Source organism: Gopherus flavomarginatus, chromosome 17, assembly GCF_025201925.1.
Source record: "Gopherus flavomarginatus isolate rGopFla2 chromosome 17, rGopFla2.mat.asm, whole genome shotgun sequence".
Taxonomy (NCBI): Eukaryota; Metazoa; Chordata; order Testudines; family Testudinidae; genus Gopherus; species Gopherus flavomarginatus.
The window spans coordinates 11,284,744-11,523,811 of NC_066633.1; the positions used below are offsets into that span (position 1 = coordinate 11,284,744).

The 239,068-nt window shown below is 53.0% G+C and overlaps 2 protein-coding genes across 4 annotated transcripts; both read right to left on the minus strand.

Moving 5' to 3' along the window:
- Positions 1–28,697: 28,697 nt before the first annotated feature.
- ASS1 (argininosuccinate synthase 1) lies at positions 28,698–104,115 on the minus strand. Of its 3 annotated transcripts, none has more exons than XM_050926159.1 (17): positions 103,931–104,115; positions 102,208–102,254; positions 95,390–95,441; positions 94,427–94,539; positions 92,284–92,352; positions 91,007–91,195; positions 84,216–84,272; positions 80,791–80,865; positions 74,827–74,897; positions 73,258–73,288; positions 64,575–64,665; positions 61,874–61,958; positions 57,725–57,789; positions 46,412–46,543; positions 36,754–36,910; positions 30,676–30,741; positions 28,698–28,977 (listed from the first exon to the last, which is right to left on the minus strand). In XM_050926159.1, the coding sequence occupies exons 4-17, from the start codon at positions 94,532–94,534 to the stop codon at positions 28,923–28,925; spliced, it is 1,251 nt and encodes a 416-aa protein (XP_050782116.1). In that variant the 5' UTR covers positions 94,535–94,539; positions 95,390–95,441; positions 102,208–102,254; positions 103,931–104,115; the 3' UTR covers positions 28,698–28,922. The 3 variants fall into 3 exon arrangements, with proteins under 3 accessions (XP_050782116.1, XP_050782115.1, XP_050782114.1); XM_050926158.1 differs by having other exon boundaries at positions 102,176–102,254; XM_050926157.1 differs by lacking the exon at positions 102,208–102,254 and having other exon boundaries at positions 103,931–104,114.
- A 6,478-nt stretch (positions 104,116–110,593) lies between these two features.
- On the minus strand, positions 110,594–231,715 carry HMCN2 (hemicentin 2). The gene is made up of 99 exons (XM_050926079.1): positions 231,666–231,715; positions 228,386–229,080; positions 223,678–223,748; positions 221,323–221,481; positions 220,808–220,930; positions 218,470–218,641; positions 217,461–217,567; positions 216,487–216,607; positions 215,665–215,928; positions 214,573–214,717; positions 213,973–214,094; positions 213,456–213,728; positions 210,097–210,238; positions 208,723–208,850; positions 205,158–205,271; positions 204,509–204,658; positions 195,943–196,137; positions 194,900–194,995; positions 193,752–193,879; positions 192,878–193,022; positions 191,913–192,025; positions 191,261–191,420; positions 190,353–190,518; positions 185,277–185,404; positions 182,275–182,547; positions 181,489–181,572; positions 178,832–179,023; positions 177,603–177,733; positions 177,286–177,433; positions 175,978–176,104; positions 175,022–175,176; positions 173,154–173,432; positions 172,446–172,727; positions 171,877–171,985; positions 170,962–171,131; positions 169,641–169,795; positions 168,925–169,021; positions 168,256–168,351; positions 167,073–167,249; positions 163,851–164,005; positions 161,774–161,897; positions 160,837–161,012; positions 160,281–160,377; positions 158,659–158,778; positions 158,098–158,259; positions 157,224–157,505; positions 156,444–156,611; positions 154,748–154,861; positions 154,348–154,434; positions 152,485–152,676; positions 151,884–152,057; positions 151,228–151,341; positions 148,928–149,070; positions 148,041–148,191; positions 147,325–147,543; positions 146,330–146,443; positions 145,265–145,452; positions 145,004–145,100; positions 143,417–143,578; positions 142,733–142,846; positions 141,722–141,924; positions 141,548–141,629; positions 139,780–139,911; positions 138,738–138,881; positions 138,420–138,579; positions 137,436–137,560; positions 137,149–137,332; positions 136,670–136,767; positions 135,711–135,989; positions 135,176–135,366; positions 135,002–135,083; positions 134,137–134,273; positions 133,588–133,729; positions 132,918–133,065; positions 132,278–132,405; positions 131,811–131,967; positions 131,394–131,515; positions 130,521–130,685; positions 130,293–130,400; positions 129,890–130,024; positions 129,115–129,249; positions 128,064–128,254; positions 126,414–126,627; positions 125,476–125,622; positions 125,077–125,267; positions 124,308–124,389; positions 123,343–123,612; positions 120,765–120,914; positions 119,617–119,754; positions 118,338–118,459; positions 117,914–118,151; positions 117,581–117,643; positions 116,730–116,852; positions 115,924–116,058; positions 115,368–115,496; positions 114,357–114,677; positions 113,580–113,699; positions 112,676–112,802; positions 110,594–112,259 (listed from the first exon to the last, which is right to left on the minus strand). Exons 2-99 carry the CDS (start codon positions 228,684–228,686, stop codon positions 111,923–111,925), a joined length of 15,306 nt encoding a protein of 5,101 aa, XP_050782036.1. The 5' UTR covers positions 228,687–229,080; positions 231,666–231,715; the 3' UTR covers positions 110,594–111,922.
- Positions 231,716–239,068: the final 7,353 nt, after the last annotated feature.

The following is a 239,068-nucleotide window of genomic DNA, read 5'->3' on the forward strand; positions in this document are numbered from 1 at the left end:
TAGCTCGGTTATGGAATATGGTCTGGACCCACCCACAGCTCCAGGCCAAATCCAGAAGTTCTTACTCAATCCTTAGACAACAGGCCCATTGAACTAAATGAGAAATTTGCTGGAGTAAGGTGTGAATAAGGACATCAGGTTTTGACCACATGCCAGCAAAAGTGCAAGGATCACACACAGATGATGCAAGGCCAAATCAGTCAAGGACGAAAGCAAAGAGCATGCAAGGATTATTCCTAGATCAGGACATTCAAGCGTATTCTACACACAACCATTACGTCATGCACGAATGATCCTTGCATTCTGACCAGTGCTGACTCCTCTTCTCGATCTAACCTTGCAAGGGGTTTTATGCAGAGTAAGTAGCTTAGACTGTATGTTCATTGGAGGAGGGACCATGTGTTCTTCTGTCTCTCACACACACTCACTTCTCAAATAATAAGGTTTCTAAATGCCTAGATGCTATGAAGCTCCCTGTAAGTGCTCAATAGATTTTAATTTTCTTTTTCCGGGTTTCCATGGGTACGGTTCCTTTATGCTCACTATGGAGCTTTAAGAATTATTAATTGTTAATTATTATAAAGATTTCTAAGATTCCACAGATACCCCCAAGTTAAGGCCTTCATCCTTGACTACTCACACTAGTAAAGTTAAGCAAGTGCGTAAGTGTTTGCAGGATCAGGGCCTACATCAAGGCACTGACACTCAGAACAGAGGTGCATAAACTATGAACTATGAACTTTATTGATTTCCTCTGCATTGCATAGATACCCTGTACCATAGTCACAGGGCCTGCCCTGATCCAATGACTATGAAATTAGTGGGAAGCTTTCCTTATATTCCTAGGGCCTGAGTCCCTGTTTCCCTGCACTGTATCCAGTTATTTACATCAGTGCAAAGTGAGTACAAAATGCTATTGTTTTGAGCTGGTAGCTTTTCACACCCACTTTGCAAAGGACTACACAAAGTTGCAGGAGAAATAGGCTCCTCAAGTTTCCGTCTGGTCATGCCCTGAGCTCTGTGTAATCCCTTCTGAGCTTTACAGGTATGACAGCGGCATACGGTGATGAAGAGCTTTCTTCAACGAAAGGCTTGTTTATTGCAGCGATAGGAACAATGCATTGAGAGAAAAGGACTGTAAACCAAGTCTGTGTGGTTGTCTCTATTGCCTAAGGACCTACCATCCCGTGCCGGTGACCTAGGGCAGGCTTAGCTTCTCCAGACACCCCAGCAGGCACCTGGGTCTGATTGTCGTGCCCCAAGACAACTACTCCCCCTCTCGGGAGAGTCTTTTTAACCCTTTGCCCCTAGACTTGGCCCTGGGCCAACACAATCGGTTTGGCCTGGGAGAGGAAAAGGCTGGTGAACCCAGAAGAGCAGTCAGTTTAGGCACCAACTTCGCTCTGCCTTTTTTGGGGGGGGTGGGGGTGGGGCTGGCTATTTATTTGTGCTCTGCTGTGGGAACGGGGGTGCCAAAAATGTTTTCCACCTCAACCAGCTAAACACCTGGGGCCACTCTGGCATAGGCTAGCTGGAGAGATGGCCAAATAACCAAAGCTCCTAGTTCTGCCATTGTCCCTGAACAGTCAGCGTTTGCTGAGAGGCGACTATCTTCAGCCACTCTTGCCCTTCCTGCCGTTGTTCCAGACAGACTCCTGTTCAGTTCCCCCCACTCCATTTCTTTTATGGAGCTATCCCTATCTCACAGAACTGGAAGGGACCCCGAAGGGTCATCAAGTCCTCCGCCTGCCTTCACTAGCAGGACCAAGTACTGATTTTTGCCCCAGATCCCTAAGTGGCCCCTCAAGGATTGAACTCAGAACCCTGGGTTTAGCAGGTCAATGCAGAAAACACCCTGAGAACTAGGCCAGCATGCAGCACTCATCAATTAAAGACCAGGGTTTTTTGCCGCATTACAATTATACATAACGGTAGGTTGTAAGCTCTTAGAGGCAGGTATTGTCACTTACTGCGTTTGTACAGTGCCTAATACTATGGAGACAGACCTGATTGTGGTCGTTAGGCGCTACTGCAGCATAAATGTTAGCTATGGGAAACTAATTCATATGTATAGTAATTAATATGTAATACATATTAAATGATAAATAATAACAACAACAACAAAAAAGGAGCCCACGTTTCAAATCTGGAGCCAAATTCCACCAGTGGTAGTAGCTGTTTGGATCTTTGGTTTTGGTCTGAGCCCATCCCCAGTTACCGTGTGTGAATTCTGACCCTGGGAGAGATGGCTGCGGGCAGATTTGACTGCATAGCGTGGCAGCTATTCTTTGGTCTCTGCTATTCTCTGGTGAAACTGGACGTTTAACTGAGCCCACCTCTAATTAACAGAGCCGGCTGGAACAAAAGTCCTCTGTGAAGCAGGAAGAAAAGGGCAAGCCGGGAACAGGCATCTGCCATGGAGTTAGTGTCCCAGGCCTGGAGCTGGAAGGCAGTCCCTCATGGAGAATAACCCCCTGGGCTTGACCTATGACAAGCGCTCTTCAGCTACGGGGAGTGACCCAACACCTGAGCCAAGTTAAAGGCACTCTGCTCCCAGGGTGGCCTTTGGGAGCTGTTCTCACGGCATCACCCCTCCCCTTACACCACTCCTTCCCATCATGTCTTGCCTTCCCAAGGTGGGCACTGGTTTGACACTGTCCTGGGTTCTTTAGCCCCGTCACTATACTCCAGCCCTGGGGACAGTGATCCAGCCAGTGACCCTCCTCAGTGCAGTGAGATTGAGTCGCTCTGCAAGCCTCTGCAGCCGCCTTTTTACACAGAACCGTCTCCCACCTCCTACACTGCCTCACACAACCTGTTGTCACTTGCCTCCTGCACAGCCCAACACAAACTACAGTCACCTGCCTGCAGTACGGCTGCACACCAGCGCCGGTCACATGCCTCTGCTATAGCCCTACACTGACTACAGCCACACGCCTCCTGGGCAGCCTCCTACGACCTCTGGTCACTAGCCTCCCCTGCAGCTGCACACTGCAGCTGCTCACCTTCCGCATGGTCTCACTCGTCATTTGCCATCCGTGCCGCGGCACACCTCCCTGGACTTGCCTTAGCGCCTATTCTGTTTGAGTGGGAGAGAGAGAGGGAGATGTTGAGGAAGCTACTGGCCAATCCTCTGCTCTTTTCAGAAAGTGCTGTAGGAGCCAGACCTTTCCTCTGACATAAAGGTAGAACAGGGCTGCAATGGTGTGTCCCCTTAAGCCCACCAGGCTGCTGTAAGCAAAGGAGCCTAGCCTTGTATGCTAATAAAATCATGAGCATTGGCAGCACTGATATCACTGCAAGGCTTGTGATTTGGGGGAGGGGAGGTCTCTTAAATCCCCCAACTGCTGGAATCATGTTACTAGCTGAGAATCTCAGCTTTCTTTCTTTTTTTTTATAAAGAAAGTTTCTAGCCCTTATGACGTTAGAGAAAAGCTTGAAAAATGTGAAACAAAGTCTTCCACACCAGAAGACACCTAAAAAGAACCCTCGTATTGATTATTGTTCAATTTCTCGTGACTTTTTAAGCCACTGTCATGAATTTTGGGAGCCTGACTCATTCTTTTTGAATGTTTAGGTTTCGCAATACTGTAAAACAGTGCATGTGCCATGTGCTAGTTACTTCTCCCCAGATGGTACATCCGGCCTTGAGGATACTTGATCTGCACTATTCTGAGTCCCTTTCTTGAGTCTGGGCCCAGGTCCACCTTCTACTGGACGGTATGAAGGGCTGCATTTAAAAAACATGACCCAGCGGAGAAGGAACAGAAGGTAAACAACTCTCTGAAGAGCTAAGATACAATGACAAAATAAGGCTATGAATGCAAACCAAATGGAAGGAGAATAAGTGGGAATCAAAGGCTTCTCTGCTCTCTTCCTTGCCATGATTCATAGACATCATCTAGGCCAGTGGTTTGCAAACTTTTTTCCTGGGGACCCAGTTGAAGAAAATTGTTGATGCCCACAATCCAACAGAGCTGGGGATGAGGGGTTTGGGGTGCGGGAGAGGCTTAGAGCTGAGGTGCCAGGGTGAGGGCTGTGGGGTGGGGCCAGGAATGAGGGGGTCAGGGTGTGGGAGGGGTCTCTGGGCTGGTGCAGGAGGTTGGGGTGTGGGAGGGGGTCAGGGCTCTGGGCTGGGGGTGGAGGCTCTGGGGTGGGGCCAAGGATGAAGGGTTTGGGGTGCAGGAGGGGCTCTGGGTTTGGGGGGTGCTCAGGGCTGGGGATTGGGGCATGCACTTACCTCCAGCAGCCCTTGGTCAGCGGCACAGCCAGAGTGCAGAGGCAGGCTTCCCGCCTGTCCTGGCACCACAGACCATGCTGTGCCCCAGAAGCAGCCAGCACCCGGTCCGGCTCCTAGGTGGAGGTGTGCAAGTGGCTCCATGTGGCTCTTGCCCGCAGGCACTGCCCCCTCCAGCCCCGGCCAAAGGGAGTGCGGAGCTGGTGGTCGGAGCAGGGGCAGTGCATGGAGCCCTGTGGCCCCCCTGCCTAAAAGCCAGGGCACGGTGTCGGAACAGGTAGGCACTAGCCTGCCTTAGCTGGGCAGCACCGCCGATGGGTCTTTTAACATCCTGGTTGTCAGGGCTGACCAGAGCGACCCAGTGCCTGACATGCCACAACTCAGGACTGGGTCACGACCCGAACTTTGAAAAACGCTGATCTAGTCTGACCTCCTTTATGTCACAGGCCATAGAATGTCATTTGGTTACTTGTGTACTGAGTCCCATAACTTGTGTTCGACTAAAGTACATCTTCCAAAAAGAAATCCGGTCTTGACTTGTTAAACTACCCCCACCTCCCTGTGCTCTTCATAGCCCGGCTGGAGAGCCGCAAGGGGGACGCCAGCAATTCTGGTGTACTGCCGAGGCTCTGTTTGTTTTTTGGGGGTAGCCCCATCCACATCCTCCGTCGTCCTGCTCTGGCCATTTGGGGATGAGGAGGACAAGGAGGAGTCGGGCTAGGCCCCCAGTGCATTAGGTGTTGTACAAACTGAGAATGCACAAAGGCAGCCCGACAGCCACCTCTCTAAAGCCATGGTGCGGAGGGATTGTTCGGCTCCCACCACATGTTTTTAAGTGTGGAAGGGATCACATAGGCCAGAAAAAGGCGAGTGGGAGAGAGGGAGGAGGAGAAGCAGAAGAAAACATTGGGCAGACAGACACTGTTGAGACAGTGCGCCAAATTGTTTGCTGTTTTGCACCCCTACTAACACGCATGGGCTTTCACTGAGATGAGAGCCAGCCCAGGCCCTGGGCCCATGGGCAAGCCAAGTGCCACAGGCTTCTAGCGTGGTCAGGAGGGCTGCAGAGGTGGCAGCCCCAGGGTGTACCATGTGTGAACAGATCCCAGAGGAGGCTGACAGCTCGGCACTGGAGGGGGAGAGCGAGGTGAGGCAATAAGAAAACATCAGGCACCAATTGAAAAGGAGGAAATTACAGCCCTTAAACACTTCCAGAAACAAATTTCTGATGTAAATCTTCCCTTTGTAATAATCACAACAACAAAAAACGCCAGACATGAGTGATTCGACGATGCGTCTCCCTCCTCCTTCGTCCCTCTCCTCTAATCCCGCCATCCACCCCCCTACCCCCAAAACACACCCCTTCCCCAGACAAACAGACAGACAAACGCAGAATTAGTTGTGACAGCTGAAATTCTCTGCTCATCTGAGGACATTTGACAGGGTACTTAAAAAAAAGAAGAAAAGGAAAAGTGGTTTGCTGTCGCGTGGAGGAGGCGGAGGGGGGTGAGGGGGCGGGGGATTTAAAGTGATACAAGAAGCATAATTCAGGCTTCTTGGATTGCAAAAGCTCCTCTTACCTAAAGGGCCTGCTGCCTTTATTTTTATCCAAATGGCTCAATTACTGCAAAGCCCCACAGAGAAAATTATGGATGTTTGCCTCTATTTTTCTCGACAACTGTAGATATTTTGTTTTCCTTCTTTCTTTCTTTCTCCCCGTGGTGGTTGGCGGGGGAGAAGGTGGTGAGAGAACAGGGGAAAGCGGGGGCAAGTGTCCCTTTTGAAATGAAAGCTCGGCTCGTGGGGGAGAAGAAGGGGAGGAAAGCTGGGCCTTGCAGGGGGCAGTTCTGCCAGGAGCGGTTTCACGCCGGTTCTTGCTCTCTGCTCTTTCTCGCCTTCCGTTTTCTCCATCTTGTGCCATGACCACGCTCACACGCTCTCCCCTTGCCATTCACACTCTCTTCCTTAACCATCTTCCACTCACCCACTTTTCTTCATCCCCTTTCCCCATCCCTTCTCCTTCCCACCACTTCTGCCCTCTTCCCCGCTCTCTCTCTGCTCCTGTACACCCTTCCCCTGTGCCTCTTCAAGCCACCTTAATAGCAGCTTGTTTGGCACTTCACTTGTTCTCAATGAGAAAATACCCCTCCCTCTCCCTCTTTTCGCCTTGGTTATTTCCAAACCCTGCAATAGCTCCTTTGCTCAGGGCTGCGGGAAGTGCCTATTTTTCAACACTTTCCTTTGGCTTGTGTTTGTCATCCTCAGAATTACCGCTCCAGGGAGTCCAGTCAGACCGCCACTGGGCCTCGCTATTCACACCGCTCCGACTCCTTGAGATCATGTGGGGAGAAATTAGTTATTTCTTTTGAGCACGATGGCAATGTCTTTATCTGCAGAGTGTTTGTTTGGATTACCTGGCCACGGAAGAGTCTCTGTGGGCAGTGCTGGCAGCAGCAATTTCGTGGCTAATCCAGCCCCCGCTTCTCTCAGTGGGAGGCACGGGGAGGACTGTGGCGAGGAGGGTGGCTGTGGGCGAACGTGTGGCCACTCCAATCCCAGTAGGAGGCAGCGTAGGCAATAGCCTAGGAACTCAGGCTGTGGAAAGTGGGAAATACCCTAGACTAGCTTCCCTTGCCAGGCATGGTATAGCAGGGCTGCCCAGAGCGGGGTCAAGTGGAGCAATTTGCTCTGGGCCCCGCAAGGGCCCCACAAGCCCTGGCCTGGCAGCGGTCTGGATCTTCGGCGGCATTTCGGCAGTGGGGGGCCCTTCAGTGCTGCCGAAAACGCAGTGCGACTAAATGGCCCCCTGCCACTGAAATGCCCCCGAGCCATGGCCCGGTGGCGGTCCGGGTCTTCGGCAACATTTCAGCGGCAGGAGGCCCTCCAGTGCTGCCAAAGACGCGGAGTGACTGAAGGGCCCCCCACTGCCGAAAAGCTGCCACAGACCCGGACCGCCGCCGAGTGAGTACAAGCACCGCAGCTCCCCTGCTTTGCCCCAGGCCCCCTGAATCCTCTGAGTGGCCCTGTGGTATAGGAACACAGGCTGTGTAGGAATTCTTACTTAGCCTAGCTTAGAATCATAGAATATCAGGGTTTGGAGGGGACGTCAGGAGGTCATCTAGTCCAACCCCCTGCTCAAAGCAGAACCAATCCCCCAGAGCTTCTTTCTCTGCAGGTGAGGAACAACTCGGAGCAGTGCCTACAGGAAAGCTCCCAAGTCCTCTGCATCCAGGCTCTCCCAGTCTTCGTGGGGATGGCCTGTTGACACCATCCCATTGCCATCTCTTCAAAGAAGGGCCACCATCAAGGGGTGTCTGCTGCAGGGAAACTCATACAGTGCAGTCCATACAGCTGCTAGCCAGGGGCACTGGAACAATTTTTATACAGGGTATGCTGAGAGCCATTGAACCAAACTGTAAACCCTGTATATGATGGAAACCACTTCAAGTCAGGGGGCGCAGTAGCACCCCAGCACCCATAGCTCCAGCACCTATGTTGCTAGCATCAAATATCTAGCTATTTTTAACAGGGTGGGTGATTAATCATTAGAACAACTCAACAATGATTGCGGTGGAGTCTCCATCACCGGACATTTTAAAATCAAAGTCAGATCTTTTTCTAAGAGACATATGCTTGTTCAGCCACAGCTATTGGACTTGGAGGAGTTATTACAGGGATGTCCTAGGGCCTGTGTTATACAGGAGGTCAGACTAGATTATCACAATAGGCCCTTCTGGCCTTGGAATCGATGAATCTTCATATTAATTGTAGTGAGGGGTCACGTGTGGGGACGTGAGACTATGCAGCTGCAAATGTGTGTGACTGGCCATCTCCAAGTGTATGTGTCTACCGCAGTGTGTACGACTGTGTGACTGCAACTGTGCATGTGCCTCTGGACAAATAGCTGAGCAAGTGTGAATGTGTGTGTGTGTGTGTGAGAGAGATGTGAGTGAGTGCATCGGCAACTGTGCATCTGTGTGAGTGGGCATGTGAACATGGGGTGGGCAGGTATAATGGTATCTGTGTGTTAACATGTGGCTCCAAGAGTGAGCAAGTGTGGGGCGGTGCACACACATGCATTCCTTGTGGAGAAGGATGCCAGCAGGAGTTCTAGCAGAGGACAAGGGTCTGACAGGAGAACGTCACCCAAGGCCACAGGACTGGCGCTAGGGGTTGGAGCACCCTAGGCGGATGGCAATTTCGCCGCCTCGCACGCTGGTCCCGCGGCTCCGGTGGAGCTGCCGCAGTGGTGGCTGCAGAGGGTCCGGTGCTCCGCGGCTCCGGTGGAGCTGCCGCAGTCGTGTCTGCGGGCGGTCCACCGGAGCCGCGCGAGCAGCTGACCGTCCGCAGGCACGACTGCGGCAGCTCCACCGGAGCCACCTGCCGCCCCCTCTGGCAAAACGGCGCCCACCATTTATTCTGGCACCTTAGGCGATTGCCTAGGCTGCCTAAATGGTAGCGCCGGCCCTGCAAGGCCAGCAGGAACAGAGCCGGGCTGCCAGGTGGAGGAGACAGCAGAGCAGGGAAGGAGAGCGCTGTATCTTTAAAGACAGGAGGAGAGCAGCAGGAGGAGGATGCAAAATTGGCCCAGTAGGTAGAACTGCTATTTAAGTGCTGTTGAGAGCATACAAGGAATTAGAACATAGATGATGGTGCCCTGACAGCTGCCATTTGCTGCTGCTGTGGCTAGTCTCTCTCCTAATGGAGTTCTAATGTAGTGGCTCTTCATTGACAGTCGAGGCCAGAGATATGGGGGGATGTCTTTGTGTGTGTGACAGATGGGACCGTCCCGCAACAAACCTGTAATCCTTTGATTTCTGCTGGTGCGGGCTGTACTTAATCCCTTCCTCTCTGACCTGGGTGGCGACCAGCTCACTGAACCTCAGACAATTGCATGGGGGGAGGAGGCCCACGAAGAGGCTGAACGTAGCTGTTTTGCCAGACTGTCACCGGAGTAGAGATTTTACTCACCGTAAACATGGACCTGGCCCGACTGAACCGGGCTCTGTAGCAGGTTCTGCAGACGCCGTGCTGGAGCGCAGACAGGGTGTCATTGTGGAGTTGTCACCAAGCTGGCTGTTGCTGGCATCAGGGTGTCAGACAACCTAGAAAGCAAAGCAGGCCTTTATTAATTCCTGCATGCCCCTGCTGTGTGGCCCACTGCCCCCTTCCCCACTCCCACTCCATTCTCCTCACTCCTGTTTCCTTCCAGGGTCCTCGCCCTCCATTTCACACTCCAGCTCCCGTCCACCCCTCCCTGGGTGCTTCCTTCTCATGCCCTCTCTCTCCACTCCCCCCTTTGTTTCCTCCCCACTTGCACCTCACTGCCCCCCCACCCCACCCCTCCATCACCACAATGTCACCTCCTTCCATCTCTGCCCCATATCCCCCCTGTTCCTCCCACCCTCAGCTCCATTTCTCCATTCCCCACCCACGGGTGGCCCACTGGCCCCACCTCCTAATGCTATTCGTGGATGGCATTGGGTTGTTTTCTGACAATCAAAGCTAAACCCAATTGTCCAAAGCCATCAAAGGGGGTTGGCACCCTATTAAGATGAATGCCTTCAGAAATACTGCCTGTGTCTTTTACGCACTGTGTCTGAAATGAAGCGATCTCTGACATACTGCCTGGTCCCAAGCGCCCTCCAGGATCTCAAAGCACTTCACCTCTATTATTGAAAAAAGCCTCACAAGACACCCACACGGGCAGAAACTGTGGCACCGAGAGACCACTGCCAACAGTTTTAAACACACCCCAGGTTTTGGGGGCTTCACTGGTCCTGATCACACCCTAGCCCACATGCAGTCAGGAGGACCAGCAGGAGTTCGAACATCAGGCTCTAAGGCCAAGATTTTCAGTAGAGCTCAGCTCCCACTTAGGCATTCAACAAAGCAGCTAGATTTTCAGACGAGCTCAGCACATTGGGTGAAAATCGGGCCTTAGGTGTCTCACGTTGGGCACCCAGTAAAGGAGACATCGAATGTCGCTAGCTGATTTGTCCCAAAGTGACTTGCCCAGGATTTCCTGGTGAGTCACTGTCAGAAGTGGGATTAGGACCAGTTTTCCTGTCTCCTCCGCTCACCACACTCGCTTGGGCAAGAGGCGTGAGCAGGCTACATGCTGCTGAATGTAAGAGGGCTCCAAGCTAGGCTACAGCAGCCAACACATGCCAGAATTACAAACCCAAACTGCCCTCCTGGCTTCCTTAAGAGACTACCACACACGGGGATGGGGTGGGGTTAAACCCCTCTCCTTGCCACCTTTATGTGACATTAAAACACCTTCCCAGGGCAAGTGAGCTCCAAGCCAGGTGTGTATTCCACCAGTGGAGATGCTCCCTCCCGGGGGATTTCCGGGCTGCATTCCCATCTGCTGCGCAGTAGCCAGTTGGCTGAGGTTTGAGTGCTGCAGTGCCTGCCAGCTTAGCTTAGCAGCTTTCACACTGGCCCCACCAGCTTTAGTTTTTATTTGTCTTTGCAGAACCGTGGTGCATTTTGCTCTGACATTAAGAAGTCAGGCTGGGCTGTTAGTGTTTCTCCTTTTGAAAGGGTCCACGGGTTTCTTTCTTCCACAAAGCCCAAGACTGCCTGGACTGCATGTGACTCCAGTCTCTTGCCCCCTAGTGGCACCGTTTGTGTTTGGAAAACAGCCAGAGCTCTCAGCTGAGGGTTTTTGCCATGGTCTGGAGAGATTCCCTCAACTACAATGAATCTCAATGAGGGGACAAAATTCTCTCCTGGGAATAAAGTAATCAGTGCCCCCCACATGCATGTTTTTCAGCTTACAATGAACCCAGCCGTGAGATTTGCTGCCAGATTAACAGCCCTGGAAGCTGAAATCCTCTCCTTAGCCACAGAACAGGTAGAGCAGTAACAGCACAGACCTTCCCCCAGCCAACATGCTTCCACCCTGACTGTGACATTTGGAAAGGCCACCTCTATGGGTGAGAGAGGAGCCCAGCTGGTTCAGCCCTTGACCTCTCCACTGAGTCTGCCCAAGGGGCCAGCAGGGATTGGGGGTGGGGCTCTGTAGATTGCACAGTTGTCCATTAGGAACAGATCTGACACCAATCAACTCACTTCAAACACAGGCCACCAAACAACCCAACAGCTGCTAACATCTGTCTCTCACCTGCACGTCATTCACACCTGACACACAAGACTGGGCCTGACTCTCCTCTCCCACACACCCATTTTACAGCGGTGACTTCCTCTTGATTTACAGCAACAGGAGAGGAAAGATTTCCTTTCTGCCTACCACCTGAACCAACCAGCACCCCATCACCATCTCATTATACCTAGGCTATGCACTCATAATGTGCCTATCACCATGGAATCTAGGTGTTGTACACACAGATTAAAAAACAACTATCTGAGAGGCCGAGACAAGCCATCCTTTTGCTGAATTTGTGGGGTTAGTTGCTCTAGTCTTGGGGAAGGTGCTCACGGTTATTGAAGAGAGGCTTGAGTGAAGCTATCTGACCATCTATGGATAAAGCACCCTGGGCTCATCTTGATCTCCAGTGGCAAGGAGTTCCACAGTCCAGGGTGTGCCACTAGCTCCCAGAACATTACTGTCCCTGTTGATCATGGCTACAGAGGCAGATCTTGGAGAGACACATGGCCCTTGAGCAGCAGGACCTTGACCTGTGTGTTATCCGATGGGGAGGCAGTGTAGAATGCAGGGTACCAGTGGGGCATGCCCCTGTATGTCCTTATTACCTCGTGGGTGGGCTGTTGCATAATGGTTCAGCTGGAGCTTCCAGATGGCTTTCACCCCCATCCCCAGGTAGAACAGGCGATGGTAGCCTAGCCTGGGGATTGTGAACGCATTGATCACCTCGCTGATGAGAAAGGAGTCGGCCCCCTAGCAAGTTGAAGACAGCAGCATTTCTAGCTGATGCTGCTTGTGGGGAGCTGTGGAACAGCAATGAGTCCAGGAGGCCCCAGAGGCCGTTTGCTGCCTTCAGAAGTGAAGGGCAGATGGCGGCAATGGACGAGGAGAGGCTAGCATTCCTTCCATGACCTTGAGGTGCTTTCCCCTTCGTAGCTTAAGCTCACTTTAGCTGGAGCCAGCTGCTTTCCACCCAGGGGCTGGTCTCGTCCCCCTTGGCACCATGACATCAGAGAGGTGTAACAGTCTGGGGTTAAAGGTCACCTTGCAGAGATCTGTGCTTGTGACCTGGCCACTCCTGGGCTCGAGACAAACCATTACTAAGACCTAGGTCAGGTGTAACAAAACAAAAGGGGTTTATTTGGCTGCCGCAATCTTTTCTGCTGCAACGAGCAAGGCACTGGCAGCAAACAACCATCCTGTGTCAGGCCTTGCTGCAGGCAGGAGTTGACAGGCAGCCATCTCCCAGGGACATCCCAGGTAGGACCTTGGGTGGGACCTGCCTTCCTTGAGCAAGGCTCTGGTAGGTAGCAATGTCTTAGCCAGGCCTCTGTCTCAGAGCCAGAGCTGGAGATGAGCTCACCTTCCTGGTCTGCTCCCAGCTGAGCTGGGCTCTCCCCTTGTAACACCTCCCTCCAAGCCTGTCACCTACCACAGGTGTCAGGGGCAGCGATGACTGAGCCCACAGCAGCCCATTAACCCTTCCCTGGCCACTGCGTAGGCCCCATCTCAGTGCCCCTTTAAACACAGAAAAGTGTTCTTAGCAATATCAAGTGTCATATCTTGCTGGAGACCTGGGGTGACGTCCTGGAGCCGGTGAAGTCAATGGCAAAGCTCCCGCTGATGTCCATGAAACCCAGATTTCAGCCTTGAAGAGGGTCAGTCCATCTCTGCAGCCGTACGGGGGCCTTGAGTCTTAACAGAGAGAGCTTATCTCCCAACTGTCCATCGGGTGTTTTAGTAAAAAAGCCACAAACGTTATGGAAGCCTTCCGGATAAAAATCCCCACCCCTCACAATTCATTAGGCTCCATGGCCTGGGTGCTTGTGATGTCACAGTCCTCCCAGATCTCCTGTTGTCCACGGAGTCTTCCTGGAAACCAGGGTGGGCCAGTCCTGAGCAAAAAGCAAGCACAAAAACATACATACAAACATATATTTTCAGGGCACAAAGAAGCAAAACACAGGCCATGAAGCTAAATGCCAGGTCACAGAGTGAGTCAACGGCATAGCTGGGTTCAGAACCTTCATCTCCACCGCACATCCTTCCATGTCAGCATCTACATGGGCTACAATAAAGGGTCCAACTCTGCAAGCTGCTGAGAACTCTCAGCTCCCATTTCCTCTTGCTCGGAGCTGAGGGCTCTTAGAACCTGCCAGCTCCACGCAGGATCGGGCCTCCCAAAAGCAGCCCAAGAAAGAGAGCACTGGAGTGGGTAGGTACGCAGCACAATTAGCCAACAAGTGGCTGTTTTGTGTAGGATTGTTGCTGATGTGTGTTAAGTGGCTTTTTGAGAGGAAAATGTTAGGCACTAGAGAGATTGACAGACAAAGAAGGGAAATGCATTAGGTTTTATTGGTCTGTTTTGAACACATCTGACATCACGCTATTGATCAAGTTCTGCTTGGCTTTTGGGAAACTGAAAAAAAAAAAGAGCTAGAAGAGGAGGGGGAAGAAGAGAGAGAGAGAATAATTCAGACAGGCAAGTGGTAGCATAATGGTAGGATACATTGGAGCAAACTGTGGCAACCAGATGGGACCTGAGCGCCAATAAAATATAACAGAATTAGCAAACTCGGGCATTGTTCCCCGTAGAATGTGTGCCACGCTCCCTTTGAAAGCTGCCTAGCTGTGGTAGAATACAATCTCTTTTAGTCATTAAGCCGGCCAAGGACAAAAATCACTGGTAAATAGCAAGAAAGACTGAAAAGCAGGAGGCAGAGTTGCTGGTAGAGCCTCCAGCTAGTTTCTACCCACATGGCCAGTCTCAGATTGGCTCACTGAGTGGGCAAAAAACCCCAAAGACAGGCCTCCTGACCACCCATAACCCACTTCGCCTGACCCCTAGCACCCTCCCACCTTTGCTGATATTACATGGGGACAGTTGCACCTGCTGCTCTCTCTGAGGCAACCCAGTCGGCTGCTTTGGTCAGATCTTCCAACCAGTCAGAGGCATCCCAAAATGCACTGGACTCCTCTGGGCCCACATGGTGCCAGACTAGCTGGAAAAGATTTAGCAAAGGTTCGGGACCTCTTGGGGGAAGAAACAGGACTGGAGGAACATTACTTACTCAGAGTGCAGTAGGTCAATGGAAAGATTAGCACTGACTTCCTGTTGGCTGAGTCAGGCCCCCAGGTTTCCAGTCCTATCACCACTGGCCAGGGTAGAAATATTGGCGGAAGGTGAGGGCAGGACCATAATCAAGGTTGATTTCTGCCTTCTCGCCTCACCAGTCCTGAACCCTGGCAAGACAAGTCAATCAGCCTCTTCCCTAAGCCATTCCCTCACACTTTCCTGTAGCCAAGTGAGAGGAGCACGATCAGCAAGGAAACAGGCGGGAATCCTCCAGACAGAGCTTTGCTGGGCCAACTAGTCTGAGGATGGCAGAGAGCTACTGTAATATTCCCGCCCAGCCATATCATCAAAGCCATTGGCCACCTGCCCTCTTCTCCGGTGCCTTTCTGAACTATGGGTAGAGTGCTTTTTAAGGCTAGCGAAGGCTTGGTGCTGCACAGAAACAGGTATTGGGAGAAGGCACTACGGTGACAGAGGAGAGAAATCCAGCTGCTGTGGCCCGGGATGTGAGAGGAGAATTGGCAAACGGGGGCCCTCATCCAGCTCAGGACCGGTTAGGCTGGTGCCATGGTTATATTTGGTCCTGGTGGCGTGTCAGCTCCATTCCATAGCATGGGCAGGACTCTTCGGACGTTACATTGCTCTGCATCATGTTATGGGCAGCTTCCCATCAGCCCCCAGTTTACAGCACTGCCTATCTCCATTCTAGAGTGCTCTGTGTCATGGCCTCCATACTGATCTGTATTAGCAGGTAGCCCACTGACCCGGCCCTCTTGCAGGAAGGCAACTGGCCTGGATTACTGCAGTCTGACAAAGCCTGGCATGACGGGGTGGGTCAGATCTGTCCATTAGTTTGCCTAGTCTGTGTGTGCCAGGTTCCCAGCACAAGGTAGCCCCAATCCCAGCAGAGGCGCGGGCACCACCACTAAATAATCATCACCTGAATGGGATTAGTGGAGGACGTCCCTGGCAGTATTAACACTTCACAAAATAAAGCTGGATTCAAAACATGAGGGTTCTTGTGGGTACTGAACCCCTCCCCGTCAGCTGTGTCCAGACGACAGCGAGATGCACAGCTGGCCCGAGTGAAGGAGAGGGAAGTGAAGTCATTTCATGTCCTCCAGCATCCACACCCCAGTACCAAGGGAGTTCTTCCACCCCTATCTCTTCAGTCCCTCACCCATCCCGCCGTTCGATCCTGGCATAAAACGATGTGCCTGAAGCTGCACTTAGGGCCTTTGGTCTATTGATTCCCCACTCTGCGAGTACTAAACGGCCCGGCTGGCCAGGACAGGGTATTACAGCTTCCTCCCTATTTAACACACATGGCAGAGGAATTGCCACTTTCATTAAACAATGGTTAAGACAGTGGGGAGGGTTATTTTCCCCCCTTCCTTCAGCTCAGGGCCCGACTCACTCAGTCACATTATGGCCACAAAGGAAACTAAGGCTGGAAACATCTTACTGCAGCTCTTTGCGCAGTGAATGAAAGCGAGGTGAAAGCCTCCCGTTGGCTCAGCCAGTTGGGAGGGGCATCTGGGTCCCTGGTCACACCAACATAAATAACGTCACTCCCGCGAGTAATCCTGTTCAAGTCACTTACGCAAGTGAAGTCCTGTGCACAGGCCCTCGCAGGATTGGGACCATGGAAGTCTCCCCATATTGGGTGCAGGAGATGTGGGGGAGGGAAAGGACTTACCTGGGGTGTGTGTGTGGAGGGTGGGGGCAGTGCGGAATAGATTTTAAAAATAGGAACACCAGCACGTTAACTCTTCCAGGACCAGATCAAAAGGTTTGGGGGGGGGTGATGGAGTTTTTTGTTTTGTTTTTTTGCAGGAGTCCAAAAACCGCTATAAAAAACATATGGCAAGGAAATAAACCAGGGTAGTGGATGGCCGAACAAAGGAGAGAGCAAGGCAGCGACTTTTTAACCTGTAAAGGGATACTGCACCCCCATGCTCCACACAGAGGGCAGCCTAGCCAGGGTGCTGTGCCCGAATGGCCCGGCTGGTGGGCCCTGATGCCTGATGCGCTCCAGCAATAACAGAGGGGACCCCCCTACCACTGCTGTGCCATGTGGCACTTACATTCCCCAGCTTGGTTAGAACAGACACAGCAGAGAAAGAATAAGGAGGGGCCAGCCCCTTAAACAGAGCCATGCGAACCTGGCAGTGACGGGGACAGGGCTGCAGTGGCTGCTTCAAAGCCCTGAGCTACTTGGCTTCCAGCGTAGCCATCCCCAACCATTTAAAAAATCATGCCTCAGGCCCCCAAAACATGGCTTAAAAATCATTAAAAACAATGGTATGTTCCTTTTCTTCACAGCTTGGTTTCTGGGCCTTTAGGCCTCATGCAGTTCTTGTTTTTTCAGCTTCTCTCTGCAGCCGGGAGGGCAAGAAGCTTGCTTTTTCAAAAACGAAACCTGAGATTCTTACATATTCACATGCCTCCAGGAACTGGGGCTTTAAGAGACTCACCAAATATGGTGACACTTTGAGGGAAGCGGGAAATCTCAAGAGCTGGCAACGCTACATTCAGCTGAGAAATGCATCCGCCCACAGGGGCTAGTCAGTGCAGTATGCAAAGGAATCTTCAGCTGGCGTTGGCTCCATTCTGGTACTTAGCTGGATAAAGTTCTCTAGAACTGAACAGGGATTCCTAGATTTTAAGCCTGGAAGGGACCATTACAATTATCTAGGCTGATCTCCTGGATAATCCCGGTCAGAGAATTCCATTCAGTAATTCCTCCGTTGAGCCCAACAACCAACAGAATTTGAAAGAATTGGCATGTCAGAAGCAGGTCTTTGAGGCAAGGATGCTTTTTGTTATATCTTAGAGCCTAAAGGCCCCATTGTGCCTGCACTGTACAATCATGAGACTAATAATGGATTTTGTTATTTATTGGAGTAGTGTCTAGGAGGCCCACCTCTGGACTAGAGCCCCATTGTGCTAAATGCTGGACAAACACAGACATAATAATAGTCGTCATCATCATTAGATGGTATGAAACTTCTCTAAAAACCTAAGGAATTTAATAGAGATTTGAGATTCTTCCTGTCCAGGCTTTTGAATCAACCTACAACATTCTGGGGAAGGGACAGAAGCAGGGTTTAAATTTAGCCAGAGCTGCTCAGAGCAGAGCTAACCTCTGGTAAATATTTTCAAACTCACGGGGCTGAAGTCCCAGTGTCCCCCGCAGGGCTGAAGTCCTGTTGCCCGGCTCCTCCCGTGGGGGACTCTGGAAAATACTTTATGCAATTTAAACCCTGGACAGAAATCTCTATTAAATTCTGTGGGATGATCCAAAGAACCTGCAGAAAGGATTCTGTGTTCTACTAAATTCTAGAAGATGTTTCCATAAGGGACTAGGACTTATGGGTTTTGTGATGGGGAAGCACCTCGGCTGCACATGCCCAGGGTCCACACCCAAGGCAGACATCAGTCTGTTTACTCCAAAGGCTGACTGGAAAGCCCATTTTAGACCAGCCCCAGGCAGCAAATAAGTGTCATGAAAGTATTTAGACTTTCAGAGAGAGGGAGTGTAGCCGACACGTGGCATTTAAGGCTGGCATCTCAGGCAGGTTCAGCTCAGCCCAGCCAAGCTTTGTCTATAGCAGACAGTCGACCTCTGAAGTCTACAGAGCTTAAGGGCTTTCCCGGCCCAGAACCTGAAGGCCTGCATGCTCCAGACTCCTACAAAAGCTTGCAGACCTTGTCAGGACCTCCCAACCCCCACCATAGCCTCCCATTGCAGAGCCCTGCAGAGAAAAGTGGTCTAAACCAAGCGCGCACACACAAAACCAATCAGGAAGTTTATGGTTCTATCTTGCAAACAAGCAGAGGTCAGGGTGGGATTTCTGAGAGCCCCTCAACCTCCCCTCATACCGCTTATTTTTTTATGGAAATATTGATTCAGATAAACCAGGGAGCTGCATTACATCTCCTGCCGAGGTCAGGAGTTCAGCAGCACAGCTGTCAGCTCGCCCAGCGGCCACGATTTAGACCTTCTCAACGCTGGCCAGCAGAAGTTATATTTGGTAGCGGTTTTCCCTTCGCCCTCGCCCCCCTCGCCCCTGGAGAGCTCAGGATGGGGAATAGAAGGCAGAGAGGGCTTGTGAAGCTGGATACAACTCCTAGGGGCTGGGGCCAAAGTGCTTTCGCCAAGGGGAGCTAATAACAAATCGATGAGGGGCTACCATGACATGCTGACCCTGCTGCTAAAACACAGTTTTAACGTGTGACAGTAAATCTGTGTTGTGGTCCCTCTGCGGGAGACGGGCCAGCAGTGGGGCCGGGGTGGGGGGTGGGGGACGAAGGAAGCTGTGCTAGTACATGGGGGAGAGGCAGATGGGGCGGGGGGAGGGGAGCCTGGGACATTGACAATTTCAGCTTGATTCATAAAAAATAAGAAATGCTCTTAACTAAACACAGTCAGCAGCGAGCCCAGCTCAGGGGAGCGAGGCGAGGCCAGAGGGCTCCGGCAGGCGTGTGCGGACAGCGGGACTCCAGGCTGGCAAGACCCTGGAGTAGACAGTCTTCTTAGAGCAGGGGTTCTCAAACTGAGGGTCAGGACCCCTCAGGGGGTCACAAGGTCATTACAGGGGGGGGTCATGAGCTGTCAGCCTCCACCCCAAATCCCGCTTGCCTCCTGCATTTATAATAGTGTTAAATATCTTAAACAGTGTGTTTAATTTATTGAAGGGGGGTCACACTCAAAGGCTTGCAGTGTGAAAGGGGTTGCCAGTAAAAAAGGCTTGAGAGCCACTATCTTAGAGGAACGTTGCTGGGCAGGGGGAGGAGGAGATTACCTGGCCTAGGTAGCTCCTTGCTGGGAGGGAGCTCCTACTGCAGACTGGGCCCTGTTACTTGCAATGGTGTCAAGGCATGGCCTGAGCTAACATTAGCAGGTGCAAGCCATCATGTGAGGGGCTCTCCAACCCCACTGCTTGGAGAAAGGACCATCTTTCCTTGCGTTCCAACCTCTCTCCACTAGGGTAGCTGCAAGGGAATCTGAAACCCTGAGCAAGGATGAACAGCTCCTTGGAGACGAGGAGGAGCGCATACAATTGGTCACGGGGATACTGCTCTGTAGCCCAGCATCGGGGCATGAATGCTCAGACCCATGCCGCTACATGAGACCAGCTCGGTGTCAACAAGAGGTGGTGCTGCATTGCTATGAGCTCCAGCTGAACGTGCAGGAAATGGGCAGTGATTTGTGATATAGGACCTTATAGCTGTAGGGCCAGAACCTGGTCTGCTACCCCATCCTCTTTGTGCCACAGGAGAGCTTAACTGGACAGCTGGGAATCCCAAGGCACCATGCAGTTAGGCAGCCGTACATACCTAAATCCACTAGGGGTCTTCTCTGGGGAGGATGGGATTTCCCCTTCTCAGTCTCTGGGAATGGTGTGCAAGCCCTCTGTAGGACACGCCAGTGCCTTAAAGTTGGGAAAACAAGCAACAGTCCCACAGTGTCCTTCAAACTTTCCTCGTTTCTTTGCAGTATAGGCCTGCGGTGTGCACAGCCAGCCGCAATTCTAGGCCTCATCTCCGGGGTGGGGGAAGGGGACCTGCAGCCTCAATCTAACACAATGGGCAATACCCCTAAAACGCTCTCTCTCCAGCAACCCCTTCTAGGCCTTGCATCACTCCAACCCATTGCTGAGCGTGGGTCCCACTCCTCTCCTATTTATACACTCCTCCTTCTTCCCTGGTGTTCCCACTGGTTGCACCCTTGGTGAGTGAGTCTGGGTGTGTCCCACCCAGGTAGCTCCAAACAGCTAACAAGCCAGCCGAGTTTCTGGAAGCTGGATGATTCTGGCCTATCTGGCAAAGTCATCCCAGCTAGCTCAGGTGTGTCTGCAGGCACCCAGACGCCCCCCAAAACAAAAGCAAGACTGTTGTAGCCTGCTGTCACTTCCCTTATTTGCACCACTAAATGTTGCAGTGCAAGGACACAGGCCCCACGTCCATCAGCTGCTGCCTGGGTAACACACAGCCAGCTGCACTGGTAAAGTATAGGGACAGACCGGCTGAGCCAGGGGCGTGGGGCGGATGATGCAGCAGGGCAGAGGTTCTCCTACTCTAATTCATTGTAAGACAAAGAGGGAATGTGTCAAGCATGCCCAATGACTTAGGAGCCTCGGCCCCACTGACTTTCAGGGAGGAAGCTTAGATGCCTAACTGCCTACAGCACTTTTGAAAGTAATAATACAATATCTAGCTCTTCTGTAGCACTTGTCATCAGTAGATCTCAAAGCACTTCACGGCCAAGCCAGTATTTACCCTCGGAACATCCCTGGGAGGCAGGGCAGTGCTGTTATCCCCAGTGCACAGCTGGGAAACTGAGGCCCAGAGAGAGAGACTCAGCGATGTGCCCAAGCTCAAACAGAAAGCCTGTTGCGAATTGAATACAGGTCTCCCAAGTCCTAGGCTCGCTCCACACACTGCCCCAAACTCCTTAGGTGCGTTTACAAATGTGAAAAAGCCTCATCTCTCTAAATGCCCTCGAAGCTACTGGTGCTTGGGTCTCACACTGCTTCATCCTGCAACCTACCAGCCAAGCCGGGCTCCTGAGGCCCTCCCGCCATGAACCATTCAGGACATGGGACCCCTTTGGAGAGCGTTTAGGAAAGCACCTGGCCACTAAGCAGCATGAATGCCATGGCCTTGGCCTCACTGGACACAAAACAAACACACAGAACAGCCATAGAAAGGTTAACTTTATTTTAGTGGTGGTGAAGTAAAAAAAAACCAAAAACCTGCCCCCCGCCAGAGCATTCAAGGGCATTACAAATGCCAGGGCTTTTGCCCCAGAGGAGGGACACTACCCCTTGTATTCAAGCCACAGCCCCGCTCAGGTAATTACATTCACCTTGAAGATTCAGCTGGGCACGATCTGCTTCTTCACATCCTTGGAGCAGGTGTGTGGCTGCGCAATGTTACACGCCTGCTGCCTTAGCTGGGGCTGCATCCTAGGGAGGGGGAAGCTAGTGGGGTAGTTGAGGGTAAAGTCGGATAAGCCCCCTTCTTATTTGGGGACTAGGGAGGTTAGGTTAGGTTATCAATTATTGGGAGTGGACTACATCCACCCTGATCGAATTGGCCCTGTCAACACTGGTTCTCCACTGGTGAGGTAACTCCCTTCTCTTGGTGTGTCAGTATATAATGCCTGCATCTGTAATTTTCACTCCATGCATCTGAAGCAGTGGGTTTTTTTACCCACGAAAGCTTATGCCCAAAGAAATCTGTTAGCCTTTAAGGTGCCACCGGCCTCCCTGTTGTTTTTGTGGATACAGACTAACACGGATAACCCCTGATACTTGATAGGTTAGGTTAGTTCACCCACTTCTTTTTTTACCACCATGCCCCGGGTGAAGCTCTGGCTCGTTCTCGTTTGCAGGCGATGTCATGCAGCTTGCGGAGTGCGTTTGGGGCTTTGGGTGGAAGGTGCTATAATTAGGGATGCTGGCCATTTAATTGCTCACATGCCACAACTACATTGCGAGCTGTCCTGGTCCTGCTTTCATCACCTCCCTCCCGCCCCACTGAAGTGAACCGTAAAGAAACTCCACCATAGATTTCCCCATAATCATGTGGGTTGGAGCCAGAACGGCGGGGGCAAAAGAGGGCCAGGTGAGAGCAACCCCCTGGAGGCAGCTCATGTGACCACAAAAGGTCACTGCCGCAACCTTTGCTTGCACCCATTTGCCCTGAGAATCCGAGATGCAGAGAGGGTGGAGGCGCTGGGAACAGCAGGGGTCTGACTCTCCAGTTACCAGAGGCCAACAAAACCTACCTGTACCTTCTGCAGCCTTCCACCAATAACCACGTCTCTCATTCACCCTTCTGGGGCGGGGGGGGGGAGGGGCAGGCCAGAAGGAAGCCCTCACAAAGCACCAGTAGGTCACTGACCACTGCTATTGAGTGACCAGATGGACTTTCCCGCTCTGCAGTTCCAGCCTCCTGTGTAGGCCTCTTGTTTCTTTCGTCGCTGCGGCTGAGCTTTGACTGTCTGTCCCCTCGGGGCAGCCTTTTGTAATGGGGGTGCATATCTGCCCTGGTGTCTTTCTGATCCCAGGCAGCCTTCTCCCTCTACCGCCCATGGCAGCGCGTCCCAGGAACGAGCATAATGGGCTCTTTCAGGCCTCCCAGCCCCAGCTTTGGGAAACTCCCAGGGAGAAGCAAGAGGGATCCTTGTTAAATGTTTAGACAAAGGCACCTTGTTAAGGGGTTTACAAAGACGCCAATCGCCTGCAAAGCCGTTGGCTAAATGCACCCAACCCCACCGGGGAATTTCGCTCTCGTGGAAACGCAGAAACACACTTCACCACCACGCTGGGCTGCGAGTCCGTGAACTGTGTGCAAGGCTCAGGGGCGTCTCATGGCCTTTTGTTAACCGTCCGGGGCCACATTCCCCAGCGCAGATGCAACCACTGTGCAGTAGCCAGAGGGTAACATTTCAAAAGCATATAGGTGCCTCAGTCCCATTTTCAAAAGTGGCTCCTGAAAGTCAATGGGATTTAGGCACCTAAGTGCTAAGTCATTTTTAAAAATGGGACTTGGCTCCTAAGTCCCTTAGGTACTTTTGAAATGTTTACCAAAAACTTTTGGTTGCTATTATTCTGATCTATATTCCAGTAGTCCCTGTCCCAATGCTGGAGCTCACTGTTCTAGGCACTGTGGGAACACCAACAGTGACATGGGCCCTGTCTGGAAGAGCTTAATTATAATCTAGTTGAGATTACATGGCTGTTGCCTAACTTCTGTCAGTTGTGCAGTAGGTGGTAATAATTAACTAATAATTCTACTTAGCAGCACTCGTGCAGGCTTTTTCAACCCATGACCTCAAAGCACTTTGGAAATCACCGTTTCCCTTTTACAGCTGGGGAAACCGAGGCACAGGAAGGGAATGTGACATGGCCATGGTTACACAAAGCGTCACAAGCAGAGCCCAACCCTTCTGACTCCTAGGTCTGCGCTCTTACCACTAGACTACACAGCTCTAGCTGGGCCAAAATGTTACTCTGCCAAAACTCTCGATCATGGAGCACAAGAACTCCTACAAGGCTCTTATGGTCCCGTGTTAGTGTCACTTGCTTACACAGTGAAAAAGAAAGCAGGCTGTCCACAGGAGCGCTAACACCATGCTTCTGCTCACCAGCAGCAGCCCAGCAGGACCCTCTGCGGATGACAGGCTCCTAGTTAGTCAACCGCTGAGGAGGATGCCGAGACGCCGCATCAGCTCAGGAGCACGGTAGCAACCCCATGCTCCCCCCGCTGCTAGGCGCAGGTGTAGCCCTCGGGGCAGCAGTTTAGTGTGAGTGGTAGTCACAGTCTGTGCCACTGGACAAGGTGCACCTAGACTGGCCAGACAAAAATCATCCTCATGCTTTAGCTCTGAGTTTGAATTAACCTATAACCAATGGGGAGTGGCAACGCCGGCTGCTTGGCTGCTCCATGGCCCGTGCTGGTCCTTAATCATGAGTGTCGTTGGGGTGCCATCACCTTCCTCGCTACCCAGGGGTGGACGCTCAGGCCTCTGCTGTGGCTGATGGGCTGTTCAGCAAAGCCCCACTGCTGCTATGGAGGCTGCACCGTGATGCTTTGGGGCATTGGATCAGCTGCGCCTGCATGGATCATCCACCTGGGAACTGGGCCTTGTTCCATTACTGGCTGTGCAGGGCCCACAGGTTGGTTGCTTTCTCTCTGATGGTAGCTTCTCCTTCCTGCAAGTGAGGCAGCACTCCCCAAAGCAGAATAGCACCCCCCTCGCTTGGAGATGGCCCAGCATATCTGACAAGGGGTGTGCATGTTCATTCTCCACTGGCTGGAAGGGATCAGCAATAAATTGGGCAGCTGCAGCTTTAAAGAAAAACGTCTGTTCTTCGGTGAGCTGCAAGGCCTTGTGGCAGCCGGGAGGGAGAATGCTGGAGGACACCTGCAGAGATCCTGTACAGCTGGGGAAGATTAGCCTTTTCCACTAGACAAGACCCATTACCATGTTCCAATATACTATCACTTCCGCTAGGAGAGCCTGCAGATGAGATATCGATTGAGGTGACCCCTTCTCTCTAGCCTGAGACACGTGCAGACCAGCCTAGCTAGCCTGGGGTTAGAGCCAACAGGAAGGCCGGTCAGCTGCCAATTACCCACAGCTCTTCGGGCTTCCGTGTGCAGGGCTGTCTGCCAAAGCCCCCCTCCGTGTGCTGCTGTCACAGGATGGAGGGGGCTGGAGGAGCTGTAAGGAGCAAACCCTGGACTGGTGGGAGAGCAAGAACTGCTCCCTGGATTCAGAAGCTGGCCTCCACCACCGATTCCGGGGATGTGGACGGACGGGAGATGGGTGAGTTAACTGGCTCCAAGTGGGGCAGGGCGCTGAAAAGAGCGAGGGTATGGTAAAGGGCGTCCAAATGTTCTCCAGCTGAGGCCAGCACTGGCCACGCAGTGGGGAGACAAAGGGAGCAGCTTTCCACTGCCGTTGTCTTTAATGCAGCGCAGCCGGCCATGGAGTCTGCAGATCTGCCCGGGCAAGGCTCAGTGGGATTGAAGACCTCCCAGCTCAAACTGGAGTATTGCACACTCAGCTCTGTGTTCCTCCCAGCCACACCGCTGCACTGGCTGGCCCTACAAGCCACACTTGGCCCCCTGACTGTACTGTGGCTTTCCCGTAGTTATGAGCTTGGAGGCTGCTGCAGGGAGGGAGGGACAACGCTAGCAGATGTTCTGTGCAAGGGGCCACCTTGAATGTTTGAGACCTGAACCACACTCAGCAACCCACCCGGCCTCCATTAAAGGTCTTTGTGGGGTCCAGCTCCATGGGAGCTCCCAGCCTGGGCTCCCGGGTAGGGTGAAGGGATGTTGTGATAGCACAGTAACAAAGCAAGATACAATGTTACGCACTCACCCAGCACCTTCCATCCACAAATCTCAACCCAGCCTAAATATCAAAATGTGCTTAAACAAAGGCCGTGCAAATGTTGGGGCTCCCTAGGCACAGGTATCAAGTCACTGAGTAAGGAGATCGAGTCCTCCTTGATATAGGTCTGGTGAGATATCGGACTCAGTTCTTGGCTGGCTAAAATCAGAGAGATATTGGCAAAAGTTCAGAGCCAAGCCCTGGAATGATCCCAGCAGCTGGAAGGATGGATTTTTGGAAGAAGGATAAAAGGAGCTAGATAGTATGTGGAGCCTGGCTAACCTGCTGTGACATGATGCCTACTTACAGCCACACGATGTGCAGATGTACCAAGGATGCAAAAAAATTAGAGAGATTCGAGGTTTCACGGGCAGATTGTCAGGAGGAACGCCTCCCAAGAAGATGATGGAGATGATGGTGTGATAGTCTCCAATAGGAAACAGAGGAAGCTCCTTTGCTTGGGACTTGTAAACTTACCTGAACAAAGCACTAGAAGACATGCTGTGTAGGGCATAATACTGCACTAGTTAGTGGGGAAGAAGGGTGGATCATCTCCTGGCTCCTTTCCATCTCTAGGTTCTACAGTTGTAAGAGAATTCTCCATGGAGATTTTTTTTCTCTTACAAGACTTCCAAAGGGTCAGGGTTAGCCTGACCTCCACTGTAACGTGCTTTGAGATCTAGTGAGGAAAAGCACTAGACAAGAGCTGGCTATTGTCAGGTATTTGGATTCTCAGTTCCCCGCAAGCTCCATTTAAACAGCATGCACCTCACGCCGCCCACTGGCTGGGAGCTGCAACAGGAGGCTGTCACCGACATAGACCTTCCGAAGGTGACAAAATGAATGCAACAGAACGTACGGTCGGCTTCAACAGCAAAGAAAACAGCCAAGACTTTGTCTGAACCAAGCTGGTTCCCCCTCCCGCGAGTTGAGATCAAGATCTACAGCTGTTGTTTTATGCAACGTGCCCCATTCTCAATTTAAATTAATCCCACCCTAGTGTCATGGCATAACCCAGTTAGCACCCAAATTGCATGGAATAAATGCTCATGTGGCACTATCTGACCACCAAAGCCATTGTGCTAGGGGTTTAGAGGCCTTGGGTTTAAGTGCATCTGTCAGACGATAACATAGGGATCTGAGGGAAACAGGCCAGCATTTGCAATAGCCATGGTAATGAGGCTTTCTAGAGCTCAGCTCTTGCTGGAACTCGAATGCAATATGGGTCAGATTTTCCAAAGCACTCAGCATCCGGCAGCTGCCGTTGTGCTACTTATGGTCAGATTGCTCGAAAGAGATCGGCACCCAACGTCTAAAGTCTGGGGCTGCCTCTCGCTGTGTCCGTTACACCAGGAAATTACATCCTGGAATAGCACACACGGTGTTAAACACCACTTAGCGGTCTGGAGCAAGGAGGACTGCCGTGTTTAGCGTCATGGTAGTTCAATGTGTTCTAACAAGGAGGCATTTCCCCATCATCGACAAGATCAATCTGTGAAGTTCTTTCGTACTTTTTTCAGATGATCCACCGGGCGTTGGTGATGTTCCTCATCCATATTTTGCTCCAACAGCCAAATCAGGTTGTTTTCAGATTTTGTGTGTCTGGGGGGAGGGAGTTTATTGTAAGGATACAAACCAGAGTAATAGAGTTGGACTGTTCCATTGTGCTTTGGCCACTCATAGCATCCCAAGCCTGTTTGGTAAAAACCTCTTACGGGATCAGTGACCATTTCAAGAGAGGATAGTCCAAGGTTCATTACCTTCGCAAATAATATTATACGACATTGGAAAGCTGGTGGCTCCAGCTTTCCCACAATGCATGGCAAATTTTTCTAATGATGGTGGGTGATGACGTATCAGACTGTGAAACTACAACTGTAAGAGTACACATGTGCATACTCTGCAGCATCTCCTGCTTGTAGCATGGCCTCCAAGCCTATGCCACGAAGAGCTAAGGGTGCTGAGCACCAGGCAGGATCAAGCCCTTGCACTCTTACTCTGACAGGCCCATCCAGCACAACAGGAGGTAGCACAGCTGAAAATGGGTGTCAGTGAGATCGCCAAGAGCTCTGAAGGAGCCCACCCGAAAGGAATGGTCTCTAAGGAGAATTTTGGAAAGAAGAGGGCTTGGTTCTGGCCATGGTAATTTTTTTTCCCTTGCACAGGGCATGGCCTGGTAGGGGGATGGCGGGAGCATTCAGGGAGGAGGTTTGGAGGAGAGTCGTGCATATGGGTGCAGGGAGAGAGAGCTGTCGGCAAGGCAGAGTGTAGAGTGGCAGAACCCAAGGGAGCTCAGCCCAGCCAGGTGAACATCAGCAGTACAGTGACAAATCCGTAGTCACCGAGCAACTTACTGTGCCCCAGCCCCCTAGAATGTCCTGGTGACAGCTGGGCTGGAACCCAATTCATCCTGTTTCAAACACAAAGTCCCTTCCCCCTGCACACCAAGAATTTCACATGATTCAGCCAAGGTTTGGGCATTTATATGGAGCCTGAGACTAGCCTGAGTGAATGAAAAATTCTGGGAGGGATGGTAAACCTCCTGCAGCAGAGCTTAAGCCAGACTCTAACCATGAGAGCCCAAGATGAGCCCCAGTGTGGTTGCAGATTGGCCAACATCTGCTACTGTGGGGTTCAGACATCTTCCACTGAAGCATCTGGTCCTGGCCACTGTCAGAGACAGGAGAGTGGGTGAGCTGGACCTTGGATCTAATCCAGTCTTTGTTTCTATCGTGCACTTCAAAGCAGGCTCGGTCAGTTTCACCTCTCTCTCCTCAGCCCCTTCCAGCGAGTGGTGTCCACACTCTGCCACAATGCCGCCATGTCAAGGCTGCACCCGGGAATGACTGTATCTCAACCACCTCCTTTTAGAAGATAAAACCTCCCTTTTAAATTGGAATTTAAATAAAAAATAATCATCCTAAGGAACAGAACATTCCTTCTGGATTCGGATTGAGTAAAAAAACAAAACAAAACAAAACCCCACACTTTTAATTAAACAAACCCTAATTCTGACCCTTTGGCACTCAAGAGGATAAGAGAGAAACAATGACATCCCCTTAATGATTTAAAAATCAAAAGCAGCGTAGCAAGGATGGGAGTTTTGCTTCCCCATCCTTGGTGGCCTTTTAGCATTCAGCCAAGGAAGAAGCAGGTAAGTGGATTGTTTGGGTAGATTCCCTCTCCCCCTTCCCACTCCAATCAAAAGGTACATACTGGGACAAAAACGCATGTCCTTCAGAGGCACTTAATCCACTGCAAACCTCACAAAGACTGGCTCCAGGAACAGTTTGGCCATCTAAGTGCAGGAAGAACAAACAGCAACAATCAAATAATAAAACCCGACTCGGTGTAAAGAAACAAAACGCTGGGTTGTTTTAATTTCTTTTTTCCCTCCTTTCCTGCCTGACCCCCTTTTTATGTATTCCATTTCACTTGCCGCCGAAGCCTTGTAACAAAGCCATCACCTCCATGCCGACTCTGGGAGACGCGTTACAATTATAAATTACCAACACAATTAGTGCGAGCGCTTCGAAAAATTAGAAAGGGGAGTGAGAGCCCCATGCGCTATTGATTGCTATTCATTCTGCTTTGCCGCGACCTTGCTCTGAAGACGATGATATTCCTTTAGCCTGTAAACCAGATTAAAAAAAACTTAATTGTAAATTAATAGGAATAACACGCATTTCGAGTCAATTAATTTAGGCGGAATGAGGGGGTGTCGGGGCAAGCATTTGTTAAGGCCTGTACAGTTTGATTCCTTTTTTTCCCTGCACGCTAGTGCAATTAATTGATAATGGGGGGGTGGGAACGTTGTGCATTATTGTGGAGAACAAAGCAGTTAACAGTCAATGGAAAAAGAAAGCGCCCATTATGTAAATATAGTGTGTTTCACAGCATTCAAGGGGATTCACAGGGCCCGGGAGATAAGTAAAATACAGAGACTGGAGGTAAATAGCCAAGGCTCCTGTTCCTGAGATGCTCTGTAATCGCTCTTGCAGGCCATGCGGTCTAGGCTGGGCTGAAGGCACTTGAGTGACCTCTGAGGGGGTAGCGATGAGCGGGCGGTTTTCTTCCTGCCCATGGTCTCATCTACTGCCTTAGGACGGCCTGCCAGGGCAGCTCAGCTTCCAAAGAAGTCAGGCTCCGTTCTCCTTTTAACTTGGCATTAGATGTTGGGGGTTGGGGTCATACACCACCTGGTGAGTCTCAGGCTACGTCTACACTGCAATCGGATCTCTTCGCTCACCTCCAGCAGGCTATGTCTGCCCTGCAGTTGGAGGGGTGATTGCAACGCGGCTTAGCTTACCTGGGCTAGCTTTGCTGTAGCTAGCACAGCTAAGGCTAGCAGTGAAAACGAGGTGGCCCAGACTCCAGCCTGGTCTAGCAACCTGAGTACACACCCAGGGGGATCAGGTGAGCTTGTGCGGCCCAGGCTGCTTCATCTTCCCTGCTATTTTAATCTGTGCTAAAGTGAGTGCAGGTATGCGCACCTGAGCTGCAGTCATGCCGCCAATGGCAGTGTAGACACAGCCTCAGCCCCAGCTGGCTAGAGGTGAGTGAAGTGGACTCTCAGGTGTTGGCTGACTCGGCTAGCAGCAGACATTGGTCTGTGTGTCTGTCCCAGTGCTAACCCTCGCAGGTAGACAAGGGCAAACCAGGGTTTGCACCAGTTGAGCTAATGGGAGTTAAACCCCAAATACAAGCGGGGGCAAACCCTGATTAGCTCGCCTGGCCAGGGGTTTGCATCGGGACAGCTAGCCCAAAGGCTTGAGCGCACCAGACACAAGGCCTCAGGGCGTGCAAGCCTCACACAGGAAATGCCTCCTGCAAATCCAAAATTGGAGACAGCGAGGGCAGCTCCTAGGAAGGGTGAACGCGGGGCCGAATGGGGCCCAGAGAGTGATACAGCCAGGCTGCTGCTCTCTCTCTCCAGCACTTGATTAAGGAGAAAAAAGCCAGTTTTCATTCCTGTGCTCAGACAGCTGACTAGTTCCCATGTGGCTAAGCCTTTGGAACTCGGGCTCTCAGGAGACCGCTAGTGGGGGGCAGATATGCCAGGGGCTCATGTGGGAAGGGGGATCACAGTCCTTGGCGCAACAAGCCACATACCACCTCCCCACTGCCAGGGAAACCCTGGCTGATCTTTGACCTATGCTCCCGATGTCTCCTGCCTCCCTGGGAGGGTTCTTGGCTGGGAATGGGAGAGAGAAGCTCTCCATGCATCAGCATTTGCAGGGGTCTCTGGCACGCTATCAAGCCTGCTACAGCAGCTCAGCGCACGCTGGGCCCACCTGAAAATGGGACGTCCATGCTGGGGCTATACAAACCTAAGGGAGTTGATGTTGATGAATCCAGTAGCATCAGAGGGCTCGTAGTCACCTTGTACGTTCATACTGCAAAAAGCAGGGGGGAAGTGGAGAGGAAAACAGACCGTTAAACATCAGGACACCCCTGGCTCGGCAAATGCAACCAGAAAGAGGAGCTGAAAACCCCACGAGGCTGCCTTTTATCTCCATCGCCCAGGGAGTGATGCAAACTGCCAAACGCCAGGATCGACACCTAAATAAGTGACCATTCTTATCTGGTCCCTGTCAGCGTAGCATGCACAGCTCAGACGCTTGTAATGCAGCCTGCCCTGGGCATCAGGGCAAGGCTAGCATCCCCCACGGTGCAGGCCCTGAGAGGCTGAGCAACTTCCTGCAGGTCACAGACGAAAACTATGGTGGAGCAGGGAATTGAACTCAGGTCTATCAGCTAACGACATAACCCCTGGCCTCTTCGGTCTGCGCTGAGCGCCCCTGCTAGCTAGCGGTGCCAACGGGAGTGGTGGGTATGTAGCACTGCGAAAACGACCAACTCCCTGGTTCAAGGGCCTTCTGTCGAGATTTAGGTGCCTGGTTTTTCACACACTTTCCGCCTGGTGGATACAGAACCCCTTTGGAGCAAGGATACCAGGCAGAATTCTCCTTCAGAGCGAGCCATGAGCAGGGCCAAGGGCCAACATCACCTCATCCCGATGGGGTAGGAGAAATGTTATTGGCCCTGCTTGTCAGACAGGGAAACTGAGGCAGAAGTATCCCGAATGAAGAAATGCGTGTTTCCCTCAATGCGCATATAAGTAGGAAACAGGATCCTCAAGACAGCAGGGCAAAGAGATGGCAGGAGACAAAGAAAATTTGCATTTCAACCAATATAGGTGAGAAGAAAGAAAACGGAGCCTCCTTCACCACCAGACTCCATGTTGCCTTTTTTATTGTTTGAATAAACTTTGCTTTGAGGGGTAACCCTCGGAAGAATCCCCTTGAAAGGTAACTGGACTATAAAAGAAAGGGGCAGAAAATCCCAAGTACATTCTCTCTCTCAAAGGAATCAGCCATTTCACCTGAGAATTTGGTCAGCCATTTGCTGACAGGCTCCTGGGGTCAGAGCTGCTGGACAAGGACTATGGCTGTCCAGACCCTCAGGTTGTGACCTGCCTGCTGGTAGGCTGTTGTGAGCAGCCCAGATTGGAAACTAGAACAGCAAAGCATTGCGAGGCACCCAACACTGCGGGGCAGGTGGTGACAACTGCTCACTGATCTGGATTGCACCTGAGTGTCACAGCTTAGGAGAAGGTCATGTGAGAAAGTATTAAAAGCCTTACTAAAGTAGGGCTATACCACAGCTACTGCTCCCCCCATCCACAAGGCTTGTTACCTTGTTAAAGGAGGTTCTTAGGGTGGTCTGACATGATTTGTTCTTGACAGAGACATACACAAGCACACAAACAGTAAATACAAGTTTGCACCTCCTAAGCATGTATATATGCACATGCATCGCACAAGTGTGTAACTGTGCACATGTAATGCACATGTGAGAAGAAAACCTGGGCCCTTAGCCTGGGCCTCAGCCATTAGAATACAGCAAGTCTCATTATTCTGAGAGTCCTCTGGAGAGGAATCCTACCCTTTCCTCCCGGACACTGACTTTTCCTGCACTGTCTGTAGTTGTTGGATGGTCTTGATGGAGGTGGATGCTCTTGAGCCTTTTGGAATTAGTAAAATGGAGCTGCAGGTAATCCCTGGCTCCTTCCCAGCCTCCCACAGAAAAACTCTCCAGGCCTGAGCCTCCTTCTGAGGCAGCACCTCCCTGAACCATTTACCAATGCAACCGTCATGTGCTCCATGATCCAATACCAGGAACAGAGGCTCCAAAGCTCCACAAAGAGAGAACAGCTTCAGCCCCATAGGAATTCAAATCCAATCGAGTAAAACGCTCTGCCCTGTGCTGCCCCTCTGGCAGGCGCTCACCAAAAAGCACCTCCCATCATGGTGGCTTAGGATACGGCCCTTTGTTGGGCTGAGTAAATTCAAATTAATTATAGAGAAAAGGGAAGGGGGGACCCCCCACACACACACAATGTTTGCTGCCCCAAGGTCTCTGACTCAACCTTTCCCTTCTCCCTCCCTGGTAACCTACTTCCATGTCTTGAATAACGGGCACAATTTACTCTGCCATGTGACTGGCAGGAGGCCCCTCACCTTGAGTCACACACTTTAAATGCAACCCTTTTAACCAAATGGTGGTGGGGAGAGCGGGGGGCATAGTAGGTGGCCTTTTCCTCCTCTAAAGTTTCCTCCTTACATGCTCCGGTCATGAGCCCTTGACCCTCACCGACAGAAACAACATCGTCATTTTCTACCAATATGGCACTAAATGCTAACCACTCCTCCCTCTCCCCAGCCTGCGTCCCCATAGCTTGGTCTGCAGCTCCTTCTTCCTAGCTTCTCTTCCCATCATCCCTCTCCTTTCCACTGCCCCATCTGTCTAGATCTCTCTCGTCTCTCCTCCGCCACCACCCCGTCTGTCTCTCTCTCGTCTCTCTCCTCCGCCACCGCCCTGTCTGTCTCTCTCCCGTCTCTCTTCTCTGCCACTGCCCCATATGTCTAGATCTCTCCCATCTCTCCTCTGCCACCGCCCCGTCTGTCTGTCTGTCTGTCTCTCTCTCTCACACACGCGCGCACACTCACACACACACCCTGTGCTCCTGTTTTCCTTTCTAACCACGTCAAGCCCGGCAGGTTCCCATCTCCCCATCCAGTCCTCGACAATCCCGTCCCACTGCTACTCAGGGAGGTTTCATGCTGAAGGGACTGGCAGCTTCCGTAGAGTGCCTTCACCTCACCCCCACTAGGCAGCACTAAAAACTAGAGGTCGGACAGCACGACAGCAGAGTTCAAAGACCGAGATTTGTCCAGACTGGGGTTCCCCACGCCCCAGGCACACCCCAAGGCCTTGTCTGCAGCAGGGATCCCTGGGAAATCAGCCATGCTTGCACTAGCACTAGTGGAAGCACTTAGCGTAGCCCAGGTGGAGGTGGTTCACCATGCATCCCTAGCCCTTCCCCGAGCAGGGTTCGCTAACAGTGGTAAAGATGCCCAAGCACTGTGTGCACTAGTGCGCTCCCTGGCACAGCAGCATTGGTGCTGGCACAACTAGCGCCAACCTAGGGCATGAGGGTCAGGTCCCTGTGCTAACTTGACCATAATGCCTGTTGATGCCACCACAAGTGTAGCCGAGCTAGGGTTGAAAACCAGGCCCAGGAGACACAGCCATACCCTCGCCTGGTGCAAAGGGGTGAAGCGCCAAATGAAGGCAATGAAGCAAGGCCCACGTAAACCAGCTGGGATCTGGCCCATTGCCTACCATGGGGCTGCTGCCGACTTACCCCAGCTCGGGATCTGGCCCATTTTTTTTTTTATCCTTGCCCTTTAACGCCACAATATTAAATTTAAAAATCCCCCAACCACCTCCAATCACAACAGCCAAGAAAACAAATCCCAACCCAGCTAGCTTCCTGTTTCCTGGCGTCCCCCAAAAAACACGGCTCATTTCTCAGAAACTGCAAACCTAAAAAAAAAATAAAATAAATAAAATAAGAAAAGAGTTTACAATGATTTTACCTCCCCTGACGGGCTACAGAAAAACCTCTGTGCTTTTATTTTTGCTCATTCGAGTGGTTCTGACCTGCTCTATAATTACGTTACTTTCTACCTACTGTGCAGAGGCATTTCCACGCGGTTCTACCTCTCACAGCTTTCTCTCGGGTTCCTGTGACGCCGTCACTCAAAGGCTTTCAAACCAGCGATGTAGAAATCAAAAAGAAAAGGAAAACGCTTGACGACGCAGTGAGCATAAATGCCCCTGCTTTTCTCTCCCTCTCTCTTTTTCTCAGTCCCACCCCCTCCATCCGCAATTTTTTCCCCTCTTTTTTTTTTTAAATATACTTTATTCATTTAATCTCTACGACTGAGAACGCAAGGCATAATGAAGGGTTGGGATGGATTATTAGGAGCTGTTGATTTCGAGGGGGAGGGAAGGAAAAATGCCAGAGAAGAGAAAGAGAGAAGATAATTTGACATTTACTCTGACTGTTCTAAACTGGTGCGGGGGTATTTATGGCTTATAAAGTGTTTAGAGAGATTGAAAGGAGCTGGGAGGGGGAGGAGGAGGAGGAGAAGGGAGAGAGAGATGACAACATAAAGAAAAGGAAAAGTGTAAAAAAAAAAAATCAACTTCAAAACAAAACTCGCGCTCTAATTTTATACTCGGCTGGGGAGTTAAAGCCAGGCCTTTCACAGCTGCATGTGTTAGTACCAACTCAGATGGCATCCTAGGGGGCCCTTAGATCCCATATATGCCACCCAAATGCCTCGTTTTAAATCCCTGATCCTGCCCCCCTCCCTCTGCCACGCAGCCTGGATCCCCAGCTATCCTCGAGGCAGCCTCAGGTGGCAGGAATTGGGCAAGAGCTTCTCAGCAGAGCTCTCAGGGAGCTGCAGCCCTTCTGTTTGTTCATGGCGTGGCCAACAAGGCTGTGCAATGAGAGTCGCCTTGCCAGGAACAGTGGATGGGGCTGGGGACACAAAGGAAAGGCCCTTCCAGCTTCGAGCCTGGCTTCTGCACTCCATGGGGCTATGCCAGGCTGGCTGACTAAAGGGATTTGTAATGCAGTGGCCTGACCCTGGTAGGTCTGTCACCAAAGCTAGAGGGGTGAAAGTGTCATCCCCACTACTCCCCATCTCCCCCTGGTTTCTAACACGCCATTGCCACAGTATCCAACTATCAATAATACCCCACCCTAACCTTGTGTGCCCCTTCAGAGCCTGGCATCAATATCGCCCATGGGGCCCTGTGTCCCCTCAGAGCCTGGCATCAATATCGCCCGTGCCCCACCCTGTGTCCCCTCAGAACCTGGCATCAATATCGCTCATGGGGCCCCAGGGCCGGCTCCGGGGGTTTTGCCACCCCAAGCAGCCAAAAAAAACCAAAAGCCGTGATCGCGATCTGCGGCAATTCAGCGGGAGTGAAGGACCCTCCGCCAAATTGCCACCGAATACCTTAAAGTGCCACCCTGCTCCAGAGTTGCCGCCCCAAGCACCTGCTTGATAAGCTGGTGCCTGGAGCCGGCCCTATGGGTCCCTGTGTCCCCTCAGAGCCTAGCATCAATATCGTCCATGGGGCCCTGTGTCCCCTCAGAGCCTGGCATCAATATCACCCATGCCCTGCCATGTGTCTCCTCAGAGCCTGGCATCAATATTGCATGCCCTGCACCCTGTGTCCCCTGACAGCCTGGCATCAATATCATCCCTGCCCCCCTACCCCTGCCCCCTCTCAGAGCCTGGCATAAATATCACCCCTGCTCCACTCTGTGCCCCCTCAGAGATGGGCATTAACATCAGCCCCATCCCACCTGTGACCCACTGAAGCTGAGTGGGTGCATGGTCCATTGGAGAGCTCAGAACTGTGTCTACAGGAGCACACTGGCTCAGTCATTAGGGGGAGCAGGACCCGGGGGGCATGGACCCAGCCTGCAGATCCAGGCCCATCCTGGAAAGGGCACCTTGACGGCTCAGGCATCTGGTGCTGAACGGCCCTGAGTAAGGGAGGGAATTGCCTGTGGGGGTATGAGCCTGCTTTGGGTATCACAATGCCCTGGGGGCGCCAGGACTGCACTGGGAGGCTCCAGGCACAGACTGTCACCCCCACCCATCCACCAGCTCGAGCAGGGCATGAAGACAGGAGCCCCGATCATCGACCCTGTGTGGCGGCAGTTACCACTACCACAGAGGGCATTTTCCCCCACCCTGGCACCCACAGCCCCACTGGGCGCGGTTATCTCAGAGACGAGCGCACTAGGACACCAGGACCCATTTTCCCTATGCTCTGGGGAGCTCAGAATCTAGGTCTCAAGTCTGCAGCTAGGACCCAACTCCACCTTAACGAACACTCAGGTCTGTGGAGAGCCAGCAGGACAGGAAAGGACGGAGGAGAGACCCCCACACCTTGGCAGAGCTGCTTCCCCCAAAGCCCCAGCTCCTTATGATACGTGCACTGCGGGTGAGGCTCCCCAGCCAGCCACTCACCTCACAAGCTCCTCATTGTACAGTGACCGCGGGGACTCTCTGCCCAGGATGTAGACCTGGCCCTTGAAGGCAGAGACACGCACCTTCCCTTCCACCATCTCCTGGGACTTGCTGATGCAATGGCGGACATAGTCGCATTCCGGGCTGTACCAGAAACCTGTGGAAAGAGGGATAACGGAGAGCCGGGCTCAGTCTGTGCCACGGCCAGCAACCACCTGCCTTCCTTGGCGTCTCAGAGGAAAAATGCAAAGAGCTAGTTTGAGTGGCAATGCCGAGACTCTCCAGGTACCAGCCGATAGGGCTCCGACACCGTAAATCTGGGAAGGAGAACTCTATGCTAGTCACTAGTTCGTCCTTCTGTGGAGGAAACACAGTCCGGTAGCTAGAACAGGGGATTGGGAGCTGAGATTCCTGGGATCTACTTTGGGGGGGGCCACTGACTCATGAGTCCATGAGCACATCACGTCACTGCTCTGTGCCTCAGTTTTCCCCCTTTCACAATGAGACTAATAAAATCGACACCATAAAGGGGGCTACAAAGATTCCTTATTAAAGCCTCTAAAATGCATCACGGTCCTTGTCTGGAAGGTGTCTGGCAGGGTAAAGTATTTTTATCAAATGCACCCAAAAAGGAGCAACAGGAGGAGGGTCATCTGGAGACAGACAGAAAGACAGACAGGCACTCTTCTTGCAGCAGATGGTAAATGCTGCAAGAAGAACAGATAGCACCACAGTTCCCTTGCAGCTGGACAGGATGGGAGCAGCACAGACAGCACAGGCACAGAGGTCCAGGAAGGGAATCAAAACCGGGTGGCCTTTTGGGAAGGCCAGGCAAGTTCCTTGGAGTGGGGAGAGAAGGGAAGGGTGGGTGATTGGGTGTGGGGTGACATGGAGATGGTGGAATTGAGAGCAATGCTTCAAAGGGTTAATCCAAGAAGGGGCATGATACATCTCTGTGCATAGACAGGAACCCACAGCCATTTCCAGTGGTAACTACCCCCACCCCACCCTGCCATGGATAGCTGATTACTCCCATTTAGAACACGCTTTCTGCTCTAGAACAGATACTACTCGACAATGGACATGTGGAGAGGTTAGTTCAAAGCATGCCCCACCAACGGCTGGGCCACTGGAGCCCGGCCAGCTCCCATCCCCTTTATCTGAGCCCGGCAGACCAGACAGCTCCAGTAAGATAACACAGGCAGGGGCCTGACCTCAGGGGCTTTATCAGGCAGGAGGATCAGGGCCCATATGTCCTGTGTCCGCTCTCAGGTAGGCTCAGCTGCCTCAGCCCGCGTCTCTGCTTTCCTCTGCTGTCCATGGAGCGATGCTACAGGCACATCTGTCTGAGACTTGACTGTCACAGGCACTCTCGCCCTTCTCCTTGGGGACTCGCATCATTCTCTGCAGTCCTGTGAAAGCTGCCAGGGAAGTTTTATTTTCTCCTCTTAGCAGATTTCCCAGGAATGAATGGAAACGGGCTGGGCTGGGGCGTTGTGTTCTCTCCCTCCATGCTGTTTATGCTGCAGGGCGGACAATTCAGGCGCCCCGCTGTTCTCGGTCTTATCTGCAGTAGCGTGAACTCCCCTGTCCTGTCTGGTCAGACTCCTTCAATCCTGAGCCACAGGGGTGCCTCCAGAACTGAGAAGGCGATTCAGTCTCTGGGGCCATTCAGTTCTTGGCCTCTCTTGGGGCTGCCCCATCGGCTTTGGACACGACTCTGCTATAAACTGGGTTCAGACCCACCAAACTCATTTCCCAGGAGCCACCAGCCAGCTGTCAAATGGGAATGCTTTTGACCACAACTGACTTGGGTCGGATTTGAACAGGCGACCTGGAGATGAAAGTCTAGGCAGGTCTCTTTACTACCAGTCATGACGGCCACCAGCTCCTAGGGCGACATCATCAAGTCCGTTCTGTTTTCATGCAGGAGTCCTGGGGTTGATTGCAGGACCGAGGCTTTTGCTCCCAGGGGCTGGGAGAGTAAAAGAAATATTCAGGCTCTTGGGGGCAAAGAAGAGGGTACATAGCACACAGGGCCACGTAGGAGCTCAGAAGGATGTCTCATCAAAGCCTACTTGATGGAGGGAAAGTATGTGGGGTGAAGCTTTGGATGAGTTAATCAATTCTCAGCTTGCTAAACAAAACGGTTTTCACTCTTAAGCCTGGCCTTGGGGGGTGGTGGTGGGGGAGAAATCGATCTAAGATATGCAACTTCAGATATGAGAATAGTGTAGCTGAAGTCGACGTATCTTACATCGACTTAGAATCACTTACTTCGCAGCCTTGCGGCGCGGGATCGATGTCCGCGGCTCCCCCGTCGACTTTGCTCCTGTCTCTCGCCGAACTGGAGTTCAGCAGTCGACGGGAGAACGTCTACACTACAGGCGATAAATCGATCCCTGATAGATCGATCGCTACCCGCCGATCTGGCAGGTAGTGTAGATGTACCCTTAGAGTCTCATCTCCAAGGCTGCAGCTCAGGGCAGCATCCAGCAAACTGCAGGACTTCAAGGCTAGGTCTGAACCAAGCCCTGGTTTTTGGGTGGCTTGTGATCACAACCTGATGACCAGTACAGCGGCCTTCGTGAACGCATGGCCAGTTCAGGAAGAGGAGACAGCAGCAGGAAAAAACCACCACTAGGAGTGGTCCTCATGACCTGCCCCACTGTTTGTCAGGGACATTCTGAAGGGCACCGTGCAATAAGGTGACCTGGGAATGAGACTCTGTGGCATGCACAGAACAGAAATGCAGGGTAAGGACGGGTTGTAGACAGCCTGGCTTGGGAGCAGGGAGTTGCACAGTATGATATGGGGAGGGTTAGTGTCATGTAGGGTTTGGTACAGCATGCCATTGTGGGTTTGGGATGGGGCAGCCTGGTATGGCACAATGTGACCCAGCAGCACTTGGTGCTGCATGGTTTAGCATGACACTGTGGAGTCTGGATGGAATCCAAATACTGCAGAGAAAAGAGCCCTCCAGTCCGCCTGCTACTTCACGGGCCAACTCTCGCTGGAGAACGAACACGTGCTCCTGTTCCGTCTCCTCTCCCAGGTGCTGGGCTGCACTGTGGCTGGCTGGCAAGCGGGCATGGGGGCTCCCCAAATGGAGACGGTGTCCATAGCCCAGAGCCCAGCACCTGTGTGCCTCTCCGCACTCCTGCCGATGGGCCGGGTCCTGCCTGCCTGCCATTCCTGTGCGCTGTCCTGTCACTAAGTGAGCTAATTAGCCCATTAAGCCCCCTGAGACCTAGAATAAAGACAGGGAGATGGGGAGAGAGATAGTGGGAGAAAGAAAGAATCTATTTAAGCATCTTCAGTGATCCAGAAGTTTTATCTCTTTAATCTTTCTCTGTGCTACCACACAGGTGCCCTCTCAGCTTTCCTTTCCCAGCTGGTCTTTGGGGACTCAGGGTGGAAGCCATTCAGGAAACCAAAAGTACTTTTTCTCCTCCTTCTTGGCCTCAGAATTGGGTCGGATCAACTCAGCCAGAGCAGTGGCCACTCTATAAACTCCATGAGTCAGGGTACCATTCTCCCCACTGCACCAAGACTCCACGGACACCGGTCAGACATTGGTCTCCTGGCAGTATTTGGCAGATTTCTCCTGTGATATGGATTTAGGGAAGGGCTGGGAGCTGGAGATATTCCTCCTGGTCTGTTATTGGCCAGTCATCACAAAGGTGTAGCGCATGTCTCCAGGACAGGCTGATGTTAATACATCTCCATTAGTTATCCTGCAGCGGGGACATGCATGCTCTGATATAGCTATTCCCCCTTCTCCTGCCTGCTGTCTGACACTTTTAGTCTCAAGAAGCAGGAATCCCAAATTTTGCTGGATTTGCAGCGTTGCTCTGGCCCAGTGATACAGCTTGGTCACTTGGCTTGCTAACTGACTGACAGCCCGTACGGCACCAGCACCCCTTGTGGCACCCCAGTGACGAGCAGTCCAGGAACAGCTTTGTTCCTCCACCCAGTTTCCTTGGGTAACAGTACTTTGGTCTGTTTTTCCCGCACAAATCACAGACAGACCTGCAACCACCCCACTGGGGTATGAGTCTGTCAGATCTCACAAGCTAAGCAGGGCTGAGTACTTGGATGAAATGGAGACATCCTGAGTGCTGTAGGAGTTGGTACTGATCATTTGATAGGTGGCTCTCCTCTCTCTGGGTCAGTCGGGAACCAATACCCAGACTGTTGTGCATCTGAAGATGCCATCTTTGAGCTGAGCCGTGAAAGCAAGGTTCTGACCACGTCTTATTGGTAATGACGCCATGCACCCTTCCTAAGAGAGGGTATAAACCTTGGAGTTTGGGCCAAGTCTTTCCAATGTGGATAGTTGCATTCTGCCTTCCTAAGTTCCCCTTGCAGTTTCAGTGAGGTGCACGGTTCTTTGTCATTTCTTGTCCTAGATGGTTCAGCAGTGTTGCCGTGAGCCATTGGCCAGATGAAAGGGGCCAGTGCATGGATACCAAGCAGCACAGTGAGGCTGGAAGTGCGGCTGCAAGAAAATAAACTTTTTTTTTTTGACAAATACAGTTATAGCTCTTGAAATTTAAGGACAATTTAGGGTGTTTATTCTTCCCTGGTAATGGAGAAAAAACATTAAATCCAAGACACATTAAAATAATAACCAGCTACTTAAATACTGAATCTGACATCTCCAGGTGTGAGGCGCTCCCCCACCTTCCTCCCCCCCACTGCAAACAAATACCCCAGTGGAAGTGATCCGTCTTAATAGCCTTCTCACTTTGTAACTGCACTCCAGCTCTAATCATTTCAATCTGATGGCGCAAACAAGGTCTGTGGGAGACAATGGCATTTAAACACCTGGCGGTACCTGGCAGGGAGAGGGGAGCTGCAAACTGGAGAAATCTGTTGCAAAGTCACCTTCCCACAATGGAATCAATGAGGGGGCAGGGAGATAAACACTCAGTCTCTGAATTTCAGAGCCTAGTTACAATAATTAGGTGTTAAAGAAAGACGGCAGAGCATGAAAGCCAGGCCTCCAGCACCCTCCCTCAGCTGGGGGGTAACCTCAGATGTGCAATATGGTAATGCGGCTTTCATGTCCTTTATTCCAGGCTGAATTATTTACTGTGTTCATGCTCTGCTAATCTAGGTTTAGCCTTCCCGATTCTGTCCTGATTGGTCTGAGTTCACACAGGCCTGATTTAACCCAGACCAAAAAATGGTCTCTAAAGCAGGGGTTTTCAACCTTTATCTTTCTGAGGCCCCTGCAACATGTTATAAAAACTCCACGGCCCACCTGTGCCACAATAGCTGGTTTTCTGCATATAAAAGCCAGGGCCGGTGTTAGGGGGTAGCAAGCAGGGCTTGCTGCTACCTGGCAGGCTGCCCCAAAACTGCAGGCCAAGGAAGCCCCAGCTGCCAGGAAGCTAGGTGGGTAAGCTGGCAGGGAGCCAGGAAGGCACCATTGGAACATCAGTGAAACGGATCTGTTTTCAAACATTTCATTTCGACCCATTGGCAAATGCCAAAGAAAAAATGTCTTGGGAATTTTTCCAGCTAGCTCTATGTTTTACACATGTGCAACCACCATTAAAATGCAACTTGCAAAGAACCTTCTCTCTGCCTCTGGAGCGCCACCAACCGAAAATCTTCCCTCATTTGTTCCTTCTGTGCTACACGAAGGATTCTCCATAACTTTATTCACACCATTCACACTTTCCACAATCATGCCTTCAACTTTGCTGCTCTGGCCCCTTCACTAGCATTAACCTAAAACACCACTATTGGTTTCTAGCACAATTTAGCTAGCACGGTCTCAGGGAAAAAAGAGTTTGAACAGATCTTCAGCTGGTGTGAACTGAGGTAGGATCAAAGGAGCCTTACTGATTGACACCAGTGTGGGGTCAGATCCCTTCCCATCTGTGGTAAGGAAAACCATGACTAGAGCCCTGCCTGGTTGACGCTAGCACATATGGAAAAGGTAACTAAGAAACCCACCAGTGTTCATGTCAAAATCTCTCCATGCCTGAGCAGGTTGCTGCCTCCAGATAAAGCAGCTTGGTGAATATCTCAACCGTTATGGAAAGGTTACTAGCTAAAAAGGTAATTATCAGTTTCAATTTTCTTTTCTAACAGCTGGTTTGGAGAAAGCCTGGCTGTCGGATGCACAGTAAGGAAAGTTCATTTCTGCAAAAAAGCCAACAGGTTCTACACTGACAAGAACCCCAGCATTTTATTTTCTGGCCTGACAGCATTTCAGATGAGCTACAAAAAAGCCCCTTCCACTTACGAGGAGAGAAAAAAACCCCACCCCAGATTTCTCCAAGCAGCTTTTTAATCCCATGGCTTCAGAATAACTGGGGTCGTCAGAAATAAACAACTCTCTCACGCTTTTCTTTTTTCAAGCCTAAGAAAAGTGAAATCAAAATAACCAGGGACAGATGCTGCATCAGAAAGAAAATTAAAAGAATAGAGGTGGGGAAGATTTCAAGAGTTTCTTTCCTTCTGAATGGTACAGGGAGATCCAATGACACACTGCACGCTCTCACGCCACCACACAGTAGCTGTTGCTACTCTCTATTGTCTGCTTAGGCCCCTCCTCCCCATGTAAAACATCTTTGCTGTGGGTGAAATTCACACCGGAGAGGGCCAGCAGCATGAGGCCTATGAACCACTAAAGCCTTCAAAATAGGGGTTAAGCAGTGTGTAGGCCTCTGCCCAGGGGTGAATTTCACCCCATGATTGTATGCATTTCTGGAGACAAGGAAACAGACTGAATATCTCAAGGAGGAGGAGGGAAGAGAGGAAGGGGACAAGAACACATTAACACAAGGCAGGCTTGGGCATCTCTCTTTGGATAGTGGAAGGAGGGAAACCAGCCTTGCCAAATCTTGTTTTCTTAAAGCCCCAGCTCCTGGAGTCATGTTATATCATGGGAATCTGACGATTGTAAAGAAAAGTTTGGAATGTGACCTAAAGGCTCAGAAACTAGACGACAAATAAAAAGCACCCAATGCTTATTTTAAAAAAAATTCCAGTGATTTTTTGGGGCCTCACTCCTGGTTTGAATGTTGGGGTTGGCCACCTGGGAAAAAGAGAGAGTCACAGTCCCCCTCTGAGGATGGGCTTAAAAACGAAAAATGGTCCCAGGGCTGCTGCAGGGTCTTTCACAGTCCACTAATGCACTATTCTTGAGCGCTACATAACAAGATGGGAGGAGCTCATTGCTACTGTAAAGCAGTGGTTTGTGCATGGTGTTTTGACTGTGCCCTCCAGTGGTTATGTCAGGTATAGTACTACTTAGTAAAGGAAACTGCCAGTTAGGCTTTGCTACCCAGAATCCTTGCCTGGAGGCTTGCTGGTAATGATCCACTGTGCTTCATTTTGTACTTTCCGGACACATCCAACCTTCAGCTGTCTTTTTTTTTTTTTAATTAATACAATACATCCCATGGGTGTGCAACACGTAGTCCCCCAGCTGGGGCTTCACAAAAGGGTGCACGTCCCAGCTGCCAGCTTACAGTAGCCACATGTGGATTTCAAGCATGGGAAAAAAAACCCAAATCAGCATGAGTTTTACAAGATTTAAAAATTAAAACTTGCACGCCTTAATTTAGTGCTAGCAACTGGCTCGGAGTTTATCCACAGAATAAGCAGAGCGTGAGTGGCAACACTCCTAGGCCACTCCCGTCTCCTCTAAAGTGACCGTCTCCACAGTACGAGAGGCATGCTCCAAGGGTATGGCCCACTCAATCACTGGCCTCGTCGATTCCAGCCCGGGTTGGTAATGACTGAAGCTTGCTACCATCTGATGTATGCTCCACCTGGGGCCCGCTGTGGTGGTGGTGTGTGTGTGCAAGTCTCCTAGGAACTGAACTCTGATCCATCAAGCTCATTTCATGTGGGGTGCAGAGCAGACATCAGGTGGTATCAAGCTTGGGTCATTTTCAACTTGGGTTGGAGTTGAACCAGTGACTTAGAAGTGAGGGGTTTCATGTCCTACTCCTCCCACTCCTGCTGCCCTTCTCAGGTGTTCAGATCAACAGCACCACAGTCATAACCGCAGCAAACAGCACGACTGGCTGCATGACTGATCGGCTGAGTTATCTCAGATTTTGCAATCCCCTCTCTCCCCAAAAAGCAGCCATTCAGAGCTGCCTTAAAGCCAAAAACTTTGTCTCCTGTTTTGTTGTGTTGCGTCTACCCAAACCGAATCCTAGATCACATAAAAATGCACAGTGCCCCATTGTGGGCTACACGCTGCATAGCACATTTCTGCAACCAGGAAGAAGCACAAGCGAAATGCTCAAGGGTTGGGAGAAGGTTTCAACATGCACATTCTCCCTCTTCAAATCTGCTCATGCAGAAACACTGCAAAATTCTGACCTGGAATGCAAACACCCTAGAGTTGGGAGTTGTTTGGGACTAGAGCTGCTTTCGCACTGGGCCCAATTCCAGCAGACACCCCTCCGAAACATGAAACACAAACCGTGAGAACACCTCCACACAAGCACGTCATGCTTAACCACAGAGGGTTTCCTGGATCAGCTCATTGGTCCCACAAGGCCTGGGTCCTGCCTCCAGCAGTGGCCAACACCTGCTGCTTTAAAGGAAGGCACAGAACTCCCATAATGCATCCTGTTAATTGTACAGTGATGAACGTGGTGAGGAAGAGGGCAAATGGTGACTCTTCACGACCCCTGCAGTGAGATCGGTGTACACCCTGAGGTATGAGACCTGATTCCCCTTATTATCCTAGCTAGTATGGGGACAAATGGTCATGAAATTAACCAACCCTTTTAAACACTCAGCCACTTGCTGGCCTCCTGCAGCAGTGATGAATCTAGAGGATCACTCTTGTGGTCACTGAGAAGCCAAAAGAACTTGAGAGATGACCCGAGCTGCAAGATTCAGTGCTAGGTTTGAGCTTCCCTAAAATTTGGGGGTGTTCAGATCTGCACCTTTCCTCAATACGCATGCATAACCCTAGAGCTCACTTACCTTCATGCTATCCTGGTGGTATTTGTGGGTGGTAGATGCTGTGGTCATAAACCTACAAAACCATCCCACCATATCAGCCACCCTAGAGTTCAATGGAGTCACTCCATCAATCAAGTGGCTGGAGGGACCCACTTAACAGAGAATATTGCAAGGGCTACTCTGGACAGCTTGGCTGCAAAACGACTGAAGAGGCACCTGCATGGGGCAGGATGGGAGGAGAGAACAGGCTACAGCTATCTGAAGAGTGTTAGCACCCAGGAGGAATTCCTTGGGGTGGGTCAAACTGTGGAACTGGAGCGAGGCTAGAAAACAGTGATGCTTTCCTAATTGTGAGCGCGACTGGCAGCTGGCATAGTCTCCCAAGGGCAGTCGTGGCCACCCCACAGGTTGGACCCTTTCACGTTACACTGGACAGAATGCTGTGCCCTGGGGACCAATCCTAGGCAGGGAGATGGAGTGTGTGACAGAACAGGTCTTTCCCCCACCATCTCTACAAGGGGCCTCAAATCCAGACCTAAATTTCCCAGCTTGGGCCCATCTCTGGTAAAGCCAGAGCCATGTAACAAACACGCAGTGCCGGCTGCCTTTAGTAGTAATGGGGTTTGCACCATTATGGGGGGAGGGGTGCGGGGGGGAAATCTGATTTTGTGGGAGGTAGGTTGGGGGGAAGGGGGACAGTACATACCATTGTACACCAATTCTGAGAATTTCAAGGCGAGCCCCTGCTTGATTTTCCGCACCTCCCGGTCCATGGTGAAGGCCTCAATATCTAAATGAGCATGGTACAGGATGGTCCCTGCTGGGGTCTCGTAGATACCTAGCCATTTTTCCAGGCAGGGGAAAAAAAAAACAGGAAAAAAAAAAAAAGGAGAGAAAAACGAATGAGACCAAAACTGTCAGCAAATGACAAAAAATAATGACTTGGCTGACAGAAGGAGCTGTGCTTGAGTCCATTCAGTCCCAGCTTGCTGTAAAATGCATCTGTCATTATATTCACGCTGGGGCCGAGACAGTCCACTCCGCGCCTTGCGGAGAAAATGTCTAGATTCCCCTCTTTGAAGAGGCACTCTGGCGAGGCGAAATGACAGGGTTTAGGAGCCGATCCCCCTGCCGATGCATGCCCACCGGTCTGTGGCTGAAAACCTGTAATTAAACGAGCGACGCGGGGCACAGGCACGGGGAGACGGGGGCCTGAAATACCCTCCTCTCCCCTCCAGCGTCAAAAAAAAACAACAACACAACGAGAACCACACGTCAGCTGTGAAGAAATGAGGCTACCTGGGGTACTGGAGTGCAACCTCATTTGGGGCTGTCGACCCCCCCAGCTCCTCTCCCGCCTCTTCCCACCCCCACACCCCCGTTCTGAATCGCGGCAGAGCTTCGGAAAACGGCTGCCGCAAGAGAAGTTTAATTATTTTGATGACTGAGTGCTGTGGGGCTGAGCCGGTTGGGCATCTCTGGGGGCAGAGGCAGAAAAGCCAGGTTTTTTTGTTCCAGCCTCTCTCGGCTTGGTTTACATTGATTTATTTTTGGTTAAATTTGAACCATGCCACTACCCTCATTCACCTCCACATCATGCGTACGCGATGCCTGTGGATGAAGCATGTATCCATCGCCATGTGCTGGACACAGCAGGTAGGCACTCAGGCATATCCTGCAGTTACACACGCCTGCAGGGTCAAGTGATACACACACACACACATCCCTTAATGTTTCAAGTGGCTCAAGTGGGATGGGCGATGTGACCTGGAGCACGGGGCTGCAGCGCCACTCAGATTTGGTCCATCCGCCCCTCCATAGACAGAGACAGGGTGTGGGGGGGATGGGCCAAGTCCTCAGTGATGCTGTGACCCCATGCACTAGGTCACAACATCATTCCGTTTCAGGGCCTGCTCAAACAGTGGACCCAGGTCAAAATGCCCCTTTTGCAGGACAGGGGCTTGGAGCATCAATGCGGGAGAGTCCCACAAAACCCAGGACTGTTGGGAAGTACATGCATGCGCACACACACACACACACACACAATCAGCAGGTCACATGCAGCATGCATGTTCATGAAGTGCACACATCCACACACACACACAGCGTGCCCAATAAATATGCAGAATGCACACACAGTAGGCTTAGCTACAAAGCACATACATGCAGTATGCATACCCTCAAAACACATATAAGTCCATGAATGGTTATTAGCCAGGATGGGTAAGGAATGGTGTCCCTAGCCTGTGTTTGTCAGAGGATGGAGATGGATGGCAGGAGAGAGATCACTTGATCATTACCTGTTACGTTCACTCCCTCTGGGGCACCTGGCATTGGCCACTGTTGGCAGACAGGATACTGGGCTGGATGGACCTTTGATCTGACCCAGTATGGCCATTCTTATGTTCTTATGTACACCCATATCCCAGGGCTGTACATACTCACAAAGAATACCACCTGCCGTCTCCCCTCTCCATCCCCATATTTCTAATATACAAGTGAAAACAGCTGTCTTGCACATACATCGTTTAACATTTTTGATCCTGGCAAACACAGCTAAAATACTGCTGCACGACCAGCAGGAGGAGCTCACATATTGTGTTTTGTTGTATCACACTACAAAAATAGATGCCTTAAAAAAAACAAAGCAGCAACAGTGTTAAATTGTTGTGGCTCCAAAATATACTTTAATGTAGACTACATCTTGAGGAGTGCCGCTGACTAATGCTGCAAACTAGAGAGGTATTTGAATTCAAGTGGGCATGCTGCAGGCTTTAACAGCTTTACAGGTCAATCCAATACCGCACAGGGCTGCTTTCAGTTTCAGTAAAGAAAAATGTGCCAAAGTATTCATTTAACTGGAAAATTCAGCACAAACTAATGGGAGAATCTAACCCCCTGCAAAAAGGGCACAGAAACATGAAATGAACCAAAGAAGGAAAATGCCTTTGTCCAGGTTCGGGTACCTGAGAATGTTTGCTGCTCAGTAGATCCACAAGGGCTAAGGGGTCGAGGAACAATTTTAGACACAACAGACTTATCATGCCAGACTGGGTCACTGGTCCAGAACATCCCATCAGGGACTGTCATCTTGTTCTGATTTTTGTACAGTGCCCAGCACAATGGGGCCCTGGTCCAGGCATGCTCCTAGGTGCTCCAGTAACACATAATTAATAATAATATCCTGCTTCCAGCCGCAGATAATACTCGAGGCTTCAGAGTGAAGAGCAACCACCTCCATCACGCGCCTGACTGATGGGAGAGGGGAGCAGAGGAGATTCCTTTCTGACCCCCGTGGAGATCACGTATATTCTACCTACTTGGTGGGGCACTGGTGACTAGGACAACTAGCAACTGATGAGTCTGCTACAGCCTTGGGTAAGAGAGATGGGTCTTTTAGCTCAGGCAGTAGCAGCTCATGCATTAAGAGCTAAAGATCCTGGTTCAAGCCCCCTGCCGCTAGCCCAGCCAAGGTGTGGGCATCACAATCCGGTAAGGCCTTGACACCTGAGTGGGGATTGCCCTTACGCTTGCTCACAGAGCAACCAGGCATTGAATTACCCAGCCCTGCCTATTAAAGGGAAGAAGAGAGGAAGAAACCCCACTGACATCAAAAAGCCACGGCTAAAACGTACGTCTATCCACGGGACCAGACTGGAGCCGAAGTCACGCTCAATGGCAAGACGAGATGTCACTCAGTTACACCTCTCTGCAGGTGACCCGACAGGGGGGATCAATAGCTGCCTTCAGGCAAGTCAAGTGGGACTCTCACTGACTCAGTTTCTCCACCTGTACTATTCCTCTCCTCCCGTGATTAGTCTGGCTTGCCTATTTAGAGGATGACAAGACAGTCTCTGAACTGAATTGCTCACTAGACAAGCATACAGCACCTAGAACAATAAGTACATTAGAATGGCCATACTGGGTCAGACCAAAGGTCCATCTAGCCCAGCATCCTGTCTTCCAGCAGTGGCCAGTGCCAGGCACCCCAGAGGGAATGAACCGAATAGGGAATCCTCAAGTGATCCATCCCCTGTCGCCCATTCCCAGCTTCTGGCAAACAGAGGTTAGGGACACCATCTCTGCCCATCCTGCCTAATAGCCATTGATGGACCGATCCTCCATGAACTTATTTAGTTCATTTTTGAACCCTTATAGTATTGGCCTTCGCAACATCCTCTGGACAGGAACTGGCGTAATGCACATAATAAAATAATGCCCTGGGGGCACTTACGGGTACATTAGACCCTCTGGAGAGGTGGACGTATTGGGCTTCAGAGAGACTGCGGCAAAGCAACTGCTCCAAACAGAACATTTAAAAGCAACACGTAACGCCAATAACACAATTAATATTCCTGCACCTTCCCTTAGAAGGTGTTAAAGTTAATTTGGACTGATCAAAAGCTTGGTTTTTGTGTATCTTTCCCTCCCCCACCCACATTTCCCCTCCGCTCGCGGCAGGGGATGCAGAGTAGACGAGCACTGTCTGTGTTTCTTTATTATTTTTATTTGATTCGTGACAGAAATCTGATGCTAAAAGACGGCAGTTCCGAGCGCCTTTGACAGTCGGCGTATGAACCACTGCGCAAGGAAGGGAGGGAAGTGACAGCCAAGCTCCCAGCATTGCAATGGAGGAGACAAGAGACACCTTCAAAGTGACACTCACAGCGTCTCCAAGTGTCTATTTTCATCTCCCCGTGTTTACAGGAAAAAGACAGAGGTGTCAGCGATGCAGCCTGGCGGCGCTTCAATCACACCATAATTACTGCTGAGAAAGGAGATGTGGGGGGGAGGGAAAGTGGACGGGAAGAAGGGGAGAGGAACGGAGACAGCTGCTGCTTAAAATTTTCTAATTTGTAACCTCTACTGTCAGTTTACCGTGAACTGAACCGTTTAGCCGTATTGACTGTGATCTGTTAATTTCAACAGGGATCAATATGCTGACATGCCATGCCTGCTCCTGCCAAACCGGGTCCAAAAGGGAAAATGAGGGGGACACAAGATTGAAAGTGAGAACGCCCCCACCCCAGCTCTTGCATGACGCACAAGCTCACACGCACACCAGAGCTGAAGGGCCCCGGAGGTTTGACAGTACGCGCTCTAGGGCAGGGAAGTGTCTGCACAGTGCCCGGCCCAGCAGGGCCCGGAGCCGAGCTCACAGCAAGGAGGATACCACGGCTGGTGGAACAAGAGAGAGCACTTAATGCTACACTCGTTACTAAGTTCATCCCTGACTGTGCAATCCCCCCAAAGTTCTTGGACATTACTATCCAGGGTAGGGGACGCTCCCCGCCGAGCTCTATTCCCAAAGCATCCTCAGCAGCCTGGGACAAAGGACCCTGTTGTGCTGCTACACAGACTGCGGCAAGGCCAGGCTGTCCCTGTAGGGCCAGACTGGCAGACCAAGAAGCCTCAAGGTACAGCTACACTGCAGCTGGATGGACCCTTCCCAGCCCAGGTCAATGGACTCGCACTAGCTTGGACTGCAGGGGCGGCTCGGGGTGCAAGTGGTGGGAAAGGCTGGCCTCCCTGCATATGCACCGAGGGGCTCGGGCAGGCCCGCATTCAGGCAAGGAGGAAATGAAACACCCAGCACTTTTGGCAGAGGCAGAAGCCCGACTGTCCCCTCCCTTCCAGCTTCCTCCTCATCGATTTCATTTACTTCCCTAATTAGCCCCCCTTCAGAGTTAAAGCTGCACGAGGCAGGAAAACGACTCCCATTTGCAGCCTGCCCTCTCGAGCTGCAGCGGCGCTTAGCTGGTTCGGCTTCATTGTCGCTGGCAGGCGGGAGCTGCGCTATAAGCGCGGGTGCCCAGAGCACTATGAATTAGCCACTGGCGTCCCACTAAAACATACACAACCAAACCTGGTAAACAGGGCTTACGAGGCTGGTGCCAAGCTTCCCCGCTCGCCCTCCTCCCGGGAGTCCGTAACGAATTTCAGTGAGAGGCTTTGTAAAAATCAGTACAACTGAATTTTCCCCTTCCCACCTCCCCGCCTTTGCTTGTTGGGGTGGACGTTAGAATTCCCATGGCAATGTCCCACCACTCCATCTCCCCTCAATGTAAGAGGCGACTCTGGGATGGGTGATGGGGAAGGTGGCGATCCTCAGTCCCCACTGCAGGGCCCTGGATCCTACGTGCCCATGGGGAGCCCCAATGAAGTTAAGGGGCTTTGCCCAGGCACAGGAGCCTAGCCATGTCCCTCTTTGCTGAATCAAGGTCTAAAGCAGCAGCAAGCTAACCCTGCTCCACTTGGGTCAGGAAGGAGAAATGACTATTGGGACGTGTATCTCCCATGGCCCAGCTACCTCTACAGATTAAAAGAGGAGGGCAGTCGCTTCCTGCAGAGAGCAAGGGGCAGCCCTCAGCTGGAAGCCTAGCCCCACTGAAACCAGTGGGAGCTTTGCCATGGGCTCCAGTGGAGCCAGGATTTCACCCCGGGACAGATAGGAAGCTGCCAGCGTGGCTCTCTCTTGGGCACAAGTTGGGTGCCCCAGTCTATGATTAAAATACTTTTTCAGAGTGGCTCAAATGCTTGTTCTCTTCTCTCTGGTTCCTTCCCCCACTATTATCAATCACCAAGACACTGAAAGAGAGCTTCTCTTTAGACTCTAATCACCCACAGCCTTCTGTCCCCCAGGCCCTTGTTAACGGTACAGATCTAGGGGTCCTGGTATCACAATCTGGCACTCTTGGAGGGTCTGTGTCATAAACCCTGGACCACGACTTCTCTGCACAGAAGCCCAGAAAAGTTTAATCAAGGAGCTGGTGAAGAACCAGCTTGGTAAAGCCTGTTCTGCATGCTCCTGATCATATCAGAGATCTGCGTGGCTTGAGGGGCCCTGAGCTTAGCTATGGAACAGCCACTATTCTGATCTACGTTCACAGGTTCCTGGCACTTGCTTCCTCCAAAACTCATCCCACTTCTTCTGCGCTGACTTGTACAAAACAAATCCTATTTGTTGTTCCTTCCCTATCCCGTGTGTCAGTCTGTCCCTAGGCCAGGAGCACCCTGGAACAGGGACCATTCCTTCTTGAAAGCCTGGAAAGCACCTACCCCATCACAAGTGCTACAATAACCAACCAACAACTAACTGTTTTCTAATTAGTAACAGCAGCAGCCTGGAAACGGACAGGGGAAAAATGGCAATTTATTTTCCCCCCATCAAAGCTTGAAACTGACATTTCAGAATTCCCAACCAGCTCTTGAGAGTTGGTCACATGAATGGGAGGGGAAGGAATTCATCAAACACTTTCTCTGTTTTTTTCCCCATCAAAATTTCAACCAGTTTCACTAATTCTCTCCCTGCCATTGTCCTAGAGGAGTATTCCTGTGATGAGGCCCAGAGGCTGCATCCTATGATCTCCGATCACCATTTTTGTAGTCATTAGACTGTTTCAGTAAGGGTGCGATTTTTTACTAAAAGTGAGTTACATGGTACAATCCATAATTCTATCAGTAGAAAGGGGTCTTTTACCAGTAATGCTTATTCCCCAGCCCTTCTGGGAATAGCTATACCAATATAACTGCATCCACAAGGGGGGAGTCGTACTGGGAGCTGAAGGGATCTTTGGAGAAAAAAATCAAAATGTTTCATTTAGGGCTGTCAATTAATCGCAGTTAACTCACGTGATTAACTAAAAAAAAAAAATTCACTGCAATTAAAAAAATCAATCGTGTTTATCGCACTGTTAAACAATAGAATATGAATTGAAATTTATTAAATCTTTTGGATGTTTTTCCACATTTTCAAATATGCTGATTTCTATTACAACGCAGAATACAAAGTGTACACTGCTCATTTAATATTATTTTTATTACAAAGATTTGCACTGTAAAAATAAGCAAAAGATAGTATTTTTCAATTCACCTCATACAAGTACTGCAGTGCAATCTCTTTATCGTGAAAGTGTAACTTACAAATGTAGATTTTTTTTTGTTACATAACTGCACTCAGAAACAAAACAATGTAAAACTTTAGAGCCTACAAGTCCACTCAGTCCTATTTTTTGTTCAGCCAATTGCTAAGACAAACAAGCTTGTTTACATTTACAGGAGATAATGCTGACTGCTTCTTATTCACAATAAGAACAGGCATTCCCATGGCACTTTTGTAGCAGGCATTGCAAGGTATTTACGTGCCAGATATCCTAAACATTCATATGCCCCCTCATGCTTTGGCCGCCATTCCAGAGGACATGCTTCCACATTAATGATGCTCATTAAAAATAATAATGCATTAATTAAATTTGTGACTGACCTCCTTGGAGGAGAATTGTATGTCTCCTGTTCTGTTTTACCCACATTCTGCCATATATTTCATGTTATAGCAGTCTCAGATGATGACCCAGCACATGTTCGTTTTAAGAACACTTACTACAGATTTGACAAAACAGAAATCTCACATTGGTACCTTTTTTGTAAGGCTAGATACAGCACTCGACCCAAGGATTAAGAATCTGAAGTGCCTTCCAAAATCTGAGAGGGACGAGGTGTGGAGAATGCTTTGAGATGACTTAAAAGAGCAACACTATGACGCGGAAACTACAGAACCCAAACCACCAAAAATAGAAAATCAACCTTCTGCTGGGGGCATCTGACTCACGTGATACAAATGAACAAGCATCAGTCCGCACTATTTTGGATCGTTACTGAGCAGAAGCCATCATCAGCATGGACACATGTCTTCTGGAATTATGGTTGAAGCATGAAGGGACAAATAAATCTTTAGTGCATCTGGCATGTAAATGATCTTCGATGCTGGCTACAACAGTGCTATGTGAAAGCCTGATTGTAAACAGGGCATGGGCAGCATTATCTCCTGCAAATTGTAACCAAACTTGTTTGTCTGAGTGATTGGCTAAAGTAGGACTGAGTGGACTTGTAGGTTCTAAAGTTTTACATTGCATTTAAAAATAAAACAGTTATTTTTTATACCTAATTCTACATTTGTAAGTTCAACTTTCATTATAAAGAGATTGCACTACAGTACTTGTATTAGGTTGCCAATCTGTTCTGGAGGAAAATTCCTTCCCGATCCCAAATATAGCGATCAGCTAAACCCTGAGCATGTGGGCAAGGTTCACCAGCCAGCACCCAGGAAATAATTCTCTGTAGTAACTCAGATCCCACCCCATCTAACATCCCACCACAGGCCACTGGGCATATTTACTGCTAATAGTCAAAGATCATTAATTGCCAAAATTAAGCTATCCCATCATACCATCCCCTCCACAAACTTATCAAGCTTAGTCTTGAAGCCAGATATGTCGTTTATCCCCACTGCTCCCCTTGGAAGGCTGTTCCAGAACTTCACTTCTCTGATGGTCAGAAACCGTCATCTAATTTCAAGTCTAAACTGCTTGATGGCCAGTTTATATCCATTTGTTCTTGCGTCCACATTGGTACTGAGCTTAAATAATTCCTCTCCCTCCCTGGTATTTATCCCTCTGATATATTTATAGAGAGCAATCATATCTCCGCTCAGCCTTCTTTTGAGCCTCTCTCTCTCTCATGTATCCCAGCCCTAAAACGTGGCCTATTCACAAATGTTGTACAGCTTTACTTATACTGGTGTGGTTAAAGCAGTACAAATCTCCTAGTGGAGATGCAGTTATATCAGTAAAAAGGCACTTAGATGGGTACAGGAAATGGAATAAACGTACAGGAGTAAGACACCTTTATACCATGTTAGGTGTTACTGGTATAACTATACTGGGAAAAAAATGCATATCCCTAGCTGATGAAATTATACCAGTACAAAACCTGTGTACACACTAGACCTAATTTAGCAAAGATAGGCATTAGCTTGAGCCTGGTCTACACTACGGAGTTAGGCTGATGTAAGGCAGCTTATGTCGACCTAACTCTGTAACCGTCTACACTAAAATGTCGCTCCCACTGATGTAACTCGCCCACTACGCTGACTTACTAACTCCACCTCCACGAGAGGCGTAGCGCTTAAGTTGATACAGTTCGGTTGATGCAGTGTGTTGCTTACATCAACTGGGGCTGCCTTTCAGTAGCCATCCCACAATGCCCCATACTCACAATACAACCGATACAAGTGCTTCTGGTGAGGACGTGCACCGCTAACACAAGGAGCACAACGTGGACATGCAAAAGTGATTTAATTTTGTAGTGTAGATTTGCCCAAAGTCCTGCTGATGTTAGTGGGACTAAGCACATGCTTAAAGTTAAGCTTGCACTTAAATGCTTAGATGGACACAGAATGGGGTCCTGGTCCAGGAGTAGGGCTCCTCTGCGCTATGGTAATACAAACAATGAAGAGCGATAAACACAATGGTAAATGTTTTACGTGGTCAGCAATGTCACAGTGCAGGGGCTTGCAGCATCACGGCAATGTCTGATGGCGTAATGCTTGGATTGTCGCCCTAGCTGGAGGAGGCTGACTGAGAAGGAGAACTCGCCTGTTTATACCCAAACACGCTGGCGATCACTCAGCAATGACATGCGGGAAACGTACATGATGGTTAAATGGGATTTAGGGCAATTATTGAATGCTGTAAGGGTCACTGGAGCACATCAGTGGCTCTTTAAAATAAAACAAACCAAAAAAGATTGTGACAAATGACTCAGTGTCCGGAGACTCACAAACAAAGGGCATCAGTTTAGAGAGCTGATGACTTTTTTAATTCAATTGCGCTAACTAAAATCAAACCAGGGGGGTTGGGCCTTTGGCTGCAGGACTTGCTAATGCACTTGTAAATAATTCCCTCCTGTCTTGATCTGAAGGAAGACTGAGCTGGATTGTGTTTTGCTGTGAAATGCTATCATAATATTAGCTCCTGCCTTGCTGCCTAGGGTAGGTTTAAATACAGGGTGCACATAAATAAATATTAAAGAGAGTTGAAGGGAGGGGGGAAATGAAATGGAGACGCTAACTAGCTGTATTGATATTCACCTCAGAAGGAGGCAGCTCTTGTCCCCTGAGATTTTCAACAAAGCTGTTTCTCACCAACAAATGACAACCCCAAGAGTTCAAGAGTCAGGCCAGCCAAAATAAACAAATAAATAAAAATATCAAGAGATTAGCTTACAAATCATGAGATTTTAAAAATTTTTTGGGTTCTTTTTATTTGCCTTCTGAGCTACTAACCTTTAGGGGGTCATGTTCCCAAGCTTACCCCTGCAATCTTCAGGGCTAGAAACTCACATTTTTGAATGAAAGCCGAGACTCTAACATTATCCCCTGACTCCAGGAGCTGGGGCTTGGAAAACACTAAATATTGTGAGAGCTTGTGAAAAAATCATGAGAGTTGGCAGCACTAATCCCCCTCCCTGCCTAAACCTTGACATTTGTCCACTGGTAAAAAAAACAATGGCTTAGATATTTACTGTTTCCCCTTTTGGTTCACTTAGCTCAAGATACTGGAAGGAAGTTCCTTGGAGTTTTCAATGTTCCTCACTGAAGAGGAAAGTTAAAAGTCCTTAAAAATGAAAAACTGATTCTAGACTCAGAGGTTCACAGGAAAAGGAGGAGATTTTATAGATATGGTGTTTTAGGTGGGAGGACGTGAATAAATATTATTTATTAATTGTGTTGCAGTAACACCTTGAGGCAGCTATCAGGGATCTCTCTCTCACACACAAACAAAGTCCCTACCAAAAAAACCTTATAATCACAGGCCTCAATCCTGTGCACACTGGGCCCCAAACGAGAAAAGGAACAGGGCCCCTTAATCCAATAAGCATTAGTGACTATTAAGAGAGGCTGCTGGTTAGATATCGAGGGCAATTCTTGATGACCAGATGCTCACCTACAATGGTGAGGGAGGCTGGATAAGTGCTCTCATAGGGTGGAATCCTGGCTCTGTTGAATCAGTGACAAAACTCCCTTTCACTTCAATCAGCAGGGCCAGGATTTCACCCATAGGGCTTCGTAGGTCTGGATCCTGCACTCTGCCCACGGCTGAACAGTGGAGAGTAGCCAGCTCTTTTTTGAGAGCGAGGCCCTTAGGAGCTGCCTGGGGCTGAGCGTGGGAGGGGCTCTCACCTCGGGACTTCATGCCGATGAACCGATTCTCCACAATGTCAATGCGCCCCACGCCGTGCTTGCCTCTGGGGAGAGAAGGGAGAGAAGAGGTGGGACAGTTGTCACATGTTGCCAGGGGATGAACGAGCCACTGGGAGGCGGCTGAGCTGCTCGGCAAAAGGAGTTTATGAGATGCCAACCGGGCAGCATCAGCCCTTTCTGGCACTCCGCATTATCCAAGTCATCAATGAAAATATTGAATAGTACCGGACCCAGGACTGACCCCTGCTGGGCCCCACTAGATACAGCCTTCCAGTTTGACAGCGAACCATTGATAACTCCTCTTGGAGCGTGGTCTTTCAAACAGTTGAGCACTAGGAGGGCTCAGTTCAACTCCCATTGAGGTCACTGGGATCCACTGGCTTTATGGGAAGTTCTGGCTAGGCTTTTATGCTGTGGTCAGCACCGTGATACAGGATCCCCTCCGATCCGGCCCCAGAGAGAGGGCTACTGACCTAGCGGATGGGAGGAAGCAGATGTGATCAATCGGGATTTTAGCATGGCTTTTGACACAGTCCCACATGAGTCTCATAACCAAAGCAGGGAAATGTGGTCTAGGTGAAATTACTATAAGGTGGGTGCCCAACTGTTTGAAAGACCACGCTCCAAGAGGAGTTATCAATGGTTCGCTGTCAAACTGGAAGGCCGTATCTAGTGGGGCCCAGCAGGGGTCAGTCCTGGGTCCGGTACTATTCAATATTTTCATTGATGACTTGGATAATGGAGTGGAGAATGTGTTTAGAATATTTGCGGAGGATACCAAGATAGGAAGGCTTGCAAGGACAATCTGGAGGCTTTCCAGATTAACCCCTGAGGGGGCTTGAACTAGAACAGCCCCCTCACCCATCGCCTAGCCCTTCCCACTGCTTCCTCAGGGATTTCTCACATGAAAGCTCAACCGCTCTCAGCCACCATATGCCATTAACCCTGACATGCCCACGGTTCAGGTCAGCACCTGGACTGCAGGTTGCCTCCCCCAGGCCAGGACTTAGACAGACCCAGTGTGGAGATAGGAGGCAGCACAGCCTGTTAGTCAGCCTGGGAGCTGGAGAGCCCAAGAAAACCACCAGGTTCTTGTCTGCCAGCAGCTTCAGTAAAGAATCCTCTTTATAATCATTACTGCCCTGTTTCTTCTCTGCCACGACAGGGAAATTACAACACCCATTTTTAAATTCATTGGATGGTCCCAATTTCCACAGCCTCCCTCCAGGCCCTGAGAGCATGGCTCAGGGGGCAGGTACAGAGCCTTGGATTTAGCTTGGACTTTGCAGCACAGCGACCCACATCAGGATGCTGTGCACCTCCAGACAGTGTCACGATGGGCAAGCGGCTCAGGGGAGGGCCAAGCCTGGCAGTGCCAGCCCGAAGCAGAGGGGAGGAAAGTGGGTGACAGCATTTCTCTCCCTTCTCTGCCCCACAGAGATGGATGAGAGCGGAGCCCAGCGCCACCACAGACACACGCTGGCCCAGATCCTCAAAAGTGTTTAGGTACTTTGGAGTTAGGCACCTAAATACCTTTGAGGTTCCAGGCCAGTACTTCTGGCTGCGGAGCGTATGTGCTGAAGCCATCAAACAGGCTCTGTCAGCAGTCACGCTGCCTCACAGTAGGCTGGTAACAGCTGGAATATGATCCATTATCAGGAGTCCTCCCCTCACCGTGCCATCAAAAAATACCCCTTTGCAGCTTGGATAGAGAAGGGAATGTGCAAGCCCCTTCCCCACCCCCGAAAGCCGACCCTCGTTGCCAATGAAAATCCTCCTTTCATCTCCTCATTTACCCCTTGGGCCACGAGAGCTCCGAGTAAATGTGGCCCAGCAGGCCATGAGACAAATACACGGGCAAGAGAAGGGACGAAGGGGAGCTGCTGCAGCTGCATTCGCCCTTGGTGAAGTCATTTTAAAACCACTTAATTAACATTTAAAAAGAGAACTACATGGAAAAGTTCATTCGCATTCAACTGCAGGGGGATAAAGGCAGGGGCACAAAGGAGGAGCGGGATGGGGGCGTCTGTGTGGCACTTGGCGAAGGGATGGATGAATGGTTCCCCTGGGGCCTGCCTACTTCTGAGCCAAAGACGGGACCATAGCCCGTTGAGAAGCGGTGGAACACAGAGCCATGCGGAAGGTACCAGAGGGAAGGGGCAGAGAGACATTTTCCAAGGTGTACATGAAAGCATCATGCCCAGCTGAAAGGCTTTTCGTCTGAACCACAGCTTGGATTCCTGACCCTGGGGCTGTGCTGGAGACGACTCTCAGCTCACACCCGCGGGGGTCAGTCAGAGGCAGCTTTACTGGCGTCGGTGGAGTAAGTGAGGAAAGCATCCCAGCCGGATGGCACGCCACAGTCCCCAGGCCCTGTTAAGGTGAAACGCGGTCCTGTTCTCCTGGGCCAGAAGAATGGGTTGTGTCTCGGGGACTTGGTGGTGGTGGAGGGAATCCACCACCACAGTTATCTGGCAGAGCAGAAAACCCTAAGCACCCACTTCCCGACAAAGGAAGGGAGACAAAAGAGACAGGGAAAGCATCCAAGTGACCAAATCTTCTGTTTCTAGTAGCCCTGTAAAAGCAGAATCATCCCTCGCAGTGAGAGAGGAGGACAGGGATGGCTGAAGGGAAGGAACCTATCTGAAAAAACAGTGTGGGTAGGAGAGCCTGGCACATGAGTAGTGATGAGTCAGTCCAGCTGGATGGCAGGTACTTGGCCAGGGGCCACTGGGGCAATCGGACTTTTGGGGCGGGTAACCTAGAACCCAGGGACTGATGGCCCAGTGCTGACACAGTTACTGGAAAGCCAGTTCTTCCCAGTCAAATAACACCAAGGGAACTGAGCGTTACCATGGGAGAGAGGATTCTGGGCTCTGGGCTCAGCTGGGCCACTGGTTCCCTGTGTAACCAGGACTCAGGAGCAGAGCTGAAACTAGAACTGCTGGTCATGTGCTCTAACCACTAGACCATGCTCCCTTTACGGTTGCCAACTTTCTATCTGCACAAAACCAAACATACTTGCCCCGCCCCCTGGCCTGTCCCCTCTGAGGCCCCGCCCCCACTCACTCCAGCCCCCCTCCCTCCATTGCTCTCTCTCCCCTCCTCCCTCACTTGGCTGGGGCCAGAGGCTGGGGTGCAGGAGGGATGCAGGCTCCAGGTGGGGGTGCAGGCTCTGAGGTGGGGCCAGAAATGAGGGCTTCAGGGTGTGAGAAGGGACTCCAGGCTGGGGTGCAGGAGGGCGTGCGGGGTGCAGACTCTGGGAGGGGGCTCAGGGCTGGAGTAGGTGGCTGAAGCATGGAAGGGGGTGAGGGCTCCAGCTGGAGGTGAGGGCTCTGGGGTGGGGCCAGAAATGAGGGCTTCAGGGTGCAGGAGGAGGCTCCTAGCTGGGACAGAGGGTTGGGGTGCAGGATCCAGGAGGGAGTTAGGGTGCAGGCTCTGGCCGGTTGGTGCTTACCTCGGGTGGCTCTTGTTGGCAGTGCTGTGGGGTTAAGGCAGGCTACTTGCCTGCCCTGGCTCCATGCTGCTTCCAAAAGTGGCCGCATGTCCAGCCCCTAGGAGGAGGCATGGCCTGGTCATCTCTGCACAGTGTCCATAGACACCACACCCACTGCTCCCATTGGCTGCTGTTCCCAGCGAATGGGAGCTGTGGAGCTGGTGCTCGGGCAGCACGCGGAGCTTTCCTGATCGCCCCTGCGCCTTCGGGCCGCAGGGACATGCTGGCTGCTTCCGAGAGCTGCGCGGAGCCAGGACAGGCAAGGAGCCTGTCTTAGTCCCGCTGTGCTGCTGACCACAAACCGGACGCCTGGCAACCCTAGGTCCCTTCCCAGTGAACGTATGTAAACTCTGCTCTTCGTGTAAACAGTCAGAACCTAGAATAGCCCACAACTGGCCCCAAAACGCAGGCACCGCCTGTTATTTGTTGGACCACCCTAGTATGTAACCCAGTATCGATGTTTGGTACATCTTGCAGGAGGGCAAGTGCTGCTTTAGATGCCTTGCCCGTAGCCAAGCCTATGAGGTGGGTGGATGTCCTTGCACAGCCCTCCGGGCATGTGCACACACTTCAATGGGGACTCTTCTCCGAAGATGAGCGTGTAAGAGATGGCACGAGTGTCCAACACTTACGCAATTTCATTCAGGTAAACAAACAGCTCCAGGGAGGACTGGTGAGTTGCCCCATCTTTGGTGTTCGTGACCTTCACCGGGACACCTGCAGAACACGAGATAGATGCAGAGAGGGGATGGGGGTGGGTGGGAAAGGGAGCTGAATCAGCTTTTTAACATCAAGAACACCTCTTCACATCACCCAGAGTACGTTAAATAGATGTGACAGATATGAACTCTAAATAACTTCTTAAAAAGGCATGTCCAAGCCGCCGCGCTCAGGGGGGAAAGCCCTCAGGAGAAAAGAGAAATAAATTAAAAAGGCCATAAAATGCCCCCACTTCTGTCCTCCTCCTTTTTTTTAGGGCCGTGAAATTGCAACCAGGCCCTTAACTAATTGAATTTCACGCTCCGCTATTGTCTTATGCCATGGCACCTTCTGTCCCACCAGCCGCTGAGGCAGGGCCTGACAAATGACCCAACAGCCAAAGAAAGGGGTTTGTGTGTGTGGATGTGTGTGGGTTGAGTGGGGAAATGATGGAGGTGCGGGTGTGTACACACACACACACACACACACACACACACACTGTAGTGTCTGTTCTGCAGACAAACACAACACATGCTTCCAGTGATCCGCCTGACAGGAGTGAATGGGAGCCCATCTCAGGCCAGTCCCTGGCAGGCCGCGGTGAGGACCAAGGGCTCCATGAATTAATTATTACACTTTTTTTTTTTTTTTTTTTAGGCGCTGGGTGGGACAGGGGAGCAGCTCTGAATAGAAAGAGGCATTTTCTTTAGCAGTGTGAAATGAGCAATAAATGTATTAGGAAGCTGACAAGGGGGCTGCGGGGCCCACAAAGAAAAGCTGTTGAGAGTTGGAGGCTAATCTCCCCTCCATCTGCCCTTCTCATTACCATTTGCCACACTATCAGTTGCCAATCAGGCCTCAATGGTTCCCTTTCTAGTCTTTATTACGAAGGCGCCCGCGAGAGCCACTGTCCAGTGAAGGGCCCTGTCAGCTTTCCCCATTCTAAACCCTCTATTTTCCAGGGGTTTATAAACTCGGTTGTAAATTGCTATTAAATGTAAGTAGGCAATAATGAACCTTAAGCCCCTTCTCACTGAGCCCTCCCCCCCCTTCCCTTGCCCCCCTTCCTTTCTATTATCGTCTTGCACCGGGTATTGGACGTACTCCACCCGACGGAGAGCTGCCAATTGTCAGGCCCCTTGTTGGAGAAAGCTGCTTAGCCTTTAAAATAGTTAATAATTAGATTAAAACTTCAAATAAATTAACTAGCGGCTGAATGGGGAGCCGGCGGGTGGGCTGCAAGGGAGGGATTCTTAATGCTCGGGGAGGATCATTAAAATGGAGCAGGACTCTCCGGCCTGTCTGCAGGGGGGCTGCACGCAGACACAGTGGCCCAAGAAGGATTCCCCACCATCTCCTAAGAGCCATCAGGGTCAGTTGAACATGGGATGGGAACATGAGATGTTTCCCCCTGGAGTTGCATGCTCTGCTTGCCTCGTTCTGCGATAAGACTTTGCACCTTCTCGAGCGACCTGTGTTGGAGGCTCTCCAAGCAAGGGCTGTGACAAACCTTGCCCACATCTTCTCAACCCTCTTCCAAATCACAGAGAGGGGAAGTCACTAGCCTACAATCCACATGGTGAGGCGGTGGTAGGAGCAGAAAGAGAACCCAAGCGTCTGGATTCTCAGGTCCCTGGGCAAAACCCCTTTCCTATAGGTCAGAGCCCACTTGCTTCTCTCTCCACACACAACTGGTTTGTATAAGACACCATGCCCCCGTGATCATGCATCGCTCTGTGGCCTCAGGAATGCACCAGCCTATGGAAATTGAGGCACCCAGCATGCACCCATGGCCTTTCCCGACAGAGCACACTCCGCTCGTCCTTCTGTCTGGAGTGACTCCATGTGAGTTTGAGGTGAGACCTCCCAGGGCACATTCTGCCCTCGACTCCCAGGCCAGATCCCAATCCGAGTCGGGTGGACGTTACTGAGGAGAGAGCTGAGATCGAGGTACCTGCAGGTTTTCCTCCTCTTGCTTCAAACCGGGCTCAATGTCTCTGTGCTGCACGTGTCAGAATGGATGGACGTCTCAGCTGTGCAAATGCAGCTCATTTCCCAGGGCAGAGGAGCACGTATGCACACTCATGTCTTGCGTGATTTGGCACACGCCCGCATGGGGACGGGTCACTGACCTCACACCTACATGCTGCCCCAGCACATAGCAGAGCAGGCAGGCCCATCTCTGCGCTCAGGCAGCTGCATCCATGCTGGCATGAGGCACTCCAGCAAATAAGAGGCCGCTAGTATTGAGAGCTGCACCAAGCCAAGTAAGATGGAAATCAGGAGAGGTATTCTCTGACCAAAAGTGATCAGGGTGAGACTACTGGCCTGTCTCACTACCCAGAAAGGAGCAGGAGCAGAGACGGGGGAGGAGTTTGGATTCAGCTCCAGAGCCAGGTCTGGAAACTTATGCCCCCCTCTAGCTAAAAACAGCCTGGATCCAAATTCTCCTACACCTCCTTGTTCAAAATATCCCACATCCAATGAGAGACAAAAAGGCTGAAATTCTGGTCTTGTTGAAGTCCATGGCTAACCCCCCCCCCCCAAATCCGAAGGACTTTTGCTGGGGGAGACCAAACTCCGGCCCCAAAAGAGCTAATCTGGAAAATAAAACTCAGACCCCAAGGCACTTACCCTTCCGGAATTCAATCTCTAGGATGTCTGGAGTATCTGGAGAGGAGGCAGGATCTTTGGTCTTGGTGTAGAGGCCGGGAGGTGCCTGATTCTGAAGGGAAGAGAGGAAGGTTGAGAGCTACTGCCAGCTATAACTGTGCATGCCCAAAGGCAGGGCTACTTGCTCCCGGACAACACACTGTATGTACTGTGCCCCTGAAACCCCCGGCTTATACTCAGGGTTTAACTTCACCCAGACTTCACAGACACCCCTGACTTCCTCCCTGTCAGTCCTCTCGAACCTCACTCATCCCGTGTGTAATTCACACCCACTCTGCGTGGCACTAGCACACTGTCCCACTTTAGCACGACTGAGCTACAGATAGAGGCTGAGGAACCTTCAACAGGCACGGCTCACAGAGCTGGGTCCCTTAGCTCAGGCAGGAGAGGCTTAATGCTTTAAGATCCAGAGGTCCCAGGTGTGATCCCTGCGGCAGATGACCCACTCAAGGTTTCACTTCTCTCTCTGTTCTAGGCTCGCCTCTTATCCAACTCTGGGCACCCATGCTTTCATAGCTGTCTTTCAGCTCTTGTTAAAATGATGACCTCTCGCTGGGACCACAACACATTCCTCCTCCCCGGCTTATCAAGCTACAGCCATCCAGGCCTTTGGTGGCTACAAAGAAGATGAGAGAGAAGACCCACACAGCTAGCTTGGATGGAACATCTGGATCCCCCCTGCCCAGGGCTCTCACTTCACCTCCCTCCTGGGGCTTATTTGTACGTAAGTCCAGGGGTGCTCACCAAACACCATCTCAAAAGTAGAAGCCTGGGTTAGCACGGGCAGCAAACCCTGCCTAGCACAGAGTTTGGATGTTGTCACAAAGGAGAACGCTGGATCTTACTAGGGGTCTGGAAACAAAGGGTTAGAGACATCAGACAATTTTTCCCCTCAACTTGATCTCATCTTTTTCTTTGACGCCCCCACAGCTGGAGACGGAATAGCTGTGGAGGAACAAGTCAGGCAGGAAAAAGTGGGACTTTGGCAGAGAGTGAGCGGCAGAGCGCACACTTCCAGAGAGCGGCACAGATGCAGAGAATTGGGGTTTATGCTGCACTGACCGAAAAAACTAATGACTAGCCCTGACCCCAGCAGGTGCTCCTGCCGCATGTGCTTTTTTTTTTTTTTACAGTGTCCCCGAGGTTAATATGCCCAGAGGGAAAATAGAGGAACAAAGCAAAAACCCATTTCAAAACACATCAACCTTTATGTATATTTCTTCCAGATTTATAGTAAAGAGGCATCTTCTCTCTTTTAAAGCTGGCCCAGTGGAAATGGCTCTCACAATTAGTTTATGGTTCAGGACTCGGGTGACTCCAAGGAATTGCCACATTTGGAAGCATGTACCAGAAAAGGTGACCGGGGGGTGGGGGGAAAGAAGAGACTCTCTCCCCTCCAGGAATGTGAATGTAGCTGCCTCTTTCAAGCTTTGCAATTTTGTGCCTCCCTCCTGCACTCCTCACCCCACCCCTCATCTCCCGCATGTACATAACTGAATGCAATGGGCCTGATATGCTTTCAGGCTATTTGCATACTCACGTGCCTAGCGGCAGACACCCTACTAAAAACTGGCCCTGATTTTCCGAGGTGCTGAGCACCCACAGCTCCTATTGACTTCAAAATTCTGAGCACTCAGCAGCTCCCATTATCAACTCAGGCTACTGATTTAGGTTCCTAAATATGGATTTAGATGTCTAACTTTAGGCACCCTACTTTGAAAATGTTGGTCTCGGATCCTTCTATGCCCAGGCTTGTCACAACTTCCTAACACTGCTTTTCCTGTTACAACCAAGGGGAGGTTTTCCTATTTCAGAGACAGCTGTTGGAGTCTTCTCCTGACTTGTACTGCCCACTCTGGACAGCTCTTCTAATGTTTTCATCTGGAGGTAGCTGGGCTCATCTTGTGTCTGAAGTTACAGGCCACATGGAGAATCATTCCATTGACACTTTCCCTCACAGACTGTTTTTTTTTGGCTAATGAAGTGCCCTTTGGTGGCACCCTCCACGTGTCATAATGGACACAGGGGTGGCTCCAGGCACCAGCATGCCAAGCGCGTGTTTGGGGCGGCAAGCCATGGGGGGCGCTCTGCCGGGCGGTGCGAGGGCGGCAGGCAGGTTGCCTTCGGCAGCTTGTCTGTGGAGGGTCCGCTGGTCCCACGGCTTCGGAGGACTTCCCACAGACTGCCGCCAAATTCGTGGGATCAGGGACCTCCCGCAGGCACGCCGCCGAAGGCAGCCTGCCTGCCGTGCTTGGGGCAGCAAAATGCCTAGAGTCGCCCCTGAATGGACACATTCTCTCAAAGCAGCCAGTTGAATGAGATCCCCTTGCATGGGAGAAACAGCAATAGCTTCCTCCTAACATTTCTTTTGTTGTTTTAAAATGTGACTTAGGTGCATAAGTTGCATTCAAACTGTTAACTGTCAGGGTTGCAGTTGGGTACATATCAGCTCTCAGAGCTCTGTTACCAGCACCACTCAAAGAATCTCAACATGGTTTACAAATGTTAAACTAATTAAACTCCAGTGGGGTTGGGGAGTATTATTTTACAAATTGGGAAACTGAGGCACAGAAAGGCAAGCGATTTGCCAAAGGGCACATGGTAAATCAGAGGCAAAGACAGGAACAAAACCAGAATATCCTAATTCCCTGCCCAGTGCTTTAGCCCCCAGATCATCCTTCGTAAAGGCTCCGTCAAGCCAGACTCAGAGCACCACTTCAAGGGGAATTGAGGATGTTCAGGGCATTGCAGGATCAGCTCCTTAAAGGCTGTTTTATGCTTTGATTTGGAGATGGGGAGGATCAGGGGGAACTGGCTTTTTAAAAAATAAACTTTTCTCCCTTTTTACTTCATTCCCGCTGTGGGGAAAAAGTGGGGTTGGAAGGGAAAAAAAACCCTAATAAATCCAAATCTTTTGGGGTGGGGGTGGCAGAGGGAAATGAAACATTTCCATGTGAAATGAAAATGTGTTTTGTTTTGAGTTTATTTCATCTGAAGTTTTTTTTGGGGGAAAAAAATGAACTTTTTGACACAAATTTCCATTTAATTCTAACTCCCTTCTTTTTTTAAAAAAAACCAAAAACACAAAAAACCCAGAAGAGACAGCCACCAGTCCCAGTTTATTTTCACACCATTCTCCATTCACTTCAGTTCCTTGCACCTCTCTCTCTCTAACCACCCCAAGGCAAAGCAGAAATGTCAGAGCAACACAGGCAAGTTCTGTCCCCGTCCGTCTCTCTCGAGTTCTGTCGGAAGCTTTCCTCCGACCACTCAATGTGCTGACACAAAGGTTACATCATGAAACTCAACCCTTGCCACATCCGTGCCAATCAAGAGGACAACGTTCTGCCTGGAGATTCAACACAGGTTTCATCAATTTAGTACGTGCAGCTGGAAGTCCATACAGATGGCACATAGAGCCCCCCGAAAGAGCCACGTTAAGGGGATTAGGCTCAAACATGCTCATCTCACATGCATCAGTTGGTCTATGCAGCTGCATTTTCTCCTGCATTACAATCTTGTCTTCTTTACCCCTACCGCACTGCACACCTACCGCACCGCACCCCTACCACACTGCTACCCCATATGACCACTGATATCGGGGGCAAAGGAGTGCAGGATTTCCCCAACACAGCATGGTATAAGTACGCTGGTAAATTTGCCCGTGTAGACAAGCCCTCCGTGAGGAGGCCTCTATATGGTCCCCACCTCCATCCCACAGACCTATCTGACCACCAGCTGACCTTGTTTGGCATGATGGAGTAACCCAGAGCACCAGTCACAAGCATGACTCATCCTCACAAGGGGCCAAATCCAACACCCAACTAACGGCTCTGGCTGAAGCCCTACGTCATGTGCACCATTATCCCAGAGGACAAACCCGACGAAATGGGAATCTGAGGAGTGCAGAGCCAAAGAGCAAAGGGTGGCTGCACCAGGAGGCGCACAGGGTCTAGTGTAGCTGGTGCATGCTGGGAAAGAAGAAAATTGCCATCTTTACAGTGACTTTCCCAGCCCTATGGGAAACCCCAGTGCTGAGGGGCACAGAGTACTCTGAACTGCCGCGAACAGGGGGCGCTCAATACATCACAATCTTTGGGCCTTCTAGTTTAACTATGGTAGGGCATATTCTCTGCTGGCGTAAACGGGTGTAACTTCATCCTCTTCAAAGGAGTTATGCCTGTTTACACCACCAGCAACCCACAGGCACACCCAGGGCCGGCGCTTCCATTGAGGCGAACTAGGCAATCGCCTAGGGCGCCAGCATTTTCGGGGGGGCGGTCTTTTGCCGGGGGGGGGCAGGCGGCTCCGGTGGACCTGCCGCAGTCGTGCCTGCGGAGGGTCCGTTGGTCCCCCGCAGCTCTGGTGGACCTCCCGCAGGCACGGCTGCGGCAGCTCCACCGGAGCCACGGACCCTCTGCAGAAATGGCTGTGGCAGCTTCACCAGAGCCGCGGGAGCGGCGTGCGGGACGGCGAAATGGCCGTGCGCCTAGGCCCCGAAAAACTCTAGCGCCGGTCCAGGGCACACAGAAGCCAGATGCTCAGCTGGTTTAAAACTAGCACAGATCCACCCAAGTCAGTGGCACTTTGCTGATCTACACGAGCTGAAGATTTGGTACATGCATTAGATACACCCATACTAACAATCCTCAGAGAGAACAGACATTGCCTTCTCTTTAAAACTAGACAAAGAGCAACGTGACTATTTTAATTTTTTTTTCTTAACCAAAAACTATCTAGGATTTTCATGCCTCTTTCTTTAAACAAGATATATGCACACTCACCTCCTGCACACCCACACAGATTACACGGGTTGCAGGTTTCAATTTTACATCATCTGGCCTTTTCTAGCCCTGATCATACTTATTAACTAGACCAACCAGTTTGAGATGATGAAAAACTTTTGAGTTCAAAAGGAGAGAGGGGAGAGGGAGGGAGGAAGAAAAGTATTAAAATCTCTTTACTAAACATGGGAAGTCAAAGTCAGATAGTTTCCAATTTTCTAAGTCAACTATGAAAACCCCTATTAAATCAAATAACTAAATAGAAATAAAAGTGACATTTGGCTTGCATTCCATCATTACCGTGCGCGGCTGCCTTCTTTTTATTCTCTCTCCTAAAAGCACAGTTCAAATGACAAATAGTTCGTTGCCGTGTATCAATGCCGTCTATTTATCCATCCCTGCAGGGGGGCTAGTCCTGCAATGTCATCTTTAAAGGGAAGGAAGGGGGGGAGAGAGAGGGGGAGAGAGAGAGAGAAAGGAAGAGTGTGTGTATGAAGGGGGGGAGAGAAGAAAGAAGCAAGAAAAACGGGGCAAGAAGAGAAGAAATTGGAAGCAAATGGTCCATGAACTAACCCATGATGTAGAGCTATCGATGCCGCAAATGGTTTATTCATCCGGCTGATATTGTTGTGCCCGGGCCTGAATGAACTCTTTCAGAGTGCCATATGAAGTTAAAGCAAGTAAATTTCTATCTTTCTCCACATTAGCTGCCTCATTGCCCTTCAATCGGGCCTCACAGAGGCAGAAAATAGCTCAACCATCTGCTTTCAAATCCCTCCGTTTGGCAGGTCTGAGAGGTTTGGGGTGGAGGGGGGCTCGCAGGGGTTTGGCACCCCTCTTTTCTTCCAAGGCCTTTTCCACAGCAATTAGATCTTCGCCCTAGGCCCCAGGTTTTCTTCCTGGGCTCAGGAAGCGGGTTGAGGTGGAGGGGGAGGCCAGTGAAGTCACTACCCCTTTAGAAAGGGGAAGAGACTGTATTAAAGTTTAATCCCTTGCAAGTGTCTCCCTGTGAATTCCATTGCTGGAAATGGCTGGTGCCCAAGGAGGTTAAAAGGGGATGCAGGAAAGGGTTAAGGTAGAAAGGCAAGCACCTTTATTCTCTGACTGCGCTAGACTAGAAAATGGAGTTTTCTAATCTGGCTTTGGTCACAAGTGACTTGAGTGGGGGTGGCCGCAGGCTGGTCCCGAGTGGACAGCTGGGCTCAGTGCGGGAGCACAGCAGGGCTTAGGATGGAGGTACGGCGACAGTCACAAAGGCCCAGGCCTGGGGAGCTTCAGGCCAGGCGCGAGATGCACTGGCAGATCTGGGAGGGAAGGGCCCAGAGGTTGGAACTTGCTACAGACCAGGATTGGGAGTGCACTGGCAAAGCTGCGGGGTGGGTGAGGGGACGCTTGCCCATAGCTGGCCCACACACGCTCAGTGGCCAGGACTTTCAGTCCTTTGCTCTCTTTGACTTCATACCAACCCAGACCACTCCTAAGGGAGGGGGAGGGCCCACAAAGGAACTAGGGCCAACTCACCCTAGGGACCAAATCAGTGGTGAGTGCTGGGCCAAGAGTCCCGGGGAGCGAGGCCCTGAGAACAGGTACAGCCCAGGCAGTAGCTGGGTAAGCTTCCCCATAGTGCCTCAGAGCCTGACCTGGACAGACCTCATCTGGGGCAAGAGGGGACTTCAGGCCCAGGTCCGAGGCTGCTACCACAGATGCCCATTGGGTGCCCGCTGAGGCAGTGGTTTATGCGATACACACACTGGTCTGCTAGAAGATAGAGTGAGACCCTGCAAGCTCATTTCACACATGCCCCTGAACAGACGCATCCAACAGGAATAATCACGACAGGCCTGGGCTAGATGGACTCCCACAAGCTAGTGGTGACAGGCTCCAGACTGAAGCAGCTGTCAGCCCCGTGAGCCCACACAGCCGTCACCATCTCTGTGTCCAAAACTGGAGACTCCCTCTTCCCCGGGGCTATCCCCTGTGATCGCCACTGCCTCATGAGCGGACACACCGGCCTGGCCACAGGCTACATGGCCCATCAGTGCACCATGGGAGCGAGGAGGATTCCTTTGCATCTCTCCCTCCTCATCCTTCCTGCCCCGCTGCTTGTCTAATTGGTGTTGATGGATAGTTTAAGTAGTTCTCTAAGTGTGGCAAGGCCGGTGGAGCATGAACTGGAAACACAGTGGCCAGCAGGCAGCAAGCACTGCAAGCCCTATTAGAACACAGTCAGAGCACCGGAGTGACAGGCGCTGCACCAGAACAAGGACAGCGAGGGGAGGGCTGTCAGCTCACCCCAGGGCACAGGGCCTCAGGGGATGGGAGTCAGTTAACATAGGGACCAGTGGCTGGAAAGTGGGATGAGGGGATTTCCCCACCCGAGAGGGGTAGGAGGCTGGGACTGGCTCGAGAGGGCAAGTTGGCATTCTGTGCAGAAGTCAAGAGAAGGCTGCACTAGGGAGGCTGAGATCTGCATCTCTTTCTGACTGGGGAAGCCACAATTCACGGGGACTTAGCAACCACCTGGCCAAGCACTTATGGGGCCTTGGCCCATAAACATCAGGGAAACACACACCCAGACATGCACGTCCACTTTGTGTCTGGAGGCCCCTCCCTACCCTGGGAACTCCCCAGGGGCTAATGCCTCACAGGACCAAGCCCCTTGACTGGCAGAAGAATCTGTAGCCCAGGTGGTGCAGGGAATGTTCTCCACGGCACCCAGCCTGTCCCCAGCTGGCTCCAATGCACAGCCCAGCCTTGAGGTTCATGTAGCAATAAGAAAGGGGAATCCTTGCTAACAGGGAGAGAGGAGTCTGGGATCCAGGCTTCTCTGGATGGAAGACCCACATGAGGACTTTCCCTCCTGAATGGGAGTTTCCTCCTGAAGATTGTCCTGCAGCCTCCAACCACCCATGACTCCACATCAGGAGCTAGGCTCCAGCCACTGCCCGGCTCTATTCCCCCATCCCTCCCCAGACAGCGCAGCTAAAGCAGTACTGGTCTGCAGATCTCCTCCCCACACATCCCTCACTCTACCCTGCTGGGGGCCCATTGCATAAGCTGTGCCTAACATCTCAGCCCCTGGCTGTTTTCCTCCCTCATCCCCTGGCATGCAAAGCTGTTCACAAACAGCAACAGTCCAGGAGGAGAGCCCCTTTTCTCCCTCTGCAAGGCACTCCCAGCCAGGGTTCTCTTGGGCTACTTCCCAGCTGGACAGCATCTGAGCAGCAGCTCCCCGAGGTGATCTGAACCCCGGAGAAGGTACCTACACAAAGAGATTTTCTATTCCTGCTACAGAGCTCCCGCTCCCCCCCCGGAGAGGAATCCCTCCAGGGGCTCTGAACCCTTGACTTCACAACAGAGACAAGCAAGCAAAAGGTATGCCCAGGCTACGGAACTGGGCCACGGTGGAGGGGACGTGGCTCCTGAGTGGCACATGGGCAGGGGAATGACCAAAACCACTCCATCCGTCTGAGGTGGCACCCGCCACCCCCACCTCCCATCTCCAGCACCAGATGGGGACAGGAGTGGCACTCTGGAAGCTGGGGTGCATTCAGCAGCCAGCCCCACTCCTTCTTCCCTCAGTCAAGTGCCTCATCTGGCTAATTGCTTCCTCATTGTTTGCCAATGACATTTTCTCCTTCAGTGTCACCCTGAAACGGCTCCTTTCCCTATTCATCCCAGCAGCAATTAACGTAGCAGGAGGGGGAAGGCGGGGGTGGGGGAGGAGAATGGCAAGGCTTGGCCTCCCCGCCACACACGGCCTGCCGTGAAATTTCAAATTAGGCTGCAAATACATCACACGCCCTTGGCCCTAGTCACTGCCATGTAAGACGAGAGACGTAAAGGAGATGACCGATTACCTTGGGGTTCTCCAGGATCCCAGCCTCGTAGCTTCAGAGGGGAGAGAGAGAGAGAAAAAGAAATTAAGATCTGCCCATGCAAACCCAGCAAAGACAGGAAGATCTCACAGAGCAGAACTGGGCCCATAGGGTTTAGCATAAGAACTGCCGGGCTGGATCAGACCTGGGTCCATCTAGTCCAGTATCCTGCCTCCAGAAGTGTGTCCCTAGCCTGTTTGCCAGAAGCTGACAATGGGAGACAGGGGATGGATCACTTGATGATCACCTGTTCTGTTCATTCCCTCTGAAGCATCTGGCATTGGCCACTGTCAGAAGACAGAACACTGGGCTAGATGGGCCTTTGGTCTGATCCAGTATGGCCATTTTTATGTGGCCAGTACCAGCTGCTTTGGCAGAAGATGGAACAAACCATGCAGTGGGTAGTTACAGAGTAACCTGTCTCCCAGGCAAAGTTTCTTACTATGTCCCTATGACCCTCTCCAGCTGGGACTGGTTGAAAGTGAGACATGCTCATTCAGTGGGACTGCAAGGAGAACATCAGAGGGAGGAGGTTGCAATCTGACATCAGGGGAGACTCGCAAGGACCCGCTCTATGGAGAGCTGCTCAGAGACAAGCGATGGGCACCAGCAGAACCTAGGAGCAGTGAGGAGTCTCTCTCCCTCCTATTACCAGGACCGGCGCTAGTAGTTTTAGCGCTCTCGGTGCACGGCCATTTCGCCGCCCCGCGCTCTGGTCCCGCGGCTCGGGTGGAGCTGCCACAGTCGTGCCTGTGGAGGGTCCCCTGGTCCGCGGCTCTGGTGGAGCTGCCGCAGTCGTGCCTGAGGAGGGTCCCCTGGTCCGCGGCTCTGGTGGAGCTGCCACAGTCGTGCCTGAGGAGGGTCCCCTGGTCCGCGGCTCTGGTGGAGCTGCCGCAGTCGTGCCTGAGGAGGGTCCCCTGGTCCGCGGGTCCGGTGGAGCTGCCGCAGTCGTGCCTGTGGGAGGTCCACCGGAACTGCAGGAGCAGCCAACCATCCGCAGGCACAACTGCAGCAGGTCAACCGGAGCTGCAGGAGCAGCAGACCCTCCGCAGGCACCACTGCGGCAGGTCAACCGGAGCCGCCTGCCGCCCCCCCCCAGCAAAATGCCGCCCCCCAATAATCCTGGCGCCTTAAGCAATTGCCTAGGCCGCCTAAATGGAAGCGCCGGCCCTGCCTATTACTACTCCTCATGTTAAGGGAGGGATGTTAAGTGTGTGTGTGTGTGTGTGTGTGTGTGTGTGTGTGTGTGTGTGTGTGTGTGTGTGTGTGTGTGTGTGTGTGTGAAATTAAGTACATGTCAAGGGGGTTCTTCATCAGTGGGCTCTTACCGCTGATGTCACTCCAGGTGTGGAAGACAAGCAAAGTAACAGATGTTGTCTGCTTGGGAAATGGGGCATTGGGCGAGATGCTGAGCTCCACAGAGAAGGGGCTAAAGCCCGGCCCTCCATTGCCCTGCTTTGAAATGACTGCGCAAGGCGCAGGACACAGAGTCAGGCCAGTGTGCTGATCACACCTCACCCTTGGGAAGCTCCTTCATCCACCCAGGCTCACCTGATGTGCATGAGGTTTTCATCCATGCTCCAGGGGCTCTTGGGAGTGACTGGAACTGGGATGCCGTGTTTCTGTGGGAGAGAAGGCAAAACAGGCTCAGAATCCAGCTGGGCAAGAAAGGCAGACTGGCTCAGTACTGCCCAGAGCACAGGTCTGAAAACCCTGCGCATCACCCAGCGCTGCTGTTACCACCAAGACACGGGCAAGTTAATGGGGGACCTGGCAGCAGTGTCCATTAAAGATCCCCTGGAGCTTTTCTAAGAGATTGGTGCACAACCCCACTGGCAGGGCCGATCGCCATCTCTCACCAGAGCAGGTTCCAGGAGATCCAAGCTACTGCCCAGCTGGAAAGACAGCAGGAAGTGAGCACATGCATTGCATTCCTGGGGCCACATTCAGAGCCAGGGGTGGCAGTGACACCTAGGGGAATAGAGCCAAGGGAGTCCAAGTGTGTGTCACTCACACGCCGAGGGACTGGCAGATCTTGCACAGCTGTGTTCTTCATACTACAGATACCGTGCCGTAACCATGCACGGCGCTGCACAGGGCGGAGAGACTGATTCCTTGCCCAGAAGCACTCACAACCCAGGACGTGAGCAGAGACTGCTGGTTAACGGCTAGCATGCAGGCTTTGCAGCACCGTCGCTCCATTCAGCCCAAAGGCCACACATTTTACCCGCAGAAGGAAGCCAAACGAATGGAGAGGTCATAGAGTGAAGGGGGACATCCCTCCTTTGTTCTATGTCAATGAGGCTGCTCATCCCCTCCAAAATGGCTTGCTCACCCAGGTGCACGCAGGCAGAAAGCCCCAGTTACCCTCCCGTTGGCAATGATTGCCAGGACTCGAACCCAGGTCAGCAGAACCACCAGGCAGTGGACACCGCCATGTGTCCGCTTGGCGGCAGCCCTGACCTGGCTGTTCCCCGCGACCTGCAGCAGCAGACACATTTATAGGAAGCCCTGCCTGAGAGATCCTATTGGCAGCCACCTTGGAGGCTCCCAATTGTCCCCTGCCCCCATATATGCCCTCTGGGTGTACCAGGAAGCGTCCAGGCCACGACGGGGATTCCCAGTGAGCTGCCATGACGGAGCGTGATCCTGAACTCCCAGCTTCCTTCACCTCTCACTTGGATTCTGACCCTCACTTTGGACCTGGATCCCTCAACACCGGTCCTGACCTCTGGCATGGACCTCGGCTCGCCTGAGCCCTGCTCCCCGCCACAGGATCCTGACACCTTTCACTCGCCCTTCCCACGCGTGCTCCCCCTTCACACCCCTACCCATGCCCCTCCTCCATCCAACCCCTCCGTTCTCCAGATCAGTCTGCACTGCAGCACACAGCTAGGCATACCCATGCTAACCTGAACCCGGCCAGCCCGGCTAAGAACAGCAGCGAGGATGTGCCCTCCCCCCTTTCTCTCTAGTAGAGGTTTGTTAGAGGCCAGGGCTGCCCAGAGAAGGGGGAAAGTAGGGCAACTAAACTATTGTTGTATGTAAAGTAAATAATGTTTTTAAAATGTTGAAGAAGCTTCATTTAAAACTAAATTAAAGTGCAGAGCCCTCTGGACCGGTGGCCAGGACCCGGGCAGTGAGAGTGCCACTGAAAATCAGCTTGCGTGCCGCCTTCGGCACCCGTGCCATAGGTTGCCTGCTCCTGGTCTATAACCATGTCTGGACATGCACAGGCAGGCTATCCCAGAGTAGGATCTCCCAGCAAATCCCGATCCCCACCCCAAGACCTTCTCCCCAAACCTCAGAGCAGGGTCCATGAAGCACGGCCAAGCCCCACAGCCTGACAGAGGGGACCCTGCTCACAGTCCAGCAGCCCCGCTCCTGCTGACTGCTCCATTAGCTTTCAAGAGCTTGTTAGTCAATTAATGCTCCTCTTTGTTTATTCTGAATGGGCCATAATCACCAGCACAGGGTGGCCCTGAGGTAATGCGCTCTGCTAACAGCTCCTTTCCTCCAGGCCAACCCCCCTAGGAGCCTTTGCGCAGAAGAGCAAACACTCACACACTTGTTTCACGACTGTCCTGACAGGCACAACCCTGCCTCCCTTCAATCGTCCGCCAGCATAGCATCCTTTTCCTTCAGACTCTGAGTTTTCACAGGTTAGTGGGATTTGAACCGGAAAATTAATTGGCTTTCCGATTAGAGTTTAAAAAACAAGCATTTTGACCTGAAATCCAGACCAGTTTCTAGTTCCCTGGTTCTAGGTGTTTTTTACAAAACATAATAACAACTGTCGCTTCAAAGTTGTGTTCGCCTTGGGCAGCTTAGCCTGGCATGCTAGAGACCAGGATCGATTCAGGAGTCCGATTCTGATCTCACACCAATTTTAGGCTCGTGTCACACCATTGACCTCAATCAAGTTACTCCAGATTTAGACCCAAGCCTGCAAACAGACACTTATGCACCCGCTCAAAGTGCACGAATAGTCCCACAAAGCTAAAACCAGGCCGCATGAGATTGTAACTGAGAGGCGAGGGAGGCTCTCTGGGCCAGATGCTCAGCTGGTATAAGTCAGTCTAGCTCCGTGGATGGCAAGGATTTATACTGGCAGAAGACTGAGCCCTGCATATTTTTAAAATATCCTTTTTTGGGTTACTAAGCCATAGATCATTGGCAGAGAAATGATGTAAAAGACCTTTCACCATTTATGCCCGTTTGGTATTGTGAGCCTGCAGGCATTCAAAAAAATCCTGAGATTTTTAAAAATACTACAGCATGGGTTACTTTAATTTGCCTTCTGATTTTTGAGCCTTTAAGGGTCGAGTTTTCCTCCACAGCCAGGAGTGCTAGAAACATGATTTTAAAAATGGAAGCTGAGATTCTCACATCACATGACTCCAGGAGCTAAGGCTTTAAGAAACCCCCCCAAATAACCTGAGGCTCATAATAAAGTCATGAGAGTTGGTGCTGCTGCCCTTTGTTTACCTTTTGCATTTCACTCAGCTTGGGCACTGAAAGGTAGATCTGAGTGAACGTTATCCAAGGACATTATTTGATGAAAGCCATCATTAGTCATCAGATGGATACTGTTCTCATATTGAACCAACTTTACTAAAACTAGACTGATCTGTTTCACTCGTGTTTATTGTCAGTTTCACTTTTTGTCTGGCACCAGTCTAATGTTCCTGGATGTGGATTTCCAGCAACGTAAGGCAATGCTCAGAGACAGATTTTAAAAAACCCTCACGCCTGACACCTGCATTCCGTGAAATTTAAGACAGAAGTGCCGCTATTCCTATTTGCGTTAGGTTTCCTAAAGCACCCGTTGGATCCCCTACTTGCAGAACTAAACTAAGTGCACAGCATCAGATTACAAACATAAAACTAATTCAAGGGCCTGGTCCGGCCAACACCCCTATGATGTCAATGCTCACGTGAGCAAACTACATACGTGAGCCAGGCCCTGATCCCACAATTCTCTACCCAGGTGCTTCACTTTACTCACACGAGCAGTAAAATTAGCAAAGGCAACGTGGGCCTGATTTTCATCTCATCGAGACCCACCGGAACCCAGGTGAGTAAGACTAAATATGTGCAGGATTGGGCCCTGCAAGAAGAACAGAACGGCTGATTTCTTCAGATCATGGATCATGAAAGAGAACAGAAAACTCCTTTTGTCTGTACGTTAAAGAGAGGGCAGGAGCTCAAGTATCTCTGAAAGCTGTGTTTGCAACCTTGTCCTTTTAAATAGGGATCCCAAACTGTGGTGGTGGGTGGGTTTGTTTTGGTGTGTTTTTTTCTGGCTTTTTTAAAGAGACACATACTATTTTCCATATAATAAAAACACAGCTCTCTTCCCAATTCTGCTATTTGACAATTTGTTTGGCAACATATGGGAAGCTCTTGTAAACTGCCTTCTTAATAATGAAACAACAGATGGCAAACACAATCCTCAACACGCAGCACTCAGGGCTTTAATGGGATGCTGAGGCCGCGGTCTCTGCTGTTAACGCTCTATGCAGCGCATCCCCTGCAACTCAGCACCTTGGCTTCACAGATATTATCCAGCCAGCCTAGACGGCTGCTATTTAAAAACTGAAGCAATTTTCTGGTTTATGCACAGAGCTGCTTTTTCCCTTTTGATTGATTGAGCCCAGTTGTCAAGCATTTCCATGAAGTCGCTAAAAAAGAAAGGTATCCTGGTGGGCACTTAAAGAACCTGATGGAAAACTTCTAATATGTTATATTGCAACTTGTACTTCAAAAAGGAAGGGACGACAAAAGGGAAATGTATTTGCTTTGTCTATTACGCAAGGCATTGAGCTGGGACCAGTTCCCTTGGCAAATGGATTACAATTAACATCCAGGTAATTACGGGCCATTAAAACACCACACACTCACACACACCCTTGCATCCAGAAATAACAGCAGAAATCTCACGCAGAGCCAGCCTTAATTCCCACAAGGGACATGAGAGGTGGTGCTCAGCTAAATCCAGAGCACCTTTGAATTGGAAAAGAAGAAGGCATCAAGACAGTCATAATAATGAACAGCAACAGAACCCAGCTCTTCCATGGTGCCTTTCAACAGTCGACCGCCAAGTGTTTTACAAAAGGAGGGAAGTGTCATTATCCACATTTTACAGATGGGGAAACTGAGGCACAGCAGTGCAGTGACTTGCCCAGGGTCACCCTGCAGGTCAGTGGCAGAGCTGGTAACAGAACCCAGATTTCCCCAAGCACCAGTCCTGTGCTCTGTCCACTAGGCAACACTGCATCATGAGGATTAAAGGGAGACTAAGGATGGGTGTGTGCTTTAAGGTACAGGATGGGGACTCGGAAGACAGGATCCATTTCTCTGCCACAGAGCCCTGGGTGGCCTTGAGCAGTTAATTCAGGGTGAAATCCTAAAGTCAATGGCAAAACTCCCATTGGGCCAAGATTTCATCCTTAATCTCTCTGGGCCTGACTGTCCACTACCCTGAACCAAGTGCCGTCATTCACCCCAGCGTACAGTGGGTGTAAAATGCTGCCGCTCTGATTCCACTCTGCAGCGGTGTCAATGACCACACCTGACGCAGGGCAACAGAGCGTCAGGCCATCTGGGCCTCAGCTCCCTATCTGTAAAATGTGAGAATTATCCTTCCTTCCTCCATACCTCTGCCGTGTCTAGTTTAGGACTGGGAGATTTTAGGGGGCAGGAATGGTCTCTTCCTACGTGTCTATGCAGAACCCGGCAGGATGGGGCCCTGACCTTGGCTGGTGCCTCTTAATGCTACCCCCCAGTGCAACCAAGGGTACGTCTACACTACAGGATAAATTTGAATTAGCTTATACCGATTTTATAAAACAGATATTATAAAGTTGATTGCGTGCGTCCACACTAGGCACATTAATTCGGTGATGTGCGTCCGTGGTCCGAGGCTAGCGTCGATTTCTGGAGCGGTGCACTGTGGGTAGCTACTGTAAAATAATGAGGCCAATAACGTCGATTTGCATACATACTAACCCTAAATCGATATAGTAATATCGATTTTAGCGTTACTCCTCTCATTTTGTAGGAGTACAGAAATCGATTTAAAGAGCCCTTTAAATCAATATAAAGAGCAGTGTAGTGTGGATGGGTGCAGCGTTAAATCAATTTAACGCTGTTAAAATCGGTTTAACAGCGTAGTGTGGACCAGGCCCAAGAGTAATAGATTTGGAGAGGGGCAGCCCACTGGAACCACCTTGAGCTGCCACACAGGAGACTTGGGGGCAGTTCCCAACTCTTGCACTTCAGGGGAGGTTTTGCTCTGACCCTCGGTGTGGCAGGACTGCCTGGGCATTGCCCAACGGGGTCACCTCCTGGCCAGTTAAGGAGCAACTAAGTAAATCTAATGCTGTCTCCATCGCCTGGGCAGAGCAAGAACTGTGACCCACAGCCTGAAGGGTGGGATGGACTGGGGGGCAACAAAGGCAGGAAAAAGCAAAGGGTGAGTGCGTAGTGGACACCATGGAGGGGCGATCGTACCTTGGCATAGTCCATCAGGTCGCTGCGTCCGCGGAAGCGATTGTAGAACTCAGGCATCCTCCAGGGAGCGATGATCTGAGGGACGGGGCAGAGACAGACAGCAGGTTCAGCGAGGTTGCCTCTGCAGCATTTCAAATACAAGCCGTGAGAGGGAGGTGGCCAATTCCTCCGTGTCCCGCAGTGGCAGCACGTCCTTTCTGAGACCCTTGGTCACATGCGTGTGCCAGCCCGGCCATGCAGAGATCCTGACCCACAGAGCCCCCTGGCAAGTTCACACTCAGCAGCCCCAAGTCGGAAAGGGCCGCCCTGAGCCAGGGGACTCTCCCCTTCTCTCAGCCATGGAGTCAGACGGTGGGAGGAGACCTACATGGCAGAGAGTGGCACTCCCTTGGCCAAGGGGCCTGCCAGACGCTTGGAGTAGGAGGGCAGGAGCAGTTCTGAAGGGACCTTCGCCCACTCAGTCCCCTGATGCAGTAGCATAGAGTTCGGACCTGCACCAGCACCTGCCTGGGCCATGCAAGTGAGTGCAAAGCCCCTGGGCCTGATCACTCTCCAACCCCAGGCAAGGATTCAGCTGTTCTGGTTTTTCTCCAGAAGCAAAGCACCGTCGTGTAGCCAGGCCTGAGGTAGAGGCTGCGTCTAGCTGCGAGAGAGGAGCTCAGGCTCTATGGCCCATTCAGGCCTTCGTCCCACCACTAAGGCTGCCGGGCGTGATGGCGGACAGAGAGGATGGACTGAGCGACCGCCCCCCACACACCTCGTCTCCCATGCACCAAGCAGCCACCCAACAGAAACAATGGCCCAGCACAGCTGAGCAAAGCGAACTCTGACGCAGCGATGGAGCACTCAGAGACTCGACCTCCCATTGCCAATTGCCCAAGTCCTCCAGGAGAGCATCTGATGAGCCCGTCCGACCCAAGCTTCCTCCCTCATCTGTGCAGCATGACTTCATGTCTCATCGGGACCTTCATGACAGAGGGACTGATCTGCCCTCACTAACCTGCCACCGGCTGACAGGACCACTCCCACCTCGCCCTAGGAGAGCGGGATCAGGGGGCAGGCCAGGACATTGAGAGGTATTTGACTGCGAGCTGGGAAATGCCGAGATGAGGACGGTTTGGGGAATAGGAATAGTGTACATGGACCTGTCTCCACCCCACCCATCACAGGAGCTTCCGTGGGTCAGATAAAAAGGAATCAAGTCAATCTTTGGAGGTTTTACAAGCCCAGACCCGAAGCCTGTTCCCTTTTGATTCCTCCCCCCTAATAATACTCCCCTCACACACCCGCCTGTTCTCTCTCCACACCCTTCCGCAGATGAGTCACTATGAGCCTTTTCCTCACCAGTACCATCCAAGTCCCAAACAGCACTGAGAGAATCAATCGGAACAGCCTCGCCTGCAGCAAAAGACCCTGGGGACTAGTTTTGTAAGTTTCCCAGAGCAGGGAGTGCGGTAAAGCGATTCTTATTGCCTGAAGCGCACACCACATCCATCGGCAGAGATTTAATCTCCCCATACAAAGGTTGAGTAACCCGAGACCCTTCCAAGCTGCCACCGTAACCCTAACAAGCCGCAGAAAACGCTTGCAGGGAGGGGGACGGGCCCATTATCCCACCAGCCGCTCAAGGCGGCTGCCTTGTTACTGTTTGTTTCACAGCACTGCGGTGTTTGGGGTAAAAATAGGTCAATTAAAGATCATTACAGCCCCCTCAAATGCCAAAACGTCACCTCGAGCAGCTGGCGGCTTGTTAAAGAGAAACTGAGTCGCTTGCGTCTGTGTTAAAAAGTAAAACTCCGAACAGCAGATTATCCAGAGACCCTGTGCCTTTCCTTTCCCTCTGCAGGGCTAGTGAACGAGCCAACAGATCCTGGGACCCACCTGCATGGTGGGAAGCGTAGTAGGATGGAGGGGCCCGGTGACAATGCCAGATTCGGAGTTCTTTACGCATATGGCATTCAGTGATCCAAAGACCACTCAAGACAATGGGGTATTCCTCCAGGCTTTGGCTCAGGCCCTGAGCGAGGGGATTCATGAGCAGTTACTCAGTGGAGTCTCTGTGGGTATTCAGTAACATTTGACTTGGGTGTGAGGCTGGCAGCAAAGAGGCGTCACGAGGAGATCCCTAAAGGGCTGGCTGGCTGGGTCTGATCAGCACCCACGTACAGGTTTCAGAGTAGCAGCCATGTTAGTCTGTATCCACAAAAAGAACAGGAGTACTTATGGCACCTTAGAGACTAACACATTTATTTGGGCATAAACTTTCGTGGGCTGTAGTTCACAAAAGCTTATGCGCAAATAAATTTGTTAGCACCCAAGTACAGATGCTTTCTTGGGTCTGCAGAGTTGGGACGGAAAAAATGAGAGAGGAGTCCAAGCTGCTAAACTGAGATCTGGGTTCAAGTGGGCCAAATCCTGGGGTTCTTGCAGGAGGTCCATGCTACCAGAAGAGTGTCGTGATATCATGATGCGTCTAGTCCCAGCCAGAACTTGGATGAGCAGAGGCAGCCAGGAATGCTACAAAGACTTAAGCCAATTTATTTCAAGCTCAGAAGAGGCTGAAGACCAGAGGTCCGGTCCGAGGTTCTGGATGGGGGCAGGGCTTAGATTCTATCCAAACTGATTTGTCCATTTCTGGTCAGCTGACTAAGCATGAAGAAAGTAAAATGGGGCTTGCTCCATTATTAGATTTCTTGGGGTCCTTGAACCCCTCAAAGCTGAGGGCTAATTGGTGCTCCCCAACCCCAACGACTTAACGGTTTACAGGCTTTATGGGCCACCCAAGCAATTCTGAACAATACATTCACCAGAGCTGCGCCAAATTACACGTGTGTTTCAACAAAGATTTTAAATGGGGGTGGAGGGGTTACATTTTTCATTGAAAAACTAAATCCAAAACCTGAAATTTTAAGCAATTTTCAAAAAATTTAAAAAAAAAAGTTATTTCCCCCCCCTTTCCTGCCCCTCCCCCCCCTTTCCAAATGGGAAAATGAAAAAGAGGGGAAGAAGGGAAACATTTTTGGTTTTTTGTTGAAAACAGAAACGTTCAGAAGAAACAAACATTTTCATGCGGGGAGGGGGAGGTTTTCCTCCACTGAAAAGTGTCTGATGTAAAATGTTCCGATTAGCGCTAACTTTAACACCCCGCAGGTGGCTGGGCTGGCAGAGGGAACCTCATTGCAAAGCACTGCAGCTGGCCAACACAAAGTGAAACGGCGCCATCAAGCCAGCTGAGGGTAAGGGTGGGGAACGCTGTTCCGGCATCTGCAAGGTGGGAGTCACACCAGAATACACGAACAGACCCTCGTGCAGAGGGCGAACCCGACAGCCAGATGCTCAAGACCCTTCCCCACACCAGTCAGATGTCCCAAAGGGGGCCTGTGTCACAGCCATGCTGAGCGGGAACAGTCATCTGAATGCCTTACCTTGATCTGAGGCCACAGAGCGTAACAGGTGAGCTCAAATCGAACCTGGTCATTCCCCTGAAAGAGAACAGAGGAGAGTTTAGGAACAGCCCTGAGCCCCATCCCATGAGGTCAGACTTGATGGGAAAGGCTGTGATCTTGGTCCATGCCACCACCGGTGTATGAAGGAGACGACATCCCAGAGCCGGCCTACATGGAGCAAGCCTGTTGTCCCCACTCTGAGCTGAGGCTTGGTCTCTGGCCCCTCGCCGGGTGTTCCTGCCAGGGCCAGGGTCTGGGGCTACGCACGCCATCTCCAGGGGCTCAGACTTAGGTGGAGAGGTCTTTGGGAGAGCAGATGAAATGCGAGGCCATGAGTCTATCAAAACCAATGACGTCATGTGGATTTCCCAACCCACTGTGAGAGCAAGAAGGGATGAGCCAGCACCCAGGCAACCGTGTCCCCACCCAGTGCCAATGGCCTTCCCTGGAGAGGCCTTGGAGGCCAAAGCCCAGCAGGACCCAAAGGGTGGGGAAGGTTTGGGAGAGAGACTGTGGAAGTCTCAGCAGATCAGGTCCTCAGCTGGCCTAGCTCATACAGCTTACCCAGCTTCAACTAGCCGAGAGTCTGGCCCAGTTACTCAATCTTCTGCTCCACTCTTGGTAAATAAAACAAGGAGAAAAACTCTGCAGGTTTGGACTGAAGAAGAAAAGCTACAAAATGGTCAATATTTCAACCAGGCCTAGTAAATGTGCAGTTATTGGAAAGAAGGGGAAAAAACGGAATTAGAGAAAGAAGCGAGGGTTGGTCTGTCCAGCCCCCACCTCCCCATATTCCCTGGGACAGCAGCTAATGGGCAAGTAGCTCCTAAGTACACCACTGTAAGAGCCTGAGAGACCCAGACAGTATCTGTCTCTAATTAACCTCCTCTTGCTGCAAGCGCTAACCCATCTGTTTGGAAACGGCTGGAGAAGACGAATACTGGCTCCGTGCCATGTCACAGCCACATCGCTCCATGCATCTCTGCCTCAGCTCCTAGTCAAGCGCACCGCGGAGCTGGGAAAGTCAGATACAGCCTCGCAACGCACTGTTGAAGCCAAGTCGTTGGCAGAACACGTGTGTTTGCACAGGGATGTGCAAGTCCATTCCAAGCTTGAGATACCTGTATTAATCATCCCCTGCCCTAGCACCCAGAACTATAACAAGCAGTGTCTCAACAGGAGATGCCATCTTGTTCGAATTAACTAACCCAAGGGTCTGTCACAATCCTGTAATAAATCTGTGGCTGATCAGGACTCTGATTAGTGCTATGCTGCCATTCAAAACTTCACAACAAAACAGGGATGGAACCCAGAGCCTCCTCTACCAAAAGCATAAGGAGAATCTCCATTAGCTGCTAGCAATATAGGGCCTATGGCACACAGCTGAGCAGTTCTGGCTCTATCCACTAGAGGGCATTGAGGTACATCAACATCTTACTCATGGTGCTAGATAACTGATGCCATGCATGTTTTCCTTGCATTGCACCCAGAAACACACCATGCTTGGGCACAGGCAGATGAGGGCCCCTCATTTGAGAAATGTGCTCTTGGGCAGCAAATCATTACATGGGGAATGCAGCCAATCTGAACTGTCCTGAAGGGACCTCCAGTTCCTAGCCCACTCAGGGCTTTCAATCAGAAAGATCCTGGATATGGCACAAGGAGCTAGATTGAGACCACCACAGGCGGGAAAGGCATCTGAAACTGAGGACTTGTCTGTGTGGGGAGATTTACCAGCTGTACTACACTGGTATAATTCCTGCTGGGCACACTCGTTATATGGAATAAGAATGAGCTTTTTTTGGTTTAGCTTAGGTCACTTCCAAACAGTTACATTGGTAGAGCAGGGGTGGCCAACCTGGGGCTCCAGAGCCACCTGCGGCTCTTCAGAAGTTAATATGCGGCTCCTTGTATAGGCACCGACTCCAGGGCTGGAGCTACAGGCGCCAACTTTCCAATGTGCCGGGGGGTGCTCACTGCTCAACCCCTGGCTCTGTCACAGGCCCTGCCCCCACTCCACCCCTTCCTGCCCCCAGGAGCGCTGTCAGCTTTTTTGGCGCCCTAGGCGGCGGAAGGTCCCACCCTCGAAATACCACCCCCAAAATACCAACGACGACTGGGGAAGCCGAAGATCCAGCTGCTGCGGTTGCCGCCCCCAAAATGTTAGTGCCCTAGGCGACCGTCAGCCCTGTCTGCCCCCTTCCTTGAGCCTGCAGTGCCCTCACTCCTCCCACTCCCCCCCCCCAGAGCCTGCTGCACGCCACCAAACAGCTGATTGGGAGGTGCAGGGAGGGAGGGGGAGGCGCTGGGAGTGGGGGGAGTTGAGTAGGGGCTGCTGACATCTTACTGTGGCTCTTTGGTAATGTACATTGGTAAATTCTGGCTCAGGCTGGCCACCCCTGACGGTGGAGTATTAATATAGATAAGCCCTGAAACAGAGACTCCATCTTTATCCTGTGGTCTATGTATCTTGAATTCTTCTTGATGCATCTATGTCCCATAGTGAAGGCAGCACAGTCGATCGGCGCCAGCACCGGGGGCAGAACCGGGCGGTGGGCAGGATGGCAGAACAGCAGCAAGACCTTTTCACCAGCGTTGGCCAGGGCGGGAAGGAAGAAATAGCCTCCACTCCAGCAGTGCCCGCAGTGCCATGGCTGCATTCCACCAAAGGGCTAGATTTAAACGTTACTTTAAAGGGCCAAATTTTCCAAACTAGCTGAGCTCCCCTCCCCACAGGCACCCAACGGGCCAAACTCTTGCCAGCCTGGTCCTTGGGTGCCACGGGCCATTGCACGCAGCTGCAGTCACACACCCAGCCGAGTGCACCCACTCAGCTCTACACCAGAGCTGCTCTCGCTGAGGGCCCTGCCCCTAGGAACCGGGGTGATTCGGGAGAGTCCAGGCAGGAGAGATGGCTGATGAGCTGGTGGATCTGGACACCCCTCTGTTATCAGTTCCTGCCAACAAGCCCCCTGGAAAGGGCTTCCTAATGAGGACAGGTACCTTGGGGATGGAGGGTTTGAGCAGCTCTGGGAGCTATTAGCGCTTCTAGGGGAAGAAAGATGACAAAGGCCCAATTTCCAGCAACACTGCGGGCCAATGGGGCACCTCCTCTTCCCTAGATCCAGGCAGGCTGGTTACATTTGCTGCTGGGTCGAGGAACCCCCCCAGGACTATTACACACACAGGCACATATTCCAGGGCACTCATTTCCCTTACGGGCCCCAAATAAGTCCATCTGCTCCCAAGACAGGGTGCTGCAGATGGTGAGCATTTAAGATGCTGGAGCCCCTGCTGCTGCCTCAGCCAGGGATGGCATGCTCCCGGGTCGAGTTACCAGCACACGCTCCCTCCTACCCGGCTTAATGGATGGGGGTGGAGGGGAGAGTTAGAGACTTGGCAGCAGCTCAGGGTACAGCTTCCTTGCTGCTCGTGGATGCTGGAAGAGGGGGAGGAGGGTTGGTTTGTGCAATATCCAATAACGGAGGTGACATTTTAACTGGGAAGTGGGGAGCTCAGCTCAGTGCGGAGAGGAGGGATTTTTCCCCAGGTGCCACATCGCTCAAGAGCACCCTCTGGCGGATGGTTGGAAGAGGTGAGAGGCGGCTGAGTCTCCAAACAGGGGCTGCGCAAGAGGCGATACGGGAAACGCCCCAGCAGAAGCAATGGCTCATTCAGGCCTGTCTCCAACACTGACTAGTAGCAGATGTTTCAAAATGCCATAACACGGGGCACTGCACGAGGCAGGAAGTTTCTCCCCGGCTCTTGCTGGTGACCAGCTTATGAGAAGTAGTGATTTGAGAGCCCTTATAATGCTACCCAAGCCACTATAATTGCAGGGGATACTGCTAGCTCCTCTGAGTCTTCTTCAGCTTATTTGCCTCAACAATATCCTGCAGCAACAAGATACACGGGTTGATGGTTGCTACTGTGCCCAGGAGTCAGGTTAAGTATCCCCTGCTCACAGCTGGCCAGGGGGCAGCACTGCTGAAAAGGATCTGGGGTCCTCGTAGATCACACACTGAAATGAGGCAACAATGTCGTGCAGCTGTGAAAAAGACCAAGATCATTCTGGGGTGTATTAACAGGAGTGCCAAGCGTAAGGATGGGAGGTAATTGTCCCACTCTCCTCGGCCCTGGCAAGGCCTCCGCTGGAGTACGGGGTCCAATTCCAGGCCCCACACTGTAGGAAGGATGTGGACAATTGGAGCGATTCCAGGAGAGCGACAAAACCGATAAAAAGTTTTTAAAACTGCGTCTATGAAGAAATGTTTAAAACAAAACTGAGCATGCTTAGTCTTGAGAAATGAAGACAGGGAGGGAGAAGACGGTCACAGACATCAAATGTGTTAAGGGCTGTTATGAAGAAGACAGGGGATCAATCCTTCTCATCGGATGCTGCAGGTAGGACAAAAGTAACTGGCTTAATCTGCAGCAAGGGAGATTTAAGTTAGAAAGTTTTTCCGAATATCTAACCATTAAGGTAGGTTTTCTTGGTCCTGCCTCGGAGCAGGTCCCTTCCAGCCCTACACATCTATGATGCTTTTCAGAATCCTTTTGCTTTTCTGTGGACCCTGGAGGTCCGATACCCCGTCTGACTCTCCCGGACTACATCATCACCTGGAAAACTCCGACACACATCCAGTTTGGAAGCACAGAAGTTTTATAATGGTAACTATGGAGAAGCAGCCTCCAACCCACTCTGTCTCCAGGCCTCTTCTTGCTTTATGTTGCATGAACACTTTCCACAGAGGCTCTAACTTGGCCAACGACAAGTGGTGATAGCGTACGTGTGTTTAGAGGTGTGTGGATTTTAGCCAGGAGATTGGGGGAGGGGGGGGGGAGTTTACACCATTTGTACAATGTTTCCCCAGTTGTAATTCACCATCAGGGGTTTGTTAGGGCAATGGAGGACAAGCAACTCCTAGCTGAAAGGAAAATGGAAATTGACCAGCCCTACGAGAAAGCTCCAACTAATTTTCCATAGGAAATAAAGTGACATCCCTCATTTGATTTATATGGGCAGCTTCTCTCGCTGAGCTGCACCCGTTCTGCGGTCTCTGTCTGCCTCTAGCGGGGAATCTCTGCATGTAAATTCCCTCTCTGGGGGTCAGTGAGCTGGCTACACCTGCCTACTGCCTTGCTATGCAGATTTCTAGCTCCCTCTAGTGGTAAATGCTGGCCAAAAAAAACTTTCCCAATCTGGTATCAACATCTCTGCCCCCTCTCTACAGAGCAATCCAGCCAAGGGAAGCCAGCTCCATGGCTCTGAGATCACTCCAGCAATCTGTGTTTGCAGATGGATGAGAGGGAGGAGGTTTGGTTTTTTGTTTTTTTTTTAAATGCCTTCCACCTGGATCAGAACCCAGATTCCTCAAGGTTCTCCTACTGCACAGGAGTGAAAGATCAGCCACAGCCCAGACTGAAGCCAGGGGCTTTGCAACAAGGAGCTCAATGAGACAGCAACCCCATGCACAAGAAAACCTAGCACCTTTCATCAGGCAATCTCAGAGTGCAGTACAATGGATGGCAGTGTCATCAACCCCATTATACAGCTGGGGAAACTGAGGCACAGAGCAGGCAGTGACTTGCCCACAGCTACGCAGCAGACCACTGGCAGAGCCAAGAATAGGTCTCCTAAGTCCCAGTCCTGTGCTCTATCCACTAGGATACACTTTTGGTCAAAACAAACCTTTGGGTTCCCTACTAACCCCCTACTGGGCTCTCCAGGGCATGCATTAACCCTCCATTTCAGAGCCTCACCCCAGCACCACAGTTTCCCTGAACAGCAGGGGGAGGGGATGAGCAGTTCTTCCCTTCCCCCTCTCGCCCAGCACGCAGCACCAAAGTCAGGGATTGCTTTGCAAAGCTTACATTGCAGCGGTCTACGCAGCAGGCCAGGCCATTCACCGCACTGGCTTTCCTGCAGACTTCCCAAGGGGGCCTCCCACAGCCACAATGGACCCTGTGCTGTAGCTGGAACACGACCATTGTTTCTCCCACACACACACCACCTTTACATTAAAATTCCTTCTGATCCAGGATTTGTGCCATCAATTGGCTGGTGAGGCCCAGGGAGCCAGGATTCTCCCACCCCTTCCGTGCAAACACAAGTTTTAAGTTTTTAACTACAGCTGGGTAAAAATCAGAGTTGCCATCCCAGTGGAATGTCCATTATTTCCAGGGTTGTTTTAGACCCAAAGGAGGATGAAAAGTTGAAATATCAACAAAGGGGTGAAATTGCCATGAGGCACCTTGGGCAGCCACAGATTGAGCTGACTCAAAACATTTCAGTTCATTCAACAAGCCAAGACATTTCATCATTTTTTTTTTTAAAAAAGGAAAGTTCCCCAATCAGTGCTCATCCTACCAGAAGTTGCAGGAGAGCTTCCAGCCAAGAGCTCTAAAGCAGGGGCTTGCTCTGTGATAGCAGGCAAATCATATATCCGCGCCTCAGTTTCCCCATCTATAAAGTGGTGGGGGTGGGGGAACTCCTATCTACCAGCCTCACAAGGGGGCTGAGAGGGTTAATTCATTAAATTTTTAGATGGAAGGTGCCGAGTGTTTATCATGACTCCTATAAAGCGAGGAAGGAACCAGCAACAGACTGGGTCCTGCAGCAGAAAGTGGAGGGATACGCCAGGGCAGTTTGAGAATCAGAGCCGGTCCTTAGGGCAAGTTTCAGATTCAGGAATTATTTGGGGAAACCCACATTCCTAGCCACCCAAAGCCCAGACCCACTGCCAAGCAATGGCCTGCCCTTCCTTTACCTTCCCGGTAGCTCCATGGGAAACAAACTGGGCTCCCTCCTTCCGGGCAATTTCCACCTGCTTCCGTGCGATGCAAGGTCTAGCCAGTGAGGTGCCCAGGAGATACCTGTCCTCATACAGGGCATTGGCTTGGACCGCCGGCCAGATGAATTCCTCCACGAACTCCTTGCTGACATCTTCGATGTAAACCTGCACAATAAAGAGAGTCCCAAACAATGAGGGTGGCCCAGGGCTCCTGCTGGGATAGGGTGTTGCTAGGGGTGAAGATTCATTTATTCAACAGACGAATCATCCCCAAGAGGCTGGAACCCTGCTCCAACCATCTGCTTTTGAGGTCTTCCATAAACTGCACCCATAGATTTGACTAACTTCCCAGAGACAAATTTATCTCGGGAGAAGTGTCACTGATTTCAGTGGAGGATGAAACAGCCCAGTGTCACCAATGACTCATAAGCATCTCCCCTTTTCTAGGTGCTGGTGAAAAGTTCTGGATCAACAGCTCTAGAAACCGAAGCCCCTTTTCTAGCCCTAAAACAGATACATCATGGCAGTAGCATATACTCCCCTGGGCTACCTCCCTCCGCTGGGAGATGGACTGAGACCACCAGACAGTGGGAATGACTCTAAGCCCTGATCTGGACATGAACCAGCGGCACAGACAGAAAGGTTTTGTAGCTGATCAACCATCCCTTGAACCCACTAGCCCTGCAATGGCTGCTCCTCATTTTTAAGGCATGAAGAAAGGTCTGAGAGGGAAAATAAACCAGAAACGTTGGGGGTGGAGGGGAGAGAAGCAGCAGAAGAAAAACAGAAAAAAAGATAGAGGGAAAAAAGAGGGAAGTGAGAAACGGAGAAGATATCGAAATTTGGTGGTAGAGAGGCTTACAAAGGATTGAGGAAACCAGGGAGACACAGCGAGTTACGGATGTGGCTATGTGCCATGTTTCTTTGCATCTAGAATTTATTGGTGGTTTGGCCATTTATAGAGGGAAATCTCTGAAAACGTTTCTGACCTTGGACAAAGAGGAGGGAGGACACCCCGCCACCCCCATCCAGAGTCTGGAGACACCCTCCAAACTCTGAAAAGCTGGTAGATATGCAGCTTTCATTGGCCCAGTGGCAAAGCCCTGTACTTATGGAGCTGAAGTAGCCAGGACTCTGGTCCCAGCTCCCCAGGCATGTGAACATAGCACGCCTGTCCGTGAGCTGCAGGGATGGCATGACGACTGAACTGGGGACAGAGCTACGTCCGTGACAGGTAGCAGGGTTTGTGTTACCTTTCTGGCTCCCAGAGCTAGCGCCTTCTTTCTCGCCTCTTCGAAGTTCTCATTTTGCCCAATGTTGGCCTGGAAGTAAAAATGAGGAAGAGATTGAACAGCTCAGCCCTGGCCAGGATGGCAGCCCCCAGCCCGCCAACTTGGCCCCATCGGGCTCCTACTGATAAATCTCAAGTATTTCAAGGCATGAAGGAATCCACAGTCATTTGGCTTCTGGCCATAACAGGATGAGGGAGGAATCCCACCAGGGACAGAAGGGCTCCAGGCTGTAGCGATTTATCTGAGCCAAAGGTTAGAACACAGATCGACCCTGGGCTTTTCCTGGTCATTCTGTACTGGAGGGGAGACCAGATCCCCCCGGAGGTGCCACAAGATGCACCCTGGAGGCTACCCTATATGGGAGACTGCTAGGTCACCAGGTGCCCAGTGGAGAACAGCATGCACCTCTCAGACTGTCTGGACTGAGGAAAAGCCAACACGCTGTAATGGAGATTTCAGTCCCCTCTACTGGAGCAAACTCACCCGACCGGTCCCAGCAGGACCCTTTACGGCTGCACTATTGAATCTTGATCATCACCCAACGTCAACAATGCTCATTTCTACTGACACTGACCAACATCCCCAGCCCAGTTGGAGCGACATCACCTCTCTAGTGCGCCCTGCTCCTGCCCCTCAGCCACCAGGTATACCCAACAGCCACCACCAGCCCACGGGACCCCCTTGCCTGCTGACTTCGTGCCTGTTCCCCTGCTAATGCACAGCTCACAGCTGCTCTTTACCTCTCCAGCGCACTAGGGAGAATCTGTTTGCAGTCACTGTTGTGCCTGCTCCATAGATTCAGATCCCCTTTTAGCAAAGGCCTCCTTCCCGGCCATCTACAGGAGACAGAGCCCTTGGTGAAGTCCTGTCACCTGGGGGGCACTGGGAGTCTAGCCGTCCATCCCCAGCCAGGCAAAGTCTCTGCTCATTAAGGCTGGTATGGCAGGTCTCACTCCAGCACTGCAAGGCTGATGTCCAGGCTCCTCGGTGGTCCCATTTTATTAAATTGGGAAGAATGGTTCAAGAGGGGCTATGTCCCAAATGTGCCAGTGGAGCAGAACCTCCCGGGTCACTGACCCAGGAATGTACCAGCCAGCCAATATTTAAGCAGCTATGGCAGCAGGGTCACAGCTGCTGCCTCGGATCCTGCATGCAGAGATTAACGCAATAGGAGGATCACTGTGTGTTTACCCTTATTATCTGGAGCTAGGATCCCACTGCTACTGTCACCCTGCCTCCGCCCCACTAGCCCTCTCACACCCCAGGAGGGGCTATCACTGGGTGGGAATCAGCGTTTTTCTGTCGGGGAAATTCCAAGATACTGAAATGTTTTCTGTTCCAAAATGGAATGAATTTTTTAAAAAGAAAATGGAAATTTCCCTGCAAAAACAAAATTTTGAAGACTATTCTTTGCAGGTGGATGGAAGCTGTCCGGTCCCATTTCGACCGTTTAAAAGATGTTTGATTCAAAAGAGAATTTCAGTTTGAAAATCTGTTTCGAAATGAAACGTCAGAACATTCCATCCCCCTATTGGCCAAACTGCTCCGCTTCCTTTTTTCCTAAGCAAAATTTCATCAACATCGTCTAAGGTTTCCATTTTGATGAAAATGGGGTTTTCCACTGAAACAACACTTCAGACCAGCTCTGGCTGGTTCCCCCTCACCATGATCGCCTTGACCCCCTGAAACCTGACAGGCCCCAGGCAGGGAAGCAGGGCCTTCCAAATCACACTCACCCCCGGGACACTTTTGACAGAGAAAAGAGCAGGTTTTTTAAAATAAGATCACGATTCTGTCACTCCAGGAGCCCAAGGCCCCGCAAGTGCGTCATTTCCCTGCTGCTGCGGTAAGACCCAGAATCATCAGGGCCGACGCTCACAGCAGCCCTGGAGCTGGCAAAAAAATGCCTGTTTTCTGACAGCTCCCACTGTTTAGCCGAACATGGAAAACCCCAGCCCAGGGGAGCCAGCCACTGCTTTTCCAGAGCCTGTCGCACAGAACCCCGCCTGAAAGAGACGGGCTAGGGAGTGTCAGGAAAAGACGGGGGGTGAGGAGGAGGAAGAGAGGAAGCATGAGGCGACCGGCATTTCAGAGAGCTCCTCACCAGGTAAGCGATGACATCGTAGCCTTGCTCCTTCAGCCACACCAGGATGCAGGAGGTGTCCAGGCCACCGCTGTAGGCAAGAACCACTGTGCCCTTGGACTGAGACATCGTGTCTGGGGAAAGCAGGGAGACCCAGTCACATACCCACCGCTGCGCGGGACTCCACCACAGACAAGGCCTCAGCCCCTCAGCCCAGCACAGATGGGAGCTAGTTAACCCTGAGGCCACTACTGTTATTCCCATTTTCCATATTCTAGCAAGTGAGTAGGCCAAATTTCTGAGCAGCTCTCACCCCAGCTAGGACCATGCAGGCCACTTAAAAAGCAACCGTGATGCTTAGGTGTAACCAGAAGAGACTGGAAACAGTACAGCCTGGAGTCCAATGATATGGTATAATCAATATCCTCCCGGAAGGGTGCTCTGCAGGTCACAGAGTTACATAACGTAACGTAACGGGATGGTGCTTTAACTTTTGCTCTTTATTTGTTGTCACTTTCTCGAGCCAGGCACGTTACTAAGTGCTAACACACACTGCAGCTGCACTGCTCCAACACAAAGCAGGGTTTACACTGGGTGCAGTTCCCTTTATAAGGTATCACATCCAGTTGCACAGGCATAAACCCCACCCTGCTTCAATGCAGAAAGCCTACCTCCAGGGAATTGCACAATGTCATGACCTCCATGGAGGTCAGATGGTGCAACTTTCTCTAGTGTCCCCAGGGCCTTAGATCCCTGCTGACAGGCTCCGGGGGATGGGGTGGGGTGTTCCTTCACCACTGTTTCTTCCATTCCTAGCTAAAGCATTTCTCCTGATCTGCCTGATGATTGGGGAGCAGCACAGAAGCTGATAGATCACAGAGAGTCCCACGACCCCACTGAACTACCTGGTTTACATGAAAACTGCAGCCAGGCACACAGACCACAAAAGTACCAAGAAATGCAAGAAGCAGCTTTGCTCCTTACCTTTGCTTTGATGGATGAGCAGGAATCCTTCCTCAAGCACTCAGCAAACGTCCTGAAAAAGAGGTAAGCGAATGAGACTAATGTATCCAACTGTACAAGAAAAGGCCACAAGAAAAGAACAATTTACATGGAATCCTAATCATGACCAAGCACGTCAGCGGCAGATCTGAACGTTTTGCTTTAGCAGGATAGTACATGACCCTGATCCCACATGTGGCAGTCAGGATTGGAGGATCTGCACCAGGACAGAATGTTGATCTTGCTTCCCCTAGCAGCCGTCACCCTCCATAACTCCATGCACCCAGCCAACTGTGAAATGCTGCAGGTGGAGGGGCGAGGGAGGGAGGAGGACAGGACACATGCATGTGGTTGCAGCGTAAACAGAATCCACAGAGACATTCCCAAGCATTGTCTTCCCATTACACACACACACACACACACACACACACACACACACACACACACACACACACACACACACACACACACACACCCCAATTCCTAAGAGGGAAAGACTCCAAATAGGGAAACGGAGGCAGGGACCTGACCAAGGGGACCTGAGCCTCATTTATACTGGGAAAAAGCACAATGTTAGAAAACTTGCACAATGCTAACCATCATTTGTCCTTTCTGTGGACTAGCTGTATTTACAAACATGCTAGCTGGTCTGTGGATCCCAGGGTTAACTACCAACCAGCTGACAGGAAGTCTCTAATTCTACATTGACCAGGCGGCAGGGGGTGCTCTGGGCATGGTGATTGGGATAAACCCTCAGAGGGTGAAAGGGAAGCCAAGTGCTAGTTCGGGGGCTGTAGGAAAATGGCACTCTCTGGAGGAATGTGTCCACATTTAGAGCTGGGTCTGATTCCCAGCTCGAGGAGACATACTCCTGCTAGCTGTCAGCGAGCCAGTGCGCTGAAATCAGAGTGCAGCCGCTGCAGCGTGAGCAGCAGGACAGGCTAGCTGCCCCCGAGCATGCACACATCCGAGACCCATGGCACATACTCGGGGCAGCTGGCCCATCCTGCTGCCACAGCCACATTCTGATTTTAGTGCGCTGAGAGCAGGCATGAGCGTGTCTCATTGTGCCGGGAATCATACTCCCAGCTCCAAGCACATCGTCCCAAGGACTTACTTGTCTGGGGCATGATGGCCATGGAACCCCCTGGGCTCAGGGGAACGAAAGCCAGAGTGCCCGCATGCTAGCCGGCCCTTCCCCAGAGTCTGTTAGCTGCAGAGCTGGTGGAAATGCTCATGAAGCAATGTTCATGCTGGTGGCAAACCCTCCACCAATTTCCACAAGGTGACCTGCTACCCTCCAACCTACATCTCTGGCATAAGTTCAAATTCTGCCTTAGTAGACAGTCCGGGTTGAACCCAAGGCTGCTGACCCCAGTGTCACTTAGTGTGCTGTCCAGGCTTGGGGCTCTGAAAGGAACAGGTCAGCACACAGCGAGGTCGGGAACCTGCACACTAAGGAACTTGCCAGCTCCTGCGGTTCCTGCTGCCAATGCCCAGAACCAGCGTTTCATTCATGATTCCGTGCAGTGACTTAGGCGAGCAGGGAGTGTACACGCTGGTTCAGGTTAAACAGGAAATTGCCCAGGCCTGTCTGAGTGCCCAGAATGTGGACATTCTCGCAATCCCAGCACAAAGGAACTTTCACTTCTTCCTAGAGGCAAGGGAGGTCAGATCTATTGATGTAAAGCCCATGGAGCCAAGCCACTCTATACCCGTAGTGAATTTGGCTCAGTGCTGTCAGTTTCTAAATGAACAGCAGGCAGATTTAGTAAATAGTACATCCCATATGCCCAGCAATGACTCAGCTTCCCCGAATCTTCCCCTCAGCCCTTCCTGATTTCAGCATTAGCCAGCCACTCCCAGAGGAGGTGGGGCAGGCAGATTAAGAGGGGAATTTTCAGAAGACACCAGCTGGCATCTCACAGAGCATTTTCAGAGAAATGTTTTATTTCACAGTAATTCCAGGTGCACCCTCTGTCCCTTTTGATGAGACAGGATGTTTACACCAGGGCAGGAGTTTTGTTTCTTAATGGATTAGGTCAACAATGATGATAATCCCCATGAAGACAATGTTTCTCTGTCATACAACATCCCTTTGTTTCCTTTGGGCGAATTAGTGCTGGGAAAAAGTGCCCTGAAGAACGCAGCCCTGCCTTTATCCACAGAAAAGGGATGGGACCCAGAGCAACCACTGCTGGAAATGAGGAGGGAGTTTAGCCTCTGTAGTCCAGTCAGTCTTTGCTTTCTCTTCTGAGATTGCCAGCAAAAGGCTAGTTGGACCAGCTGTGGTGTTTATGAGGCTGATCAACATATGCTGGCTGGCAAATATATCTCCTATTAATAATATGTATTTGCTGTACCAAAGACACATTAGTATGCATTGAGCACAAATAACATAGCAGTTATATAGCCTAAATTGGCCTATACCTTGACTATAATCCTGTTCTCTTATACAAAGTATCCCATAACACCTTGCATTAGCTGAAGTAAGCTTCGGCATAAGCAGATAGGGAACTTGTCAAAAATCAAGACACATTGGTTCTCTGCCTTCGTATAAGCTAGAGAAATACCTTCATAGACCCCTACCCGAAACGCTAGTTTCCAAAACAAAGTTAAGGAAGACACAGAAAAAGTTTGGGAACTGGGACGAATGGGTTGGATTTTTGTGAGGTGTAAAGGAATGCGTCACTCATATAAACATCACCAGCTGGAATGTGTCACTTTGCGAGCACACCTCCTACAGCAGGTGAATGTAACACCGCTGGGCACTTGTTTTACAAGAACTGACCTGAGACACACATGCCCTCACAACATACACCCCCAAACTCAGTCAACACAGGCCACCAATCGGGGTATTTATTCTCCTCCCCGCTTTTGGCCACTACTGACTTATTCTAGATTTGAACAGAGGACGCAGAGATGCACATGCCAGTACCAGCAACCTGAGCCATCCAGCTCCCACTGGACAGGACAGCAGTCTAACGAATAGCTCTGCCAGCCAAAGGATAATACCTGGCTCAGTTCATTGTCACTGGAAACCAAACTGACACCACCAGCTTACTGTGTCACGGACAAAGGAACCAGCCAACTGAAACAGCGTTTATGAATACTGACGTGAGGGGGTATGAATTGGCAACCTAGGAGTTAAAAACACCATCACCCATTAACAGTCCCCCGAGCCTTCATTAACTTCCTCTTATTGATCCCTCATGGAGTCTAAATGCCACTAAGCACAGGAGATTAGCAAATATATGCCTGTCACTGACCACAGTCCTCTGGTCTCCACCCTGATCTCTAGTGGGAAACATGCCAGCGTTAATATGGACAAGGCTCCTGCTTATTGAAAGAGCAGGAAACTTGTAAATTTCAATCCCCCCAACTCCAGGAGAGAGCTGTCAGAGTGAGCAAAGGGGACATGGATAGTCACATGTTTGTCCACAGTCTCAATAAACCCAGCTTCCTGGGCCATGAGGATGAGGGTTGCTCATCTGGGATGCCCACACTTGTTGCAGCCTCTGTTGAGAGAGATGATTTTACTATCAAGGGACCATTTTCCAACAGAACACATCTGTGTTCTGGAGATGGAGGGGCCAGATTCTGGGGCCTTCAAACTCAAGTGCCTCTTTCAAAAGTTTGCTCATTCCTGGTGCGACTTCCCTACTAATAGTCCCACAATCTTTTCCACTGCAGCCCACTGTAACCTCCCAGACAATGATCTCAGCCACAGAATAAACAGGTGGAGCAGGCAAGCCCCTTATAACAGTACTTAGTTCTTTGTATCACCGCCGCCATTTACACATTGGAATAAATTCACAACTATCCCTGTGAGGTAGTGTGACGCTCTGTACCCCGGGGGAACACCCTACACCCCCATGTTCATCTTTATAAAATGATGGTGTGGTATCCAATGCAAAGTTTGTCATTCTGGGTGTCTTCGGAAGGCTCATAAGGCACTGAACGTGGTTGTTATAGTGATGTTATAGTAATTGTTACACTAATGTTATAGTAAGTTTACAGGTTATAATTTCATGTATATAGTCATGAGGCTGAAAATGTATCCTCATGGCTTAAAGCAAGCCCAGGCAAAAACTCTCCAAGAACAGAGTGGCAGTTCACACCTCGTCAGGGCATGGATGGGACAAACCCAGCCCAGCCTCACAGGAACAATGGACACTGGGTTAGGCAGTTAGACCCTCGAGGGAGTCACCCCCTTCATTTGGGCAGTTTGGGACTGTGATGAGGTAATGCTCACCTGACTCTGAAAGGGGGCAGGCAAAGCCAAGAGGAAAGAAAGGACATGCTAAAAGGGAGAGACATTTTGCCATGCTCTCCATCTTCAACCTACATCTACAAACGCCACCACCACCAAGCAACTGAACCACTGATCAAAGGCTATGGTGAGAAGCATCTAAGTTTTAAGGACACTGAAAGTGTTAAGAGCAGCTTAGAATGTGTTTTGCTTTTATTTCATTTGACCAAATCTGACTTCTTAGACTTTGACTCACAATCACTTAAATCCACCTTTACAGTTAATCAATCTGTTTGTTTATTCTCCCCGACGCAGTGAATCTGGTTTGCAGTGTGTCAGAAACTCCCCGTGGGAGAACAAGCCTGGTACATATCAATTTCTTTGTTAAATTGACAAACTCCGCTTGCAGCACCCAGTGGGCATAACTGGACACTGAAAGACAGAGGTTCCTAGGGTTGTGTCCAGAACCGGAGAAAATGGCTAGTGTCATTTGCTTGCTAGCTGGGAGCAGCTGACATGCCAGAGGCTGTGCGTGACCAGCCCAGGAGTGGGGGTTCTCACAGCGGAGCAGGGTGTGACGAACTGGGAATGTTCTTGGTGTTTTCTCTGAATACTGTGTTGGTGCCTCAGTGTCCCCTATGCAGTTCTTAAGTATCTAGGTGGTGGGATAAGGGCATGTGATTGCTGAAGAGGAAGGGGCCAATGCACCTAAATGCCTGGCACTCTGTCTCCTAGCAACTGATGGCCTGGGCCCCTGCTCTGCAAAGGTGCCAGCAGAAGGTGTTGGAGACAAAGGGATGAGGTGACCTCCTGGCCCGGGAAAGGAGCTGAGCAGAGAGGAGGGGCTGGGAGGGGTTGTTAGTCTGGAGCTGGCTGGGGTCAAGGAGTGGAGGGCAGATGTGGGGGGTCTGGCTCACTGCCCCCCAGAATGGACCCGGCTGAGGGGTCCGGTTCGCTGTATCTACAAGCTCTGTTTTAGACCCTGTTCCTGTCATCGAATAAACCTCTGTTTTACTGGCTGGCTGAGAGTCACGTCTGACTGCAAAGTGAGGGTGCAGGACCCTGTGGCTTCCCCAGGACCCCGCTGGGGCAGGCTCGCTGTGGGAAGCGCACAGAGGGGCAGAGGATGCTGAATGCTCCAAGGAGAGGCCCAGGAGGTGAAGACGTGTGAGCTTCTTGCCCTGAACAAGTCTGCTCCAAGGGAGAGGAGGCTCCCCGAAGTCCTGACTGGCTTGGTGGGGAGCAGTCCCAGAGCATCGCCCGGTGACTCCGTGACACAGGGTAAGGCTGGCTCCCAGAGTCAAGGATCACTGGTCCAGACAACACCAGAGAGGAATGTCACAGGTAGATACTATTATCCCCAATGGATGGGGAGACCAAGCCAGAGAAATGAAGGTCAGAATGCCATGGGTGCTGGGCTCTTAATCACCAAGCTGTGAGTTTTTGAAAACCTGGCCCTCAGGGACTTGCAAAGACAAACCAGAGAGAGGTTGCATGTGTTAGAGTTGGGATGAGAACCCAGGAGTTCTGGGTCCAACCTTGGTGCCCATACTAATAGGCTCCATAGACACTGCGAGAAACACAGGGATGATTTTCATGCACCTGTCCTCCTTAATGAAGGGTGAGGGAAATGCAGTTGAGGAGATTTGGAGCAGGGTTGTTTTCTACACAGTCTGGATCACCACAGTTTCCTGCAAGGAGGCAGTTACCCAAAGCTTCTCGCCTCTGGGGATCATGCCAAGAAAAGCCAAGCCCAGCCAGGAAGGGAGAGGTATTTCCTGCATTTCATGGAGTTTATATCTGGGGACATTAAATCAAGAGAAAAAGGAAAGCGAAACCCAGATCAAGGGAAAGTCTTTCTCAACATTGCATATTGCTCTGTAGCAATGTTCTTTGGACCCGACTCATCCTTCTTAGAGGAACTTCAACAGCAAACCACGTAGATGAGCATTCCCCAGGCTGTTGGGTGAGGTCAAACAGCTGTTGATTTCAATAACCAGCCTGGGAAGGGCAGGTGTGAGTTTGCCTTCCAGACACACTTGCCTGCCCAGCACTGTGCCAGGCTAATTGCTCTTGGCATGAAGAGTAAGGAGGAAGGGGAGAGGTGGGGTGGCTGGTGGAAATACCCTACTACAAAGAACCGTCCTCTCCTAGTGTTATTCTTTGTGTTGTGGCAGCACTCAATGCACCCATCACAGGACCCCTTTGTGCTGGACTCTGTATGAACACAAAACAAAGAGGCAGCCCCTGCTTCAGAGAACTTGCAGTTTAAGGCCACATCTATAACAGGAATGAGGTTTGTGTTTTAACCCATTAGCTAGTCCCTAGGCTTTACCTGGACCAATGAACACCACCATCCCATCTGCACTAAGTGTGGGAAAATCCCCACCACCATCCCCTCTGCACTAGGGGTGGGAAAATCCTGACGCCATTGGCAGAACTTCCATCAGCTGCAACGAGGCCATAATTGCAGCCTAGGATTGTAACACAGAGAAGAAAAAGCCACACACCCCCACCTTGGTTTCCTAGTGAAGATGAGGCAGCTTACGGGCACACAGTGCCTAGCACAATGGGGCCCTGGCTCCTGACTGGGTGCTGCAGCAAAACAGAATAACAAGCATCACTATTGCTGGGGCTGGGAACAGTGTTGTTCCAGAGCAAGCAGCCCGTGACTAGGGTGACGACCGTTTCCAAGCCATTCCCCGAACCTGCCTCAGCCAGGCGAACAACTCTCCCACCTCCACTCACATTTCTAGGCAGCTTTCGCTCCTCTGAAACCTCGTCCCAGGTCAGTGGGGAGGGCCGGTACCTCTCCCCCCACCCCCCAGCGCAACCCACAGGACCTGGCAGAGACCCAGGCCCAACAAGGTGAGAAGCCGTTAAATGAGCGGGGCTGGCCCAAGCTGAGTGACTGGAGCCTGACTATTTAATTCACTGCCTGCCACTGTGTCCATTTCATTCACTGACAGGGAAGGAAGGAAAACAGAGCAGCAGACAGGCTGGGGGTGGACGGGGGGGTGGGGGGAGGCGCTGTTCTGGGGAGTCAGCGCCAGGGATGGAGGGAGCAGAGTGTTGCCTCCTGATGAGCAAGGGGCTGTTTGATCCTCCATCCCCACAAAACAAACGGGTGCCAAAGCAGCGGGGGTCCCCTTCACCAGAACCTGCCCCCATCATTGCTTCCACACCATGAGACCTCCCCCCAGCTTCCCCCCACTGGTCCCCAGCCTCCCCCCAAAAAAACAGGTTTCCAATGACCCTCACTCCCCCCCAGCCTCCCCCCACTGGTCCCCAGCTCCCGCCAACCCCCCCCTACAGGTTTCCAATGACCATCAGCCCCCCCCCCCCAGCCTCCCCAAACTGGTCCCCAGCTCCCACCAGCCTCCCACTCCTGGTCCTCATGGATCTCTACCCCCCAGCATCCCTCTGCTGATCTCTCTAGCCTCCCTCCCCCTACTGACCCTCCACCCACTGGTCCCCACAGATCTCCACCCCATATCCCTCTAGCCTCTCTCCCCTCTTTGGACCCCACTGACCCTCACTCCCCCCAGTCTGTCCTTACTGGTCCCCAGCTTCCACCAGCCTCCAACCCCAGGCCCCACGGATCTCCATCCCACAGCATCCCTCCACTGATCTCTCTAGCCTCCCTCCCTCTACTGACCCTCCCTGCCAGCCTCACCCCACTGGTCCCCAGCTCCTGTCAGCCTCCCCTACATGGGTTTCCACTGACCCTCACTCCCCCCTCAGCCGCTCCCCATCTCCCACCAGCCTCCCCCCACTGGGTCCCCCCCAGCCTCCCTCCACTGATACCTCTAGAGACTCCCTCCCCCTACTGACCCTTCCTGCCAGCCTCTCCCCCACTGGCCCCCATGGATCTCTACCCCTGATCCCTCTAGCCTCCCTCCCCCCGCTTCCACCCTTTGGTCCCCACTGACCCTCACTCCCCCCAGCCTCCCCATGGATCTCCACCCCTGATCCCTCTAGCCTCCCTCCCCCCACTTCCACCCTTTGGTCCCCACTGACCCTCACTCCACCCAGCCTCCCCATGGATCTCCACCCCTGATCCCTCTAGCCTCCCACCTTTGGTCCCCACTGACCCTCACTCCCGCCGAGCCTCGCCCCACTGGTCCCCAGCTCCCACTCCGGATCTCCACCCCACAGCATCCCTCTAGCCTCCTCCCCCCACCGACCCTCCCGCCAGCCTCCCCCCGCGGATCTCCCCCCCAGCATCCCTCCGCTGATCCCGTAACCTCCCTCCTCCCCAGCCGAATTACCCCGAAAGCCGCAGCCGGCTCCGCTCCGGACGCAGGGAGGCGATCAGGCGAGGGGGGCACCGGGCACCCCTGTTATGAAGCGCGGCGGGGCGGGGCCAGGAAGGGGGCGTCTCCCTGCCGTGGGTGGGGGCCGCGGGAGCGACTCCCCTTCCCGCAGGAGGGCCGGGGCCGGGCAGCTGCCGGGCGGGGGCCGAGCCTGCAGCCGAGCGCCCCGGAGGCGGCCGCCGCTGAACGCTCCTGAGCCCCAGGCTCCATCAGCCGCCCGCGGCCCGGCCACGCTGCTGCTCCGCGCTGGCGGCAGAGCCCAGGCACCAAGCGGCCCCGCCCCGGCCTCCGGCCCTTCCTCGCCTCCCTGCTCGCGGACGCTGAGCCGCAGACCTGCCCGCCCAAGGGAGCAGGGCAGCCGGGAGCCTGTGCCCGCGGCCCGGCCCCGCTCCAGCTCAGCACGTGGGCAGCAGCAGGCTCCGGGAGGCGTCAGACACCTGTTAAATAGGGTCTGTGACGAGCTCCTGCGCGCAGACTAAGCCCTCTGCTGTAGGGTGACCACATGGCCCGATTGTATAGGGACAATCCTGATCGTTGGGGCCTGTCCCCCCCGTCCTCTGTGCCGATTGCTCACACTTGCTGTCTGGACACCCTACGGCTGCTGCCAGTGGCAGAAGACTGAACTGGCTCTCAGCCCCATATTTTGTTGGCTATTATTAATGAACCTAGTTTGGGCCCCTTCTACCCAGGCTGATCACTGCTTATGACACTAAACACAATTGTCTCTGGTACCTTGTGCTCCTCTGCCTGCCTTGCAGCCACCTGTTGTGTCGCATCCGGTGATTGTAGGATCTGTAGGGCAGCATCTACCCTGCGGCTGAGTGTAGCACAACAGGGCCCAGATTCCTGATTGAGGGCCAGCAGCGGCTACAGCAATGGAAAAATATTGACAGAACATCCACCTCAGACAAAGGAAAATACGGATTTTGACAATACAGCCTCATGCACACTCTCTGGCTAACAGAATTGCATGTGTGTCATTGTTTGTGTGCGTATCATTCAGTGTATGTGCCTTCACTATTCTCCATGGACTGGCACAATCGTTTTTAACCCAAATGTATTGCTAATTGACATGGAAAATAATAACACTCCGTCCTCATATAGCAGCTTCCAGCTGAGATTCTCAGAGATTAATGAATTGTCATTTCACATGGATTGTCACAGGGGACAAGCATTATTAGCCTGACAGAAAGTTTAAGGCCTAAATTTTCAAGAGGCCATTCATTTTGGATGGCCAACAGCAGATAGGGCTTGACTTCCTGAGATGCTAGGCACTACCAGCTCCCACTGGAGGGGTGGGCCCGTGTCAAACTGGAAAAAACAAACAGGTGCTCCCCCAACCTCTGCTCACAATCCAAGCTCCACCCACATCCAAAATGAGATTGTAGATCGTGCAGCTCTTCATAGCTCTACCAGGCATGCTGAGATCACGGGTGTAATAGTTAACAACTCGGACATGTAATTTGTCATCATTAGTCTCTGGAGTTAACACGTCAAGTGAAATGAATAGGTGGCTATTTCAAATGTCAACCTTGTCATTTTAGGCTCTCTCTGCAGCCATCACTACAAGTGTTTACACCCAATCCACAGTTCGGAGACGTGCTTCGTGGCCACAAAACACTACAGAAAGCTTAGATTCTGGGCCTCAAGATACAGACACCGGGAAAAGGTCCAGGAGTCAGGCCAATCTAACCCCAAGGTTGTTAGTGCCCAGCACCTATGAAAATCAGGCCCTAGGTGTCTTAAGTTGGTTAAAATGGAAACCCTCAAAATTAGTGCCTACTTTTGAAAATGTTAGCCTTCCATGACTTGCCCACCCTCGCACTGTGAATCGCTGGCAGATTTGGGAATAAAGCCCAGATTTTCTCAGTCCCACTCCTCTGCTTTGGGCAAGTCACAATCTCCCTATGCCTCAGTTTCCCCACCGGTAAAATGAGAATATCTCTGTAAAGCACTTTGATAACTATACATCACATGTGCTATATCTGTATTATTTAAAGATCTGTAAAATAGAATACCATCCTTAAGACCCTGAGATCTATGGAAGAAAAGTGCTAGGTTTTATTATCAACCACAAAGCCACTCTTCCTTAGCTATCCAAGCCCACGGATTCTTCCCCTTCCTCCCAGCTGAATATGCACCTGTCTGCGCCTCAGAAGCATCCTTTGACTGAGAACATAACTCACCAGTTATTAAACAGCTGACAGCCTGCTGGGTCGTTTATTCCCCTGTGTACCAAGTGTCACTAGCGACTGCTTTCCTCATTACAGAACCCTCATGAAGATAAATGCAACTGCCAACAGAGCCCTTCTTTTTCCCTGCTGCAAGGAGCGTGGCAGCCCTGCGCCCGCTCCCATTAGCCCTGGTGAACTGCAGTTACGTTGGTCATTGTCAGCCAGCACGGCACAATTGCTGGCATGCTGCTGTATGGGCCTGCGGGCTAGGGACTTGTCCATGAGAAGGCAGCAGCACAGGCCTGTTCTGCAATGACACAGGACATTGCTGAGGACAGCAAGAAAATACCTTCCAGCTGGGGTAAACCCTGACTAGCTCAAGTGTGCAAATCCTGAGGCCTGGGTAGTTGCAGTGATGGGGTAGCACTCATGCCAGCACAGCAAGAGGAGACTAAAGGGGGATATGATAGAGGTCTATAAAATCATGAGTGATGTGGAGAAAGTGAATAAGGAAAAGTTATTTACTTGTTCCCATAATATAAGAACTAGGGGCCACCAAATGAAATTAATGGGTAGCAGGTTTAAAACAAATAAAAGGAAGTTCTTCTTCACAGATCACACAGTCAACCCGTGGAACTCCTTGCCTGAGGAGGTTGTGAAGGCTGGGACTATAACAGGGTTTAAAAGCGAACTAGATAAATTCATGGAGGTTAAGTCCATTAATGGCTAGTAGCCAGGATGGGTAAGGAATGGTGTCCCTAGCCTCTGTCAGAGGGTGGAGATGGATGGCAGGAGAGAGATCACTTGATCATTACTTGTTAGGTTCACTCTCTCTGGGGCACCTGGCATTGGCCACTATCGGCAGACAGGATACTGGGCTGGATGGACCTTTAATTTGACCCAGTACGGCTGTTCTTATGTTCAGTGTGTCCACACTAGCCTTGGTAGTTTGGTTGTGGTTTTGTCCCCTGCCCCAGGCTGAGCAGAGAGGCCAAAGGACTGCATGGGTCTCTGAACTTGAGCTCTAGGCTCACACCTTATGGGTGACGCCTTCCAGATCAGATGAGAACGAGGCCATGCATGGGAAGTTTGCTGTGCCCCTGGCCACACTGTCCCTCTTCCCTAGACGGCTCCAGCCTCCAGGGACGTCAATCAGGCGCCTTTCACTAGCACTGACTTCACTGCAGTATCTTTCAAAGCAAACAAGGAACTAAATCAAATGTCCATGGAGCCAAAGAAATGTCCCTTTGCTGCATGAAATATTGACAGGAACATCCCCAGGGACAAGCCCGGCTTCCTGCCGCTCTCTGCCAGCAAAGGGCCTTGCAGACTACGTCTTCAGCTGTTTTCCAAGACAACGAGCTAACACAATTGGGAAGTCTTTAGGAAGATGGCATCTTGATGCCTGACTGATGAGTGTAGTTAATTTCACATGTTCTTGGTTTTCCACTTAACCACAACCTGATGCACCAGATGCGTCAGGAAACAAGGCCTCTTCGGTACCAATACTAATAATAGCACCTAGCTCTTCTCACCAGTATATCTCATTGTAAAGCAGGACAGTATCATTATCCTCATTTAACAGATGGCGAAATTGAGGTACAGTGACTTGCCCATGGTCATGCAGCAGGCCTGTGGCAGAGGTGGGAGAACCCAGCTCTCCTGAGTCCCAGTTCAGTGCACAATCCTTTAGGCAACACCAGGTCTAGGACTCATGCTGCCATGGGGAGGTTGAGGGAAATGCCCAGTTCCCTTTTGAAATTAAAGCAGGAAGGCCTCAGGTTAAATATTTAGCCTTCAATCACCTCTAGGAACATCTGTTTGATCCATTTGGCAAACCCCTTAGACCCAAAATGGTACGGTGCATGCTGGGACCTGCAGGCTCTGCAGATTATCGCTCTGTATTGGAGAGGAGAGTAATTTCACCCTGTTCTGTTTTAGGCACAATGAGGTAGGTGGCACCCACATTCCCAGAACACTGCAAAGCTTGGGTTCTCCCAAGACAGAGGGGCTTTCCCCACAGCTGAATGCAGCCACCTCTGGAACATGGCAGCCTCTCATGGCCCAGCAACACACCACCAGCAAGGTCTACAAGAGGGAGTGGTGAGTGAGAGAAACCCTCCCGATGCTACAGATGATTGCAGTCACATTGAATCCCTGCCCTGCTGTATCGTTGAGGGCTGGGAGATTACAGGGGTCAGACGATGTTATCAGGCACAATGTTACGCATTACACCGGGGTCTTGGTGGTGGTCTGGTGGGGGGTAGGTGGGTCAGGTGACTGGGACAGAGGGGGGCGTTTGCAGCACCAAAGCGACTGGTTCCATTCACGTGGCTCCAGCTGAGGCTGTCCCATGGAAGCTCCAAACTTCCCAGCTCCCACCAAGCCGGACAGCTGCACAGGGCGGGGACACATCACGAGGGGGCGTTTTGAAATCCAAACAGTTCCCTCATGACTGGGTCACTTGACTTCAAAGGACCCGGCCTCCTCCCCACTTAGCAGGGGCATGGGAGAACTGGGAGCTAGCGCTGTGTGAGTATCAGCACATCTCAAAGGGCAGTGCTGCGTAGCCCAGGCCAGGCCCTGTGCAGGGACAGAACACAACTGAGTAAAGGCTTGCAACCCCCTGAATCTGCTGGGAACTGATCCCAAGGGTCAGCTTTGGGTGGGGGCTGAAAACAGCTTGACCCTCCCTCTGGGGCTTGGGTCGTCTCTGATCACCTCCAGCCCTGGGGGTGGGCCCAGTGCCCAGCTCCGGCAGTTGCAGAGGGAGAGTCTAGAGCCGTCAAGTGGCTGCGCGGCTCCCTCTGCAGTGCACACAGTGCCGCCAGCAGGAGCTGGGCAGCCAGGCGCCGCCCAGCGTGCCCGGCAGGAGCTGCCACCCTGCTGACCCCCCAGGCAGGAGGCGGGCAGAGACTGTTCGTGGGCATCGGGAATGGGCAGCTCTCCCCAGGCAAAGACCCAAAGATGAGGCAATGGGCGTTGGGCTGCTGACGCAGGTCTGGGTCAGGTCTGAAAACAATGCCACCCTCTGGGGTCAGGTTCAGGTTATCGGTGCTCAGGTCACACTCTAAAACCAGGCCTGGCCTGAGCAGACCGAGCACCAGCTAGGTCAACGCAGAGCACCAGGCACAAAGCAGGCAAAGGATCTGTGCGTTTGCAGGAGAGCTCTGCACAGTAACATCTGGAGCAGAGACATTGGTCTCTCCCTGCAGCACCTTCACCCCAGGACTCGGCCCAGCTACCGTCCTATGTGCAATTTCCAGGCTAGCCTTTAAGCATCCTGAGCCGATACTGCTGCAGCCAACGGGCCTCTTTCCATTGACTCAAATGAGTGAGGATCAGTCCCACAAGGGCACTCTCTGGGTGGGCATGAGACGTCCAAACACCTTCTCCTCTCCCTCATTCAGATGGTCCCAGCTTGACCCCTGGAAGATCCTAAGAGGTCTCCAGAGCAGGAGCTCCTTCTGCTGAACTGGTTGGGGGCGGTGGTGGTGGCAGATGAGACATACCTGATATTGCTAAGGTAACAAACAAGACGTGGGGAGGATACTCTTTCCACCTCCCTGCTCCATCACACAAACCTGTTATTTCAAAATACCGTTGCAGGTCACCGCTACACAGAACCCAGCACCCCCTAGCTGGAGCACACAGCTACTGCACCCTGCCACCAGCGCTGTGAGCAAGCAGTGCCCTCTGCCCTGACGAGGGGGCCCTCCCCAGAAACAGAGAGAAAGATCACTGAACGGAGAGAGGATCTTTGTATCTCCAGAGCCCATCTGTTCCTGCAGCTTTTTCCTGCCCCCAGCTCAAGGTCATAACTGCACCCAGGGCCTGATCCTTCATCTACCATGGTCACAGATACAGCTCTCATTGGTTTCAGTAGTACAGGATCCAGCTGTGAGGAACGTGATGACTGGTGCCCTGTCACTAACACAGGTGAATAACTTTGGGCAAGTCACCAGGGCTTAATGTGTGCCATGGCTGAGCCCTGGCACCTCTGGGCCGGGTAGTTCCTAGCCCTGGCGCCTCTGGGCCTGGCGGTTCCTAGCCCCGGCGCCTCTGGACTTGCTGTAAAAAAAAAAAATGCTTGAGCCCCGGCACCTCTTTCATTACAAATTAAGCCCTGCAAGTCACTCACCTCCCTGCGCCTCAGTTTCCCCATCTATAAACTGGAGACAGGTGACATTGGCCTCCATTGTAAAGCGCTTTGAGATCTACAGATGAAAAGCACTGTAGAGGAACTAGGTGGTGTCTAATCTCCAAAGCCAATGGGGACACCTGGAATGGAGGATACGAATGAGACAATGGATCAGATCCTGCCCCACTGGGTTCAGCAGCAGCAGGCTACTGGGACTGAGAGCAGAATCAGGCCCCAAGCTCCAGTCCGAAATCCGCAGAGCCGTCATGCAGTGCAGAAGGATGATGCTCTCAAACAACATGATTGTTTTACTCACAAAATCATCTTTATTTGGTACAAAACCAGAAATAAATAAGTATGCTGCGAAACCAGTTTGATTATAACAAAGACTGAACACGAGGGAACTAACCTTTTAATATGTGGTTACCAACAAACCTTTCAGCCCTGGAACTCCCTTCCCAGCCCTGCCACATCAGCTCGGTGGCTTCTTAAACATCTGCCTCACCTAGCACTGTGCAGTGTGTGCTTGGCCTCAAGATGGCTCTGGGACCTGTGCAACTCTAGCAAACCTCTGCACTACTGGCAAGGCTGAAATGTGCATCTCAGCTTTCTGGGGAGTACGCACCTGAGCGCTCAATGCATCAACAGGGCACTGGATGGGGACTCAGGAGACCTGGGTTTCTGTTCCTGATTATGGGCACTGACTTGCTGGTGACCTCTCTGGGTCTCCATTTCCTCTCCCACCCTTGAGCAAGGGGTCTGTGATCTCAGATGGGGTCTCTAGGTGCTACCCCAATACAAATGGAAAAGAACAGTAATGGCTTGGTGTCTCCAGTGTCTATCTCAAGCGAGTCACAGGCTTCGTGACGCCAGCCAAAAGCCAAGGAGACTAACGGCCGCTTGGCATTTTCCCCTCCCAGGTTCTCAGTATCTCAGCTCTGATTGACCTCAAGACCAAGCAGGCAGCTCTGTTTGCTTAAAAGGTGCATGTGATAGCAGGCCCAAGGCCAGCCCCATGTTGCAAGAGACTAGTGCCAATAGCACCTGATGTTTACACCCCTCACCCCTCCACCACAGCAGAGCACTGCAGGACACTGGATCTGCTGAGCTAGTAGGAGAAGTGATGAGTGCAAAGTCCAGACAATGAGAGGTCAGCATTTACAGGCCTCCAAACTGCCTTGGCACCATTCCATGGGGTCAAGGCAATTTAGCTCACAAAGGGATTGAGCCATAGGGGCTGGGAGTAGGGTTGCCAATTTTGGTTGGACGTATTGCTGGAGGCTTCATCACATGACACAATCTTCAAATTAAAGATTAATCTTGAATTCCTGGAGACTCCGGGACAATCCAAGAGGGTTGGCAACCCTAGCTAGGAGCCAAGGGAGGGGAGTTTTACAGGATCATGGGGAACCTCTTGCAGGGCACTGAGCTGATGGCAGGCAACCGGGCTTAGGGATCCCAGGGAGACACACAGGGGACAAAGGGAGAAGTTCATCTCAGACTGAGCTGATGACCCCTACGGGAGATGGAATCAGGAACAGACATGAAGGAGACAATGTCTGGTGGGGCTTCGAGCATGGGATCAGCACCTTCCCCCTTCCTCTGCCCATTCCCAGTGCCCCCTGGTTGCCATTAGTAGGGGTAGGGTGAGACAGAAATGAGGATGAGGAAGACACTCCATGCCCGCTGCTTGCCATGGGCCAGGGCCTGCACCTTCAGCCGATAAATGCCGGCAGCGTGGAGTGGGCGCAGCGTGGAGAGAATGCCCTGGCCTCTCTCGTCCCGGAGGGCGAAGGGGCTGCCCGGGTCCTGTTCCAGCAGAGTGAAGACGGTGCGGTTCTGCAGGAGGCTCCCCTGGGAAGAGGCGGTGAGCTGGACAACGTCGTGGCCGGCCGGGATGCCAAAGGGCAGCGTGAGAAGCTCGTACTGCAGGGTGAAGGGGCCTCCTGAGCTACGGCGGAAGCACACACTGCACGAGAACGGGCAGAGAATGTGGGTGAGATCACAGCTCCGCAGAGGAGAGGCCCCATGGTCTGAGCGTAGGGCTGACAGCCAGGACTCCTGGGTTCTAAGCCTGGCTCGCTGGACAGCCTTGGACAAGTCACTGAGCCAGTCTGTGCCTCAGTTCCCCTACCAGGAAAAGTGTGTGTGGGGGGTCAGGTTTGGCAAGTCTCAGCACTTTACCTCTTCAAAGTGCTAAGAAATCATTAATGCACCAAAATGGGCACATGCCAGTCTGTGCCCAGGAGCTGCCCACCCCCACAACCTGGCAGCAGAGCAGAGAAGAGCATTGGAGGATTGCTCACGCCAGGAGAAGAGGAACAGCTGCCCTGCTTGGGTACGCCCCCCGCCCCCAAAAGAACTTCTATCCCCTCCACGCCTTACCCTGGGCTGGAGCCTCTCCTGTAGCCAGCGGGGCAGGGCGTGTCCAGGCACTGGGAGCCTCCCCGTGTGTTAAAGCACAGCTGGTTTGGGCTGCACTGAATCCTCCCCTCCGCACATTCATCTATGTCTGCAGAGGAGAAAGGAGCGGGGGAGTGAGGAGAGACAGTGGGGCCAGGCTCTGCTGCTGGGACACTCTACTCACTGTATCACACCCCTCCGTGCCTTCAGGCGAGCAGCTGCACCTGGGAGAGCGAAGGGCTTTCTCCATGAGCCCATTGCACTGAAGTGCCTCCATTTTACCTGCCGGATGAGCTGCAGAGTCTGCTGACAGCAGGCACCCGCCCAGTGCCTAACATGCCCCCAAAGCAGCCCGTGCATGACCAGACTGCACTCGGGTCCAGGAAGCAACATAGCCGCATTCCTAAGCAATGGCTTGGCAGAGGGGGCAGGAAGACCATGGCCCTGTGGGCTAGTGGCCTGAGGCCAGGCATAGGAACCACGAAGTCCTAAGCCTGGCTCTGCCACTGCCATGCATTGTGTCCCTTGGGTAAGTCACCTCACCTCTGTTGCCTGCTCCATGAGTTGGTGGCAGCGATACTAAGCTGAGGGCGCCATTGTGAGGCACAGGAATGTAATGGGCCGGATCCAGCCCTGGCATAGCTCCACTGACTTCCCTACAATTATGCCCCTTTGCTTGGGAGATGAAAAGTGCAGCCCCAATGCAGGCACTGCGGGGAGCCTGGCAATTGGGTGGGGATTTTGCTGGAGCAGCAAGAGACGGGTGTGAAATCCAGGCTTTAGAAAGGGAGGAGATTGGGGTTTACAGTATGGAAGTGGCAGGGATGGACAGACACACACATGCTTTGTAACAGACTCCCGAACAGTGACACACGCACACACTGACCCCGGCAGGTTTTCCCATTGGGCAGCAGCCGGTAGCCGGCTGGGCACAAGCACTGGTAGCTGCCCTCGGTGTTCCGGCACTCGTGCTGGCACAGGTTCCGCACCTGACATTCGTCAAGGTCTGGGTAAAGATGGGGGAGAGAGAGGAGAGATTCCAAGTCTGGCACACTTCAGTGCACTGCTGTGCGCCCACTCCCCCACCCGAGGGGCAACCCCCAGCCCCACGTGCAGCATGACACTGCCCTCGAGCCTTCAGTGCACAGCCACCATGGTGCACCGTGCCACTGAATCAACCCCGCAAAGGCATAAGGCCCTGGCAAACGCTCTCCTTCACCCACCCTCCTGGGGGGATCTGGCCCAGGGAAGCCCCACTCCAGCCCCACAGGGGACCAAAGGCCTCGGCCCCGGAGAGACCAATTCCATGGGGGAGCCGGTAGAGTAACAGAACGGCTGGCACGCCGGGGAGGAGGAGCGAGGAGAGTGGGTTATAAGACAGGCTGTTCTCTTTGGGGCCTGACGGGCACCCAGAGCCTGCATGACCCTTCTGTCAGCCCCTGGCCTCTCTGCTGACGCCGGCGCACAAGCGCCTGCTCGCACCAGTGACTTTTGCAACAGGGACACTGGACTGACGGCACCAACCCCTGCCCCCCCAGGCAGCCAGCAGGTGCCACAAGCTTTCAGTTGCCCCCAGCTGGGCTGGAGTTGGGCCTGTTCCGGTCGCATCGCTCCAAGGCTCCCTCTCTCTGGAGCATCAAGGGCCAGCAGCACGTGGCCTTACCAGTGCAAAGTCCATTGCGCCTGGTGAATCCCGACGGGCACTGAGCCTGGCTGCTGGGGCTCAGGGCGTTACCAGACTGGCCGAAGGAGAACCAGGTGTAATAGCCTCCCCCGGGTGATCGGCCGCTTGGTCTGAGCCACTGCAGACGGGTCCCTCTGTTGCTGACATGCGTCACGTTCCCTCCTGCCTTCTCCGGCCCAGTGCAAGACTTGCCATCCCCACGTAAGGTCTCCCCAAGCGGGCACAGGCATTTGTAACTGCCCTGGAGATTGCGGCACTGGAAAGCACACGGCAGAGGTACCCGCTGGCATTCATTTATGTCTGATAAAGAGAGAGAAAAGCCAGAGTGAGTCCGAGAGCCCAGCAGAAGCAGCGCTGGCTAGTGGCTAGAGCAGGAAATAGGAACCCGGGATTCCTGGGCTCTGTTCCCCGGCTCTGGGAAGCAGTGCTGTCTCCTGGTTAGAGGGGGGGGGCTGGGAGTCAGGATGCCTGGGTTTCTATGCCTGCTCTGCCACTAACGTGTGCATGACCCTGAACAAGCCTACAGCTTAGTATCCCCACCTACAAAGTGAAGAGAACACTTCTTGATTCCCAGCACCACAGAGGGCTTGTAAGGGTTAATGAACGGTCCTCCGGTGAAGGGCAGGGGATCAGGCACAGCGCAAAGCATTCACACTCACCACCCAAATACCCGCCTCCCCAGCGACTCTCCTTCCCCCCGGCTCTCACCAGGGGGCACTCTCACTGGGCAGGGGGAGAGAGCAGGGGCCTCCCGCTACAGGTGCTGGAGTGCAAAGGAGAACTAGCTGCATTACTCCAGCAGCAACCTGGGGGGTCGAGACCCGTCTCCGGACTTGCCCAGCGTCACAGAGCGAGTCAGTATCAGAGTCAGGAATTGAACCCAGGCGTCCTGAGCCCCCCAACCCCCCGCATTCTCCTGCTTGAACCAGCAGAAATGCTGCCCTTCCTGCTTTTCTCATTGCATGGCAAAGGCCGGCAGGTCTGTGTTACCCAAGCAGGGGCGGCCGGTGCCCTGGGTCCTGTAACCACGGGGACACGTGCAACGGTGCCCGCCAACCGTGTTCTCACAGATCTGGTTGTAGCGACAGGCATGGGATCCCTCCGCGCACTCGTCCAGATCTATGGGGAGAACGAGAGGACAGGTCTCCCGGCAGGCAAGTCCCCATGCAGCAGCTAAAGCCATGGCCCCTCCACACGCATCATGGGCTGAGACACCAGATCACTGACCCCTTGTCACTGCCTGGGACCTGTCTTGTGTCCAGCCTCCTGCTCCACTTTGCCCTGTACTGAGCATGAGGCCGATCGAGGGCTCCCTGAGACTTACTCCCCTCTCCACTAAGGGGGCCCCCAAGGGGCCAGGATGGGGGGAGCTGACCCTGCTGCTGCCCCTGTCCCACAAGGCAGAGGACTCATCCCTGGGCCATCCATCAGGCCCCCGGCACAGGCTGGAATGCCCCACTGGAGAGTCTTAGGAAGGAGCACGTGTGGAGTCCACCGAGGAACCTCCCTCCCCATGGGCAGGGAAGGAGAGTCCAGGGGCTGTTACCTTCACACCCCACTACGTCCAGAGCCGGCCGGAAGCCAGCCCCGCAGCGCGTCAGACACCGATAGGCCCCCGCCAGATTCGCACACTGCTGCTCCGGGTGGCAGGCATGGGTGCCCTGCACACACTCATCCACATCTGCGGAGAGAGCCTAGCACCAGTGCAGCTGCCTCACCCCCTCGCCCATGGAGCCTGGCAGCACAGGGGCTGCCGGGGCCAGGCCACCTCCAAGAGAAACCCTCCGCCCTCCTCTCTGCAGGGAGACCTCCTGCCAGTCGCCTTCCCATTGGGCAGCATCACTGAAAAGGCCCATGGCTGCTAAACAGCATCGCCTGACCCCCAGCCGCCGCGCCCTTCAACCTCTGGCCCAGCAGGGTGCACAGCCACTCCCACAGGGGGCTGAACATGCCGGGAGAGGGGGCTCTTGCCCCCCGAGACATCCAGAGAAGAAGGATTAAGTGGTCTATGGGGCAGCCCTCTGCTATGTTCCCCAAGGGAGCTCCAGGGCCAGACTTGCATGTGCTCCTGTCCCCAGCCTCCTGATGTTCCCAGGGGCACCCACCACCCCTAGAGGAAGGGGCCTTCCTCACTCTGGGGAGAAGGCCAAGGGGGCATCTCCTCCCTCACTTAAGGGCTTCTGGAGGCTCCGGAGATGCTTCTGGCTGGGATCACTTGCTCCCATGCAGTGAGGGCACAGGGCGAATTGCTTGTGCTCACACCCAGGGGCTGTCCTGTCCTGGGCTTGCAGCTTCCCTGGGAGGTCAGGCCAATGTGAGGGGAGGGAAGCTGGAGAGTAGCCCCTTCCTTACCTCTGCACTCCCTGCCATCCGGTGCCAAGGTGTATCCAGCGGGACAGGTGCAGGAGAAGCTGCCCACGGAGTTGTGGCAGGCATGGGAACAAGGGCTCTTCGCAGCTGCACACTCATTCTGATCTGGGAGGTAGGGAAAAGGAGTCACCGTCCCTTCCCAGCAAGAGCCTGGGATAGCACGTGCCGTGCCACGTACACCTCGGCTGCCCCCACCCTCCGCACCGAGCCAGGCAAAGCCAAGATGGCCGGGGAGGAGGCACCTCAGCAGAGGTTACTGACCTGGAGGTCATCTCAGAGCAGCAGGGAAGCAGAAACCATGTCCTTGGTAACTGCCTCTGGAGAGCTGCAGCATGCGCTCCAACCTGACCTCTTGCCCCTGTGCAGCACCTCTCCTCACTCTGGCTGGGGCGGTTCCCAGGGAGCATGCCTAGTAACTGCCTCTGCCGGCCACGGGGGGCCAGAGCCTGGAACCAGCCCACCTCCCCCAGTGCCTTCGGCAGCCGGGGGAGGGGATGGCTGCACTGGAGCTGGAGGTGCAACGGCAGGAGGTGCTGGGTAGACGTACATGCGCCAGCTAGTGTGCTAAAAATAGCAGCCCGGGCACAGGCAATGGGAAGGGCCAGCCCTCCCCAAGTATGGCCCTTGGGCACTGGGCACGATTGAACTGGAGTGGCCAGGCACGCTAATTCAGTGAAAGGCAGCATGCAGACATCTAGCCGCACTGGGGATTACAGAGCCGTGGCCCCGCCGGGGTCACCAGGCATTGAAAACGCCCTGGCATTGAGCGGGGATGGAGAACGGGCCCCGGCCGTTGGGGAGCACATGGCCGACCCCTCAGGAATGGCGCTTACCTATGCAGTACAGCTGCTGCGGGCCCAGTGCAAACCCCTGCGGGCACTGCTCTCCATTCGCCTCTGCGGCAAAGACAAGAAGGCAAGAGAGCCCTGTCAGCACCTCAGTGAGGCAGGACTCGTGGGGAGCACGGGGGACAGGAGCCCTCAGCACAGCGTCACCCAGCTTCTAGGCATGCCAACGGGAAACGGCCTCCCTCTCTCGGCCTGGGGAGCTGGGCAGCCTGGGAGAAGCTTGTCCTGCTGCCGTCCGGCCCATGGACTCTGACTCCAGGGCTCTCAGTGGGCAGTGCTCACCCTGAGAAGATGGACTGCTGGCTGCTTCCCGGTTACCTGCGTGGAGGGAGGAGCTGAGCTGGAAGAGGAGCTCCTCCGAGGCCGGGTTGAAAGAGGATTTGACGGCCCTCGCCTGGACGTGCTGCACCAGGGAGGGCTGCCGGCCCACAGCAGCGTCGTACTCTATGCTGTGGTTGCTGCGGATTTGAACTGGGAGCCCGTCCTGCAAGTAGCTCTGCACAGACTCCACATGCAGCTGCCCGGCCCCTGTCTGCACGTAGCGCTCGCTGAAATCCTGGGAGGGAAAGAGGGAGATGGGACAGTAGGGGACCGGGGCCCACCAGACTCCCCTGGACGAGGGACCTGCTGTTGCGCCATCGGCTGTCATTGCGAACAGAAGCAGGCACCGCCAAGGTGCTGGCTGGGGCTGCTGGGCAGAGAAGCAGGGGGCGAGGGCGGTGTCCCAGAGCTCCCTACTGACCTGGAAAAGCACAGCAGCCTCAGTGATGCTCTCCGGCATAAACCCGTTGATCACGACGTCAAAGAGAAGCACCCCACCTGCATCCAGGCCTCGGGCGACGTGCGTGATGCGGAGGAGCTCCCCTGCAGCGACAAGCAGGGGTCAGCGAGTCCGCACCAGTTAACGATCCAGCCCACGATGATTTCAGACAGACCTGGGGCAGAGCCAGGCTGCAAAGAGCCCAGAGCTGGGCTGTGGATGGGCTCAGTAGCAAATTTCAAGATCTTGAGGCCAACTTTTAAACCTGGGAGTATTTGCATCCGTAGTAACAGCTCAGGCTTGTCTCTGACCCCAACAACTTGCTGTGCAGACACAAGGCTCCCTGCAGAGCACCACAGGCCACCCCAGCAATACACCACATCACAGCACTGGCTCTTCGGAAGGGCTCGGTAGGCCTGACACTGAAATGAGCTGCCCTGCCTGGCTGGGAGCCCTGAAAACAGCTCTTCATTCCATTCCCTTCAGATCCCTGGCCCCCAAATGCCCCGTTTCCCTCGGAGTTTCAGGCTCTAGTGAACCCGGAGCTCCCATGTGGAACTCAGGCCAACAGGTCAGTTTTCACTAGTGTGGGGTTGAAGCCATAAATTTCAGCCCAAGTCAGTCCCCAAAAGCAGAGGTGGGTCACTCAGAGATGGCTGGGACACAGCCCTGCGCCAAAGGCTCCTGAGCCGCCCCAGACTCCTCAGACACCATGGTGGAGACGACTAGCACAGAACAAAACCAGAAATCGGGCGGCACTTCTTGGGCTCTTGGATTTTGCTGTGGACAGCTAACAGCCTCAGCATGCAGTGGTCACCAAGCTGTCTCCAGGCACTCCCTGCAAAGAAGCCTAGAGGATAGGACTCAGGAGCCCTGGATTCAATGCCATTGGCCTGCCGGGTGACCTTGGCAAGCCACTGCCCCTCTGTGCCTCAGTTTCCCCAGCTGTAAAATGGGGATAATGATACTGCCCTGTGTAAGAGGCAGGTATTGATTATTATTAACTGACCCCCTCGGGCGAGAAATGAGCAGTGCAGGGTTTCCTTCCCCAATCTACCTTCCTTATGAGCTACGGCTGACTGAGATATGCCATGGACATCACCCTGATCATTGTCCCAGGCCGTCTGTCCCCACTGATGCCACGCCCCCACCCAGCCCTAAGGGAACCTCCTTCCAACAAGGCTCCCCCACGGACTCCTGCACCGTGATCTCTGCCGCCCTCCCTTGGCTCTCAGCAGGACACACACGCCTGCCTCCTCACCTGTGGCAAACTCCACCTGTGACTCCTGCCTGAAGACACCGCTGGTCAGCGAGAAGCCGTTCCTGGCGCTACCACTCTGATGTGCAAAGGACCAGTAGATTGGAGCAATGATGGTGATCAGGACTCTCATCAGCAGCCCTGCGAGGTATGGGGAAGGGCAAGAGGGTCAGTCCCATCTCAGTCAGGGCTCTCCTGAGGAGTAGCTGTGCACTCTGGGGAGAGGCGCCCTGGAATCCCAGCCAGCTCCTCACCCAGTGCATTGGTCACACTGGCCTTAGCAATTAAATGTGGTCAAAGGTTCTTACTGAGGCAGCAGAATCAGAATCAGAATCATGCTCCAGCATGGCATTCCCACCTCCAAACAGTCTGGTGCCATTCATCCCAGGGAGGTACTAACCCTGTTCTGCTCACATGGGGCTCTCCCATCTGTACCTGGGTGAGCACTCGGGAGTTCCTGCCTGCTAGCCCTGTGCTCCAAAGAGGGAGCTCAGAGCTTCTCATTCCAAGGCATGAGGCCTCTCTGTGCTGGGCTAGGCTCTCCCATAAATCAGCCCCCAGATCCCTTCCAGGAACCCTTGTTAGGAACAGCTCCCTCCCTAACAGCACCCGAGGAACTCACCAGGGGAGTTGCAAACTTAGATCCCAAGGCCAGAAGGGACTATTGTGATCATCTAGTCTGACCTAGACCAGAGAATGCCCCCAAATAACTCCTAGAGCAGATCTTTTAGAGAAACATCCTGTCTTGATTTAAAAATGGGCTGTGATGGAGAATCCACCATGAGGCTTCGGAATTGTTCCAGTGATTAATTATTCTCCCTGTTAACAATTTACACCTGATTTCCAGCCTGAATTTGTCTAGCTTCAACTTCCAGCAATTGGCTTGTGTGATACTTTCCTCTGCTAGATTGAGAAGCCCACTGTTAAATACTTGTTCCCCATGTAGGCACTTACAGACTGTCATCATAGAATATCAGGGTTGGAAGGGACCTTAGGAGGTATCTAGTCCAACTCCTGCTCAAAGCAGGACCAGTCCCCAGGCAGATTTTTACCCTAGTTCCCTAAATGGCCCCCTCAAGGATTGAACTCACAACCCTTGGCCAGGTAGTAGGTGTAACTGACACAAGACATATCCCCGGGGCATCACGCACCAACAGCTGGTGGGATATTCCCGATGCTGCTCCGTATGGTGGCCGTGCCAGAGCGGGGATCCTCCATCACACTGGCGTTCAGAGAGGCAATGCCAAATTCTTGGTCATTAATGATGCCGATCAGACTGCCTCGGACTCGGAGGGGTTCTCCTGAGGGAAGGGGGACAAGGCGGAATGAGGGGGGAGACCCACACTAAATCTCTTTGCACAGCAAGACCCAAGCCAGCGGGCAGAGGGCCCACTTGGCCAGCGAGGCATTAATCCCCATCTCCACTCCTGCACTGTTTCATTTCCGGTGCCCAGCTACCACGGGCAGCCTGAGCCTGGTCTGCAGGAGCCCTCTGCCCCTTGCTGCAATACTCTGCTGCCCCAGCTGCCGGGCACAGATCAGGCCAGCATTCGTTTGTCACTGTTGGAGCAAGGGGTGACGTTTCCTAGGGCAACTGGGGTTCACAGTTCCCTAGGACTAATCTGGATGAGCTGTATACACGCCACACCCTTGCTCCCACACACACATCTCTGCATGCCTGCCCACAGACTAATACACATGCACGGCCACACGCACGGTCGCACACAGTCCCATTCAGTCTGCTCTCCATGCTGCACATGACTATCTCTGGCCTGGGTTCCTCTCTGCAATGTGTTTCATTTGCTCTTCCTGTAAAGCATCTGGGCAGTGCCACGGCACCCCTATTACTGCTAATCAGACGGATGCACCGGGCACGGCAACATACTTCCTCTGCCTAATCGCATGACTGTCTCATCTGGCTCTTCAGTCTGTTCACCAAGAAAAAACAGAAATCACCGGGCCTGGGCATTTAGCAGGTCTCTCGAGACAAAAGAATCAAATCACTCCGGATAGATTCAGTCAAACTCAAATGGGAATGACCAGCCTGCTGTGGGGTGGAGGAGCCGGGGATGCAAGCCGTCATTGTGGCTTCGTGGCACAGGGGCTTAAAAGCAGCTTCAGGATTCCCTCAGCTCCACCCCAGGGCTATTTGCTTGCAAAGGAGAAGAGTACGGGGAGAGGTGGCAGGATATAAACCAAAGAGAGGCACAGAGGTCCGTTGCCCCACCTCTCGGTGCCGTTCCACAGTACAGGACAAGGGGGGAAAAGAACCAATGAAATTAAAAGACAACATGGTTTAAAACAGATAAATAGGGAAGTACATCGTGACACAGCACATCGTTAACCTGTGCAACTCAGCACTGCAGGATGCTACAGAGGGAGCATATTAGCTATTTCTAGGAATAAGCATAATGCCTGTGTTACACCAGATAGGGTACCCAGGGTAAGGGCTGGTGCAGCCAGGAGCGGCACCAGAATTTCTGGCACCCTAGGCAGAATTCGGGGGGCAGCATTTTATGCGCACCCCACGGGGCGCGCGGGAGCTTCCGGTTCCATTCCCATCGCGCCACCGAAGAAGAGACCCTCCGCCAAAATGCCGCAGGCGACAGCGGCAGTCATTGAGCTGCTCAATTGCCTGCCGCTGTTTTCCACGGCACATTGGCAGAAGGTCCTTCTTCGGCGGCGCAATGGGAGCGGAACCGGAAGCTTCCATGGGCCCCGTGGGGAGCGCACAAAATGCCACCCCCCGAATCCTGACGCCCTAGGCGACCGCCTAGGGTCGCCTAATGGAAGCGCCGGCCCTGGGCGCAGCAGCACCTCTATAAGTCTTAATGCTTCACCAGTCAGCAGGCGGAACCAGGAACTTCCTCCCCACCCCAGCTGCTTTACTGTGTTTGCAAAGGAGGTGGGGTGGAATATTCCTTCCGTCTTATGCTTCGAGGATTGTCCACTGCTGGAAACAAGAGACTCGCCTCGATGGCCCATTGCCCCAGTTTGGGAAATGGTGAACCCACTTGATAGACAAAGGCCCCTGCTATTAGCATCTGTGTTCTCATGGGAGCACTCAGTGGGGCAGGCCCCTCCATATACATTTATAAATGCTACACACACATTACAGCCCCCTGCTGATAAAAATCCTGTGTAAAAATCCTAGACAGGCCAAGAGAAACCAGGTCAGGGAGCTCCCTTCCCACAGGCCAGAGCCTGCCCCCGCACGCACAGCGGGAGAGGCACCTCAGAGCTGCACTTCGTACCAGGGCACTGATGGGCAAGCATAGCGCCACCGCCACATCCTTCCCCGTGCAGGCCCTGCTGCCGGACTGAGGGGGCGGGTGGACGCAGGAGCAGGGGTGCTGGCCATAGCCCCCTCCCCAGGGCAAAGAGCATCTGGACCAACTGCCCCAGCTTGGCCAGTGCCCGTCCATTAGAGTAGGAGGGTGAGACAGAATCATATTGGCTGTAAATTCTATTTGCTCAACCCTCTCCAGGCATGCAGCCTTTCCAGCGACGAGTCCTGCCCTGCGGTGTGCGGAGAGGGTAGGGTGACCAGATGTCCCGATTTTATACGGACAGTCCCGATTTTTGGGTCTTTTTCTAATATAGGCTCCTATTACCCCCCAGCCCCATCCTGATTTTTCACATTTGCTGTCTGGTCACCCTAGGAGAGGGTAGAGGGCCCTAAAAGGCTCCCCCATTTCACGCAGGATCTCCGGCCCCTGGGGCACGCACCTCGCATCCTCAGGAAGGCCTGGACGACGGAGGAGCCCATCAGATTGCGTGCAACACACTCATACAGCCCCGTATCCATCTCCTCCACGGCACTGATGAGCAGCGTGGAGTTGGCTAGGATCTGGACTCGGTGGTTCTCCTGGAGGGGTTTCTCTTCCCGGGTCCACTCCACTATGGGGGCTGGCTCTCCCGTAGCCTGGCAGTGCAGCACCGCCCTCTCCCCAGCACTCACAGCCATGTCTTGAGGTTTCACGCTAAACGCAGGGGCACCTAGAACACAAGGGGAGAACCACCTGGTCAATGCAGCACCTGATGCCCGGCAGAGTCCGTGTGTGCTCAGGGGAGCTGATACAGCATTTCTGACATCCAGCTCTGAATTGCCCCACAGTTCAGAGGAGGTGGGGTAGCTCCACCCGTAATTATTCTGAGGAGCTTCCGGTCAGTCACTAGTGTCTCTCTCAGATGTAATCCGGACTCTTCCAAGAGAGACGTTCACACACAGTCACATTGGATTTCTGAGGCCCCAGGGGATTTTATGAGGCTGATCCTCGCCCTCAGTGGGGCTGCTAGACAGCTCGGTCATTTTTCCTTCTTGATCTCAGTCCTCTGCCCACATCCTGAGGAGAATTCCTGAATCAGAGAGTCTAAGGCCAGAAGGGACACATGGTCATCGTGTCTGACCTCCTGTATATCCCCGGCCCCTGCACCACCAAGCAGCGGTGCACTTTACCCAACAGCTGGAATTGGACCAAAGCCTGTCAGACCTCAGCAGACTGTGTCACTGTGTGCCAGAGGCAGAGAACAGGAGAGACCGGGGCAATGGCAGGGAACTGATCAAGCGGGATACACCCAGTTCGGCCATTTCCCCTGCAAATCAACCGCCCCCCTCCGCCCCTCACAGGCATGAGGGTGACACCGTCCGTGAGACTAAACTACCAAGGTGGCCAATGCGGACAGACACTCACTTTGCAGGGCAAGGGTGACCACCTTCTCCACCGTGCCCACCTCATTCTCCGCCACGCACTTGTAACGCCCCGCATCGTCGCTCTGGGAGGAGGGAAAGCAGATGCATCACCTACCTTGCTCAAGGCAGGGCTGCACTGATGACTTCCCAGGAGTCCAAAGGGCGCAGCTAATTAGCATAACATCGGGCAGACTGAAGCCCCTTCATCCTTAATACAAACTGGTGGCCAACACGCAATGCCCCATCCGGCCTCTGCAGATGGAGCACGGCAGAGCCGGAGCTAGGGCCTCTCCAGGTTCCCCGTGAGTGACAGATGCCAGATCAATCTGGGCCTTATCTGCCGGCCCCTCCTCACAGAGGATGCTTCTGTTCTGAGTTAGGGTAGAGAGTGAAGAATTTCTTTAGCTCCTATTATGACCCCTAGCGACAAAAGGGGAGGCTGGCCCAGCGAAGAAATCAGTGCACTAGTTCCTCAGAGGGAGACGTTACTTCCCGAGAACACCTCCGCTGGGTGAATGGGTCCAGAGATCCCAGCCCCTGTGGCAGACCCTGCTCGTCCCCAGGCAGCTTCTCCCCTATGCAGAGCATGCCAAGTTTTTGCTAGCCCCTGCTTCAATCCACTCCAGCCATGAGACTCAAAGGAGGGAAGGAAAAATCTGGCAGCACAACCGAAGCGAGAGGAAAAGGAAGACACCCAGGCTCCTCCTTACACACCCCTGCAGTCCGCAGCTCCCTGTCTACAGAAAGCCAGTGCTGGGACCGTGACTCACCACCGTCCCATAGATGGCCAGCGAGCCGTTCTGGAGCTGGCGTAGGTGGGGGCTGCCCAGCACCGGGAGCCCGTTTTTATTCCAGTGGATAACTGGGGCAGGGTCGCTGTGGACTTCGCAGTTCAGGAGGGCATTGCCCCCCAGGGGCTCCACCTGGTGGGCACTGACTTCGCCACGAAGGACCGGAGCCTCTGGGGAAGGAGAATGGATTAGAGACAAAAATCCTGCTCGGCCTGGGCTATGCGGTCCCGGAACGGCCAGGGCCTTCAGACACCAGGCCAGGCTCTGGTCTCTGTGACGCTGGTGTGGATGCAGGGGGGTCTGCTGACCACAGAGGTGCTGTTTCAGGCCAAGACCAGACCCTCTCCTCTCAGCGCTCCACGAGTGAGCTGCCCTCACCTGCCAAGGTACCTTTCACATAGACGAATGCGATGGCCTTGATGCTGCCCACGCTGTTCTTGGCCACGCAGGCGTAGGTGCCAGTGTCCTCCTTGGTGACGGCCTCTCTCTGCAGGGTGCTCTGCCCGCTCTGCTCCCAAATGCCCGCTGCCAAAGGGAAGCCATGCAGGAGGGTTTGCCAGGCAGACACTGGAGACAGCTCCCCAGTGCATGGTACCATGGAGCATGCAGGTACCTGCCCACTCAGCCACGCCAAGCCCTTGGGGATCAAGAGGTGAATGGGGAAGGGGATGGAAGGCCCCCGGCCCACACCCTGGAGTCCAGCTCTCCCTTCTGGTCCTGGGGGAAAGTGAGCGACGCAGACCAGGGCTGATCCCCTCACTTCCCAGCAGGAACGGCAGGACCTGGACAACATGGCCACACTTTCCACTTATTCAGAACCTTCTTCTTAGTGCAGCCTCATCAGGGACGATAAAAATAGCAGCACGTCCCTCTCCACTGCCTCTCGCTGAGTGAGCCCCCAGGGCAGTAGGAAGACGCGCTAATCAAGTCTTGCGACTTGCCCCCCCATGAAGTGGGTTTTCTTAGCCCTGTGTTACAGGTGAGGAGAAGTCATGTGACTCAGACAGAGCCAGTGTCAGAACCCAGACTAAAACCCAAGAGCCCCGACTCCCTGCTCTAACCACTCGACTGCACTCCCTCCCACACACAGCCCTGCACAATAACCTACAGCTAGGTCTGCACCCTGCTACCAGGATCTCTGAGGCCTTTTCTAAGAGACCCCAGTGCAGGCCCCCAGTCACGCTCCTTTAGTTCACCGGCTCTTACCCCTCCCACCACATGGGGTCTCGCGCCTTCTTTCTCTGCCTTCCCCAACCCAACCCCCGTACCTCCACGCCAGCCCCCACTGCTCCTGTGGCAGAGTTGGCCCAGCTCACCTCTGACCGGTTTGTTGTTGAGTGTCCAGGTGATGCGGGGCATTGGGTTCCCCTTCGCCACGCAGCCAAGTATCAGCCTCTCACCCCTGTTCAGCGTCCGGTCCCTTGGCTGCTCTGTGAAGATGGGAGGGACGTGGACGGCGAGCTGGAGCTGCAGCGTGGCTTTCCCAGCAGAGTTTTCTGCAGTGCAGGTGTACGTCCCAGCATCCCCAACCTGCAAGGGGGGAAGGTTCGAGCAAGTGAGTGGGACACCCCTGGGGAGAGGCACTGCACCCCACAAATGAACCGAGCCCAAAGGATTCTGAGTGCTTTTTCATTCCAGCCAATGGGCTGATCCTCCACTCTGAGCTGGGTCCTTTGCACTCCTCAGGATCCCGAGAGTACTCAGCCAGCTGAGATTTCCCTGGGGTACATGGGCATGTCAGGGGTCTGGCCAGTTCCCGCTCTCCCTGCCTCAGTGTGGGGACCATGCCAGGGACAGGGAGCAGGGCAGAGCTCTGCTAGGCTCATCCTTGAGTGGTGTTTGTGCACAGATTGATTCAGTGCTTGGTTTTCAAAATTAATTTTTCTCTTGGCAGGACCTGTGTGATCAACATCCCCCTAAACACACACACAGCCCCAGGCAGATCCACCTGGTGCCAAAGGCAACTGGGCAGAAAGCTCAGAGGCCATTGACTGCAGGTCCTGAAATCAGCCAGTGGGAGTCAATGTGACGAACTGGGAATGTTCTTAAGGTTTGCTCTGAATGCTGTGTTGGTGCCTCAGTGTCCCCTATGCAGTTCTTAAGTATCTAGGTGGTGGAATAAGGGCATGTGATTGCTGAAGAGGAAGGGGCCAATGCACCTAAATGCCTGGCACTCTGTCTCCTAGCAACAGATGGCCTGGGCCCCTCCTCTGCAAAGGTGCCAGCAGAAGGTGTTGGAGACAAAGAGATCAGGTGACCTCCTGGCCCGGGAAAGGGGCTGAGCAGAAAGGAGGGGCTGGAGGGGGTTGTTAGTCTGGAGTTGACTGGGGATGAGGAGTGAAGTGCAGACGTGGGGTCTGACTCACTGCCCCCCAGAATGGACCCGGCCGAGGGGTCCAGTTCGCTGTACCTACAAGCTCTGTTTTAGACCCTGTTCCTGTCATTGGATAAACCTCTGTTTTACTGGCTGGCTGAGAGTCACGTCTGACTGTGAAGTGGGGGTGCAGGACCTGTGGCTTCCCCAGGACCCCGCTGGGGCAGGCTCGCTGTGGGAAGCGCACAGAGGGGCATATGCTGAATGCTCCAAGGAGAGACCCAGGAGGTGAAGCCGTGGGAGCTCCTTGCCCTGAACAAGTCTGCTCCAAGGGAGAGGAGGCTCCCCAGAGTCCTGCCTGGCTTGGTGGGGAGCAGACCCAGAGCATTGCCCGGTGACTCAGTGACAGTCACTATTAAGTGGGACCAGGCTTCTCCTCCCTGTCCTGCAGCCCTCCCAGCCTGAGAGTACAAGAGCCACTGGGTGTGCTGTCTGTCAGCCCAGGGTGACTCTGAGAGGCCACTTCTTCCCAAGATCCCTTCTCCAGATGCTCCCTTTACTATCACAGCCTGCAGCTAGTCCAGACCCAGAGAAGTAAATGAGACGTGCACCAGATAAACCAGAAAACACACTGCCCCCTTGGGTTGCTTACCTGGGAGTCCTTCACCATCAGCTCCCCAGACGGCAGCAAGGTGAATTTTCCCTCCCGTCCTGGCACTGGGACCCCGTCTTTGGACCAGGTGAGTCTGGGCTCAGGGATTCCCCGAGCTGCGCAGGGCAGGAGAACTTGTGAGCCCTCCAGGATGGACAGCTGTGGCTGGCTGGCCTCAATGACTGGGGGCACTGGGAAAAAACAGAGAATGGGAGGCAAAGGATCCCTCATCTGATTTCTGCAGACAGGGTTCTCCTCCCACAGCTACTTCCCAGTGAATGCCAGGCGTGATCCAGCTTTGACTGAACAACTGCGTTTGCAGAAGTCCCCTGCAGTGAGATGCCAGCCAGGCCCTGGTGAATGAAGATGCTGGAACATCACCCCACCCCTGCCTAGCCGCTCTGCATGGTGCTCCTGTTACCCTCTGACCCTGCGTGCTGCCAAACCGCTCCTGCCTCCCCCTGCTCTCCCTCACAGTGCACAGAGATGAAGGCAGCACAAGAGTGGATGGGGCGCAAGCCAGAACGTCAGATCCAAACACAACCTGGCTTTGCACCCAGATCCAGGCTCTACATTTCTGACAGCCCCTGTGCTACCTCAGACCCAGCCCTGAACACCCTGGGTGCTTGGGGGAAATCTGGATCCAGCTCCCAAATGCTGCGGCTCAGCCCATCTCTAGTAACAGTGAGTTGTGACACTCGGCTCCCAGGTGCTGGTCTGGAGACAGCGCAATCCAGCCACGCTGCCCTCTTCTCCAAGCATGGTAAAGCTGGAGAGTGTTCCTTGTCCAACACTGGTAGGGGACCAGAATGGTGACCAAGCTCTGCTGCCCACCCCCGCATCCCACATCAAGCTGGGAAACACACTGGGTCCTGGGCCCCCTATGGAGGTTTTAGTAACAGATACTCGGCCAGGTCAGGCAGGACATTCCAATTCCAGCCAGGCCCAGGGGAACAGGAGAGCACATTCTGTGGGATAACACACAGCCCCCTGGGTTTCACATGCGGCTCTGGGTTTGCTCCGAGGTGTGGGTCCCCGTTCCTGCTCCTACCTTGCACGATCACTCTGGTTTTCCCCAGCGCTGTGCCCGAGGGGTTCTGAGCCACACACAGGTAAACTCCAGCATCCTCCACAGAGGCCCGGGACAGATGCAGATGTCCATTGGGGAGCACCTTGAAACCGGCTCCTGCCACCAGGAAACAAAGATCAGAGAGAAAAGGGATGTTGCAGAAATGAAGAGCAATAGCAGGAAGGCCGGCCACTGGCCAGACCACCCCGGCCAAGCGCATTAGTGACTGACTGACAGACTATACGCAGGGACCGCTTCCTCCACACATCACATGCAGCCTCCTCCAAGGTAGCACACAACAGCTTAGCTCAGGAAGTGAAGAACCCACTGGAGCCTCCGAAATGGCAGGTGGAGGTAGAATAGAATGACTCTAGGTGGCTTTTAGCAAGGACACCTGGGTGAATGTCTCCTTATACGTGCCAAGGGGTATTTCAGGATCACCAGCTGTCCTGATTTCCCGCTGAACTGACTGACGGTGCCCTCTGGTGCCCTTTGACACCGTGCTGGGGTGCACAGGGCTACCAAGCTTTGTGCCTCCCGGCGCTGCAGCCAGGAGATGGTCCGTGAGAACTGGGGATCTAGGGCAGGAGGGGATGGGGGATTTGGAAGTTCCTCAGATAGTTTTTCGCCCAATCCACTGCCACCCCCAGCAGTGCTCGGGGTGCCAAGTTCCGGTAGCATCACCAGCCCCTCCCAGGGGCTTTGCTGTGGTGGACCAGCTGCTGCAGTGACGGGCTCGGCTGGTTTAGCTGCTCACCTGCTGGGATACTCATCCCTTCCTTCTGCCATGTGACTACCGGGCGAGGGATTCCAGACGCCTCGCAGGGCAAGACCACACCAGCATTGACCCGCACCTGCACCATGCTGGGCAGGGGTTTCACCACGGGGGCCTCTGCAACCAAGAGGGAGAACAGTGCCTGAGCCGGCTTCTTCACAGAGTACAACCTGGCTGCTTTCCCAGCCTACAGGGCTCTATGGTCAGCACCCAGCCTCCCAGAACCTGGACAGGTCCAGGAAGCCAGGCTACTCCTGAATGCCTCTTCATGGTCCCAACAGATGGAGTGCTCTCTCACAAGCCTCTCCCCCTCCCACTCTCTCTCTCTGGGGCTGGTGCTCGCCTCCTTCCCTCAGCCTGAAGTGGCCTTGGCAGCTCCGGGTACCTTCCACTGTCAGGAGGAGATGCTTGTGTGCCACGCCAGCGGCATTCCTTGCCGTGCAGGTGTAGTGCCCAGCATGAATCGGCAGAGCATGGCTGATCTCCAAAGCACCTGGGAACACAGGAGCAGTAAGTAATGGAGGGGGGAGGTGAATAGTGCCCCCTCTTGGGTGGTGAGCATGCTGTCCTCCCCCAGCTGACACACCCATGCATGGGATGGTGCTGCTGATACCTGTCAGCGAGACGCGATAGCCACTGCCTCGGTTTCCCAGCTGGGCTCCATCTTTGCTCCAGGATACAGCTGGTGCTGGCACCCCAGAGGCATAGCAGGTCAGAACTGCTGGGGACATCCTGGTGGCTGTGAAGTCAGTGTGGTCATCGGCAATTGTGGGAGGGACTGCAAACGGCGAGAGTCAAGGTGAGCAGGGCTGTGCAGTGAAGCACAGAAGTGAGACTCTCCTCTCTGGGCATGGAGTCGAGGCTCCGGGAAGCATGTATGACAGCAGCCATCTTGGCCGACACACCATGGACTGAACCAGGGACCTCCAGAGCTAAAAGCATGAACTGCCATCTGCTGCAGGTTGAGCTACAGAACTAAGGTGCATGCATGCACTCCCCACGCCAGTGGATTCCACAGGCTCACCCAGGCTGCTCGCCCAAAGAACACGGCTCATTGTTTGCTGTAACCGGGGCTCCAGCCAGGACGTCAGTGCAGGAAAAGCACTGGCTGGAGCTCAGTCAGCTATTTGTGCTTTGGGAAATGGAAAGAGCTCAGAAAGCCGGTTCCAAGGTGCAGGGCCGGCTTTAGGATGATTCATCCGATTCCCTGGAATCGGACCCCGTGCCTTAGGCGCCTTTTTAATTTTTTTTACTCACCCCGGCGGCAGTCTGCTCCACCGGGGTCTTCCCGCTCCCCTGGCCAGAGCGCCGTCCGGAGCGCAACAAGCCCCTCGACTCCCCTCCCCCGGCCAGCAATCAGAAGTGCTCCTGAAGACTGGGACCGCCGCCCAGTGAGTACAAGCCCTGCCCCCAGGAATCGGGCCCCGCACTTGCTAAAGCTGGCCCTGCCAAGGTGAGACCACTGCATGTCCCAAGGGCCACTCACCATGCACAGCAACTGCAATGAGCCTGCGAGCCTCTCCTGCGGGGTTTGTTACGATGCACTCAAACTGCGCCGTGTCTTGGAGGCTGGGGCTGGTAATCAGCAAGGAGCCAGAGGAGAGTAACCTGGGACACAGAGTGCATGGGTGAGGGGGGGTCACAAACATAAGACCAGACCCTGCCCCACTAAGCTCAGCAATGGCCCCCAGCACCTGATCGCAGCGGCCCCCAGGACAGAGAGGGTCGGGGTCAGCTGTGTGCAGTGCGGAGCTAGGGTACAAGGGCAGAAGCAGCATAGCAAGTGAACCAAATGGCAGCAGAACCAGCCACTGGACATGACTCGCTCTACAAAAGGCAGCTGCACACTTCCCCGAGCATCCCACCCCGCCTGCGGCATGCATGGCAAGGACAGCGCCAGTACCTGTAGGGGCTCTGCAGAAGGTCCACATTCAGGAGGTGCCCGTTTTTCTTCCAGGTCACGTGGGGTTTGGGGAGGCCAGTAGCTTCGCAAGCGACTGAGGCCGGGCTGTGGGCCATCAGGGTGAGGTTGGAGGGCCCCGGAGCAATGGCAGGAAGGACTGCGAGGAGCAGAGACAGATGCGATCGGTTCAGGAGCAGATTCCAACCAACTAGAGGCATTGCTGGAGGGAGGCGGCATTAACGAGAGGGGAGCGCATAGGCTTGGGCCAGTCCAGCAGGAGGCAGAGGGACCCCTTGGAACAAAGGAGAGGGGACGCCGGCACGAATTGGAAAAAGGAGATGGTGATATCCAGAGCAGAGGCTGTCTGAGATCCACGCAGCGTGGCTGGATGCGAACCCTGCATGCCGGGCTCCTAGGGGCCTGCTTCATTCCCAGGTTAGTCCTTTCCCTCCTCACCCTCCCCTTACCTAAGACTTGGAGGTCCAGGCCTCGTCGGTCAGACCCAGCAGGGCTAGATGCCACACAGAGGTAATGTCCCGTGTCCTGGACCTGAACTGGGTTTATTTTCAGGGAGCCGTCTGACAGGAGCTCCAACCTGAGGGGAGGGAAGGTGAGTCCATCAGGCCACCGGCCGGTTTGGTTTAATGCCTCGTTGACAGAAAGCAGCAGACAAATAGGGAAACAGGCACTGAGGAGAGGAGAACACTTGCCAGCAGACCAGAGCCATCATAAGGCAGGCCCAGAGGTGGCCACTGGCACAGAGAAGTGGTCCATGCATAGGGTGTCAGGGCGCCCGGGCTCTGTTCACAGCTTGGCCATTGACCTGCCATGAGACCTTGGGCAAGTCGCCTCATCTCCCCTTGCTGCGGCTCGTCCAGCTGTACAGTGGGGGTAATAAATGCCCCTGCCTCACGTGGGTGCCTGCAAGACTCCATTCCTCACTGTTTGCAAGGGGCCTGACCCGCGTAGCAGCCTGGTTACAAACCTGAGCTCACTCGGCTGTGCTAAGGCTCTAGGGACAAAACAGATGGGAAGCAGCTGCTTTCCCACAGCCAGTTTCAAACAGCTGGGCGAGCATGGCTGCGGAACGGCCCTGGGCTCGCGTACCTGGGGTTCCCAGCAGGCAGCAGGAGCAGGCCATCCTTCCTCCACGTGAGCTGGGGTGTGGGCCGCCCCTCCGACTCGCAGGGCAGCAGAGCTGACTCGTTCACAGTGGCGCTCACGGCCAAGGGGCCTGGCTTTATCACAGGGGTAGCTGCAACCAAACATCACTGGAGGTGGGATACGGGCATTGGAAAATAACAGTAAGAGAAATTGGGGCAGGTGAGCAGAGAAACGGACTCTCTGAGCTAGCCAAGGCCCGGTGCGGGAACATCCAGTGAACCATTGAGAAGAACAAGATAACAACAATGGACAAGGTAAGCCGAGAATGGAAAGCTGAGGTAATGAGCAGGTCGAACGCGGACAGCGCATGGACAGAACATGCTGCACGGGGATTGGTTCCTACCAATTAACCAAGCCAATGCAATGAGATGTGTAAACGGAGGGACTCCCAAGAGCCCGCCCACCCCTCTGCTTATGGAGTGATGGCGCATTGATAAACAGGATCCCATCACACGGCGTATCCCACCAACCCAACTCCGGGAAGGGAAGCGAGGGCCGGAGTGTCTGAGTCAGCCCAGCTCTGTTGAACGCAAGGGAGCCCCAGCAACTGAGTGTGCCGGAGGATCTGAGCAGGGGACTAACACCTCCCCAGCGGCCCCTGAGCTCTGCTCACTCTGGATCTCCACGTGGAAGTTCAGGCTGGTCCTCCCCAGCGCACTGCTCGCCGTGCAGCTGTATCCTCCGCCGTCAGGCACTCCCACGGCCTGGATCTGAAGGAAACGCCCCTGGGCCAGAAACCGCACGCGGGCATCCTCCTGCCAGCACCCAGAGACAAACATCTCATCAGCAGTGCTGCCAGACCTTGATTCACATCCGACCGCAGGCTTCACACGTAACGAGCCCGGTGGCCTTGCTTCAATATCCCAGAGGCAGCATCCACAGTGCCAAGCGGCCAGAGCTGAGCTGTGCCAGGGGCAGCTGATCAAAGGGACCCACGCACCGGGGAGGGATCCCCAGGGCAGGAGCTCCAGTCCTCTGCCATGCAGTGACAGGAAGCCACCTGGTGCATTGGCTGAGCCACAGAGAGTGGGAGGGGATCTCTCGGGCCCTGACGTGGTCTGGGGAGTCAGCGCCACCTCGCTGAGATGCCAGCGCCTCCCTCTAACCCCCTTGCCACGCACGTCCAGACTGTTCAACAGCGGTGGACATCCCAGCTACATACCTGCAGCAGGAATCCCCCTCGGCGCCACTCGATGCGGGGCGGTGGGTCAGTGTCTGCAGGGCACTCCAGGGAGAGCTGCCCGCCAGCCAGCGTGGTGACGGAGCGCGTCTCACTGGAGTCCTGAACGTTTGCAAGTGCTGCAGGGATGCAAGTCAAATGGGTCAGGCATGTGCTGAAGGGGAATCACGCCAGGAGCAGCTGGGAGCACCAGAGAGAGAGCGCGCTGTCCCCAAACGGTAACTCCCACTGACCAGCCAACGCCCGAGAAATGCCCCAACCCTCACTGCTCTGCTTTGCACTAACCCTGCTTGCTCTGTCACCCAGCCCCAGGCTCACAGGGAAAGCACTTGCATCCCCCTTCTCCCTTCCACCTCACTGTTCCAGAAGGGTGGGCACACGAGAGAGCCAGAACCTGTGGGCCCAGCTACGATCCTGAAAGGCTCCCAGCAGAGGAGAATGCAGGACATCCCCCAGCACCCCAGTTACAGGAGACGTCTAGGTCCATGGTCCTGCCTGCACACAGCTGCTTTCCAGTGGTGCTATACCAGTACCCACCAAGGTTGCTGCATGGTGGAGATTGATATCAACCCTGCATTTCATGCCATTCACCCCAACCCCTTCCCTGTGGCCCATTCCCTCCGGGGGCACCATCCGTTCCCTTCCCTGGGCAAAGGGAAGCCAGCAGGGTGAGCTCAGCCACCCACCACTGCTAGAGGCTGATGTGGCCAGCTCTGCCCTACGCCCACCCCCAACTCTCCCAGGGGGCAGGAGTCGCTTCTGATGGCAGCGCAGAGGTGAGGCTGGTTGCTGCCACTGTGTGACTGGCCTGTATTCTAGCCACAGGCGCCCCGCTGTGCAACGGTACCTTGTGTCCTGACCCAGAAGCTCTTGCCATCCTCCCCAGCAGGGTTGGCAGCCAGGCACGTGTACAAGCCGGCATCGTCCGCCTGAGAAAGGCCAGAAGGGAGGGGAAGCTCAGGTGAAAACTCAGGGTGGGAGGGGGAAAGGGGAGGGGGGAGGGAGGGGGAGAAGTCCCCACCTGCACGCTCTCTATCCGCAGGGAGCTCCCATTCCTGGCCACGATCCCGGGCCTGGCTAGCAGCCGGCCATCCTTCTCCCAGGTGACGCTGGGGGCAGGGACTCCAGCTGCGGTGCACAGCAATTCTAAGGGAGCCCCAATGGCGGCGGCCACCTCTGTGGGCTGGGCCAAATCCTCAATGCGTGGGGGCTCTGCAAGACACGGCAGGGCTGATTTCACTGCCCCTCCTCCGGACAAGGGCCTGGGAGGGCAGGCGGGCTGAGGGGGAAGGTCCACCTTGGGGAAGAGCGTGGAGATTCGCTAGTGCAAAGGGATGCCCCTGGCCCTTAGCGGCCAGAAACATAGAGAGCCTAATCAGGCATCAGGCTTCCAAGAGAACAGGTGGGGCACTGCCCATCCCCCTCCCCATGCCCCCGAGCTCAGCCCTATCCGCCCAGCCTGCTTGCCCCTCTCCCATCCCTCCTGCTGCCCCCTGCCCTCACCCCCTTCCAGCCTCCCTGCCAACAGACTGCAGAGAGGCAGCGCAGGCACGTACCCACGACGGAGAGGTGGAAGTGTTTGCTCACTTCCCCGGCCTCGTTCCCAGCCACACAGGAGTAAATGCCCGAATCGGTTGGCTGCACCGACTCCAGGTACAGCCTTGTGCCTGGGCCATTGGGCACTAGGTTGTTTTGCAGAATCAGGGGCTCGCCATCCTTCAGCCAGGTCAGAGTGGGCAGTGGCGACCCGCTGGCTGCACAGGTGAAGGTCACGGCAGAGTTGGTCATTGCGGTCACGGCCTCGCTGCTCCCTGAGGGCTCTAGGGCTGGAGGCACTGGGGGAAGGCAGAAGCAGCAGACATCTGTTACTGGGGCCAGAGGAGGCCTTGCCTGTCATTTTCAGATCGCACCTTTGTCCCCCTCACTCCACACTGCACCTTCTGTCTCCTGAGAGGCGCGGCTCAGGAGGCAACCCCAGGATGTGGACGCCCGGGTCAGAGGCCTACAGTGGACAGAAGGTGACTGCAAAGCACGATTCACAGTTAGTGGAGACACCCTCACACAGCCTGTCACACACTGGCCACTGGTGGCCTAGCTTGGGTCTGCTCCTGCTGTCCATCCTGCCACTCCTCCATCCTCTGGACAGTAACAGACGGGGCCCCCCGTCTCCAGCCAGCTCTCCAGCCATCACTCCGTCAATCTCTCCCTCCATGATCAGTGTCACAGTGATTCCCCATCACACCCTGCATTGCCCCTGGCTCATTTCTTCACCAGCGATCCCCTCCAGCCAACTAGCCAGTGACCCCATCCCCCAAATCTGCGTTTAGCCAGTTTCTCTTCCCCCCACTTCCCAGCCCCTTTCTCCCATACACTCCTTTCCCGCCCCCATTTCCCCAACCCCTCTCTCTCCATGCTTTTTTCTTGTCTCAGCCCCAGTCGCCCCTTTCCCCCCACACTCCAGGCTCTGCCCTCCGCAGCGGACCCCTCAGTCACACAGGTGACATTCCCCTCCTACCCTGGATCTGCAGGATGAAGCTTCGCTCTGCTACTCCCGCCCGGCTGGACGCAACACAGGTGTAGATTCCAGTATCCGAGTCCTGCACCGGAGAGATCCTAATTCCCAGGGGTGAGGAGTGGGGTAAGATGATGATGAATCAATTCAGAGCACATGAAGGCCAGCTTGTGGCTTCTGCTCCCCACTCCCTGCTGTGCCACCGTCAGGGGACAGCTGAGTGCACACCACATGGCGTACGGCTGCCCTCCCAAAGTACCGAGCCGGAGAGACAGTGGGCTGAACTTGCAGCTCCTGCTGTATCTCCAGTGGGACCGGTGGGTGCTCAGCACCTCTGAAAATCAGGCCCCTGGACATTCAACACTCCGCTGAAATGCAGCCACCTCTGGAGTGGGCAGTGGCAGCCACGCAGGTGCCAGGCACAACAGTGCAGGAGTACAGGGGGAGGATTTTGGAAAGCACCCGGAAATCTCCTCTCTTACCTGAGGGCGCGTCCTGCAGAAAGCAGTCTCACCCGATGGGAGAGAGGGAGGGGCAGTCCATCCCTCAGCCAGCTGATCTGTAAGGGAGGGGAGCCCCGTGCTTGGCACTCCATGGTAACCAACCCCAAGGGGGTGCTGCTGATGACCTCAGAGTCATTGGCCCCTTGCTCGATAGTAGGGGGAACTGAGGGGGAGGAGAAAGGGTTGCCATTGAGGGGGTTAATCTTTGCCCCCGCCCAGCAGCTAACCCCACCTGTGCCCAGTGCCACCCAGCATGCTTCACTTACCCAGGACGTTCAGCGTGTGGAGCTTGGTGTCCTCTCCGGCCCTGTTCTGAGCCAGGCAGGTGTATGCCCCTGAATCAGACTCCTGCAGCCCCTTGAGGAGCAAGGAGCTGCCATCAGGAGATAACCTGCACACACAGGGAGAGGAGTCTCAGTAAGGCAGCAGAACCCACTGGGGCCACAAACAGACAGACACCATGGCCTTGCCTGGGTATCAAACCTGTGATCTTATGTGCCGAAAACACAAGCCCCTCTCACTAGAGCTAAAAGATTAATTCCCTAAGCCTTAAGTATCAGGTGTTATCGTTGCGGGAGCCAGCCACTCGAGCTATGTGCACTAAGCCAACCATTACATTCAATGAAAAGCATCCCTGCCCACCCTGGCTCATAGCCATTGATGGATCTATCCTCCATGATCTTAGCTAGTTCTCCCTTTAACCCTGTTATAGTCTTGGCCTTCACAAAATCCCCTGCAAGGAGTTCCACAGGTTGATGGTGTCTTGTGTGAAGAAATACGTCCTACTGTTTGTTTTAAATCTGCTGCCTATTAATTTCATATGGTGACCCCTAGTTCTTGCATTATGAGGAGTAAATAACACTCCCTTATTTACTTTCTCCACACCAGTCATGATTTTATAGACTTCTATCACATCCCCCCTTAGTCGTCTCTTTTCCAAGCTGAAAAGTCCCAGTCTTATTACTCTCTCCTCATATGGAAGCCGTTCCAGACCCCAATCATTTTTGTTGCCCTTTTCTGAACCTTTTCAAATTCCAATGTATCTTTTTTGAGCTGGGGCAACCAGATCTGCATGCAATATTGAAGGAGTGGGCGAACCATGGGTTTACACAGAGGCAATATAAAATTTCCTGCCATATTCTCTCTCCCTTTCCTAATGATTCCCAAGATTCTGTTCGCTTTTTTGACTCTCGCTGAACATAGAGCCACGCCGCCCCTCTGCAGCACCAGAGCCCTAGCAAGAGGCATACCGGAGGCGAGGGGCAGCATGCAGTTCCAGCGGGCTCCCATCCTTCAGCCACGTGACTTCTGGAGCTGGCTGTCCTTCCACTTCACACTCCAGCTTCACCCCGGTGCCCTCCAGAACACTGTGCTCACTGGGGATGCCTGCGCTCAGGATCCGGGGCACCACTGAGCGGAGAGAGGAGACAGTAATTGGAGAGCAGATGAACTACCTGACCCCTTTATAGCCCAAACTACATCCTCAAGAGGCCTGAACGCTCCCACGACAATCCGTCTCCATCCCATTCGGAGGCAGCCTGTTCGCTGCAATGCCAGACAGGGCCTACCTTGCACTGAGACGATGAAGTCTTTGCGTGCCTCTGCTTCAAGGCTTTGTGCCAGGCAGGTGTACCGGCCCACATGGAAAGGCTGCAAGCGGCTGATCTGCAGCTGCCCGCCTCGGAACACCACTCCCTGCTCCACGCTGCTCTCTGCAGGGGAAAGAGAGCGCATCATTTCAAAACAAGTCCAGAGAACTCAGCTTCTCCGCTGTGGAGGTTCCCTCGGGCTTGCTCGTCCTCAACTCACCTCTGGAAAGGAGGCTTCCCACATTTCCCACTGGAATTCCCCCCAGCAGGACCTTGGGACCCCATTCTCCTCTCGCTCATCCTGGGGTGACTCAGCAGCACTGCCCCATGCAGCGCTGGGAACTTTCTGCTTATGGGCATGAAACGCTGGGTCACAACAACTTCACCGCACAAAATCAAGATCAGACTCCAGTTCAAGTCGAACACAGTAGGATTGGGGTAAACCCAGATAAAGCCAGATAGCCTGGTACTTGCATTTATATTATCTGGAGACTTTAATTCTGCAGGGATCTAAACAACATGTCGGTCGGCGATTTCCACTATCCCAGAACTGAAACACCACAAGGGAACCAGAGTTCACATGATTTTGGCTCCATAAACAGGCCCCCAAGGCTTTACAAGAGTCCATGAAAAACACATAACACCATGAACATGCCCGAAGATTGCCCCGCATACCCCCTGGTGTTTATTTCACAAATTATAAGATGCACTTCTGTCACTTAGATCTCAAAGCACTTCACAGACGAATGAGCCAGCTCTCATCCCCACACCCGGTGAGTGGGGAATTCCCACTCTAGAGGATGGTAAACTGAGGCACAGAGCGGTTCAGCTCACAAAGCACGTTGGTATCAAAACCGGGAACAGGACCCAGATATCTGCATCCACAGTCCTGTACTCTAAACCCAGAAACCTCCCTGCCCTGCTAGAAGCGCTAGCTGTGTGCACTACGGCCAGCTAACACCCAGCCCTGCTATCCCAGCAGCCCGTTAAGACAGCCGGTGCGGTGATGTGGCCTCCTTACCAAGCAGGGCCCCATCTTTCAGCCAGGTGATGGCAGGAGGGGGAACACCAACCGCCTCGCAGGTCAGCATGAGGAGACTCCCCATGGCTCCGTAGACCATCTCCTGGTGTGGGTTCTCAATGGTCGGGGGGGCTTTGGGAGAGAAGCAGAATGCACAGGGAGGCTCAGTCGCTGCCACTGGGGTTGAGGAACACCAGGACCCCTCTGCATTTGCTGAGATTACATTCATAAGGCACAGCCATGGAGGAGCCCTCCCCCCAGCTCAGACAAACAGTAAACACCACTCAGCACTTTCACCCGGAGTTCCCAAAGCTAGGGGGAGTGCCATTGTCCCCATTGCACAGGTGAGGAAACTGAGGCACACCGTCAGGCAGCAGCCTGCTCAAGGCAGCAGAGCTAGGAACAGAACCCGGGTCCCCTATGTGCTGCCCCATGCTGCTTCCCTACTCAGCACTCCTCTTGCAGGGACTGTACCTGCAGGCACAGCACAAAATGCTAAAATAAAAAGTGACTCCCATCTTCGGTGGCTGTCAGTGACAGAGGAGTGTCTGGAGCTGCACACTGGCCCCAAGTCCCCACTGGGCTCTGCGAGGGGCTGTTACCCTGGGGACTGTGCTCACACTGAACCCTGACCTGCATTTCCCAGCTGCCCGGCCTCTGAAGATAAAACCCCAGAGCTGAGAGCCCTCAAGTTTTAGAAGTGTAGTTTAAAATCGAGATCTGGATTGCAGAGCCCAGGGGCCCATCTACCCCTGCGAGTCCTCTCCCCAGCACTAACCACATCCATAGTCACAGTCCTGCAGCACTGACCTAGCATCGAACTAGAACAAAAATGGGTATTCCTCCTCCGGAAAAAACTTTGCATTTCAGAGAACAATCAAAATCAGAACTGGATGGCCACTGCGCTGCCTCCTGCTTCCCGTCTGCCTTGTAAGCCAGGTTCTCTGGTTGAATTACGTCCCCTGTGGTCTCCACTCTTGGTGAGTGGAGGTGGTGCATCATGGGAGATGAAGGCTATGTCCACAATGCACCACAGTGTGGACTACAGGGGTGTGAAGTGCAGAGTGCACCAAAACGTTACGTTCCAACTGTCCTGTGTGAACGCTGCTGAGCAAATGAAAAGGTACCTAGTTCGCATTAGCATAGTCCCATTTCAGAGAGGACTGCGTTAATGCAAACAAGGTACCTTTTCGTTTGTGTCAGTGAATCCACACAGGGCAGCTGGAATGAAACATTGTGGCGCACTCTGGCATTCATACCCCGACTGTCCGCACTGCGGTGCAGCATAGAGAAGCCCAAAGTCTAGCTGGGGAGCCCACACCATAGAGAAGAGAAGCATGAGGCACCAGAACTACAACTCCCACGAGGCACTGCAGCAGCATTTCAGAATGCAAATAGTTTTGGGGCATTCTGGTTTTTGACCCATAAATATGTATAAATTCTCCACAGAAAGCAGACACTTTTCACACAAATGTTCACTGAGTCAAAGGTCCAATTTTCCATCCAGAGCAGTTTAAACAGGCAACGGCCAGCCTTACTTCTGACCTTTCCTCTACTGAAAAGCTTGATGCAGATTAACTTCCCCTATTCAGGGCAGCAGAGACAGGGATGGTGTAGACAGATGCTGTTACTGGTCTCACTTCCAGATCTGCCAAGTAACCTCAGCCCTGACCTGCACCCTCTCACGACCCCAGTCCCAGGTCTCCTGAGACAGACTGAATCTGGAGAGAACGGATGGAGGCACACGGTTTAAACCCTCTTCTCTTACCTTGGACGGTGAGCATGAAGGTTTGTTCTGCCTCTCCTGCCACATTGGTGACTTTGCAGCTGTAGAACCCTTTATCCGACACCTGCGAGAAGGAGGGAATCGTCAGAATCTCGCATGCAGGGCACGGACAGATGAGCAGGTGGAACGGTTTCCCTAGGTACAACCTAACCTTACCTGGGCATTGTCAATCTCCAGCCTCTGCCCTCTCAGCAGGGTCCGAGCACCATTCCCTAGTGCCAGCTGGTGCCCGTTCTTATACCAGGTGACCACAGGCTCCGGCAGAGCATCAGCCTCACATTGCAAAACAGCAGTCTCTCCGGCACGCACCATCACGACCTCCGGCTGGCCTCCAGGGGGCTGCGTGATGGAGGGGGGAACTTTACCAGAGAAAGAGAGGGAGACAAGAGGCTCTAGTATTGCTCGATGATGGGTCAGTATATTTCCTACAGAGGGAACAGTCTGCCCACAGAGAAATTCAAAGATCTCTAGGGAACTAGCCTCCCCACGCAGGCGTAGTTAGGACACACACTTCCATGTGTGCATGTCCCCCCATACCACACAGAGGCTATTCATGAACCACATGGACAGGGACAACTTTCCAAAGGAGGTCAGAGGCAGGCTGCAGCTGCACAAATGCATGCAAGTGCAAATCGTGCACTTAACCCCTTGCAGGCCGTTGCATGCACAAATGTTGCCAGGGGCAACTAAGCAAGCCCTGTGAAAATCTGGCCCAAAGGGATACAGCCTCCTTTCAAGCATAGGTATAACTCCCAAAGCACACTTGCTTTTAGAGATCCTGGCCTTGGGGGCAGCTGCCAAGGCACCAAGTTTCCAAACTAGTTACTAGCTGTAGCTGTGTGCAATCACAGTAGTTTGTGAATGCCTGGCCAGGCTGGCCCCTGGTACAATAGTTACTATTTTACCCGGTGTTGGATAGGGAAGGTGCTGTTCAGTAGCTGCACCAGAACAGAGGCTACTGCTAGAACAGAGCTGGCCTGCGTCAAGCACAGACAGATGGGTCTCCACAGGAGCCAGAGGGGAACTGAAGGCTCATGTGTGGCATCGCGTGCTCTGCTGCTCAATTGCAGCTTCAGTCCTGTTGATCTGATGGAACCAGAAAGGCTGAGGGGGAAGATGTTGGCCCACAGTGCACAAGGCAGACCAGTCTCAAAGGCCTTTGCTCACCATAAACCCGGAGAAGAAAGAGCTTCTCATCTCTGCCGGCTGCATTCAGCGCCACACACGTGTACTTCCCCCCAGTGGAAATCTGCACTCGAGGGATCTGTAGGATCTGAGAACCTGGAACAAGGAAAGGCCAAGCAGGCTGGGGCTCATTGCCCGGCTCTGTCCACATGGCTCCAAGTTAGCACCTGGCCACACCCACCCACCAGCCTGCTCCCCATGCTGCATCTGGATAGTCATACAAATCTCTCTCATGGCCGCCTCGAGCAGAGCTGCTACTGAGCTCAGTGGGAGACCCAGGCACAGAGAGGTGGCAGGATACAGCCTCCAGTCCATCATAACAGCAGGTCAGCTGCCAGGTCAGGGTTACTTTTCCATGTTGATTACAGGAAGTGATGAGAGAACTTTTCCAGCCTCATCCATCAGAGAGTGTCACAGATGGGATCATCCACTCTGGCAACTCCAAGCTGGGATTCTCAAAACAACCTATGGGATTGGTGCCTAAACCCCTTAGACTCCTTTGAAAATTCCAACCTTACACTCTCTGTATTCGGGATCAGTTTATTAAGTGTGTTACTGGCCCTATAAGAAATGTAACCTCCCATCAGGAAGCAGCCAGCCAGCTCTGACAGGAGAGTCCCTGGCTTATTAACCAGTCTGGGTTTTCACCTGCACAGCCATACGCACCTGGGATGAGGACAACCTCCTCGCTGAGCGGCAGGGTTTGGCCATCCTTGTACCATGTGATCTCGGCAGCAGGATGTGATTGGACATGGCATGTCAGGGAGAGGCTGCTATCGACGACAGCAGTGATGCTTTCGGGGTTTGCTCCCGCTATCCTGGGTGGAACTGCTCCTCCCAAAATCAAAATGTGTTGATTAGAAATCTCCCCCCATTTATCCAGGTGCTGTCCATGCCGAGTGCTAACCAGCACCGCAGATACAGCAACAGGCAGCAAAAAGAGCTAGAGAGGAGAAAGGATTGGAGCGTGGACATATTAAACAGCAGCCTGGAGGTAGCAGAGTGTGGAAGGCCAGAGAGACGGGAGCCCTGTCTGGACACTACACTCAGTGTAAAGAGCAGGCTATTGGGTCACAAACGTAAGAATAAAAAGCTGCCAAAGGAGGAGGGAGCCAGTGTGAAATACAAACGCTACGTGCTGACTTTATCCTCAGTCTCAGACCTGGGTTACCAGAACTGCTTGGACAGTGGCACAACTTGGAAGATGCAGGGCCCGGAGAGAAAAGCGAGCACAGAACTGCATTCTGAATGGAGGGAAGCCGTTGTTATTACCCTAGCGCCTAGAGGTTCCACCCAGGTCAGACTCAGCGTGTTAGGGGCTGCACACACGCAGTCTAAGGGTAGGGCTACACTGCAATCACGGAGGGTGTGTGTGTGTTGCAGCTTGCGTAGATACACCTGAGCTAGCTTTAGCACTGGGGCTGCAGCCGTGTTCGCTTCAGCACCTGTTGTACAAACGCACCTGAACCCCTAGGTAATGACTTGCAGGCTAGTCTGTGCCGAAGAACGAGCTGCTGCAGCTTCACTGCTCTGGTACCTGAGCTAGCTGGATCAAAGGCAACTCACGTGGGTCTACACAAGCCGCACTCGCGCCCCATGTAGACAGACCTTATGAAAAGGAACAACCCCTGGCCCCCAAGGCTCATAGACCATCAGAAACTATATGGAACAAGAGTTCAAAAAGCAGAAGGGTCCAAGCCTGCCTGCAAAAATCACACCAGCAAAACACACAGTTGCAGCACCACATGTTCAACGAGTGCCCTGGGGGCCTGCCCAGACATTTGCATATGCATTTACCCGGTTTGTGCGTGCAATTGTAAGTGGGCAATATGGCACCCACATGTTTTGCAAACAGACTTTGAGCCTCCGTTTGTGTACCTCGATAAATATATCTGCTGGTTATAGCTACAGCTGTCCTCCTAGCTCAGATTTTCATAGGCTGTAGGATCTAGGCTCAGTCTTTTCAAAACCCATAATACTGCTTGTGCCTGACACGTGGCATCCTCCAGGATCCTTAAGTCTGCCTCCCTGTGTGGTGCTTTAAGCACCTGCTAAGGAGATAAGGGAGAAAAATAGGATGGATGGAGAAAGAGAAGGTTCGGGATAAACTCATCAAGAGAGCGATGAGCTACTGGGTGCCTGGGTAGATAAATTATTGGAGGACTCAAGGGGCTGACCAAGAAGGAATCGGAGAATGGACCACTTGGATTGGATAATGGACAATCTGGAGAAGGGTCCACTTGAATTACTCACCCAGAACTGTGAGAGCAAAGCGCTTCTCTGTAGAGCCCTCCCGATTCTCTGCCACACACACATAGCTGCCAGTGTCTGCCACCTGTACTGAAGCCACCTGCAAAGGGAAAGCAAGATCCCTGCTGAGACGGCTAGGAGTCGTCACAGGCACTCACCAGCGGATTCAGAGCAACAGCCAAAGAAGCTGCACTAACACCTCCAACACTGGGTGTTTTCTGCCACTTTTCACCCACTGCAGAGCCTGCTGGACACAACACCCACCCGCAGGAGCCTGCCGTCCTCCAGGAGCTGGTGCCGGGGGCTGGTGGTGACGGGCAAGTCATTGTGGAGCCAGGTAATTGCAGGCACTGGGTTCCCAGTGACTTCACACTTCATGTGAGCTGTGCTGTTAGCAATCACTGTCACCTCTTCCACCAACTCCTCCATATTCCCCTGGATAACGGGGGCAGCTGGGGACAGAAGAAAACCGGTCAGTTATGGGCTGCTCATCTCTCAACCCTCCTAGCTAGGGAGAAGTCTGACCCAGGCCTCCCTCTCGAGCGGAGGGAGCACCAGGGCAGGGTCTCAACAGTCTCCATCCTTCAATGCCCCTTCATTCTCCCACCTCCCACTCACCTCCCACTTCCCATGATCTTATCTCACTTTGCTCCTTGCTGCTATCCTAAGTTTCTGCAGTTCAGTCGCCTGCCCTCTCTGTTGTCAGGGAGAGCGCGGTGCCACTCTGAGGTAGCTTCAGAGCTGGGAAATGAACCCAAGAGTCCTGGCTCCCAATACCCTGCTCCAGGAAGAGGCACCACTGTCTCGGATATGCAAGTGTGACAAGAGCTCAAGGCTTCTCTCACCCACAGGGAATGTCTCGGTTCTAGGTGTGTCCAGCCCCTAGCAATACAAATCATTATTTATTATGTGCTCCCCACCAGCCTCTCCCGCCCTTGGCAGGTGTCCCTGGGAGCGATCTCTGAGCCAGCCCATGGCACTCACATCAGGTCATCTCCCTTCAGCAGACGATGACCGAGACTGATGCTCTTCAGAGAGAACCTGAGTATCAAGAGCTCGGGGACGGGGCCAGATTTCGCCGGCAACACACCAAAGAAATACAATGTTACGGGTGTCACCTGCAAGGGCTTGCCAGCTCCTGAAGGGAGTCGCCTCGACTACTCAGCCCAGCTGCAGGGCCGGGGCGGGCAGAAGACCTAGGGGAGGGAAGCAGCTCCTCAAGATCATTCAAGGTCCTGTGTGGTTCCGGCTTTCTGCCGGGACCCAGAGGCAACGACCTGTCACTTTTACATCCCCTTGGCCCCATGATGTCTTCCCCTGGATACTCACACAGCACCAGCAGTTCGTAATGCAGCCAGTCCTCTCCTGCCTCATTGGCTGCCTGGCACGTGTACCTCCCAGCATCCTTGGCTCTGACCGCAGGGATCTGCAGGATACGTCCCCCTGCCAGGCAACAGAGAGTTGGTGGGGGGACAGCAATGGCTCCTAGGAAACCACTGTTCTCCTAGCAAGAGAACTAGAGCTGTGAGCTGCTTTGTGCGCAGGATGGGGTCAGCGAACCTCCATCGATAGACATGTTCTCAATGCTGCCTACGGACTCATTCTGGCAGCAGAATAGGCCATGCCCTCCCGCAACATCCTCTCTGGCAAAGCTAATGGGTCTGGGCCCAAGAGCAGTAGAACCTGCTAGGGGCACACTCGTGTATCCGGCCCCTCTGGAGCACTCAGAAGGATGTCGTAACGAGGGAGGAGGAGGCAGCCACTTAAAAAGGGCAACACAACGAGCTAGGAAACAGGACAGGCAGACGGCCAGAGAGATTCCCACTGGGGAGACAGTCACATTTCCAATGCTTGTCCTTGCACCGTTCCTGTTGCTGCTGTCATACATTTCAGGAACACTAACAGAGCCGTAGGAGGCTTCCTGAACATCTGGCAGCACAGCAGGCGTGCACCATTTGGCACATCCAGCAGTACAGGAGGGGCATCCCCCCAGTGCACCTAGCACATCCCATAGTACAGCAGACGTACATCACCTGGGCATGCTGGAAGATCCGGCAACGCAGACATTGGTGTACTTTAGCTGAGCACACCTGAAACATCTGGCAGCCAGGGTGGTGCACTCCCAAACCTGGAATGTGCGTTAGCACAGCAGATGTGCATCACCTGGGCACATCTGGCATACTGTAGCTGGCCAGGCCTAGACTGCCCAGGAACCTGGCAGGTGCTCTGTATCTGGAATGCCTAGCAGCTGTCAAGTAGCTAAATGAAGCTTTCAGCATTGTCTGACCACACTGAAGTTTGCATCGATAAGCCAAGCTTGTTACCTAGCAATACTAAAACCCCCTCCGCAGTGGAGAGGGGCTCTCCATCCTTATACCAGGTGAGCTTCGGGGGCGGGATGGCATTCGTGTCACAGTACAGGGAAGCCGGGCTATTGACTGTCACCCCCCGGTGCTCCGTCATCTTTCCGTCCTGGTCTTCCTCCTGGTAGTGGATCTGGAAGGCTGTGCTGGGATTTCCCTGCCTCTGGAACAAGGGGGGCACTGAAAGAGAGGAAGCAGCAGCAATCAATGCATACTGGGGAAAAGACCCAACAGACACATAGGCAGCCAGCAGGGGCAAGCGGATCCAGGGTGGAGGGATTAGCCAAACAGCTTAGCTGTGGGAAGTATTCTCACCCAGTCCCCCGAAAAGCACTCTCTGGACACGCGGGTGGCTGCATTCTTGGAAGGGGTAGGGGCTGCCTGTTGCTGTTCTAGATCTGCTGGGATTCCCAACCCATTTCTGCTCCCTTTGTGCCTCTCCCAGCTGAGGTCAGAATCTGGCCCCAAACGAAAGCTACTTGGGCCCTTTGGGCTCCACCTGAACATGGGATCTCACTGCATGGTGGGTGAAATAACACCACTTCCACAGTGACTATTCCCTGCCCCCCTCTTAGAACTCCACTTCCTGCCTTCCAGGGGCTCAGCCCCCTTACGCCTTCTGCTCCCAGACTCTCATTTGCAGCTGTGTGACCAGCGGCTCCGGGAGAGAGACTTGCCTTGAATATGCACGTTGAAGTCCTTATCGTCTTCGCCCACTGGGTTGGTGGCGATGCAGGTGTAGCGCCCCGAATCCGAGACACGGGCGGGACTGATCCGAAGAAGCTGCCCTGCGCTGAGAACCTGGAGATGGCTGTCGCTCTCCAAGAGCTGGCGAGGAGACACCCAGAACAAGGATGTGGGGGAGGAGGAGGAGAAGGCGGAGTTAAACCTTTCTCATGGTGATTAAATGCCAGGATCGAAGCCTGGAAAACAGCCACAGGAAAATACAAAATCCAGACCCCAAGCTTTACAAATGGTGCCTTCCTCTCCCAGCCAGCTGGAAACTGCTCTTCATTCACCAATAGATACCTGGCTATTAATCATCAGAGGGCTTCATTGCCTTAAATAAGCACATTATTTCATGAGAATCAGTGTAGAGATCCTGAATCTGAATGAACACGGAGTAAAGAATTACCCTTCCCTGCCTGCCCTCATGGCAGAAATGGCTGTCGGCAGCCCAGAAGAGAGAGCACACCCTCTCAGGGACCAATAAGGGGGGCTGTTTTGGTTGTATTTCTAGGCATCATTAGGCAACTGACTGTGCCCAACTGCTGTGCAGCTCCCTGCTCTAACAGGGGCTGACCAGGTTGTCACGAGTCCACCGTCTCCTTTGGACTCCAGAAACCTGATCAAATGAGAACAGCTGCCCAGGATGAAAACAGTCTGTCATGATGGGGGAACTCCCCAGCCTTCCCCACTGCAGTCCCATTGATCCTGGCCCACTGAAGTCCATCAGTCTCCTCCCCTTGGCTGTGCCTTTGGAAGGCTCCAGTCTCTTTAGAAATGGTTATGAGTTTTCACTAGCGACACTGGCAGTTTCTTGCCTTTTCTTTAGCAACCTCACCTGCCCATCCTTGTACCACTGTATGGTCGGCTTGGGCACAGCCCAGGACTCGCACTCCAGCGTCAGGGTGCCGTTCACCTTGGTTTTCACCTCCTTCACGGCAAATTCCCCCAAAGCATGATCTTTGGCAATCCAAGGAGGAACTAGGAACCACGACACATGAATACAATCAGGACAAGAGAACCATCTCCCTCCGCACCTGCCCTTTGGTCTAGCCACATGGGCACCGTGATGCTGGGACACCAGCTGACCGCTCACACCAAGGCCTCACTGAGCACTGACAAATGCATAGCTGAAAACCAGTCGGCTCATCTGTGTGCTAGTACTGTTCAAACAGATATGAGAGTTATGAGAATGTGTTCAGACTTTATGAAATGCTTGTAGGGTGCTGCATGTATTAATCTGACTTAGAACATCTGTACCCTGTGTTTGAAGGTGATATTTACGTGTTTGCTCTGTGACTATAGAAATGTTTGCTTTAAAACTGTAACCCCCCCAACCAGTCAGGAGAGAAACATTCCCCAGTGTGAAACTCTAGTGACCAGAAGAGCTGTCATCTCCTCTCCAACAAAAGAAGGTCCATAGACACCAGAGAAGATATTGTAAAACAGCAGGGGGTAAAAGACTGTTGAGTGTCCCCCCACACCGATGAAGAGGAGACAAAACACTCATCCCATCAGCTCGAGCTCTGGGGAGAAGGGAATAAAACTCCCTGTCAAGAAGAAATTGTCATCCCTGTGCTGCTTGGACTTCAGGGAGAGGGCAAGATTTCCAAGCATAAGCTAAACAGCCGAGGATCTCTTGCTTGGGTTACCCCTAAAGGACATATAGAATTTGCACATAACAGCAGCTTCCAAGACTAACTCATTTGTGGGTGTATATTTATCTACTTTAACATTGTAAACAGCTAATGTCTTTTTCCTAGTTAATAAACCTTTAGTTAGTTTATTATAGGATTGACTACAAGCATTGTCTTTGGCGAGAGATCTAGGGTGCACTCCACCTGGGGTAAGCAACGGGCCCTTGGGACTGGGAGTAACCTGAATATTGTGATTTTTACTCTAAGGGATCATCTATCGCAAAGGGAAGCTTGCCTAGGTGACAAGATAGATCAAAGTACCCAAGGGACTGTCTGTGACTCCGTGGTTAGGCTGTTTTAGTGCCTGAGGAGTTTACATTTGATGCTTGGTTGATGAAATCTAATTATAGAACATACAATCAGTCTGGGCTTTGTGCCTTGGCTTGCAAAAGTCTGCCCTGAGGCTGGGACCCATGTTTGTGAGCTACTCCAGACAGCCTGGCCGGCACATACCTGTGCTGTAGGCGTGCAGCAACAGCCAGCCAGCGAGGAGTGCCAAGGAGAACCCTGCCTCAAGGAGCACAAGGCAAAGCAAATACAAGTCAGTGCAAAAGAAACCCACTGCTCCGCTGCCAGGAGGGAGGGCTCTTCGGAAGGGATTGGAAGGCAGAGGTTTAACATAAGCTGAGATAGAGCCTGCTGCAGCACACGGGGTGGATGATACCCTGAGTGGGAGCAGGAGACAAAGGGAGCAACCAGGAGGGAAGGGTGGGCATTGCTACTGGGCATAAATAGCCCCCTCTCAGTGCACAGGGAATGCTGATCCAGCTCAGGTAGGACATACCCCCAAGAGCAGCAGGAGAAGGACACGCAGGGAGCTTTAGCAAAGGGCATCTAGGGCAGGATCCCTTCTTGGGCTAAAATGTTCATATCATAAAAGCTGCGGCTCCATCCGGCACATGGAACACGCATGTGACAGAAGGAAAAGAAGCCGCTGTGGGACAGTGTGATGCAGTAGGGACTGTCTGTGTGGGGAGGGGAAGAGCAGGGGAGGACTTTAGGGGATGGACGATGCCAGGGCCTGTAACCTAAGCTAGGTAAGGGAGGGGAAAGGTCAACACCTTTGCCCGGGAAGGGGACAAAGGAAGGGAGTGGCAGGAGGGAAGCAGTTTGAGTTTGGGCTTGGGGCTGTGTGGGCGGAATTCAGGGTATCCTAGCTAGGATCCAAGCACCCTGAAAGCCCAGAAGGACTCGGTGGAGGGGTCCTGACTGTGCCTGCAAGCTCTGCTGTAACCTGTGTTCCTGTTGTCCAATAAATCTTCTGTTTTACTGGCTGGCCGAGAGTCACTGTGGGTCCCAGGAAGAGGGGTGCAGGGCCGGACTCCCCCACACTCCGTCACAGACAGGTCCGAGCAGTAGTCGGCAACGGAATATAGTAATTATAGTAATAATGGAAACATGAGGCCTTGGCAAAGCTCTTTGAGAGGGGCTTCATACATACCAAGGACCCTGACTTCATAGCTCTTCACAGCCTCCCCGAGCTCATTGGTGACGATGCAGGTGTACCTGCCAGCATCCTCTTGCTGGGCATTCAGAATCTGAAGCCCCCGGCCACCTGGTCAGGGAAAAGAACTCTCCATGATGGAGCCTACTGCAGCCCTTAGTCACTCCGTTAAGAAATAAGCAGGTGAATCATCCCGACTAGCAATCCCTGGCTAGAACACAACACAGCGTAGGCTATGAAAAGAGCAGCTATTCCCCAGGAATTGCGGCTGCCTGTCCACACACAGCATGAGCAGCAGCAAAGCACCTTCCTCAGAGGGCCCCGCTGACATGCCTCGAGTCTGAGCTGCAAAGGTCATGTCTGCAGCACAGCCTCCAGGCCTATAAAATCACTAGTGTTGCGCTGGCACAGCTCCAGCAGGCACCAGCTGAGATGATGGGTTTGGGAACGTCAGCACCCATTCAGTAAGAACACGGTCCAAGACCTCATCCCCCACCCAGGCCAGAGAACCCTGGTCACACGATCGCCCTGGACCGGACACAGATGCGAAAGGCTCCATATCCAGTCCCTAGTCCGTGTGACCAGTCGGGAAGCAGTTACATGAAGTCAACAATGATTCCGAGCAACCACATTCACTGAAACTGATACATTACCAGGGAGCAACCGGGCGTTTGTGGAAGCTTGGAAAGGAAACTCGTCCTTCAGCCAGGTGATGGTGGGGGAAGGGTAGGCCAGGGCCTCACAGGGCAGGGATACTGGGTTATCGATCACTACGGTAACATCGTCCGTGGCACCCTCGTGGCTCATCCCAGGAAACGTGGGACTAACTATGGGAAAACAGAGATCATTATTGAATGGAGAGAGAGAGAAAATGTATCCGATTTCCGTCACAGCTGAGACTTTCCACCACTTCACTCCGCCCATCAGAGTGTGCAGCGCTCAGCTCCTCCGGCTGACAGCTGGCCAAGCGAGGACTAAAACACCCGGTGCAGACAGAACCTCAAGCACTGATGTAAAAAAAAAAACCTCTGGGGCCAGTTCTACTCCACCCAGCACCAGTGGAAGGGAAATAAGTCCTAGATCACAATGGCCAGGGAAAACGTACCAAATGGCCACGGTTAAACACTCATTGCTAACATGTCTTCATCGGAAACAGGGATACGACCATTCCTCTGGCTCAACAAATTGCTCAAAAGCCCTGGCCCTGCAGGGTGCTGGGAACTTCTTGCTAAAAGGTAGGTGCTCCGTACTTACCTAGAACACTAAGCAGATAGTGTTTGGTTTTATCAGCCACGGCATTGGAGGCCACGCAGGAGTAGCGGCCAGCGCTGGAAACGGTGGTTTGGTTTATCTGCAAGACAGATCCGTCTGGAGATATGTAATAGGCGTCTCTGCTTAGCAAAGGGCTGCCATCTTTTAACCAAGTGATCTCTGGTTTGGGATTGCCTGTATGGTGAAAGGGAAAAGAGATTTAAAAAAAGCATGACTCGGCCTTTGCTGAAGTTTGTCTCATGTACACTCAGCTGTGCTGGAGTGAGCCAGACCAGACCTGGAACCTGGAGCACAGCTCTGAAATGTTTTCCCTCCAGCCACGCTAGGGTTTAAGAAGAGAGCCTCAGCAGCTGTCAGAGAGTGCTGGATAAGCCGCAAGAGCAATGGAGATAAACTGGCCCTGTGTAAATTCAGGCTGGGAGGTTGTCAACCATTGGAGCAGTGAAATTCTGGGACAGCCTCCCAGTAGGAGCAGTGGGGACAAACAACTGACCTAGTTTTAAGATGGGTCTTGATAAGCGTATGAATGGGATTGTATGACGCAAATAGAAGGGATTGGACCGATCCAAGAGGTCTCTTCCAGACCTACATATGGCCAAGAGGTTTCACTATGATGAGGCAGGTGCTCCCATCTCTACCTTACCCCAGTATCTAAGTTTCATCCTGATAAATGGTACCCAAGTGCCATATTCCATATCTTGCCCTGGAATAGGGATCAGCTCCCTGAAGCATTAATGAACATGTGTCTTCCCCTGTTTGTTATCAGAAGAAAGAAGAAAAAAGTGTGGCAGCAGGATGGTGGCTCTATCCAGGCATTGCCAATGCAGCCAGCTTTGCAGGACACGGGAGCCCAGGATAAAGGCAAGTTATTTTCCCTAAAGGGAAAAAGGACTCAAATGCACGTGGATGGCTAAGTCGCTTAAAAAGAGCCTACCCCTTACTTAGATGCTGGGCAGCAAAATGATGATTTATTCCATTTGGGTGTGCCATCACAGGGGTGTCATCACTGCACCTCATCCAGAGAAATAAAAATTGTCCCATGTGGGCACAGAGGGGGCTGGGATAAAGCACCAGTTTATCACCTATCCTCCAGGGAAGAAATCCGAAGGGAAATCTAGCTCCCTGCCCTGCTCTGATGGCTAGCAAAGACAGGTCGTCCTGCAGCATCAGCTAGAACAAGGTCGGCAGCAAATGTTCTCCCCAGGCCCGCAATCCAAATCCTGCTCCAGATCACCAGGAATCCAGGCTAGGGACCAGCAGCTCCTCAGCTGATCTCCGATGTTGCGCCAGCACATACCCGAATCGAAGCCCAAGGGTCCCTCACAGGCAGAGGCACAGAAGAGAGGAATGTGTGGAGGAGGTGGAGGGGTATGAGGAGGCCGTCCTGAAAACGCAGGCAACTCTTATTCCAAGTCCCTTTGGTGACCTCATTTGAAAGCCATGCACTTTTCCGTTAGGAGTAATTAATGTAAATGTGACTGACTCACTTCATGCAGAGGTCAGGTGGTATTTTTTTTAATCATCTGTATTATGGTCGAACCCACAGTCCGCGATTGAGATTGAGGTCTCATTGCACTAGGCGCTGTGCAAACACATAATAAGAGACAGTCCCCCACCCCGAAAGAGCTTACAGTGTAATCGGACAAAAGGTCACAGGGAGGGGAAGCAACTTGCTCAAGGTCACGCAGCAAGTCAGTGGCAGAGGTAGGAATAGAAGCCAGGTCTCCTGTGTCCCAGTCCTATCCACTAGACCACATATCTCGTCTTTACATCTCGATTACCCACCCAAAGCACTACAGTTAAAACTACCTCTTGCTTTTCCCAGCCAGGACCTGCGACACTCACCTGCGGCTACGCAGGACCAGCTGACTGACCGACCCTCAGGCACTTGAACTCTGCCTTCCTCGCCCGCGTTCTCGATGCTGGGAGGAACTAGAAAGCCAAAGAGAGAGAGGGGAAGACAGGATGATTCTCTCACCAGGAGTCCAACCGCACCAAGAGAGACAAGAAACCACTTTCTAGCCACCTAGAGCAAAGGATTTGGGGATTGTCATACGTGAAGGGCCATATTCCAAGGGCCTATGTGACTGTAGCACTTAGCTTCTCCTCTATGTCAGAGAATCTCCATTACAAACCTTGTAGCAGGCAGAGCATTAAAAACCAAGGGGACAGAGGAAATCGTGACAGGTCCCAGAGCAATAACTCAGGTATCTACAGTGTTTCTGACCCAGTGCTTCGTCCTTACCTAGGACCTCCACACTGAAATCCTTCCTAGCTTCCCCAGCCGCATTGTTAGCTACACAGGAATAGAGGCCTCCATCTTGGGCTCGCATGTGCGTCAGCCTCAGAATCCATCCACCTGGAAACAAAAGGGAAAAGCCACAGTGGCAAAGAACAGAGAAACGGCATTACCAATGACGACACCCTGTCCTAGCAAGTCTCTGACATCACCTGAGCTGGCCTGTCCCAGCTCTCTCCTTCACTCATCAGGGCACGTTCCTCAGGTCTACAAGGCCACGTGAGGGGTCTATATAGAGCTCTCTCCACCAGAGTACAGCCAACTAGGAGTGTCCACTAACCCCAGCAGGGACTCCCTCCAAACATGGCATCCTCTTGTGTGCTCTTTCCTCACAAAAGCAATGAAGAGTCCTATGGCACCTTATAGACTTACAGACATATTGGAGCATAAGGTATCCACTCACGAAAGCTCATGCTCCAATACGTCTGTTAGCCTATAAGGTGCCACAGGACTCTTTGTCGCTTTTTACAGATCCAGACTAACACGGCTACCCCTCTGATCCTTTCCTCACAAGTAGCAACTCAGACCACATAGAGGGTGGGTCTATCCTACAAATACAGCCAAGGGTCTTTCTTCGTATAGCTTCAGTCTCCATAACAACTAGGTACTGAATACTGGGTTGGGATGGCAGGGCAGGCCAGTGACAGATTACAACCCTCTGGGAGCAAGGAGGGAGTAGGGAAGAGACCATCTCTCTCCAAGTCTCAATTCCCTCCTTAAGTTGCTCCCAGGGCAGCGTGCCGACACGCTGCTCCTTAGGGTTTGTCTTCACTAGGGAACAGGCAGCATTTACAATGAGAGAGCGACCCCAGCAGGAAGCCCTAGCGGAGACAAGGCAGGAGTTAGTGGAGCTGGTTGAGATAACTCGGAGTGTGTGAGGGAGGGGGCTAGGGGTTATTCCAACTGGCCACACTGAGCCAAAGCTAGCACTTGCCAGGTCTCCACTAGGATAGCTTTCTTCTCAGAAAGAACACACCCTACGCTCCTCGTGGGGATGTAGCCATCATGAGGACAACTTGTCACTGGAAAAGTCAGACAATCTCGCTCCCAGGGGTGAAATTAGCAGAAAATCCTGTCACTGCTGAATGAGTCAGGCAGCTAAAACCCTGTGCACCAGTTTGAACGCTGAGTGTTGATCAGACCTCCCTCCCTCCCCACCCTCTCCTCCATCCTGGTATATCTGGTGCTTTCCAGGGAAAAGCTGCTAACTCTCTGGCAGAGATGTCAGAGGATGCTTGGAAGCATTAAGAGCATCTACACTCCCTGTCACTTCCACTCATAAACCACATATCTGCTTTTATTTCTCAGAGACATTTTCAGTGGGATCCTGCCCAACCCCAAGTGACTCCCAGAGACACTGGCTGAGTGAGCCAAGAAACTCCAGCCTGGCAGTGACTTACAGGCTCCTAACTGTGGAGTGTGGTTGTCTAAGGGCTTGTCTATGTAGGGAAATTGACCAAACTCACTATGGTGGAATACGCTATTCGCCAATACCTATTCCGGGGTAGCTTCCTATGCTATTCCATGAGCTATCCCAGAGCAGCCATTGCACCATAGCTCTTCTGGTCAATTTCCCCTGAGGTCCAAGGTTGCCAGCCAGTCAGAATAAACCTCCCACAATGATCACTCATTAAGGCCTCACCTGACAACAGGCGTGTGCGCTCATCAGGGACGATGGGTGAGTTCTCCCAGGACCAGCTGACTGTTGGGGGCGGGGTGCCCGAGGCCTCACAGATGAGAGTTAGGGCGCCATGCAAAGAGACAGTGACATTGGTCACTGACCCTGGTCCCCTAATGAGCTCAGGGGGAACTAGAGAGACAAAGGGATGATCTTTCATTTACAAAGCAGTCTCCACAGAAGCAGGAAAATAAGCAAATGGCGGCCCTAGAAAATCCAGCTTATCCCTGCCTTCAAACTATGTACCCATGTTCAAAACAGGGGCACAAGGAGGTAGCCCAGAAAATATGCGTGCCTCCATGATGCCTTCAGGACTTAGATCTGTGCCACGGAGCAGCTCACTGTAAATGTAGCTGCCAATCTATCTGCACATCCAAATGTGAGTTTACAAGGGTGACAAGTGCACACGCAGCCAGGCAGGTGACCCAATTCACCAGAGGAACTCGACTGGTTGAAAGCTCGGTCCACACAGTCCAGGGAAAGCAGATAACTTTGGTTCCTTGTCACTCACCCCATCATTTAACCCCCCTGCCATTAGCTGCTGGGGTGGCCATTGCAGTAACAATGCCTAGAGCTTACACAGAACTTTTCACCCTGGCTAATATTATCTCATCCTCACACCTAATGTCCTATGACGTGCATGGTGGAACTTCCCAGTGCATCACCTTTCTCCTGACCCCGCTCTCAGACACCTCACTCCCAAAGTCCCAGAAACAACAGCAGAGCTGCTGCCCACATCCTTACCATGCACAGCAAGATCAAATGTCCTCTCCACTTGTCCAACTGCATTCGCTGCTAGGCAGGTGTAGCGGCCCGCATGGGTGACCTGTGCCCTCTGAATATGCAGCTTCCTCCCCTGCTCCTGAAGAAGAAACGCTTCCCCATTCACCACAGGCTGCCCATCTTTCATCCACGTGACTGTTGGCTGCGGTGATCCCCCGGCTTCACATTCTAGCGTAATCTCACCAGCCTTGGCCACGGAAATCTTCTTTGGGGCTTCGCCGCTGCCGTTGATCACTGGCAGAACTGCAGGGGAGAAGAGCACAGGGCAGAGATACTGCACCGACCTGCTGGGATTCAACTCCTTCTGGGTCTTCTGCAAGAGGACAGTAACTGCAGCAAGCGATTGGTCTGGACCAGCGAAGGAGAGTTATAAGCCATGCCGTGTACTAAGGCAATCCAGACTCTGGGGTAGGGTTCACTGACCACCAGCTGTCTTTAAATACTCAGAACAACAGAGTTACTTTGGACCAGCGGCTCCCAAAGATTGCCTAGCTGAGCCCACGCTGGCTGCTTGCCAGGAACCCAAGGGCAGCACCTAGTTTTGCAGATCATAGCTGCCCTCCTCAGCAGGGAGCTGTTGATTGCAGTGATCATAGGTCCAGCATTCCAAGTCTGACCTGGCCACTTGGATGAAGATGGAGCATGGCATGCTGGGACATGGAGTCTCCAAGGGCCACATCTCGAGAAGCTCTATGATCCATTCAGCCACTCGCACTCCCCAAAACCACTAACGATGACTGACTTACACAGGAGATCTTACTGTTATTCTCCACCCAGAGATTCAACTCCCTGTAGTATAAAACCTCCCTCCTCCCGCAGCGCCTGTCCGACTCACCATCCACCTCCAGCCAGTGCTCCCTTCTGCTGCTGCCCGCCACGTTGCTGCACTCACAGGTGTAAGATCCCTCATCTGTCGTCTGCACCTTCCCAATGTACAGCAGACTCCCCCCTGCGGAGATACGTTTGGGGCGCCCGAGCTCCAAGGCAAGGGGCATACCTGGATGATGGAGTGGGGGAAGAAAACACGTCTCCCCTGAGACTCCTGGCAGCACTAGCTCCCAGGCACACAGTCCTACAGAGGGTCGGATGGTGGTTACACTGAAGTGCCTGCTTCTTCCCATGGAGACAAACCCATGATTGCTTCTGAGCCAGATGCAGCCTTTCCAAAAGGGGCAGCATCTCCTCCTAGCCACAAAGGTGCCACAGGAGCGAGCCAACACAAGTCTAAGTAGGTTTAAATCAATGTGTATATTCGGCTTTGAAATCCAGCCTGGGACCTTCTAGCCCACTGGCTCAGAACCATGCTGTCTAGCTGGCTGGATTAACACTGCAGATCTGGTAGCCCTCCTAGGTGACATCCACTCGAGGAGGAGCCAAGATATTAACACAATCCTACCGTCTTTCTCCCAGGTGAGGGTGGGGAAGGGGATCCCGCTGCACTCGCAGGACAGGCTGATGGACTGTCCCTCCATCACAGACAGGGCAGCAGGCTCTTCGGAGGAGAATGAGGGGGGAACTGCGCAAGACCAAAGAAGGGTATAACTGAGTGCAGGGGACATCAGACATGCGACAGAAGCAGTGGTATGTGATGCTAGCTAGCGTCCCAGAGGACTTAGCTCTGTTTGCTACTTCTCTGGCTTACAGGAAGTGGGTTTGGCCAAAGGAGAACAACGACAAACACGTGACCCCTGCCTATTGCCCCGAAGGGGAACCAACCTGCCCAGCATCACAAACATTTAATCGCAAGTGCCACTGTCAGTCACACAGACTTGCAATTTTGATCCATGTGGAAAGAATGATTTCAACTTTCCAGCTATTAAAAACCAGCAGTATTCTCAATCATACAACTCTCCTACAGCATGACGGTATAGAGAGCGTACTGTGTGACCCATGGGGTTAAAGAACATTCAGACTGGCCAGCCACACTCTTATAGACAGGGCAGGTAGCATTGCAGAGCACTAAGGTAGCCTGACACTTCCCATTATAAGACTCTGTTTTCAGTTGCTTAAAACTTTGCCAAAATTCAGCCATTTGGGCTGAAATTTTCCATGACAGGTGTTTGCCCCCAGCTGATTATTATTAATTATATTACTGGTAATTTTAGCCAAAATGGCTTAGCTGTCCACAAAGCTATGGAAAAATGTTTCACAGCCAGCCTTAATTCTGGCATTTCCTAACTTTTGAGTGCTTGACTTTGTAATTTTAATAAGATTCTTTCAGTGTTATTTGGTGCATGTGAAATATCTATTTTAGGTAGTAATAATGGACCACATACGTCTAAAACAATAAAATAAAGCAACTAAACCATGTCTCAGTGAGATAATCCAGCTTCAGAAAGCTTAGCATAAGGTTATGCATGCAAATGTGTTTGAGGAACTGCACATGAGGACTGTGGAGGGCTGCATTTGGGAGAGGATGTGCCCGTGTGTAAGATAAGGATTTTATCATTGCCAGGGCAGATCCCAAAGGGATGCAGCCTCCTTGCAGAGCGAGGGCACCCAGACTGACAGGACACTGGAATGTTTTTACACAAGGTTTTACCGGCCATTAGGTGGAAAATAGAGATCATTCCCCACCTTTGGGAACAGGGTGTGTGTGTTACGGACTGAACTGCCTTCATGGGATGGACATGATCTAATAAAGTGGATCCATGATGCATACACTCCCCCTCACTAACAGCATCCAGACTGGGACAGCTGAAGTGGGGAGGGACAAAGGTAATTCTCCTTCTTAGCAAGTTTTGAGAGACAAATTTACAGGTGTGGGGCCTGAATTTCAGGCGAGTTGAGCACCCACAGCTCCTACTTATGATTAACAAGAGCTGCCTGCAGGCTCTAAAAATCCAGCCGAGTTGCCACTATTTTCCTGGCTCCTGTAAGAGGTGGCTGTATTATGCCATGTGGTTAAGATGGAGGAACTCTCACAGAAAGTGATATTGGGACATGGGGCCAGGGAATATTCACACCCCTCCAGGGGATCTTTGTCCCCCTCCCATGTTTGGCCAACACTTGGCTTACCCCAGACATTGAGGTTGTAGTGCGTCTCCGCCCGGCCCAAGCGGCTTGACACCTCACACGTGTATCTCCCTGCATCTCGCGCCTGAGCGTGCTCAATCTGTCAAAGCAAGCAGAGCCGAGGTGGGATCGAGAGAAGGGCCCGCAGAGCGCCACTCGCCCAGTGGCAGCACCAGAAATGCACGCCCAGCCCGGCAGCAGAGCCAAAGTCCACTCGCAGCCCAGGTCCATTGTCCAGGTTGCTCCTGGCAACAAGTCCCTCCGTTCTGGTGCAGTCCTGCAGGCATTCAAGCTGGGCCCAGCGGAATCAAGGGACAAGGGAAGTGCTGAGTCAGCACAAAGACTCTCCTGCCCGAGGAACACAGCCTGGGCGAGACAAGGGTAGGCCCATTACTCCATGACTCCGAGCCACACATCTCACGGGAAGGGAGATTCCCTGCCAGGGCCAGGCAGGGGAGAGCCAATGAGCCATCACCAGGCGTACAGGAGACAGACACATTTACTGTAGAGCCAAGTTCTCTGCATTCCCTCCTGACTCAGCATCAGCCAGAATAATCACCTGGAGAATGGCCCTGTCCGCAGAGAGTCGGGCTCTGGGGTCCGGCGGAAGAGGGTGCCCGTCCTTCAGCCAGTGGAGTATGGGAGAGGGGGCTGCATGGTGCTGGCATTCCAGGGTCACAGACCGATTGAATATGACTGAGATATTTAGCTCCTCACCAAGGACATTTGGGGGCACTGAAAGGAAACAACCCTGGGGTAAGATCAATGGGGAAATAGCTCCAGAGGCACTGGGGTTCTGAACTGCCCAGCCCGGAGGTACCAGGGCTAGAAACCGCCGGGCCCAGAGGTGCCAGGGCTAGGAACCACCCGGCCCAGAGGCGCCGGGGTTCTGAACTGCCCAGCCCAGAGGCACTGGGGCTAGGAACCGCCCAGCCCAGAGGCGCCGGGGCTAGGAACCGCCCAGCCCAGAGGCGCCGGGGCTAGGAACCGCCCAGCCCAGAGGCGCCGGGGCTAGGAACCGCCCAGCCCAGAGGCGCCGGGGCTAGGAACCGCCCAGCCCAGAGGCGCCGGGGCTAGGAACCGCCCAGCCCAGAGGCGCCGGGGCTAGGGACCGCCCAGCCCAGAGGCGCCGGGGCTAGGGACCGCCCAGCCCAGAGGCGCCGGGGCTAGGGACCGCCCAGCCCAGAGGCGCCGGGGATCAGCCCTGGTACAGATTAAGCCCTGGGAAAAGCCCCTGTGCAGGGCTGAGGACCAGCCTGTGACAGCCCCTGAGAGGCAGGTGGCCATGCAGTCATCAAACATGGGGTTTGACAATAACTAATATTTACAGAGCTTTAGCAAACAGCCAGATTGGCTCCCCTAATCCGTGTAAGCTGCAGAGCAGCAACTGCTCTAGCAAACACGGGAGTCACTAGGAGGTGAGGTGTGGGGAGGGTGGAATTGGGTTCTGAGGCAGATTCCTCGGCCTCGGGGGGATCAGAGAGGCCTGTACTTACCTTGCACCCGCAGCACAGCATCCCACCTATCCTCTCCCACGGCACTGATGGCCACACAGGAGTACGTCCCTGCATCCGAGAGGTGCGCGCTGGCCAGGGAGAGGACGCGTCCCCCAGACAGGATCTGCACCATCCCCAGAAACAAACCAAAAAGGGATCAGTGACCAGAGGGGTGTTTCCAGCCTCAGGGCCGGCATTAGGAAGTGCGGGGCCCAATTCGAACATTTTCGGCGGGGCCCTGGCAGGGATGACTTAAAAAAAAAGTGGAAAAAAAAGCCTCTCATTTCTTTCATGTGTTATTTACTTTCCATAACTATATAAATAATAAAATTATATATTATATACATTGCATCATATATGCTGTTGATTGGCTATAAATGACCGCCATTTCACATGTGTGGGTCCCCGCCACTCCCTGGGGGTGTGCACATGTGTTGGTCCCAGCTGCTCCCTGCCCCCCTCATTGAAGCAGGTGTGCAGGGTTACTGCCCTGGAAACTGCAGGGCAGCAGTGGACATGGGGCTGACTGGAGGTAGGGTCTGGCTGCAGGCAGGGCAAGGGGTGTGGGGCTGGTTGGAGACAGGGGGTGTTGGGCGGGCTGGCTTCAGGCAGGGCCGCAGGGGAGTGCAGCAGGGGTTTGCAGGTCTGGAGACAGCGCAGTGTGGAACTGGCTGGCTTCAGGCAGTGAGGTGCAGCAGGGGTTGATTGGAGACAGGGCAGAGGGTGCGGGCTGGGCAGGGTGTGCAGGGCTGGTGCAGGCAGCAGTGTGTGTGGGGCTGGCTGGCTTTGGGCAGGGCTGCAGGGGTGTGTGGCAGGGGTTGGCTGGAGACAGGACAGGGGGTTTGGCAGGGGCTGGCTGTGGGCACGGGGCGCAGAGCTGGCTGCAGGTGGGGGGGCCGGACTGGTGTGGGCAGGTCAGGGGGTGCAGCAGAGGCAGCTGGAACCCCAGCCCTTTAAGTAGCCCCCAAACCCCCTTCTACCCAGCCCCGGACCTTTTAAATAGCCGCGGGAGCGCTGGGGAATGCATGGGGGAGGCGGGGCTCCGGCGGCTATTTAAAGGACCGGGGTGACAAAGGCAGCTGGAGCCCCGGGCCCTTTAAATAGCCCCCGGAGCCCCTCACTGCCCCAGGGCTCTGGGGGCTATTTAAAGGGCCCGGGGCTCCAGCCGGGGTCGTGGGGCTTGCCACGCTCTGGCCAGAGCTCCAGCCGGGGTCGCGGGGCTTGCCGCGCTCCAGCCGGAGCCACCAGGATTGCCGCACTCCGGCTGGAGCGTGGCAAGCCCCGCGGCCTCGCTCTCCCGGCCGGAGCACGGCAAGCCCCGCCGCCCCGCTCTCCCCAGCTGGAGCCCTGGCCGGAGCGCAGCAAGCCCCGCCGCCCTGCTCTCCCGGCTGGGCCCCAGCCAGAGCGCGGCAAGCCCCGCCGCCCCGCTCTCCCGGCTGGAGCCCCGGCTGGAGCTCGGCAAGCCCCGCCGCCCTGCTCTCCCAGCTGGAGCCCTGGCCGGAGTGCGGCAAGTCCCACCGCCCCGGTTGGAGCTTTAGCTGGGAGAGCGGGGCCGCGCCGCGCTCCCACCGGTGCTTCGCTCAAAGGAGCGGGACCATGGAAGACCCCGGAGCAGACCGCAGCCGGGGACCAGGGTAAGTTAAAAAAAAAATTTTAAAAGGTGCCTAAGGCGCGGGGCCCTCTAAGGCGCGGGGCCCAATTCCCCGGAATCGGTCGAATCGGCCTAAAGCTGGCCCTGTCCAGCCTGCTGCTCAGCACCCTGCCTCCCCACATATCGGGATGGGAAACTGCAGAGCTGCACAAGCCGGGAGCTTGCACTAGGCCTGAACTCACCAGCTGGCACCCAGGCCCTGGCGAGAGAACTCCACTTCCCCCACCATCAGCTCCCCAGTTTCAGCACCGGGGAGGGATGGGAGCAGCAGGGGAGGCAGCCCCGAGGCTCTTTGCCCAGCCCTGCTAGAGCAGGAAATTCCAATAGACTGATGTGCTGGGTGGCAGGGGCCTGTGAGCACAGCCCTGGTGCCAGGATGGACCCAGACAGTCCCTTCTGCTGGTTCACACTGCCGTCCACACTGACCTGTGGCCCTTTGGGCGCTGTGCTGGAAACAGGATTGCCGTCTTTCAGCCACACCAGCGTGGGGGCAGGGATCCCTGCTGCCTCGCACGTCAGCTCCACCCGCTCGCTCAGCAAAGCAGTGACAAGGCTGGGGCCAGAGGTTATTTGGGGAGGCACTGGGGAGGCCAAAGGCACACGCTGGGCATCACAGAAACACCAAGGCATGAGCAAGAGCAAAGGCAAGGTGGGGTGGGCAGAACAACCCAGAACAACGTGGTATGTTGGTATGACCCTTTCCAACGGGATGTCCCAGTGGGGGGAACAAAATCCCATGTCTGGTACTGGGCTGGGGGAGACAACACTGCAGGAGGGGGAGACAGGGGAGGCTCCTTCCCTGAAGCAGGAGGTGTTCAGCATCTGGGCTGGAGCAAGGGCAAGTCAGGAGATGCTGGATTGTGCTTCCTCCACAGTCAAAGCCTCTAGTGGAGTGAGAGAAGGATCCCAGGCCAAAATCTCCATCAGGAGCTCAAAGGCTTTGCATGAGCTGTGGGTTCTGCGGGACCCAGCGAGGTGACAGGAGCTGCTCTGAGGTCATGTGGCAAGACTGCCATGCCTTAGGTTAGTACACGTTAGATGATACTGGAGTGTTACGTGAAGTCACTGGGTGGTGCAAGGCATTCTGGGACATCACACGGTCACTGCTGGGGGTTTAATCACATGGCCTAGAACTGCCGAGCTCTGAATTGCCCTGCACTCTAGACAAACCGTCCTGCGTCTGCTCTGACCCCAGTTCTGCTCACTGAGATTTTGCTACATGGGTAAAGGAACATGCCACTGAGTGCCAGAGAGGGACGGCAGGCATGGACCAGGGAGTCTGTAGACTGGAATACTAACCTTAGCTCCAATTGCCCTACCCATAGGAATCCTAACCCTTGAGCGGGAAGCCCTACCCATAGGAACCATAAACCTAGATCCAAGTGCACTACCCATAGGAACCATAACCCAAGGGTGGGGTGCCCTACCCATAGGAAACCTAACCCTAGATCCAAGGATCCAACCCTTAGGTACCCTAACCTTAGGGCAGGAAGTCATACCCATAGGAACCCTAACCCTAGTTCCAAGTGCCCTACCCTTAGGAACCCTAACACTAGGGTGGGAAGCCCTACCCATAGGAACCCAATCCCTAGCTCCACGGGTCCTAACCATAGGAATCTTAACTCTAGGGCAGCGTTCCCTACCCATAGGAACCCTAAGCCTAGCGCCAAGTGCCCTACCCATGGGAACACTAACCCTAGCTTCAAGTTCCATACCCACAGGAACCCTAACCCTAGCTCCATGTGCCGTACCCATAGGAACCATAGCCCTAGGATGGGGTCTCCTACTCATAAGAACCCTAACTCTAGCTTCAAGTACCCAACCCTTAGGTATTCTAACCATAGGGCGGGGTGCCCTACCCATAGGAACCCTAACCCTAGCTCCAATGCCCTACCCATAGGAACCCTAACACTAGGGTGGGAAGCCCTACCCATAGGAACCCAATCCCTAGCTCCACGGGCCCTAACCATAGGAATCTTAACTCTAGGGCAGCGTGCCCTACCCATAGGAACTCTAACCCTAGCTCCAAGTGCCCTACTCTTATGAACCCTAACTCTAGTTCCAAGGACCATACTCATAGGAACCCTAACCCTAGGGTGGGAAGTTCTACCCAAAGGATCCCTAATCCTAGCTCCAAGTGTCCAACTCATAGGAACCCTAACCCTAGGGCGGGAAGCCCTACTCATAGGAACTCTAACCCTAGCTTGAAGTGCCCTACCCATGGGAACACTAACCTTAGCTCCAAGTGCCCTACCCATAGGAACCCTAACCCTAGCTCCAAATGCCCTACTCATAGGAACTCTAACCCTAGCTCCAAGTGCCCTACCCATAGGAACCCTAACCCTAGCTCCAAGTGCCCTACTCTTATGAACCCTAACCCTAGCTCCAAGTGCCCTACTCTTATGAACCCTAACACTAGCTCCAAGTGCCCTACCCATAGGAACCCTAACCCTATCTCCAAGTGCCCTACCCATAGGAACCATAGCCCTAGGATGGGGTCTCCTACTCATAAGAACCCTAACTCTAGCTTCAAGTACCCAACCCTTAGGTATTCTAACCATAGGGTGGGGTGCCCTACCCATAGGAACCCTAACCCTAGCTCCAAGAGCCCTACTCTTATGAACTCTAACCCTAGTTCCAAGGACCATACTCATAGGAACCCTAACCCTAGGGTGGGAAGCCCTACCCATAGGAACCCTAACCCTAGCTCCAAGTGCCCTACCCATAGGAACCCTAACCCTAGCTCCAAGTGCCCTACCCATAGGAACCCTAACCCTAGCTCCAAGAGCCCTACTCTTATGAACTCTAACCCTAGTTCCAAGGACCATACTCATAGGAACCCTAACCCTAGGGTGGGAAGCCCTACCCATAGGAACCCTAACCCTAGCTCCAAGTGCCCTACCCATAGGAACCCTAACCCTAGCTCCAAGTGCCCTACCCATAGGAACCCTAACCCTAGCTCCAAGTGCCTTACCCATAGGAACCCTAACCCTAGCTCCAATGCCCTACCCATAGGAACCCTAACCCTAGCTCCAAGAGCCCTACTCTTATGAACTCTAACCCTAGTTCCAAGGACCATACTCATAGGAACCCTAACCCTAGGGTGGGAAGCCCTACCCATAGGAACCCTAACCCTAGCTCCAAGTGCCCTACCCATAGGAACCCTAACCCTAGCTCCAAGTGCCCTACCCATAGGAACCCTAACCCTAGCTCCAATGCCCTACCCATAGGAACCCTAACCCTAGCTCCAAGAGCCCTACTCTTATGAACTCTAACCCTAGTTCCAAGGACCATACTCATAGGAACCCTAACCCTAGGGTGGGAAGCCCTACCCATAGGAACCCTAACCCTAGCTCCAAGTGCCCTACCCATAGGAACCCTAACCCTAGCTCCAAGTGCCCTACCCATAGGAACCCTAACCCTAGCTCCAATGCCCTACCCATAGGAACCCTAACCCTAGCTCCAAGAGCCCTACTCTTATGAACTCTAACCCTAGGGTTGGAAGCCCTTCCCATAGGAACCCTAACCCTAGGGCAGGGCGCCCTACCGATAGGAACCTTAACTCTTGCTCCAAGTGCTCTACCCTTAGACCCCAAGACCAGAGACACACAGGCCGCTAGTGCCTTTGCTGCCCACTGGCTCACTCACCAGTCACCTGCAGGCTGTAATGGAGTTCGCTGCTGCCTGCCACACTGGATGCCACACACCGATAGCTCCCCGCGTCCGAGATCTGAGCCCGCTCAATCTGCAAGCGCCTCCCATCGCCCGACAGGACAAGGCCTGGACTGGCCGAGAGAAGCCGGGGCCCCTTGTACCAGGACACGTCTGAAAAGGGAAGCAAGAGGACGTGGCTGAGTTAGTGGCCCTGCCACCTTCACCCCCCATGGACCTGCCTTTTCTGGGGTTTAAACCCTTTGTAACCTCCGTTCTATTGGCTTTATATGCCCCACTATATTCTTTGTATTTATTTTACTAATACAACAGCAGCAAAAAGTTGTACATGGACATGTGACGGAAGAGATGCTGCCTCTCTAGTAGGAAGGCGTCTGCGATAACCAGAGGCTGTGCAAGCTTGGGCTGCTCCTCTGCAGGATTCTCTGACTCCTGATCTTTTCTCAGATCTGTCTGAAGAGAGGGGTTTGCATTTGATTCTGGGGGGCCTGGCAGTCCAGCTGCAGTACCACCAGTCTTGAGATAGGCAACCCCCAAAGGGAGGATGGTCGTGTGGGTCAGCCAGTGCGCTGGGATGTGGCAGTCCCCAGCTCTGGCATAGACCATTCTGTGTGACCTTGCGGAAATCCCCTAGGCTGTAAAAGCAGCAAAGAGTCCTGTGGCACCTTATAGACTAACAGACGTTCTGGAGCATGAGCTTTCGTGGGTGAATACCCACTTCGTAGGCTGTGATAGTCACAGGCGCGCCCGAGGGAGCAAAACACTCAAATCCACTGTAATTCACTGTAACTTCTTTTGGCTCCTTTGAAAATCCAGCCCTGGTCTCTCTGTGCCTCAGTTCCCCACAACAATCCTTTGTCTGTCTTACCCATTTTCACTGTAGGCTCTTTGGGACAGGGAGAGTCTGACTGCACATTTGTACAACAGGGACCCCAAGTGCACTGGGGTGTGGGCAGTACCCTACCACAAACAAGAAAATGGAGTCACTTTAGTGGGTAGTGACTGCGGAGGGCTCTGAAATAGAACCACAACAGGGAGGAGAAGTCCCATACGATCGGCCTAAATCGGAACAGAGGGCTGAGATGGGGTGGGAAAGCAGGCCAGGCAAATGGACGAATGCTGGAAAGAAGACGAGCCAGAAGGAGCGGAGTTGCCTTACTCGGAGTGGGCATTCCAGAGGCCAGGCACTCAAAGGATGCTGGGAAGGTCTCAGGGACGGTCTGGTTCACCTCTCCGGGTTCAATGTTCGGTGGCACTGCAAAGAAACATCACGTCAGGACGGCGGCTCTGCACAGCCCCAGGCGGGCGTCGCCAGACACAGCACGGGGAGGTAGGAGGTGGGGAGGGTGAGATTTTATGCACATCGCGGTGCCTGGACAGAGCAAGGGGCTGGGAATTAGGCCTCTGGGGTTCCATAACCAGCTCTAGGAGGGAATGCCACCTGGTGGTTAGAGGCAGGGGCTGGTAGTTCCAGGACTCCTGGGTTCTACACCCAGCTCTGCCACTGATTGGACAGATCACTGTGGCTCTTGCGAAATGGAGGGTAACACGATCCCCCTTGCCAGGGCCCTAGCAGGGTTAATGATTATTGGGAACACACAGAGGCTGCAGGATGGAAGGTGCTATATAAACAGCAAACGTTGCAAAAACTGAGTCAATTTCATTTGAGAGAGAGAGAGGATGGGGGAGGGGAAGAGACTGATCCGGTTTGGTTTGTCCTCAGGCCTGGGGTAGCTCTTTAGGCAGCTGTAGCTCGGTGGGCCAACTGCCAGGACGGAGCCGGTGGCTGGAACGCTGGGCACAGCCCGTCCCGTCTTTGGCTCCTCACCCAGCACTTTCAGCCTCACATCTCGCCTCCCTTCCCCAGCAGGGTTCGTGGCCACACACGAGTAAACGCCTTCGTCCACCACGTCCACCTTCTCGATCTACGGGGAGGACAGGAGGGATTCCACGGTTAGATTCATGCCACACACAAACTCACTGTCCGCGAGCACGGTCACACCCTGCAAACAGAACAGCTCAGGACAGCAATTCCTCCCCGCCAGCCCTGCCAGCATGGCCAGGGCACCTCCAGTCAAACCCACAGCTCCCTGCTGTGCCAGCCTGAGCTGTCCCACAGCTCTGCTATTGCACCTCCGGCCTGATTTCACCCCCCTGCTAGTCCAGCTCTCAGAGACAGACCTGGCATTTGCCCAACACGCACTAGGCTGTCCTAAGCCCAGTCTGGTGCCAGATCCCCAGAGGTGACAGGACACTACAGAGCATGCAAAGACATTGGTACAGCCCCCACCAGACATAGCTCCCGGCTGCACTCTGATTGTTTAACCGAGGAAATACCCTCAGGGCTTGTTAAAACATCGCACTCATGTAATGAGCACACCCACACCCCAACAGGAGTGCACAGCAGCGCACCAGCTTCTCCCAGCGCAACATCACAGCAGCAGCCCTTCCGCTCACTCGCCCATCACATGCCTGTTTTGTACTCTTGCTCACATCCGCCCCTCCCCGTCCCCCTGGCCTGGGCTGCAGCTGCACCCACCCTACCTGCAGAAGGCTGCCTGTTCCCTGCAGAGCAATTCCATCCTTCCACCAGCTGAGGTTGGGCACGGGGATGCCGGTGGCCAGGCACTGAACAGCCACCGAGTGACGAAAGGCAACGCTGAGCTCCTCTCCGCCCACAACACGGACCGATGGGCGCTCTGGCAAGAGAAGGGGGAGAGGGGGACGTGACGCTGCGTGGGCACATACCAATCACATCCAGGGGAAGGTGTGTGTGCAGAGATGTGGTGTTCGTGCAAGGGTGGGCCACATCTCGGCATGGAAATTGTATGGAGGGCCAGCTGGGTCAGGGGATTGGGCTGCACAGGGGGGATGAGGGCTCCGGCTGGGGGTGCAGACTCTGGGGTGGGGCTGGGGAGGAGGGGTTTGGGGTGCAGGAGGGTGCTCCGGGCTGGGATCAAAGAGTTTGGAGGGCAATCAGGGCTGAGGGTTGGGGCACAGGGGGACTCAGGGATGCAGGATCCAGCAGCGCTTACCTGAAGCGGCTCCTGAAAACAATGGCGGGGCCACACTGCTCTGCGTGCTGCCCCGTCCACAGGCACCACCCTCGCAGCTCCCATTGGCTGCTGTTTCTGGCCAATTGGAGCTGCAGAGCCGGTGCTTGGGGCGGAGGCAGCGTGTGGAGCCCCTGGCTGCTCCTGCTTCCACGATCCGTGTGGAACTGCTGCACACGTGAAGCAGAGTAAGACAAGCCCGCGACCCCACTCCCCAACTGGACCACCAGAGCGGGGAAAGCTCCCAACCCTGCTCCTCGGTGGGAGCTTGAGGGCCAGATTAAAAGGTCCAACGAGCCGGATGCAGCCCATGGGCTGTAGTTTGCCCACTCCTGTGTTAGTGGGTCTGTCATATCACTCCTTCAGCCATTTGAACCTTTGCCTGCAGACTCCTTCATATGTGAGGACGGACCTGATGGGACCCACCAGCTCCCTCTGTCTTTACCCTCTTGATTGTTCCTGCCACCCTCCACCTCCAGGGGGGGTGACTGAAGCAGTGCTGATTCATGGCCTTCTGGGGGGCAGGCGATAACGTCACCCCAGTCCTCCAGCAGGAGATGTTGGTGCACTCAGTGACCTGCCCATAGGCACAATTTGTCTAGAAGGGACCAGTGCCACCTCCTTCAGGAGCTGGGGCAGGAGTCAAGGTCATTGCTGAACCGGTGACCCTGGAGATGCAGCACTCCAAGGAGGCCGGCTGAGATCTTTGCTTCCCAGCAAGGTGCTCCCAGCTCTTTCCCAGCATCAAGCCTGGAACATGCTTCTCCAACAGGCGGGTCGGGAGAGTCGCTATTAAAGACCGTCCTGCTCACCTTGCACTGACACCCGCACCTCTGCTCTGGCTCCACCTGCCTCGCTGCCAGCTTCGCAGGCATAGAGCCCTCCGTCGTGGGGCCTCACATGGGGAACCCAAAGCATCCTTCCGTCCTCCAGCATCACCACCCCGTCCAGCTCTCCAATTGGCTGGCCGTTCTTCAGCCACCTGGGACAGAGGGAATGACAGGTGAGTTCTCACCAGGTGAAAAACAGCAGCTCCCCCACCCGCCACCCAGAAGGAGGCCTGTCACCCACCAGGCAAGGCAATCAACAGAGAAACAGGGAGCTGAAGTGGCATCAGGGGGTGCGATCACGGAGCAGCCGGCAGAGTTTGCTACAGGTGAAGCAGCCTCACATCCCCTTGGATATTTCGGCATAGAGCCTTGCATGGCAAAATGCTGACTCCTGTGCCGTGGAAAGAGGGAACTACGGGGGGAGAGGAGGGTGAATCAGCACAACATCCCTTATTATTCAGCTTCTCCAGCTGGCAGATGACAGGTGTATTCGGCACAATTCCTGCCACCTGGGTGGATGGTGCTACGGTAGAACTGCCATGGGGTCGTGGTGCGAGCAGGGGCAAGTTTATACCCCAAACTAGAGAGGAGTGGGGCAGTGGATGGGGAGGGGAGCCACTGAAGAGAAGGAAAATTCTAGGGGTAACAGAGCTTTTGCTCCTCCCTCCCCCGTGGGGCAGTCCCACCAGCTCCCCAGTGCTATTAACCACAAAGGGACACTCCCAAATATGGTAAGTGGATGCCATGCAGCCTGCATTCCTTTGAGAGCCCTGGGGCCACTCAGCCTGCTCTACAGCCCAGCGCTCAAAGAGTGAAGAGGCCCAGAAAGAAGCCGCAGGAAGACTCGGGCCAGGCCCCAGGAAGGGGTTTCCTTGCGCCCTCCATCTCTGTACTCACTGGACCCTGGGGGCACGGAAGCCTCTGGCATGGCAGGGAATCCTCAGGGAGTCATTCACCATTGCTATCACATGACCTTCCCCCTCGCCAATCACCAGCTGAGGAGGAGCTGATTGGAATAAGAAAGCACAAAAGAAAAGTCAGCAGAGAGTAACAGGAGTCCTGCTCACCCTCAGCCCAGACTGGGACCCTGACGTAGTGGAACACGTATCCCTGGGGATCCGGGAGCAGCTGGGGGGCCTGGAGGGCACAGTCAGCATCTCTGGGGATCCAGGAGCAGCCGGGGGGGGGGGTATAGTCACCATCCCCTGGGATCTGGGACCAGTCAGGAGGCCACAGTGAAACACATGACAAAATTCAAACTCAAAATGGCAAACCCATTAAAAGCTCTTCTGTGCAGCCCTTCCCCCTGCCCTGCCCAAGGTGGCTACTGGGCAGCACCTGTTGCCCCTGGCCTTGGCCTTATCACGGTATAGCAGGTCACCGTCCCTAAGAACGCTGTGCAGCTCCCCCAGCCCTGTAGCCAATGCAGCATCACTGACTTCCCTCCCAGTCGCCTCGCAGCTTACCCTGAACGACCACCAAATACTGGATTGCTCTCTCCCCTGCCGGGCTGCTGGCTAAGCAGGTGTAGGTCCCCCCTGAGTCTTCCAAGACACTCTCAATCCTCAGCCCCGCGCCGCCTCCTAAGATCTGGGTCCCATTGCTTTCGGCCAGTGGCAGGCCATCTTTGAGCCAGGAGAGGGCAGGCGGGGGCTGACCGCTGGCTGAGCACTCCAAGGCCAACAGCTGGCCCACCACCGCTTCCACTGTGTGGATTTCTTGGCTGTCGCCTTCAATATCAGGTGGCACTGCAGGGGCAGGGAAGACACAGCAGGTATTAGCACCAGGTCCGTGGAACAGAGACATGCTGGTAATGTCTGGGCCAGGGGGATGATCCAGGAAGGGTGGGACTCTGCGCTGGTGAAGCAGAGGCATCAGATGGGCCTGAGACCACGCACTGTACAGCTCAGCCCAAGCCCTGCCCGAGGTGGTCCGAGAGATCGATGAGGGGACAGGCCCAGGAAGACAGCAGCACATGTGTCACTGCAGGACTCGGGGTGAGCATGACGGGCGAGGCACCCGCCCTGGCCCCTCCAGCCAGTGCTGCCTAGCGGCCAGCCGGGAGCGATTGCTGTACAGCCCACACTGCTGGGGAGAACGAGTGTCATGTCCCCCTCCCCCTCACTCCTCTCTGAGCACATCAGGCCGGCGGCCGCGCCGCTCGGAAGCCTTACCATACACCTCCAGCCTCACAGCCTTCTCTGCCACCCCGGCAACGTTGCTGGCCCGGCAGGTGTAGAGCCCTGCGTCGGACAGCTGGGCCCGGCTCAGCTGGAGTCTCCTCCCCCCCTCGGCGTAGGTTGCCCGGGCGCTGGAGACGATGGGCTGCTTGTCTTTGAACCAGGTGATGCTGGGAGCCGGCGAGCCCCGAGCCTCGCACTGCAGCCCCACGGGGCGGTTGAACAGGCCCACGATGTGCAGCCTTTCGCTGGACCCCAGGATAGTGGGTGGAGCTGAAAATGCAAATGAATGTGGAGAGTGAAACACGGGAGGGGGCAGAATTAACACCCCATGAAGCGGCTGCACTGGAGGGGCTGGGCAGAGGAGGTCCTGCAGCTCCCGGGGCAGAGCGGTCCACGAGGGCGGGGAAGGTGCTATCACACGGAAGCCGTGGCATGTTCACACCTGGTCCTTTCAGGGTAGCCTATGAAAGAAGGACTCTTACCAGCTGGAAGGGGGCCGGGCAGCATGGCAAGGAAGCTCACACACCACTCAGCTGGACAGGCGGCCACTGCATTCTGCCTCCAGCAGTGGCCTGGGTACCCAAATCCCTAAGTACTCCATGGTCATGCCTGATGCTAGAGCAGGCGACCCCCGTAACACACATGGCAGGAGAGGGCTCCTTTCTGACCCCGGAAGCTGTTAGGGAAGGATGGAGGCTCAGAGTTTGAGGGTTGGTGGTGAGGAAACAGGGGAGTAAAGGAGACTTACATTAAGGGCAGGGCATTGGCATGGCGCAACTATCACCCACCAAGTAGCACCACAGAGGCTTCTCGCACACCTCGAATGTACAGCTCAGCACACAGATGGAGAGCAATGAGCATCTGCAGACAACAGGAGCATGGCCCACTGCCACCACCGTTAGACAGCCCGAAGGGGCAACGCATAACTGGATCATCAATTACTTCAACTAGACTCGGCCTCAAGGCCGTGGAGGAAGAGACTTGGGGAGATAATCTCTCCTGGAGCCAGCTTCCCAGCCCGGGGAGACAGACTCAGCTAGTGGGGCTTGAGCGAGCGCAGGGGTGGGTAAACTATGGCCTGCTGGCTGCTTCCGACCCATCAGACGCTTTTATCTGGCCCTTGAGCTCTCGCCAGGGAGTAGGGTTGGGGGCTTGCCCTGCTCTGCCTGCCTGGTGCTCCCCAGCCCCCAACTCACAATTCCCTTGATGAGCACCATCTTCTGGCACGCAGAGCCACACCACGCTGTTTCCGGGATCAGAACCCCCACACACACGCAGCAGCCCCCCACTATGCAGCAGCGCACCCAATCCCTTCCCAGTCTCCTACGGCCCCACCCTTGAGAACCTCGAAACCACTCAGGGGCTGCACCCAACCCAGCTACGGTGCCTCCGCTCGTAGCAGTGCCTGGTATGGCCATCTTGGGTCCCTAGGAGACCCTAGTACCACCCCTGTAGAGCACCTCCTCCCCCTGCGCCATATCCCATAAGTCCTTGGTAACATCCCTTATAGAGCCCCCCCATGCTATACCCCACAGAGTCCCACTACGCCCCCAGGCATTCATGGCCTGCCATACAATCTCCAGACCCAGATGTGGCCCTCAGGCCAAAAAGTTTGCCCACCCCTGAGCTAGCGCATCTGAGCTCAGACTCTGGGGGTTGGGAGGGCGTGAGACCCCCAGCTGCCACCTGAGCTGCCATGTCCACACTGCTACTTTTAGCGCACTGGCTCGAGCCCATCTATCCGGTCTGGGAGGTTCACTCCAAGCTGCAGTGTAGACATACCTACTGTCACACTCCCACTACTTCTATCTGCAGTTCTAAGAGCAGGTCACAGAGGAAATTCCACTTGGGGAACTTACTGTAAACAAGCAGCTGGAAAGTCTTGGCTTGCTGGCCCGCCTGGTTGAAGGCCAGGCACTGGTACTTCCCCTGGTCCCTCAGCTGGCTGGCCTGGATCCTCAACACCTGCCGCTGTGCCAAGAGCTGGATCCGGGAGTCCATTGGGCCAAGAGGCCTGAGGATACAGAAGACTCAGAACAAGGCATAAGACCACAGCCGGAGGGCAGAGCCTGCTGCATTTAGGGCAACGGTGCTAGTGCATCCTGGGAGGTTTTGTCCTTGTTTAGTAAATGCAGAGCCAGCGAAAGGCGCTGGATAGACCGACTGGAGACTGAAACTCTCTGCTTGCAAAACTCCCCCACATCCGTCTCCACCCTGACATGCCCCTCGCAAGTTCCGAGGGGGTGTCTGATCACAAGGCTCTGTGGATGAGATCAACTCCAGAGCACGGCAGCTCCCAGGGCAGAGCCCTCGCACCTTGAAGCTGCACCATCACGGTGTGCTGCAGTGTCCCGTGGCGATGCCACGGCAGAGCTATTCCCTGGCGGGAGAGCCAGCCTGGCCTGCAGGATGGCACACAGCTTGCACGGATCCCAGTGTGTGTGCTCTGACAGGCCTGTGAGCTGGAGGAACCCTCGCCGGGGAGGAGAGGCGAGAGCCCTGTCCTTGGCCTCCGTGCTGAGACTGCCAAGGAGGGCCTCAGCGATAGACGTTTTAAGGAAGTGGCATTAGAAGTGGATGGAGAGGGCACTGGGTTTCTGAAAGCACTTTCTCTGCTCCTGGAGCCCATTCTCTACCTGCATGTAGTGTGGGGTCCCTAGCGCCTGCCCCGGCTTACTCCCGACCCAGTGCCTCACTCCCGCCTCGCAACTCCTGTTAAACCCAAGCTTTCTGCAGCCTCCAGCCGCGAGCTGGCCGCATTCCTGGGCACCAGGGAACCCCGGCTGCTGACTTGCAACAGCCGCTGCACACTTACTGTCCATCCTTCATCCACTCCACCTGGGGAGGCGGCACGCCCGTGGTCCGACACGGCAGCTCCACCTCAGAGCCCGCCAGCACCGACACCTCGTGAGGCGACCCCAAGCCATACACCACAGGTGAGACTAGGGGAGGAAAGGAAGGAGGAGATCCTGGGAGAGCCATAGTGACCATGGCCAAGGATACGGGTGGTGAGGGGAAGACCAGGGGGCAGGGAGGGGTTGTTTGATTGTTGCTCTGTAAGGGGATTAACAGTTTTATTACTGTTTATAAGGTGCATTCAAGATGCATGTCGGTTTCACCGTCCTCTTCCCATTTGCCTTCCACATGCAGTCCAGAGGGAGGAAGGAGAACAACCACGCCCTGATGTCCTGCGGAGGCGGGGGCGGGGTTAGCAAAATAAAAGCAGGTGACAGTGGAAAACTGCTGCACTTCCTTACTGCAGTGCAGCCACTCCCAGGCTTCTCAGGAGGCGGAGGCTCAGCAGAGATTCTCCTCTTAAACTTCTTATTCATTCAACACCCTCTCTCACTGAGAAAGTCAATCAGGAAGTATCATTTACTCCTTCTAATAACCCAAGAACTAGGGGCCACTGTATGAAATCAATAGGCAGCAGGTTTAAAACAAACAAAAGGAAGTAGTTCTTCACACAATGCAGTCAACCTGTGGAACTCCTTGCCAGAGGATGTTGTGAAGGCCAAGACTATAACAGAGTTCAAAAAAGAACTAGATAAATTCATGGAGGATAGGTCCATCAATGGCTATTAGCCAGGATGGGCAGGGATGGTGTCCCTAGCCTCTGTTTGCCAGAAGCTGGGAATGAGCGACAGGGGATGGATCACTTGATGATTACCTGTTCTGTTCATTCCCCCTGGGGCACCTGGCACTGGCCACTGTTGGAAGACAGGACACTGGGCTAGATGGACCTTTGGTCTGATCCAGTCTGGCTGTTCTTATGTTCTTATGAACACTACGCACCTTGCCAAACTCAGACCTGGTGTAAGAAGGTGCAACTCTCAGGAAGTCAATGGAGTTGCACTTGCTTATTCCAAGCTCTGAATTTGGCCCCATGGATTCAACCCGTGGCCTGCACTCTTGTTGGCTTTGGGGAGGTGGAGGATTAGCAGCTGCTAAGGAAGTTAAGCCCTTCCCCAGAAGGACTGCCAGCAGATTGGCTGGTTAGCACTGGTGGGAGGGCTGGGACACTGCGATTAGTGGCTCTCCCATTAGTCCCTAAGTAGATTTTGCTGGCATGACCAGGAATACTTTTGCCTTAGACAGAAGGAGGCTAAGACCTGTGACTCACCTAGAACAAGGACATGGAAGTGTCTTTGCACCTCACCAACCCTGTTCACAGCTTTGCAGGTGTAGGACCCCGCGTCCTCCTTCCGCACCTTGTGGACCCTGATGGACTGGGCTCCACTGAGGAAACGGAGGCTGCCACTCTCCAGGAGCTGTGGGGAAACAGCTAGAATTAGGACAAGGTGGGAAGCACCTTACCCACTGCCACCCAGGTCCAGATCAGAGCCCCTGACTTCTGCTGCCATTCTCCAATCAAGGGCTGGGACAGCAGCATCCTCTGATGCCAAAGGTGTCCACTAGCTCTCTTCTGCTGCAACTTACCAACTGCCCATCCTTGTACCAGGTAACTGTAGGGGCTGGGATGCCAGAAACATCACAATCCAGAGTCAGGGGCTGGCCGGCGAGGATGGAGACATTCCTCCTGGGGCCGTCACCTCTCAGCTCAGGGGGTGCTGTGAAAGGAGAGGAACAGCCACGTCGGGAGAGGAATGCAGAGCTGACTCACCAGCTTACTGCACGCCTTTCAGATGAACACACATCAAGCAAACCTGGACATATCTGGCCACTCAGCGGCTGTATGGGCAGAAACCAGGCATGCACAGCCCAACCTGTCCATCAGCCCTGGGGCACACCTGCCCCTCCAGCACAGTGGGAGAGGGCTGCCCACACATTCCTTGTATGTCTGGGAATGGACTCTCCAGGTGGCGAATGACAGATCTGTGCCCATGAGAAAGCTGCCTGTAGCCAGCTAGCAAAGAGGGCGAAGTGACCTTGGCTGGAACACGAGGTCATCCAAAGAGCCTGGGGAGCTGGCTAAAAGTTCCTTGCCACATTTTGGCAACCGGACAGGACAGATTGATGGAACTAGGGGTGGGGAGAGACTCTTTACTGACCCACATCCCATCCCGCTGAGCTGAGCATGCCCAGAAAGCAGGTCGTGGAGGAGCTCAGTGGCTGAGCAGCCTCCAGAGTCCAATGTGGTGAGAACCTGTAGGAGTCAGTGAGACATTCCCAGTTAGGAGACTGGTTTGTTTCTGTATCTCCCGGCTCTGGAGCCTGGCCCGCGTCCTCCCTTCTCACCCGTAGGAGCAGGAGAAGCTCTCCACAAGCCCCTTTTAGCCCCAGCACTGTAGGCTCACAGCTGAGGTTTTAAAGTGAACCCAAAGCTTCCCAATTCACTTGTCCTTGACACCCCTTTGCCTCTCCTCCCATCACCACACATGGCACGGGGTGGGAGGCAAGAGGCCTTCTCTAGGGAATTGACCTCAATGTTCCCCAGGATGCCAAGAGATCAGAAAAATCAGGACTTTCCCTCAGAATCCCTCCCCACATACAGCTCCACCAGCTCAGCTCCAGACAGCCGACCAGAGTCTAGGCTCTGCTCTCAGGTTCAGTCACAGCTCCCACAGGGGAGATTGCCCTTGCTGGCAACAGACAGCGCAGGCCAGGACTGGGTATGGAGCCCAATCTGCTGCACCCGAGTACCAGACAACCCCCCTTCCCAACCTCCCAGCACTGGGATCTGCTCCATCCAAGCAACCCCCTCTTACCATAAACCACAAGCTTGGTTCTCTTCTGCACAGAGCCCGCCTCGTTGGTCGCCAGGCACGTGTACTCTCCGCTGTCGCTGGGCAGCACAGAGCCAATTACCAGAGAACCCTCATCCAGCACCGAGGAGCCCGGTAAGCTGCCCAGGAGCTTGGCAGAGTTCTTTAGCCAGAGGACGGCCGGCTTCGGCATGCCTGCGGATCAGCCAGACAGCTGCAGCTCTCTCTAGGCAAGAGCATCTCGCGCAGACACCCCGTTTCATCCCCACGCCTTGATGCCCCTATCGCAACCCCACACCCCAATATTCAGGGAAGTAGAAGCTGCAGGGTGGGTACCACCTGTTAGAGGAATAGGTGCTGCCTGCAAAATCTAGATTTCAATGCACACCCCTAAAACATAGGGCGATGCTCAGATCAAGGGGTCTGGTCGGAGTCCTATCTCGGGCGGCAGCTAGCTCCTGGATGGGGCTACCCTGCTCAAGGCCAGTTCCTGAGTGCCTGTATAGTGGCCCCTTTCAGCGCTGCCTTTGGTGGCCGGCCCACCCTACACGTTAAATGCGTTGCTCACTGCGAAGTTGCTCCCAGAGCCCTGTCGGAAGGGTGGTCTCAAATCAGTGTCGGTGTGCAGCATGCTGATAGCCACACGGAGGCGCTCCAGGTACAGCTTTACTTCCCGGCTCCATCCCTCCCCTGCAGTGCCAGGCTCAGCTAAGAGGAAATTAACAGCACCAACCTCCCCTGGGAAAAGTCAGCCAGGGGCTACATCCCCTCACGTCCACCCCACCCAGAGTGCATTGACTGACATGCCGCCCCCAGGGCGGTCCCTGGCCATGCAGTGATGACTGTACTGGGCTGATTGAGGCCAGAGGCACCATTATCACCCAGTTACAAGGGACACCCGCCCCTCGACTTACAAGGGACGTTGCACAATCTTACTGCATGGACCACATCTTCCTGGCAAGAGTGATTCGTGGCACCTCCTCTCCCATGCAGTATGGTACCGTCCCCACCAATGCAGAGCTACCCAACAGGCACCGAGCTGACTCCTTTCCAGCTGCTCCTATAGGATGTTCTGGGCAAGGAAGAGCCCAGACTCCTACAGAAGCCACTGGAGATGAGCGAAAGGAGCCGGTACCATGTGACCTGCCAGCACTCCACCAACCACCATCACATGTGCCACGGACACCAGGCAGGGCGCGGCTGTTGTATCGCAATGTCTGCTCCTTCCTGCTCTCTGATTGGCTACTATAAATCCTGTCCACGCTGACTGGCGACTTCTCGGCCATCTCCAGCTAAGGCTGCCCGGTGGGTGAATTAGGGGCAGCGCCAGGCCTGGTGTGAAAGTCTGGATTCCCAGCTCACTCCGGAGTCAGCAAAAGGAGAGATGGAAGACAAGGAGCAAGGATGGAAGGAGTAAAAGAAAGAAAAGCCAGGGCAATTTCTGCCCATCTTTCTATCTGGGACAAACACCCGCTGGTCTGCATCCAAGACACTGCGCATCCCGGAAGATCAGGGCACTGCCCCCTCCGCTCCCACTCCAGACATCAGGAAGCTGGAGCTATTGCAGGAGTTCTCATCTGAGATCTCAGGCCCAACGAGACCCCGAATGGCTGCAGGTTATTCCTGCTTTCCAGGGAGCGGGTGGAGAAAACCGGGTCAGGGCAGATCTGGAAGGAGGTAGCTGGGGAGAAGGCAGGGTGGGATGGGGGTGCAGTGAGAATAAACCTGCTCCTTGCGTTTCTCTGGGTACTCCTGGCTGTGGAACTGACTCAGCTCTATTGACCTGCGGCGGCTCCAGCTTTGAGCTCAGGGAATAGAGTTGAGGACCAGGCCAGCTGTGCCACGAAGAACCCACATGAACTTCAGCACAAGCCATTCTGGAACCTTGCCATCCCCTGGCACGTTCTCATACTGAGTCAGGCCCCACCTCTCTAAGCGTGGGGAGGGGCATTTTCCACGGACAGCCAGCACCAGGGAGGGCCCTGAGCAACCAGGAGCTGATTCACTGACTAAGGGAGTTAGACTTCTTGGAACATCTGAGGTCAGAGGCTACGTAGGCTGGCGGGTAGAGGGCACAGGAGTGGCACTCCAGAGACATGGGCTCTATTCCCAGCTCTGCCACGGACCTGCTGGGTGAACATGAGCAACTCGCTTCTGTCTGTAAATGGGGTTCACGATACCTCCCCTTCTTTGAGCTCAGAAGAGCCACCTGACCATCTGCAGTGCCCAGAGAGCAGGCCCTGGGCCTATGGCCCTGGTAGGGCTGGGTTTCCAGGACGGTGGGGGTTGCTGCGAATGACTAAGGGGCTGCACCTTGGAGAACATAGCTGCACCCCAAATATGGACCTGGTGACCCCCAGTTCAGAATGGAAGTCCCTCCTGGCCCCCGTTAACATCACACACACCGGGCAGGGAACTGAAACACAGGAAAAGGGCTGTGGGTAGAGAATTGCACTGTGGGTAAATATTACATTTTTCAAATAAGGAAACTGAGGCACAGTGAGGGGAGGTGAATTGCCCAAAGCTTCCCAGGAACTCAATAGCAGAGTCAGGAATTAGAACCCAAGTCTCTTGACTCCCAGGCCAGCACTCTAACCACTAGTCCATGATGCCTCGCTGATGCTAGAACCCACCCCTACCTTAAGGAATTGGTCTCTTACCTTTGGCGGGGCAGGGGAGGGTGACGTTCTCATGGAGCACTCGCTCTAGCAGGACATCTGCACTGTCATCCAGGTAGGGCGGCTCTGGGGGGGACAGAAGTTGCACCGATGGTTTATTTGGTCCCGTTTGTGACTCTCTGGCCTAATTACCTAGGGGAGAGTTTGGCCCCCGATGTCTTGCCCCCTCTGGAGACTTGTCTCAGGGAAAGAGGAGCAGAGGTATGAACTAATGGATGTTAGTCATGCTGGAACGTGCTGGAGCAGGAACCAGGATCAAGGCAGGATCCTTGGGGCACCAGGTTCTGGAGGATCTCCAAGGACACCCCCCACCCCCCTGGGCTGAGACAGCCGCTCTGCTCACTCTGTCACAGAAGAGGGTACAGCACAAAGACCTCCTGGTGGCATGTGGCAGCATCGGACCTTCCACCCACGTGGCAAGGGAGAGGAAGGGAATCTTGCAATTTGGAAGGACCCAGGCCTCACTTAACCTAAATCTCACTTAACTCTCCTCCCTGGCCAGGCCCTGCATCTTTAACCCCAAGCTGCAGCTTGCTCCTGAGTAACTTCCTGGCCAGTGTGTGCTGTCAGTCCTGCTCTGTGCCCGATCCAGAGAATACGAGTCTGTTCCTGTTACAGCCCCAGCTACAGAGCCTGACTCCACAGCTCAAGCCATAGCAACTCCTTCCCTTAACTGTGGAGGTCCCCCGTTCACGGCACCCATCACCTAGCAGCACGTTACCTCAGGGAGCCCCGTGAAAGAGAAAGAGCCCGGGATTCAGCACTCACCCAGCACCTCTACCACAAACTCAATGGTGTCTTCTCCAGCGCTGCTGGCTGCAGTGCACCGGTACTGCCCCGAATCGGAGACCCGCACGTCCAGGATGTTGATCGTCCCATCAGGCCCCTCCAGGAAATCCTGGTCACCCACTCTCAGAGGGCTGCTGTCCTTGGACCATCTGAGCTTGGGGACTGGATCGCCATGAGCCACGCACGGCAGGTCCAGCGTGTGACCCACTAGCACCTTCAGAACCTTGGGGCCCGGCTGAACTCGAGGAGGCACTGAAATAAAGAGAGCGTAAAGGAAGGCAGCGTAAATGGCTCTTGGAATCTCCTCTGAGCCAAAGATCTCAGACTCAGGGGGGCATTAGTGTCACTAGCCCCATTGTACAGAGGGTGAAACTGAAGCAGGGAGAGGTAAAATGACATACCCAAGGTCTCTTGGGGATTCAGTGGCAGAACCAGGGATAGAACCCAGGAGTCCTGAGCCCTTGTTCTCTGCTCTGACCATCACTACACTGTTCTGTCATGAGAGGAGTTGTCACAGCCCAGTGTCCGCTTCGTGGCAGCCCTAGCTATGTATTTTTTTGCCCTATATGGGTTCAAAGTTGACATTCTGGGCAAAACTAGCTCCCCTTTGAGCAAAGTTTTTGCCATGAAGACAGAGCGTCATTCCAGACTCGGGACATGTACTGGAGCGGGGAGACAGAATGTGGATTTGCTCTCACACACTGACAAAGGCATCTACTGTGCTGAAACAGAGAGGGCAGGGCTTCCCTGCCTAAATCGTCGGGTCTAATGGCCCCCAAGGATGTTACTCGATGAAAAGTGGGGCCCTGGCCAGGTGAGCCATTATGGCTGGCTTTACAGGCAATGGACGAGATCAGCACATAGGCATGGACGTGGACTAAAGTGGCCTCCCCACTTTGTGAGAGACACCAGCCAACAAAACAGTTATTCCAGGGGTAAAGTAGGTTTACTAGTGAGAAGGAGAACCAGCTGACCAGGGCTCTAGCCTCGCTGTGGGACTTTGGGCAAGAGCTGTTAACTGTTGCATGCCTCAGTTTCCCCCTTTGTAAAATGAGAGGTTTCCAGGGACCCACTTCACAATGGGATTGCAGGGCTCCATCTGTCCATGTTCACAAAGCTCTTGGAGATGATGGGAAATTATTCCTCAGAGCAGTGCAGCCTCCTGCACTAGATCCCTGGAGCCCAGCAGCCACAGACCATGTCTATCGTTGTATTTGCCCATCGGAACCACCCCTCCTTTACAAACACAGCCACGCCTTCGTCTCAGCCCGGTCCATGCCGCTGCAGCAGTGTGGCTCACATGTCCCTAGTCGAGATGTGCTGCTGTTTGGCTGAACATGCAGAGTGTTTATGCACATTCATAAACCATTCAGCCTCGAGCTATTTTTAAAGCAGACACAGTAACACAGGGCACCTCGCCTGCATTAAACCCGGCTCTAACCAGCCCCTCACTGTAACGGATGAACAGTCCATAGAAACCCATATCAGAGCTCCGCCTCCTCGGCATGAAGCACCTTGGACTGTTCTCCCAGCGCAAGCGGGCAAGGGGACCCTCCATCCAACTACAGGAAGGCTTCACACCTTCACAGGCCACATGGTGTCTGGCAGAGCAGGAGAGCTATCCATTCAGCCCCATGTAGGTGAGGTAGATTCAAGCCCTGGGCACCATTTGGGGGAGCCCAGTTTATGGACTCTGATCGGGCCAAAGGAAGAGGAAGAGATCTGATGACCACGGTGAAATGAACACTTACATCCAGCCAGGACAGTGTTGGAACAGCAGATGTCAGCTCCTTAATGACTTTAGCGGCTCCTGCATTTTTAACTCAGTAACACAGCCATCCCTTTAGGTTAAATGCCTGCAGGGCTTCTGGGCCAGCAGCAGGATAATTGTCTTAGCAGCTGTCTGCATACAGGGTCCCATCCGAGCCTCACGTAGCCGCGCCGGGTATAAAGTTCAATACCAGGCCGGTCTGGTCGGGAGTCTACATCCCGTCTGCTGGCTCGAGGCTGTCCTGACACACAGTAGTGATCTGGGCAGTGCTAAGCACAACATAAGGAAAGGCTGCTGCTGGTCTCAATGGGTGTTGGCTCTGGCCCCGGGTGGGTTGCCCTCTTAGGATACTAGGGTCCGTTTACACTGGGAAATTAGTTGGCCACATCCTGGAACCTCTGTGAACACGTGACCTTATGATCAATTTCAAGTGCCCAAGCTCAGGCAGGCAGTGTGGCTGGGACATGCCCCGTGCTGCTGCCAGTGGACCTCACATCCGGACACAGGCTTTCAGCAAGCCACGCCCGGCCCGCTCTCGCGGGCCCTGAAGCGTTGCCAACCAAACCTTCCCAGGAACCCAGCCATTTCCCAGCTCAGCCTTTTCCACTCCTTGTTCCAACCAAGAGTCCCAGAGACCAGGGATGCTATTCTTTGAGCAGAGGGGACCTGGATACAGGCCCCTGTGTTCAGTGTGAGCAGTGCTGTGGTCACAAAATACCCAGATGGGAAAGACCCAACAGCAAACACACCAAGACTAATGCAGAGGATCCAGCCTGGGCATAACAGTGACACTTCCTGGGATGTGAACCAGATAGCAAGAGTAGCCGCCCTAGGAGGCTCCCCCAGACCCCAAATCACTGGCCCAGCATAAATCGAGTCCCCTCCTTTCACCCCAGAACATTGCTGCCTGTTCCCCTTAATGCCCAAATGCTACGGTGAGGGGCACCACACCAACTCCCTTGTAAGCTGGGAGATGAAATGGACAGATCCAAGCGCTGACTGTAGTGGAACACCATCGTCCTGCAAAGGGCTCCTGCTCCTTGCTGGGCATTTTGAGTCCCTAGAGCACAGCAGGACGTGACCCTGCTGTTCCAATGCAACCCCCCTACACCCACACACACCCTCACATACACACTTAATGACCTCAGCGCTCCACCGGCAGCTTATCCGCCCCAGGGACATGCAGACAGAGCTCTGCGGGAACACGTACCTTGGACTTCCAGGCGGTAGCTCAGTGAGGAGTTCCCGGCTGGGTTCACTGCCGTGCAGGTATAAAGGCCGTTGTCAGTCACCCTGGGCTCAGCCAATCGGAGGGAGCCTGAAGGGAGGATGCTGTACCTAGAACAGAAGAGAACAGACCAACCAGGGTGATACCCTAAAGGAAAACCCTCGAGAGCTGAGAGAACAGCACACGGCTCCTTCTCTGCCTGGGTCTCCTTACAGCTCGCTTAGCAGCCAGATGTTGTGCCTCAACGGGAGATGCCCGTATAATGACAGGGAATAGCGTGCATGCGTCAGTTGTCCGGGAGAAGTAGAGGAGCCCTTCCCACGCTGAAGACAGCCAACCTCCAGAGGCCATATATACTCCCCGGCCTGGAGCCAACCCCAAATCACCACCCTCAGCCTAACCTTGCCCTCCAAACGTGGCTCTTCCTACGGCATCCCTGCAGGATCCTCCTCTGCTGCACCCCTCGCTCCTTCTGCCCCAGAGTCACATTCTACCCCAGTGATATCCAGATCAGAGCCTGCCGCCATCACTCCACTGCAGTTACCCTGAATCCTTATGCAGGGGACACAAGAGAGGAGCATAGGCCAAATCCTTGAACCTGCCACAGCCAGCCAGACACCACAGTCCAGATACACAATGCACCAAATGACCAAAGACTGGGGAACATTCTCCAGGGATGAGATGCTTCCATGCATGGCTCAACATGTGGAAGGCCCTTTGCTGAGCTCCTCCAGATGAAGGAGGAGAGCTCACGCTGAGGTAGAAGAAGGAGACTGTGTCACAAAGAGCTGCCGGTGGCCGGGAGGTCATTCCTGAGGGTGGCTGAGCTGCCCCTGGAGATCAGCCACTGCAGCTGGAGCTGACCACAGGCTCCCCTCCAGCTGCGACCCTGCCTTTGTCAGGGATCCTGCAGACGTGACATCACCACAGCCCACATCCACAGACTCCCTGCTGTGTGCTCCCATCCATCAAACCAGCGAGCGATGAGAGACGCCTGTCCCCGGGCAGCAAGCAGAGCCAAGGGGAAAGGGTCACGGGGGGGTGCGGGTGGGGGACTGGAAGCAGTCAAAGGAACTTAGACAAGAATAAAGAGGGGAAAAGCTCCACTGGGAGATGTTAAATCAAGGTTCCTTCCGCGCGGCAATGGTGGCTGTTTAGGTGGGGGATAAAGATCAAGGTAACAAACGATAAGGCAGGACGTCACGTTCCCTGTTATTAACTCCAGGACCACGGACCAACGACTCAGCATTTAAGGAGCCCTCAGCCAGTCAGGATGCGAAGACAGTTTTAACAGAGGTTCCTACTTCTGAGGGTTAAACATGATAGGAAAGTGACTCACGCTGGACAGCAAGTTCCAGTTTCTCTCTAGACAGGCTCTTCCTCACACCGGTGGTAAAAAATCTTGGCTCCTGGTGTGACCCGAGTCAGCTCCATTGACTTCACTGAAGGATGAATTTGGCCCTCCGACGTTAACCCGCGTTAACAGAAATTGTCTTTAAACCCACATCCTGCCACAGATAAAAGTTATTACTGGGCCCCGAATGGCTGCTCTCCCTACACATCTGCTGCACTTAATTCCTGGTTTTGCAAAGCACTCTGCATATGAGAAAAATGATGCAAAGCCTAATTGCTGCATGGCGTTATTGTGCGCTGTTAAACAGATGCCACTTTCCACCCCAGAGGCAGCTGCATTTCAATGTCAGCTGACACAGTGTGTAAGCTCTTGCACCAAATTCATCCCAGACATTGCTCCATTGAAGTAAATGGAAATACAGTAGGGATGAATTTAGTACATTAATATTAACTTAATGGGAAAAAAACAATGGAAGGTGAAAAACAATAAACTATTAGTGTTTGCTATGGAGCAGTGAAAAGAAAAGCAATTTACCTCCTACTTCCAGTATGTTACCACGGTCAGGCCAAAGTGCTGTAAGTCATCACCAATATAACTCCAAGGAATTATTTCCTGGGAAGATCACTTCCCAAGAATCAAGATATTACCCAGTGTTTTGAGCCGGGGAGAGGTGGAAGAGAGAGATGGGAGGTCCACCTACCCACTCATGCAGGACTCAGCAGGAAATGTGTGTGGTGGTGGCAGTCCTCCAGATACCTGACCACCAGGGAAACATTTCAGTGTGAGTGGTATGTGACTGTTCCAGCCCCGGAATAACCAGTCAAGCTGGCAGCTCCCAAGACCACAGGCTGGCGAGAGGAGAGAGTTCGGCAGGAAGTTTCCTCACTGAAGTCCCCATCACTGGATTTTTTTCTCATATGCAGATTCTCTTGCTCTGACACTAACCCACACTTCAGCATCCCCTCCCACGCACACAGACATCGCTCCTACCCCTGGAGAAAGGCACCGGCCTACACAAAGATTCCCCAACACAAATGCAATGATAAATGTCCGCTGATAAAAGGAATCAGCTGCATGTCTGTAGCAATGGGCCCAAGTTATGATGTTCGGAGTCAGGACTTTGGTTTGGCCCACGAACATGGGATCGTGATCCAGGTCAGACACTGGAGAAGTTGGAGGGTGCAGGGGAGGGTTTAGAATGCAAGGGTTTGGTCCAGGACCAACTGCCAGTTTACCATAGGGGACTGAACAGCTATACCACTCACCAGAGACAGCCACTGGACGGAGTCAGGAGAAGAAGGATGGTCCAGTGATTAGGGCACTAGGGTTCAAATCCCTGTTCTGCTAGATTCAATGGGTGACCTCAGGCAAGGCACTTCCCCTCTCTGGGCCTCGGTTTCCCATCTACCCAATGGGGATAGTAGCACAGGAGTGCCGAGAGGATAAATACACTGAAGATCACGAGGGGTTCAGGGGGGTTTCTACAAGCACCTCTGATAAACCGAGGAGACTGCGGGTGGCCAGATACTCTGCAGCCTTCTCTCCTCTGCACATCACTCTGTGACTTCTCCTTTGATCGCCAGGCTGATGCTGGGGCCCCCCGATCTCCCAGGATTCTCTGCAGCTTGCCAGCCTCAATCAGATTTATTTCCTTTAAATGAAAGGCCCTACTCCATGCTGGAGCCAGGATTATACTCCGCTGATTTCAACGGAGCTGACCCCACTTAGATCAGACCTGAATTGGGCCCCAAGCTGTTGCTGGGAGGAAAACAAAAGTTGTCTATTTTTCACTTTAAGGCCCAGATAGTTCTATCCTGTCATTTTAGTGCCTCAGCTCACCTGGTACTCGCAGAAACAGACCCCAGGCAATCTCCAGCGCAGCAGACACACAGGGACCATGGATGGTGCAAAAGCATCAGTTATTCAAGGTTTAAAGCAAGGACCATGCTCAGGTCAGGACTCTCTTGTATGTTCCATGCAAGATCCTGGTACCAGGACAGCATAATCCTTGTACTTTTGCTAGCATGGGGAGCCCCCTCCTCTGAAGCATTCACTGGGTTTGCTTTCAGAGGCTCACAAGGCTTAGGGCTAGATCCATGCACAAGCAACGGCTCCTCTCGTGAGCAGGGGACGCATTAGCTTGGACAACAAAAATCCTGTCGTGTGCTGAGCACCCTCAACCTCTCATGGGAGTCAGTGGGAGCTCCGATTTGATGCTCAGCTCCCCCAATTGGGCCCTAAGATTGAAATACTTTGCAGGTAAGCCAGTGCCTTTGGTGTCAGTGTCTTTTGCCTTCAGAGAACGCCTCCTCCTCTGCATTTTGTACAGAGCCAACCACTGAAAGAGTAGCGCTACAGCACCGAGCAGCTGGAGTGACACACGGTGTGTGTGAAGGAGGCTTTTCACTGCCGTTTGGCCAGAGGATGATTGTGTATCAATTAAACCCCTGCTAAGAGCCATAAAACACATTTAGCAGGGATTAGCTGTGCAGTAGATCTGTCTCAAGTACACCAGTGACCCTCAATAAAATACATTTCAACAGGCACTTGGCACCGATCCCCTCTTTAGCCGAGGTGGAGCTAAGCACATTCAGATCACATCACTCAATCTTTCCGGGTCTTGCCTTATTCCAAAAACATGCTTGGCTTTTTTTTTTCAGCTTTGCTAACATCACTCCCTTGCTGTGCTACTTTAAGAAGTAACCATGACCACACCAGCCAAGAATGCACAAAAAGCCAGATGTGCTGAGGGACGGGGACGGGAGAGCAGGACATGAAAAGCAGCCCTCTCCCCCACCACAAGCCAATGTGCAACTTAAGTCCCATACATTTCCAGGGGTGTGTGCACTTCAGCTTAACATGGGTTGAAAGCAGATGTTCCATCCAGACAGATGTTCGGATAAAGGGCTGCTAGGGACGAATCCAAGAACTCGCTCTGGTTCCCTTCAAGGGCTGTGCCAACTGCTGATTTCATCCTGAGGCGTCTGAGTCTGCGGGGTCACAGATTTCTCCAGCCAGGCACAGTCTAATCACCGCTCCCAGCAACCCGCAAGGAAAGCATTCCTGCTACAACGACACTGAGCTGGTGAGACACGCCAGCTCTGGGGCCCTGCTCCATTGGCTGGGACCAGCCACTGTATCCAGTCCCTGAGCACTACCATGAATGTTAACAGGGCTCATGGCTTTAGTGCTTTCACCATCTCCCACGGATGTCAAAAGCTTCATTACTATGACTCAAACAATGCCAATTGCACATCTTTGTGCACCAGGGGACCCCTGCCCCTCTGTGCCAGGCAGGGAAACTGAGGCAATGTGCCAAGGCCGCAGGCTGAGCCAACAGTAAAAGCAAGGAATGGAACCTGGATCTCCTGCCTTCCACTTCCCCAGCTCTAACCACTAGACAACATTCCCTTCCCATGAAAAACGTCAGACCGCTCGGCCACATCAGATTGCTTCTGGGGCCGGGCGGGCGTCACATGCATTCGACAGACTTGCAGAAAGGGCCATTCTACTTCAGCCTCCCACCATAACTCCGCTGAAGCTGGTGGAATGACAGCAGGGGTTAGTTTGGCCCGTAGCTGCAAATCTATTCTGTGTACGAAGAGTCCCAAGAGCTTAAGAAGGAAATAAATAAAGCTCAGGGACCTCCGAACAATGAGCCCATTGGGCTCCCCCAGCTTTATGCTTTCTAGCCAGTTCCTTACCTTGCTGTGGTGAGAGGCAGTGGCCGGGTTTCCTGAGTCCATATGACCAGTGGGGATGGTGATCCCTGAACTTCACAGGGCAGTGTCGTTTCCTGCCCAACCACGGCGAAGACTCTTATTGGCCCCGTTGATTCACGTGAGCTGTTCCTGCTAATCTGAGGCTTAGCTGGGTTGGTGGGACAAAGAGAGGAAAGTGAGGCTGGCGTCCGGGCTGATGAACTCTCGGGTTTTAAAGGCCTTTCCCGACCCAGTGAATTTAGCATCCGGGAAAGGTGCAGGGAGATGGGCTTCCATGGGGCTACTTCACTGCAGTCCTGCACTATGCACATGCAGAGCCGCTCAGGACAAATGCCAGCTGTATTACTGCCCAGCCCAAGACCAGTGCCCCAGGGTACTAGCCCCTTCCCCAAACAGCTGACACTCGCAGACAAAGGGCGGAGTGGGGAGAAGGAGGCACAGAGAAGTGAAGCGACTTGCCCAGGGCCACACAGACAAGTCAGTTGCAGAGCTGGGAATACAATCCAGGTCTTCTGATTCCTAGAGCAGTGCCCTAGCCACTGCACCACGCTGCCCCTGCACGTTCTCTGGAAGCCCCCTGCACAGGGCAGTATGAGCTCCGGGAACAGTGATGCTCCCATGGGCTAGGCAGGGCTTATTGACGACTCCTAGAGAGAACTGGAGGCTCAGTCGCAAACAGGGAAGGGAAGGAAATGTTCACTGCAAAAGAAGAGTGTCTGTCTTTCTATCGGGGCTGAGAGGGCTTGGGAAGGGGGAGAGAGCTGGGAACAGGCTCAGTGAGTCCCAAGGCCCCTCTGCTGTCAGCCCAAGGCTCGCTGGTAGAGGGGACCATTTTAACAGGCCGCGTCCTTGGCTGGGTCTTCCCCAAGCAAGCAGAGAAGTGGACTCACTGTTGACAGAGAGCTGGATTTCCCGGCTGGCGGAGCCCCCCAGGTTGGTGGCCGTGCAGATGTAGACCCCCGAATCTCCAGCAGAGGGCAGGGGGATCAGGAGGCTCCCGTCGCTGGGGATGTGGTAGTGGGGGCTCCGGGAGGAAAGGAGCTCCAGTTCCTTTAAAGGAAAAGAACAAACAGCAGGGGCTCCGGAATTAACTGAGTTACCAGCCAGGGGTGGGGGGCAGGGGGAGGTAAACATGGGCGAGAGGAGCTAGATTGGTGCTTTTAACCCTTCTCCCGCTGCATTCCCTCGGGAGCATCCATCTCCACAACTCCTGGATGCTCTGGGATCTCAGCACTCTCTCCATTCTGGACACAGGGGCAGCTTTAAGACCAATCTCTCTGGCCCTGTCTGCACTGGGAAACGACACTGTGTTAGCCACAACTCAGCACTCAGCGGGGACCTCAGGGTTCACCACAATCTGACACGGGTCAGTCCCGGTCTGCACTGGGCAGTGAGCCGGGTGACGTGTTCTAACACACCCCTGCAGCAGCCGGCAGGCCGGGATTCCTTTGCCAATATACTGCCAAGAAAGAGTCATCCATCTGCCCCCTCCCGGCCTCCACACACACACACCTTGACCAAGCATTAGAGCCTCCACCCTACCTTTGTCCAGGTAACAGTGGGGAAGGGAACTCCACTGGCATTGCACGGCAGGGTGACCGCCACTCCCTCATTGGTGCTATAGAGGGCAGGTCCAGGCTGAATGCTGGGCAGAACTGTAAGCAAGAGAGGCATCCTCCTTACTGCTTACCACTGACTGAGAACAGCGAGGCAGGGCCAGTGCTCAGGGCTTGATTTCCAAGTGCTCAGCACCCACAGCTGCAAGAGATCTCAGCTCCCACTCAGCCATCTAATTAAGGGCCAGATCTGCAAGTGCGCTCAGCAACCTGCGGCGACCCCAAGGGCCTGGTTTTCAAGGGAGCCCAGGTCCTTTTGAAAAGCCTGTGCCAAGCCCTTCGGAAAAGCTGGCGACCTAGCTGAGAGCCAGCTTTTGAAAACAGCTCAGCTCTTCTGGCCAACATGACCAAATGGGAGATGAGTGTTTTTGAAAATATCTAGCTGGGCCCTTCTGAGAATTCCAGCCTTAAAGTCACTGCCTGCTAGGCAGCTCCACCCATCTCAGAAACCCCCGCTTACATGTCCCCCCATGTCTGTGCCTTTCAGTCAGCACACCCAGGAGTTTTAGTATGCAGCTGAAGTCTACTTGCCCAGAATCCAATTGCACTTGTGCAGGCCAGACAGATGTCCCAGAGCTACCAGATAACAGGAATTTTCCTAAATTACTTTGTCAACAACGTGCTGCCCTGGGGACTGACGCTTGCTAAGGAAACCAGCTCCAACAGCACACATTTTTCTCACCTGGAGAAAGCATCGTTGCTGCTTTCGCTCCGTGGCAAGAGCCATGTCTCTTCCAAAAGGCACAGTGGTTTTGTAGGTGCTCTGCAGGAAGCTGGCAGAGGAGGTGTGCACTCAACATCCGCTGCGGCAGCTGCCTCAACACGACACGACAGCGTGCAAAGCGAGCAAACAGATAAGCAACGTGCAAAGCCCGGATCTAAACTGCTCACCATGGATGGCAAGAGTCACATTTTGCCTGTGAGAGCCAATGGCGTTAGTGACCACGCAGGTGTATTTCCCAGCATCCTCCTGGAAGGCCTGGTCTATATGGAAACTTCCATCTGTGCGTATGGAATGGCGGCTGCCCAGCGTGACCTGGGAACAGAGAGACACCATGAGTCAGGATTGATGGTCAATTCAATGAGCGTCACATGCTTGTCCCTCTGCCTTTAAAAAATGTTTAAGGTCAGATCCCCAGCTAGTAAAAACTGGCATCGCTCCGTTGACTTCAACAGAGCTATGGCAGTTTGCACCAGCCAAGGATCTGGCCCCTCATGACAAACTGGAGGGAGCTCAGAGAAGAGAGACAATCACCCGGGGGAGATGAAAGGACTCAGCAGGGGGAGACTGGCTCCATGATGACGTAGGGGAGACATTACAACAGCCCCCAAGTCTCTGAAGAGGTAACTGTGGAGGAAGAGGAGTTATTTAGTGCAACCTGGAGGGACATAACTCATAGTAAAGGGGGAAATTAAGAAAGAGAAAAATTTAGGCTGAATACTAGGGCAAAGCTTCCTGGCAGCGAGATCCACATGACAGTCTCCCAAGGGAAGGGGTCCGAGTGGTGACATCGGGGGGCTGGCCAGGCTATTCTCCCAAATCTTTTCTATCTCTGACTTTGATTGTACCATCATCCCGCTGAATAACACGATCACAGTGACATGACACAGCACAACAAACGCTGTGCTGCTGTCAATAACAATCAGATTTATCTACCAGCCTTCAGCAGCGCAAGGACTCTGCTGACCCGTGCATGACTCACCACACTCTGCCCCACTTCCTCCCAGGCCAGCAAATCAAACAGACAGAGGACCAAGACCTCACCGGCTGCCCATCCTTTAGCCATCGTCGGTCTGGAAGAGGTTTCCCAGCCAGGATTATGCACGGCAATGAGACAGGCTGACCCTCATGGGCACGGATCACAGGGGACCCGACAGCGATCTCTGGGGCAACTGGAGAAGGAAAAGCTACATTAAGTGGGGACAAACTGGCTTTAAGAAGCCAGGACAACAGTTCTGCTTCTTGATATGTTTTATAAATTAGCCTCCAGGATGAAAAATCATTAATATGAGCCTTGTCCAGCCCCTGAAAGCAAAACAGTTCTTGGTCACACCACTGCACGAGGTTCACCGTGCTGGCTGGATCGACGTGCCAGAACAGCTGCAGGGGCCAAGACTCAGACCCAGGGTTTGGCCAGAGGTTAGAGCAGCTATTCTGTCCTCATGCAGGTTCCTCACTGCCCTCTGCTGGGGGAAACTTTGGATCTGCATGTGTATAAACCCGTTGGGTCATCCCCTAAGCTATTCTACGGACATCTCAGTTGTGAATGGTTGCACCCACTAGTGGCTGCATCCTACAGCCTATCAGATCTAATATTATTACGCGTGTACAAATACACTGGCTTCACGTGTGATCACGTCCCCGTCTAGTGGCTGGCCCAAGTGACTAACAGCACAGTTAATCACAGCAGAAGGAGTTACTCTTTTAACTCAAGTGGCACAGCCCTGTATTTGTGGTGCTGTGAAGGTCCAGTTCAATCCCTGCTGATGACATCCATGTATACAGATGGGGGCTCATGGCAACACATTACCACTAGAAACGGACCAGAGCCGCAACGTTTCTATCTGGATCTCATTTCCCCCCAAAGATCAGATCTGGGAATTTGGTTCAGCCTAAACCTATCCACCTTGCCCAAGAGTGCAGGGGGCTGGCTGCATGATTTGGGGAAAGGTTCATCTCTAGATACAGTATCATGAACCTAAATATCAAAGGGCCATTCCCTTTAGCCTCAGCCAGTGGGCACTGGAATTCCCAAGCTGCATTTTCCAAAGGAGCGACCGGTGGGGCACAAGAGTCATCCCCATCATTAGACACGGACATAGGGACAGTCAGCGTCTGCGCCCTGGGCTTTAATTTGCTTTAGCAATGGCACGAGGCTTATAACAAATACGTCAAAAAGAAAGACTGTAAACCATGTCCGGTGACCGTGAGCTTGGCCTCAGCCTGGATCTTCCCAAATACATTCTGTGCTTCGCAGACATAGACGGCTTGGTCATCCAGTGACACACCTGGGCAGAGGGAGAGGAAAGGTCTGAGCAGACAATAGAGGGGCTCTGCCAGGTCTCTGAGCTCTGGTAGGGGGAAGAGCCCATGCCAGCAAACTGTGTGGCCGCCTCAAAAACAATCCCGCACCTCCTAGCACTGTCACGTACACCTGTCCAAGGTGAGTGGGACGTGGGCATGTGACAGCATGCTGGGGGTCTGACCCAGCACTCTAGTCACTAAGGTATTAGCTAGTCCTCCCCTCAAGAGTGGACTTCATTGGGAGATCAGTGCCCAATGGCTTAATTAGGCAGGAGGCTGATGAGCAAATGAGAACAATCAAGTTTATGTCCACCCATATGTCGTCGCACGAGGCTGTACTGATGAATTGGTGGAGGAGACCTAACAAATAACACACAGATGCTTATAAGCCTGGAAAGCATCCAGCCTGCTTGTAGTGGGCCAAAGGATGGAGACGTTAGCCCTGGTACAGGGTGTACCATGCTACCACGCCAGAACGGTGGCGCCTCACACTCCCTTTGCAAACGATGTGCAAGGCAATGGAGAAGCAGGGCCACTGGTTAAACAAGCTCATGCAAAGCTAGTTGTGAAAGCGTACACACCGGCGCACCTCGGAGTGCAGTTACCAAAGGATGCAAACACAAGGAACATGCCAAACCCATCAACTTCTTCATACAACAAAGCAACGGCACAAGATCTAGTCCAATTCCCCCCCAAAATGCTTATGTGTATACACAAGGTGACAACACACATGCAACACTGCACAAGAGAAGAGTATACACATCTTTTGGCAGATAATACACAGAAATACTCCGCACACCCAGACGTGTGCAGTGTGTACACACATCCAGATATGCATGCAACACCTGTGCACACACCCAGATGTGCACTAAGTGCTCGTGCCTACGCATACACCTGTACACGCGTGCACAAATGGTCCCGGTTCTCTTACTTTCCATAAAGAGTTCACCAGACTCCACAAGGCTGGAATTGCTGAGCAGACCAGGCTGGGCAGTGACAGCTTTGCCGTCCTGTCTGAACCACGAAATCAGTGGAGGGGGTTGTCCCTCAACGCGACAGGCCAGACTGATGCTCTTCCCCATCTCCACAGACACGTCCTGCGGGTGTTCTGCAAACCGAGGGGCAGCTGAAAGAGAAAGCAGAGAAGAGTCTCAGGTCCAGTCCTGACACGAATTTAACACCATCTCTAAATGGGACAATCAGTTTCATTCTAAAGGGCACATAGGTAGGTCTTCTCTGTGCTGGAAGTTTCCCTTTCGGATCATATCCATTCCACACCCCAGCCCCGGAAGATGAGCTCTACCCCATTCCATTTTAAATAAGTTACTGACATTAAAAGAAGTTTCCAACAGGCGTAGATATTTAGATACAGGTTTAGCTATAATGTATTTCACATGAGCGTACAACATCTAGCAGGACTCAACACCAAGATGCACGAGGGTGTGTGACAGACTCAAGTCAAAGGGTAGAAAGCCCAGTGCTTAGCATATGGACAGGATGACCTAATAAGTCCTGTTGTCTCTAACATCTGATCTTACTGATTAACACAATAACACGAACGGGTCCAACTCAGTCATGGTGGACAGGAGAGAAAGTATCTGGAACTTGGGTATTTCACCCAGTCTTTTAGTTCTAGGTCAGCATGTCCCTCTCTGCTGTTTTACATGCTGAGGATCTCTATTGAGATGGAGATATCTATAGAAATGAACAGTCCTATCTTCTCCATCTCCATTGACAGTGGTTGGCAGTACTAAACTCCTGGTCACCCTGGGACCCACCTGCCAAGATCTGAAAGCCAGTGATTTAACCGGTGCCACCCCCTTCAAACCTATTAGTTGCCAGATGCAGGTTATGTTTTAACTTGTAAGATGGTTTTGCATTCATGGTGGACATGAAAAGAGGCAGGAACTTTGCTAGAGACACTCTGGCAAATGTGATCTTCCCTCTCCGGGGCTTCATTTTTCTTATAAAATAAATCAAGAATTGAAATCCCCAAGGAGCATGATGCAATTCCACGTGGCTCTTAACAGCTGCCATTTTAAAAAACAATGAAGAGCCCCGGACCCATAGGCTGTTTTCAGCACGTCCATTTCCATTAACGTGGAGGGAAGCATCCAGCTGCAGCGGTGTCAGAAAGGCACCGGGGGAGATTTACACCCCGGTGCCCACTCATGATGGGAGTTAGTAAATCTAGCTCAGAGCTCAGCTAAGAATATCTAAACAGCTTGAGACAAATGGAGGGGGGAGCAAATCACAGGAGCCAGAGGGGAAAAGACCCGGTTGGTCACTGAATCCACTCCGCAAGGCCCCACGGGGGTATTTCTCACAGGTTTGCACAGATGACCCAAGCGACAGGCTCCCAACACCTGCACGCAGGGCCGGCTTTAAGCCAGTTCCCCCGATTCCCCGGAATCGGGCCCCATGTCTGCGCCTAAGAGGGCCCTGCGCCTCAGGTGCCTTTTTAATATTTTTTTTAACTCACTTGGTGGTGGGGGCAGTCTGCTCTGGGTCTTCGGTGGCATTTTGGCAGCAGGGGGTCCTTCAGTGCCGCGGAAGACCCGGAGCAGACCCCCCGCTGCTGAAGTGCCGCCAAAGCCCCAGATCAACGCCAGGTATTCAAATCGGGCCCCGCCGTTCATAAAGCCGGCCATGCCCTCACGGGGAGATCCTCTCATATCGGCACCACTCTCTCCATTTCTCAGTTCTTCGCTCATCACTTTACTGGGACAGGACTGTGGGGGGGATGAGGGATAGTTTGAGGGAAAGGAACCCTTCATTTCCCCACAAGTTCACCTCCCAACTTGGCAGATACCGAGCTAGATACAGCAGGTCACAGGGTAACTAAGACAGCACGAGAACCAAGCAGCTTGCACCAGTCAGCCTGAGAGAGAGAAAAACAGGGCTGCACCAAAGTTCATCTGGGGCATCAGAGGCCTGATCCAAAGTCCTTTGGAGTCATTGGGGTCTCCTCCAGTAGACACAGGCCTAGGTTCTACGGGGACACAGATGTTCTTCAAAGGCCACCCAGAGACACACTGCTCACTGTTCACCTCCGTCTCTCCCTGCGGGCCTGGTTTCCAGGCTGGCAGCCTGAGATAGTCACTCAGAAGGGCACCTGAGCCGGCTGGTGTTAGGGTTCTACACACCGGTCTGAGCGTCCCAAGATGGAGCTTGTTCATCCTGTCACAGGTGCCCATGTCTGAGAACTGCAAACCCTTCCCCTGTATCTCCACTTCTGCCCAGCACGAAGGCGGAGTCCTGCGCTGCAACGCGCTCAGGTCTTGCTGCTGGGAAAGCCATGTCCTCTTGTTCCCCTGGGCCTCTCCACCAGCACAGAACAGTCTCAACATCTGGTCTGGGCAATTCCCACGCTGGGTCAACAGCTAACGTTACAGAATTCACTCCATTGCCTCCCTTTATAAGGAGTCTAGCAGCTGCCTTGCTAGCACCATGCAGGATGGAGCCAGATACAGGAACCGGGCACTGAGTGGGGGAGCCTGGTCAGGACAGCGTACACAACACACACACACAGGAGCTGGCTGCCTTTCTGACACCAGGGCAGGCCCCCCAGCTTCTCCCCAGCACCAGAAGCCAGGCAGACGGCTCCTGTCTCTTCCCCATCCTTCTTCCGGCCTGGGGAAACCTGGGCTCCCTCCATGGCCCTGCCAGGAGCTTTGCTCTTGATTATATTAGCATGTGGGAAGCAGTAGCTGGGTCAGGAGAGTGTTTGAGGGAGGCCCACATCCCACCGTACCCTTGGCTTTGAGCCCCTGCCATGTCAGCAAACATAGCAGGGGCCAGCCTGTTCAGAAGAGGAGGTTGATCCCTTGTCTCGTGTATCCTTTTGGCGGCTGCTCCTCACTAAACTGCATCACGTCTTTGTTCTGTTCTTGTGTGTCCGTGCAAATACACAAAGATTTCTGAAAATCCCCAAACGCACCCTGTCTTCTCCAAACCACAACAGCAGCTGCTGGGCTACTCGCATCCTCAATTCTCAGTGTGCTCCAAAGAGTGGGAGGCGGCTTTTTTCACCATCAACATGCGGGGAGTCTCACTGGCAAATTCTTCCCTCTCAAGTCCCCCTCTTTCCCTTCCCAGGCTGGCAGGGGCCAGGCAGGCAGGCTGCAGAGACAGAGCTCACCTGCACTAGACCTAGACTAGAGCCAAGACTGGACCCAGTCAGGTCCCGTTCTCACTACACGCTTCACCCGTGCTGTAATGGGCTCAGGAGACAACCATGTTGTAACCAGGCCTGACTGGGCTATAGTCCTAGCAAAGACATGGCTTCAGTCTCTGGGGTTAGGGAGTAGCTGGCTGATCTAAGAGCATTAATAACAGGATCCAGAGTGGCCCCCATCCAGGCCTCAGCTGTGATGAACGGAGAGCACAGTCCAAAACCTCATGGCCGAAGAGCGTTCAAGGAATAACAAAGAATGGGTGGTGAGTGGGAAGAGACTCCTCCGAGATTTCCCAGAGTTCCCACCCCACAGAAGCGGGGACAGAATTGGGAAATTCCTCCTGAAAGTATCACAACAACAGGAGTGAGAATCACCCTCCCAGCAAAGCAGCGGGTCCAACACAGAGGCTGGGGGCTTTCCGACCCTCTCCCTCCCTACGCATTCCCAGGAGAGCACCTGCCCACCACTAGGAAGCACAAACTGCTCTGTGCCCATTGTGTGGTGACACCAACCTGCTCAGACCTAAGAGGCATGGGACTGAGCCGGGTCACACTGACGCAGGGGAGGAGAGGCTCCCCGACTAGTAAACAGAAGCGCAATACCTGCCTGGCTAGGCATTGAGCCTCCTCTCCCATGGAGGTGGCAACATGTCCTCTCGTAAGAGCCAGGAGCTGGCATTCCCCACTGCTGCCCAGACAGTGACACAGCCACCAGGCTGGGGAAGCTGCTTTCACGCCTTAGCACTCAAATCTGCTTTTGCTGGCTTCGGCTACGCCTCTTGGTGCTTTTCCCCGTTCACTAGCTCCTCCCGGACCCGCACTGCACTGGAGAATGGTAGGGAGCCAGCTGCGTTTCGGCCGCCTGAGCCAGCATGCCGACAGCAGAGCAATTGGACCCCAGGGCCAGGTGCATAGGGGTGTTGGCTGGGACCCACTGCCTGAGGAAATCCCGCTCCGCTGCTGGCAACTGCTCTGCAGTCTGTACCAACGGGAACTGCAGCTGCTCTGCACTTGACCCTCTGCACAGCCTGTTCCCCTAGGTCATCTTGTGTCAAAACAACTCAGCCTCTGCATCCCACCGGGAAAAGCCATAGGGCCTGGAGCCAGCTGAGCCCACACCACTGTATGTGCAGTGAGGAGTTCCCCTCAGCCAGTCACCCCATTCATGCTAGTTGGGCCCCACCTGCTCTGTCCAGCAAGCTGGGGGCGGAAAGGACGAGCACAGATTTTGCAGCTGAGAAGTCCCAAGGTTTCATCTTGGCTTGGCCCCTAAACGAGAGTCTCTGAGCCTGAGCAGGTCTGCATGACCCGGAGCAGGTCACTCGCCTAATGACGTGAACCCACCACCAAGGACTGCCACAAGGCTAGCGCTGCTCTCACTCCCAGAGCTAGTAACCAGCCTGTCTCCTCTGCTCCACCAGGCAGGGCGTCTCCTCTGCCTCCCCTCCCCACGCTGAACCGAGGGCAGATGCTCCAGTCCAGTTCTGCTCACCATGGTGCAGGGTTCAGTCCCATAAACCCCACGCAGACATTGGCCTCAGTGGCACTGCTGGCATGAGGGGCAGTCTGCAGGTGTGGACACACAAAACCACTTGGCTGCAGAGTGTTGTATAGGACGGCTGGAGCCAGCCCAGGAGAATACAGTGTATGTGGCATGGTGCTGTAGGGCAGGGAAGGTCCTAGAGCTCCACAGAAAGACACAAAACTCCTATCTCCAGGCAGGGTGATGGCTGAGACCTCCCTGTTCTGTGAGAGCAACGCACAATGGCACTGCAGCAGAAGTCAAGAAAACCAGTGCCGGATACAGCTAAATGGGGGAGAGAGATTTACCTGCATCCATTGCAAGGGTTGGAGATAACTGGGAGTGAATACCAGTGGCGGCTTATTTGTGTCGACAAGATCTCTCGTCCCCCTGGAGGCAGACCCAGCTACACTTCAGAATCAGGCCCTTCCCTTCTGGACTAACCACTTTCCCATTCCAGGTCAGAGCTAATCAGTATGCTGTCCTCAGGCTAGCTCTCACCAGGCTGTCTTGCCCCTTTCTGGAGCCATGCCATCGCCTGGGAATCCGCCCCTTTCCCGCTTTTGCGCTACACATTTTTGACCATGAAACATTTTCAATTTCACCTACTCCGACCACAGCCAGAGACACACGCCTTCCTTTCTGTGTAACCACAGTACCTTCATGCCATGTTCTTCCAAGCCTCCAGCCCTCCTGCATTCCGAGTGAAGAGAATGACAGAACCATTGGCAGTAATGGGTCCCCTATAGAAGTATGACACTCTGTACCTCAAAGTAGCACCCTGGAACCCCCACTTTCACCACTGTCATATGATCATGACAGATTACATTTTTGGATGATACCAAAATGGGAGGAGTTGCAAGTGCTTTGGAGGACAGGATTAAAATTCAAAATGATCTGGACAAACTGGAGAAATGGTCTGAAGTAAATAGGATGAAATTCAATAAGAACAAATGCAAAGTACTCCACTTAGGAAGGAACCATCAGCTGCACACATACAAAATGGGAAATGACTGCCTAGGAAGGAGTACTGCGGAAAGGGATCTGGGGGTCATAGTGGACCACAAGCTAAATATGAGCCAACGGTGTAACACTGTTGCAAAAAAAAGCAAACATCATTCTGGGCTGTATTAGCAGGAGTGTTGTAAGCAGGACACGAGAAGTAATTCTTCCACTCTACTCCGAGCTGATTAGGCTTCAGCTGGAGTATTGTGTCCAGTTCTGGGTGCCACATTTCAGGAAAGATGTGGACAAATTGGAGACAGTCCAGAGAAGAGCAACAAAAATGATTAAAGTTCTAGAAAACATGAGCTATGAGGGAAGATTGAAAAAAATGGGTGTTTAGTCTGGAGAAGAGAAGACTGAGAGGGGACAGGATAACAGTTTTCAAGTATGTAAAAGGTTGTTACAAGGAGGAGGAAGAAAAAATGTTTTTCTTAACCTCTGAGGATAGGACAAGAAGCAGTGGGCTTAAATTGCAGCAAGGGTGGTTTAGGTTGGACATTAGGGAAAACTTCCTAACTGTCAGGGTGGTTAACCACTGGAATAAATTGCCTAGGGAGGTTGTAGGAGCTCCATCATTGGAGATTTTTAAGAGCAGGTTAGACAATCACCTTTCAGGAATGGACTAGATAGTTAGTCCTGCCATGAGTGCCGGAGACTGGACTAGATAACCTCTCCAGTTCTATGATTATGATACATTTTGTACAACGCATTCCCTGTGAGGTATTTTAAAAGCTTTGATCTGTTGAACCTCATTCTCCTGTTGAATTGTGTGTACTATCATTGCATGCATGGGTGCCGACTCCGTGGGTGCGTGGGGGCTGGAGCACCCACGGGAAAAAATTAGTGGGTGCTCTGCACTCACTGGCAGTCAAGCTCCCCTCTCCCCCACCCCACCTCCTCCTCCTCCCCAGAGTGCGCCATGTCGCTGCTCCTCCGCCTACCTCCCAGCACTTCCCGCCCAGTCACCACCAAACAGCTGTTTGGCAGCATGAGCACGCTCCGGGAGGGAGGGGGAAGGAGCGGGAACGTGGCGCGCTCAGGAGAGGAGGCAGGGAAGAGGCAGGGCCGTGGTGAGAATTCGGGGAAGGCGTTGGAATAGGGGCAGGGAGAGGATGGAGTTGAGGTAGGGACTTTGGGGAAGCGGTTAGAATGGGGGCAGGGCAGGGCCTCATGGAAGGCATGGAGTGGGGGCAGGGCCAGGGGCAGAGTGGGGGTCAAGCACCCCCGAGAAAGAGGGGAAGTCAGCGCCTACGACTGCATGTGAAGTTATGAAGTGTTGCTATGTGTTACTGAAATTCCGTGGGAGGCTGGGAGAAGCACACAGCTTGCCTTTCAGTAGGGACCGAGGAGAAACGATCACCGGCCAGATAGGCGTCAGTGGCCCATCAAGAAGAATCCACTATCCCAGAGACTCCACAGAGAAAGCACCTACCCAATGAGGGCAGCCTAACCTCCGCAGCTAGGATCCTTCTAGCAGCTACAAGAAAGGATAAAAGAGGAACAGTGACATCATCGCTTGGCCTCTCTCCTCCCCCGTCTCAGCACCTGGAAGATCATCTGGAAGAATAAGACTTTGGACTGGGGAGATTAGTCCCAGGCTGACAGGCAGTTCAGTCTGTGTATTGAGAACTGTGAGCTGCCTGTAACATCTATCAGGGTGAAAGATGGCTTCAGATCCTGTTTAGTTTGTTAGAGCTTAGACGGCGTTTCTATTTTTATTTCTTAGGCAACCAACTTTGATGTTGATGCCTGCTACTTATAATCGGCAGTCTGGGTCTTTGGCGGTATTTCAGCAGCGGGGGGCCCTTCAGTGCTGCCGGACCTCCGTCATGTGAGTACAAGCGCCGCAGCTCCCTCGCTTTGCCCCAGGCCCCCTGAATCCTCTGGGCAGCCCTGGCTCTCCAGGGCAGGGAGTTCCTCTCCCTGGGAGTCTGTACAGGGCCTGGCACAACAGGGCCTCCCTCTACTGCAGTAAAACAACTGTTTGGAAGAGATGTGAAGTGCAGTCTCTGAGCAGACGAGGACGTGATCCCTTTACACTCTGCGTGATGCTAGAGGTGTCCCACATCCTGGCCCTCTCTCAGCTTGAGCATTTACTTTACCTGCCCAAATCCACCCTGCAACTTCAAATGGACGCAGCCTTCTTCTTCAATTCCTGCCCCGAGGTGTCATGCATCACTAGAAAGCTCCCTACAGTTTCATGGTTAGACTCTTCGCCCCCCGTAGCTAGAACTCCTGCCAGATAGCACAGTGCTGGTTGCCGCGTTTCCATCCTAGAAAAAGCTGCATTCCAGGGTGCAGTGAGTGAAGGGATCTTGGTTGTGTTGAACATCCAGAACTAAATCCTGTCCTCACTTAGGCCCTGGAAAGCCCCACAGACTTCACTGTGGGTGCAGAGCTCAAGGGCAGGATGAAATCCAGAGTCTGGAAAGAACTAGGCTGGCTGCTATAAACCTCAGTTGTTACTGACGGGAGCAGAGAGAGTAACAGGGCAGAGAGTGGAGGTATCAATGAACAGCTCAGAGTGCAGAACTGGGCCATTCCAGTCTAAACTCTTGTGAATTCTCTCATCGAGAGACAAGGTGGGTGAGGTAATATCTATCTTTTATTACACCAACTTCTGTTGGGCCAATAAAAGATACTACCTCACCCACCTGGTCTCTCTAATATCCTGCGACCGACATGGCTACAACAACACTGCATACACCCCAGCGGAGTGGGTCATTTGCCACAGTTAGCTGCTTTTTTTTGAATAATCTGAAAGAGCCCAAAGCTTTATAAGTCAAGACTTACAGCCAACCCGCAGCAGGATGCCATCAAAGGAGACCCCCACCTCACTGACGGCCTCGCAGATGTACTCTCCTGAATCCTCCTCCTGCACTGCCTGGAGCTGCAGGACCGCCCGATGGGCACCTGGCGGAGAAGATGCCACTTCCTGTTCCCCTGGCCAAGGAAAGATACTGAACGTCAAACCTTTATTCCTCACTGCCTTAGCACCTCAGAGCCCCTTCCTGCCTTCTCCTGCCATCAATGGGCAAATCTTCAAAGGGATGGAGAGTTAGTTTGTTTGGATACAGAACCTGAGCCTGCAAAATTGAGCTGGAAATATCGCAGGAAGGTTCTTTCTCCTGCCAAGGGGATTTCGTGTATTCATTGCCAGGGCAGGCTAAGACGGGGCATCCCAAACACAGAATGATCCAAGCAGCAGGTGCAATGCAGTGCAGAATGGACTGCTGCTGGCTGGCAGGGTGGAGAGAGGTTCGAGGTCTCAGGAGCAAGAAGACGGCTAGCCAGGTGAGGCTGTGAAGTGGAGTCCATCGGCAGGAAAGGGATAATGGACTGGGAGGTGCAATCTGTTTGTGTTAAGAGTAGGGGGGTAGTTAATATGCCCCTACCCCCTCCAAACTGTTGCACTGCTCCCTTCAGTTAATTCCAGTCCTACCTTTGTACCATATGATCTGGGGAGGGGGTACCCCAGAAATGTGGCACTCCAGCATCGCATCTTCTCCCAGCAGGGCCTGCACAACAGGACTCACCGCAGCGACGTGGGGAGATTCTGTATCCAAGACACACACAAAAAGGCTCCAAATTTATTCCACGCTGGAAAGCACTTCACGAGCATGCACAAGATACCCCAGAAACACCATGGCCCCGGGGGAGAGACATCTATGAGGATGAAGCACCGGCTTGGGAGCCCCCACACCCACCCAGCACTCCAAGGGCAAATGCCTATGGCAAACTGTTCTGCAGAGATGCAATGCAGTGCTTGGCAACAGACTGCAGCTCCCACAGTCTCACATAACCAGAGGATACCACGCACCAATAGGCTTGCTGAGGGTCCTCACCTAACGATGAGAACTCATTCTTGATGCTACAACGAATCTTTCTTTTCCCTTGCCTGTCTGTTTAACATATGATTCCCCCAAGCTGCCCCAGCTCTGGTTTATGCCACTGATTCATTTTGCCAGACACTATTTACAGGGTGCACATTTCATGCTAGCCACTTTACAGGTGGGTTTGAAGGCAAGATCTTGAAGGTCACACAAACATGCATTATTAATGTTACAGCAGTGCCCGGGGCCCAATAAGGCCCCATTGTGCCAGGCGCTGTACAGCACATGGTGAGAGGCAACCCCTTTCCCAGAAAGCCTATAGTCTAAATAGGCAAGACAAAGGATGGGAGAAAGGAAGGATTATTATTAGGGTGGTTGATTAATTGCAGTTAACTCACAAAAAAATTATCGCGACTAACCGCACTGTTAAACAATAGGCTACCAATCAAAATTTATTAAATATTTTCGATGTTTTCTATATTTTCAAATATTGATTTCTATTACAACACAGAATACAAAGTGTACAGTGCTCACTTTATATTATTATTTTTATTACAAATATTTGTACTGTAAAAATGATAAACAAAAGAAACAGTATTTTTCAATTCACCTCATACAAGTACCATCAGGGCCGGCTTTAGGCCGATTCGCCGATTTCCCGGAATCAGGCCCCATGCCTAAGAGGGTCCCGTGCCAGTGCCTTTTTAATTTTTACTCACCTGGTAGCGCTCCAGGTCTTCGGTGGCATTTTGGCGGCGGGTCCTTGAGCCGCTGAAGACCTGGAGCGAGTGAAGGACCCGCCGCCGAAGTGCCGCAGAAGATCCGGAGCAAGTGAAGAACCCACTGCCAAAGTGCTGCCGAAGACCCAGAGTGCTGCCGCGTGAGTACAAATTGGGCCCCGCACTTGCTGAGGTCGGCCCTGAGTACTGTAGTGCAATCTCTTTATTGTGAAAGTGTAACTTCAGGTGTAGATTTTTTTGCTACATAACTGCACTCAAAAACAAAACAATGTAAAACTTTAGAGCCTAAAAGTCCACGCAGTCCTACTTCTTGTTCAGCCAGTCGCTCTGACAAACAAGTTTGGTTACAATTTGCAGTAGATAATGCTGCCCTCTTCTTGTTTACAGTGTCACCTGAAAGTGAGAACAGGCGTTCTCATGGCGCTGTTGTAGCTGGCGTTGCAAGATATTTACATGCCAGATGAGCTAAAGATTCATATGTCCCTTCATGCTTCAATCCCCATTCCAGGGGACATGAGTCCATGCTGATGACGGCTTCTCCTTGATAACGATCCAAAGCAGTGCAGACTGACGCATGTTCATTTTCATCGTCTGAGTCAGATGCCATCAGCAGAAGATAGATTTTCTATTTTGGTGGTTTGGGTTCTTTAGTTTCCACATCGTAGTGTTGCTCTTTTAAGACTTCTGAAAGCATGCTCCACACCTTGTCCCTCTCAGATTTTGAACAGCACTTCAGATTCTTAAACCTGGGGTCAAGTGCTGTAGCTATTTTTAGAAATCTCATGTTGGTACCTTCTTTACATTTTGTCAAATCTGCTGCGAGAGTGTTTTAAATCGAACATGTGCTGGGCAGTCACCCAAGACTGTTATAATCTGAAATATATGGTAGAATGCAGGTAAAACAGAACAGGAGACATACAATTCTCCCCCAAGGAGTTCAGTCACAAATTTAATTAATGCATTATTATTTTAATGAGCATCATCAGCATGGAAACATGTCCTCTGGAATGGTGACCAGAGCATGAAGGCACATATGAATGTTTAGCATATCTGGCATGTAAAATACCTTGCAACACCATCTACAAAAGTGCCGTGCAAATACCTGTTCTCACTTTCAGGTGATATTGTATTTCAGCAGTATCTCCCGTAAATGTAAACAGAAGTGTTTGTCTTATCAATTGGCTGAACAAGAAGTAGGACTGAGTGGACTTGTAGGCTCTAAAGTTTTACATTGTTTTATTTTTGAGTGCAGTTATTTTTTGTACATAATTCTACATTTGTAAGTTCAACTTTCATGACAAAGAGACTGCACTACAGTACTTGTATTAGGTGAACTGAAAAATACTATTTCTTTTGTTTTTTTGCAGTGTTACATCCTGATGTTGTAATCTGTTTCTTGGTCGGTATTTCCTAGCTAGTGAGACTCTGGGCCAGCCGGAATGGTGCTTCAGGATTGTTATTAGGGAGGTGTTCTGGAAACTTGCATTTCTGATCTTATCTTTCTGTAATCAATAAAAATGTGTGCTGAAATTTTCCTGGGAAAATCACTTGCTTAGAAATATCCCAGGAAAAAGCGGGGTGCTTGAGAAATGCTGCGGAGGGAGCAGTAGTGTTGGGTTATTATTGTAACACATTGTTATTGATCATCCTCAGGGCCCCAGTTTCTTGAGCCAACACAGGCGCTGAAGTGAGAATGAAGGTAACATGGAAGGTAACGAGGTGCGTTATAAATCAGAGGGAGGTTCCGAACAGAGAGTCTGATGATGAAGGTGGAGTGTAACCTCTTTAACAAGGCACTTGACACAAAGTTCAAGAGTCTGATCATGCATCCACCTAAGGAAAACACCAAGCATTCAAACCAGCTGTGTCCTGTCTACAGCACAGAGGAGGAGAGAGGACAGGGACGAGGGAACCATAAGACACAACAGAAAGGTTAATCTTAACTAGACCGTGAAACCAGAAAACATCATCAGCGTTTTGCTGGGCAGCTCTCTGCTCACACCGCTTTGTTCCTGAAGGTGATGCCTTTAATGCTCAGTAAGACCCTCCGGTTCTTCCAACAAGCCCCTGGGAGAGTAAGTAACCCCAGGTAAGGGAATCCACCATTGCAGGCCTCCCTAGGACTTTGTTAACGACGGCCACGATCCAAAGCCCATTGGCTTCAATGGATCAGGCCCCAGAGGAGTATTGCAAGCATCTGCCTGTAGCAAAGTGATCCCAAGGCCAGTGGTCTTACCACAGTCCTTTGCAGAGGCCCTGTTCTCTAGCGCCTTCTCCAATGCGCTTGTACAGCTCCTGGCACAGAAAGGTCCTGTCCACGAATGGACCTCCTGCGCACCACCACAATACAAACAATATTAATAACACCCCTCCAAAGTCAATGGAGTCTTCCCAATGGAGAGTCTGCATTAGGGCAAGCTACAGGAGCCGATACCTGTGTACTGTAGGATTACTATCTGCTCATCCCATCCAATCTGAGTGGCAGCAAAGCAGCTATAATTCCCAGCATCCTCAGGGACAGCCTCCTTGATTATCAGGGTGCCCTGAGCATCTATGAAAAACCTGGATCAAGAAAGAAAAGAGCACGAGTGAGGGGAAGGTCACCATGAAAACAAAGCTCAGAAAAAGAAAATAGAGCATGACTTGCCCTAAAAAGTCTTTGAGCGCTCTTCCCAAATAAAAAGTTAAAAGGGGAATTCACAGGTCAAGTTTGGCCCTTACAGAAAAAAGGAACAGATGGATCAGCTACAGAAGAAACGAGGCCTAACAACTAAAGTGAATGTTTCCATTAATAAGAAAAAAAAAATCAGAAAGTTTTTTTACTTTTTTTGGTTTTCTGCAATTAAAGAAAAAAAACACACCAAAAAAAATGTCCAGTACAGTGTTTGTAGCCTAAATATTTGCAACGCGGTACTAGTGGGGTGAGCCAGAAAGTGAAATTTATCAGAAACTGACAATAAATCAAGGTCACAAGTAAGTTTATTTCCATTGTTCCTCTCCCCCTGCTGCAAAAAAGTGCTACAGAGCGTGAAAAGTCAATTTGATTTTAACATGCTTTCACAGCCTCCACAACGTCAAGTGTTATTAGCAGCAGAGATAAGGAAGCATGTTTTTTTAAAAATATATTAATTTTAACTAGACAGAGTCCTTCTAATCTCTGATGTGCAGTTCATATCATTTCTTGCAGGTTCCCCCTTTTTCCCTTTATCAGCCCTCTCCGGGCACATGAACCACCAGAAATCCTTCTTTGCTTTCCTGGGGGGACTCATTTAAAATCCACCCCGGAAAGAAGCAGCACAGCACAGCGAGCAGAATGAAGAGAATAAACATGACTCAGCAAACTCCTCCGAGAGTGGAGATCCCTCTTTAGCCCAGGCACAGATAGTCAGGGGGTACAGCCCGGCCCCTCCAGCATTGCAACAGTTACCGGGAGACAAACTCCTCCATTTCATGATGGCAAGGCCTGGCCTAGACTAAACACTACAGCATCAAACCCCTATCATGGAAGCTGGCCACACCACTGCTGCCCCCAGCCCCTTTACACGCAGGAGGCTGATGTGTAGCGTAGCCTGGGCTGCAGCCACGTTTTGTAACCTGGCTAGAAGCTTTGGTCTGACCAAGCCGGGCTGCCACCAGCAGGAGGACTGGAAACAGCAAGAAAAGCCTTGTACCCAACACATTTTGGTTCGCACGGGGTGGAAAAGGTGCCCTCTTTCCCCCCCACCCAACCCCAGCGTCATGAGTCTCAGGCTGCTCTGCATCGAAGCCCAGGAGTAAAGCAGCCGAGGCTCTGATCTGGTAACATTACCTGCTATCCTTTTCCAGGGCACGGTCCCATCGTTTCCAGGAGATTCGGGGCGCAGGGTGGCCCAGCGCCGTGCAGTTGAGCCTCACCTCCCCACCCCTGGTGAACGACTGCAAGCTTGTGGCAACCCTTCCTCGAGGCGACTCTACACACAGAGAAACACAACATGTCAGACACCAGTCACCTGCTCCCAACTCCAGAGGCCCAGTTTCCAGCTCTCCCCATCCTGCCGCAGAAGGGGAGCACAGTGCTAGCGGAAGGCGGCAACGGAACAGCAGCTGAGAGCAGTGAAACTGGGCTTCTGGAACGGTGATGTTCCTCAGATCCAGCCTTGCCATTGGTGGGGCTATGGGCCACATATAGCTGTTCCCTCCAGCTCCACAACTGAATGGGGGGAGCAGTGTAGTGAAGCGGTCATTCTAGGGTTAACTGGGTTACTCAGCACAGTAGGGGTTGCATGCTCCACCCCTCCCTTATGTCCTGTTTAGTCAGTGGGAATATTCCCCCCATCTCTCTTGGCATGCAGTTAAATAAAGCAGCAAGTTCCCAGCCTGCAGTCCTGCCAGTAGGCCGATCTATGGCTTGGGGAGCTTGCAGAGGAAGCAGGGGTCCCAGAAGAGCAGAGACTCAAAGAGATGCTTGCTTTGCTGAGCTATCAAGCCAGCTCTGATATCCGTGACAAGTGACTTTCACAAAGCACTGGGGATGCTGCCTCCTGCACTGCTTCTGCTCATATAAACCCCTACAGGATGACACAGACCTTTTAAAACAGGCCCTGTAAGACTCCTGGATCTCACTAAAGAATCCTGTGGCACCTTATAGACTAACAGACGTTTTGGAGCATGAGCTTTCGTGGGTGAATACCCACTTCGTCAGATGCATGTGGTGGAAATATCCAGGGGCAGGTATATATATGCTAGCAAGCAAGCTAGAGATAACGAGGTCAGTTCAATCAGGGAGGATGAGGCCCTGTTCTAGCAGTTGAGGTGTGAAAACCAAGAGAGGAGAAACTGGTTCTGTAGTTGGCAAGCCATTCACAGTCTTTATTCAATCCTGAGCTGATGGTGTCAAATTTGCAGATGAACTGAAGCTCAGCAGTTTCTCTTTGAAGTCTGGTCCTGAAGTTTTTTTGCTGCAGGATGGCCACCTTAAGGTCTGCTATAGTGTGGCCAGGGAGGTTGAAGTGCTCTCCTACAGGTTTTTGTATATTGCCATTCCTAATGTCTGATTTGTGTCCATTTATCCTTTTCCGTAGAGACTGTCCAGTTTGGCCGATGTACATAGCAGAGGGGCATTGCTGGCATATGATGGCGTATATTACATTGGTGGATGTGCAGGTGAATGAACCAGTGATGGTGTGGCTGATCTGGTTAGGTCCTGTGATGGTGTCGCTGGTGTAGATATGTGGGCAGAGTTGGCATCGAGGTTTGTTGCATGGATTGGTTCCTGAGCTAGAGTTATTATGGTGCGGTGTGCAGTTACTGGTGAGAATATGTTTCAGGTTGGCAGGTTGTCTGTGGGCAAGGACTGGCCTGCCACCCAAGGCCCGTGAAAGTGTGGGATCATTGTCCAGGATGGGTTGTAGATCCTTGATGATGCGTTGGAGGGGTTTTAGCTGGGGGCTGTATGTGATGGCCAGTGGAGTCCTGTTGGTTTCTTTCTTGGGTTTGTCTTGCAGTAGGAGGCTTCTGGGTACACGTCTGGCTCTGTCGATCTGTTTCCTTATTTCCTCGTGCGGGTATTGTAGTTTTGAGAATGCTTGGTGGAGATTTTGTAGGTGTTGGTCTCTGTCTGAGGGGTTAGAGCAGATGCGGTTGTACCTCAGTGCTTGGCTGTAGACAATGGATCGTGTGATGTGTCCGGGATGGAAGCTGGAGGCATGAAGGTAGGCATAGTGGTCGGTAGGTTTTCGATATAGGGTGGTGTTAATGTGACCATCACTTATTTGCACTGTGGTGTCAAGAAAGTGGACCTTTTGGACCTTTTGGACCTTTTGGACCACGGTGCAAATAAGTGATGGTCACATTAACACCACCCTATATCGAAAACCTACCGACCGCTATGCCTACCTTCATGCCTCCAGCTTCCATCCCGGACACATCACACGATCCATTGTCTACAGCCAAGCACTGAGGTACAACCGCATCTGCTCTAACCCCTCAGACAGAGACCAACACCTACAAAATCTCCACCAAGCATTCTCAAAACTACAATACCCGCACGAGGAAATAAGGAAACAGATCGACAGAGCCAGACGTGTACCCAGAAGCCTCCTACTGCAAGACAAACCCAAGAAAGAAACCAACAGGACTCCACTGGCCATCACATACAGCCCCCAGCTAAAACCCCTCCAACGCATCATCAAGGATCTACAACCCATCCTGGACAATGATCCCACACTTTCACGGGCCTTGGGTGGCAGGCCAGTCCTTGCCCACAGACAACCTGCCAACCTGAAACATATTCTCACCAGTAACTGCACACCGCACCATAATAACTCTAGCTCAGGAACCAATCCATGCAACAAACCTCGATGCCAACTCTGCCCACATATCTACACCAGCGACACCATCACAGGACCTAACCAGATCAGCCACACCATCACTGGTTCATTCACCTGCACATCCACCAATGTAATATACGCCATCATATGCCAGCAATGCCCCTCTGCTATGTACATCGGCCAAACTGGACAGTCTCTACGGAAAAGGATAAATGGACACAAATCAGACATTAGGAATGGCAATATACAAAAACCTGTAGGAGAGCACTTCAACCTCCCTGGCCACACTATAGCAGACCTTAAGGTGGCCATCCTGCAGCAAAAAAACTTCAGGACCAGACTTCAAAGAGAAACTGCTGAGCTTCAGTTCATCTGCAAATTTGACACCATCAGCTCAGGATTGAACAAAGACTGTGAATGGCTTGCCAACTACAGAACCAGTTTCTCCTCTCTTGGTTTTCACACCTCAACTGCTAGAACAGGGCCTCATCCTCCCTGATTGAACTGACCTCGTTATCTCTAGCTTGCTTGCTAGCATATATATACCTGCCCCTGGATATTTCCACCACATGCATCTGACGAAGTGGGTATTCACCCACGAAAGCTCATGCTCCAAAACGTCTGTTAGTCTATAAGGTGCCACAGGATTCTTTGCTGCTTTTACAGATCCAGACTAACACAGCTACCCCTCTGATACTGGATCTCACTGTGATTCCTGCTCTTCTGTCATATGCCCTGGCGAAGCAGCAGGTACATTCCCGCCCTCCAGCTCAGACTCTAAGGGATTTCAGTCCCAGCCAAGGACAGGTAATCGTCTCGAGATAGGGCTCAGCTACTGCATGGAGACAGGACAGCTTACCCTGAACAAAGAGCCAGATGGAAGCAGTAGCCGTCCCATGGCTGTTGCTTGCGGTGCATTCGTACCGGCCACTATCATCCAACTGAACGCTGACAATCTCCAGCGAGAGGTTCCGCAGGACTCTCACCCATCCCTCGTCCTGCTGCAGCACCTTCCCATCCCGGCTCCAGGTCAGATTATAAGCAACGTCTCCTGACACTGGGCAAGACATAATCACTCCTTCTCCCGGCAATGCAGTGATGTTCCCGGGGGGCACCAGGTACGGAGGCGGCTCTGCATGGAGGGAAGCAAACAGTGGGGTCCAATTATCCAGGCTGCTGAGCCCCCATGTACTCCACTGGAGTCAATCCCAAACTCTATCATGCAGAGGCCTCTAACACTGAAGTGCTGTGCTGAACTTGACTATTAAATATTGGAAGCAAAGCCCAGGGGCGGAGTCCTCACTGCAGCATGCTCTGTGGGTGGCTGGGCGAGGCTGTCACCTGCCCAAGAGCCCATCACACTTCCCCGGACTGACCTGTGACAGAGAGGTAGCTGCGAGCTCGCGCTGCCCCGGCTTTGCTAACTGCTGTGCACTCATAAAAACCTTCATCACTTCCGGAAACCACGGGGATCTCCCAGCTGCTGGTCCCAGAATCCCTGGGGAAACAAACCAAAGAACCCCCATGAGACTGGAGAGGAAGACACCCAGAGCTCCTCTTTCGGCACTGGCTGAGATTTTCACAAGCAATTCACCATTTATGGCACCTTAATTCTGGAGAGCCTCACTGGAGGCACCTTGAAGGAGGCAGACTGGCTAAAATCAGATCCTCAGCCGTTTTTGACAACTGGGCCAACACTGGGATTTTTCCTAAAATCTCTCCCCCTGTGCAAAGGTGACAGGAGCACTTGCATAGACAGAGTGCTCAGGGGTTTATCTTGCATAGACAGAGTGCAATATTATGCCATGGAGCAAATACCTTCCTGTCCCCCAAGCTGGACATCATTTTGTGCCCTGGAGCATGAGGATTGCTAGCCCTTGTAATTAATATCCTGGCCATAGCTACCTATGTGACTAATGTAGGCTTAGGGAAATTTACCAAGTAACTGACTTACTGCAGTAGAGCCTGAGACTTACGTGAAAAGTTGATCCTTTCCAAGCATCTTCCCACCACGGCTGAGCTTCAGTCGGAAAGGGATCTCGCTCTGGGCAGAGCAGCTGATCAGCAGTGACCGATTGTGATAAGCCTGGATTTTACTGGGCATGCTGACTTTGGGTAGACCTGGGCAGTGGGGATAGGCATGGGGTAAAAAGAGAGAGAGAGAGAGAGAGAGACTGAGACTCCATAATTCTCAGAAACAGAACACTGAAAATTTGATTGGGGAGAGGAAAAAAAAATAACCATGAAAAAAACCCAAACGGGACCCCTGTGCTGAAATGGAACAGTCTTTCCTTTAAAGAATGAGCAGCCCCTGAATGGCTGTGTCCTAATAACTCACTATAACAGCTAAAGCGAGGGCCCCATTCGGTAAGGCACACGTCCTGCTGTAATGGTATGTTTCCTTGCAGTATATTCTGCAGACACTAGAACTCTGTGTGCTCTATAGAGTACTAGCGAGGGTGTGGTTCTGGTAAACAATGGAGACTAAGCTGGATCTCAAAGCTGTGGAGAAACCTGTTTTTTCATGGTTCTAATTGCAGCTGTTTGGGTTTAATAAATATCTCCTGTCTGTGAAAGGCTGCAATTCCACAGTCTATTATGACACTGGCTACGCCTCCCTCTCTGGGCATTTATATCACACGTATCACTGCAACATCTGCTTCACCTGTGCTTTGAAATAGCAGCTTCATTCCTTGAGCCAAATAGGACAAGCTTCCCCCAACCTTGCCTGTACATTTAAATAAACATGTCACTGGCTATGCAGGCAGCTACAAACCCTACTCCCAGAAGAGGGCTAGGTTTTGTGCTCATGGAAGGAAGTTGGACAGATGAACCCGCTCAAGATAGGTGGGGTTCCACCAGGGAGGGAGTATTAGAGAAATGGCCCTGCCCGTGTCCATTCAGACATCACACCTACCCCCAGCCCTTTCCTGGGTGATTTCAGGTATCTGCTTATGAGATGAATAAAAGCTGGTTGGCTTATTCCCAATGTTACTCTAAGAGCTACAAAAAGGCATCAAGCCACCAGCTCCAAACCCCTTCCAGCTGAACAAGACAGAGTCGCTCACCTGGGACCACACTGGTGTAGGCGATTCCTGACACACGCTGCAATGGGTGCCCATCTGGGTCTTCCCCCGTCACTTTCAGCAAGAAGCTTTCCCTGGGTGCCTGGAATTGGGGTCCCACCCAGAGCTGGCTGGAGGAGCCATTGGACAAAGGCCGCGTCGGCAGGGAGACAAGGGGCTGGCCAGAGCTGTTGTACAGCTCCACACCCTTCAGGTGTCCCGGAGGCTCCAAGCCAGTGCAGTTAATCAGCACAGAGATAGGAAGCCCTGCAGAGACAGGGGAAAGCAGCAGAGGAAGGCAAGGAATGGGAATGCATCCAGGTTAGGCATTGTGAAGCACCATGACCATTCCTCTCTGATGCAGACATCACCCCTATTATTCATGGCACTCAGCTACTCAGCCGCTGGGATCACGGCTCTCCATGCTCATCTCATTGTTACCTTGGGCTCCCCTGCCTGCCCACATCCTCCTGCTGTCTTATCTTGTGCTCCTGGGAGCAGGGACTGCATTTGTTCTATGTCTGTGCAGCACCTAGCACAATGAGACCCTGCTCTATGTTTGGGACCCCTAGGCACCGCCACCATATAAACAATAATGCCTGTCAGCTCCAGGCTCGATTGCTGCAACAAGCTCCACTCAGAGCTGCTCTGAAGGCCACTGGAAGCTTCAGCAAACGTGGAACATAGCAGCTTGCTCCCTGAGCCCAGCAGAGCAGCGGGAGCCCACTTATTTGGGGCTCCATTAGCTCTACCACTCAGTGTCTTACAGACAACACTGCCCCCACCACACACACGCACGCGCGCCCTGGGAAGAGCAGGAAGTACCATGCACAGGCCGCTCTCTGGGGTGGTTTAAGTCAAACGTAGGTTGGGGGGAAAAGCTGGCTCGGAAATCGATGGCGCTGACGCCTGTGATTCTCACAGAGTGGCGGCCGCTGCTCTGGATCTGAAAGCCAGACACACAGCAAGCAGAGACATCACATCAGCACGTGTAGAAAGGGGATAGCTCTGACTCCTGAAGCCGCCCAGCACGCAGGATCCGGGGAGGGGAGAAGGGAGAGGCTGCAGTAAGCTGCAGACAGATTTTTTTAACAGCCTGCATTCTGGGCAGGCACACACTTCCTTCTGCAGCCCTGGAGAGCCACAACAGGACTGGAGTGACAGAACAAGTGGAATCATGGGAGGAATCTTTATGCTCAGCGAGGCCAAATTCTCCGTTGCCAATGGGAGCATTTCCATTACTTTGATGGAGGTTCATCCCGACACCAGTAGAGAAGCTGGCCCCGGGACTTTTAGAGTTGATTTCAAAGTGCCCTTAACCAATAGACACCTTCTTGAGAAGTCCCATGTCCCTATTTAGTCAGGGCACTTGGCTTTCCTTAGAATCCCACCAAGTATTCCTGGTGGCCAGCCCATTGCCTTCCAGAATGGAGCTGGTGGAGGAAGGGGAAAACCCAGCCCCTGGGTCAGCCTCCCTTCCTGAATCAGGGCCAAAGCTATCACAAGGGACCCAGCTCCCAGAGGGGGCAGGGAACTAGGGAGGCAACACTCGGGTGTTACAGGGAAGGATTCACAGGCTGGAACCAGTTAACGAGGCAGCTGCAGCGTCTCCACCCCAAAGAGGGGATAGACCGCGGGGAGCAAGCTGGGGACGAGAGAGACACTGAAGTCACAATCTATACATTTCTCCACGTCTCTTGGCACAGCATGGCGTAAGCAGGATGTGCGCATGGAAGAACCCCTCAGGCAAAGGGGTAGATAGGCCCCTGGCCCAGCAATTCCTTTCGCTTCCATCCTACCTTGATTGACCACATGCCTGGCCGGTGAGGCTTGATGGTCAGCACCTTGGCGGAATTCGGGATGTTGAGGTGTTCCTCCAGGCCCCGGCCTTTCTGAAGGATCTTCCCTGCACCGGCAAGCAGAATCCTTGGGTTAGTGCCTCCTGCTTCCTGCTCCCCTGTCCCCAGGAGGGACAGCCCATCCCCGCTACATCCAGTAGTTGGTGGCTTTCCAACAAGCCAGGTCCAACAGATCTGCCCATTGCGGCCTGCCCAGGACAGAGGAAGGTGGAAGCCCAGTGTCTGAGCTGCCCACATTTCCCTCTGCTCATTCTAAACCCTCACTATTCACAGCCTCTCAGTCCCTTCCATGAGACCCAGAGTTGGGAGGGTCACTCGTTCACCCATGCTGCCTATCTGCACTGCTCCCTTCCCAGCTCTGAGCCCCCATATCATTCCTCTTCAAACCTCATCCTCTTAGTCTCCCTCGTGTCCTCAGCACTCTCTGCAGGTCATTTGCTTACACCGTGCATTGACAAAGCTAGGGGAAAGCCAGCCACGTGAGGTAACTTCAGTGGCTGAGGAGCAGTTCCTGTCAATCAGCCATTGTCAACTGATAGCGGGGAAAAAAAGCCCGGAAGGGATGGGGAAAAGCACCTCTTATAAAATTAAAGTATGAATTTAACATGGCAGAGGGGAAGAGAGACACTTGAGAGCTTAATAAGGTCTTTGCAACTCATTACTTTTTGCCGAACAGATTTTTGTCTTGTGGCTCATCTCCCTGAGCACAGTTCAGCTTGGTTATTCCCTGGTCTCAGTCTCCCATTTACTCATCAAATGAGCCCCTCGTCGGGTCCCCAAAGGGAACTGAACTCAGGACCGTTTTAGCTCTAACCCCCTAGCTCTCTGCTGCTTGCGCCAGTGGACCCGCAGCCAGTGTAGGCTGCTCACTGGGCGCTCCCCATAGCTGGAACCATCCTCCTCCTGCCCGAGATTGGGACCTGCTTGCTGACCCTGCCCTTGTACATACCTGCCGGATCCCTGACTTCTATCTCTGGAGCGGGGCCGCTCACGGAGATGGTGACTTCCTTCAGGCTGGGGTCAAAGGGAACCAGCCAGGTGTGCTCTCCCCCCTGCTCGTGGTCTGTGGACAGCAGGTGGACTTTGGAGGCCTGGATAGCCTCTTCCACCCATTTCAGCACCTAAAGGGCAGAGAGGATGATGTGGCGCAAGAACATAGGAATGGAAGGCGCCTCAAATGTGAAATGCGGTCCCCTCCTATGACAGACCTCCCCGCCATAAACCCAGGATGCTCCCCTGTGTGCTGAGATGCACAGACATTGAGATATTGGGAGGGGGTCTGCTGTCAGGGCTGTTGCCACTGGTTACCTCTGCCCCGAAGGTGCGGGAGAGGTAAGAGTCCAGGCACAAACTAGGCAGGGGAAACACACACTGTATGTATACAGAGATTAGGTCAGCTACACGAGCAGGAGGGACCGAGCCTTCTCAAGATTCGCCATCGAGATCTTGAGCAACAACTTAACTGGAGGGCGAGGCCTGGCTCCTCTAGCCCCATGGGAAAGCCGGCAGACCCTTTAATGGGCACCGCACAAACCCCAGCCATCACGGTGCCATGAGGTGCACATCGCGAGCTCTCCACGGGGAGGAAAGCAGGCTAGGGAGGCCACAGATCTGTACCAGAACCTCCACCATCCGTAGGGCTGAGACAAACACATTTGGACAGAGCCCAGTATACGTGACGTGGGGAGCTCCTGGGACACCGCAGGGTGGGGCTGAGCAGGGGGGCGGAGTGCAGGGGAGATGGGGCAGCCAGAACAGGCAGCACAGGACACAGCCAGGCTCCCTAGCACGTTCTTTGCTCCTTCCAGCCTTGCTCACACCTGCCCCTCTGCCCCTTGCTCACACCTGCCCCTCCCTTTCCCCTTCGGTTTCACTCCTTGCACCGTTTGCTTTGTTCCCATAAAACAGAAAAACAACCTGCTTGTGGAAGTCCTGCAGGGGATCGAGTGCCAGAGCCCAGCCCCTGCTCCCTGTGGGCCCTGCACACAGAGACGTGACAGGACACGGGGGAGGTTAGATATGGACACAGAAATCCAGCTCCGGTTCCTCCCTTCGCCCAAGGGAAGAAGCAGGCTGAGGGAGCCCCTTCAACTCCAGAGCAGAGCTCAGCTGGCAACAGAAAACCCCTGACTGGCCAGCAGTGCTGACCCCAGCCTGCCCCTAGCCAGAAGGATGGTGTAGGACTTTGAGTGATTGAAGTCCCAGCTCCTGGCACTCAGGAGACCTGGATTCAACTCCACGCTCTGTCACAGGCTTTTGTGTAACCTTGGGCAAGCAACTAGTCTCTGTGCTGCGGTTTGCCACCTGTACAATGGGCCAATAGTCCTGCCCTGCCTCACAGGGGATGGTGACGATAAATACACTACAGGCTGCAGGATGCTCAGATACTGGGGTACCATTACTTTGGTAACAGGGACCCACCTGAGTACCAAAGAGCATGTTACACCTCATACATGAATGCCAGATTACAACGGTATTTACTAGTCCCATCGGTCCCTGCAGCTGGCTCCAGACAATGGGAACAAGGAAAACAGTCTGAGGCTCCAGCCTTAATGGGTTATCCCGAACACACTGTTTTGCAGGTGCTGGAGCAGGGAGGGAGGCAGGGTGCAGGGAAAAGGAGACCACAGCGAGGGCTGATCCTTTCCAGTTACAAAGCAAACACACCACTTGCTGATGTTGGAGGAATTAAAGAATCTGATGTAATTATTATTGCCAGATGGCTCCCACTCAGCCTCTCGGAGCAGACAAGTGATTAACCTGCCCCTTGCCCATGGGAATACTCGTCAGTAGACTGTGCAGCAGCCAGCAGCCGGGGAGGGGCAGGGAAGGGAGGCAGAAGGAGAGCTCACCACTCCCAAACTGTTGTTAATAGTTAGACAAACGCTCGGCTCCTGCTCTCCGAGCACTTCACAGACATGTGGGGTCAAGACCATCAAAGGCAGAGTCTAAAGGCAGGTTCCTGGGTCCATAGTTAGGGACCTGCCTGATTTTCAAAGGTGTGGAGGCCCAACAGCTTGTTATAATGAGCCATAAATGACGTGTCTGTGCTCAGTCCATGATTTTTAGTATCTAGCGAAGTGATGAATTTAAGCTCTCAGGCTTATCTTTTGAAGGCATTGGGCAGGTTTCCTTTGCGGATGAGGACTGAGAGGTCAGATAGGGAGTGATCGCTCTGTGAAAAGTGTTCACCTACCGGTGACAAGGTGTTTTGTCTTTTATCATTTTTCTGCATGAGTTCATTCGAGATGCTCACAAGTAACAAAATTCAGGTCTTTTCCACTCACCTCCTTCACCTGTTGTTTATCCAGATGGAATATCTGTCCAGAGCTGGTAGCAGCAATTTCTTCGTACACTCGATACCCAGGGTGGCTTCTGTCCCCGCAATCCCCCGTTAGCACAAACACAACCTGCCACAGAGAAATGCATGACAGCAAACCAAGTCAGAAGAGACTGTCCAACCTGGGGAGATGCAAACCATCCTCCTCCCTCCCCAGCTGGCAGCAGGTTGGCATGTGCCAACTACAATGTGAACAACTTTTACAAGAGGGCTCCATGTCTCTATATATGTCAAGAGTTAGCCAACAGAAAATGTACCAGCAGACGGAGGTAAAGACATGGCACTGTTTATAGGTTTTGTAGGACCAGTACAGCTGAGTACTGTTGTGCTTTGCAAAAGGTTTCCTTTGCGCAGCTCTTCATCACCTTGTGGGCCCAGGGAGTGGACGTTCATTGGCTCCTGGGCCACAGAGAAGGGACATCTCCTGGAAACGCAGCTGCAAGCCAGTAGCTGGACTCTCACCTGGGACTGTTTGTGCTGCAGGAGCTGCAGCAACTCCTGCTTGCGCTTGTAGTCTTTGGCCCGGGCATCCGAGAACACATAGATGAATGATCCTGGGTGCGAGACCTCCACAGCCAGCTGGATGGCTCCAACGCTCATCTCTGGGCAATCCCCTCCGCCCTGCAGCCAAAGAGCCCATTAGGAAACCTGAGTAATCCTAACGGAGCCCAAAATGAGGGCTGCAGGAATCAACCTGGGTTGGGATGCCAGTTTCATTAGGGAGGGGAAAACTTGCTGAGACCAAGTGCCCCATCATGATCACTACCTCATCTTCCAAGAGTTCAGTGAGCAAAGCCTGCTCTGCCCTGGGCATATATCCTGAGCCAGGGCAACCCCTAGTGTGGACAGGCACAGTGCCATGTGTATGGGCGGTGCTTGAGCACGGGTATGCATCCCAGGTGCAAACAGCAGCTCCACCTGGCTACACAGGTGCCCCGTCACAAGCTGCTGGAATGAAGCTAAAGGCAGGAGCCCCACTCAGTGTCCCACCCCGCACTTCAGAAATGCTAGGATTCGTACCTTTTTCAGATACCAAAATGCCACTTGAGTAGTTTATAAAGGGTTAATAAACGATTAATAGATGTTGTCATCACAGTTAATTATAGACCGTCACAGAGACCAACAGGTTGCTTGTAACCATCTTTAACATCTTTGACTACTGAGCTGGTGACCTCGGATAACACACACTACTCCTGCCCATAACCTGCTCGCAACCCCTATGACTCATTCACAAATGGACCCTTCATGCAAAGCATGTGCAGTGCAAACACATGGTGACTAGAGATGCCAGCTCCCGGTGGCCCCCAAGGCAGCTCAGCAACAGAGTCATCCAATCTCCCGTTGTCCCAGGGCTTCCCAGCCTTCCCTCTGGTGCAACAGTTTCATCTCACACATAGAGGAAAACAGAATCTAAGTGCCAACTTTCCTGTGGGACTGGGAAGAGATGCTCATTTAGGGGCCTAGAGAGGGGAGTTCAATAGACCACTCAGCTCTAACCAAGCCATGCCAGGCAGCTGGTCATTACTTACCCAATAATAATGCAGAATACCTTACATTTACCTAGCACTCTGCTGCTCGAAGGACCCTAAAGCTCTTTGCAGCGATACACGTACCCGTCCTGCTCTCAGAGCACAGAGATCAATGCATCACTCAAGGTTATGAATATCTACACGAGTCACTGCCTCTGTTGCCAAAATGCAGCCATCTCTGCAGTGGAACGCAGTGGGTGTATAACTTTCACCTGAAATGTTCAGTTTATTGCATCTGAAGAAGTGGTTTTTTACTCACAAAAGCTTATGCCCAAATAAATGTGTTCATCTTTAAGGTGCCACCAGATGCCTCATCGCTTTTGTGGACACAGACTGACACAGCTACCTCCCTGATATTTATTGGTTTCAGTTTTTCAATCCAAACCTGAATGTTTTTAGTTTGGGGGGTTGCAATGAAAACCTGAACATTTCTGGGGACAATATTCAATGAAAAACAAATAAACAAAAACTGTTTTCAGCTAACTTTATGTGGGAGGGAGAAAACTCATGTCGGGAACAACTCCAGTAGCTCCCCAAGTCGGACCCTAGGCAGGACCCCTGCTCCTGCAAAGAGCTCCCAGGGATCTAGAATAGCCGGGGCGGACAAGGCCCCAGGTCTAAGTCCCATCCAAAGATGGCACCTGCAGCAGAAGAGCACCCCCGGCATCTTGCTGGGGCACTGAGCACACCAGCCCGCCCCTCCACCTCTTCCCAAGGGTCTCTCCCGACCAGCGCAGAGCTGCTCTGCGCTCTTCCCCACCCCTCAGAAGCCTCAGGCACAGCATGCGTGTTGGGAGCACGCCAGGGGGCACCACCAGGACATTCCCCACCTCAGCTGTTCTCCAGTAAGGGGCAGCTGGGCACACCCTGAGGCTGCTCTACGTCTGTGTTAGGAGTTGAACTTGTCCCCAGCAGCACCAGCATTAGCCCTTCTCTTTCCCTGCCCCGGGCATAGAAATGTATCTCCCTTAAGAGTGACAAGTGCCACCAGAATTCCTCGCTGCACTCAGTCCGCACGTCGCAGAGAGGATCGTGCTGCTGGAGGATGCTCCTAGTTATTTTTAAATGTAATGACAAAGCCAAATTCTTTCCTCTGGCCCGGATTTCATGTCAGCTCAGCTTAGGAGTTACGCCCCTTGGCATCTGGAGCTTCTTTGCCAACCACTAAGGGTTACATTCCAACCAAACAAGCTGGGTTTCTAAACTGGCCACACTCAGGTTTCAGATACCAGTTACCACAGGCCACTAGCCGACACTACAGATTTTAAGATGAGGTCGACAACTGTACCTGAACGTAGAGACCTCTGAGCTCTCGCTGGAACTCCTCAGGATCTTCTGTGAGGGTCGCTGGTCCAACCTCTGCCAAAGATATCGAGACAGCAGATATCAGCACTTTCTCCTCTGTGGACACAAGTCTGTAATCTTCCTTCTCTCTCTCATATTAAGTTTCTCAATATCAGCCCCTCTAAGCCTATGAGAGAGACAAGGTGGGTGAGGTAATATCTTTTATTGAACCAACCTCTGTTGGTGAAAGAGACAATCTTCCAAGCTACACAGAGCTCTTCTTCACCCACCTTGTCTCTCTAGTATCCTGGGCCCATCACAGCTACAACAACACCACAAACACCAAAAGGCCTATGTTAGTTCCTGCCTGTCCCCAGAAACCTGAATCAACTATAGCTTCCTTTCAAAGAACACTCCCTTGCCACTGGAAGAACGCTGGGTCTCCTTTACTGGGCTGGTGGATGATGGCTTGGCTAGTCGGTGGTTTTCCATGGTGGCTGCCATCCCGTGTGGCATTGAGAGGTAATCTCCCCTCCAGCATCCCAAAAGAGCAGCCCTGTAATGGGACACTTTCTAGATTACAGGCTATTTTGGTCTCATCTACATTGTAACAGGACTTGTTACACCCCCATATGGCTTGGTCTTGCAAACGGGACCGAGCCAGGCACTCAGGCACCAAGTCAGCGCTGCTCTGGTACCAGCACTAACTAAGTAAAGCTGGCTCAGGTGCATCATACCCCACGACGGGAGTGCAGACATACCCTTTGTTGACAGAGGGTTGGAATTCAGGAGGTGCTGGCTCAGTCCTGTGCTCAGGCCACAAGAGCAGATTCCATCACACTCAGGGTATGTCCACACTGCAAGGAGACACCGCAGCTGGCCCACGCAGCTCTGGTGGAGCTCTGGGACTCTCCCACTTCACAGGGCCCTATAGCCCAGGCGCCAGCCCGAGCCCAGATGTCTTCATTGCAATTAGACAACCTCGCAGCCCGAGCCCCCGAGCCCAAGACAGCTGGCACAGGCCAGCCGTGGGTTTTTAACTGCAGTGTAGACATACCCTCATTGGTGCAGCAGGCATCTCCCCATGTGTGTGATGCCTTTACACAGTTAACACTCCTCCCCTCTGGGCCTTGCAGATTTGGGTGAGATGGGGGGGCACCTTCAAAGCCTACTATTCTGCTAGTGGCTAGAGCAGGGCAGGTGGATGCCCAAGCTCCCGGGTTCTACTTCCTGGCTGTGAGCCGGGGCATGTCACTGCAGCCTTGTCTACAATGAGAAAATGCATCACGCTGACACGTTTTAACTAATGCGACACTAAACTCGACTCCGTCCTAGAGTTAACCACGACCAGCTCCTAACACGTTATTAAAACATGAGCCCTTGTCCTCCCTAACGGCAAAAATCACATTTTGCATCAAGTTAGCTAAGAGTAGTTAACACAATGCACTTCCACAGGTCTATTGCGCCTCAGTTTCCCCACCGCTCTCTGGGGGTTAAGAGCACCAGCCGGCCTCAGAGGAGGGCTGGGAGTTTTAATGGAAGAGACCTTCAGATGAATGATGCCACATTTCAGTGCAAAGAGCCATCCACACACCGAACTCTGGCTCAGCACCAGTGAACTGACGAATCACACCCCTTCCCTAGACCGCTTCTCTCTGGACATGAGACAGGCTCGGAGGCCTCTGAAATAATGTCAGCACTCTGACCAACTCCCACAGAGACTGGAAGGCTTTTCCTTTAGCTTAACAGGAGTGATGGCCAATTTACAAAGCCAGGGTGCTCCAGTTACAGCAAACCAGATGCCTGGCCTGACAAGGGACTTTGCAGCCAGACGAGTCCTTGGCAAGAGGGAACCCCATCTGTTTCCATGCAAACTTAAACAGCTACAGCGGGGTAGAGGTACCACAGGACCTGAGGACTTCCCCCAGCCCCGCCCACCATGCCCCATCCTCCCGCACCTCCTAAGCTATTTCAGCTCTTTCCCGGGTTGATAGAGACCCTCTGCTTTCCAGGTGCCCTTTGTGAGGGCAGTGAGAGGTGATCACCCTTACAAAGCCCAAGGAGGGCTGTAACCGCTACCATACCAGAGGACATGGGTGCAGCCCCAGAATCCCTCCAGGCTTTTAAAAAATGTTTGGCCTTGCAGCATGGACAAGGCCGATCAGCACAGTAACTAGGTTACCAGACTGGGCTACGGCCTTGGACTGCAGCCTGGCCTTGGTCCGGCCTAGACTACAAGACCGAGCCCTGCTGGGTAGTTATTCCTGTGAGGGCAGGACCTTGGCTGAGGTGTGATGGCAACAATGCACAGCACATGCAGAGCAGATGTTGTGGGTATGAAACTTCCTGGTGTGTAGCAGCGTGGGACAGAGAATGGAGGAACGAGAACTTGCCAAGTCCTTAAGTATCTCCATTTAGATGAGCCACAGAGTCAATTGACTTATCTGGGTCCATCCCCAAGGCAGAGTCACGTCCAGTACCTTGAAACATTCCATACACAGGACCATATTAAATGGAGTCCACTCAAATCACCTGGTCTAGCGTTCCTCGGGGGGCTATCTCCAACGGTAACCAGTGCAGAAACACGAGCTGCCTGGGTTTAATGGACAAGCCAGCTGTTCTCTCTGTTACAAAAGACAGATACATCCCCATCGACCAAAGGATGCAAGGCTGTAAAGAGGGGCCCTGTTTCTATTTTAAGGAGTATACACAACAGACAGATGCCGGTTCATTCTAAAAGTGCCCCTGACAGCTTCTCCTGCTGTCTTCAGTATTCTTAATTCAAATGTTCCTTTCTTCATAATTGCTATTTTCTGTCTGAATTTTTGGCAGAGAGCTTGTCCTTATTTGGTATGAATGATTAGCACCTCATGGATGTGTATATAAGCAAGGACCAGTAAGAGGAGCAACTTTCATCTTTATTTAACTTAGAGCATTGTTTCCTTGTTTATTATCACTGTTCAAATAAACAATTATGACTTCTAGCCCAGTTGTGTTCTTCAGATAGAAAGACCTCAAACTCCTCTGCGGCATCTCTTCACCCATCCACTAAAATTCAGCCAACTCTGGGGTGGATCACAGTAACTGTAACAGCATATAGCAACAGTAGTTTGGGACATGATGTGACGTGTATCAGCCAGCAGAAAAAGCAAAAGAGGATTTTTAGGGAAGCAGGATGTAATTAACCAAATTAGAATGTGGCCAAGGTCCTCAGAATTGACACCATAATTAATCCTTGTGATAAGTGACCTGCCCTCATTAATGCCCACAAGGATCAGCCAATGTACAGCACTTGCAGTACTATAGGGCCCTTATCATATCGCTGGTTCTGTGCTGGCTGCAGAAGCTAGAGTTCAAGCCTACAAGGTAGCCTGGGGTCGAATTCAAGCCGCTAGCCAGGGGTGAAAGTAACTTAAAGGATTTACCTGTATGCCGAGTCCTGCGCAGGGGGCGTGGCCTCAATGGGAAGAGGCAGGGCCTTTAAATACCCAGGCCCTTTAAATCAAGATTTAAAGGCCCCGGGACTCCGGCTGCAGTGGCTGGGAGCCCCAGGCCCTTTAAATCACCCCTGGAGCTCCCAGCTGCAGAGACAGCTGGGAGCCCAGGGACAATTTAAAGGGCCCAGGGCTCTGGCCGTTGCTACCACAGTGGAGCTCCTGGCCCTTTAAATCACTGACAGAGTCCCAGGGGCTCCTGGCTGCTGCCGCTACCCTGGGGCTCCGGCAAACAGGCTCAGGCGACGATTTAAAGGGCCCGGGGCTCCGGCCGCTGCAGGGAGCCCCGGGTCCTTTAAATCGCCAGCCTGGGGAAGCCGGTCCACCGTCCGGCACAGCGTACTGGCTTACTTTCACCTCTGCTGCTAGTCCAAGATAAAAGCCAAGTAGCCTTGTCTTCACTGTTATTTTAACTTTGTGTTAGCTGACCTGAGTTAAGGACACACTTTTGGCAGTACAGACACATCCTCAGAGAGCCACCTACTGCGTCAGCAATACCCCCGTCCCTGTCCTGCAGCACCCAGCCTCTCAGAGGTCTCCCATCCAAGTACAGAGCTGGCCCAACCCTGCTCCAGTTCCGGGACTGGAGGAAATTGCAATCCAAGCTGCATGGCAATGAATTAAGCAAGGACCTGAGGCTAAAGCAATCGAAATGGAATGGTAACGTGAGGAGAATCAGCTGCAGCAGGAATCCCCCAGGATTTGGGGAGGCTTGTTAGAATTACTTCAGGAAATTGGCAGCTTCCATCTCAGGCCCTGGCTGTCTGGGTCAGACTGATGCTTTTCCAAGTTAAACCAATACTTTCTAAGCAGTGAGTCAGGTGCCAATGCTTCTAGCCATATTAGCATAACCCTGCTCTGGCTGTGTTTGGAGCGTTTACCTCCCAGCTTGCCCTGTGCCTAACAAGGCTGAAAAGCTGAGGATCAGAAGGGAGCAGAACCTAGTCCCCAGAGTGAAATGGGCTCAGACTGACTGGAACCAATGGCCCTAAATTAGTGCAATGCAATGTCTTGCGCAAATGGGGCCCGTATTTCATAGCATTTTTCATATTGGACCAGAACAATTGATTCTGGCTTAATGCAACGCAGCACTTTGTCTGGACCAGAACCATGGATCCTGGTTTCTTGCACTGCATTGCCCTGGACCAGAACCAGGGGTCTTGGGTCAGCACAATGCGTTGTTCTCAACAGGATTAGCACGAACCGGAACCTCCTTACCTGGGTCGTGAAAGGGGATCAGCGCATAGTTGCTAATGGCTTTTGTGCTCCTGCTGAGTGTCCGCGCCAAGATCCGGGATGCTCCATCCATCACCTGCACCAGGTCGTCATACATGGAGCCAGTGACATCAAAGACAAAGGCCAAGGTGACCCCTCCAGAATCAGGGATGGGCTCTCCAAAGCCTGAGGCCAGTAGCAACCAAAGCCCCAGGAGGAGCCCTGTTCTGTGATACATGGCTTGGGAGTCCTCCAATGCACAGAGACAGGCAACCCCTCTGCTCCTGCTACTGCCTGGAGACATGGCCCCCCAAACCTTTGCGAGATTCCTTCCTCGGCTTCCTTCGTGCAAAATGTTCCTTCTCCAGTTCGTCCCTCCTGCACTCCCCAAAAAGAGCTGAGAATCTCCCCCAGGGCCAGAACGATCCCACACAGAGAAATCAGGCTGCCTTTTCCTTAGCTACTTCTAGAGCAGCAGAGAAGAGCCCTCAGCTGCAGACCCAGCTCCCCCCCAGCCTTTCCATTCATTCCTGGCTGCTCCCAGACAAGCACTGAAACAAATCAGCTGCCAGTGCTGCTGGGCTAATGTCCCTTTGCTAGAAGGTGCCCTCCTTGGGGAGGGGCGAGCCGAGACCAGCTCTTGGAAGAAGTGCAGCCACCAACAGCTGCATGAAGGAAAATCCTCCAAAGTTCAGCTTCTGCAAGGGAGAAGAAAAGCACTTTCTGAGCAACTCCCCTGGTGAGGCGGTGGGTGGGAGCTGGAGGAAGGGGTGATTGGAAGCCGGTCCTAAAGCCCACATTATTCACTGAAATACTAGCCTGTTCGGCTCCCCCACCACTCAAACACTCCCCAGTTCAAGCCAGCAGATGCAGGCTGAATGCTACAGGGGGTCAGAGGAGGACACAGGGCAAGCAGCTGAATGGATGTGGGGAAACCAGGCCAAGAAGGAAAGATGTACAGGAGGAGAGAACAGCTGGATGTTCGCTGAGATGCAAAGGGAGCGGCGGATGAGGCAGCTCCAAGCACACCAGGCGCTTCCCCTGAAAACACAAAGCAAGGCAGATCTCTGGTGCGGCTTGAGGAGGCCAGCTGGATTCTCAGCACAAATGGCAGACACAGCCTCCTAACTAGAAACGCCCGTAGGGTGACAGAGACGTGCCTGGCCTGGGAAGGGGGGGGAAGGGGAAAGCCACCCCACCAGCCTCCAAGCTGCAGCCCACAGTGGATAGCTTGCAAATGGTAATGCAAACCCAGAGAAACTAGAGCAAGGGGTGAGGTGGGAAATGCATTCCTTGTCTGTGAAGATATGGATTATTTCAAGCCAGGGAACAAATAATCCGGGGGGTAGGGGGTGGAAGGTGAAGGACCCCTGGGCAAGGTTTTTGGCTCCTCTTAAAGATAAGCCACTGAGCTCTTCCAGATCTTATCTGGGCCATCTGAATAAGACACTCAGCTGTTGCTCAGGGTTCAGAATGGTGGCCCTTAGTCTGTAACAGCAAAAACAAGGAGGAGTCCGATTTGTTAGTCTCTAAGGTGCCACAAGGACTCCTAGGTGTTGCTCAGTCAGTTCCTTAAGAAAGGGGATTCAGGGATCACTCATTTGCTAAGGCCAGTAGGTGAAAAGGCAAGGCAGAGAGGAAAGAGCCCCCAAGCAGTGCATTCAGTGCCTCTCTCTGCGCTGTGCAGCCAGGCTCATGGAAGCCTCTCTCCATCTTCTCATTCTCTGGGTCAAATTCTGATCCGAGTTCTATCAGTGCAACCCAACAGACTCACACGGAGTGGCATACAAGTCACAGAGCAATCTCAGATCAGAATCATAGGCCTTGTCTACACACCAACCTGCAGCCACTTAATGAAATTGGTTCAAACCCCTCAGTGCACACTCATTTTGGTTTAAAAGTAGCGGGTTTCATATTTAGTTTAATCCTGTCCCTGATCAATTTAAGCTAAACCCCCAAATAACCCTGATTTAAACCAAAGTAAGAGTGTCCACACAGCTTTTTGTGCAGGGTTAACTAAACAGTTTTCAAATCACAACACAAGTTCAACCCATGCAACTGTGTATGTAGACAAGACTTCAGCGTAGCAGGCTATCAGGGAGCTATCTTTTTCGTTTATTAGAGGAGATGTTAAATTTCCCTGTCACTAGTTCCTGAAGCAGATATCGTACCAAGGAAACACGGAAGAAAAGAAGAATGGAGAGATCTATGGTAACGTTAATCCTGGGAAAAGAGTCTTTAAAGAAACAAACGGGAGCCCTGGGAAAGTGCCCTCGTTAGTGCTCACAGGCAGGGCTTCATAAAGGTCCCTGATGCATCGAAATGGCATGGCAGCCTCTTGGACAGACACTTCCAGGTGGGAACTATTCCTTTGTTCTTTCCACTCAGTATCGCACCCAAGTCAGCCAGCAGCAGTCAGCTGGGTGCTTCTAATTTACTGCTCCACCCACAAACCGGCTCCAACCTGCCTTCATCTACCCTCTTCACACAACAGAATATTGTCTGCAAAGCAACAGAGGTGTTGCCCTCCTGCACAGGGATGCAGCAGCTGGGCAGTTGGTCTCCTCTTCAGCTAGCAGGGCCAGGAGAATGAGCTGGGTGATATGGACTAGATGAGCTGCAGGAGGCTGTAACCACACCAGCAGGTGAACATCTGATGCACTGCAGAGGTCACACTTCCCAGATGGACACTGGAGGAATTTGAAGGTGACCCAGTGACAACGGACTCCATCCAATTTGATTTTTTTACTCTAGAAAGGCCTAGTCACAGAAACGCCTGCGTCTGAACCTGCTGCATGTGGGGTAGTTGGATGGTCCGGTGCCTTAAGAGGCTGCCTGGTATTTCGTTGGGTTGTTTTCTATCAGTCACCTTCAAAAATGCTTGGGACGCTAATTCCCTGTAATTACCTTATCTATTGCTACTGAGCAACCGTTTACTTCCTAGCCCAGCTGCAGGCCATCAGGAGAGCAACTCCAGACACACCAGAACCTGGCTCTTTTTCCTTTTATTAATAACCATCTTGTTCGACTGAGCAGGATTTTTCAGCACTGAGGGGTAGCCGAAGAGCAGAGCTAGCCAGGCGAGGGGATTCACGCAAGGGAAGTGTCACCATCTTTCCATCTTCTGCAAAAGGCCAGGTAGGAGGACAGAGCCCAAACTCCTAAAGTGGTCCCAGCCGCGTGCAAGCGCTTCCAGTTCTGCTGGAAACACCAAAGGGAGGTGGCAGGGCCTGAGAAATCAAAGCCCAGGAGTTCATTCCCCTCCCAGGGCATTTTTACTTACTTGGAAAGTAAACTGGTTTGTAGCCACAGCTTCGTCCCAGGGATGGTGGCTGCACAGGGCACGTAAAATCCACATTAGCCAGGGATCTGAGGGCAATACAGGCCCCTGGGTCACAGACCCTTTGATTGTTCACCTCCCTCCCTGTTGGGAGCGAGTTCAACTCACGACTGCTTCTTTTCAGCAGAGCCCCAGCTTTGGGCTGTGCCCAGGAGTGGCTCCCTCTCTCTCAGCAGGAAAGGGGTGCACAGAGAACCCACTTCCAGGCTGTCTGTGCTCACTTTACCTACTGGCTTTGGCGAGCAAGGCTGCCCTCTAGTGGCTGGGTCCACAAGCAGGATAAGGGACCTACTAACGTCAGCCAGGGACAATCTTCCGGAGACACCTGCAGTGCATAGATTCTGATCAACTCCCTGCCTGCTTGCTCCCCGCCATGCTCCTGGTAAGGGGCTGCTTCTGACACAGTGTAACTAAAAGGAGTTTAGAGGACAATCAGCTTCAGGGAAGTGGTTTAGAGCAGCGGTTCTCAACCTTTTCCATTCTAAGCCCCCCCCATATGCTATAAAACCTCCCTGGCCCACCTGTGCCACAATAGCTGGCTTTCTGCATATAAAAGCCAGGGCCGGCATTAGGGGGTAGCAAGCAGGGCAATTGCCTGGGACCCCCACTCCACAGGGGTCCCCACAAAGCTACATTGCTCAGGGGGCTTCAGCTCCATGCAGTGGGGCTTTGGCTTTCTGCCCTGGGCCCCAGCAAGTCTAGTGCTGGTCCTGCTTGGATCCCCCACCCTCCAAAAAACCTGCTCGAGGCCCCCTAGGGACCCCTGGTTGAGAATTACTGGTTTAAAGGCTTCAGCCAGTACTTTCAGGAGTGGTTAGGGAGTCAGGCTCGCACACACATGCTGATTTGCACACAAACATTTCTATGCACAGACTTTTCCCCTCCACTGGTCTCTAAGGAGACTGGCTACAGACCCCACCCCAACCAGGACCAGCATTCAACCACGGGTCTCCCGCTGGGCAGCCCGGCAGGAGCTGTTTTCTAATCTATTCATATCGATATAGCTCCTTCTCTGCCAAGGGAACCCCCAGTGCTCATCAGCTGGGGGCAGCGCACAGCAGAAAGGAGACACAGGGGTAGTCACTAAGGACTTGTCCACAAGGGATATTATTAGTAAGCAGAAGTCAAGCCCAACTCCATTAGGAAATAGGAGTAAGCCTGTTTTTGCCACCCTTCTCTGCCATCCCAGCATCCTCTCTTCTAGCTCTGCCCCTGAGCAATGAGAGGGGAAGGCTGTGCTGGATTTAACTCTTTCGTCACCAGGAATCAGGTCCGTGCCTGTGTCCCCAGTCAAAATAATTGACAAACTCGCTGCATAAAGCCTCCCCAAAATGCAGCCAGGTCTGCATCTCCTGCAGCCAGTGAATGTTGCACAGGTCAGAGTTGGGGCTTTTGTGGCTGGGGACACCAGGGCAAACCTCTGCTTGGGTTAGAGGTGCTGTAGGATCCGCAGGGTGAAGTCTTCCAAACTGCTTGACACTGGTGTAACTCTGTTCCCACTGACATCAATGAGAGCTTTACCAGTGCTTACAGCAGGAGCAGAGTTAGGCCAGGGCTCAGCACCTTTGAAAAATCCCTCCTCGGTGACCATAAAGAACCTTTATTGTCCAGGTCTCATCAGAAAGGTCCCCTTCACCCCCCCAGCACACTGCAGGGAACTCTGTTTATGTACCTGGGAGGAATGCAAATCCATTGGGATTTGACCCTGTGCTCGCAGGAGATCTGTGGTTTTAGCTACATTAACCATTGGCAGGAAACCTCCCGTCAGTGCCGCATCGCAGTGCAAATCCCCCATTGCTAATGTAGATAGGGCACTGGCGTTTTCTTATTATTCATGGTTTATATTTCAATAGCACCCAGAGGCACAGCCTGTGCCCCTTTGTGCTAGGCATTGCAATATTGGGATGGCAGGGGTCAGCAGGTGGCACTGTTACACATAGTCTTACAAGTCATTTTTCTTAGCATGCAAGCACTGTTCAGTCTGAAGAAGAGCTCCATCGCTGTCAGTTTTGTAAATTCTTTGGGGGAGCTGCAGCAGGCAGCAGGGAAGTTTGTTCTCTGCCTTAATCTAAGTAGAGTCTGTTCTTGGGGCCGAGTTCTTCTGAGGAACAGGGTGTTGCATGGGCTGAGCTTACTGAACGAGAGAATTGGCTGCATGCCATTTGTGACCACCCCGTTCCAGGACTGGTGTATAGAGAATAAAGAAAACAGTTTACACCCCACTAATTTCTCCTTCTGAAGCACCTAGACATCAGCTACCACTCTGCAGAGCAGAGGGTTGATAATATACGTAGCGAGAGACAGAATTTACAATCTGACTAGACATGACAACGGTTGTTGGGGCAGAGAGAGGTAGTGACTTGCCCAGGGTGACATAGTGAGTCAGTAATCGAGGAATAAGACCCCTGTGCACTGTCCCATAATTGAGTGCTTTATTCACTGACCATGCTGTCTTCTATGACACTTCCACACCTGATACTGCACTGAATAGTGTTGGACAATGTGGTAGAAATGCCAGTGGCCGGTCTACACTGAGGGTCCCAGAAATGGAGCTGGACTAGTGCGAGGTTTCAGTGTAGACAGCCTACTTGTTTAAAGCCTGAAGCCTGCACCACTAAGCCGTCTTCTCTGGACTCCCAACAATAACTAGTCACATTGTTAAGATAGAAAAGAAATCAAGATGTGCGGCACCAAAGGATTTGCACAAGACTTTCAGGGCTTATTTCCAGAAGACTTGGCAGATCAAAATTGCAAAAGCAATTTCGTAGGATGTCAAAAGCCTAATCCATGCATGCAGCCCAGTGACCCCTTCTTTATCTATCCATGCTCAAACAGATATAATGGTTGGGGGGTGGAGAGGAGAGATGGGGAAAGCACAATTAGATTCTGGAAGATACAATTACAAGACATTAAAATCAAACATCATCACCAGTTGCAGGCCAAATCGAGAATGACAGCACTTTACTGCACATGCTAAGCAGAGGGTTTCCAGGAAACAATGGCTGGAGATTGGAACAAGGTGGGGAAGGAGTACGGAGTGAAAAGGCTGCACTCACGCTCAGTGCAATGGGAAGTATGCACCCATTGGGCAGAGCATATGGGGCAGATTAGAAGCTATCTTGGCAAAGAACAGCTACCATGGGGAAAAAATGGATAAGACACGGCCGCCCGGGGGGGGGGGGTAAGAGAGGCAATTTGCTCCAGGCCCCGGGCCCCACAGGGGCCCCCCAAGAGTTTTTCGGGGCCCCTGGAGCGGGGTCCTTCACTTGCTCTGGGGGCCCCCAAAAACTCTTGCAGGGCCCAGGCCCCTGGAGCTTCTTCTGCTCCTGGTCTTCACCTGCGGGGGGGTCCTTCCGCTCCGGGGTGGAACGACCCCCTGCTGGCAAATTACCGTCAAAGCAGGACCTGTCAATGAAGACCCCAGGCCCCCGGAATCCTCTGGGTGGCCCTGGGATAAGACATGGTCGACCGTTACCTGCTCATCCCAGGAAGAGGAGCTGGAAGAGAAGCAGTAAGGTTGGGTGGAGGATGTGTAGAAGGTTCATGAAATGCAGCAGGATCTTGGGCTGGACACCAGGAACATGGAACAGAAGCTAAGAGCACCAGCATGAAAGAATATAAACAATCATCAGTGGACTACAGGCTGGCAAGCCCTGGGCAGTCCCACTGTGTCCTCCATCTCGGGCGCTTCTGCAAACACTCCTGAATGTAGCCCCGTGACACCACTGTCCCCCATTTTACACGGGGGGGGGCGGAGTATGGAGGCACACAAGCAGCCTACACTAGCGCCATGGTAGAATTGCCAGCCCCATGCTTTAACCACCAAACCGTGACCAGTGGAAGCACCCAGGGAAACGGCAACCGTTCAGATCAGCTCCAAAGCCTGCCAAGGGGAGGGGCCCTGGGCCAAAGGGCCTTCTAACCTAAACACAGTATATCAGTCTGCCAAAGGACACGCCTGTGATTGGTCTCCGGTCAGAAAGGAGGCCAGGGCACGGCCTCCCTGCCACATGCCTGAGCACAATGCCCTGCAGACGTGGCCAGCGCATGTATCTAATCCACACGTGAAAGATGACGCATAACTCCCACCCGTACTCTGCTGGCCTCCTCGAACCGGACAAGAGCATCTGTCTCAGTCCATTTCTTAAGCGTGGATCTCACCAGTCCTCCCCAGCTGGTGGTCCTGCCAGGTTGTAAGTGGAGCTGAACTGAATTCTGCAGGCAGATGTATTGGTTGGTGGCCTTAAGGTGCCCTGGGGATTCCGCTTTGGCAGGGAGATGGAATGGCTGCAGGGTAGTATTCAGCCTTGTAAGGGCACTGCTGTGTACTTTTTGGTGGTTGGAAAAATACTGGCAGAGAGATGCTTTTTGTCACTGCTGGGATCTCAAATCTGCACTGACATGATGGTCAGTTGTATTAACAAATACATCAGGACTCTCCACTCCACTCAGCAGGATAAAGCATTGCCCTAACTGAAAAAATTGTGCCTGTCTCTTAATGCCCAGCACCCCGAATCCCCACTCCCTCCCCCTTGTGGCCTGAGTTCACAGGACAGCTACAAGGCAGCACAGTGTTGGTTCGAATATGGACATGAGCCAGTTTTAGGCGAGGCTGCCCCTGAACTGCTGCATTGGTTTGTGGGCTACATGGGAGGAAGGCCAGAGAAGAGCAACGAAAGGGCCAGACAGCGAGACCCGTACTGACACCGAGTCACGCCGCACGTCACAAATGGAGTCAGCGGGCTGTGGCAGAGTGATGTGCCACCCAAAAGGACTAGGCAGTGGGTGGCTCAGGGGGCGGGAGAGAACTCGTCCCTTTCCCTTCTAGGCCTGTTTGAATCCAGCCTCAAGACAAAGCATTACCCCAGTCTGATGCCCCTTCAGGGTCCCAGAGAAACAAAAGGAGCCTGGTGGGCTAAAGCCATCGTGTCTCCATCTCCATCCACAGAGGGCTGGAAGGGGCACAGAGCGTAACCCCCAGCACATGGGCAGGGTAAACTCGGCAGGTGAGCCCCAGCATTAATCTCACAGGACCATATGAAAAGCAGAAGAATAATAACAGGATTAAAATAGAATAAAAACCACAGCAAACTCCCTCCCTCCAGCCTCAATTTTCTCCAGGCTGAGAATGTAAATGCCACATTCCTGCCTGGAACGAGCTTGTGCACCCGCAGTCCTACCCTGCTCACTTCAGAGACGTGAACTAACTCGCACCTTCCAGCTGCCAACTCCCGGCAGCCTCGCTGAGCCAGAGCGGTTAGCAGGCATTGGTAGGCAGCGAAGGCTCAGTGAGGAGCCACCGTGCTTGTTACACCCACATGTACAGCCTGGGAGTCAAACGTGTGGTCCCAGCCCCCGCGTGCAGGGCTCGAGAGGTAAAGGCTGGAGAGGAACCCCTGAAGGGAACACTAAACCTTCGGGTTACAGGCTTTCCTCAGCAGTTGTGGTGAGGAAACCAGCAAAAGAACCCACTGGAGATTTAAGGTTATGGTGACGCCCAATCAGACCAAAGGAATGGAAGGAGCCTAGGGTTGCCAGGTGTCCGGTTTTCGATCAGAAATTCCAGTAGAAAAGGGACCCTGGTGGCTCTGGTCAGCACCACTGACCGGGCCATTAAAAGTCCAGTTGGTGGCACAGGTAGGCTTCCTACCCGGCTCCGCGTGACTCCCAGGAAGCTGACGGCATCTCCCTCTGTCTCCTAGGCAGAGGGACGGCCACAGGGGCTCTGTGCGCTGACCGAGCCCCCAGCACCAGCTCAGCTGCTCCCATTGGCCAGGAACCACAGCCCATGGGAGCTGAGGGGGCGGTGCCTGCAGGCACGGGCAGCGCACAGAGACACGTGATCGCGCCTCTGCTTAGGAGCTGGAGGGAGATGCCAGCAGCTTTCTGGGAGCTGTCTGAAGAAAGCGCCGCCAAAAGCCCACACCTCCTCCTGCACCCCAATCCCCTAACCCGCCTGGAGCCCGCTCCTGCACCCCAAAACCTGGCCCCACCCTGTAACCCACACCCACAGCCGGAGCCTCACTACCCCACCCCTCAACCCCCTGCCTCAGCCCGGTGAAAATGAGTGAGTGAGGGTGGGGAAGAGCGAGTGACAGCGGGAGGGGGATGGCGTGAGTGGGGGTGTGGCCTCAGAAAAGGGGCATGGCAGGGGGCAGGGCAGTGGTTTTGATTTTCGCAAATAGTTGGCGACCCAGGAGCCAGGTGACGTCAAAGGAGTTTGAGCACGAGGTACAGAAAGAAACTGATGCAGCTGGATGAGCAACCAGCCTGATTAATGTATGAATGGGGAGAATTTACAGGGACTCATTCTTTTAGGGTCTCTCTACTGACCTAATATGGCTGCCCACACCCAATGTATTGCCAAGCACATGGTCAAGTCCCCAGCCTGGAGAGACCAATGGCCTGTCATATATAAGCAGTGTATGTTTCTTATTTGGAGAGGCTCACTTCCCTCGGACATCTGGCGCCATCTATGGCCTGATCCTCAGCGGACCCTGTTTAGCTCGTTGTCCTGGAAAACCTTGTGTTGGGCTTGTCATAGGCGCTGACGCCGTGAGTGCTCCGGGGCTGAAGCACCCCTGGGGAAAAAATGGTGGGTGCTGAGCACCCACTGGCAGCCCCCCTATCAGCACCTTCCCTTCCCCCCAGTGCTTCCCGCTCGCCAGCAGTACCTCCACCTCCCTCCCTGCGCCTCCCGCCCACTGCAATCAGCTGTTTCATGGCATGTAGGAGTCTGGGGGGGAAGGGGGAGCAGCGAGGATGCAGCATGCTTGGGGGAGGGGGCAGGGATGGGAAGAGGCGCGGTGGGGGTGGAGCAGGTGTGGGTGTGTGGCATTGATGGAAGGGGTGAAGTGGAGGTGGGGCAAAACCAGGGATCGAGCCCCCCCCCAGGCACAATGAAAAGTTGGCGCCTGTGGGGCTTGTGCTACACAAACCACCCTGGCTTGCCCTTTGGGAGGTTTCCTGGGGTTGCCTTTACCTGTCCTTTCATGTCCCAAAGGGGTTTCCTCAAAGAGGGTGTTGCGAACTAGGTCCTCTCTCCACGTTCCATCCTTCACCTCGCCGTGTAAAGAGCTGGAACGTCCCTCCCTGGCGGTGTCCAGTTCCCAGCATTCTTCCAGGCTCCTTCAGCAACAAAGTGTCTTCCACCACATGCAGCTGCACCACTCCCCTGAATCACCCCTGGGAACCAGACAACCCTGGCAGCAGCTCCCTCTTACCAACTGCCAGGCCCAACAATGGAGCTGGGTGAAGCAGGCTGCTGGCAAGGCAAGCCAGTGCCCGTCACAGCCAAGATTTCAAACAAATGTTGGTCATTTCTGTCACCCTCCTCAGGCCAAGTA

What these genes read in the sequence shown, in the direction of transcription:
- HMCN2 (XM_050926079.1), bottom strand. Translation starts at nt 228,686, where the DNA reads ATGTCTCCAGGCAGTAGCAGGAGCAGAGGGGTTGCCTGTCTCTGTGCA. An exon ending in GTTTGTGGTAGAGGTGCTGG is followed by an intron (nt 181,573 to 182,274) that starts GTGAGTGCTGAA and finishes TGTCCCCCCCAG; the next exon opens with AGCCGCCCTACCTGGATGAC. An exon ending in CATTGCAGTTGCTGTGCATG is followed by an intron (nt 130,686 to 131,393) that starts GTGAGTGGCCCT and finishes CGCCGTTTGCAG; the next exon opens with TCCCTCCCACAATTGCCGAT.
- ASS1 (XM_050926159.1), bottom strand. Translation starts at nt 94,534, where the DNA reads ATGTCTCAGTCCAAGGGCACAGTGGTTCTTGCCTACAGCGGTGGCCTG. An exon ending in CATCGGCATGAAGTCCCGAG is followed by an intron (nt 46,544 to 57,724) that starts GTGAGAGCCCCT and finishes AAAAATGGCTAG; the next exon opens with GTATCTACGAGACCCCAGCA. An exon ending in TACAATGAGGAGCTTGTGAG is followed by an intron (nt 30,742 to 36,753) that starts GTGAGTGGCTGG and finishes TGCTTTTTGCAG; the next exon opens with TATGAACGTACAAGGTGACT.